This window comes from Eublepharis macularius, chromosome 15 (genome assembly GCF_028583425.1).
Source record: "Eublepharis macularius isolate TG4126 chromosome 15, MPM_Emac_v1.0, whole genome shotgun sequence".
NCBI classification, from domain to species: Eukaryota; Metazoa; Chordata; class Lepidosauria; order Squamata; family Eublepharidae; genus Eublepharis; species Eublepharis macularius.
Genome location: NC_072804.1, coordinates 23208386 through 23462015, shown reverse-complemented (window position 1 = coordinate 23462015; position 253630 = coordinate 23208386). Strand labels below are relative to the sequence as shown.

The 253630-nt window shown below is 44.6% G+C and overlaps 3 protein-coding genes across 7 annotated transcripts; 1 reads left to right on the top strand and 2 right to left on the bottom strand.

The window, feature by feature from the left end:
* Nucleotides 1–3694: 3694 nt before the first annotated feature.
* SH3BP2 (SH3 domain binding protein 2) lies at nt 3695–48170 on the bottom strand. Of its 2 annotated transcripts, none has more exons than XM_054999680.1 (15): nt 48089–48170; nt 41820–41938; nt 41669–41722; nt 27974–28113; nt 26931–27033; nt 22999–23116; nt 21752–21822; nt 20905–20993; nt 17528–17593; nt 12448–13039; nt 10523–10652; nt 9646–9701; nt 8385–8466; nt 7094–7153; nt 3695–6748 (listed from the first exon to the last, which is right to left on the bottom strand). In XM_054999680.1, exons 4-15 carry the CDS (start codon nt 28107–28109, stop codon nt 6608–6610), a joined length of 1644 nt encoding a protein of 547 aa, XP_054855655.1. In that variant the 5' UTR covers nt 28110–28113; nt 41669–41722; nt 41820–41938; nt 48089–48170; the 3' UTR covers nt 3695–6607. The 2 variants fall into 2 exon arrangements, with proteins under 2 accessions (XP_054855655.1, XP_054855656.1); XM_054999681.1 differs by having other exon boundaries at nt 3695–6745.
* A 10337-nt stretch (nt 48171–58507) lies between these two features.
* On the top strand, nt 58508–174120 carry PPP2R2C (protein phosphatase 2 regulatory subunit Bgamma). Of its 3 annotated transcripts, XM_054999297.1 has the most exons (11): nt 58664–58741; nt 83805–83899; nt 105272–105413; nt 136741–136838; nt 140610–140775; nt 143512–143624; nt 144956–145133; nt 154131–154295; nt 165615–165784; nt 170757–170848; nt 173604–174120. In XM_054999297.1, the coding sequence occupies exons 2-11, from the start codon at nt 83861–83863 to the stop codon at nt 173893–173895; spliced, it is 1455 nt and encodes a 484-aa protein (XP_054855272.1). In that variant the 5' UTR covers nt 58664–58741; nt 83805–83860; the 3' UTR covers nt 173896–174120. The 3 variants fall into 3 exon arrangements, with proteins under 3 accessions (XP_054855273.1, XP_054855272.1, XP_054855274.1); XM_054999299.1 differs by lacking the exon at nt 105272–105413; XM_054999298.1 differs by lacking the exons at nt 83805–83899; nt 105272–105413 and having other exon boundaries at nt 58508–58741.
* Nucleotides 174121–180605: 6485 nt separating this feature from the next.
* Nucleotides 180606–205293, bottom strand: WFS1 (wolframin ER transmembrane glycoprotein). Of its 2 annotated transcripts, none has more exons than XM_055000114.1 (8): nt 205053–205293; nt 203167–203259; nt 194270–194361; nt 191971–192115; nt 190139–190309; nt 188476–188556; nt 185489–185634; nt 180606–182598 (listed from the first exon to the last, which is right to left on the bottom strand). In XM_055000114.1, exons 2-8 carry the CDS (start codon nt 203252–203254, stop codon nt 180790–180792), a joined length of 2532 nt encoding a protein of 843 aa, XP_054856089.1. In that variant the 5' UTR covers nt 203255–203259; nt 205053–205293; the 3' UTR covers nt 180606–180789. The 2 variants fall into 2 exon arrangements, with proteins under 2 accessions (XP_054856089.1, XP_054856088.1); XM_055000113.1 differs by having other exon boundaries at nt 203167–203256; nt 205053–205204.
* Nucleotides 205294–253630: the final 48337 nt, after the last annotated feature.

Here is a 253630-nt window from a genome sequence, read left to right as displayed (position 1 = left end):
TGGGTCTTTAAAAACCTGTGTGTCTGAGAGACCTGCAGGCACTAGTCAGTGTGAGAAGAGAAGCTGGAAGCACTGGTCCTCTTAGTAGGTAATTCCTAAAATGGCCAGTTGGTGGCAGCAGTACTGAAAGAGGGAAAGAAACCCCCTCTGAGGGTTGGGCCAGCTGGGAGAGTGGTGTGATGACAGGCAGAAATTCCGGTGATCACTGATGCCTAGACACCTCAGCGGGCCAGGCAGAGTCGCTGGTCATTCTATCATACTATCCTATGTCACAACTTGGTTAGACAAACCCAAGAGAGATAACTGTGTAAGTCTACTGTAAACTACCACTACCCTAATCCTATGGCACCATAAAAACTAATAAATCGTGGCATAAGCTTTTATGAGCCAGAACCCATTCTCGGATGCATAAAGAGTTATATGCTACAGGCAGAGAGAGATGTGCTTACACAACTACAAATAGCACAAAGGGTAGGGTGGATATGACAAAAAAGCAAGAGGCCCAGTTTCCCAGAGGAAAGGTCCACTAGATGACATTGGCTCTTGATTTAACCACCCCAGTCCCTCTGAGTCCAAGGCTGATAGAGACTGGGGGGAAATTAGCTACTGGAGAGCCAGTTTGATGTATTGGTTAAGAGCAGCAGGATTCTAATCTCGAGAACCGGTTTTGATTCCCCACTCCTCCACTTGAAGCTAGCTGGGTGACCTTGGGTCAGTCGCAGCTCTCTCAGAGCTCTCTCAGCCCCACCCACCTCACAGGGTGATTGTTGTGAGGATAACAACAACACACTTTGTAAGCCACTCTGAAGGGTAGTTTATAAATGGATTGTTGTTGTTATCATCACTTACAGAAAGCAATTCTCCTTTCTTACAGGTTTTTGTTCAGTAGGGGCATGTAACATACAGCCCATGGACTGCATACTATGCTGATCATAAGGCTCAGCCACAACGAGGCATCTATTCCACTGTGATCACCCTTGCAATGAGCAGCATTCTGGCCAGCGGCAAGAGAAGCCTGTAGCTGGCTGGGATGCTGCAGCACTGTGGGGGGTGATATTATGGGACAGGATGCAACACACCAGCAGCAACCACAGAACAGTCTGCGTCAGGTAATGGTTCAAATTGTGCCCCTCTGAAGGGCAGTATTCATATTAATCCTACTTTGTTAATAATGGCTCGGTCTGACAGGAATGTTTACAGAGCAGAGATGAAAGGGAGAACCAGTCAAAAGAATAATGCAATATGCCTGCCTTGGAACCTTCTGGCCTTCTGTGGCTCTGTATTAGCTCAGAAGGGGCCTTCTGAGCTCTCTGTATTAGCTCCCCTATCCTTCTAAATGCACATGTATATAATCTACCATCCAAATATATCATTTCGTGCATCTCACAAAAGCTCACTGGCCTTTCATATGCGGTGGGGTTCCTTGAGAAATCAACATGCCTATGCTGCAGCTCAAAGCTCAATTTTTCTCTGACAGCTCCATTCTCTGACTCAAGTGTTTTAGATAAAATTGCATCAGGGTTGGATGCAATCACATGTCTTCCAGCTCTTTACAACAGCCCATTAATGTCCTTGGCAATTTACAGCATTAACATATTAGCAACACAACTTTATGCAGTGTTATGCAATTAAATGAGATGAAACCTTTCTTTGTATTGTCGAAGGCTTTCACGGCCGGAGAACGATAGTTGTGGGTTTTCCGGGCTGTATTGCCGTGGTCTTGGCACTGTAGTTCCTGACGTTTCGCCAGCAGCTGTGGCTGGCATCTTCAGAGGTGTAGCACCAAAAGACAGAGATCTCTCAGTGTCACAGTGTGGAAAAGATGTTGGCAGGTCATTTATATCTACTCAGGAGGGGTGGGGTTGAGCTGAGTCATCCTGTAAGAGTTTCCCAGGGTGTGGAATGCTAATGGCGGGAGGCTTCACTGTATCCTGAGGAGGTTCTTTTGCATATGGATTGGTGCTTGATGTGCTAATCTTCTCTGCAGGGCTATTGTCGGGTATAGAGTGTTTTGTTAGCCTGGTGTTTTTCAGAACTGGAAACCATGCTCTGTTCATTCTTAAGGTTTCTTCTTTCCTGTTGAAGTTTTGCTTATGCTTGTGAATTTCAATGGCTTCCCTGTGCAGTCTGACAAAGTGGTTGGAAGTGTTGTCCAGTATTTTGGTGTCCTGGAATAAGATAGTGTGCCCTGTTTGAGTTAGGCTATGTTCAGCCACTGCTGATTTTTCAGGTTGTCCAAGTCTGCAGTGTCTTTCATGTTCTTTTATTCTTGTCTGGATGCTACGCTTTGTGGTCCCGATGTACGCTTTGTGGTCCCGATGTACGCTGGATGCTACGCTTTGTGGTCCCGACAGCTGCTGGCGAAACGTCAGGAACTACAATGCCAAGACCACAGCAATACAGCCCAGAAAACCCACAACAACCATCGAAACCTTTCTTGTTTTGTCTGTTCCCTCAATGACCTCTCCTGCCTATGTATCTGACCAAGGGAGCTATGATTCCCACTTGAAATAAAATGTTGTTAGTCTTTAAAGTGCTGTTGGAACTTTTATTTTGCTATGATAGACTAATATGGTGATTGGTCCCTTTGTGACTCTCCTTCCTGCCTTATGTTCTAATTGCCGGGCCTGTGTTTTTATGTGTGTATTTTACTTTTGGTTTTAACTGGTTTTTATGGTATGTTTTATCATCCTCTACCTTTAATTGTTAGCCTCCTTGGTGGCCCTGATTGGGCAGAAAGGTAGGATCTAAATTCTGCAAATAATTTGAAAAGCATCCAAGAAGGTTTCAAGTAATCATCTCTGCATCAGACAGTGCATTCAAGGCCAATTAAACAGTACCATCAGCTTTAGAAACAGCCCTTAAAAATCCCACAGGTAGTTTCTATCCCCCTTTAGTGCTCCAGTGCTGCATGTGGGCTGTAGCGTCACTGATCCAATCCCTAAGGGAACCTTTTAAAAAGTTGCTGGTATGCACCTTTGCCTCCATGAACAACAGAAACCTTGCATTTGGTAGCTTTGTTGATGTTTAAGGTACTTTCCCCCGAAATACTATCCCAAAATGTTTCAGTTTACCTGGGATACCTCAGGATGTCTCATGACTCCTCCTAGGGCTTGGGAAGGGTACAGGTAATTAGTTCCTTTAAGTACTCATGAAGCTACCGAGCAAACAGAGGCCCAGTGTTCTCAAGCATTAAACTGCAGTCTGTGATGAATCCACAGCAAGGAAGGAATCTCTTTTACAGTCTAATCTCACACTGTGTAATCCGCCTTGAGTCTCAGTAAGAAAGGCAGACTATACATGACATAAATAAATCAATCTTCCAGGGCCTGGTTCTCTATGTGCCAAAGAATGATGGGCACAAAGCTAGAACTTCACTGTAGAATCTCTGGCCTTTTGCTGACGGGTGGCAAGTTTAACACTTGATTTGATCATATATGTAATTCAATTAATAATTTAAAAATACCCAGTAAAAGGTTGTTTCTTATCACGGGCTTTATCACTGTAGTCATTATGTCCCATATAACCTCCCCCAGTTTATCCAACCCCGACCCATGAAACAGGATAGGGCAGTTTCCTTTTCCAGATGGGATATGAGGATAAGGGAACTTCAGACTTACCCAAGACTTCCCGTTGACTTCAAATATGAAAAAAGATTGGATCATTTGTGTTCTGGAATCTGTAAAAATCTAATTACGTTTATTTGTAGAAATTGCCCATAAATGTGTTTCTCTATCAAAAGAATAGATGTTCAAAGAATTTCACAGAAAAATAGTAGTCTACATTTGCAGTGTCATATACATTGTATACAATGTTCCAGTAGCTTTGCTCAGTTGTGTCGTGCATTTCAAATACACAGTTCTTTAAAAAAAATACAAAATTGATTTGCTCAGCATTTTAAATACAGATCGCATGCAGTGCTATGTTCGCATGCAGTGATCGCATGCAGTGCTATGTCTCTGGATAGAATGCAGTCAAATATGATTAAAGTTTGTGTGCATGTATAAACAATTCAGAAATATGTGTTGCATGTGTGCCACCATCCCTGTCTTTGATTCAGAGCTGCGCTGTACAGAAGTGAAGTCCAGTTAGGACTCTGCATTCCTCTGCTCCACTCCCAAGCCATTTCTTTGGTTAGATTCACAGATTTGGTTATAAAACTAACAGATTTAGGCCTTTCAAGTAGGCAAATTCTGATTAAGGCTGCAGTGTGCTCTGAAAAGCTTTGATGGGAGTTGTGCAAAACCAAATGTCTACCCTCATGACCCAGGCGCCTCCTGAGGAACAGGAATCTAATAAATATATAGTACAAGAGATTTTAATGAACTGATTATTTGGATCTTGGGCCAGATAAAATACATGAAATACAACAGAAATTTTAGTGCAAGTCCTGAATTTTAAAACCTCTTAATATAAAATGAAGTTGGCAAAGTTTTACAAAGTTACAGTTCAAGAATGTTTAACTCAATTCCGTGTAGTCTGAGAAAGTTTCCCATTATACTGGATGATTTCTAGCAAGTAACATTTAGATAAGAATATCTTGAATCCATTGGACCCATTGGCTTCCCTTTGCCAGCCATCAGCAAAAAAATTTAATTAGAAGAGGATTCCTTATGAAAACAATAGAATGTCAGTGTTGACTTCTATGGTGTTATCTGTTTCACAGATCAGGTTTGGGAAAGGGGAAGTCAATGCGTAGGGTTTTCATGATCTATTTGTATAATCCTCATGTCAGCTGCTTTCCGGGAGATCCCAATCCCTCCTTAAAGTCCCCAGATGTCCAGATACTCCATTGGATCCCAACAATAATATCCAGAATTCATTAGCAGAATGGAACATCCTTGTTTTCCTCTCCTCATCTTCAGTGCAATTATTTCCCTTAAGTGCTGCTGGTGGGGGACAAAGCATGAGGTCTGCGGCAGGAGGGGAGAACTAGCAAATATCCCCATTTCCCATTAGTGGAAATAATCGCTGGGATCTAATGCAGTCCTCAGAACTGAAACAACTTTTTCATATGCAATGTCAGCAAAAAAAAGTGTGAAGATCAGCTACAGAGGATTTAGGATGACAGCCAGTAGATACAGGCTCTGTGTAAATAAACAGCTTAACACACTCAACATTAGTAGTACTTTGGTCACCTGCATTTTCAGGATGCTTGTGGGTGTTCTGTAGTTCATTAAGCAAAAGGAAACTGAACCGGGGGGGGGGGGGGGCGGGGGGCTGTCACTTACATAAGCATGCATTTGCTGGAGATAAAAAACGAGAGCGCTTGCCTTCACACCAACATGAAAATGCTCTGGAGGTCCAAATATTTTCCAAACATCAAAAAATTACAAACGGCCTCCATGTTTGGTCCATGGTGTGGAAATATATTACGGCTGCATTCAGTTGGCAAATTTAGCTGTAGTTAAACCCAATTTTTATCTATCTTAGAACAGCAGCTAGTGGAGGACAAACTAACTCAGATTAACCTGCATGACTATATTAATACATAATGGGCAGCTGGATTTTAGTTTCTAACTCGGATTCTTTCATTGTGCTCCACGCAAGAAGGGAGGGAGAGAACCAAGCAACAAACTAGTTCATGCACATTTTTACTGAACCACTTTTAAATTTTATGCCTGAATGCAGCCTACACATAAGATGCAGGGCTGGAATGATTTCAAAGATTATTTTAAATTTTAGGAAATTACCAAATGTACACAAGACCCAATGCCTTGACTTCATGCTCTGTAAAGAAGCTATCAGGGATTCTTGCTATTTGGAGCATCATTATAAACACTTAACTTGTGCACAGTGCTGGAGATGTAATGCTGTTCAAGCTGACTTCAAACATATTTGGTGATGTTGGAAAGGGCACTGGAGATCAAGAAACCAAATCATGCATAATGTGATTGGACACCACCCTCCCTTTGAAGCAAGGACATTTCTGTTAGCTGATCTTAGAAAGGCAGTATAAAGGGAATATCAGAATTGCATTGGAAATGTGTTGAACTGCAGCACACATTTTGGTAGTAAAAAGTGGGAACAGCAAAAGTATCCATCTCTGGAAGACTGGCTGAGAAAATCAGGGCACATCCAACACTAATAAGTGTCAGTAACATTACAATGAGATTTAGTGGGGTTTTTTTCTTTTTTCAATCTGTTTCTTCTTTGAAATGTTGCATATATTTATAATAAAAGCATTATAAATGGTTTCAATAGCTTGTCAAGAGCGACTGTTGACTCAAACAAGCCAGCAAAACATTTCTAGCACCTTGCTTTTGGAAAATTTCCTCTGTCGTTCAGCCTCAGTTCTGCTGAAGAGCCAAGTCTGCAAAGATTCCATTGCACTAAAACGTATCATCCTCTTCTGACAACGTGATCTAATAATTACATGATATCCACCAGTCCAATCTGAAAAACGGTACCAGGTAATTTTTTCAATAAAACTATACAGTGTGTAGGAGGACAACCATCAGAAATGGACCCAGGCGTCAACTGGGAGAACAGAAAAACAAAGTCCACTATTGGAATCCATGGTCAGTTTAGGGGGCAGAAAAACATTCCTCTTTAGAGCCCGTGTTCCCCTGTGTATGGATGTTACGTGGTGGATGATGAAGGTGTGTCACCTTGGCCCAGAACAGCCATAAGGAAACTGAAGTGTCAGAATGTTGTGGCCTGGCAAGACGTGGCAGCAGTAGTGTTCGATCAGACTTCCAAGGTTTGGGAATTGCACATCTGACTCCAGGTAGAACTTTGAGTCCTGCTGCAAGATTGAAATAGACATCTAAGATTACTGACCACCTCAGGAAAAATCCCATGGCACTAAAATGAGGAATACTGAGACCAATCCAACAATCTCAGACTGGACAGATGACCATCTCTATGGAACGAACTGGCTCCAGCTAAACATGTTAACAAGCCTTCATTTTGTGGAAGTTATGGTCTGAAGGCTGCATCAAATGTCCAGATTCAAACCAAACTTTAGCTCAGAACAAGCCACAGATGGCAGGGGGTGGGGGTGAGGAGAGTGAGGAAAAAAGTATCATATGTATCATATTATACAACTTGTGTATGCTCCTGCATCTTTACATACCGCCCTTTTACTAACCTGTTGAAATATTCTGTAGTTTCTCACTTTCTCGGTGGATTCATCCCACACAACTAGCACCTTGAAAAGGGAAGAAAAGCAAACAACTCAGCATTATCAAAGATGCTCCTCCATCTTCAGCCAATATCTTGCAAAGGGAATGAAAATGAAATGTGAAAGTGCCGTTTTGATAAAACCAAATTCTAGCAAAGGGGCCGGACAACCCAATGAGTGAGCTACAGGCAGCCTTGCTCATGTGCTGGGGCCTTTCCCAGTCCACCAGCAACATGGAGTTCTGCCCTGTAACTTAAGATGGTCTTTGGTTGAATTACAATCCAGTCCCCTTCCCTCTTGTCTGTTGATCCTGCCTCTTGTTGGGGTGTTGATACTGAACTTCTTGGAAAGGGCCTTAAGTATTTAACGGCCCTCTGGAGGCCATTTTCTTGGCCACGGCTATTTGGGGATAAAATAGATCCTTGAGACACACCATACAACAAGTCCCAACTAGATTATTCTTTATCTCCTTCAGAAACTCTTTTGATTCCTGCCTACAAAAACAAGCAAAACTAACAGAGGCTACCCCTCTGCACTGAGCACAGCTGATCAATGCTGTCGATAGATCTAGTCATATCAGCAGCAATGGACTGCCCTTAACCAACTGTAATCAGAGATCATCTACCAAGGTCAATTGGGCTGCTTCAATTATGAAACCAAGCCTGAAGCTCAACTGAGATGGGTCAAGGGCAGATGTTTCATCTCTTTGTAAACCACCACCACCAGCCTGGCTTTAGAGGGTTTTCCTTTATATGCCCACGTTAACCCCCTCCCTTGCTCCTAGAGGTCCCTTGGCAGAGAACTTTTTACTGCAAGGCAGAGCTGCCTGGTTCAGCTGCCAAGTCTGAGATGTATAAAGAACCCCAGGAAAGTTTTAAAATTTTTCATTAGAAGATTACATTCAGTAGAGAAAAAAATGAAAAGGTAGAAAAAGAACACTCTCACAGACTGAAGGTTGCCAGATTCCTCAAAGCTCACAAACAGAACTTATTCCCTCATACGCCCCTCAGTCTTTCCCTGGGACAGGGTGGGTTGGCCCATGCTTCCCCAGCAGGACGGCACATGTCCCAGCCCCTGATATCTGATCCCAGCAAGATTCACCCACAGCCTTGAAGAGCTAGGGTACCTCTGCAGAAGCACAATCTGGGCTCTCAAAAATCCCCAGATAAATATGCACATAAACTGCACTGTACAAAATTTTCCTTTTCAGAGAAATCACATATACTGTTTCATATTCAAGATAATTATTTTCTGTTACCTTTCCAGTTTTCGTTGATGAGTTCCTAATGCAGAATAGTCCATTTTTTGGATGCCCTGTCAGACTTTCAGCTTTGAACATTCTAAAATGGTGTGATAATACCAAACAATCACTTTTTGAGAAACAGACACACACAAATGAGCCTGAAACAAAACAACAAGGACTAAACCTGATAACTGACTTCTTAACAACAAACTCTGACATTTTAAGCAGCCAGTTTGGTATAGTGGTTAAGCGCAGCAGGATTCTAATCAGGAGAACAGATTCCCCACTCCTCCTCTTGAAGCCAGCTGGGTGACCTTGAGTCAGTCACAGCTCTCTCAGAGCTCTCTCAGCCCCACCCACCTCACAGGGTGCTTGTTGTGAGGATAATAATAACACAATTTGTAAACCACTCTGAGTGGGTGTTGTCCTGAAGGACAGTATATAAATCAAATATTATTACTGTTGTTATTAAGCCTGATTAAAGCTTGTAAAGCTGCTCAACACATAGATGATGTTCAAGGAATCAGAAAGCCAATTATTCATTACAGAAGTAGGCACACAGAGAATGACATCATCAAAGGTTGCCACATACTCTGCCTGCCCACGCTGCATGGCACGCTTTCATTAACAAATACGAGCGAACAGCCAATAGTGCAAGATACAGAATGTTTGTGTTAGCTTCATTAGGAGATCAAATATAATCATCTATCGTGCTTTCTTCTCTTGGGTTTTTCTTTTCCAGGCTGCAGTTGAATGAGGAAGGCACAAGAGATGATAATATTATTAGATACCGTGATAAAGATAACTTGAAATGCATAGAGATAGTAATATAAAAATCATGTCTTTTATCAGGACTGGGATATATCTTTTTTACCTAGGCTGATTCCGCACACGTTGGATAATGCACTTTCAATGCACTTTATCAATCATTTGAGGTGGATTTTTTGTTCCACACACAAAAAAATCCGTTCCAAATGATCTATAAAGAGGATTGGAAGTGCATTAACCAACATGTGTGGAATCACTCCTAGTGTCATCAAATAAATATTCTCTCTCTTACATCACTGGCTTTTTGCTCATATTTGTTTGGTTATTGCAGAGGCACTTTTTACCTTTTCATTACAACAGGGCAATTGCTGTTTGCCTGTATATGCCAAGTGCCCAGATTTTTGGATTCTGTCCCTGTTCCAGCCTTCACTCAACTTCCCCTCCATGTTTCCAATCCACTAGGATCCACCTATATCCTGAGCAATTGTTTACAAGAAAATAAATATACCTTTCAACTTCAAGGGATTCAGTTGTATTGACAAATATTGAAGTAGGCAGCTCAACCTGCAAGAAAAAAAACTAAGTTGTGAAGTAAAAAGAACAACAAAAACAATACAGTGATAGTTCCATGGATAGCAAGAGTGGTTTCATGATCTTGTGGGTAGCAAGAGTGCCCTCACCCAATCTCATTATCAAGCCCCTAGTCTGTGTTTCATTGCTGCCAGTTTGGTGTAGTGGTTAAGAACAGCAGGACTCTAATCTGGAGAGCCAGGTGTGATTCCCCACTCCTTGACTTGAAGCTAGCTGGATGACCTTGGGTCAGTCACAGCTCTCCGGAGGTCTTTCAGCCCCACTCACTTCACAGGGTGATTGTTGTGTAGATAATAACCTACTTTGTAAACTGCTCTGAGTGGGCGTTAAGTTGTCCTGAAGGGTGGTATATAAATCGAATATTATTATTATAATATTATTATTATTCCACTTTGCCCCAGTCTTCAACTCCAAAGATTTGGGGTTTTTTTCTTGTAAATAAACTAAATACTGTCAGTAATGTTAAACAACAGGCCTTGTGGTACTGACATCTGCATATGTGTTCTCAGTTTGCACTTTATACAACAAGCCTGCAACTTCCTTACAAGATGGCAGCACAGCTGAAAGCTGCTTTGTATGTTTTAAAAGCCCCACCAGTTACCCCCACAGGAAAAAAGCCTGTTGTGACAAGATGATATACTTGTGAATTTTGTGCAAATCCCTATTTCCAAAATGCCTTCATTTTGTAGCTCTGAGGATGGGGCACTCAGCACATACTAGTTGTACCCATGTGTCTCACGGCAGTTGGGCACATGATTCTCTATGAAATGATCTTTGAGAATGTGCAGCCTTACTTTTTCATACTCCTCATCTGAATCTGTGCCAGACACGCCTGGTTTTGAACCCACGACTGGTTTCTCACATGAAGCACCTCGGAAGCTCTGCCCATCTGGGGGTGATCTCCTGGCAGAAACAGAACCTAAACTGAAATTAGAAAGGATACATTGCACCATTAGCGTAAACAGAGCCATGCACAATGGTTCAGTTTCATATTGTTATTTTAATTGTCAACAAGTCAGTGTTTTTCAGATTTTGCCATATTTAGAGAAGAGCTTACAAACAGTCAGGTCTGTACGAAACCTCCTAACCTCATGCAGATTGAAGAACCTGAGACGCATTCTAAACTCGGTTTAGAACCTGAGACACATTCTAAACTCGGTTTGCGTAGGGTACAAGACAGACTTGTTGAGCCTTTGCCCTTCCCCTATCAACTGCAAGCGCAATGCTTAGCAGCTACACATGGCAGACAAAGATTAGCGATAATGGACAAGCCGTTTTCTCCAGTAACATTCTAGATCATCCCACTAAGAGGTCCATAAAAAATTTCCAGGGAACCTCAGAGTTCCAAGGAACACAAATCTGAAAAGAACTGAACTAAGCAATACCAAACGTACACAGAACACAGCCCCCATTGGATTTTTGGCCCAACTCTGTACTAGATAAGGATACCAGATCTCTTGTTTCGATATTAGTTGCCTCTGCTCATCTGGTCATTGCTGGGAATTGGAAATCCCTCAAAGGCCCACTGCTAAAAAAATGGTATCAGAAAATCTGGGAGCAATATCTGATGGGTAGGATTATGCAGAATCCGTTTTTTGAGAACTTGCATATGGCAGTCCCTTTATTTGAATATGATGAAATATGGAAACCAATTTTAGATGTTTTAAATGCCAAAGAAGTTATTCCCCCAATGCAACAAAGAAGCATCATTTGTTGCTTTGCAGAGCTCTGTTGTTCATAATCCTTTTTGTGATCATCAAGGCACAAGCAATTAATGTAACACCTCAGTCAGCCAGTTGTCCAAATACCATGCTTACAGAGAACAGAGATCTTATCTCCTTTATTTTATCTCTGTCTTATTCTGAAGCCAAGGCACAGCTGGAAAAGAGACAAAGTCCCTTTAGCTGTTTGCAGTGGCAACAAAAACTGCAACTACTTTGAAGAAAAAAATAGTCTAGCAACTGCTTTTGTTATCAAGCTGAAGTTATCAAACTTAACTAGGTAAGCCAGCAAAGAATGGCTCCTAAGCTATGATTCTTTTCCCCACTTGTTCTTTTGCGCTCCTTTGAGAAAAAAAATCAAGGACAAATCCCATATCATTTGAATTTTTAATTTCCTAATCCTAGAACAGCAGGATTTTAAATAGGTGGACTCTGAGGTTAGAAGAAAGGTGGTCTTTAGATTCATATATGTATTGATAGGTGGGCCACTAAAGTTAGTAACATTTGTGAACATTAAATTCCAAGACATGGATGTGTGAACATGTGTGCAAAAAGACAAGCTCAATGTAACCACATGACCAAATGTATATCAGTCTGTGGCTCAGTTCAGACACCACAGGAAACCATGGCTTATTTTAACTCTTGCTAGTTGGTCAAACCAGGACTTGGCTCTCAGGCAATCATTCTGCACCTGGTCTCATGCCTTCTCTCTGGCCAGGTATTCTCTGCAGCTGTACAACATACAAGGGCATTTCTAAGGAACGGACCAGGATGAGGCCAGAATACCATACTGATGTATCATTCAAGACTCACTGTGGTCAGTAAAACAACTGCATACCATGATTTAATTTACCCTAGCTAACCCCAGTTACGGAGAGGGCTGCATTCAGACAATCATACTAACTATAGTTAAACTATAGTTTTGCGCCACGGAGGGAGAGAACCTGATTTGGAACATGAGACCAACGTCACATCATGCACCCTGCTTTCCAACTTACTGTGGAGGTGAAGGCTTCTCGGTTTTGGGTACAGGTACAGGTGGCTTTTCTGTAGGCACTTGAGATTTAGACAGTACTCTGGGTGTCAGTAGTGCCGGCTTGCCACTGTCCTTGTGTGGTCTGATATTTGCAGGCGTCACAGGACAGTGTGTCAATCTGGGCTTGTTGCTTGGCAGTGGAGGCGGGACCTTCACAGAAAGCTTTAACTCTCTTAGTTTCTCACTCTCTTCAGAAGTAGGCAAAACGTGGGCGAGGGACAGACGTACAGTTGGTTGAGAGGCAGTTTCTACGATACCAGTGGGCTTTCTGGCTAGAGGAACTGGAGGCACTGGTGATCCTGGGCCACTGGCTTGCTGATGTGTTAGGTGAGGTCTCACATTACATTCAGCTCGGTACTGTAAAGGAAGGTCCCCTCTCATACACAAGAGAGCTTCAGGCTTAAGATCGGGTAAGCTTTTCTTGGGAGGTGGCAGGGGAAGCACAGGCACACTGCACTTGCCAGTCAGCAAACGTGCCCGGGCCTCTGAATAGGAAGACTTTCCCATCTGTGGGACTGGAGGAGGTGGGTATGCTGGTGGCAGGACTGTGTGATCTGCATTATTAAAGAAGCCAACGAAAGCAAGAATTATATGGCAGTCTGAATAGCTACGTCTTTTGAACAAAAACGGAATCGGACATGCAATTTAGGACTGCGTGTTATCAATAATCAAGCAGATTGTAACCATGTGTATAAAATACAATAAATATATGGCTGGAATGCAACAAGGCACGGACACAAACACATACATGATCATGTAAAGAAAACATGGCAATAATTCTTTCACATAAACATTCTCTCTCCTTAAGCTAAATTTGCTTCAAGTAAATTTTATGGGTGCAACATCAGAGTTTGCAAGCTGGTAGGTGACATTTATCTCAGGGCCTCATAGTCCAATTTTTTCATCTGCCACTTGCAGGGTTGCTACTTTTACAGAAGAACAGATAAGTAAATGCTCATTTATACTGCCTGCTTAAGTAGACAAACGCACATTTTAAATATGACTACCTGGCCCAGGCAAGCCTGATCTTGGCAGAACTCAAAAGCTAAGCAGGGTCAGCTTTGGTTAGTAATTGGATGGGAGACCTCCAACAAAGACCAGGGTGCAGAGGCAGGCAATGGCAATCCACCTCTGTTAGTCTCTTGCCATGAAAACCCCACCAGGGGTCGCCATAAGTCAACTATGACTTGAGGACAGGATTTCATTTCTCCTGTGATAGAAGAGGACCCTATGATACCTCCCTTAGTTCCAGGAAAGCAAGTTAGAGTGTTTTAAAATCAGACAGATGGTAACTTTAGATACAGAGGCCCTCCCCCACATACACCATGTGATCAAATGGATCACACATCCATTTAGTATTTGGCTCCTCCCTTTGTTACAACTGCCTTGGGGGTTATGCTGGGTCTAAAGTAAAGCCCACTTTTAAAACTGATCCTTCCACTGCCTGCGTAAGATTCCTGTGACTCTTGGCAGGAACTTCCTATTCCATCCTGAGGAACCAACTCCAGGTCTCGGTCCACAACGGAGGCAGTGGCTGTCGGGAACGATCATTTCTCTGCATGGCCGAATGCCAGTGCTATTTTTAGGCAGATTAGCAAGTCTGACAACAGCACGATCGGTAACATTCATGCTCTCTTTCCACACACTCCAAAGATCCTTCATACTCACTTGTCCCAATACTACAAAGATGGTCAAATGGCAGCTAAGACTCCCCTAGCGGTGCCAGGCCAAGCCAGCACCCTTGTCCCAACCTCAGCGCTTTGTTCATTGAAACTTTTTATCTGCACTCTCCTTGAAAACTAATATAGCTCACAGCAATCTTTACAAACAATATAGCAATGAGAAAAACCAGTGCCACAGACCAATTAATGACAGCAGGCACTCTGGCCTCCTATTAAGAGAGCAGCAGAAGGGCATAAAGCACCATCTCCGACCATAAAAGCGGAGCAGAGAGTTAGCACACTAGGTCAAAAAATAAATAACAACATTGTGAATAGAATATATAGAAATTTCTCTGTTTAAGACCCACCCCCACCCCCAAGCAAGCAATGGAACACCAGAGAAATCAGCCCTGCTCCCTGCTCTCAAATAGGAAAAGGCTCAAGCCTGGGTCCCTATTCCTGGCTTCTCTATCCTCAGCCCCAGCTAGATCCACAACGGCTTCCCTGCAGAGCAGCACACCAAGCTATGAGAAAGGAGCAACAGAGAAGGAGCAGCACTGTGGCGCTGCCCTGAGTGCGAGGAGATGCTGTCCATCTGTGCTACCCATGTACAAGGTGTTCTACGGCAGGGGTACCCAACATGGTACCCATGGGCACCATTGTGCTCACTGACACCTTTCCTGGTGCCCACCAAGTGTTTTTAGAAAGTAGGTGGGGTCAGGTGACTGCTTTGTGGGGCTTAGTGGGGCCAAGCATGACTTTTGAATAACCATTAGAGATTTGATTGGTTGTGTAGATTTTTAAAAACATTGTTTTGGCAGAAACTGATTTCCACAGCTCAAGAATCTTCACTGTGTGACTGTATGTAACGTGTGGCAGCCATTTTGTGTCTGGCTCCACCTCCTGCAGCAGCCATTTTGTGGCAGCCATTTTGTAGCTGCATGCACCACGTTGCGTCAGAATTCCAACGTGCCTGCAGGTTAAAAAAGGTTGGGGAGTTCTGGCCTATCATTTTAATCCTGCCTTCTGAAAGTCTACCCAAGTCTCTGAAATGAAGGCTTAGGCAAGGAAGTTCCAGAACTGCACAGCAGACACGGAGACTGGTGCTCAGCATGCCCTTCCTTGCAGAAGTGCCTGTGAATCCTGATCCAAGAGATCCTCAAGTACTCCCTCCTTGTTTCAGCTCAACAGTGACAGGAGAGTAAAAGCCAATTCCTGCCTGGCATCAGACTAGCTTCTTTCTTCTCACTTTGAAGAGTAAGAGCAAGGTCTGGAACCAACAGAATGAGGCAACAGCAGCCCGAACAACACAGTTTCACTTCACATATAGCCACAGTGGTGCAGAAGTTGATTCTTCATGGTGTGACCCTAGCAGGTTGCATGGGCAGGGCCAGCCACACCTGGTTTTCCTTCTGCCCGGGATGGTTCTCTTCTTGATACACAGCGGTGTGAGAAGCAACCCGCCCCCTCCTTGCCACTATAGCTGGCCTTTGCCAGAGGAAATCCAGGTGGGGGAACAACTGGAATGCTTTAAAAAGCCCTAGGCACAAGCCTTTTTGTTGGGACTAATGGACAAACAGTTTGAAAACAAACATGGTACCCTATTTTTATATATGACAATGGCGGCTAGGCTTTTGTATGCACAAAAACAGAAAAGTACAGTACTGCCTTCAATGAATGACTGGATTGTGAAAATGATGGAGTTAGTGAAGATGGCTAAACTTACAGCTCTGATCAGAGATAAAACACTGTCTACTTTTATAGTAAATTGGAACCCCCCTTATTGGTTTTCTGCATGTGATGAGAAAAAATGAACAAGTATCAAAACAAGTATATGTTTGTAAAACTATGACAGGTGTTGTACAGAAAAATGGAAATATGTATTATTTTTCTCTCTTCTTTTTCTATAATTTTTGTTCTTTTATTTTTCTCTTTCTTTTCCTTTTCTCTTTCCTTTTTATTGGGTTTTTAAACTTATCAATAAAATAAAAAGTATTCTTTACAAAAAGCAGCCCATAGCAGGAAGGCAGAGCACAAGCAGGGGAGTGCAGGAGGCAGGAGCAGGGGAGTGCAGGAGGGGTCTCATCACCCCAGCCCACTGGAGTTAGCTAAGGCCTTTGAATGTGTGCTTTTAGATACCAGTGGAGGAGATCAGGGAAATGCCCCAGTTTTAGGAAGTGATGCAAACCACTGAGAAAGTTGGATCAGACACCTGGACAAATGGTTTTTAACAAGAGGAGCACACTTGACTTCTGCCTCGCAGTAATTGAGGAACTGGGAAAAACGTTACTTTGTGTATGTATTAACAACAATGACCATCACAAATCAACCTTCCATTCTAAGGGACATCTGACTCTCGAAAGCATAAACTCTGGAAATCTAGTTGGTCTCTAAGGTGCTACTGGACCTGAATCTTGCTCATTTATCACAGACCAACATGGCTACCAACCTGAAACCACCTGTAAGAAGTACATGCTGTAAATATACATTTAACAGTGCAATCCTAAACAGAGTTACGCCAGTCTAAGCCCATTGAAATCAATGAGTTTAGACTGGAGTCAGTTTAGGATTGCACTGTAAGTGACCCAAAGCTGTCCTGTATGTCTGGAAGGACACTTTGCAATACATTACAGAGGTGTATTTGGGAAGGTCCAATGAGTGATAGATTTAAAATTTGCTGAACTGGGACACAGATGTTGTGGGCATTTTCCCCCCTCCATGCTAAGGTACACCACCATTTCTCTCCTTTTTGTCTAGAGCTGATTCCTTGAAAGGGAGGGCTGAAATTTTAAGTTTCCTGGTTTCATCAAACCATTCCTAACCCACCGAAAGTAAAACTGCGGAACTGAAAAAAGGTGAAATTCACAGCAGATGCACATAAATCTATTGTGCATAGACACAAGGCGTGGAAACTCACTTCTGGAAACCAGCCCACCTTTGGGAGAGGGATTCTGAAGCATGGTGTAGTTTGTTGCTATATTGGGCTTTTAGGATGTCCTTTGAAAAAGAATGGCAGATGGAGCTGGGCTGAGACAGGCAGAACTTGATGCAGAATTCAGAGTGAGCTGTTGGGAGAGGAGGCCGCAGCAACAACAACACATATAAAGAAACCAAAACTTGTGGTTCAAGGTTAGAGTATTGTGAAAAGATAACTTAACAGGACAGGAGGCCATCTTAACTAAAGACATCAAAACCATTTTTACGGATGTGTTTTCAAGTAATCTATTAACCTGCTTCCCCTCTGACAAATTCTTAACAGTTCTTTATATCTTCACACCAATGCAGGGTTCTGCTTACTGAACCACGTTCAAATATTTTATGCAAGGATGGATGTCACCAACAGGAAGCATGGACATGCTGGAACATCCCAGTTCAACATACCTTCACATTTTACACCGTCTGCATTATCTGGCTGCAAGTAATCTTCTTCTTCATCCTGGTCATAATCTGAAATCAGGTTTCACACATTAAAATGCAGCTTGAAAGTTTGGAACACACATCATGGCCTCTACTGCAATGGCCTTACAACAGGTTCCTAGTGCAATCAGCTCAGCCGGAAGTAAGTCTGGTTGGGGAGGAAGTGACGTCCCACCAACATCCTCACATGAGGGCCCTTGGTGATGGGTAGGGCTAGGAGTCAATCAAGGTGCTCAGCTCCCAGAAAACCTGACAGCTAATTCGAGGAGAGGACTCACAAGGCCAGGGAGAGTGCCACTACTCATAGCTCCAGAGGTGTGAGCCGCGTTACTCTGTAATTGAAAAATAGTAGAGTCCAGTAGCACCTTTAAGACCAACCAACTTTATTGTAGCATAAGCTTTCAAGGACCACAGCTCTCTTCGTCAGATGCATTGTCAGCTTTTGAGAACCACAGCTCTCTGTCAGATGCATCATCAGCTTTCAAGAACCACAGCTCTCTTCATCAGATGCATTTGAGAGCTGAAACAGATGTGATGAGATACCTAGGTTCAACTCGTGTTCTCTTACCTCAAGGTTTGTCAGGAAGTGTAGGCGTCCTTGCAGCTTAAAGTTTAGCATTTACAGAGCAGCAGGGAGAGAAGTGCAGGTGTGGGGCACCTTTCCTCCTGCTATCGAGCTGCATCGTGGCATTTTCCCTTCCCCGCTTACATGGAGTATCGCTTCATCTCCCCCCGCCACTCACCCGGCCTGGCCCCTGCAGAGCGACGCCTGGCTGCACCGGGAGAGCCGGGAGGAAAGGCGCCCAGAGCATCTCCCCCCCTCGCTCGCCTGGCCCCTGCCCAAAGCCCTTACCCCGATTGCATGGACCGTTGCTCCACCCACCCCTTGCCCAGCCCCCACAGAGCAACGGCGAGCTATGCAGCTCCGAGCCAGGTGGCTTTGGGGGGGGGGGGGCAGGTGAGCGGGGGGGAGGGAGATGCAGCAATGCTCTGGGCGCCTTTCCTCCTGCTCTCCCCATGCAGCCTGGCATCGCTCTGCGGGGGCTGGGCGAAGGCATCGCTGCATCTTCCCCCTTGCTCACCTGGCCCCCACCTGAAGCCATGCAGCTCGGAGCTGCATAAACTTTAACCTGCAAGGATGCCTACACTTACCGACAAACCTTGAGGTAAGAGAACATGAGTTGAACCTAGGTATCTCGTTACGTCTGTTTCAGCTCTCTGACGAAGAGAACTATGGTTCTCGAAAGCTTTTGCTACAATGAAGTTGGTTAGTCTTAAAGGTGCTACTGGACTCTTTACTATTACTCATAGGAACTCCCACATAGTATAGGCCTACACCAGCAAAAAACAGAAGTTCAAATGCAGTGGAAGGCTCATCCCAAAAAAATGGCAAAGAAGGTTATAAAAAGGATCTAATGTAAAACACAATGGTTCATGCAAATCAGTGCTTACATAACTACAAAAATGGAGAAGGACAAAATATAATACGTAAGCAAAACTCTGGTCTAAGACATTGTCATTTTTGCTTATGTATTATATTGTGTTCTGATCTATATGTGAGTATCTATTTCATGAACTATGGTGTTTTACCCTAAACCTTTCTTTTACCCTTTGTGTGTCCTTTTTGCATTATACATCCAGTATTTTTTCTGCTGCTGTGGAGGTCAGTATTATTGGTTTTACTCCCCCTGAAGCCGATGTGAACAACAGCAGAAATGCCAACGCAGAGAAATAGCATTCATGAGTAGGGGTGTGTACACATTCACATGCACACACAAATTAGCTCAATACAGATCCATAAAAATTCAGTACCCCTGAAATCTGGGTCAGATTCTGTAATCGGTTCAGTAAGATTAGAGACTCTTGAATTTATCCAGCCATGATTTCCTAAAGGAAAAACTATCTGGGAAACTGCGGGGCATTTTTCAAGCAAACTCCAGCAAAGAACCTATTCCATTGTAACGAGCTTTTGCCCGTGTCTGAAACTAAGCTTCTACTTAACCAAAAGAAAGATGCCTCTCTCTCCTGGAAAGCTTACAGCAATTAGTTCTCAGACCTGTCAAACAGATAAGTTCTTTGAACCAGCTGTTTATCAGTACATTTATTTATATAGGGTTCAATATTGCTTTGCAATTCTTTATCAAACACACAGACACCTGTCTAGAGTTTATTTCACTTTATTGAAAATACACCCTAGTTTTTTAATGAAGCAAGTAATCAAAATATAAATGGCTATTAATATAAATCCTATAAAAACAGAACACAGAAAGACAGTAAGAAATAAGTTTGCTAACATTTCTTAATAAATTCCAAGTTTAACATAATCAAAGTTTCTATGAAATACACAGGTAAAAATAAGTTCTCACCTAAATTCTCTCAAGAGATTTCTTCCATCAGAGCTCTACCATTCTATCTGTGTTTGCAATTTTATACCTCATCATATGCGAATATTTAAGGTCTATTCACATGACAGCACAAACAAACAATTATTGGTCTGATGCTTCACTGAATATTCATAATTTCTATTGTACAACCTTACAATTAGTAAAAAATTACGCCATACTCAGATCTGCAAAACAAAACTACAAATCTCTGAGAAGTGTCAGGAAAAGTTAAGTTGAGAGATCACCATTGGTTGAATCTCTGATAGAGGAACATTAATCTCGATAGAGTCCACTATTTTAATTAACTGTCAAAGGATGAAAGCACACCTGTTAGAATTACCTAACACATAGGAAAAAACACACAGACAGTTCATGCAAAGTTTAAAAGTTCATCTAGAGAATTCAAGAGCTTGGCCTAGTATTACTCAGTATTGATTAATGTCATGTGCTTTTATCTATATTGGTGCAACACCTTCCTGTCCATTCCATTGTTTCCTATGGGGGAAACATTTCCAAGGCTTTCCAGCCAAAGAAAAACATTTAAGTAAAGGCAACCTCTGGCCAAAAGCCAGCCCCGGTACAAATTCTACTCCCAATGCAAGCCGAACCAACAAATCCTAACAGAACCAAACTACAGCAAGAGGACCAATGTCAATCCAACAAACCCCAATGTCAAACCAGAGAATCCCAAACTGAAGTATGGAGGTGGGGTGAGGCTCACCAGAGCCACGCAGTTTAAAAGGTGGCTGGCAATGGCTTGAATGGCTCTTTTGGAGCTCAGGCAGGGGTGGAGGGGTGGAATGGGAATGCCAGCCTTGCAATATTCTCCTGCTGCAGCACAGAGCTTGCCTCCACTTTGTGTCACTGCCCTCTTGCTCGCTGCTGCTCCACCTCTCCTGTAGTTGCCTGCTTTTCTCTGCAAGGTACCTTTTTCAAATGTCAAAATTCTATTCTCACCTGAATTTTCTGTTGAATGCTGAGAATAGTTGATATTAATTGGGCGTTCTATAGAACCATAGAAACTGTCAACATCCGAACCAGAGTCACTGAAAATAGAGGGGGGAAAGATTGTACAGTTAGGCCACCAGCACTTACGTAAATGCTAAAATTAAAGTACGCCAAATAGCAGAAATGGGAAACTACTTATTTGCTTCAGTTTTGGTTGATACTGTTTTCTAGAAATAAGGTTGTGGTACAGTTACTGGTGAAACTTCTGCAGCCCTTTGAAAGTTGTTCAAAAGCAATCAAGGAAATGAAAGGCAACTATGGTCATAATGGCCATTATATTGCACAACCACACTGTTCAAATTCTCAAGGCGCTGTTAGCTGGAGAGCTGACCACCACACAACCACAACTTAACAAAATACTGCATCAAGGATTTGCAAACGGAAATGACAACCAGCTCCATCATGTTGTAAGTAGCAAAAATGAAAGCTACAAAACTCTGGACCTGATGGTGATTTACACACAAACGCAAAACGGAGTATCAATAATCCAAAAAAAAATAGTTCCTTCATTGTACCTACATAATCATACCAAATTCTTGTTGGCCAGCAATACAATTCATAAAATTATGACTGTTAGGATTACAGAAAGCAGTTGAGAATATAAAGGAGATTTGTAAAATTTTTAAAACAGTGTTGCACAAAGTCTTCATTAAGTACAGCAATGGCTGCTATTTAAAGGCAAATACTTATTTAAGTTTCACCAGTTACAAGTAACAGGAACTACTTTACAAAGACCTCCTTAACACAAGTCACAAGAATGAATGAGTAGCGTAATGCCTGCGCCTGCAGGTGCAACCTTAAGTCAGTGATTATTTCCTTCTTCTCATGGTAGCGGTCTATTTCTTTCCTAAGTGAGGCCATCCAATCCTAAAAGACAACAACCAGACTTTATTTCAAATGAGGTTTTTTTTCCTGCTGTTTTGAAACAGACACACATGCAATGTAAAATTACAGAAACAATACCCAACTATGAACTTTGTGATAATGATAACAACAACACGCTTATATACTGCTTTTCTAGACAGATTAGTGCCCCACTCAGAACGGTGAACAAAGTCAGTATTATCTCCCATTAAGTCCCCTGCAGGGCCTTGCACTCTATGGACAAGCAGCTACTGGTGATCCCCAGTCTGAGGGACATTCATTTGGCCTTGACCAGGGCCAGAGCTCTGGCCTGGTGGAACGCACTCCCGATGGAGACTGGCAAGACGGAGACGTTCTGCTGGGCCTTTGGTTGAGTGCCAGCGATCTGTCCCCTTCTGGCCACCATGCCCCATCCCATACTGCCTTGAGCACTGTATCATAGCTGTTCCTGTAGCTTTTTACAGTAGTTTTTGTATCTGTTAAAGACGCCTGAATTTTGGATTGTTGTGATTGCTTTTCTGTATTTTATGGTGTGTTAACTTTATACCTTGTATTTTATTGTTGTGAGCAGTTCTGAGCCTGTTTGCGTGGAGGGCGGGATATAAATATGATAACAAATAAATTTATCCCCACAATACAGCAGGGGAGCTGGGGCTGAGAGGAGCAGCTTACCCAAGGCCACCTGTTCAGTTCATGGTATTAGTGGGATTTGAACCGGCAGACTGATTGGCATCACAGCAACTTAACCACTTTGTTACAGCAGCTCTCAGCCTGTGACAGATTCAAATTCCCACTTGGCCATGAAGCTCATTGGGTAATCTTGGACAACAGAGGGTTGCTAGGAAGATAAAATGGGGGAGAGGACAAGTTATGTACACTGCCCTGAGCACCTTGAAAGATGGGCATGATAAAAATTAGATAAATGAGATTTAATAGAATTTGAGGTGCTTGTGAAATAAGAGAATCCCTACAAAACAAGCATATATTCAAGATTATTTACATAGAGAAATCCCTTCATGTGTCAAACTCTTGACTGGGGGAATGTATTACATATCTCTGGAACCAAGTGTTCAAAACTTTCAGCAGCAACCTGGACTGTACTTTGGCAAGGTGAGGCAATTTCCTTTCAAATGCCCGGTCAATTTAAATATATTTTGGGGGACATAAATATGATTTCACCTTCCTTTCGTCTTCGGAGGCAGCAGAAAAAAACCAGGTCCTGTGCTTCTTGCTAATGTGAACCAACTTGAAAGGAAATACATTGCTCGACGTTGTTTCCTCTGCTGCCCTCATAACCCTGTGTAACAGTGAAAGTAATACTTTTAGTAAAACCTCAAATTATGTTCTTTATACAGGAGGCACAACATATGATCGTAATTACTGGATGACCTTTCAATACAATCCATGGGGCAGAGTCTGTAACGCTTTCCCCTGGAAACTTTACCAAGAGAAAGCAGTTCTCTCAGCCATCAGAGGACTCATACAAGTTGCTCCTCAACTGATAAACCTGTGGGATTTAGGAAAGGGCTACAACTCTGTAATTATATTGATTCTCTGTGTGTGTGTGTGTGTGTGTGTGTGTGTGTGTGTGTGTGTGTGTGTGTGTGTGTGTGAGAGAGAGAGAGAGAGAGAGAGAGAGAGAGAGAGAGAGAGAGAGAGAGAGAGAGAGAGAGAGAGACGGAGAGTGTGGAAGGAGTGAACTGCAGTTGTTAGTTACTGAGCAAGGAGAGGACAAAGCAGGCAAGCTGTGTGCAGCCTGAGGGTGTTTATGCATTTCTGAGAGAGATACTGACTCTGAGAAAAACAGGCGATGTGTAGAAGAAACCTAAAAGGATTCTAGTTCAGTCAGGCAATCTGAGAGAAGCCTGAACTGTGTGCTTCTGAGAATAAATATTCAGCCTGGGTTTTGACAGGCAAGCTGTGTGCAGCCTGAGAGTGCCCATGAATTTCTGAGAGAAAAATAACCTCTGTGGAAATCTGAACTCTGTGTGTCTGAGAGGAAAAACATTCATTCTATCTAAAGCAGGCAAACTGTGTGTGCGCCTGAGAGAAAATCTATGTGTATTTGAGTGAGAAATTGATATCTGAAGTAGGCAAACGGTGTGAGCCTGAGAGGGAAAGTTTATATGTATCTATGTGACTAAGCCTATGAAAAGAAACTTTTAGAACTGAGAACTATCTTTGAAACCATCAAACGTAAGTAATAGTAATAGTGTGAAACCAATACGCTTCTTGTAAAAATAAAAGTGTATTGTTTTTCGTTTTTTAATCCCAGAGTATCTGTTATCCCTATATCCTATTCCTATCCTCAGGGCCACATAGGCCCACGAAGGAGCCTGATGCTTGGGTACGTAATTAAAGGGGAAATTTAAGTTAACTATTTTGGAATATAATTTCTGGTGGCAGCAATCTACCCAGAGGGTGTAAAAGGAGGGTTTAAGGCAAAATCTAACTACACGACAGAAAGGGGGTTGTAACAGTTTCCCTTGAAGAACACCTCCTCTGCATGTGGAAAAATCTCAAGCGACGGGGAGGACCTTTCTCTCCCAGAGACCCTGAAGAGTCTCCGTCAGAGCAGATGGTGCTTGCCTGATAGACCTATGGCATGCGGCTGCGTCACAGATCAGTATCCTGCATAACAGGTATTTGGGAAATGCTACTGGATCCTTGATTATTAACCCTGTATGCTAAACATTTGGGACCACATTCTTCCCTGTTTCAGACTCATTCCACTGAGTGCTGCACAAGCTTTTATAATGTAAAATAGAATACTATAAACAAAAGTAATTCATGCAGGGAGCCACAGGGATATAACTCTGTATAGCTCAATAGTTACAAGGACACTCATTCATTGTGCTGCTTCATTCACCAAAATACAACAACCCTATTACCTCTTTGTGGAAGCAGCACTTGTGTGAGCCTTGGCATGAAGGGATTGTGTTAATTTCACCTACAAAGTCTGCAAATTCACACCCAGGCAGCTCAGTTGCTAAGCCATTCTTTAAGCAGAAAACCATTCCTGAAATGTCAACGTGGACATTTTAAATTTGAACACTACCATGTTGTCAGGGAATTTCAGGTTCCCATTTTCCATACTTTCCCCATCTTCAGCCTGCAGTTCAGGCTCCCACCACCCTCCAGCAACTGATCTGAGGGATTAAGTATAGCAAACCCTGGTTCCAACTTGGCCCTGACATGTATGTTCAGCTATGCACACCTCCACTGCTGTTGCTTCCTAATGCCATCACGATGCACACGTTTGGGGATCAACACCCCCACTGCACCTCTGAGCTACAGACAAGAGGAGGGGAAAACAGCCTGCAGGCCAGCACTGAATGGAGTCAGAAGAGTCATTCATCATCGTTCCCCCTTTCTACAGTAGGAGAAGCCTAGCATCTCTTCTCATGGGACACTTTTTATTGAAAGTGTAGCAGGCATAATAGCCCAAGAGACCAACAGAAAAGTTGCAAGACACGCAGTTTTAGCTTGTGTGTCTGTAAGAAAGGCAGGCTATAACAGGGCTTGGACACAGCAAGGCAACAAAAGAATTAACAGCAGTAAAGGGCAAAAAGCAACAGGCACCACTGAAAGTTTCCCACCATGGCAGGCTTGGACTGATGAGGAATATTCTCAAGAAAATGCAAGGAACTACAGATGGTCTAACTTTCAAAATCAGCGTTGATGATTCAACACACATAATTAACCTATCCCATCGTTTCTGAATGCTTAGAGGATGCAGAAGAAAGCATCACAAAGTATAAGATCTATAAAACCTATTTGGTTTTAGATCAGCATGTATCATTCTCAGTAGAAAGACATATATTACTAGCATCCTACTGTTATTAGTGGCAAATGCATGGCTGCCTGAGACCCCTTACATTTCTGGCCGAGACTCTCATGGTATGTGTCCTTATACATGTAGATTAATTCTTAGTTATTTATGTGGCATTCTGCAGTTGGCTTAAACGTCCAAACTGGAAGCTGTCAAGAGAATGTCCGATGTGCTCTTAGCAAAAAAAAAGGGGGAGGGATGCTTTTTAAAAGTAGGCTCTTCCAAAAAAATCTCTCTTAGTTTGTTATTATTCTTAAAGCTAGCTAGAACATATGCCCCGAGCAATTATTATATACTACTTGTGTTTATTATTATATTAGTTATATGATGTTTATTATGGTAAAAATATAATCAGTGTCTTAACGTCATCTCACAAGATACAATATTCTATCACCTGCAGATATTTGTATTACATGACCCTGTAATGGAAGAGAGTTCCCACCATATGCAAGTTGTGAAGCTCAAGCCAAAACAAAAATTACTGTTTTACATCAGAGCAGATATACAAATTTCCCAAACAAAGCAGTACCCGAGCACCTACAGGACAAATGTATTCAGAAAAATGTTAAACATCTGGATGCATAAACAGCTTTCTGTTGCTGATGAAGATAAAAGCCCAAATGTTTAACCAATGCAAAAAAGAGGTGACCTCGGTCTCTAGACCAAATTACAATTAGGAGAAGCCCCCACCGAGGAAATGCCACAATTAAAGCATGTACAATTTATCATGGAATTTTATAGATTTTATGTGCTAAAGTGCTCTTGGTGCAAACCCCCAATATCTTTTCAAATACAACAAATACCCTGATAAAATGTCATCCAATAAATACAGTCCAGTAATACAGCAGTTAATATCAAATATGTCCTTTTTTACAATCTTACTGTAAATACCTATTTATTGTACAATACCTATTTATAGGTATTTATTGGAGTATTTATTGTATTTGAAAATATATTGGGAGTTTGCACTAAGAGCACTTTAGCACATGAAGTCTATAAAATTCCATGATAAACTGTACATGTTTTAATTGTGGTAATTCCTCAGTGGGGGCTTCTCCTAATTGTAAAAATATTTAACCAAACAATGTCCAAATAATCTAACTGCTCACCATCTTACCCCTGTAGAGATAACTGAAACCATACTCTGGTTTCCTTTCAGTTCGTATAAACGGAATGATTATACTCAGTAATCAGACATGCACTGATATATCTAAAAAGAAGCAGATTGAAATAATCCCACAGTGACATAAATACAGTTGTACCATATTGCACTACTCACCGATTATAGCCCTTCAGTGAGAAGGCACCTTGGGGAGATGCAGATGTACTACTCTTAAAGTAGTAAATACAGCCCTCGTGGATAATCACAAACCTCAGTGGCCCTGGAAGGAAGAGCAAGGGAAGGGGAAGAGGAAAAAGGAGGCCAGAGGCAGCCAGTTAATATCAGTTCACTCAATTTCACAGGCTGACAAAAAGAACTCTGGACTAGCAACATGCTCAGAGGATGATAAAGCATACCAATCCTTTCCCTTCCCACTCCACATCTGTACCAGCTTATACTGGCCTAGTGCAGATGCAACCCTGGCTCTCTAACCATGGTTTGCAAATTGGAAGCCAGCCGCAGAAAGGCAAGACTCCTCCTCTTCTCTCTCAGACTGTCAAGACTTAGCCAAGGTTTACTGTTGCATTTTGAACCATCCTTAACCATCTTGATCATACAGTCTGAATCCACAGTTTGCACCATACTTATGAGAGAACATGGTTAGCATGGATTGCCGGGGGTGGTGGTGGTGGTGCAGGAGAAGTGTAGAAAGGAGCATGTCTTCTGATTTTCAACCCACAGTTCACAGGGAACCAGTTACAAGTGACCAGATTCCAGCAGATGAAAACACAATTGCATTTCGCACACCAATCGCAAGAGCGATAGACTGCAACTCTCCCAGGTAAAAATGCAGCATGTCCATCATTTGGGAATTCCAACAGAAGCAATTTAAAAAGGCACCTTTGCTGCAATAAAAACATGCCAATCAAATTCTGCTTCTCTCTGACCAAACCGTAAGGTGAAGCACCTATGCAAATACAGATCCAGAGGAGTTAGCAGTGTTAGTTTGTAGTTGCAAAACAGTAAAGAGTCCAGTAGCACCTTTAAGATGAACCAACTATTGTAGCATAAGCTTTCGAGAACCACAGCTCTCTTTGTCAGATGCATCTGACAAAGAGAGCTGTGGTTCTCGAAAGCATATGCAAATATAAACAGACTTTTGTCACAGCTCAAAATGAAAGCCCCTTGGGCTGGGCCTGAAGTAACCCTTCCCAACTTACACTTTAAGAGCTGGAACTGAGTGCCTCCTTTTTTGTGCAGGTATCCAGATTTGATGACACCTCCAGGCATCGTCATCAGATTCTGCGCTCCAATCGCCTTCATTGGGACAGGCCAAGACGTCTCCTCCGAAGTCATGGCTCTGAAACGGATAGTACACATTTGCATTGGAACAAATCCTACCAACACACAACATCATTAGTTAACCAGCTACATGCCGGCTCAACAGATAAACCAGATTGAGAGGCAGTGGGGTGTAACAGAATGTCAGAATAGGACCTGAAAGACCTGAGTTCAAATCTCCGCTCAGCCACAGAAACTCACTGAGTGACTGAGCCAATCACTGCCCCTCAGCCTCACATAGGTAAACTATATGCGGCCCTGAGATCTTCAGAGGAATGATGGGATAAAAACATGTGAAAGAATCTAGCCACAGTCAACAGTCTCCTGTTTGGAACGGCACTGAGTCCTCATCTCCCAGAGCACCTATGCCTTGTAGCATGGGCTGATGGTTCCTGCAGAAGAAACACATTTCTAGATGGCCAGCTGTAGGCAAGCAAATCTCAGCCTAGCTGGTTACTATATATTTTTTCCACTTTACATCAAAATGACGTAGGGAAATAACTTGCACGTCTTAGCATCAAAGGTGCTAAAACGTGCATCAGAAATTCCAGGAAGTATGCAGTCTACTTAAAATAAAATAAATGACAAAGCAGAAAGTCCCAGTTTATTTCTGTATTGTGGAAAGACAGACAACTGATGAGAACGGAAGAAAAGAAGAACTCAAAGGCAGCCCATATTTCCAGAGAGCTAATACGGCTTATCTGCCCCTAGATGGCTGTGTGCAGTGGTATTTTTGTTAAAAAAAAAAAAGTGCCTGTATTCAGGTTGCACCGATTTCTATCAATTCCCCCCTCAGGATTTGAGAGACGTCCCCCCCACCCCCAAACATACACAGAAAGGTGCTGGCAAGTACAATCACCACAAAAAAACCTTGACTGTGCATGAGCTCAAAAAGGAAGCTGGTGCAGCGCAATGGCTGAAGGGAAGCGCTGCTGACTCTGAGTCAATGCTCCCTTCAGCCACAGAGCCAGAAGGGGCCTCAGGCAAGGGCCTCCAGCACATTTGCCCACCTCACAATGCTATTGTAAGGATTATTGTGAGAATGGGCACTGAAAAGCCTATCCAAGTATTATAACGTTTATCCAAAGCACAGAGGGGACATCATTAGTCTACAAGAGCTTCACCCACAACCAGGGCTTTTTTAAAGCTGGAACGCAGGGGAACGGAGTTCCGGAACCTCTTGAAAATGGTCACATGGCCGGTGGCCCCGCCCCCGATCTCCGGACAGAGGGGAGTTGAGATTGCCCTCCGCACTGCCAAGAGCAACCCACTGAGTTCCACCAGTGGGTTTATTTTAAGTAAACTTTTCCCAGAAAAAAGCCCTGCCCACAACCATCTTCTTCTTTAAAACTGAAGACACCTGTGTGGAGCAGCTGGTTCGACTAGGGAAGCAGCGCAGAAAGCAGCATTTAAGAGTTTCTACCAGCACCATTTCACTGAGGTAAATCGTATCGGCAGAAGCTACTTGGAGAGACAGGTATAACAGCCTCATTGGTGAGGTTTAAATTTTTAAAAATGCATATGGTTTGACCATGAAACAAGGTTCAAGACAAGGGATTAGTACCACCGTCTGAAAAAAATCTTTAATAGCCTACAAAAGTTCTGTTCAACTAAAACTACTTGCATTCTGAACTTTGCATACTCCTAAGAAGGTACTTACTTTGCTGTCCTTGGGCAATTTGGTCCCCAGAAACTGCCAATTCATCCTTTATATGAAAAGGTAAAAACTGTCCCTACCAATAGGGCAAAAGCTTTATAACTTACAAAAGCATAGCACACAAAATCCATATACAATAATAGGTATAGGCTTGATTCCTAATTATGGGACTATGTGAACAGAAAGGTATCCTATGAACTATAATGCAGAGTGTACAGTAATGAGATAACGCTGATCTGCATGAAGAACCAGTTTGGTGTAGCGGTTAAGAGCAGCAGGGCTCTAATCTGGAGAACTGGGTTTGATTCCCCACTCCTCCGCTTGAAGCCAGCTGGGTGACCTTGGGTCAGTCACAGCTTCTCAGCCCCATCCACCTCACAGGGTGATTGTTGTGGGGATAATAACAACACACTTTGTAAAATGCTCTGAGAGGGCATTAAGTTGTCCTGAAGGGTGGTATATAAATCAAATGTTGTTGTTGTTACTTCTGTTCTTGCTGCTCTGTAAACTGGACCCACATTCTTTGATCTGCAAGTTCTTATTCTATCAAAGTGGGCTTAGAAAGGGCCAAGCTAGATGTTACAGCATCCGTGGGTCCAATCCACGCACACATCATTTTAGAGAAGAATCTGGCCATTTAAAAATGACACATGGACAAGATCCTGGGCAGACATGGCATGGGCAGAACCAGATGCTCTTGTCGTCCCCCCGTGCCTTTTCAAGTGCCAAAACAGCTGTGGGGGAGCTCTTTCAGCACCTAAAAAGGCACACAGGGTGAAACAGGATCATCTGGTCCTGTCTATGCCATGGGCCTGATCAGGATCTTGCCCTCGTGGCATTTTTAAATGGCCAAATTCCTTTCTATGATGGTGTTGGCATCCACGGGTTACACCTATGGGTGCCATATCTAGTCTGGCTCAAAGAAACCATTTGTTAACCCAGCAGGAAATCCTCTGTGACTTTCTCAGATAGTGGCACATGATTATGATAACAAGAGCAGCAGCAGCAGCAACAGTGTGCTTAGTCAGTCTGGATCTGCAAGCCCCATGTTCAGATCCTTACTCTGCCATGGAAGCTTGCTGGATGACACACTCTCAGCCTAACCTACCTCACAAGGTTGTTGTGAGGATAATGTGAAGGAAAGGAGAACAACGTACGCCAATTTGGGAAGAAAGGTAAGGGCATAAATGAAGTAAATAAATGTGCAAATAGTCACGAAGACTGCCCATCCTCTCAAGGACTTGTGTGATCCAAAGATGCATGTCAGCACTCTGGTTTTGAAAGCACTCCCACCCCCACAGACATCAAAGTCTTCATCTCCCATCTCTGGCAAGAACTCACAGTAGCCAGCAGAGTTCAGCAGTTGTGTGTGTGTGTGTTGTCCTTGGGCTTTCATGCTGCACTTTGCCCCACCAGCTAGCTGTGCAAGGTTGAAGTTACCTAATTGCAGTTGCAGGTTGTTTAAGCTCCCGTCCAACCACAAATATTGTTGATAACCAGCCCTGCACTATAGAATAAGCTTTAGATCAGCCCATGCCATGTGTTCCCAGCTCATGTGTTTCCAGAGTCGGGAGGCTGCGCTCTGCTCTCTGCCACAGCACCCGAAGCCTGGTTTTCACACAAAGTTCTCCAAAGCAAGAGTGCCCTCAAGGCCAGGACACAACGTATGATGTAAACACGCACTGATGCCAGGAATGCTCATTGTCCTAACTATGAAGAGACTCCATCAATGACAGCACATCACTATTGCACAGTTTCTACAGACTCTAATCTAGAACTTAATATTTTTTTACAGATATCCATCTAGAACTTGAGTAGGTTAAGCATTACTACTAGGGACAGCAGGTACATCCCGAAAGGGGAGGCCCCACAACCACCTTCTTCCTCTGTGCACCAGACGTTCAGGACAAACTACAGGGGTCCCTGCCCTGCTTGTAAGCTTCACAGAGGGACTTGGAAGATTACTGCTGGACTAGATAGAAGCAGGGCACTTGGCCAAAGCCATCAGCTCGGAACTGAGGCAGAGAAGGAGATCTGAGCCCTCGTCGCCTCTTCTTCGCATCCACATTTTCTATAATGCCACACTTGGAACAGCTCCACTCTCCCCCTCACCTTAGGGACCAAATGAAAAATATATTTGCAGCCTTATAACACAGAATTAACGACTATTGGTAATGGAATTCAGTAGTGGAAGGCTATATAACCATCCTAGCAGAGATGGCTTGATAAAAGATTTAAGCGAATTAAAAACTTTTTTTTACAGCTATGACTACTAAATGGAGCCTTCATATTCATAGAATCACAGAGTTGGAAGGGTCCTCCAGGGTCATCTAGTCCAACCCCCTGCACAATGCAGGAAATTCACAACTACCTCCCCCCAGTGACCCCTGCTCCATGCCCAGAAGATCACAAAACACTGTCAGGATCCCTAGCTAAACTGGCCTGGGGAAAATTGCTTCCTGACCCCAAAGTGGCGATCGACATTACCCTGGGCATGTAAGAAGAGACCACAAGATCTAAGCACTGATGTAATCCTTCCTTGCCTCCCTCTCACGATCTGCCTAGGATCACAAAAGCAGCATTGCTGTCAGATGGCCATCTGCTTAAAAACCTCCAAAGAAGAAGGCAATCTATCTCTGAATATCAAATGCTAGGGATGACGAAGGGCATCCTATGCTTTTGGGCTTCCTAGGGTTGGAAACAAAGGCTGCCCTAGAAGAACCCTCACTGAGCCAGCAGGGATATTTGTACATACTCACCAAACACAACTGCTACTCTTTTGTCCCATGAGGACGGAAAATGTAACAGGCAGCAGCTACCCAATCAGGAGCCCCCTCCCACACACACACACCAGAATGCATTTGCTCACCTCCACTGCCCTCAAGCAGTCCAACAGCACAAGCAGCAGTGCTGATCTCCAGCTTCATTTTTAGGCGCATGCTGAGGATGAACTTTGCAAACTCCTGCTGCAAGCCTACTCAGAGCCTCTCTACACAAGACAAATTACACGAGGATGCTCGAGTGAAGGGAGACACAATATTAGCCAGGAAGCAGAGTTTTAAAAGACAGATTGGAAGGTTTTGTCAGTTTCACCTTTCCAAGGCCAGCAGAGATGCCTCCTAGAAGGGGAGGTGAAACTGACTGGGCCTTCAGGAGGCAAAGGTACCAACCCTCTGAGGAGTGATCTTTGCCAGCTCTAGAGAGGTGAAACTGACAGAGCCTTCTGATCTTTTAAAACTTGGCTTCCTGGTTAATATTGCATCTCCCGTCACTTGAGCGTCCTCCGGTAATTCGTCTTGTGTAGACTCTCACTGGTGCTCTTGCTGGCTCAGAGCCTGAAAAGACCCTCTATCATCATCATCATCATCATCATCATCATCATCATCATCATCATTAACATTTCTAACCCGCCCTTCCCGCAAGCAGGCTCAGGGCAAGGTACAGCAGTTATAAAATACAATACAAATATTAAACAACAGTTCATAAAAACAACAGTTCAAATCATAAAATCCGCAGATAATAACTGTCCCATGACAGGGTCAATTCCAGGTTCCTGCCCCTCAACATACAGGGGGAGGGAAGTGGACAGATAGCATACTGCAACCCATATGTGGGTCAGCTAACGAAGGGCACTACATAGCCCCATGCTGTACCCATACGTCGGGCAGCCGGCCAATGGACACTGTATAACCTCACACTTGGTGGGAGACCAGTGGGAGGCTCAGTAAGGATCTCATGCTGGCCTCAACCGTAAGCCTGGCGGAACATCTCCGTCTTACAGTCCCGCCAAAATGATACAAGATCCTGACGGGCCCGGGTGTCCTCAGACAGAGAGTTCCACCAGGTTGGGGCCAGGACTGAAAATTTATGTGTTTACCCCACAAAGGATCAAAGATTTTTGGTTTTTTCAAATACATGACTCTCTTTTTCCTTTCCCCTCTATTCTGTACCCCCTATCAGTTACAAGAAAAAAATATTTTTGGTTTTGCCTTTAACACAGCAGTCTGTTCTCCCCACCACCACACTAATTACTATTCCAAGCCACGATGCCAGTTCAAAGATTCTTTTGTACTAACAGTAAATGGTTGAATTTATTGCCACAAATGCTTCAGTTCAATAGTGCAGAACACAAGTACAGCACATACAGTGAGAATGAAATGGAACTTTCCAATAAAATGAAGGCTATTCTTCATTTCTGAGCAATAATGAAACAATCATGAAAGAGGAACCGTTATCTCAGACAAGTATGTGGATGAGCACATGTTTTAGCTATGTAGCTGTGGAGTGAGTCTGAAGTGTAAATAAGATGTAAACCTTACATCACCAACATAACCCCAGTTTTAAGAGACTCTCTTCCAACCCCTACTCCTGTATCCAACAGAGCATCCCAAAATTCTCACCCCTCTAGCTCAGCTCCGCTCTCCCCCGAAAGGCCTCACACAAGGTCTTTACTCAGCTGGAAGGTGAGGGCCACAGGGCAGGCCTGCCCCAGCCCACCAGCCGCTCCATCAAGCTCCTGTGCGTGTGCCAAGGACTGGCAGGCACTGCCATGTATGGGCAGTGGTGCACTGTCTTCTGCGTGGGGCGGGGCAGGGTCTCATGCTGGGCAGATCTGCACTAGAAGATTACACAGCAAAAAAGAATTATAGGAGCTGAAGCCCCCTTTCCTTATCACTTGCCATTTAACACTAATTTAAAGAATGACAACCAAACAAATGAAAATACAATGTAACGAACAGAAGGGCATGGTTAAAGGGGGACCCAGGCAAGAAACACGCTCCTAGATGTGTGCCCCCAACCCATTCCCTGCCGCTACTGACTCCTTTCTTAAACAGCGAGATCCAGCTGGCAATTTTCTGCTTATGTTGTATATCTGTGTGCTGTCAAGTCGCAACTGACCCCATCAAGGGATTTTCAAGGTGAGTTAGGAGCAGAGGTGGTTTGCCATTACCTTCCTCCGCCAAACAACCCTGCAAGTACTGGCCAGGGCTGACCTTGCTTAGCCTCTGAGATCTGACAAGATTGGGCCATGTCATGCCACCTTCCCACTGTGATTATGGCCCTTTGGCTTTGGAAGAAGTGGGCTCTAAGCCACAAAAGCACAGGCTGGAACAGAGGCCGTTAATCTTTTTATATCTTCTGTGGAACCCTCATGGGCAGGATCCTGCCAGGGGCGGATTGGTCATTTAACTTACATTTGCATTTCCCACAGCCTAGAAGGCTGTTGGTGGCCAACCACAGCAACTCTGCCGGTGCCTCCAGGAGCCACTTGGCTCAGATCCATCCTTGGTAACTGATGCCCGTTCACCAATTGTCTCTTCCTGCGCTGCTGCCATTTGGTGGGACGAGGCAAAGGATGAACCAATGCCTACTGTTGGTGCTACTAAGTTCAATGACCCCAAAAGTGCTGGCTGGCAGGAGCTGCTCAGCTGGGTTTCTTCTGGGTCCATATTCACTTCCCAATCTACTACGGGATCCTGCCCCAAAGATCACCTGCATTTCTGAAAGGCACCGTGTGCCTCTCTGCAGGAAGCCTTTCTGCTAGACAAGTCAGCTTCTTCAGCTGATGAGGCAGGTTCCCATCAACACAGAGAGGCTGTCCAAATGAGCCTTTTCATGTTTGCTTGGCTCCTGCTTTTGCAGGCTAAGGGCAAACGTAGACATGAACCAAGACAGGCATATATGACCTCCCACTGTTTTTTAAAAGCCTTACAGCAATCACAGAGAAGGGGAGATACAGATGGGAGGGGGGGGGTCATGGTGTTGTTTAAGCTTTTACCTCTACTTCATTTGTCCAAAGCAAGTCACCCCCACCCTTGCTAGGTGGGGCCGGCAGCTCCAGAGTCCATGACTGATAAAACAATGCAGAGTAAAAGGGGGAAATCCCTCTCACAGCACCATGCCACCCCCCTTTTAGCTTTAAAAATGGGGGAGAATTTCAAAAGGGGATCTCCTAGGCTGGGTCATGTCTAGGTTCACCCTTAGGCAGGCAGTAAAGTGGAGGCCTGCCAGTTATCCAGAACAGTTCCACTTTAGTTTTGTGAATCTTGCCCACAACATTCAATCTTGCTGCTAGGTTGCTTTCTCATGAGAATGCAAAGCTGCTTCTCGATTCAAATATGAAACAATTATACTTTTTAGTAAGAATCACACATGCACACTGCAAAACCCTGAGATATAGCAAGGGAAGAATAAAAAAAACTCACAACATGGAAACTGACCAAAATGTAGGAGCACAATCCTAAAACGCACTGCTATTGTCTCAAAGGGTCCGACCAGAGCTGAGGATGTGCAGCCACAAAGAAATAGACACTCTGCTCAACGACTTAAGACAATTCCATCAACAAGTGATCCCTAAACTACCAGCAATTAACAGCCCGTTTAAGCCTGATACTTCACATGCCCCCCCAGTAGGCATAATGCCCACCCTGGTGCACTAGGGATACACACACACACAAGCTACACAGTCCAATTTAACAAAACACAAGAGGCATGGATTGCTGCACAGGCCAATTTTTGTTGTACAACCAGAATATTTAAATCAGTTCCAAGACTGTAAGTGGGGATGCCAACAACCTGGAGGGGAAAAAATATCCTTTCCCTCCTGGCATGGAAGTAAATGGCACCACCCGGTCAAACAATATTCCATTAAGGAAACAGGACTTTTTTTCTACAGGCAACAGCCCTAAATATAAGAGATGCTTCATCTTTCCACTCACAAGCATTAAGTTCTAATTTATAAAATAGTTTTGATTCCCTGCTGGACTGTGCCAGATCCATAGTGGATCACTGACGGTAAGTATTTTAATAGAATGATGCTTTTCAAACAGCAACCTTTCAAGTAAGAAATATAAACCTCCAACTTACTAGAAATATAATATGCAGGTTTTAAAAGGCAGTCATATAGCTAAGATCACTAGCACCCCAAATCCTTATACAGTCTGGGTGGTTGTCAATGGATAAAGGTTGTTTTTAGTTAATGTGAGTTTCAGCTGGACAGAATGATTAAATTTGCATGAGTTTATTTTCGAGGACTTTGAACAAAAGAAGCAGGGGGTTTTTGTGCAAAGTATGGGCCAAATTCTCTCTCTCTCTCTCTCTCTCTCTCTCACACACACACACACACCCCTATTAGCTCTAAAACAGAAAGATACAAGTATTGCAACATCAGGGTGGGGTACTTTAAATTGTGGAATGTTGTGGGAGGAAAAACTCCTAGGCCCATTTCCCATTCACTGCTACAAAAAAGGACCACCCAGGATATTTTCATTGCAGGTTCAGGATATGGAGTAGCATCCATTACAGCAACATTTGCCAGACACATCATTTTCTTTATTAAATGCTGAAGAAAGCAAGAATTAACTTCCCCAAAATGAAGCTCTCATGCAAGCCCTTTCAGGGAGGAAGTGGGACTAGTTTTGCTTCACGAACTCTGGCCACCCAACACATCTGCCTTTTGCAGCTCCAGTTGCAGAAAACCTGGGAAAGGGAAGTAGCCATTCATATTTCCACGTGAAGAAGGACATGTGAGCAATAACGTGGCCTTCAGATTTTTCCCTCCTTCGTTGCTTCCTTTGACAGGAAAAGCCAATAAAACCCCAAACCTTCCACAAGGCACGTTTGGCCTTCCTTTCCATTGGTCGGAACTGTCTCCCATGCCCTCCTCCCCAGTGAGCAGTAGAGGCAGGTTCCATGGTTGAAGTCCAAGTCAGCCCAGGGTAATTCATCACTCACCCAATCCATTCCAGCACAGGACACAAGTCACTGCAAACAGGCACTTTGTGTGCACTTCTCATATTTATTTAGGGAGCAATGCAGAGCAGTTCTACTTGGAAGAAAGTCCTATTTAATTCAAAAGGGCTTACTCCCAGGAAGCCATTGTTAAGATTGAAGCCTTGTTTACTGACTTCATTTATAGCCCACCTTTTCCCCCTGTGGGGACCCAAAGTGGCTTGCATTGTTCTCCTCTCCTCCTTTTTATCTTCACAACAACCCTTTGAGGTAGATTAGCCTAAGAATATGTCACTGGTCCAAGGTCACCCACCAAGCTTGCATGGCAATCAGGTGACCGGAGGTCAACTTCACCCTTGCGTAGTTAGCTGGTTGCACAAAGCACAGCATGAGACCCTAAGGACAGTACTCAACTTCTGAATTCTAGAAACTGCTGCTAGTTCTTGCCAGAGAGGAGAGAGTTGTCATGTAAGCATTCTCTGCAGAGGAAGACACTGAGATCTGTGTCTGGGCTGGGGGAGTGCTTCCAAAATCAGAAAGCCCACAAGCATTTGGAGAGATTGCAGGTTCTTGACACGAGCACTTCCACATTTATTGTCGAAGGCTTTCACAGCTGGAGAACGTTAGTTGTAGATTTTCCGGACTGTATGGCCATGGCCTTGGTATTGTAGTTCCTGACGTTTCGCCAGCAGCTGTGACTGGCATCTTCAGAGGTGTAGCGCCGAAAGACAGAGATCTCTCAGTGTCAATGTGTGGAGAAGATGTTAGTAGGTAATTTATATCTACTCAGGCAGGTGGGTTTGGGCTGAGTCATCCTGTACGAGTTTCCCAGGGTGTGGAACGCTAATGGGGGGAAGCTTCGCTGTATCCTGAGGAGGTTCTTTTGCATTCTTAAGAATGAATAGGGCATGATTTCCAGTCCTGAAAAACACCAGACTAACAAAATACTCTACATCTTACAATAGCCCTGCAGATAAGATTAGCATATCAACCACCAATCCATATGCAAAATGGTGGTGGCTTACATCATTCTCCTCACCTCCATTTTATCCTCACAACAACCTTGTGAGGTAGGTTGCCTCGAAGCCTTGAGTCTTACCTAGACTTTCTATGTATCTCAAGAGCTGACCAGGAGCAAACAGAAATTCCAATCAATCAATTTATTTTGATACCGAATCAGCTCCGGAGAGTAAAAAAGGAATAGAATAAAAAACAATAAAAATACGAATAGGGAGGGCACATGCAGTGCAATGAGCACAGAACAATGGGTGCAGGTTGTAAGGGGGACAGAGAGATGATACCTTCCTTTGACAAGAAAGTAAGTTATTGAGGCTCAGTCAACCGCTTGCGTATCCCACACAACCAAAGGCAAAATTTGGCAACTTTGTTAGTTATCTCCTAGGAAGAGTGTGCAAGAAGGAGGGAGACATAATGTTGTTCAGATCTTCCTGGTAAAGTTGACAAGATTGGAGTTTTATAGTGAGATCAGATGTCATTGCAGAATGGGCAGTGGAGCAGATCATGTTCAACAGACTTTACTTTCCCTGTATGGCATGGGCAGAGATGCTGAGGGAGGGGAACACGATGATATCTGCCTTCTAAGAGGGCTTAAGGTAAAGCGTTGAAGAGTGTAAGGGTAAAGGATCTCCGATATTTCAAGATCTCAAGGGATCTAAGATAATCTGCTGGCTGGAAGCATTTGGCATGCTGCAGAATTGTTGAGTATTTCTGCATCTGTGCCCTATCTGTTTGTATAGCATGATCGCAGAGCCGCTGTTTGATTGCTTCTTTTGCTTTTTGGTACCCATGATGCAATTAGGCTTGGGGAGAAAGACCATGCTCCTGGAGTTTCCCCTCAATTCCTCTTTCCCAGGTTGAGCAGTGACTATCGACAAGAATCAAAGGTGTTCGGTTTTCCCTCACTAATTCTCATTGGCCCTCTTCCCTGTTTGAGTATCTCTGTGTTTATATGTTTTATTCCATTGTTTTAAACATTTTTTGATTGTTTATTGCCTTTGGGACACTACAGTGGGTAGAAAGGTGGCATAAAAATGCTTTAAATCAGGGCTTTTTTCTGAGAAAAGAGGTGGTGGAACTCAGTGGTGGAACTCAGGACCGCACAATGACGTCACTTTGGGTTAGCTGGAACAAGGGGGTAGTTTTTTAAAGTTTATATTGTCCTTGGCGAAAATGGTCACAGGGCCGGTGGCCCTGCCCCCTGATCTCCAGACAGAGGGGAGTTTAGATTGCAATCTAAACTCCCCTCTGTCTGGAGATCAGGGGACGGGGCCACTGGCCCTGTGACCATTTTCAAGAGGTGCCGGAACTCCGTTCCATCGTGTTCCCGTGGAAAAAAACCCCTGCTTTAAATAAAATAAATAATAAATATAAGAAGATGGGAGAAAGTGATTGGAAAATAAATTGATGAGAATGCCCTTAGGGGGCTGTCAAGAAATAAAACCTTTCTAGTCTCAATACTGTCCTGACACCACAAGATAATCACATGAATCCATCTTCCCTTATTAAACACACTGTACATTTATCATGCTCAGTTTTTAACCAAGGTTTGCAAGTGTGGTACAACTTGGTTAGCCATAACTTTTATGCAGATGATATGCTATGTCATGCATAGCATATCATAGCACGCTATGACGTGCACCTGGACAGCCCAGGTGAGCCTGATCTCATCAGATCTCAGAAGCTAAGCAGGGTCAGCTTTGGTGGGAGACCTCCAGTGAAACTGGATGGGAGACCTCCAGTGAAAACCAGGGTTGCAGAGGCAGGCAATGGCATACCACCTCTGTTAGTCTCTTGCCATGAAAACCCCAGCAGGGGTTGCCATAAGTCAGCTATAACTTGAGGGCACTCTCCAACAACAATGCTATGACATGGCTTTGCTCAGAATGGAACAAGGAGAAGAAAAGAAGGGAGGAAAAAGGAACGGCAATCTCTGATCATGCGAGGTGGGATCAGGAACATAAGCGCATCAGTCAGTCCTAAACGAGGCAGCCGTTTTATATGACCCAGACCAAATGTTTATCACATCTATGTCAAAGAGGCTATATTGAACAATTAAAGCCGTTCTCAGAGACTATAAATCAAAACACTGTACATGTTGCACTACATCCTAGAGACGTTACACTTGCTTCAGCATCCATCATATTTCTTTGCCCCTTCCAATAACTAAAAGTAACCATAGATGCAGAGGAGTTAGCCGTGTTAGTCTGTAGTAGCAAAATCAAAAAGAGTCCAGTAGCACCTTTAAGACTATCCAACTGTATTGTAGCATAAGCTTTCGAGAATCACAGTTCTCTTCGTCAGATGCAGAAGAGAACTGTGATTCTCGAAAGCTTATGCTACAATACAGTTGGTTAGTCTTAAAGGTGCTACTGGACTCTTTTTGATAAAAGTAACCATAATCCCTTAGATTGGATCCTATCGACCATTTTTTGCAAATTGAAGGGGGGCAATTTTCACAGATTTCTCCCCTCTCATGGCAGACTTCTGTCCCCCGCCAGGAGCAGCAGGTCGGGGAAGGAGAGGAATGTCTGCTTCACTGACAAAAACTTCTTCGGTCAGCAGAAATGCTCCACAGGAAACAAGCCACTCACATCTACTTAATTTGCTTATCCATTCAGTTCACAGAATTCAACATCCCTTACAGAACGGAGGTTTTAGAGCAGTAAATGCAAAGCTCAAAAACCACACATACAGCTTACTACTGATAACCTCATAAAAACTCAGGGACTGATATTTGAAACAATGCAGAACAGTTATAAATCTTGGCTGAGGTCCTAGGACGGGTGCCAAAGGGAAAGCTAAACGACATTGTCCTTTCAGTTTGTGCTCTGAGAGCCAAACTACAAGTGACGCCTGACACAGTTTGGACACTTGTCAGCTTCCTTCAAGTTTTGATGGGAAATGTAGGCAGCTTGGCGGAATGTTGGACAAGTGACAGTTGAAAAGTCCATTGGACAGCAGTTGGAGAGCCAAGCTGCAAGACCAGGATGCCTACAGTTCCCATCAAACCTTGAGGGAAGCTGACAAGTGTCCAACCTGTGTCAGGCGTCACTTGTAGCTTGGCTCTAAGTCAACATCTGTGTACTATCGCTGGGACTGACGGTGGTGATGACCAAATGCTTTGGGGGAGGGGACAACTGGAGTGCTAGAGCTTGTGCAGGCTTACCTCTACAGATCATCAACGGCAACAGATGAGAGTGAAAAAGCCAGAAGTCAGGCCCTGATGAAAGAAGACAAAATGTGTTTTTATTTGTGTTCTGTAGTACAATCCAATAACTCTTCCTCTATTTCCTTCTTCCCCACCCTTGTGGACCTACCTCAGGGGCCTACAGTAGGCCAGGAAGGCAAAACAAGTGTCTTGACAGACCATCAGGGCAGTCCACACAGAAAGAGGACATACTGGTTAGCTTTTCCTCCAACGTATATGACACCATACCTGCAGGAGACAAAATATACTCCGTTTATTTCTGTTTACAAGAAGTGAGGTACGATAACTTAGGTTTCAAACACAGTACCTCGAAGAAAGCATCTCCTAGAGAACAAGCCAGTGTGGTGCCATGTTAGAATGTCTGACTAGGATCTGGGAGACCTGCGCGCAAATTCCCACCCTCCCATAAAATTTGCTGGGTGACCTTGGGCCATCACTCTCTCTCAGCCTAAGCGACCTCACAGGGTTGTTGTGCAAACAAAATGTGGTAAAGAGAATAATGTTTTCTGCTCTGCGCTCCTTGGAGGAAAGACAGATTACTGGATAAATACTAGATGACATTATTTAAATGCATTTAAATTACTAGACGAATTTATTTAAATCATCTAGGAAAAGGAATGGTTTGAATCTATGATTTCAGTCAAAAGTTTCCATTATTATTACCCACTCCTCAGACAATTCTTAAACAAAAATGCACACTAGTTTGCATCTATAACCATAAAAATACATTGGTTTAAAGTATACACAGTATACATTTCTTAAATATTTAACTCAATGTTTTAGAAAATATGGAATGTGTTGCTTATACTGAGAGGTAATGTTAACATTTGTGGCCCCAGCTAATGTCACTTTGCACTTGAACTGCTGTCACAAAAATAAACCAGAGGTAGTATGCTACAAGCCGCATCAGCTGACAAAGGTAGACACCGAACACAAACCACAAAAGCAATAACTAAAAAAAGCATTCGAAGAGGCAAAACATGCAGCTCCATGGATTAAAACCGTCGAAAATGAGCAAAGCCGACCAAATAGTGTGGTGTACTGGTTAGAGGGCTGGACTAGGGTCAAAAAGACCCAAATTCAAATCGCCACTTGCCAAGAAACATATTGGTGATTCTGGCCTAATTATTCCCTCTTAGCCTAATCTTATCTGTCATGGTTGTCATAAAGATAAAAACCAAGAATGGGAGAACCAGGACTAAAAGGCACTAAACAAGCAAAAATAATAAATAATAAAAACCATATACAGGAACAAACTGTGAAATTCTTGTCTACATGGCTAAAAGTTGTGTATCCCCTTTGCATGCAAAGAGACAGGCATTCAGACTTTGAGACAGTGCACTAGACACGATGAAATTTAAGAACTTTTTAAAATAAAGTTTATTCTGGCAATAAAAACCATTCACTATGCCTTGTTGTGACTTGTTTGGATGTCCCAGAAACGAAATTTCCCCCCAGTTACAGTTTTCCCTTAGGCTAAGAGAAGACGGCCTAAGCAAACTCCTGGCTGACGGAAAAATGCTCTAACAAAGCCCAGGAATCTCATTCTCCCAACACTGTCACTCAAAACCAAGACAGGCGAACAACAAATAGTTTGGGAAGATGTTTTATCTGTTTATTTAAACCGCAGACAGCACTGCAAGGGGGAGGGGCAGAATCTTTCCTAACCCAGCAGAGGAAAAGTTCATTTCACACATTGTGCATTCATGTCATCCTTTACATTTCACATGGGTACACCTAAAACATCTTGCATATACACCTAAATATTGTAACGTGGCAAGCAACCTCTTGATTTTTGCCAAAACAGGTACAACAACATCCAGTTTTTCCTGCCTACTATACAACTGTGCTTTCACATTTCACACCCACAAAGTGAATAGCTGTTCATGGAAATCTATTTTAGAACTTTTTGAGAAGATAAACAATTCAACAACTGTCACGGTTATTTATTTACAAAATCTATACTTTGCCTTTGTACCCTTATCGGGGCCACCAAGGCAGCTAACATAAAAACATGTTTTTAAAACCAAACAAAAACACAACACTAAAACAATAAAACCAAAGCTAAAATACACACACAAAACATAAAAACAGCAATTAAAACCAATACTCTGAATTTTAAAAATAAGCAAGAGACCATGACAAGGAAACTGGGCGTCACAAAATACTATGAAGAACATAAAGAGCTGAGCTGTCCTATATTGACACTGAGATGGGGCGCATTTCATGTATTAGATTTAGGATATCATCATAGCACACCTGAATTCAACAAACGCATTCAACATACAGGTACACATCTGTCAGGGAGTTGCAATAAGCAACATCTCACTGTTGAATGCATATTGGATGACACATCTACATTTATTTCTTAGAAACGTATAAAAGATAAAGCAGAGTAGCCAAACTGCACATTATAATCTACAGAAGTTTAAGAGCAGCAAGACACATATTTTGTTCTGCTAACACTGCACTTCACGGCAATAACACTTCCCCAGAGGACTGGGGAAGGCAATGGCAAACCACCCTGTAAAAAGTCTGCCAAGAAAACGTCGTGATGCAATGTCCCCCCATGGGCCAGTAATGACTCGGTGCTTGCAGAGGGGGACTACCTTTACCTTTAACACTGCAATTTATTAAAATATTAAGATTGCACTTACTGTATCACACCTAATTACAGTAGGTCTTGCCCTTTCTCAATAAGTTAAAATACATCACCATTGTAGAATGAATGACTAGGGAGCCATTCATCGACAAAGGGCAGGAGGAGGGCAAGAGAGCCCCCCTCAATTCATATCACTTGGGGTATAAGGAAGCGCTACAGGAGATCTTTTTCACTTAGGAGCAAAAGCTGACCACAGAAATCCAGTCATGCAAATCCTTACACCTGTTAATATTGCACCTTAAAATCTTGTACCTGTCCTTTTCGGTAGACAAAAGGGAAGGCAGCCGAGTGTTGTTTGTGTGCTTTTACGGAGGTAGCACAACTGAGGGAAATGGTCTGTTCAATCAAGCCTCCCTAATCTCCCAAATGTCAACTTCCCCTTCCCCTACCATATTGCACCCCTTTGGCTCCCTACTACCTCCCTCCACGAGGCACCTTACATTTGGAAGTAAGCTCCATGAACACAATGGGACTTGCGTCTGATTAAACAGGAGTAGGTTTGGGCTGCAACTCTATGCATAGTAGGCAGTGATAACACAATCCTATTCACGCTGATATTCTTTATCCTTAGAAGTGTGCTTCTGATCACCAGCAAGAGCATTGCACAGCACGAGGACTATCATTATGGTCATAGTTAGAGTTCCAATTTCTCCTTCAGAAGTGAATACATGACCAATGAAGGGGAGTTGCCACTGGGACATACTGTCAGTGGTACTTAACTCCAGCAAACTAAGCCATGAACTGTTCTGGTAAAAGTTAAAAGACTTCCAAGAAGAATGGCAGAAACTCACTCTTTAGAAGTTGCCAGCTTGTGCACTTGAGTTGGATAAGTATCGTTGCAGAGTAGAAATTATTTGCACAGCAGATAAAGAATCACAGACATGTGTTCAGCTTCTAGAACAAATGTTTACTACAGATAGGGGAAATAGGGTACACTGGAGACAAAATAAAGAATAGCTAACTTAGAGTGATTCCGCACACGTTGGATAATGCACTTCCAATCTTCTTTATAGATCATTTGGAACGGATTTTTGTGTGTGCGGAACAAAAAATCCACATCAAATGATTGATAAAGTGCATTGAAAGTGCATTATTCAACGTGTGCGGAATCAGCCTTAGTTCCTACATCCTGATGATCTAAAGGTAAAGGTCTAACTAACTGGAGAGCAATGGGTCCTGAGAAAAGGAAGGAATGTCAATTGCCCCCCCCCCCCCGATAAAACTGGTCAGCCAATAATCAATCCAAGACCTGTTCATTAGGCATGCAACTCCCCTTTTACCCTGGTGGGAAGAACAACTCAACATCTAACTGGTCTCATGCAAACTAGTTGTCCCTAACTATACACAAACAAGTTAACTCTTTCATGACTGAAGAGAATGACACTTGTAAAATCCTGCCTTCTTGAATTTCAGTCTTTCTTATCCCCCATGCTATTCAATCTCTTTATAAAGTCCTTAAGGAAAACCATGTGTGGTTTTGGGGGAGACTTTATATAGAGATTGAATAGCATGGGGGATAAGAAGGACTGAAATTCAAAGAAGGCAGGTCCCACACTGATGACAACTGGTCAGCAGCAGCCCTTTAAGTCCTCATATGGAATGATTTAAATCAGTCCCAAGCATATTCTTTAAACCCTGTTTCTACCTCCATGCTTGGGACTGATTAAAATCATTCCATATGAGGACTTAAAGGGCTACTGCTTACCAGTTGTCATCAGTGTGGGACCTGCCTTCTTTGAATTTCAGTCTTTCTTATCCCCCATGCTATTCAATCTCTATATAAAGTCCTTAAGGAAAACCATGTGTGGTTTGGGGGGAGACTGTCATCAATATGCTCTGTATCTCTTTATTGAAATTACCTGACGATGTTATAGAGGTCCGAACTAGTAGTGCCTGACTGCTGTGGTTAAATGATTATGGGCAAGCAAGTTGAAACTGAATCCTGAAAAGGCAGAGGTAATATTGTTTGCAAAGACTAAGGTCTGGAAGGACACTGTGCTTCCCACTTACTACAGAGTCCAGCCGGCACTCACTGACTCAGTTACCAGCTGAGGGTTTATACTGGAGAGCTTTATTACTGGAGAAGCAAGTTGATACAGCTGCAAAAAAAGAGCACTCTTTCAGCTTCAGTGAGCTCAGAAGATGCCCTCCTACCTTGATTTACCTGATCTGGTCACAGAACTCCATGCTATGAGTACCTTGAGGGTAGACTACTGTCATGCACTTTATATGGGTCCACCTTTAAAGACAACTTGGAAACTCCAGTTTGTAAAGAATGCCATTGCCTACCTCCTGTCAGGTGTTAGGACGAACGTGCATGTCACACCCATTCTAAAGACACTTATCTGATTAGTGATCAATTAGCAGTGTGACAGCTTCACTCATATGAACATTGGCTTCTGAAGGTGCCAGCCTGCCAATGGTGTATGATTGGCAACTGCCCATTCGTGCGCATTCTCAGTGGAATCTCCCACCTTCTGCAACAGCCTGCCTGAGGAGATGAGGAAGACCCTCACATTTCTATCAGGCACAGAATATGCAAAACAAAAATGTCCAGGAGAGCGTTTTTATAAAGGAATTAGAATTGTAAGATAATGGAACAGCTCAGGAAGATGCTTCTATAAGGGATAGTATTATAGTCTGCTGCAATGTCTATTGTATGTGTCACTTCCCCCTTTTTAACTACCATGTCCTGTATCTTTGCACCTCTTTTCTTCATTCATACCTCTGACCATTTTTGTCAGCTTCGGCAATCTTTTGTTTACATTGATTTCTGGTTCTGTAATTCCAGTCTTATTGCACTGATTATTTTTTTGCTGTTTGATCAAAATGCTTTTCATATTTTGCAACCTACCTTGAGTCTCAGGGAGGAAATGAAATAAATAAAATTAGTAATAGTAGTAGTAGTAACAGTGTGGTTATAATGGAGACAGAAAAAACTCGTAACTGGAGAAAAGTCCAAACTAAGACATATATTAGGTGAAATATATGAATCTTAATGGTGTATTTAAAAAAAAACAGATAAGCCAATCAAGAGGTAAAGAGTTCCAGCAATACTGATGCAGAGATAGAGAACAGAGATGCAAAACAGAGACAGAGATATGGGGTTTAACAAGCCACAATCAGAAGGACTCAAGACCGATTAGAAAATATCGAGAAATCAGAGATGAAAGATTAACAAGAGCTACAGAATGACTACATCGGCAGAAAGAATAACCTTAGGCTGAATTCCAAAAGAAAACAGGAACTAGTGAGGAGAGAGCTGCCAAGCGGCCTGGAGAAGGACATCCTGTCCCCTCCACAGAGGTTTGGTGTGATGCTGTTTACCTGCCTGCCATGAAAAGCTACGACCGCATGGGGTCTCCATTATACTGGGGCAGGGCGTTTTCTCCCGGCCAGCTGGCAACAGCGAAGGGGAGGGCGGAGAGAAGCGGGAGCGGCGGCGCGGGCTTGGCGAGCCTCTCGGGGCCCCCCGAGCAGAGAGTTTCCAGCCGCCTCCGGAAAGCAGGAAGCGGCGCTGCTGACTCTGCAGAGAGCGGAGCCGGCCGTGGACGGTCCCCAGCCGCTCCGGGGCGGGAAGCCGGGGGCGCCTCTGAGCGCGTGCAGAGCGCGCTCCCGCCCCTGGAGGGTGGAAAGGGAGAGATTCCCCGGGCGAAGCGGGGACTCCAGCCAGGCTGAGGCGGCCGGCAGCCCCTCGCCGCCTCCTGCTTGCCTACCTGGACGCGCAGCCCCGGCCGGAGGCGCCTCCCTGGCCGGTCCCTTCGGGCGGCCGCTGCCGCGCGTTCCCCTCCGGCCGGCCCTCCTGCCACCTGCGTGCTGTTCCTGCTTGCGAGGCGCCGCCTCCTCCGCGCCCTGACTGAGGGAGGCAGGAAGGACGCAAGGCGGCCGCCTCGGCTCTCCGCCTCCTTCGCCTCAGCCCTCGGGCGCTCGCCGGGCCTTGGCCCCAGCGCCGTGGCGGCGCACGGAAGGCGGCCGAGCCCCTCAGTGGGGGCGACGCGCCCACTCCCTGCCTTGCCCGAGCTCCTCTTTCCCGCCCCAGGAAAGCAGCCCGGCCCCAGCTGCCATCCGGGCAGCAACACGTCGGGTTGCCAACTCTGGCTTGAGAGATTCCTGGAGTTTTGAGGGCAGAATCGGGGCTCTTACTGCTGCAGAGTCCACCTTCCAGATCCTCCATTCCCCCACCAGGGAAATCTCCGTGCTCTGGAGATCAGTTCAAGATGGGTAGCCGTGTTAGGTTGTCTGTAGTAGAAAAGATCAAGAGTCCAGTAGCACCCGTAAGACTAACAAAATTTCTAGCAGGTTATGAGCTTTCGTGAGTCACAGCTCACTTCTTCAGAGCTCACGGAATCTCATGCCCTGCCACAAATTTTATTAGACTTATGGGTGCTATTAGACTCTCTCTTTTCTACTGCTAGAGATCAGTTGTAATTCTAGGAGAACACCAGGCCTCACCTGGAAGTTGGCAACGCATCAATCAGGAAGAGCAGGGGGGGGGGCTTTGAGGAGGGGTAGAGTGCTTCCTTCCAAGGGGATGGGAGCCCCACGCTTAGGCATCACTGTGTATAGAGCTGGCTGGTATAGCAAGCTGAGATTGATGGTTGTGGATTTTCCGGGCTGAGGCTGTTTCTAATGAACCTGTTGAGGGGTCTGGGTAGAAGACAGGTCTTGGTGATTTTAAATGGATCCTCATAAATTCACATGCTGATTACGCAGCACCATCAACAGTAGTGCAGTTCATGCCCATAGGAAACATAAAAGATACAGCTCCATCCCTTCGTGGTGATACTGCCTGGATCCACAGGATTTTTACAGTCCACAGAACTGGAAATCCTCTATAAGATTTAGTTACCGTCTTTCTTATTTTTAAAGTAGTAAAGAGTCCAGTAGCACCTTTAAGACTAACCAACTTTATTGTGGCATGCTACCTTTTATGTAGCACCTTTAAGACTAACGCATGCTACAATAAAGTTGGTTAGTCTTAAAGGTGCTACTGGACTCTTTACTATTTTGCAACTACAAGCTAACACGGCTAACTTCTCTTGATCATATTTTTAAAGGATGCACATGTTGAATGCAGAAGGAACACAAGTTCACTGTCTATATCCCAGATCTGAAAGATACTCCTATTTCTGGCCTGTCTTCCTTCCGGAGGAATAGTTTGTTGCTGTGATTGCCATGGTCTCTGGCAAATTGTGAACAATCACAAGGTAATTGTTTAAAGCACCCTCCTGGCCCACATGTTGGAGGGTGCTGGAGCTAATTCAACCTTCTGGTTTCAGCTGCATCACTGAATAATAAACTCCATTGTTTCAGACAGGCTATCTCTGCTGTGCTGCCCCTCCTCCATTCTCTGGCATTTGAAGGAAGTATTATTAACTGAAGGCTGAGGCTGAAATGCTCTATGGAACGAAGGAGTTTCTTAGCTATTCCTGAGCAAACTGAGCCAATCTTGGACAGAGTTCCTTTATATACTTACTGTAAATATTCCCACCCACATGCGCGCAACTAGTAACAGCCCTGCCTATAGTCATATGGAGGATGGGAAATGGCTTATATAAAGGGACTCCATCTAGGCTTCAATTTAGTTGGCTCAAAGAGCATTCATAGTGTGGTCAGGAATATAAAGTGCCTTCATTGCTAATCCTTTTTGTTTTGTTTTCATAGTGTGGTCAGACATGCAAAGTGCCTTCATTGCTAATAGGGATAGAATTTCCCTTAAGCACTGCTTTGGAGTAGACGGGGACCACACAGTTCCCTGGTGCCTTTAGCCTTTGAATGCTTTTGCACAGCTTTAAGCACTTAGTAGCATCTAGGAATTGCATAAAGATCAGAGAGAGGTTTTACTTTTTTTGTCTGTTTTGCTTAGTTATTCAACCTAAGGTAAAATGAGCTTTTGTTTCGTTTCCTCCTAATAGAACAAGGAATTTAGGTGGCACTAAAGACACTAAAGAGTGTACCAGATGCCTCCTGCTGGCCAAAGAGAAATCAGCAATTTTGCATGTGCGTGTGCAATTATTATTATTGGGGAGCATCATAGAGAAGCAGGGAGCAATGCATTCCATGCTTGAGGCAAGAGAATTCTTAGTAGATGATGATATTTGTTGTTCCCATCAGGATCTCTGAGGACTGCAGCTCTTTCATGGGTTCTGCAACATTAAGAAAGTATTGAAATAGATTTGAGTTGTTCACCTCAAGTTCTGGTCTCGTCAATTTAACTCATAAGAGGAGTAGCAGGAGAATCGCAGGTGCTTATACAACATGTACACACAGGTGCATATACAACATATACAATACAACATTTGGGTTCAGAGCCGAGTGAGCAGCTTGCTGCCATTTGACTATCCAAGGAGTTGTCTTTGTGGTTAGCTGTTTTTGAGCAATTCACTCCTCTGACCATTCTGTAGCTGTTCCCACTTATGGATTTTTCCCTTTGTGAACAGCAAGAAGCCCCTGCTTTATTTGGGAGTGCCCATACAGTGTTGTTCCTGGTTCAGGCAAATCAGCCACGGTGTCCATAAAAGTCTCCAACTAGGGTTGCCAGCTCCAGGTTGGGAAATTCCTGGAGATTTGGGGAGTGAAGCCTGGCGAGGGCGGGGTTTGTGGAGGAGAGGGGCCTCAGAATGGTATGATGCCATAGATTCCACCCTCCAAAGCAGCCATTTTCTCCAGGGGAACTGATCTCTGTCACCTGGAGATCAGTTGTAATTCTGGGAGATCTCCAGCCACCACCTGGAGGCTGGCAGCCCTACCTCCAACACCACATTTCAAATGAATCAATTTCCTCCCGTCAGCTTTCTTCATTGTCCAGCTTTCACATGCATACACAATGGCTGATTCCGCACACGTTGGATAATGCACTTTCAATGCACTTTATCAATCGTTTGAGGTGGATTTTTTGTTCTGCACACAAAAAAATCCGTTACAAATTATCTAAAAAGAGGTTTGGAAGTGCATTATCCAACGTGTGTGAAATCAGCCAATAATTGGGGATACTATAGTGTGCATTATCTTGGTCTCCAGTATTTCCTTACAGTTAAGGATCTTTTCTAGTTTTTTCATTAACTGTCCTTCCAAGGCTCAGTCTCCTTCTGATTTCTTGGTTGAAGTCTCCCTTTTGGTTGATGATGGAGCCAATGAATATTTAACCATTTCAGTTTCTTCTCTGTCAACCTTAAAATTCTGTAGTTCCCGGTAGTCATTACTTTTGTCTTCTTGATGTTCAGCTGTCAGGGCAATCAGGGTGTTGCTAAGACATGTGACTATGTCTCTCTGCCCCTGAGATTTTTGCAATGAGAGCACCTATTGATGCACCAAGCACTAAGGAGATGGAATGCAGGGGACGAGCCTTCCACGATGGTCTTTGACCTTGATGATCTCATCCACACCTGGGTTCTGCGAACACCATCTTGGAGCTTATCTCTTGGGAACAGCTAGCTTTGTGTTTCAGTAAGTTTCCATAAATTTCTCTTGTGGCCTGACTCAGCCAAAAGACTGAATCAAATTTTTGTCAGCCAAGGAGTGGGCTAAAAGAAGCCGGTTTCTTCACACATCTGGCATTTCATGTTCCATATATAGTAAGAGTCTTGGTTGTAAATTTTTGAGCATTCGTTTGTTTGCATGGGAAATGAATGTGATGGAATGGTAATTGTTGCCATCTTTGACATCTTTTTTCAGAACTGGAATGTAGATTGTTTTCAGACTGTCGACCATTACTTTGTTTTCCTATTTGTTGTCATATTCTTGTAAAGATTTTAATGGACTCAGTTTCTGTAGCTGGTAATAGCTCTGTTGATATCCCATCTCCTCCTAGTTCTTTTTTTCTGAATTGCTTTGAGCGCAGCTTTCATTTTCTAAAATTGCAGATTATTAATCAAAAGATTCTTCTTTGAATTAATTTGTCATCCTTCTCATCTGTATAGTTCTTCAGTGTATTGTTTCCATCTTTTCTTTATTTTGTCCTGATCAAATAATGTATTAACATGTTGATAGTTCAGCATCCATAGCCATGGTTTGAATTTCTTTTTGGTTTCTTGGATCTTGTGGAACAGGGTCTCCCTTTCTTCCTTTTTGGTGATTCTATTCTGTTCCTTTGTACTGGTAATTGTAAGAGTTCTCTTTGTCATTACAGGCTAGTTGCTGAAAAGCTGCTTGTAGAATTCTTTTAAAAAACCCAAACCCTTAAACCTGCTGCAATCTTTAAAATGCTGACCCTAGTCATTCCACATTTTTTTGATTAGTTGGGACCAAGAATCCCAATATCAGTCAGGATTCATGAATATACCTGAAAAATAATGTTAAAGTACTTTGCAGGTATATTTTAAAACTGGATATACCCAATTGCACATCCTTAAGTCTTGCATCCCTTCAAAGCCCCCTTTTAACATCCAAAATTGAACCTCACAAAATTTTGGCACATCACTCATCTCAATAGATGTGGGCATCTCCCAGTACCTTTGAATGTTAGACCACCCCTACTAAATGTGAAGGAGAATACTTCTCTTGCGGCATTTGTTTAAAGCAGAATGCGTTTTCTTTTTATCATAAGTGTATAGAATACTTTAGAATTTCACCTCTTTAGCTGCAAGTGCTCTGAGTTGAGCTCTGATTTTCAAATGACGCTGACTATTCCAGATGTTGTTCAACAAATGTATATGACATTTTTAAGAAAGCAAGAATCCAAAACAGGATAACTGAGTTATGGAAAAACGATGGCCTTGCAGTCTCCTATATCAAAAGTTAGAATTTAGATTGTGGCCAATTTATCATTGGTTTAAAATAAGGAAATGGAGACATTTTGGAGAATAGAGTAGTTAGGTGAGCCAGTTCCACTGTCACCATGAACGTGATATAAAAAGTTGGAACAAGCTGTCTTGCACTTTTCAGATTAGAAAAAAGATAAGGGGGACATGATAGAGGTGTATAAAACAGTGCATGGGGTGGAGAAAGTACTTTTTATTCCTCTCCCATGGTAGTACTAGGGGGCACCAACGCAGCTGATGAGCAATAAGTTCAGGATATACAAAAGGAAATACTTCTTTACACACTGAGTAATTAAATCATGGAATTCACTGCCAGAGGATGTCATGACGGCCACAAACATAGATAGTGTTAAAAGGGAGGTGGACAGATTCAGGGAGGAGAGGTACATCCAGGGCTTTTTTTCAGCTGGAACGTGGTGGAGTGGAGTTCTGGAACCTCTTGAAAATGGTCACATGGCTGGTGGCCCCGCCCCCTGATCAGGGGGCGGGGCCACCAGCCATGTGACCATTTTCTCCAAGGGCAACCCACTGAGTTCCACCACCTTTTTTCCCAGAAAAAAAGCCCTGGGTACATCAATGGCTACTTGCCATGGTGATTAGAGGGAACTTCCATATACAAAGGCAGTAAACCTCTCAGTGCCAGTGCTGAGAGGCAGAAGCAGGGGAAGGCTGTAGACTCTATGCCCTGTTTGTTGGCTCTCCAGGGCAGCTGTTTGGCTACTGTGTAAAACAGGATGCCAGACTAGATGGGCTACTGGTCTGATCCAGCAAGATTCTTCTTATGTTCTTATCATTTGTAATACAGTAAGTGAGATGATGATATTATTTTGTCAGGTGTGGGGAAAAGAGAGAAAGATCCACAGTTATTTCTACCAGAATCTTACAGTAACAGCAAGATTGTTAGTGGCAAAATACTGGCCCAAAAAGGTACTGCCCTCACTTGATATCTAACTCAGGAAATGTCCTAATAGGCTCATGAACAGAGTTTCTACATGAAACCATTACAGCTTTGAATAAGTACAGCTTCTGAATGGGGTTGCATAACACAACGCTTTTTTGCATATAGTAAAGCAACTCAGAAAAATTATTACAGCCAAAAATAAATTGCATTATAAGGATCTGAAAAGCCTCATGCTGTGCGAGAGATGGAAAGTGACATTAAGTGAACCCAGAATTACAGTACGTATGTATATATGTATTTTCCGATATCTAGCCCGCCCTCTCTGTGAGTGGATTCAGGGTGGGTTACAACAGGGCTTGCTATCCTCTGGGCGATATTGGGGGCTCGTGTTGAAATGGAATTTGGATATCTGTATGTAAAAATAAACTTTTAAATAAACTTTTGGATATATTCTATTCAGTAAAGCAAACTTCATTACTATATGTGTTTTCATTCAATATTTATTGTGATTCAAAGTTGTAAAGGTTTCATGTGGGCACGCTGTAATTTTTTGGGGGGGAGCAGTCAGCTTTGGCACTGCTGACTACTTTGGGGAGGGGCTAGATTTGGTCCTTCCTCCTCATCTTTTCTATGTTGACCACTGATGTATTCATAAACCCGATCTTACGTTCAACTGTTGTGGGGGGCACTCGGTGTGGGAGGGGTTAGCTGGGGAGCCCCTGTCTTGGGTAGCAGACTGTCCTGCCCCCACCCCTCTGCCTTCTTTCCATCCGTCCTGATTACCCCCTGGGCAAGTGAGGCACAATAAATGACTGCCACCAACCAGCATTTTCCTTTCACGTGAGGGGGCACAACATTGTGTTTGCCCATGCATACAACATCTGTCAGACCATCATGGGAGGCTGTTGTAGGAACATGAAGCTCCCTGAAGCCGTTGATGAAACTGCTCCTTATTGACCTCTCCTTTTCTTGTGGCAGAAGCCAAAATAGGGCTGGAAGACATCTAGAAAGATGCTGATAGAAACTGAACCTCATACAGCATGCTATAAAGCCCATTGAAAGACCTGTGAAGTGACAATGACAGCAGCAAAGAAACCTTATTTCTCAGCAACCATTACGTCTGCTGATTCATCACAATCATCCCAATTGCTTAAGGTATCTTGACATCTTCTGTCTCCTAAATCTAAACTTTTACTGTCTCAAGACCAATTAGCTGTGACACTTTTGCAGGTTTTTTTGCTGCTAAAATAGCACGAATATGCTCTGACATGGACGCTGCCTGTAAAATAGGTGAGGTGGAAGAAATGCTTAATACGCCATCTTGTTTGCTTATGGACCATTTTGACCCAATTACAGTGATGGATATTGACAGCGTCTGTGAAAGCCACTACTTGGGCCCTGGATCCTTGCCCATCTTGGCTGCTAAGAGCCAAGCCACAAGTGACGCCTGACACAGGTTGGACACTTGTCAGCTTCCCTCAAATTTTGATGGGAAATGTAGGCATCCTGGTCTTGCAGCTGTAATGGAGAGCCAAGCTGTAAAACCAGGACGCCTACATTTCCCATCAAAACTTGAAGGAAGCTGACAAGTGTCCAACCTGTGTCAGGCGTCACTTGTGGCTTGGCTCTAAGTCTTGTAAAGATCATATTAAAAAGCCCTTGATATTTATCATAAATTAGTTGCTAACTCAAGGTGCCTTCCTTCAGCCACGCAAAGAGGCAGTTATCTGCCTACTACTTAAAAAACCATCCCTCAGCAAAATGATATGGCTAATATTTACTCAGTTTCTAATCTGCCCTTTCTGGGCAAAGTGATTGAGAGAGCAGTAGCAGACCAATTCCAAGTCTTCTCGGTTAACCCTTATGCTGTGGACCCTTTTCGGTAATTTCAGGCCAGGTTATGGGACAGAGACGGCTCCGGTGGCTTTAGTTGATGACCTCTGACTGTATGTAGACAAAGGCCATACTTCTTTGTTGCTCCTCCTGGATCTATCTGCAGGCTTTGACACAGTAGATGACGCCATCTTGTTGAGGGGTTTAGAGGCAAAAGTAGCAGGAGATACACAATCTTATCGCCCAAGTTATTCAACCTCTATATTCAACCTTGAGAAATCATTTGTAGCTATGAAATTGGATGTCATCCATATGCAGATGACACCTAGGTTTCCAAAGCCCCTGGTGATGCAGTCGAGGTCATAAGTCGCTGCCTGGTCAAATGGCTGAAAGGAAACAAACTGAAACTGAACCCAGACATGATGGAAGTGATGCTGGTTGGGAAGGCAGATATCTTGAAGAACGTTGTGCTCCCTACTTTCAGTGGCATTCACTTGACCCTTGTAGGCTCGGTTAAGAGCCTCAGAGTTATACTGGATCCAGCGCTGCTGCTAGAGAAGCAAGTTAATGCAGCTGCAAAAAAGGCCTTCTTCCAACTCAGTCTAGCGTGGAAGACGGCCCCTATATTGACCTCTGATCTGGCCTTGTAGATCTACATCACGGTAACATCGAGACTAGACTACTGTAATGCACTCTACATAGGTCTCCCCTTAGAGTCAATATGGAGACTCCAGCTGGGGCAGAATGCTCCCATTTTGCAGTCACTCAGTTACGAGGCTCAATTCAAGGTTTTGGCTACTACATACAGAGCCCTTCATGGCCTCGGTCCCTCATATCTATGGGACCATGTCACTTCCTGTGTTTTGCCATGGCATCTTTGCTCATCTGAACAGGGCCTTCTGCAGGTGCCACCGTGCAAATGGACAAAATCAGCAGCTGCCCGTACATGCACATTCTCTGGGGCGGCCCCCACCTTTTGGAACGGCCATCCTGAAGAAGTCAGGAAAGATCCCACTCTCCTATGCAAAACTGAATTATTCAGGAGCCCTTTTACAGGCAATAGGGCTGTGCTATAAGGAAATGGTTCAGAGAGATGGTGTGGTAAAAGGAAAGGACTGTAGACTACACTACTGCATACCATCTGTTCCTGCAAGTATGCTCCTACTGGGTAGTTTTTGTGTTGTTTAAATATATTATGTTAAATGGCTTTATGTTTTGTTTCCATATTGTTTCAGCTCTGTATTATATTTCTGCTTTTTTTTTTCAAATTTCTGCAACTCACACCCAATTGTATTGTTTATTGAATGCCCCAGCCATTGATTGTATTGACTTACACTGTGTAATCTCCCTTGAAACTCAGTAAGAATGGCAGGATATAATGACTGCATTAATCTCACACTGTATAATCTGCCTTGAGTCTCAGTGAGAAAAGCAGACTATAAATGACATAAATAAATAATCTAAATTTACAAAATTAATTAATTAAATCCTCTTCATGCTTGCTAGATCCTTTTGAATTCAGCAGGATGAATGTGCCTTGGATTGGGCGTTGCACGTAGCTAACGCTGCACTCAGTCCTGCAGTCCTCATTGCTGGTGGGGCACTGAGCAAGCTGAATAATATGATTTTCGGGCAAAATACGGATTGGCACCTCTATGCAATGGACAGCACCACTGATTTCAGTGACGGATTCTCAGGTAAAACGATAAATGTTGCACACAGTTTGCAGTGCTGGGCCCCGTGAACGTGGTTTACTTGCACTCTTTATCTTTCTTCACTGGAGATTTCCTCCTTTTTACTGCACGGTTGGGAAAAGGAAAAATGCTAACAACTAATGGGATCATCAAGAAACTCTTGTGTCTTCATCTTTTTGTAGCTACTCCAATAGCTAAGACATCTGCGGATGTAACATAAAGGAAGGAAAGAAGGAGGGAACAGAAGAGGATACAGTTTGCAAAGAACGAACTAGATCTCACTCATTTTGTCCTGAAATTGTCTCCAACGGTTTATTTTTGTACACAGGTGGGTTTTTTTGTGATTTGAACTCTTACTAAGCATATATCATCCGCTTTGCTGATTATAAAAGGATTGACCACTGTTATGAGAACATTGGAGATGTGCCAAAGCCAGCGCTTTTCACCATGCTGACATTCCGCGCCCCCCCCCCCCCCCCGCCCACCTCCCTGCACTCAAATTTCAGGCCCAGCTTCCAGGCAGAAGAGCTGAAATAATTACCTGCATTCTCATTTTTCAGTTTTACTTCCATGCAAATCTTGCCTGGTTGGATGGTGAGCGACTGGCTGGGAGGGGCTTGCTGGGATGCAGCAGACGCAGATGACAGCAGTAGCTGCAACGGAGGGCGATCGCGGAGCTTCTCCCAGGCAACATTGGCTGCAGTCTGCTGCTTGCTGGTTTCTTCGCTTCTTGCAACATTCCTCAGCAACAAGCCTTGGGAGCAGCCTTCGCTTGTTGAAGGAGCATCGGCTGAAGGGATTTCACCGCAAGAAGAAGCTCCCCTTTCCCCTGCATCTGGGCCCCCTCTGGTGCTTTTTGCATTTTTAATTTCTGGAGGCTTCCTTGTGCCCCCCACGCAGGCTCTCTCTCTCTCTCTCTCTCTCTCTCTCTCTCAACTAACCTTCACCTTCAGCTCTGTGCTGCATCACCAGCTTTCATTATGCTGTCCGCTGTCTCCCAGTCTGTTCCCTGCCTCTGCTAGGCAGCAGCAGCATGGATGGTGCTCTTGTGACGACCTCTGCTGATTCTATCAGTCCACTGCGGATAGGCATGCTGAGTAATCCTGCTGTAAATGGGCGAGGACACGGACACACGGAAAATTAACCACGGCTTTCTTCGAGACCACAACTATGTGACTGAAGGTAACGAAGATGCTGCCATAATCTATCTTCTGCTATTTAATTGCTAGAAAATTTGAAGCAATAAAAAAATTAAGGTGTTTGGATACGCCCAGCTTAATGAAAAAACATTTATTGGGTAGCAGATGAAACTGGGTCTCCTCGGCCTTTCTGAAATGTAATGTTCCTGTTAAGAAATAAAATACGCTGGATACTTTGATAAGCTTGTCACATAGTAGTGAGGGTGGTGGGAAGCTGGCTCTGCATGGCTAGGGGGGTAACCTGTAAGAACAAGAATTTGCTAGGTGGAGCTTATGTCTTTGGAAATATGTCTGATCTTTCCCTTGCACCAGACCGAAAAGAAGAGGCTGGTTCCTTAAGGCTCTGCCATGTCTGTCTGCTTGAAATGTTGTATAAAAAAAGATGTCCTTATAATCAGCATGGAGATGGGAGGTTTATATTGAAAACGTTCATTGCTCAGATGAACGTGAGCTCTGCCTGCTGCAGATCTCCATGGCATGTCACTGAAAAGATGGTTTTAAAATAAGCCGTTGCAAGCAACGTTAGCATGTGTAATCCATGTTGTGACCTTCCCAAGTGTATAGCTGTGTGTTGCGTAAGGTAATATTCTGTTCCTGTAGCCTTTTCTGAAACCTGGCACCGAATGTGTTTGGCCGCTTTGGCTGCCATTCCATAGTGCCACCTCCAGAAATGTTGTCAACGGGCACATGCTTGTTTATTGGTAAGGAGGCACAAAAAAGCAGGACTATGAGAGATATAGAGCAGATTGAGGGAGGGGGACTTGCCAGTTACTCTGTTTGATCTTGGGGAGCCGTTCAGCACGATCAGAAGATTCCCTTTGCCGGTGTGGCCTCTGGAGCTGCTACTGCTTTTGTATTCTCTCTTGCCCCTCGAATGTTTGTATCGGTGTATTATTTGTGTTGCGTTGAGATCTGTTTTTGTTTACAATACCTTTGTACGTGGGCATGTTTGTCAGCAGGTGTCGACGTAATTTTTCTTAAGATGTAAAGGATGGCCAGAACGGGCAGCAGGGATGTCAACTGCAGTGGGCTGTATTTGACATGCAGGTTTGCACATGATGTGGGTGGTTGCAGCTTGAATGAAAACTGAACTGTTCCGACATGTGGGGTAGCGTTTGTACCCAGAGTTCTTATCCCCTGGATGGAGGTGATAGTTTGGCTAATGTTAAAAACATTAAAAATGCAGCTCAACAGATGTTGCGGATGTTTTTAAATGGCTGAGCATGCTGCTGACTCATGCTTTGCTAGCGGTTCACATGTCAACTGTGTTTATTTGCCAAATGTAGTCACCTTCCCATAACAGTCTTCTAAAGGGGGGGTGGGAGAAGGTAGTACCCCCAGAGCTTCTCCCTTTTCTCAATGTCCTCCCCCCACCCTGCTGCTAGCCTCTTTGTAGTAATGTGACTACTAATTAGTTATACTTTCTCATGACAAACAGGCTTCAAGCTGCTGCTGCTTCAGTACTTTCCATTTCTTTTCTTGAAAATACATAAGAGGAGTTAATTCAATCATATTTTAAACCCTCAAGTTTGAACATGCATATTTCAAGTCTCCATTGCTTGGTTGTTTGCATGGGAACTTGAATCTTCCCAAAAAAGAGAATTTGTGGCACATGTAAGAACGGCCATGTTTCCCATTTGAAAGGAGCCAGAAAACGGGCGAAGGATGCTGGCCTTCTCTTCCTTTCTAACCATCATTAATTAACTGTAAGATCATTTCTAGAGCTGAAGAAGAAAAGTTTCTCTTTGGTATGAATGCAGATCAGCTGACTTAATTGGACTCTTAGGGCTGGTCTCGACATAGAAGTGCTTTGGGAATTATTCCTGCAGAGGCATAAACATGGAAAATATTGCATCAGTATCTAACGTTCATGTGGTCTTACCAGGAAATATTTTTGCCAACTTTTCTTGTCTCTTAGAGTATGGATTTCGGCTGCCCCCTTGCCTCACCCAGTTATTACACACGGACACGCCTAGAAATGTGTAGCAGCTCTAATAGCCTAGATTAGCTCCATCTTGTCAGAGTTTGGAAGCTAAGTAGGGTTGGCCATGACTAGTGCTTGGATGGGAGACCACTAAGGAAGACTGGAGTTGGTATGCAGAGGAAGGCCATGGCGTCATTGGCTCCTCCCTTGCCTTGAAAACCCCAAGAGGTGGCACGTCATGGGGTTATAATAAGTTGGTTACAACTGGACAGCACAGTTTGCCGTTACCTAGAAATGACCTTAAGTCTTCTCACCCACTTCTGAACTCCATGATCCTCTTCTTTTTCCCACCTTCTCTTCACTGTATTGTTTTATCATCTTCTCTTTACCTCCTAGGTAACACCCTGGTTCACCGGTCCCCAAGCACATAATGCGCCTTCTCCACGTGTCGCTTAATTTTGAGTTTGATGTAACTGTGCTTGAAATCTTCTCTGCCAGCCAACCCATACAATGACAGATTCCGAGCTCTTGGCAATTTATGGGGCCCATTACCAAAGATAAGGGACACCAGACAAGAAGTTCCTCATTCAAGTCCCGATGACCAAGAGAAGGACCTAAAAGTGGCACTGCCCTCCCTCCCCATTAAGAGTTCAACTTAAACAGGCTGGCACAGCATATCAGAGGGGGCTCCTTCTCCTGTGTAGACCCACCTGTTCTTTATGATCCAGAGGAGGGAATGGGGGCCAGCACTTTCCTCGGTGTAACTCCTGCTCTTCACCCGTAGAGTTCCACCCAGGACCAGCTCTGCAAACATTTACTAATGAGTAGGTTTATGTAGTCAAAATTTAGTCCATGTAATTTCTATAGATTTAATGGTTTGCAAAGTGCCCTTGTATATGAAGCTGCCTTATACGGAAGCCCACCTAGGCCAGTTCGTTTTCTTTTCAAAACATCTGACTGGCAGCAGCTCTCTGCGATGCTGGGCTGAGAGAGGTTAACAGCACTTGAAGTCTCACTGTCTGTAGAGGCACAGGCACCCTGCTAGAATAGAAAGGTGGCACCCATAGAGGAACAGCTGGCATCCCACTGGGCGCTTCTGCTCTAGGCCCTACATGTTGTAGAGATTGGGAAATGTCCTTGCCTCTGTGTAAAATGAATGCCTGCCTGGCTGCCAGGGGTGGTGGGCACAAGACAAACGCTGTGGTTGTGGTGTTGAGGAACAAGGGAGAGAAACTGCAGCAGGTTGGCCCAGTGATTGCAGTAGCTGATTGGACTGGCAAAAGAAGTTGCTCTTACCTTAGTGTTTTCCTAGTCCTTTTTAGCCTACTTTCCCACCCTTCCCTGGCCATTTGAGTAATCACCTTTTTCTAGGGTTCACAATTGCCTAGAGAAAAAAAATGCTCTGTCCTTTTAAAAGAGGCTTAATAGGATGATAACTCCCATGTGATTATTTACTTCCAAGCCACAAAAAGCTTCACCTGCCATTTCCATGCATGAAGCCTCTATTAAAGGGGTAGGACATTTTTCTCTAGGCCCGTTGGGAGAGCCAGTACTTCAAAAGGAGGCAGCAAAACCAAATCAGATCTGCAAAGCAGCTGCATAGCTCCACCCCTCATGCAGCTGCCCTGGCTGTTTCCAGTCTAGCTACCTCCCAGACCTCTGACTCTTCTCATGTGAATTGCACAGTTGGACTAGCAAGTTTTGTTATTATAATCAGTATATTCCCTGACCTGGACAGCCTCATCAGATCTCAGAAGCTAAGCAGGGTCAGCCTTGGTTAGTAATTGGATGGGAGACCTCCAACGAAGACCAGGGTTGCAGAGGCAGGCAATGGCAAGCCACCTCTGTTAGTCTTTCACCATGAAAACCCCACCAGGGGTCGCCATAAATCAACTATGACTAGAGGACACTGTCCATCTTCCCCTCCCCTTCAACTAGCTTCTACATTGTCCTTTAAACGCAGGGGAAGAGATAGAGATTTCTAGTCGTTCATTCCCATTATGGTAACATCTGATCATCCCTGGCTTTTAGCAATTTGTAGCTATGAAAATGGATGCTGTCAACATGCAGGCATATCTATAACTCACTATCCAAATCACCACGGGATGCAGTAGAAATCTTGAGTTGCTGCCTGATGGCTGTGGTCAAATGCCTGAAAGCAAACAAATTGAAATGGAGCCCAGGCAAAATGGAAGTGATGCTGGTTGGGAAGGCAGAGATCTTGATGGACATGGTTCTCCCCACTTTTGATGGAGTTTGTCTGATCCTTGCTGACTCAATTAAGAGCTTAGAGGTTATTCTGGATCCGGTGCTACTACTAGAACAGCAAGTTAAGGCAGCTGAAAAAAAATGCTTTCCAAAAACTCAGTGTAGCCCTAGAAGATAGCAACATACCTCGATACAGCCTGTCTGGCCACCTGGATCCATGCCATGGTAACATTGAGACTTGACTACTGTAATGCACTGTTACATGGGTCTCCCCTCTAAGTTAACTCAGAGATTCCAGTTGGCGCAGAATCCTGCACCTCGGCTATTATCGGGAGCTAGGAGGAGCATGAATATTACTCCCGTTCTGCTGTTACTTCATTGGCTACGTCTTATTTACCTGGTTCAATTCAAGGTATTGGCTGTCACCTACAAAGCCCTTCATGGTCTTGGGCCATCATATCTGTAGGGCCACCTCTCTCCCTGCAGCTTTGCTCATTTGAACAGCGTTCTGCAGGTGCCACCTTGCACCTGGGCACAATCAACATCTGCCCATATATGTGTATTCTCTGTGGTGGCCTCCACTTTATGATCTACCTAAAGAGGTTAGGAAGGCCCTCACTCTCCTGGCTTTCCAAAAATGATGCAAAACTGAATTATTCAAAGGGTTTTTTACTCAGATAGGAGGTCTGTACTGTAAGGAGGCAGTCTCAAAGAGATGCATCAGTAGAGGGATAGGGAGGGACTATAGACTCTACTACTATTTGCTATATGCCTATACTGGGTAGTTCCAATGTTGTTTAATATGTCAGTCTTAGAATTGCTTATGCTGTGTTTCAGCATTTCTTCAGCCCTATATTGGATTTCTGCTGGTTTTAAATCTTTGCAAATTTGCACATAGATACCCTATTACATGTTTATTGAAATTTCTTCGAAATTGGCTGTACTGACTTACACTGTGTCATCCACTTTGATTCTCAGTGAGAAAGACGGACTATAGCTAACATAAATAAATACACTTATTAGATAGTCACCTAGTAGCTATAACATCCTTGCTCTGCCAGCAGATGATCTGGTCCCCAGGGTCATCCCAGAGAGTAGATAACTGATCCTGGGAGAGATGGTGAATAACAATTATGAATATGAGAAGTGGTGCATGATTTGTTATTTACAAAGGGGATTCTGTTTCCTCTGAATGAGCAATTAGTATCCCCATCACAGTGGCGTAGCAAGGGGGGGTCAGAGGGGCCACCGGCCGCCGAGGAAAGCCTGTGCCACGTCTGCAGGAGCCGGGAGGTCACCCACATTGCCCTGGCCACCTGCCGTGCCAACAGGGTAGGTGGCTTGCTGGGTGCCAAGGTGGCCTTCCGTAACTGCTGGCCGAGCAGGCGGCGGCACGCGCAAGTGGCTGTGGTGAGCAGCTGCAGCAGAGGGGTAACGGGCAGGGAGGCAAGTGGCCCTGAATCAGGGGAGCGCTCCCGGGGGCAAGCGGCTACGGCGGAGGGGTAAGGGGTGGGGAAGCGAGTGGCCCTGAATCAGGCGAACGCTTGCAAGGGGCGGCTGTGCCTTGCGCAATGCTGTCACTTCCCAGAAGTGAAGTTATCGCGTGGGGGCCTGGGAGTGTGTGCACACTTTACGTGCGTGGTGCCACAGGCACCACCTCCTTCCAGGAGTTGCCCTGGGCACTCACAACCCATGCTATGCCACTGCCCCATCACCAATAAATATTTCTCAAATTGGTGTCTAGTTTCCCCTAAGGGACTGCAAATCGTGTATATGGATGCGAGGCTAGCCCTCTCACACCCATCTTGGTAACCCAGAAGTTTTCTAGGAAAGAAGGGCAGACTGTCCCCACCTCCGATGAAGGAACTCGCTGCCCCTCCTTTGAACGGAAGGAACTTGTAGAGTTCACCAGCTTCTGGATCACCTCAGAGCCATAGTCCGAAAATGTACTAGTTCCCAGCCATCAGTAGCTTAGCTCTTGGAGCTCTCATTGGCTGAGGAGTGCAAATGTAGTCGTCGTTCTTTCCAGAATAAAACTGAAGTGGACTCTCTTTTTCCAATGCAAAAGGTTAGATCATGGAGAAAGAGGCACCACTCTGCATCTGTAGATAATAATAGTGAAGTGAATATTGGAGGGTCAGGTTTTAATTGATGCTCCTCTTTTTCCAAATTTTGTGCACTGCTCTGAAAAATTATCCCTGGCCCCATCCCACCCTGATTCAGCCACTCTCTCTCCATAAGTTATTAAGCAATAAGAAAATTTCTTACTCTAGTACTAAGTGCCTCCCAGTCATGGGGGAGATTGATTAGAACTTAGTTTCGGACATTTTCTATCATGCCCCTATTGAATCAGCTGCCCTCTGAGATCTGACCTTGTAGATCACATTCAGATAGTACAAATATTTCTCTTCATCTTACTTTTAAAGTGAAAGCTGATAAAGGTATCCATTTATTGTCTTGAGGATGGAAGAGGCAGACGCTTGCCATTATGTGCTCTGAAAAGACGCTGTCTGTCATGTGGTGTGTGCCTGTGTGGGAGGGCAAAGGGCTTGGGGAGGGGGTGGTCTGTGAAAATTTCTCAATCAAACGGGTGGTCCTAGAGTTGTTACAGTTTGCGCACTATTGGTCCAAAGTTCTTTTGAAAGTTCTTTAAGCACTCTCGGGTGCACCCCATCTAGCCCAGGGGATTTGTACACATCCAATGCAGCAAGGCGCTTCTTCGCAACTTCTCTGCCCATGCCAACCAGCAGCCCCAAGCCCATGCCTTGCCTACTACAATCTCTAGGTGGGCCTACTCTCTCCTTCAGGGAGAAAACTGAGGCAAAGTAGGCATTGAGCTTTTCTGCCTTCTCTCTGTCCTCTGTCAGAGTTTCTCCATTTTCACCCAGCATTTGGGGTATTGCCTCCTTCACCTTGCATTTGCCCCAAAGAACATCTGGCCAATTTCATTCTGAGCTTTGGCCTCTCTGACAGCTGCCCTACAGTGCCTAGCTACCCCTAGATACTCTTCTTTGGGTGCATTTCCTTCCATCCATTTCCTTCCCTCCATTTCTTGAACATCTCTTTTTTCCTCCTTAGCTCATCACAGAGCTCTCTGTTCTTCCCCATTGGCTTCGTAGATCCTGTACTGCATTTCGCTGGAACGGTGATAGCTTGAGCCTGCAACAACTCCTCTTTTAGGAGAGCCCACTCTTCATTCAGTCCTTTCCCCTCCAATATTCTTGTCCATGGAATAACTCTCATCCCGTCTCTAAGTTTATTAAAGTTTGCCCTACTAAAATCTAACCTGCAGGTTTGGCTGCAAACTCCCTTGATACTCTGCAGCAAAAGGAATTCTAGGAGGATGTGATTATTTCTTCCTAAGGTTCCTCCACATTTATCCTATCAACCAACTCTTTCTTGTTGGTTAATATCAAGTTCAGTATGGCCGAGCCCCTTGTCACTTCCTTCAGTATTTGCAAAAGGAAGTTATCGGCCAACCAGGTCAGGAAGTTGTGTGACCCTGGACACTTGGCAGAGTTGGTCTCCCAGCACACATCAGGGAAGCTGAAGTCTCCCATAACTACAAGGTTGTGTTTCTTGGATACCCTATTAAGCTGCTCACAGAGGGTAGAATCCACCTCATCTCTGTGGTCAGGTGGCCTGTAACAGACCCCAACCACAATACTGCTTGTCCTTCCCTCCCCTATCGTCACCCAGACACTTTCCACTGGATTGTCACTCGCCTCCTACAGTATTTCCTGACAATCAAGCTGTTAGCAATGTTGAAAATGTACCACTGGATCCAGTCCTCTGCCTTCAACAACGTGCTCCTCTGATCCCTTTTGCTTGCTGTACTGCCAATTTAGGTTTCCAGCATTTCTGTCTTTTCAAAATGCCCTGTGTTTGGCAAGGCTCCTGCTGAATAAAAGCTCTCCTTGGCTCTTAAAGCTGTCTTGCTTCCTTATGGGATCTTCCTGCCAACACTCATTTTTGCACTTTCTACAAACTCATTCCCATCCCATACGAGCTTCTGTTACAACGGCTTAGATGGATTTGACCATCCTGACTGCCCCTTTCAGTTTTGGATAAAAGAAATCTCATTTCTGTTCCCACCTCCCAAAAATTAAACAGAATTTTTTTGCTGCTTCTGAGCAATTTAACACATGCGTATTTTGAATTTTCTCACTATATGGCCCCTCCTTCAACCATACCTATATCTTGCAGCAGGACTAGTGGCCAGCAAGTGCCAGGAGATTTTTGAATCAGTATCAGCTCAAGGTATCAGAGCCCACTACTCGGTCTTGTTAAAGGTTGTCTTTCGCAAGAGCAGTTTCTGGATCTCTAGAGAATATACCTAGTATATTTTGCAGAAATTTCAAAAATCTTTGGATTGACATATTGGACATCAGAAACAGATTCTTCATTTACACCCATGCAGAAGAGGAAGCAGAAGAAGAAGGTCAATGTTGACTCTCAAAAGCTTAAACTCTAAAAAATCTTGTTGGTCTCTAAGGTTCCACTTGCTCTTCCCTACCCCAATAGGGGGTTTCTATGGTTAGAGCTAACATATTTGGAGTCAGTCTGAATTTGGCTAGGCAACAATAATTATGCAGATGTACAATGATGTGAGAGTTTCTAAGAGCCAGTTTGGTGTAGTGGCTAAGATCGACAGGACTCTAATCTGGAGAACCATGTTTGATTCCCCACTCTTCCACTTGAGGCCAGCTGAATGACCCTGGGTCAGTCACAGCTCTCTCAGAGCTCTCTCAGCCCCACCTGCCTCGCAGGGTGATTGTTGTGGGGATAATAATAACATACTTTGTAAACCACTCTGAGTGGGCGTTAAGTTGTCCTGAAGGGCAGTATATAAATTGAATGTTGTCATTGTTGTTAAGCCTGTTGTATATGTTGCATCCTTTAATAGGGAAGACCAATTAATGGGAGCTAATGGTTAGAAATCTCTGTACCCCTGTCTTTAGAAGATGTTTCCTTTCTGACCATTGGAAGGCCAGAGAAACAATATGTTGTTACCAGGGCTTTTTTTCTGGGAAAAGAGGTGGTGGAACTCAGTGGTGGAGCTCAGGACCTCACAATGACGTCACTTTGGGTCAGCTGGAACAAGGGGAGAGTTTTTTAAAGTTTAAATTGCCCTCGGCGAAAATGGTCATATGGCCGGTGGCCCCGCCCCCTGATCTCCAGACAGAGGGGAGTTTAGATCGCCCTCCATGCTGCTTGGTGTGGCACAGAGGGCAATCTAAACTCTCCTCTGTCTGGAGATCAGGGGGCGGGGCCACCGGCCATGTGACCATTTTTAAGCGGTGCCCGAGCTCCATTCCACCATGTTCCTGCTGAAAAAAAGCCCTGGTTGTTGCATCTGTACAGTTTGAATTAGGAGGAAGAAGAGTTTGTAGAGCTCGTGAGTTCAACTGCAGCGGGAGGGGGGGATTATGGGGAGTCTACAGTGTCTTTGATGCTGGCTGTCTTTTGCTTCCACTATGTTGTTCTTGTATTTTTGTAAATAAGGTGCACGTTACAAAGACTTCACAAGTCTCCTCTCTTCCAAAGGAAAGTAAGCCCTGTAGTGTTATTACCACCGGACATCTTACTGCTCGCGTAAGTAGGAAGGGTTTAACAATATTATCCCAACCCTATCAGTTGCTGTGTTCAAAGTCAGAATTTGTAAGCTCATGTATAAAATATACTGATCTCTTCCTAATTGAAAACGGCACTTCAAAAGTACTGAAGAATGCAAAGCTGAAGAACTCAGGGGGACACGCAAAACATTTCCTGCCGCTCGCTGCAGGGGCTTTTATCAGCACATGCATCGTTCTGAAAGGGAAAACCGATGTGCCTTGTATTATATTTGGTTTTCCAAGTACAACATTTTTCTTTGATGAATGCGTCTGCTTCAGGTTCAGAATAGCTAAAGAAATTAGAGGAAGACAGTTTTTAATTCTGCCTTTAACTGTGAAATACAGTTGAATTACTGAATATTTTATAGCTGAAAAATGAGAAGAGACTGCCTCTTATTATACACATAAAAGGAAGATCCATCACTATTATGTATATTGCATAATTTATTCCTTTCTCTTTCCCCCACACACTCCCCTACCAAGAAATATTCAAGGAGATTCACAGTAGCATCTGATAATGAAAGAATAGCTTCACTGATCACTTTTAGTCTTTCAGTTGGTATAAATGCTCTAGTCCAATTGTTTATTGAGCTTACAGTAAACAGTGCATTGCAGCTTCCAGCTGTGTTAAATGTTTAAGCTATGATCTGTATGTCTAGATTTGGTCGATTAAATTATTCACATTTTTAGCAACGTATTAGAAATTAGTCAGGTGAAGTTCACAAGAATGCTGCAGATTTCCTGAACATTTGAGCCTCTGCCAAAATGTTTGGGCTGGGCTAGCCCAAGCAGAGTAGTCCAAAGTCCAGTCCAAGGTCAGAGCACAAGTCCAAAGTCCAAGTCCAAAAGCCAAGTCAGGAGGTCCATAGGTCAGTGCCAGTAAAGTCAGGTCCAGAGGCAGGCAGAGACAGGGCACGCACGGTCCAGAGGCTACAGGAGCAAGGCAAGGTTCAAGGGAGTGGCCACAATAATAGCTGGAATTCACCTCATTGATTCCACACCTAGCAGTTCCTCTAGGCTGGCTTTTATAGCCAGGTGTGGTTTGCAGCCAGCTGCTCGGGCTCTATCCTGACACTACTCACCATCACTATCCACAAGCACTGGCATCGTCCCAGGAGGCAAGCACTGCACCGTCTCTCTCACTTGCGGCGTTTTTTGGGTGTGGGTGAACATGGGGTGTGTGTGTGTAAGCCCCTGGCTGGGCTTCCCCTGTGGTGTAGGAGCTGGAGGGTGCTGGTGGCTCTGCCTCGGCTGCTGGCTGTGGACTCCGATTAGCCAGCAGCTGTTCTTCCTGATCACCAGCTTGGGCTGAGTCAGGGCTGGCTACACGAGGCTCCTCTCCTCCTGAGGAGTCCTCAGTTTCACTGAGCCCAGACTGGCCCATGATCATGCTCGTTATCGGTGATTTTTCTGAGGCAACAAGAACATTAGGCACCGTTTTCATTTCTAACAAATGTCTAAGGAAACGGAAGTAACTCTGCTTTTAGGGTTTTTTTCATTCTCATTGGACTTCTACCTGAACCCTGAAATTGAACCAACAAGGGGCCGCTACTGAGAGGGACTCGGCTGGACTTCTGAAAGATTAGCCATAATTGGAAAAGAGATAGATGTGCGGTGCTTGGAGATGCAGGACTCAAGAGACTATGACAGTCATGCTTAGTGGGGGTTTAGAAATCAAACATTCCTTCTGACATAAGAACATAAGAGCTTCGACTAGCGTTACATGGAAGGGAAATATAACAAAGATGTGTACAGGCGCTATAAAAATAGGATGGAATATCTGGAAGCATATGAAGATTTGCTATTAGAGAATTTGGGTTCCAGCAGCATCATTTTACTCTCCATCTCCTTTTAATTGTTTTCAAGTGTTGATTCCACTCCCCTCCCCCTTTAAAGAAATTCTTCAGCTTGACTTTAATTATTTTGACTTCAGTTATTCTTGACTTCATTATTTTATGAGTTAAGATAGGGAGGAGGATTAGTAAGAAGCAAAGTCTATGTACCGCTAGGTTATTGGGTGTGTGACCATTATGTGCTGTCAAGTCGAGAGGTACACCTTTCCTGTAAAATAGTAAAGAGTTCAGTAGCACCTTTAAGACTAACCAACTTTATTGTAGCATAAGCTTTTGAGAACCACAGCTCTCTGACAATGCATCTGATGAAGAGAGCTGTGGTTCTCGAAAGCTTATGCTACAATAAAGTTGGTTAGTCTTAAAGGTGCTACTGGACTCTTTACTATTTCGCGACTACAGACTAACACGGCCAACTGCTCTGGATCTTCCATGTATCTACTGTGGTCTGAAAATGAATTAATAAAACATTGTAGTCTCCTGTGGATTAGGGTATGCTTGACTTCCGCTGCTTTAGGAAAGGGCGCATTTACCAGGTAGTTCAGTGGGTGGCTATTCTGTAATTTGGAGCTGAAGCTTAAGGTGTGTCAGGATAGTGGTTGGGGCTTGAAATGCAGAAGGCTTTGTGGACTGAACAAGGGCTTAAGGCCAGGCTCCTGGTATTTATGTCCAGTAACTTCATACTGCCTGCCAGTAAGACACACCAGGGTTGTACATGCCTTTGGGCTGTGCAGAGCCAGCACAGTTTCTAGTAGCTTACCAAGTGGACTCCCCCTTTCAAGCAACCATTTCTGACTTCTGGCCCCGGAGATCCAGTGGCTGTATTCTTGACATTTTAAAGTTTTCTTTTTGCTGACATTTTTATTTTGCACTCTTTCTGAACTCTGCAACAAATTCACTTGTTAAAAATATGTCACGGGGCTGGATTTCTTAATCCCTTCAACACACTACTAGTTTGTTCCAGTGACTGTCAATTTAATAAAGGGTCTCATGTAAAGAAGAGCTGAGATGGTTCATTGTTTCTTCCCCACTTGCCCTCTGTTTCATTTCCTCAATTTGTGGGCTTTGTTTTGGACCTGATTGTCCTTCTGCTATATTTTACACACACTCATATATATAAATTGCAACCTAATATTTTGGTTAAGGCTGCATCCACACGACAAAGATTCTCTGTTCCTTGTCACTGCTGTCATGAATGCAGAGGCATTGGCAGTGGCCACAGAGCAGCTGTCCAGGAATTTTATGCACACTTTCCTCATTCACTGCCATTTTCTTCCTGCATTTTAACTTTGCCGTGCAATTGTTGAGGGATTTTAAAAATATGCTTTCTCCTTATATCTCCACAATGAAAAGGGCTAGAGATAGTTTTTTTAAAAAATGAAAACTGGGCTTTCAAAGGGACTAGTAAATCATGGCAAGAGGTCAGGGTAACATTATTGTGCTATAGCCCAACAGCAATTAAAGACTGTTTTAAAATGCCCTCAAAAAGCCTGGCGGGGAAAATGGCTACGGTGAGGGACTTCCTGAAGTAAAATGGCACCAATATGGGTGGGACCTTTGAAAATGTACACGTCCTCACCTGGTTGGCTTGCCGTTCTTTGAAATGAAAAGATCATACAGAGCCAGACTTGAGAGAGAGAACATTCCAAGGATGGGGAAAGCCTGCCAAGGGGATGATTAGAGGACAACATTATGTTGATGCTCCAAGAAACAAAACGACAAAATGACGGAGAAATGCTTCCTGTCGATGTTGCCTAAGGAGGGTGATTTCTTTTTTGAATATGAGTATACCCTAACAGATGTGTATGGATTCCTTCAAAAAAGAATTACAAGTGGAGCTCCACCCAAATATTGCTGCGAATGTTTCCAGGACCATTGAGGAGTGAGAGCAGATAAGAAAGGGATAAAAGCAAGGAAACAGCGAGATCTTATTATACCAAGGGAAGTGATGAGGCCTTCACTCGTTTTTCCTCTTCCAATTATGCTGGGATCTTTGGGATCTTCTATCTGTCTCTCTCTTCCCCTCCTCCTCCCCCCCCCCCCCACTGTAGAGTCCTCTCCTACCATTTTCTCTCCTGGTTGGAATGTTTGCTTTCAGTGGCAGTCAATTCACACCTTCCAGGCTCTGCAGAGGTATTTTTGACCCTCCAAAATAGTCTCTTGGTATCAATTTTCATTTGTTCTGGTGCAGTGACTTTTGTTGCCTTCATAGGACTGTGTGACCTCTGGCAGCTCAAAAGGGGAGCTGATAAGCAACACACAATCCCAGCTGTCTCTTGCGAACCAGCCATCTTTGCTTTAACCAACCTCTTCCTCTGCGTTTTCTGCCTTCCGTGGCAACTGCAGCCATTCCCAGAATTCACTGCATCTGAGCTTACTCATTATATCCGAAACCAAAGTCTGATATAAATGTTAACAAGTCTGAAATTTCAGAAGGTTTTCTTCTAGGCAGGCATTTTTTTGCCATAAATGCCATAGCCACTAGACCTCAAGACTCTTTACCAGATTCCCTGGAACTTTGATGTAGTTTGCTTGAAAAATGGCCCTTCCAGCCCCCTTAAAATATTCCCCCTTAGGGAATAATTGGGATTGCCAGGTCTCTCTACCCTCCCGGCGCGCGTGTGTGGGGGGGACCCAACACTTCCCTTCTGCCTCCAGCGTGTGTCTCCTCGAATGCACACAAACTGCAAGCGTGTTCTTGGCTCATGCACGATGATGTCACTTCTGGAAGTGATGTCATAGCGCTGGCCACACAAGTGCTCCTGCACTCTGTGCAGGGTCGATTTGGCCCCAAAGGAAGCACAGGAGCACTCCCGCAGCCAGCGTGACATGTTCCCAGGGTGCCTGCCGGTGCTGGGCAACTTCTGAGGGGCTTGCCACCTCCCGCCAATTGCTGGCAGATTGGCGGGCAAGAGGACAAAACCCCAGGCATTTCCCCACCATTGGCAGGCACCTGGGAACCATAAGAACAATGGAACTGATTATATTTGGAATTCCAAATAAAACCCAAATCAGAATACTATACTAATATTTTAGGACCCAAATATTGGGAATACTGAATATATATGATATTCCAGATATCCAAATCTGAAAAGTACTGATTTTTTTTTAAGTGCGCATTCCTACTTCTGGCAGGCTACTTGGGTGGCTGGAAGATTCAGTAGGAACTTACGTGGCAGGAGAAATCAGAGGTCTCTTTGTTTGTAGCTTCGTGTCTGAGCCAAGAGCCCCTTGTGCAAGGTGTAGGTCCCAAGTTACCTCACAGGGTTCCTCAGAATCCAATTCAGTAGTTCCCTCACATGCTTCCAGGCTCTTGGCTGCTGGGATCTCCCTGGGCATGGACGTGGCTGCCTTCCAGTCTTTCAACGAGGGCAAAACAGGCTTTTACCCTGCCCCTTGCCCCATTCCTCCCCTTGAGGTGCGACTGTGACTCAGTGATACAGCATTTATTTAGAAAATGCATATCCTTGTTGAATTGTTTTTATGTTTTTGTATGTATTTTCGTTCTAGTTTTAATTGTTTTAATGATGTGTTCTTGGTTGGCTTTAGTTCTTTTAAGGTGTGATTTTATTATGAATGTTTTAATTTATTAGCTGCCTTGGTGGCCCTTATGAGAGCAGAAAGGCGGGATATCCATTTTGTAATATAAATAAATAAAATATCCTGCCACTCCAGATACCTGATCAAAGTGACTCACCATTACAATAACAAAACAAGCCACTAAACGGCATAAAACAAACATTGAGCAGCCTAAAATGTTATTTCTACAACAGCCTTCAGGCTTGAAGCAGACCATAAAACAACTGAAAAATTATGGTAACCCTTAGTTAAAAGTCTAGGTTAAAAAAAATGCTTTGGTCTGAGCATCCAAAGGACAGTCAGGTAGGCCTCAGGTGATCCTCAAGGAGGAAGGCATTCCAACGTTAAGGTATCAACAGTGAAAAGTGCTGGCTCTCCATCTGTGTATGTGTGTGGGGTGAGTGCGTGGGATAGAGTGCAGTGTTTGTGGTCTATAGAGGAGGAGGCAGTATTTCAGGTACCCTGAACCCAAGTCTTTTAGGACCTTAAAGGTAAGAACTAGCACTTTTTGAATTGTGCCTGGAAAGAGAGGGACAGCCAGGGATGATCTTTCAGAGAGCCAGTTTGGTGTAGTGGTTAAAGCACGGGACTCTAATCTGGAGAGCTGGGTTTGATTCCCCACTCCTCCACTTAAAGCCAGCTGGGTGACCTTGGGTCAGTCACAGCTTTCTGGAGCTCCCTCAGCCCCACCCACCTCACAGGGTGTTTTGTTGTGGGGATAATAGTAACATACTTTGTAAACTGCTCTGAGTGGGCATTAAGTTCTCCTGAACAGCGCCCAGGGCAACCCTTGGCTTACTGCGTCACTTTGGTGACATCATCACGCAGGGTGGACGGAGGCAGCGTGTGGGGCTGAGAAGCTGCCCACTCCATTCGCCTCCCCACAGGCGAATGGCGTGGGCGGCCTCGCAGCCCTCCGCGCTGCTTTCGCCTGCTCTGCAGGACAGGGGGCAGCCAGCTTGCCCCGCACCCCCTGCCCTCAGGGCAGGCAAAAGCAGCGCGGGGGGCTGCGAGGCTGCCCGTGGTATTCGCCTCCTCGCAGGACAGGGGGTGGCTGGCTTGCCGGGCACCCCCTGCCCTCTAAGGCAGGCAAGAGGCAGCGCGGCTCCCCACGCTGCTTTCGCCTGCGCCGCAGTACAGGGGGCAGCCGGCTTGCCGTGCACCCCCTGCCCTCAGGGCAGGCCAAAGCAGCATGGGGGGCTGCGAGGCTGCCCGTGCCATTCGCCTCCCCGCAGGCAAATGGTGTGGGCGGCCTCGCAGCCTCCCGCGCTGCTTTCGCCTGCCCCACAGGACAGGGGGCGGCTGGCTTGCCGCGCACCCCCTGCCCTCAGGGCAGGCCAAAGCAGCATGGGGGGCTGCGAGGCTGCCCGCGCCATTCGCCTCCCTGCAGGCAAATGGTGTGGGCGGCCTCGCAGCCTCCCGCGCTGCTTTCGCCTGCCCCACAGGACAGGGGGCGGCTGGCTTGCCGCGCACCCCCTGCCCTCAGGGCAGGCCAAAGCAGCATGGGGGGCTGCGAGGCTGCCCGCGCCATTCGCCTCCCCGCAGGCAAATGGTGTGGGCGGCCTCGCAGCCTCCCGCGCTGCTTTCGCCTGCCCCACAGGACAGGGGGCGGCTGGCTTGCCGCGCACCCCCTGCCCTCAGGGCAGGCCAAAGCAGCATGGGGGGCTGCGAGGCTGCCCGCGCCATTCGCCTCCCTGCAGGACAGGGGGCGGCCAGCTTGCGGTGCACCCCCTACCCTGCAGGGCAGGCAAGAGGCAGCACGGGGGTTGCGAGGCTGCCTGCACTGCCGCCTGCACGCTCCAGCAGCTGGGAGCTGCTCCTGGCACCCCCTCCCTGGCGGTATATAAATCAAATGTTGTTGTTTTTGTTATTCTGTTTAGCATATCAAAGATCCTCTCCTTGCTCCTACCTCTCAGCCTCCTTCCCTGCCCAGCACCACACCTGTCCCCTCATCGTCACCACCACTATACATTGTCCTTCAGCCAGTGGGAACGGAAGACTTGCAAGCCACAAGATCCCGTTTTAGCCAGCTGTGTAAAATTTGCCTAAGCATCAAATTCTTAGCATCATAGATGCTTAGCATGATAAGAACATCATTTCTTTAAGCAACACCACAACCACTGCCAGCCACAGAAAAAGCTATTTGGATAATGAGTTTTTTGGTTGCTATGACTGCATTCAGCTAGGGTAACTTTTGAAGTGGCATTTAGAAAAATTACTGTGTTTGCTTTTTTGATGCAGATTTGGCATTATGGGGGCCACAGATGCTCCTTGGCGCTCAGCTTCCTCCAGCAGGCTTTGCAGCTTTATGGTCCAAGTTGGCTGAGAACCGAAGGGATCCTGCATTTAAAATGTTTACTTTCCAAGGATTCTTTCCCCAGTAGGATCTGCCACCAGCAAAAGGAAAATCTGTTGAACCTGGCCCCATTTGCAAGCCCAGAAACTTGTGTGTACATGTGCTGTGGGTGAGAAAAGGAGAGGCATCTGAGCGGATTCTTCCTCCTTTGCATCTTTCCATCGGCTCTGTCCTATTTAGTGCTGACAGAAATGGTCACTGTAACCCCAAGCAGTCAGTTCTCACCCAAAGATTTAAAGTCAGACAAACCTTTAATAACTAAAGATAAATCCTAGAAAGCACATATAATGGGGAGCAATCAGTAGACAGTTTTAGACAGAACCAGGGCTTTTTTTCAGCTGGAACGCAGGGGAACAGAGTTCCGGAACCTCTTGAAAATGGTCACATGGCTGGTGGCCCCGCCCCCTGAACTCCAGACAGAGGGGAGGTGGTGCAGAGGGCAATCTCAACTCCCCTCTGTCTGGAGATCAGGGGGCGGGGCCACCAGCCATGTGACCATTTTGTCCAGGGCAACCCACTGAGTTCCACCACCTCTTTTCCCAGAAAAAAAGCTCTGGACAGAACACTACAAAAAAGTATGAAAAGGTATTTTGCTAGCCAAGCCCATCCTTGCAAAAAACCTATACATTCCGCTTCCTGGGAATGAGTAACAGGCTTTTTCTGCTTGGGCTGGTTTTTGCCATTCTGGCCCCATACTGCTTCAGAGTCCCCCGTCCCCCACAAATCCTCACACTTAACACCTCATTCAGATTTCAGTGCAGTGTTTTCAAGGAATCTCCTCAAATTTTGTGCATGCAGTTATTATCTAGTGTTTTTCTTGATGTGGTTTTGAGTCAGCTTCTTCAATCGTGCAGAATTTTCCTTTACTCCCCCACCCCCTGCCCTCTGTTCCACCCCCCCCCTGCAGATCACTTCTTCCTGATTGGTCTCTCCATCCTCCTCTCAGCTCCTCCCTCCTCCTTTCTCCCTCCCCCTCGTCCCCTCTTTTCCAAAGACTCACCTTTCTTTGAAGGAGAAAACTTAATGATGTTATAACATCATAATGTTGTTATTGTACTATTTGGAGCTTGGCTGTTGTGTATCAGGGATTTTTTAAAAAACAAACATAACGATGTAATGTCATAACAATATAATGCCAGGGTTACTTTGTGTTGTGGTTTCATGGATCTCTTTTAGATTTTCAAAGATCAGCTTTTGGGGTTAAAAGTTCTGTATTTGGGGTTACTCTGTGGCAACACTGCATATGCACCATGTTGGATTTCACTTTTGCCTCTCTTTTGTTTTTGTTTTTTTCCACTGCTAACATCTTGGAGTTGGGTACCTCTGGTCACCATAATGTAATAACAACATGATTGGGCATATGCAAAAGTAAAAAAAGGGTAGCGGTGATGTGATGGCACTGGTGATGCTGATTAGTGATGCCAACAATGACGTTAGGGATCCCATTCCCCCGGCGGGGGTGGAAGATCCCCCACTTTCACATTCCACCCCCTGCCACCATTCACTTGGCCAGAAGGGGAGAAGGGCATGGGAACAGGGCTCCTGGGGGCGGCGTGATGATGTAGCTCCCAGGAGTGACATCATTGCACCACCCCAAGAGCACATGCATACTTTGCAGTGGCCAATTGGGGCCAAAACAGGTTGAATTGGACCTATTTGAGGCCCAATTCGGCCCATTGTGAAGTGCGCACGTGCTCCTGCACCCATGTGATGATGGCACCCAGAAGTGACATCATCGCATGCGAAACATGCTGGGGCCACAAGCCTTCCGCCAGGATTGTAAGGGAACCTGGCAACCTTAGATGATGTCCACACCTCACCACATAATCCTCTTTATTTCGTGGTGGCACAGACAAAAAAAGACTGTCATGGCCCAGTCTGAGGGGGAGGTCTCCTCGGGAGGAGAGGAACCTCGTGTAGCCAGCCAGGACTCCTCAGGAGAAGAGGAGTTCTGTGTAACCAGCCCTAGCCCTGACTCAGCAGAAGCCGGCAATCAGGAGCAACAGCTGCTGGCCAATCAGAGCTTACAGCCAGCAGCTCGGACACCAGCATCCTCTGGCCCCAATACCACAGGGGAAGCTCAGCCAGGGACATCCCAGGCTACGGGTGCAGCACAGCCAGGGGCCTCCACCCCCCCCCAGGTTCACCCACACCCAAAGAACGCTGTAGACAATGCCAAAGACTGGAACTGCAGGAGAGACGGCACAGTGCTCATCTCCTGAGCCGACGCCAGCTGCTGGAGAGCGACGATGAGTAGCATCAGGATGGAGCCCCAGCAGCTGGCTGAAAACCGCGCCTGGCTATAAAAGCCAGTCTGGAGTGACTGCCAGGTGTGGAAGCAATGCGTCGATTATCTGCAACCACTTCCTGGTACCTTGCGTCTTGCTCTTGCCTGCACCTTGCCTTGATACCCTCGTGCTCTGACCTACGGACTGGACTTGGCTTTTGGATCCTAGACACACCCCTGGCGTTTACCGCTCTGACTACAGACTGGACCTGGCTTGTGACTCTTGAACACTCCTCGGCTTCATGTTAGTGCTTGGACTACCAGTTTGGGCGGGCCCAGCCCATGACAAAGGCAGAACCCATAGGGGGATTAAAATCAGTGTGGGGAAAGATAGATAGCCAAAATGAATCTGATCCTTGAGTGACAGCTCAAAAAGAGAGGAGTAAATCGCCTGCGTAGAAAAGGCCACGGACCAAGAATCTTGACACAGATCCTGTCTTCTCACTTCCCAGATCTTGATCTAGCACTCTAATCCAGGATTATGGATTTTCCTGCTGCTGGGAGTTTTCTTTTTAATTTAGTGGTCCAAGCTCAACGTTTCTCTCCAATCCCATCTGAGTAAAATCACTTCATCCAATCACTTAAAAAGTCCAATGACTTAAAAAGTCAGGATAAAAGATGTTAAGGAGCCAAGTGGGGGAAACCAGTAACAATCACTCATGGCTTCATTGACAGCTTGGCCAAATGGTGGAATTATTCTAGGATTCAATTTCCTTTCTTAGCTCAACTAATCAATCTAAATTTCTCTCTCCCTTCCTGGGATGTAATTTAGGATTTAATTGCCTCATCCACATAGAGAAGCCTGTTATTCAAAGAGCAAAAGAGGAATGATTTTGGGAAAGGGAACACTCACTTTGAGGAGGAGTGCATTTGTTTACAAGAGGCCAGAGATACTTTCTCAAGCAAATGAGCAAATGGCTAATTACAAATATGCTACAGATACCCCTTCACTTTACTCAGAGGCTGTATATTCAAAATATTGTAAGATGGTTTTGCCCTTGTTTTCTGGCAATTGGCCCCAAAGCAAAAATCTGTCCAGGCTTATTTTGATCAGTTAGCAATCCCCGTTCCTGAACCTGTCTCCAAGGCCAATTCCAGGTGTTGGGGTGGGGCTTGGCAAAATACTTTTATTGCCCTCCCCCAAGCTTCCATTTACACCATATCTTCCCTTGCTGGTGAGTATCTGCACGTTTTAAATGTCTGCTGCACAGGGATAGTGAGAGCCAGTTTGGTGTAGTGGTTAAGAGCACGGGACTGCTGCACAGGGATAGTGAGAGCCAGTGTCTGCTGCACAGGGATAGTGAGAGATAGTGAGAGATAGTGTCTGCTGCACAGGGATAGTGAGAGCCAGTTTGGTGTAGTGGTTAAGAGCACGGGACTCTAATCTGGAGAGCCGGGTTTGTTTCCCCACTCCTCCACAAAGCCAGCTGGGTGACCTTGGGCGAGTCACAGTTCTCTTGAGCTCTCTTAGCCCCACCCACCTCACAGGGTGATTGTTGTGGGGTAATAATAACACTTTGTAAACCGCTCTGAGTGGGCATTAAGTTGTCCTGAAGGGCGGTATATAAATCGAATGTTATTATTATTATTATTATGAATGCCTTAATTGCAGATGATAGTTTAGTTCAGAACTAACACCTGAGATTCAGTTTGTACAGGTGTGTATATTCGTTGCTCAGTAGCTTATTACAGCAGAGACCTAAACCTGTGCATTAACTTCACTCAAAAGCATTTTGTTTGAAAGTTGTTTGTGGCATTAGATCTATAATGTTTGCTTTGCACGCTCAAATGCTCATTGAGGAATGTGTGAAGTCCTCCATAAGGCAAACATTCTGATTTCACTGAACCGTGCAGATAACAGAATAAGAAACTTCTGATTCCTTTGCCAGTTTGTAACTGAATCACCTAGAACATCTTGGTGTAAGCATGTAAAGGATAACATTGTGTAAGATTAGGAATGATCAGATTTACATTTCAGACTACTGGAAGTCAAATCCTTCTGTTCACGCTTTTGGAAACAGCCATCACTTATGTTGTATAGGGGTTTTAAAAAGCAGGCTGAACTGTCGGAAATGAAATGGGGAGATAAATAGAGGCTGGGCTGGAAATCGCAAAGGACATGCTTAATGTTTATACTATAGTACTGTTCAGAGTAGCTGTTTGAGAAAATGGAGAAGATTCTGTTCAGTTTCATTCTAGGAAGGGAGACATTTAAAATCAATTTGTGTTTAGTCAATTACTCTCCTTTTACCCTGACAAAAATAAAAGCATTAAGAAATACTTCTCAAACAGAACACTTGTGAATTTTTTTAAAAAAAGGATAGTGTGGGGATACTTTTCAGAAGCTGCCTGCATTTTTCTTTCATCTTTGTAAAAACTTTGAAGGACCATTTGTACTATTTATTGTGAAATGATTATATTTGAAGGATTTAGAACACATTTTTGTTTTGTTTTTAATAAAAAGGACCACATTGTCATGGCAAGATGGGTTCTAGATTAACTAAGAATTGAAGTTGCTAGTCTGTTGATTCTGAAACATGAATTCTCCAGTGTTAACCTCTCCCTCAAAGGACTGGATTAAAGTTTCTAAATACATTTATCAGTCATAGAATTGGTCATTTTATGGGTTGATAACTGTTTACAAAACAGGAATTGGACAGTCTGTGCAAACATGCAATTCTTGCAATAGATGGAAATAAGAAGGCGGTCGGATATCTTGCAAGGACTGGAGCCAAATGATCTAAAGTCAGGAGTGCAGAGGAGTTAGCCGTGTTAGTCTGTGGTAGCAAAATCAAAAAGAGTCCAGTAGCACCTTTAAGACTAACCAACTTTATTGTAGCATAAGCTTTCGAGAATCACAGTTCTCTTCGTCAGCTGCATGGTACAGAAAGGAGTGAGCAGCGAGGAGGCACATATGCAGTCAATGCCTTCTATTCAGGTTGATGAAAAAATCCCAGCTTCGTGTATACACTGCAGCATTGATGATGATCCAGAATTAGCTAAGATTACCCAGTTCATACTGGACTCCTGGTGGATAACTCACTGAAAATGTCAACTCAGGTATAAGGGCAGTGGAAAAAAGCAAATTCTGTGCTGGGGATTAAAAGGGGATTTAGACAGATGCATGGAGCAGAAGTTCATCAGTGCCTACTAGCTATGAGTGAATAAAAAGAACCTCCATATGCAGAGGTAGCAAACCTCTGAAACCCAGTACTAAGAGGCAGCATCAGGGAATGGCCCTGTTGGCCCTCCAAGATAAATAGTTGTCCGCTGTGTGAGACAGGATGCTGGACTCGATGTCCACTGGTCTGATCCAGCAGGGCTCTTGTTCGGTTCTTCTTAGAAAAAGGGTCAAAAATAAAATGGACAGTTTCCTAATGCCTTCCCATTGCTGTGCAGCCAGGTGGGAATGTTACGCATAGTGGTTTTTCACTCCTAAAAAGGGCTATCAGATACTTTCTTTTCTATTACTGTTCATTCAACCCAGTGGTCTCAAACAGGCGCTAAGAGGTTATGTTTCGGTAGTTAATGAGAAGCTACCCACATACTGATTGGTTTATGCAGTTGTTTTGTAATGTTTCCATATTTCTATCACAGCAGCCAAAAATCCAGCAACCCTATATGTAACCCATTCGTATTCATTGCTCAGTAGTCTGGAAGTCTCGGCAGTTAGAGAAACAGAATCCTTACTAATTAGGGGGGAAATCAGCTCGTGTCTAAGGGCCAAGCTACACATGACGAATGACACTTGAACAGCAAGTGGACTGAGTGGAGGGCAAGTAAACAGGGAGAAATACACTTGCCATTCAAGTGTCATTCGTCATGTGTAGCTTGGCCCTCAGTTTTAAAAATTCAGGACAGCTTAAAATTATGTGGCCAATGGATTCAATACTATTAAGGTCGCAATTACATGTTCTGTACCTGACAAAACTGCAGATGGTAAAGCATTAAGGCGCACCAACATACAGGCGCATCTATATTCAGGATATGTTAAATCATAAAAATATATTGGGATACGAACTGGTAGGGGAAGGCCAACTGTGAAGGTTGAGCAAGTTCTTCTTGACCTTACTGATGTGCTTTTTGTAATCGAGATGTTTCAAACGAATTCGAATCAGATGTCTTAGCTCATCAACATTTGTTCTCCCTATTAATTCTGCTGAAATCCCTAGGCACATTAGCTTGTAATTCACCAATTTGTCCCAGTTGCTCTTATGATTATCTGATTTAATAAGACCAAGCAAGCTTAACTCCAGATCTGACATCAAGATCTTTAGTTTTAAATTAAATGATATCAGATACTGGAAAATGTATATGGAGAATGTGTTCTTCTTCTTTCGTAATATTAGAACATGGTATCACCCACTAAAATGAATTGGCAGAATGTTGAAGACAAAACGCCCGGTTAGTTTATGGAATTCAGTCCCACTGGATGTGGTGAGACAATGAGAGGCCTGGAAATGGGCTCCCAGGTGTGGCCGTAATTCAGAGCAGGTCTGCAGTGTGAGAGTTGGGGAATTTAAGCTCCCCCGCCCCGGCCACTGCCATTTTCCCGACATGGAGCATATAGACCCTTATACTGCTCTGCATGCTTTCCCCAATAGGGTGAGAGGTTAATAAGATTTTGTAAGAGGTTTCAGAGGAACCTGATAATTTCATCACATAGATTAGTATTGATTTATTTAATTTCTGAGTCACTTTTTGGATCCCCAGATTTCCCTCCTATAGGAGAGACCCCAGGTAGGGGGAATCTGACCTGCTGATAGGGCAAACACATTTTCTGAAGAGGTCAGTTGGATTGAGATATGCTGGGAAATAGGAGAGCATGAACGGTATTTGGATTTGGATATTTTAAAGAAAACCTTTGATATTTACCTCATCAAATGCTTTTTTTCTAAACATGCTGTGAGAAAAGATTCAGGGAGCAGCTAATGAACATAAAATGCAGTTTTCCTCATTGGAAAGTGTCCTTCAGACATCACAGGTTTTACAGAATACACTTTACAAAATCTTCATCCGTCTGTTGAAATGTCACTTGAGAAACTGTACCTGCCATGTTTTTGACTCAGAGTTAGTCCAGAGGGAAGAGCATACAAGGGGTTGTGGTTTCCTTGCCACTTTTTAATGGAGAGGGGATCCGCAAAGTTTCTTTTCTTTTTCTGCACATGTAACATGACAGGTGCTGAACTAACAGCACTGGCAATTGAAGTCCTCTATTTCTCCACAGGACTGGCATAGCATGGGCGGCGGCAGCCATGCAAGCTTCCCCACACTGCCAGGCCAATGTGTCTCAACCCTCTTCTGAAGAGAGCACTTCTGGAGGTGAGTGGGAAGGTCAGTCTCTATGTCTGTCCAGTCATTGGCCCCGGAGCCCAAGGGACTTCATGTTCTGAGGACAGCGGTCCACTCTCAAGTTGCTTCAGACCGCCTTGTGCATGGTGGGAGCCTCATCGTAGGCTTGTTCCAAGGCAGTTTTAGCTTTTTGTTGCTAGGTTGCCCCTGGTGAGCAAGAATACAGCTAATTGGCAACTAAAGGATGAGTTGGGCAGTAGTTGCTTCCTTACCCTTCTACGTGTGCATTCGTAGGCCTAAATTTTTTAATCTCTTTTACCATCTGATGCTGCACCTGTGACCTGTTGCACCTGCACATAAAGGATGCAGCCCTAAGCACCTTTTCCTGGGAGGAAGCCCCATTGAATAAGATGGGATTTACTTCCAAGTAGATCTACCTGTTTAGGCTTGCTCCCATAGAGTCATGTTCTTCACACAGACTTCTGGTCTTTCCTTCCATTGATGACTAATAATAATAACAACAACAACATTCGATTTATATTCAGGGCAACTTAACGCCCACTCAGAGCGGTTTGCAAAGTATGTTATAATCACTATTTTTAAAATAGTAAAATTGCTTGCTGTTTCAAATGTATTCTAAAACAGCATTTCAAAAAATTCAGACGTTCCACCAGACTGCCTCTTATGAGGAAGCTTCAGCCGTGTCACTTGTAGGAACCAGGCAGAAACTGTGAAACCTGAAACTGTGTCCATCTCCAAAATCTAGATGGTTATTTTATATAGTGGGTTATTAGCTGTACTGTATAGGATAACACATCTACATGCACTATTCTAGTATATATGCAAGGGTTAATTAAGCACTGCAGTACATTACCCGTAGCGCTGAGTAGTAAGATGCAGTACTGCAGTCCAAGCTCTGCTCACGACCTGAGTTCGTTCCCAGCGGAAACCGGTTCAGGTAGCCGGCTCAAGGTTGACTCAGCCTTCCATCCTTCCGAGGTCGGTAAAATGAGTACCCAGTTTCCTGGGGGTAAAGTGTAAATGACTGGGTAAGGCAATGGCAAACCACCTCGTAAAAAGTCTGCCAAGAAAACTTCATGATGTGACGTCCTCCCATGAGTCAGTAATGACTCAGTGCTTGCACAGGGGGCTACCTTTACATTACTTTCCAAATTATTTGAAATTATGGCATATCATAATAGTGGGCAGCACGGAACTTGTTGGAAGCATGAAAGTCTCATGCTTCTTCCCCCATACTCACACATCTCATTTGATGTTCAGAGATACACAGATCTTCCTGAAGTTTGTGTTTGCCGGGTGTGTGTGTGGTGTGGGCTGAATCTTTCCAGGAAGGTACAGGTATCTCTGGCTTCCAAGCAAGAAGTAAAGATGTGTGTGTGAGTGAGAGACTTTGGTTCTTTCTCATATCAGAACAAAAGACACACAATATTGGCATGTAATAGAAACCATTTTATGCAGTTCTGGAAATAATCCTTCTAAAAACATTACTGGCCTCTTAAGGAGGCCAAAGGGAAAGTGAAAATGCGTTTGGTGTCTCCCCTCTCACTTCCTTGATAGTTCATTGAAAAAGAGTCCTATGACTCTTATGTTGATGTTGATTAATTATGTTGATATGCCTCTGATATAAACAGTCACCTAAGTGAGTCACAAGAACAATTTATGCTTCTAGCTTTGGACGAAAATTTTGAAACTGGACCAGGAGCACTCAATCATCTTTCATGAATGAGATAAACAGATGTTATATAAGTCAGCTTGGTGTTGTGATTGGACTAAGATCTGGGAGAACCAGGTTCAAATCCCCACTTGGTCATGGTAGCTTGCTGGTGTCCCTGGGTCAGTCACACAATCTTGGCCTATATTACCTCACAGGGTTGTTGTGTGGATAAAACGGAGGAGAGGAAAATAACATAAGCCTCCTTGGGTCCCCATTGGGGAGAAAAGTGGAGGTATAGATTAAATAAAAAATAATAAAATATAGGAATGCTCACAAAGTTGTTTTCTTTGAACCATTTACAGGCTTTGCAATGAATGTTATTTGCACAGATTTTATCTAATAGTGCAGAAGAAGGGTGTGTACTGGAAATAACTTAATGTTCTATCCCTTTGCTTATTTATAACTCTCTTCCATTTAATCTGGTGCTTTTCTTTAGCATTTTCTCCTTAAAATGAAAACAACAAAACACATGTCTAGTGAGAAATATGAAAATTAAAATTGCAGTCCTCAGTAAGGTGGCCACATAAAGCCTTATTTAATTAACTTCCATGGCAGTTTTTAATCAGGAAGGCTGAGATTTAGGGGCATGCTTGTGTATTGTTTTAGGTTATTTTGATCCGGATGGGTTAATATTAAAGATGGTCATTGCTTCTGTCTTTGGGTGATACCAAAATTGTAAATTACCTTACACTTTCTTCAGTAGCTCATAAACAAAAGCCATCTCTGATGAGTTTTTGTTGATGTGCAGATATAATTAAATGTAGTCAGATGAAAGGCAGATGATTATGTATCCAAAGTTCTTTGATAAGAGTTGAAAGTAAATAAGATTTTCTTAACATTCGTTTTAAAGTCTGGTTTCATAGTGTTTTACATAAACCATTGCTGTTCCTGTCACAGAGAACTGTCTGTGTTCGATATGAGTCTTCTGAGAAGGACTAGAGCTCAGTGTGAGAGTTGTGGGAATCTCCCACTAAAAGGATCCCGGAGAGCAGAACTGGGGGGAAAAACCCAGACTGAGGCCTTGCAGAGCTGCTGTTGCTGTGCTGCTGGACCAGTGGCAGGATTCCACTTAAGGCTGTGGAGAAATGCCCTCCACTCTACAATTTAGCCCAATCAGCCGCTGGGACTATACACTGTTCATAGGGTTGCCAGCCACCAGGTGGTGGCTGGAGATCTCCCGGAATGACAATTGATCTCCAGATGACAGAGATCAGTTCCCCTGGAGAAAATGGCTGCTTTGGAGGGTGGACTCTATGGCATTATACCATTCTGAGGCCCCTGTCCTCCCAACCCCGCCCTATCCAGGATCCACACCCTAAATCTCCAGGAATTTCCCAAACTGGACCTGGCAACCCTATGGTGGGAGGCTGGCTACAACCTTGTAGCTGGCAGAAAGGAGGGGGCCAGGGGAATGAGGTATCAATCCCCAAGAACATTACAGATTCTACTGGCTCTGGCCTAAGATGAACAAAAGAGTTACCATCTCACACCTTGTCAGAATGTCACACCTCAGAGTACAGAGATGTGCACAGCCAAATGGCTAGATTTTGCTTCCTCTTGAGGCAGGAAGTTCAGAACAACACCATGGGGGAATCCCAAAGAGCAATTACACATTCCAATAACCTTAGAAAGAAGCTGTCTTCCATCTTTCTCTTCTCCTTGGATGGACACAAGCCATGAAGGACTAAGTCTTTACCTAGGGACTCCATCTTGCCCACATGACAAGCGACAATGGGGATATGTCCCCATTGGGTAGAGCCAGGGTTTTTTTTCAGCAGGAACGTGGTGGAACAGAGTTCCGGCACCTCTTAAAAATGGTCACATGGCCGGTGGCCCCGCCCCCTGATCTCCAGACAGAGGGGAGTTTAGATTGCCCTCTGCGCCGTGCCGAGCAGCATGGAGAGCAATCTAAACTCCCCTCTGTCTGGAGATCAGGGGGCGGGGCCACTGGCCATGTGACCATTTTCGCTGAGGGCAATTTAAACTTTAAAAAACTCCCCTCTTGTTCCAGCTGACCCAAAGTGATGTCATTGTGCAGTCCTGAGTTCCACCACTGAGTTCCATCACCTCTTTTCCCAGAAAAAAAGCCCTGGGCAGAGCCTTGAATGGGCAATACAGGTACAGGATGCAATATATGCAACTCCATGTAGCAGGGGATACTCTGAGAGCCAAACTACAAGTGACAAATGACACTTGCCTGGCAAGTGAACAGACTCACGTGTATTCCTTCCTGTTCACTTGCCATTCACTTGCGCTCCACTTGATCAAGTGGAGCACAAGTGAATGGCAAGTGAACAGGGAGGAATACACGTGAGTCTGTTCACTTGCCAGGCAAGTGTCATTTGTCACTTGTAGTTTGGCTCTCAGAGTTGGTGGTGGCACCAGTTACTACCCAGTTTGTTTTTGATACCCCTCTCTTCCCATAAATAAGGGAAAGGGGCACTGCTGCAGAATGGAGATTTGGGACGGCCGATGGGGTTTTCCTCCCACCCTCCCTCCCTCCCTCCCACCTCCTTCACAAATGGAAATGTTCATACGATTTTTCAAAGATATGGACGAATCTCAATTAAAAATAGATTTTACTTGACTTCCTGTTTGGGATCCATGGAGGTCTAACGCAGCTCCACTTGCGGAGCTGACCGGACTGCCGTTTTAACCGGCCGGCGGGGTGAAAATAGCCCGCGGCCGACTGCTCTCAGGCGGGGAGCAGGCAAAGAACGCTCAAGACCCTAGGGTGAGCTAGATCTCGGACGAGGGAGGGCTCTACACAGCGAGTCTCCCCCCGATCCTTGAGGTCCCACCTTGCGACGGGTCGGCTATAATCTCTGCGGCAGTTTTGGGGCCAATTCGGCTGGCATAAGACCTACATACCCAAGCATCGATTGGGGGAAGAAGCTGAGAGGAGAACTTAAAATCGAAACAGCGATTACAACCCGAGAAAAGTGAAGAGAAGGTAAAGATCATTATCTTCTGAGACGGGACAGATTGATAAAAACAGAGAGGAAAAAAAGTAGATTTTTAAACTGCAACAGACTAGTGAAAAGGAGGGGAAGACTCGGCAGGAATCGAATTTAAAAAGAGACTAAGTTTAAAGAAGTTATTAAAGAAATGGGACTATTGTTTTGAATACCTGTGGCTTTGGAGCTGTGAGAAAAAGACACCATCGCGAGATCTGCTGTGGGAAGACGGGAGACAGGAAGTGCGTAATAACAATAGAGTGGCTGGAGAGAAGCGGCCCTTGCTGGAGGGCAGGAAGTAGGGAATCGCCATTTTTGAAAGGGGAAGGGTCGCGGCTTCAGCGGAAGAGGAAGTAGGCCATCTTGGATTACAAAATCATAGAGAAACCATAGAGAAAAGACGCCCGACATTTTGGACTCTTTAAAACTTAATTTCTATAAGAAGACCGGGACATTTAAAATAGAAAAACGTTAAATTTTACGCCACGGAGTTAAGGAAGAGAGCGGATTCGTGGGAGCGAGCTAAAGCAAGCCCCACGATGTCAAAAAAAGAGTGGCAATCGGCAATAGAAAACCTGGATAAAAACCTGGACAAAAAACTTTTAGATATGATTAAAGAACTTAAGGACACGAAATTGGAGCTGATAAAAGAGGTTAAAGAGGTTACACAGACAGTAAAATCGGAGCTGTCAGAAGTGAAAAAAGGTATGGAAACAATACGAAGTGAATTACAAGGAACGCAGCAGAGAGTTAAAACAGTAGAAGACGCGATGGAGAATTTAGCAGACACGCAACAAACAGAGATGAGATTGGTGAAGGGGAGAATGTCAGTTGCAGAAACTAAACATATGGAGAAGCAGCTACGTTTTCGTGGCTTGCCAGAAGTGGAAGGAAAGTCAGCGCAAGAACAGATGACTGAGGTGTTGGCTGAGTACCTGGGGAAGGAGGAGGAGGAAGTTGTGGCTATCCTAGATGTGGCATACCGTGTGAATTCGAGAATAGCAACCCAGAGGAAACTACCAAGAGATGTGATTGTGCAGTTTACAACACGAAATATGAAAGAGAGGATTGTGACAAAACAGTTTCAAGATCCATTGGAGATTGATGGCAAGACGATTATTATAATGAAGGAACTGCCCAGATCAGTGTTACTGGACCGGAAAAAATATAAAGTGCTAATTCAGATTTTGAAGGACATGAAAATCAGGTACAGATGGGAGTTACCGGAAGGAGTGTCCTTTGAGTTTGGAGGGGCCAAAAAACGCATCAGATCTGAGCGAGAGATGGAGCGATTTATTAAGGACAATGAAAAAGACTTACCAACAAGATCATGAGTATGGAGTGTAAAGTATTATTTTGGAATGTAAATGGACTAAACTCACCGAATAAGAGGAAAAATACTTTTCACTGGCTACTAAAACAAAAATGTGACATTGTTTGTTTGCAAGAGACCCATATCAGAAAGCAGGATGTAAAATATTTAAAATCTGGAAAATTGGGCAAAGAATATGTAGCGGCCTCCAACAAGAAAAAAAGAGGAGTGGTGTTGTACATAAAAGAGGAGCTACAGCCAAAATTTGTTATGAGAGATGTGGAAGCTAGATTTGTAGCAGTGGAATGTATTTGGAATTTAAAGAGAGTGTTGGTAGTCGGACTTTATGCACCTAACGGTGCAAAAGAAAGCTTCTTTGAGGATTTAAGGAAGCATTTAGACGATCTTGCATACGACCAGATAATTCTTGCTGGAGACTTCAATGGAGTGACAGACTTGGAACTAGACAAAAAGACTACAACGGCACAAAAGAAAAGAGGACTATTACCAAAGCTTTTTTTTGAGTTGATTCAACAAGAGACTCTTGAAGATGTATGGAGGAGAGAATATCCTAAAAGCAGACAGTTTACTTTTTATTCTGCAAGGCATTCTACATTATCAAGAATTGATATGATCTGGGCCTCAAAAGACTTAGCATTATGGACTAAGGAGGTAGAAATAATGCCTATGGTAGGCTCAGATCACAACCCAATTATGTGGAAATTTGGAAAAAAGAGAAAAAGGAAAGCATGGAGAATAAATGAGGACTTGTTACAGGAAAGAGAGAATATGGAAATACTGAGAAGAGAGACAAAGTTTTTTATACAATACAACGTGAATAAAGACGTACCAACCAATAAAGTTTGGGATGCTTACAAGGCGGTTGTAAGGGGCATACTAATGGACTTAAATGGTAGAGCAAGAAAGAAGAAAGAGGAGAAAAGACAAGAGATTGAGGAGAAAATAAAAGCCAAAGAAACACAGCTAAAAAAGAGACCAGGGAAAAAGAAGGTATACCAGGAAATTAAAATACTTCAAGAACAGCTAACAGCAATGAGCAATAAAGAATTGGAGTGGAATCTCAAAAGACTGAATCAAAAAGCGTTTGAGGGTGCTAATAAACCTGGGAAGTACCTGGCATGGCAATTGAAGAAGAAAAGGGAAAAGAAGATAATAAATAAAATTTGCGAAGATAACAAAACGTATTTGGAGCAGGCTACCATTAGTAGAGCCTTTTATAAATTTTACGCTAAGCTGTATAATAAAAAAGAAGTAAACAAAGAATCAATAGCGTCATATTTGGAGAAAACCAAACTTCCAGAAATCTCGGAAGCTTGGAGAAATAAGTTGAATAGTGAAGTAACTGACGAGGAAATAAGTAAGGCAATACAATCTGCAAATCTAGGAAAGGCGCCAGGGCCAGATGGACTTACGGCTAAATTCTATAAGACAATGGCTAATGAACTGGCACCATTCCTAAAAGAGGTGATGAATGGGGTTTTAAGGGATCAAAGGATTCCAGAAACTTGGAGTGAAGCGAATATATCATTGATCCCAAAAGAGGGCCAAGACCTGACTAATGTGAAAAATTATAGACCTATATCGCTACTCAACAATGACTACAAAATTTTTGCGAAGATATTGGCGGAGAGATTGAAGGGGTGGCTCTCGGAAGTCATAGAGGAGGAACAAGCAGGCTTTTTGCCAGACAGACAAATAAGAGACAACTTAAGGACAGTGATCAATGCTATTGAATATTATGACAAGCGTTGTGACAAAGAGGTTGGTTTCTTCTTTGTTGACGCTGAAAAAGCGTTTGACAATTTAAACTGGGACTTTATGTTTGCCACTATGGAAAAGCTACAATTGGGAGAAAGATTCATCAGAGCAATTAAGGAAATTTATAGAGACCAGACTGCAGCAATTGTGGTGAATGATGAATTGACCAAGAAATTGACGATAAGTAAAGGAACAAGACAAGGTTGCCCGTTATCTCCATTGTTGTTCATTTTAGTATTGGAGATTCTGATGATACAAATACGTCAAGATGATGAAATTCGTGGAATAAAAATAAAGGACTATTCATACAAGGTCAGAGCATTTGCGGATGACATAATGTTAATTGTAGAGGACCCATTGGAGAACATGCCAAGAGTGATAGATAAGATCAAGGAGTTTGGAGACTTGGCAGGTTTCTTCATTAACAAAAAGAAGTCAAAGATATTATGCAAAAATATGACTAAGCAGAAACAACAATTGTTAATGGAAACAACGGATTGTGAAGTAACAAGTAAAGTGAAATATTTGGGAGTCGAATTAACTGCAAAGAACATAGATCTATTCAAAAACAATTATGAAAAACTATGGACTCAGATAGAGAGAGACTTGATTAAATGGAATAGATTGAATTTGTCGTGGTTGGGTAGGATTGCAGCAGTTAAGATGAATGTGTTACCAAGAGTAATGTTTTTGCTACAGACAATACCAATCATCAGAGACTCCAAACAATTTGAAAAATGGCAGAGGAAAATATCAGATTTTGTTTGGGCAGGCAAGAAGCCTCGAGTGAAAGTGAAAGTTTTACAAGATGCAAAGGAAAGAGGCGGAATGCAACTGCCCAATCTGAGACTTTATCATGATGCAATCTGCCTAGTTTGGTTGAAAGAATGGATGACATTAAAGAACAAGAAACTATTAGCCCTAGAGGGATATAAAAAAATATTTGGATGGCACGCATATTTATGGCATGACAAAGTAAAGGTCAACTCGATGTTCCTGCATCACTTTGTTCGGAGAAGTCTATACATAATCTGGAAGAAGTACAGAATTTATCTACAAGAAGGAACCCCTTTGTGGGTGGTTCCATATGAGGTGATAGACCCGAGAGCTGTTGATAATGAACAACAATGTTTAACGTATAAAGAAATAACTAAAACTGAAGCATCCAAACTTAGAATAAAGACACAAGAGGAACTATCACCTAACTACGATTGGTTCCAGTATAGACAGATCAGAGACTTATATAATTCGGACTCTGTAAAGGGAGGTATACGAATAGAGAATTCGGAACTAGAGCAGACCCTTCTTAAAGAAGATAAGAAAAGAATATCCAAGGTATACCAAGTACTGTTGAAGTGGTATACCGAGGATGAGATAGTTAAAACACAAATGGTGAAATGGGCTATAAACTTTAATAAAGAAATAACAATGGAGGCATGGGAATACTTGTGGAAAACTACAATGAAGACAACGACATGTATTAATATCAAAGAGAACATTCATAAAATGATCTATCGTTGGTACATGACACCAAAGAAGATTGCGCTAGGGAATTTGAATACTTCTAATAAATGCTGGAAATGTAAGAAGCATGAGGGCTCCCTCTATCATATGTGGTGGTCGTGTGAGGTAGCCAGGCAGTACTGGGGGGAAATAATAAGAGAAATGAGTGAAATTTTACAATTTCAAATTAATAAGAACCCAGAACTCCTGCTACTGAACTTGGGAATGGAGGGAATTCCAGCCCAACACAGGACGTTGATATTTTATATGACAGCAGCAGCTAGACTTTTGTATGCGCAAAAATGGAAAGTACAAGAAGTGCCAACTATGGAAGATTGGACTTACAAATTGCTGTATATGGCTGAAATGGACAAGATGACAAGAAAATTGAGAGATCTGGACTCAGGGCAGTTCAACACAGACTGGGAGAAGCTGAAACAATACCTGGAGAAGAAATGGGAGGTGGGAGGAAAACTGTGGCAGTTTGAGAACTACTGAAGTATTGAAGTAGAGGGGGGAGACTTTACCGGGGGGAGAAGAGATAAATGTGAATTAATAAGCAGTCAGATTAATAGATTGACATATATATAGATATATGTAGGTTAACAAACAGAACATAGAGAAAATAATTAATTATAAGGACTAAATATAAGGAGCGATTAACTAACAATATTTTCTTTTTTTTCTGACAAGTTTTGTACCAAACTGAATGTCTGAAGATATAGATGGGTCAAATTGATTGACTACGTGAGGAGAGATATATAGAACTATTATAAAAAGATAGAATGAGTAATATATATAGAGAATAAGTCAAATTGTTTGATATAAACGAATGTATGATCTATATGGTTTATGATATATAGAAATACCTGAAATTGAAAAATTGGGATAAATTGTTTATCTAAGATAGAAACAAAGGCTTACAGTTTGGGCATATAATGTTAAAAATAGTTAAGGATGTACTGCTTAGAATAATGGAGAATATATATTTGTTTTAGATAGAGGAAGCTAATAAAAGTAAGGGAAAGGGGACAAAGGGTTGGAAAGCTGTTGGAAGTCAACAAAAAGGGGGGGGGAAAGGGAGGGGGTTAGAGATGAAAAAATTGGGGAAAATTGAATGTAAATGTGGAAATAATGGATTCTAACCCAATAAAAATTTTTCAAAAAAAAAAAAAAAAATAGATTTTACTTGTACAGATTTTGCTGCTTAACTCATCATAGGAGATCATAGGAGATAATTAATTAATTATCAATTAATTAATAAATGGGCAGACACCTATATAGATGATTAAAGCAGAAAAATCAGGCCAACCAAGGACAAAGGCGAGATCCCTATCTACTTGGGTACGCAGAAAAATATGTGTTTGTCAGGTATTCAGAAAAAACATCTCTTTAACAAGAAGGAAAAAAATTTAAAACTGGCCTAATGAGGACTGAAAATGCTCCAGAAGGTCAAGGAAAGTTGAGCATCAAGGCATTTTTATAGTCCTCCAAAACGTAACTAAGCTTGGGATGGTGGGGCAGGGGGAGGAGGGACTCCTGCCTCTCCCTCCACACCGTTTCCTTGAGCTGAAATGGCTGAGGAAACAGCTGATGGGGTTGGGGGAGAGGCAGGAGCCCACCCTCCACCTGTGTTATTATTGACCTGAGCCTAATAGGGCTCCTGGGAACTTTAAACAATGCCTTTCCCTGCAGCTGCTGTATGAATATGGTGAAACTTGTTGAAAAATCTGATGTGTCGTTTGGGCCTAAGCAGAAGGGAGCAGTTCAGGCCCCTGAGAGTTTATAGAGCACTGGAGATTTTGGAGGTGGGTGGTGGTGGTGGGGGTTCCAATTTGCTCCAGCCCAACCTGAAGTCACTCTCCACAATCCCTCATCATTGGCCTCTTGACGAAGTCTTCTTTCTTCCCATGTTGTCCATTGCCCAACAGTGGCTGCTGCCTTGTCCCCCAGAAGGGCCTTATGTGGTTTCCCCTCACACAGGAGTCTCTTCTGACAAGCCTTCCCTTCACTGTGGGGCTGCTTCTCGCCCTGTCATAAATGTTGTTGCAGCTCCTGAGGCTGACTGTGGTCTTAGGCGGCTGCCAGCCTGAAGCCCCCGTAACCCAAAGTTTCCTTTGAGAAAGCCTGAATCACTTCCTCTCAGTACCATCCTCATACCTTGATCATTGCTGGGGTGTTACGTAGTCCTTGCCTTCCATGATGTCCCTTCTGGTTTTGACAGCTGGCTGTGACATCCATGCCTGTGTGCTGAAAAGGAACTGTAGCATGACAAACTGTGCCCAACTATGTCTTTCTCTCTCTCATATATGTGCACACATTCCTGCACACACACCCCTCCAATATTCGTAATTTTATACTTCTAAGGGCAAGCAGTGCTAACAATCTGAACTTCATCATTATCTAAAATTTACCATGGGCATAAATCAAGCATCCATACTACTTGTTATGCTCCTAATCTAGCAGTAGGGTGCATATATAGGACATGTGGCAAAGCTAGGATTCCACATACAGTCCCCTAATTACGCACCATCTACAAGGCTGCTCTGATAATGTGATTCCTGGAAATGGATTGAGCCTTTGATGAGGAAGCACGGTATTGTGTGATCTGTTCTCCTTTTAAAAATCCAGAAATAACAACCCTTAAACTTATTTCAGTTTATCTAAAAGATGGTTGACAAGTTTATTTATTGATTTTTTTTATCCCTTATGCTTCCTCCAAGAAGTTCCTGACACCACACATCCCCCCCTCCAGGGCTTTTTTTCTGGGAAAAGAGGTGGTGGAACTCAGTGGGTTGCCCTCGGAGAAAATGGTCACATGGCTGGTGGCCCCGCCCCCTGATCTCCAGATAGAGGGGAGTTTAGATTGCCCTCCGCGCCGCTCGGCGGGAAAAGAGGCGGTGGAACTCAGTGGGTTGCCCTTGGAGAAAACGGTCACATGGCTGGTGGCCATGCCCCCTGATCTCCAGACAGAGGGGAGTTTAGATTGCCCTCTGCGCTGCCGAGCGGCGTGGAGGGCAATCTAAACTCCCCTCTGTCTGGAGATCAGGGGGCGGGGCCACCAGCCATGTGACCATTTTCAAGAGGTTCCGGAACTCCGTTCCACTGCGTTCCAGCTGAAAAAAAGCCCTGCCCTCCTCCTATTTCAGCTTCATGTAAACTGTATGTGGTAGGTGGAGCAGAGAGAAAGTAACTGGCCCATGGAGCTTCACAGCAGAGGGGAGATTTGAATCTGGGTTTCTCCTCTAGACTGTGTTGGCAATAGTGAATAGTTTTGTAGAAATATTGTAGAATAGTCTTCTATTCGTTCACCTTTTTAAAAAAAACATCCAGGAGAAATTGACAATAAAGTGTAGCGAGGCTATCGTCTTTCCCATAGAGAAACAGTGATGCCTGTTGAGTAACCTACATAGTAATTAGGGTTGCCAACTCTGTTTTGGCCTGGAGATTTGGGGGTGGCACCTGAGGAAGGCAGAGTTTCAGGAGGAGGGGGCTCAATGGGTATGTGATGCCATGCAGCCCACCTTCTGAATCTAATGTTACCTCCAGGGGACTTGATTGCTATAGTCTGGAGATTGGTTGGCAACTCTAGTAGTAATGTAAGGAGATGTTTCTTGAAACACCGTTCTAGTTTTTGTAGATGACATTGCCTCAGTATAATTATCCTGAACCGTGATTGTGTCAACCAGCCTGTAGCGATCTGTCCTGAAATTGTCTTGTAAGTGTGCCGCAGGCTGGAAGTCTGCTTTTAGTTTCTGGCTTCATTCTTACATTGAGCTGTACACCATATGGTCTGCAGATGTCGAACATGTCATCCACAGATTATAGCAAAGAACTCAATTTTAACATCACTGATTACATTGAACAGTATTTTTCCTGACAGTGATACCACTTGTAAGCTGGTGACGTACCAACATAAGTGTAAGTGATTGGCAACCAGCATAGATATTTACAAGATCTTGGAGATGAATTACGATCCGTATACTTAATAAGATAAAGCAGCCTTGGCATCCTTGACATAGTTTCTGTGAAGATGCATTTAGGCAGTTCAAACTGGTATGCATTAATTTAGTTTGGTAGTTAAGGTACACTGAGAGCCAAGCTACAAGTGATGCCTGACACAGGTTGGACACTTGTCAGCTTCCCTCAAGTTTTGATGGGAAATGTAGGCATTTTTTCGAAGTAGTCCAAGTTCCTATGGGTGTTTCGAAGAGCTTCCTGGATCTTCTCCTCCCCGCAGAAGTGTAGCAGATCCATTATCTCTCTATGCCGCCAGGACACCCCCCGCTTCCCAGCCACTTCCCCTCCGCTGGCCATGCTGCTCCTAACACCCAGCTATGGCACGAGCACCTGCGTGTGCACCTGTGGCTGCATGCTGGGATTTCTCTGAAACCTAGAATGGCCCCCCCAAAAGGCCCCTCCAATCGGCGCACAAGTCTGCAGGGCAAAGGTCACCGATACGTGGCAAAGTTGGATTCTTTGAGGGTGACAAAATGGCGGCAGCTAGAAAAGCCTCATGCGAGAGTGCGTATTTCGAGAGGGCTAAACCAATGAAATTGCGCAAAGACGGAAAATGATTCGAACAACAAAGCAATAAAAATCTTGACCATGTGTTCTGATAATAATTATGCATTTGCGCGCATTTGCGCAGTTCGATGTGCGCAAACGCACGACTGCACAAATGGCGCCCGGTTAAAAAAAAAAAATTAAGGGAATATTGTTGCCGGCCGGCCGGCAAAGGAAGGAGGGAAAGGGGAGGGCCTCTCCACGGTGACGAAGCATCCAGAAGTGTGCAAACCCGCAATACCGCGTTCACACCGTCCGCTTATAGAGCGCAACCGAGCGCCATGGACCGCAGGTAAGCCGGGACGGGAAATTGTGGGTTTTTACGAGTGAGGTCGCTGAAAAAGCGAAAGCACTCGCTCTATTTGTGCCCATCTGGAATCGGCCCTGGTCTTGCAGCTTACAGAAGTTTACAGAGCGACAGTCTATGGGAGGGAGAACATGCGGTCGGGAGGGGAGTACAGGCGTCGGGCTCTTGCTGGGCGCCCCCCTTCCCCTCAGCTGGGTGTGTGTGTGGGGGGGGGGTGTTCTGTAAACTTTAATTAAATGGAGAGCCAAGCTGTAAGACCAGGACGACTACATTTCCCATCAAAACTTGAGGGAAGCTAACAAGTGTCCAACCTCAGTTATGGTAACTGGTTTCCTACATGAAAGAGAAAAGTTGTGGAGTATGTAAGTATGAAGATGGGTGTATTTCTGTTCATATAGCAGTAATGAATTGCATCCAATCAAATTAACTTGATAAAATCTTGCTGGATTTTGAAGAAGAATGTAGTAAGTAATAAAGGACACACAACCTCTAGGACACATAACCTCATGTTTAACACAGTGAAAGTATGATTTGCCAGGCTATAAACATTGAAATGGACAGGCATTTGTGGAATGTTTGGAAGATGCCGTCATCTTTATTGAACATAATCATCTTGGTTGAACTACGGATTATGGTGGGGGATTAGTTATGTGATCTAGATCTTGAGAGAGAGTGAGATGGAAAAGGTCATTACCTGCCTAGCATTTAATTACAGCATTTTATTGTTTTCTAGTTAGAGTGCAACCAAATTTTAATTGTTATTGTTGACCCCTCTCCGTTGGTTTAATATACAGTGCCCAATGCATAATGCAGAGGAAAACAGCATTTTAAGTCACAGTTCAGTCAGAGTTTTGATATACTTGATTAATTTTGGACAGCGGGAGACAGTACTAGACCTCTTGATTTCTATGGCAGATGAAGCTTCCTCAGTGTTCCTTCCCTTACTGCAGCTGATCTCTTCCTTTTTAAAATACATACTTGCCTTTCTAGCAAATATTCAAGACGATGCATTTCAAGTGGCAGGAATTACATGGATAGCATGAGTGGGGAAGCAGTTGGGCACAGTGGATAGTTGGGAGGTGGAGGTCCAGGCTCAGTCCTCATGCAAGTGTTGCTGTGAACAAAAACAGAACAACTGTATTGCTCTCTTCATGGTGAAAATGCTATAGCAATGCTAAATTACTTAATCGTAGAAATGTTTAAAGTGCTAAGAAAGGACAGTCTGTATTTTCTTGATTCTTCTGGTTTATCATGTGGTGAACATGACTGAGCTCTTGTGTGAGAGGAAGGACCACATGGTCAGTGAAAATATAGAATAATTCCTCTGTTTCCATGCTCTTGTTGCCAGGTCTTGTAGCCAAATTAGCCAGGTTTTTATGGAAAGGAATGGCCACACCCCTCTTAAGTCCTGCCCTCATCAAATTCTTTCATATACATATCTGATATCCAGGGCTTTTATTCTGGGAAAAGAGGTGGTGGTACTCAGTGGGTTGCCTTCGGAGAAAATGGTCACATGGCTGGTGGCCCCGTCCCCTGATCTCCAGACAGAGGGGAGTTTAGATTGCCCTCCGTGCCGCTGAGGGCGATCTAAACTCCCCTCTGTCTGGAGATCAGGGGGCGGGGCCACCAGCCATGTGACCATTTTCAAGAGGTTCCGGAACTCCGTTCCACCGTGTTCCTGATGAAAAAAAGCCCTGCTGATATCCATTTTCTTTTTGCTTGTGCTTATAGTAAAATGTTAAGCCAGAATTTTGTCATATGTGTGTGGGATAAATGTGTGAAAATGCTAATCTCTGATTCATAGTGGAGAATCAATACATTGGAGTGTTTGCCTGAACACAACCCTATGACATCTGTGAAATGAGAGAATATTCAAGGGGAAGAGGGGAGAGATGGCTCTCGCACTTGTCTTGGATATAAACTAGTGTTTCTACGAACACAAGGATTTCTGCCTGCAGAGAGTCTCTTTCATGCCTCTTCCTTCCCACGGCAACCCAAAACGCTCCCTGAAATCATGTTTCTGCAGGGGAGGTGAGAGAGTCATACCCCATGGGTGGAAACAGGGCCTTTCCCCAGGCAATACATGCTGGTCTGCAGTACTGGCACTTCTTTCGGCTGGTGGGTTTGGGGAAATGTCATGGCATCTCCTTTTAAAGAAAAAAAAGCACTCAGTAGGAATTTTACATATATGAAACATTACTTTGGATCTAAGCCAGTATGTGGGAAGAAATTGGTTTTGGCCTCTTATAGTCTACAAAACCTAAACAGTGTTACATCCTTTTATACCCATTGACTTTAGTAGAGTTACAAGCAGGGCTTTTTTCTGGGAAAAGAGGTGGTGGAACTCAGTGGTGGAACTTAAGACCGCACAATGACGTCACTTTGGGTCAGCTGGAACAAGGGGGGAGTTTTTTAAAGTTTAAATTGCCCTCAGCGAAAATGGTCACATGGCTGGTGGCCTCACCCCCTGATCTCCAGACAGAGGGGAGTTTAGATTGCCCTCCGCGCTGCTGGAGCGGCGCAGAGGGCAATCTAAATTCCCCTCTGTCTGGAGATCAGGGGGCGGGGCCACCAGCCATGTGACCATTTTCAAGAGGTTCCGGAACTCCGTTCCACCGCGTTCCAGCTGAAAAAAAAGCCCTGGTTACACGGGTGTAATTCTGCTTTAGAAATCCATTGCTAGACATACAAAGTTCTTGCCAACCATAAAGGAAAAATTAATATCATACTGAAATATCAGTATCTAGTATAATGAATAGTCAAAGGAACTTCTAACCTGATCCTGCAAGGCAGGTCTGATGTTCTGTGTCCAGTCTAAGTTGTGAGAAAAATAGCCTTTGTTTGTGTTAGGCTTTTAGTTTTCTTTTGTATTTTGAAGCATTTGCCCTAGAAGAGGCACCACCGAGGGGGAGAGTGGCTGCTTAGGTTGTCACCCTATAAAAACGAGTAGGCTCTTGTGGCTTTTCCCCACCTAGGAATTACTCTAGTTTGTTACTCAGTCCTGTCTTGGGAACATTATTACGACAGAGGAGAGGGAAAGACAATACGGTGTAATTGCACGACCTTTCCATTGTTATGTATACACACGTACATTTGTGCTATTTGTCATTTTGATATGCGGAATGTTTCTGGCTCAGGGCATTTATTTATTCCAAGGCTTCTAGCTGCAGTAAGCAAGGTCATAGTTTAAGAATTGATTTCTAAAGTTCTAGCACACAAACTGGATTTCACGGCTTATATTATATAACTGAAGCTGACCATAAATTCAGATTTCCATTACATTGTCTCATTTTTAAGTAAGGGAAATATTTATTTATTTAAAGCATTTCTATACCACCTTTTGACTCAAATAGGTCTCCCAAGGTGGAGAACATCAAACATTAAAATATTTAAAATAAAGTATATAAATAATAATTCAAAGAATATATATAATAATTCAATAGAAGCCTATAAATACATATAACACCAAAAATCCCGGAGGAGGCCAATAGCAGTTCTTGGGGATAAGTCACAGAGAACAAAAAAAAATCACCTGCAGATGGAAGACAACAATAGAGGGAGACAAGACAAATCTCCTGGGGGAAGGCAGTTCCAAAGTTTTAGTGCCATGATAAAGAAGTCCCTTTCTTAGGTTGCTACACTCCTAGCCACAGATGGCAGGGCACCCAAAGCAGAGCCTCCGAAGATGACCAGAGTGAATGGGTAGGTTCATATGAGAGAAAGTAGTCCTTAAGATATGTTGGCCTCAAACCATATTGGCCTTTAAATGTCAGTACCAGCATCTTGAGTTGGGCCTAGAAGCAAACTGGGAGCTAGTGAAGACGGAACAAGACTGGTCCCTATGATCCTCTCCAGTCAGCATTCCGGATACAGCATTCTATACAAACTGTAGCTTCTGGACAGTCTTCAAGGGCAATCCCACATAGAATGCATTGCAGTAATCTAACCTAGATATTACCAGGGCACACACCATAGTGACAAGATCTCCCCTCCCCTCAGGAATAGCTGCAGCATGCTCATCATCAGCCGAAGCTGGCGAAAAACACCCCTAGCCACTGCTGCCATCTGTTAATCCAACAGAAGGCCCGGGTTCAGGAGCACCCCCAAGCTTACTAACCTCTTTTAGGGGGAACACAACTCCATGCAAAACAGAAGGTATCTCATTTCCTGGGACAGACCCCCCCCCACCAGTAGCATCTCTTTTTTGTCATGATTAATTTTGAGTTTGTTAGCCTTCAGTTAACCTTGATTAATTTTTTTTTAAGCACAGGCAATGAAAAGAAAGTATTGTGTGAAATTCAGCAGAATTACAGTCAGGGCCGGATCGAGGTGGGCAGGGGGGATAGTTTGCCCCCGGTGCCACCAGGGAGGGGACGCTGGGAACAGCTGCCAGCTGCCAGAGGGCGCAGGCAGCAGCCCCCCATGCCTCGCAGCCCCCTGCGCTGCCTTTCGCCTGCCCCGCAGGATGGGGTGGCCAGCTTGCCGCACACCCCCTGTCCTGCAGGGCAGGCAAAAGGCAGTGCAGGGGGCTGTGGGGCTGCCCGCGGTGCCTTTTGCCTGCCCTGTAGGGCAGGGGGTATGTGGCAAGCTGGCTACCCCCTGTCCTGCAGGGCAGGCGAAAGGCAGCACGCAGGGCTGCAAGGCTGCCTGCGGGGAGGCGAATGGCGTGGGTGGCTTCTCAGCCCCGCACGCTGCCTCCGCCGTTCCGCCCTGCGTGATGATGTCACCGAAGTGATGTCATCACACAGTGCGGGGAGCGCGTGCGCACTGTGCACGCACGCAAGGTGGTCAGCCTAGGGTTGCCCCGGGCGTGGGCAACCCTAGGTCCGGCGCTGATTACAGTGCAATCCTAAACAGAATTCACCCTTCTAATACCACTGACGCCAGTGGAGTTAGAGTGATGTAATTCTATTTAGGGCAGAACTGTTAATTGCTTTGGAGCAACTACAGAAGATGACTCCCTGCATATTGAGATGGGAAGAAAATCTTTACAATCCTGACTCCAGTACATGAATAACCAAACATGCAGGGCACAACTACACTATGCATTACTTTGGCAAATGTTTGTTTTTATATTTGCATTTGTCAAACTAATAGAAAGTGTGTGTTTGGGCATTTGTACAGAAGAATTGGTAGATGAAGAAAGCTACCATGCCCTCCCCAACCCACATCCACCCACCAACTCACTTCTGACAATGTAGTTTTGCCCAAAGTTTTACTTTGACTTCATGGTGTGATTGGATGGTACAAAGTAGCTAAATAGGACACTTTTATTCTCCAGTAGACAGTCTTCAGTGCTATGCTTTCACTAAGAACAGAAAAGCTGTGGTTACACCAAGGCTGTTTCCACATGTCCTTAAATGGACAGCCCACTCACGGAACGCTACTGGCTTCCCCCCTTCATTCCACACGTCTATGTTAGCAGGCTGTTTGACTTCTGTTTTTTCAGCACCTTTTCTGAGAACGCACTGAAAACAGAAACCAAACAGCATGCTACCATTTTGTAATTGGAGGCATGCAGAGTGAAGGGGGAAAGCTAGCAACATTTTGTGAGTGGGCCGTCCCTTTAAGGAAATTGCCCAAGAGAGAATAGAAAGAACAGATAAACCCAGTCCCTGTTTCTTTAGAATTCCGGGCGTGCATTTCAGAGGTTCCAGAATGCAACATATTTAGTGTATGCAAAATAACCAATTAAAATCATATTACGTTTGTAGTGAAGCCATATCCATCTATTGTGTTGATCATAATGGTATTTTTCCATGCCAACTTTTTATATTCATCGCTGAATATATTTGCTATTATCACCTTAGCACTTGATGAGATCATTTAATGGTATAAGAACAAGTGACTAATTGGAACTAGGATGCAAGTAGAGTGCCTGTACCTTCTCTCCTGCTTTACATCTAATTTTTGTGTTGGTGATGAACCTCTATAGGTCCTTGGCTTGTTAAATCTAAATCACAAGTGCATTATATAAAACACAAGAATGTTAAAATGCAGCTGCGTGTTAATCTGCCTGTATTTCCCTCAATGGATTCAGAAACCTGGTACGAGCATGTTTTGTATTGCCATAGCAGGAGAGGGGTTGAAAAGTGCTTGAAGTGTGAATTGAGCTTGGATTTTTTCCAGCTTCTGAGTTGCTTGCTGTGGAAATCAGAATCCTGCTGGTATAAGAAAAAGAAAAATGGCACCTTTCTGTAGTAAAATTATTGTTCCAGCTGAGCTTCTTCATGTATATTTATATTTTTTTATAAGAGATGAGCGTATACTTTGATCATGAGAACCTAGTAATCTTCATCTTACCGTTCTATAACATGTTAAAAAGCAGTTATAATCCAAGTATTTGTACTGTTCACACTTTATACTGAGGTAGATATTCTACTCATGAAGCTCTAAATGTCTCATAAATGTCTATTTTTTGTAATAAAGCTGTCAATATTTCAACTTCAAGTTGGTTTAATTTTGAGAAACTTCTTTGAATCTTCAAACCCTTAGCAAACACAGATATAATTAATCAGACATGGCTTAGTTTAATCTAGTCTTGTCGGAGAGATTTTACCGGAGATATGGCTACCTGCTGGCCATTAGGTGCAGGGATGGAGTCTGGGCCAGTGGTGGCTAAGCCCCTTCCATTATAATTTGCCACTCAAATAATTACATGCCCAACAGTTGTTACTAGGAGGAATTTTATGTTCTTGGAGTATTCAGGGATGCCGGTGACAGATGTCCAAGCCTATCGACTTGTGAAACTAAAAAAAAAAAAGGGGGGGATCCACCCTGTTTGCTTGCATATATCTGAAATATTTGAAAGCTCAAAACATTCTCCTAATCTTGCAAACTCGGTTATCAATAACATGATAACAATCACTTTGAAAAATACAATTTTTTAAAAAAGAAATGGTACTATTAACTGAATAGAGGACATAGCAGAATGAAGTGGTCTTAAACCAAAGTGGTCAATTTGTAAAATACTTTCTGTAGATACAGGGTTATTTTTGTGTGTGGGAGGGAGTGATATATTGGTTTGTCTTACACCTATGAGAGATGGAGAGTGTCAAGTGAAATGGGCTACAGCCTCAGACTTCATGTCATTTGCCTAGGACTGTTGGTTTATTCTCTAACCAAGAGCAATATTTCTGCTAGTTGGTATCAAAGGTCTTCAAAAATAGGGAAGAAAGCAAACTTTTTTTTGCTAGTGGAGAGATTCCAATGGCTTTATTTTTTTTTACATTTTGTTTGAAAGATACTGCTTGCTGTGGATTCAGCTTTCTTCAGGAGCCTGAGCAGGCTGTCCCTGGGGAAATCTTACATTCAGCATTGCCCTGCGGAGGACATGGAAGGGCTGAGCAGCATCTATGATGTTGAGTCTGAAGATGGGGTTGGAGGTAAGGGTGCCTGTCACATTTTTTTCTTTACCCCATCTGAAGGCGCTAAACTCAAACAAGCCTTGTCCTACATACAGTGAATAAAAGCACCTTTCTTTGAAGACGAGGCATAGTCACTCACAATCTGCCTGAATGATTGCAGATAACTGCAAAGCTGTAGTGTGGGGTGGAAAAACCCAAGAGAAGCCTGTTGATTTTTCTTCTTGTTCACATCATCATAGTTCTGCCACAACCCATGCTTGACTGTTTATCTTTTATGTACCTGCACCCTTGTTCCTTGCTCCTTTGTTTGCATAGAGTGGCCTTTTTGGCAAACTGTATTCCTTAGAATTTTTAGTATCTTTGGAAAATCGGAAAACGGTCACATCAGAAAGCCCAGTTGGCTTTATTCCCTTTATCCATTATGCAAAGCAGAAGGTGGAGCATTGCTGTGTGTAGCCAACTTCTGTTATAACTCTGCTGCGTTTGATGCCTCTTTTATCTTTATTTCTTTATTGCTTTCCATTGGTTGAATAAATGTTTCATTATGCTGTTAAAAGTAGGAGTTCTGTAGAGCACAGTGTACAATAATGCACACAGGTAATGTTATTGCCTTGATAAGCCAAGAACAAAGAGGAAGTGGTTCATTGACACAGACTGTTAAAAGTTTATCAGAAAGGTCAGTTGTCTATTAGCAACTTGCCATGCTAAAGTTCAGGGTAGGGTGCCAAATCTGGGTTGGGAAATTCCTGGAGATTTTGGGGGCAGAGCCTGGGGAGGGTGGGGTTTGGGGAGGGGAGAGACCTCAGCTGAGTATACGGCCATAGAGTCCACCTTTGAAGACAGCCATTTTCTCCAGGGGAACTGATCTCTCTCACCTGGAAATCAGTTGTAATCCTGGGAGATCTCCAGCCACCATCTGGGAACTGGGAACACTAGTTCAGGGGGGGAAACTGCAATCCTAAACAGAAGCAATCATAACATTTCAATACCTGTTGAGGTAAAGAGAATGAACTTTCCCCCTCTGTGTACTGTAGGGATGCTGGTCCCCCAGTGGGGGCAGGGGATTCCTCGCTCCCACCCTCCACTCCCCTGCCCCCACTCCCCTGGCGAACAAGGGGAGGAAGCAGGGGAACAGGCTTCCCAGGCCCTGCACAATGATGTCACTTCTGGGAAGTGACATAATTACACAGGGCCTGGCAGCACTCCCAGGGCTCTGGGAGTAAAAAAAGTAAATGCCAGGTCTCCCCCTCCCACCGTGAGGTTAAGGAGACCTGGCAACTCTAATGTACTGACTAGTCTCTTAGAGTGCCTTTGCATTTTGCAGGAAGTGCCACAAAGCAAAGCCTGAATAATATGGATATTTCCTTTTTGCAATGTGCAAAATTGGCCTTATCTCATGAAAATTCAGCATAATGTTTTCTGCATGGGCGCCACACATGCCTGAGCAGGAGGAGGTTCCAGGAATGCTGCTAGATGGGCGCACTGGAGGCTTGTGGTGTTTGTGTGGTGCCCATTTATTTGAATATACAGTGGCCATGGTGCCCTCCCTCCCTTCTGGCAAGCCAGCTGCAAAACCCAGTGCGCTCTCTCTGGCCCCTTTGCTTGCTGCATTTCAACCTCTTACTTCTTCCAAGCTGCCCCTTTCAGGTTAGTGGCCATCAGCTATCTATGCTGATAAAAAAGACCTTCTAGACTTCAAAAGCCATCAAGCAAGTATGTTTGCAGCAATCAGGTTATACAAGAGATGAAAACCTCCTCACTCACTTCACAACCCACTGCGTTGACACCGTAAAATGATGGCCTTCTAACTTGCTGCAAACCTATGTCCAGTTATTTCCAACTCTGTGTTCTGTGATACATGCTTATGTGTGTGGAGCTTATGTGCCTTTTGTTCTGGGCTCTGGGGAACCCACTAACATAACGATAGGTTTATGTGGCAAACCTCTCACATACTGTTAAGAAAACCGCAGCAATCAGAAAGAACAGCAACGGCTTTTTCATTTCTCTTCTGACGTCTGGTAAAAACTCATTGGCATCAGGCTCCGAGCTTGCTTTTGTCCAGGAGAGCTGGCTGCCTTTCAGACACACATTAGCTGGGTCATAGATCGGTTGCTATGATACTTAGCCTGCTCAAACCAACCAGCTTCCTTTTTTTGAGAATACTCTCTGGAAAATCAAATCACATGCTAGTCCAAGAGAAAAAATTGCAGCTAGCTAGTGTTGAAATCTAAAAGTAAAGGAAGAGGCTGTTGGCAGGGGGTGGGTGGGGGCCATATGTGTGCGTGTCTGTGTACAGAGAGACGGTAAGAACTGAGTATAATTTAGCAGAGTGTGAATGCATGTGCTATTTCCCATAATAAGTGCTTCAGTGAGCTTAGTTTGCTGGTAGTTGAGGGAAGGCCTAGAGTCTCCATCCTAACAGAGCCAGTTTGGTGTAGTGGTTAAGAGTGTGGGATCAGGTTTGATTCCCTACTCCTCCGCTTGAAGCCAGCTGGGTGACGGGCTAGTCACAGCTCTCTGGAGCTCTCTCAGCCCCACCCACCTCACAGGGTGTTTTGTTGTGGGGATAATAATGACATACCTTGTAAACCGCTCTGAGTGGCATTAAGTTGTCCTGAAGGGCGGTATATAAATCTATTATTATTATTATTATTATTATTATTATTATTATTATTATTAACTGTGCCTAGGGTTGCCAGCTCCAACTTAGGAAATTTCTGGAGATCTGGGGGGTGAAACCTGGAGAAAGTGGGGTTTGGGGAGGGAAAGGACCTTGGCATGGCATAATTCCATAGAGTCCACTCCCCAAAATAGCCATTTTCTCCAGGGGAACTGATCTCTGTGGCCTGGAGACCAGTTGTAATTCTGGGAGATCTCCAGCCACCACCTGGAGGCTGGCAACCCTAACTGTGCCCAGTATGCGGTCAGAGTACACACCCTGTTATCCAGGCTATGGGTATCCATGTTGGACCATATATAATGCACAGGGCATTTGTGATTGGTTGTAGACTTAGTGGGAGTTCCTAAGCTGTACTTTTGAGACATGGGCCGATTCCAGACGGCCCTCCCCATGCCGAAACGTCATGCGTCGTTGCCGCACAACGACGCGCGACATTTCAGCATGGGGAGGGCCGTCTGGAATCGGCCATGGTGAAATAGTTGTCCTGATAATTCACAAAAGGGGAAAGGTATACCTGGGGAGGTACAGAACCAGGGTAGCCAGTTTCAGATTGGGAAATACCTGGAGATTTGGGGAGTGGAGCTTTGGGAGGGTGGGGTTTGGGGAGGGGCTGGAGCTCAGCTGGTTATAATGCCATAGAGTCCACCCTCTAAAGTAGCCATTTTCTCCAGGGGAACTGATCTCTGTCAGGTGGAGATCAGTTGCAATTCTGGGAGATCTGGCTCTATCTGGAGGCTGGGAACCTGAACAGTCAGCTTGACATTGATTTCTGGAAAGTTCTACAGCAGATTATCAAACAGTTCATCTATGAGCATCTAGAAAATAATGTGTTGATTCCTAGGAGCCAATGTGGGTTTATCAGGAATAAGTCATGGTAGACTAACTTATCTCCATTTGTAAGTAATTAACTGGTTTGCACGCTCATAGATATGCTGTGGACATAGTATATCTTGATTTAAGGAAAGTGTTTGGTAGTCTCCCCTGCTATCTTTGTGAGCAAGGTGATTAAATATGGGTTGATCTGTAGGGTGCCCCATATAGGGGTTTCCCCTTGCATGGAATGCAGGAAGCCCTGGATTAAAGGGGAATGTCCTCGTTGTGTTTAATCATTCCAAGGCCGTTTCCACACACATTGAATAATGTGCTTTCAATGCACTTTAACAATCCTTTGGAAGTGGATTTTGTGTTTCACACACGAAAACCCAGTTCCAAATGATCACTAAAGAGAACTGAAAGTGCATTATCCAATGTGTGTGGAAGCCACCTAAGTATGCAGGATGTGCCAGGAGCTTTCTTCAGTTTAAACAGGGCATTACAGGGTGACTCCAAGTGGAGAATTCATTTGGATCCATCCAGTAGCTGCCCCAGGGAGGGGGACAGAGCTAAGCTCTGCCCTGCCTTTGAGAATTGTGAGTGACAAGCTGCTGCCCCCTCCCTTTAACACTTTAACAAGTTTTTCCCCGCATTTCCCTGCCAAGCTGTGATATAGAGTTAGAGTGCAGCTTGAAACATAAAGGATGGGGGGGGTGTCCTTGATTTTAGCAGTCTCAATGAAATTACCACCATGCCTGCTTTTAGGTAGCTGCAACGAGGGAAGGGGAGGAGCAAGGGTTGGGCTAGAGGTGTGCACCAAGAAAATTTCTGTTTCACTTTTGGTTCAGGGGGATTACAGAATAATTCCGTTTCATTACTAGTTTGTTCCAGATTCGCCATTGCTAGCTCAGAACTGATCCATTTGGGGTCCCCCCCCATTTTCATGAGTTTGGGTCTGTTGTGCACACGTTGACCACACATGTGCAAAGACATGCTTTTCAAACAGGGGTGAAGAAACGAGGCTCTGGGGCAGCTGTTTTCACGCTTAACCAAAAACAGCTTCAACCATTAGTCCCCCTCCCAGTCTAAACCATTGCTCCAATGAGTTTTTTCTCAAGCACAATAACACACACTCAACAATGGATCTTTAGAAGGTGAGTGTTGACAGGTGGAACAGTGGTGGTGGGGCTTTCCAAGGCAGGAGAGTGCCCCAACAAGTGCAGTACAGCAACATTAAAAACTATCTTGCTTCATGTTCACATTTTTCTTTTTCTGTACGGCCAATAACTTACTACCTTTGCATTCTGCTGTTACCTGTTAGTTTCATGTTGCCTTGTTCCTTGTAGTTTAGTTCTCAACTTCCCACAAAGAGGGGCAAATCCAAATCCTCCTTTTTGATGCTCAACACCCCACTACAAATTGGCGTATTCTCGCTCTCAGTCTTCTCTGTTGCGCAAGTGCCGGCAGGCAGAATGATTGGCTCATCCCCCCCCCCCAAAAAACCAGACCTATATTTTCCCCATAAGTTTTCCTTTTGCTGTGGGAGTAGGCAGGATTTTTTTTTAAAGGGATTTGTCAATTGACTCAGAAAAAGAGAGTCCCGAAGCAATCGTAAAGAGGCCTACTCAGATGTAAGTCTCATGTTATTCAATAGTGTTTACTCCCAGGGAGGTGTCTTTTGAATTGCAGCCTATGATTGAAGTCTCCCTTCCAAACCTTTCCAAAGAGGAGGGAAGGGGACTCCCTTTCCAAGGACCTGATTGGCAGGGAGGCAGAGATTGCCATTTCCCAGGTAGCGATGGCATGGGCATGGAGGGGATGCTTATGAAATTTGCCAGTGACACGAGTCTGGGGTGGATACCTAACATGGAAGAAGACAGTCGGGATCCAGAATTATTTAGGCAGGCTGGAACGTCCTGCCAAGACCAACCAAATGAATTTCAAGACATGTTAAATTCTGGGCATGTTTAACTGGGAGAAGACTATGGGAAGACATGATAGCTATTGAGGGGCTGCCATGTGCATGATGGAGCATATTCATTCTCTCTTGCTCCAGAGGATAGGGCGAAAAAGAGGATCAGCTTCAAGCCCGACAAGGACTTAGTATTTTAAGACCTTTCTTTGGAGGAAGCCTTTCCCCTCCCAGCACATCTCTCCAAGCCTGGAATTCTGCTCTCCAGGAAAGGAGTGGTGCCTTCTAGTGGCTGCTTCTTACCTGGCTGCAGTGTAAGTGGGGGAGGGATGAGATTTCCAATGTTTTGGCGAAGAGGACCAAGGGGGCACTTGTTTGGCTGTTGGTTATGATGGATAGTGGAAATGTGGCACTGCTATGTGCAAGGCAGATATGATAGTGAGGGAAGCATTGCTTCTGGGTGATGAGCGGGACAATGTATTGGACTCTCTGCTCATCCGGGATGTGGGTGTGATGGCTCAGTGCCCCCTCCTTTTAACCTTAATGTTGTGTAATGTCACGTCCATAAGCAATAAGAGCTCCCTTCTGCATTGATGTGGTGTGCTTCTGAGACATAACTAGATTGTTCGACTATGTTACTCTGTCTGAAATAACCCCAGTGCCATATATTACCCTATATCAACACAAAATTGGGAAATGGTCATTATTTTCCATTTGCCTTTCTCCTTTTTATGTTTTGATTTACATTATTTATAGTCTGCCTTTCTCACTGAGAGCCTCGCTACAAGTGACATCTTACACACGAACGGCACTTGATCATTTTCGCAAGTCTTTCTGGGAATTGAAGTCCCTCTCCCCCACCCCTTTTCTTTCTGTTCCTTCCCCTCTCTGTTAGAATGCCTGCCTGAAGAGACGGAGAAAGCCCGCTTCTGCAAATCGCTCCTCCAGTCACAAGCCTTCTCTCAATGATCTTTGGGGGTGGGCAGCTGCGACTTTCTCAGCTTTCTCCAGAGCATCTCCCCCCAAGCAAGACAATTAGCAAAGTTGCAGCTGCCCACCCCCAAAGATCACTGAAAGGACACTAGGACTTCACTGACATGTCAGCTTTCTCCAGAGCATCCCCCACCCCCCAGCAAGACGATTTGCAAAAGCTGCTATCGTAGGCTTTCTCCGTCTCTTCAGGCAGGCATTCTAACAGAGAGGGGAAGGAACAGAAAGAAAAGGGGTGGGGGAGAGGGACTTCAATTCCCAGAAAGACTTGCGAAAATGATCAAGTGCCGTTCGCGTGTAAGATGTCACTTGTAGCAAGGCTCTTGAGACTCAAGGTGGTTTACATAGTGTAAATCAGTGCAGTGCACTGGGTATCCAATAGGGATTAGGATTGCAGAAATCATTGCCAGTATTGACCATGTGTACCTGCTGTTGGGTACCAGGGACAGACTGGATATTTTGCTGATATGCCATCTATGTACCTCACCCATGTTGTTTCTGGGAGACGAGCAGGCCAACATGGTCAACGAGTGCCATGACTAACCTTAAGGAGGTTATCTTTGGAGACATCCAAGGTGTTGTTTCGGGGGGACTAATGTCAGTGTGGAGGCAGCCCTGATAGGTTATGGTCGGAATGGTTTGGGCTCCCATTGGTCAGCCCCAGGTTGTTTTGGATCCGACACATGAGAACGGAACATGTTGAATTTTACGCTTATAACCAAGCAGGTTTCTAGTGGTCAGGTGAAGAGGTTGGATTTATAAGCAGTGCCGTGGTCAAACCATTTTCTGCTAAAGCTGCACATGGTTATGGATCCTCTCTACAAGGGTAATGGACTAGTTAGGGTTCCTTAGGGTGACAGAAAAGGTTGCTCCCTTGGTCTCCTCCTCCTCTCTCAGGTAGGAGCATGGCTCTGTGGTTTAATTTGTAGGTGAGGGAATGAAAGAGGGCTGAGAGATGTCTTGAGGGACATTGTCAGAAAACCCATACCAGATTCTGACAGAGCATGTTATGCACTATGAGGTGGCAGTGATATTGGCAAATGAATGTTACTTCTCTGTTACATTGCATCAGCTGAATCACTTCCAGCACTCTTATTTAGGTTAATTCAACATTTAATGGTTCCAAAGTTTGAATCTTAGGTTATTTGGCTGTAAGCTGTGACTTTTTGCATGATTCTTTGCTGATAAAATCTTTCAGATCCACTCTTACCTTGATGCAAGTTTGGCAGTAGATCAAGCAAATGGTTCCCAAGTACCATCTGGTCCTTGGGAACCATTTGCTTGATCTACTGCCAAACTTGGTCCTTACATGACAGTTTTAGCCTCGTCAACATTGTTATAAAGATCACTTCCTGCAGTGTGGACCCTTGTCCCTCTTGGGTGTTACAACAGTGTGTGATGATGAATCTGCTGCTAGTGAACACCATTGTGTGCTTATGAATGCTTCCCTGCAGAGGATGTTTCTTCTGGTGGTTTGAGAGAGGCAATAATTTGTCCACTATTAAAAAGCTGCCTGTGCATAAAGGGCACATGCCCAACTATAGGCTAATTTCTAACCTGCCCTTTCTTGAAAAAGTGGTTGAGCAGGTGGTGGCAGAGTAGCTCTAGGGCTTCCTAGATAACTTATGAGTTCCTAACTCATAGCCCTTCTTAAACCCTTTCCAGTCTTACTTTAGGCCTGGCTATGGGACAAAAGCAGTTTGGTTGCTCTATTGGATGATCTTTACTTACAGTTGGATTAAGGGCAGGGCTTTTTTTCAGATGGAACGCAGTGGAACGGAGTTCCGGCACCTCTCGAAAATGGTCACATGGCTGGTGGCCCCGCCCCCTGATCTTCAGACAGAGGGGAGTTTAGATTGCCCTCCGTGTTGCTGGCACAGAGGGCAATCTAAACTCCCCTCTGTCTGGAGATCAGGGGGCGGGTCCACTGGCCATGTGACCATTTTTGCCGAGGGCAATTTAAACTTTAAAAAACTCCCCCCTTGTTCCAGCTGACCCAAAGTGACATCATTGTGTGGGAAATGGATTTAATGAAAGAGATTTTATATACCTTTCTGTGCCTTTCAGTATTATGCACTTTTATTATTCTCAGGAGCTAAAGTAGAATTTGCAATGCAACTTGCAAGAAAATGAAACTTGAGACAAAAGACCAAAGAAGAATGTATGTAAATCACTGGTGAAATGTAAGATCAAAGCACTGTGGCGCTTGCCATCAGTAGACTGTGCTCAATGAGCTTAATGAGCACCTGTTTGACTCCTGACACCTGTGCCTTATTTGATACAGAAATCCCCTTTGTAGAACTGTCTATGCAAAATGTTGCAATAAAAGCAAGCTAGGATTAGAAACATCTTTCTCAAGGCTGAGAGAGAGAAACTGCAAAACTGGGGCCAGGGGCTGTAACCACAAGTGCATTCCAATAGCTTTCCACCCACGGAACCCAGCTCGCTTGAAAGCCCCCAAGGTTGCAAGAAGCGACTCTGGGGCGCCGCTGTTAAAAGTTACATTGGCCAAAGGAGTGGGCAGGAATAAGCCCATAAGAGGAGATGTGTGAGAGAGGAAGGAAGATGTTCCTTTCAGAGATAACACCAAGGACAGATAAGAAATGGCAGCCTTGCAACTTCTGTAATTATGCAGCTGACCCAAGTTGCTTCTTCCAATCAGAATACCCCTGGACATTTGTGTCATGACAGGTGGTCCCCCCTCCTTTGCCAATGAGGGACCCCTGTATTCTTTAAGCCAATCAGATAACAAATATTATAATTAACCAAAAGGTATTAATTGCTTTGTACTGCTATTGTAGCTCTGATGAGCTTTGGACACAAGGAGACCTTCTACTCCCAGTGTAACTGCTACTCCATTGTTTAATAAACAATTTTAGATTGTTTCCTCTACAGAACTCCGTGCGTTTGCGTCTCTCATCAAGATTGGCCAGAGGGACATTCAAGGTACTTAATTTGTACAACCATTGTGTGGTCCATTGTGTGGTCCACCACCTCTTTTCCCAGGAAAAAAAGCCCTGATTAAGGGACTGCTTTCTTTGAGGTGTTAACTGTCAGCTGCTTTGGGCTCAGTTGATTACCTGACATTCTTAAAGAATCTGGAGAAAAGAATAAGGCTCAGAGCGATGTATAGCACTCAGGCTATTTAGGTATTTTCAGTTGGACTGAGTAGAGAAGGTTATCATGGTAGTTTTAGAATCTGCTCCTTGGGATTTAATGAGCAGGATTCTGCAGGTTCTGTTTTATTACCCATGTTGTGTCCAACCTTTACACAAGCCCATTTACTGAGATGGTCTGAAGCTTTCAAGTACATCTTCAACTTCTGGCACCCAGCTCTTTAAATAAGCTCCCGGTATCTGCTGCCTCTGTCCTTGCCTGGTGCCTGGAGATTGTGGTCAAGTGGCTGAGGGAAAATTGGCTGAAATAGAATCCAGGCATGATGTTCTTGAGGAAATTGTTCTCTGGATGGGGTGAATCTTTAATTGACAGGTGTGGTTAAGAGGTTGGAAGCCCTGTGGGAGCCAAGTTTATACAGTGGTTTAAAAGTGCTTTTCTTCAATTACATTTGACATAATCTAGCAATAATAACACTGATCCATACTATGGTAATCCCAAGATTAGACTACTGTAACACACTTTATATGGGGCTGCCCTTGAAAATGACTTGGAAATTATAGTTGTTTTAAAATGTGACATCCTAAGTCTTAACTGAACCAAACCACTTTGTATGTGTGGTGGAGCTACTATGTAACTAATGAAGCTTAAGCTTCAGGGCCCCTAATTCGGGAGGGGCCCTGAAACAACTTTTTTTTTTAATGAGTGAATTTTCCAGCAAAATTGATGGAGTATTTGTTATTAAAATAAGGCTATTTTAATGACAGAATCATAAGCCAATGGAGATGAAGTACTTAATATTGACCTTAGAATATGCTCTAATACCCATTTCATATGGCCTCAAAATGTCCCTGTAATTGGTTAAATTTCAACATTTTCATGGGGGGCTTGCAAACCCCCAGCTGTATAAGCTCATCGAGCTCATCAGAATCTATTCTGAGGGGCCCCCATAACAGTTCAAGCTTCAGGGTCCCAAAAATTTAGGTCTGCCACTGTGTATGCTATTCTGTTTTTTAAAAAAAGGTTTTCCATTTGCTGGGTCCAATTCAGAGCCAAACTAAAAGTGACGTCTTACACAGGTTGGACACTAGTCGGCTTCCCTCAAGTTTTGATGGGAAATGTAGGCATCCTGGTCTTGCAGCTGTAATGGAGAGCCAAGCTGTAAAACTAGGATGCCTACATTTCCCATCAAAACTTGAGGGAAGCCGACTAGTGTCCAACCTGTGTAAGACATCACTTGTAGTTTGGCTCTCAGGGTGCAGGTTCTTACCTGTGAAACTCTCCATGAGTTGGCACCCTCATTCCCGAAGGACAGTCTGTTACCATATGGCCACTCCATGCCCCCCTTTTGGCTGTCCCTTGCAGAACAGATCTGTAACTGCCCATTCTCGGACTTTTAGTGTGGTCCCCTCCCCCAGCTTTGGAACAGTATTCAAGGGGTTGTTAGAAAGGCAGCTGCTCTTTTGGCCCTTACAAAGAGTTGCAAAACAGAACTGTTCAGAAAAGCTTGTGAGGGTAATTGAAGAATATGGAGGCTGGTTTTATTCTTGCATTTTTTTAAAAAAGCCCTGAAATTTCTATTGCTGGTTTTTAATTGTTTTGATCATGAATTTTATTGAAAAAAGTTTTTGAAATAAAAATAGTAAATAGTGTAGTATAAAAAGCCCTCATTATAGGAATGCTACTGTGAGGCATGGCCTCTGCCAAGGTTGCTGCTGGGTCCTCCTGTGTTGCGTCCCGCTGTCTGGGGGCTCCCCAGGCCTTGGACTGGAAGACCTTGGGGGGGGGGGGGGTTGCATCACCTGGTCCCCTGCAGTGGTGCCTTCCCAAGAGCCCAGGCCTCTCCGCACCCTGGCCTGGCACTCTTCACTCTTCCCTGGCCTGGTTAAGGATGGAGCCCTCCTAGGGTTGCCAGCTCCAAGTTGGGACATTCCTGGAGATCTGGGGGGTGAAACCTGGAGAAACCTGGAGAAAATGGGGTTTGGGGAGGGAAAGGACCTTGGCATGGCATAATTCCATAGAGTCTACCCCCCAAAGGAGCCATTTTCTCCAGGTGAACTGATCTCTGTGGCCTGGAGACCAGTTGTAATTCCGGGAGATCTCCAGCCACTACCTGGAGGCTGGCAACCCTAAGCCCTCCTTTTATTCACCCCCACCCCACCCCACCCCGGCCTCCTTCATTATCCCGAACCCCACCTCCCTGGTCCCACCCCTGTGGCATGGGCTATCGCTAGGGCCAAGGGTTGGAGCACGGTCCAGCCTATCCCTTGGTTCCACCCCTACCAGCTGCTCCCAGACTGGTGTTGCCCTGAGATTGGACTAGCTCAGTCTTGGCTCTCTGCCCCTGGCTCCTCCTCACTCTGTCCCTGGCTCCTCCTCACTCTGCCCTCTGCCCCTGGCTCCTCCTCACTCTGCCCCTGGCTCCTCCTCACTCACTCAGCCCCACTCTGCAGACCCAAATCTTACAGCAGCAATTGCGGAGCTGCGCCATGGCCTGAGACCTGCTGCTGGGCCCAGTGAGGTTCCTGCCATGTGAAGGTTCTAGCAGCTCACAGTGTTGCTGCCGATCACAGGGAGGTCTGCTGCTTGGGGCTGCTGCCTGCTTGCCTGCTGGAGCCAGTGCTAACGCTGGACACCTTGTGCTGGCCCAGTGAGACCTCGGCCAGACATCCTGGGGTGTCTTGTGGTCCCTTCCCAGGTGCTGAGTGGGGCCAGGGCAGAGGTCATGTCTCTGCTGGCTCTGAAGCGGCAGCTGGGCATTGTTCTGAGCCCAGGGTGATCCCCGGACAGCTATCAAGAAGGAATCGCATTAATTTGGAAAGAGGCAGTGATCCTAAACAACGTATCTGTGTGCAGCTAAACCCTTCCTGTTTTTAATTTTTGTAAATGGTAGCAGAAAGCTATGGTAGGAGTACATTGAATTTTTTAAAAAAGTAATTTACAGCTCAGAGAAGGCCTTGTATCATTACTAATATCTCTACTCCCAACATATCTGCCCTTGCCAATTGGGCATGGTTGAAATGGTTGAGCATATCTTTCATTTTACAAGGACATTTGGCAAATATACATTACCCCAGTTCTAGGAAAATATCTGGGAAGATCTGATAAATGTTGTACCTCTTTCCTCCTAGCTGATCGTCTTAATGAAGCCACCCTTAATGTGGCAACATTTTGTGTTTCAGCATGCTTAATGAAGCAGTTGGTTTAATACTTTGATAACTTTATCACTATTACCGAGGCTATGAATAAAACAAAATACTAATACTTATCTGACCAGCACCTGCTTTTTAGTTAAGGTAAGTCACTTTGTACTGGCAACATCCAGAAACAGTAGAGGTGCCACCAAATTTTATTTAACTTGGAGTCATTTCTTCGGCAAGATGTCTGTCAAATTTCAAGGGAAGCAAAAAGAGTTTTTACAAAACGAGTAAAATTAAGCAGGAGTTTCTGTTCATCCCCATCTGGGACTGCAGAAAACCTTAATGCTGAATGTTAGACCGGTGATGCTGTGTATAGAGTGGTGGCATCTCTTTTTCATATCATGGGAGTTACTTTGTTTAGAACTCGCTGATTCCTCACTGTCTCAGGATTGCAGCCATAAGTGACATACCAAGCAGCGTTAGGTTGGGTGTATGGAAGTGGGGCCTGTGTGTCCAGGAGACTGCCAATTGGCCACTCTCCCCTAAGTCTTCTCTGGCCAGCACTTACACCAGCCTCTACATGTGGCAGATCGCTCCATTGCTCAAATTTTCTTTTGAGCTTCAGAGGATTTCCTAATATTCCACCTACACCTGTGTGTTTATAGCATAAACAGCTGCTTGTGGGAGGTGAGGAGATTACTCCTTTTATTTGGCATCCTGCAGATATTGTGAAGCCTGCTTTTATATCTGTTTTTCTTCAGCTTCATATATCTTGCTCTTTCAGCCTTTCATTGCTGAGTTGTTATTTTTCTCAGCTACATGTAAATGTACTAAGGACTATGTCACATAATAAACACACTCCTGAGGGTGTATTATACAGTTAGGTGCTATATTGTTTTATTTATTTTCTTCTCACATTAATTAAGGCCTACTGCATAATCCAGGTGATGCTATTCTAGAATAGGGGAGTACATTAAAAAAAAGTTCAGTAAATCCTTTTTTTTTTTTTTTACCAAATCTGAGAAAAAAATTGGAATTTCTGGAATTCTGAATTGATTCTCTTATTTGGTTTGGCTATTTATGAAAAATTCAGTCATTGTTTTCTATGGGAAAATCACTCTAAGGGCGATCCAGTAGGCTGGGGAAGATCATTATCCAACCAAAATTCACCAAATTTGCAGGGATCTACTTCTGATTGTTCTCTTAAGACCCCCCCCCCCAACTTTCAGATAGATGGTACTCTGGGGGCCAATTCTATGGGCCCCTGAACAAGGTGCCCCTGCCACTCCATTGTTTCCTATGGGAAAAAGTCAAAGCTGACTACCACTGCAGAAACACACTGAGCTAGTGGGAGTCCTCCCAGCACCAAAGCGAATCAAGGAGGCCAACATCACACTAGAGAATCACATCTGTTCCCCTCAAACCAAACTGTTGCAACAAAGCTTCTGTTGGCCTAATGTGCAACAGCAACCCTTGCTTCGGTTTGGTTAAGCCAACAGAAGCAAACTGAAGCAAGAGAATGCCTTTTGCTTGTAGCTGGGTACTGCTTGGTTCTGTTTTGTGGTGTTGCCCCATTGGCTGAATCCAGCGCCTAGCTGCTGTGAATGACACTGGTTCTGTTGGGCTAAGTTGCAACCATGTGGCTTGCTTCAGTTTGGTTTGGGTGGATGTTGGTCAAGTTTGCTTGAAAAATGCCACCCCCAGCCCCCCGGATAGCCCCAGATATTTTTCCCCATAGGAAATAATGGAGAGTGGGTGGGGACACCTTTGGAAATAGCCAAGCTGAATTAGAGAATCAATTTGGAATTTTGCATACTTTCTCAGATTCGGTAAAAAATGTTGGATTAAGCAGTTTCTCATCTCCTGCAGCATGAGTTTCCCATAAAAAACAACGGCCGAATTTTACTGATTTTTTACTGAAAATTCTGTAAAAATTTGGAATACCTGGTTTTTGATTTGGAATTCCCAAATTTTATCAAATCAGCCAAAATTCTGAACTGAACTGCACGCCCCTGTTCTAAAATTCTGGATTGATGTTTCTCTCCCAAATTCTCTCTAGTCCACTAGTTTTGTTCTTGGTCTTGCTTGATAATTTGATAAATTAGTTAGGATCCTACTATGTAATTTTTGTATCTTTTTAACATGTTATATGAATACTTAAGTTTTGCTTCAGTTTTGTTTTCAGATTTCAGATTTTTTTCAGTCCAAATCCTATTGCATTGTTTATTCGATGTCCCATTCTGTTGCTTGTATTGACTTACGCCGTGTGATCTGCCTTGAGTCCCACAAGAAAGATGGACAATAAATAAATAAAAATAAACATTTTGCACCTGAGTGTCTGGCAGGCCACTTTCACTTCCAGCTTGTACAACCAACCAACAAGCAGGTGAGCGGGAGACAACCTTGTCCAGAAGCCAGGGGGAGGTCCGTTTACCAATGGAAACCCACCTTTCCCAGTAGGGGGTTCCTAGCTGCTTCCCATGTATCTTAAGAGCTTTGGGGAGATCTTTTCCCTGCAGTTGTTGCCACCGCCTTCCTGTATTTATCCCTTACCAATTTGACGCCAGGAGGAGGGCTGTATTTATTCCCTTCCACCTTCCTGTACTTATTCCCTCCCAGCTGAAGCCTTCCATCCTTCCTCTCTCCCTTTCTTCCTCTCTTCCTTCCTTTGTCTTTCCTTCTTTCCTTCTCTCTCTCAGCCCAATCTGGGTTCTGGATTCTGACTACAGTAGCCTGCCAGATTGCAGCAGCCAATAATCAGGTGCAACTCATATCAGAGAGAGGATGCCTTATTTTCCTCACAGTATGTAAAAACATCTTGCTCGGGGAGAAATAAAGTTTTCTTAGCCTAACTGTCTCTTACAGACACTGGTTCATCTCCCTTCATGATTTGCTGCCCCTTTCGGGTACATCTGCTCTGTAGAAGTCCGTTCGAAATGTTTATTTTTCAATGTATAAACTGCTTTATAAGCTCAGTTTCATGTGTCCTTATTGAAACCCAGTGATACAAATTGCAGTGACTGTGAGCTTCATTAGGGCCATTTTACACATTACAGTTTTTAGATGTGTGCCTGTGTAACACCTGGCATGTAAAGTGTGAATGAGATGCAGAAGGGTTTTGAAACATATGTAAAGTGAAGGTCGCTCAGTTTCACACATTACTTAGATTGGAGCTAGGGTCTGCACCCTAGATCCCACACTGCTTGCAGGTTCTCCTTGGTTCCCAACTTAGACTGTGACTGGTGTGTGTAGATAAGGGTCTTCAGTCCTGTCCCCATCCCCCATCTTCCTGACTTGAAATGGTGCCAGGTCATACATGACTATTACACAGGGCTTGGGGTGGATGAAACTGGCTGCTGGTTATTGTGGAGTATATACCAGGTGGTAAATGCATGTTAGCTGCCATTTTGTGCGAGCAAAAGTTCTCTGGAACCTAGCTGTTCGAATCCTCTGCCTGGTACCCATCCCTGGATCTGTGAAGGTATTTGGGAGTTGGGTGGATTTAATAGGATATTGACTTCTGTGCCGCTGTGCCGGTTGCTTGTGGCTAAACACAGGCTAGGGTTTTCACCCTCCAGGTAGTGGCTGGCGTTCTCCTAGAATTACAACTGATCTCCAGATGACAGCAATCAGTTTCCTTGGAGAAAATGGAAGGTGGACCCTGTGGCATTATACCCTGCTGAGGCCCCTGCCTTTCCCAAACCCTACCATCTCCAAGCTGTGCCCCCCACCCAAATCTCCAGGAATTTCCCAACCTTAAGCTGGCAACCCTATCAAGGCAGCATAGGCAATGGGGATTTATCTGAAGGAGTTCTCCATTTATTGGGGATTTTCCAAGAGTGGGTGTGGATGGATAGGTGAGAGGGTTAATTGAGTCAAGTAAGGGAGTTTGTAGAACAAAGAATGCTTCATTAAGCCCTGTGTGAATTAACAAGTACAATCTGTTCTCAATACCCTTGGTGCCCTTCATTCAAACAATTTAATTACCATCTACATGCAGTCCCATTCAGTTGGTATACCTTGAAGAGTGGTTTAACATATACATTGTCTTCACTGGAAGGCACAAGCCGGGAGGGGGGATGCTGCTCAGTGATGGGCATCTAAGCATTCCAGCCATTTATCCCTCACCCCCACCTCGCCTTCTGAATCTCTGCTTCTGCTGCAATTAGTTCTGGCAGCACTGTGTTCTCCCATACTCATCCCCCAATTAGTTATTCCTGTGAATTCTGGATCTCGGTGTTTCTACAGAGTTACGCAGCACATGGCTACATCTCCTTTTTAATTTTCATAATTTGCTTTGTTTTCTATATCTGTATCTCTTGAAATTAGAATTGGGTGCATTCAGTACTTAGAAACACCATAATGAAGGATTTAGCAAATTTGGAAGTGGGAAAAAACCTCATGGCTAGCAGAGATTTGGTATTTAGATAGCTACAGAATCTGTACCATTAAGAGGTTAAAAGGCCCTGGTAGCTTGAAGAAATGCATATGATTCTGTGAACCTTATGGCCAGCATGCTCTTGAAGAACAGATCAATATAAGAGTAATCTCCAAGCAAATCACCAGAAAAGGTTTTTGGAGGACCCCCGACCAGTGCCACTCAAAATACAAACAAATCTGGAAAAGTGGCAGGGTTTACCCAAAGGTAGCAGCAAGATAGCAGCAGGATTATCCTCTTGATCCTGTGGGAGGTGGCTGGGAGGCCATGATGGGAGGACCATCACCAAGCCTTTGTTTCAGTCTGGGGTTCTCTTTACTTGTGACAGACATGGAAGTATGTTGATCCTTCATCTCTATTACTTGACTTGCCCACTCACATTTCCACTAAAGACAGTCATACCCCTTGGAAAATGTCGAGACGCAATTTGCAGCAGGTGGGAAACCTCATCTGGTTCCCAAAAGGTGCCTCTTCTCCTTCTGGCCTCCATCCTACTATATAAAAGGCTAAGCATATTCAAGACAACTCACTTCCTAACCTGGTGTGCCACAAGAGGGCGCTGCTGTGGAGGGAAGCCCACATGAGGCAGCCAGACCTCCAGAGAGCATGTCGCAGTGGGAAGCCCAGGCTGGGATCAGGAGCAGAGCAGGTGGCAATGCCCATCCCCTACCTTCACCCAGCTGGATTCAGGAGTGGAGCAGGTGGCAATGCCCACCGCTTGCTTTCACCCAGCGGTGATCAGGAACAGAGAGGGGCAATGCCCACTCCCTGCCTTCAACCAGTTAGGATCAGGAGTGGAGCAGGTGGCACTGCCCAACCTCCACCTTAACCCAGCGCCCTTCCTTGTTTTGGGATCAGGAGCAAAGCAGGTGGCAATGCCCGTTCTCCATCTTCACCCTGTGGAGATCAGGAGCGGAGCAGGTGGCAATGCCCACCCCTTTCACCCAGCTGGGATCAGGAGCGGAGCAGGGGACAATGCTATACCCCTGCCTTCACCCAGCTGGGATCAGGAGCAAAGCAGGTGGCAATGCCTGCCCCCCCCACCTTCACCCAGGTGAGATCAGGAGCGGAGGAGGTGGCAATGCCTGCCTGTTGTTCACCTAGCTAGGATCAGGAAGGTTGCAGGTGCAATGCTGGCCCCTGCATTCACCCAGCCGGGATCAGGCGCGGAGCAGGAGGCAATACTCACCCTCCACCTTCACCCAGTTGGGATCAGGAGCGGAGCAGGTGAAAATGCCCATCCCTTCTCCACCCAGCTTGGATCAGGAGCAAAGCAGGTGTCAATGCCCACCCCCCTTCACCTGGCCAAGATCAGGAGCAGAGAAGGTGGCAATGCCCACACCCCTTCAACTGGCTGGGATCAGGAGTTGAGCAGGTGGCAATGTCCGCCTGCCCTTCACCCATCTGGGATCAGGAGGGAAGCAGGTGGCAATGCCCACTCCCCCCACATTCACCCAGCTGGGATTAGGAGTGGAGCAGGTGGTAATACCCACTCCCTGCATTCACCAGGCTGGGATCAAGAGTGGAGCAGGTGGCAATGCCTGCCTGCTGCCTTCACCCACCTGGGATCAGACACAGAGCAGGTGGCAATGTCTGCCCACCCTTTACCCAGCTGGGATAAGGAGAGGAGCAGGTGACACTGCCTTCTGCCCACATTCACCCAGCTGGGATCAGGAGTGGAGCAGGTGACAATGCCTGGCCCTCCTTCACCCAGCTGGGATCAGGAGTGGAACAGGTGGCAATGCCTGGCCTGTTCACCCAGCCAGGATCAGGGGCAGAGCATGAGGCAATGCCCATCCTTCTTCACCCGGCCTGGATCAGGCGCAGAGCAGGAGGGAATACCACTCCCCCATTCAACCTGCTGGAATCGTGTGGAGCAGACAACAGTCTCCCCCCCCCCTGCTTCGCCCAGCCGGAATCATACAGAATAGGAGGCAATGCCTGTCCTTTCTTCACCAGGCTGAAATCAGGAGCGGAGTAGGTAGCAATGCCCACCCCCGCTTCACCCGGCCGGGATCAGGCACAGAGCAGGCGGCCAGGCCCGCCCTTTCTGCACACCGGGATCAGCCAGCCAGGATCAGGCGCAGAGTAGGAGGCCATACCAGCCCCCCCCCCTCATCCGGCTGGGATCAGCGACAGAAGAGGAGGGAATGCCTGCCCGCCCACCCTCCCCTTTCTAGAGCCTGTTGTATTTTTTCTCACAATGGGCTTTGTTGCTAGTCTTGATAATAATGTTACAGTGTCCCTGCACAGATGCCAAAGTTGGGGAAGGGGGGTAGGCTTAGTAGAGGGAGGGCAGAAAGGGTTACATCAGTGCTTAGTTATCGTGGTCCTTTCTTACACGCCCACGGTAATGCTGATTGCCACTTCAGGGTCAGAAAGCAATTTTCTCCAGGCCAGTTTGGCCAGGGATCCTGGAAGGTTTTTGCCATCTTCTGGGCATGGAGCAGGGGGTCACTGGGGGTGTTGGGAGGCAGGTAGTTGTGAATTCCCTGCATTGTGCAGGGGTTTGGACTAGATTACCCTGGAGGTCTCTTCCAACTCTATGATTATTTGGTTCTATGAATAACAGTAGCACAACAGCTAATAAAAGGAACCTTCAACTGGATACTGCAGGGGTAAAGGGTGCCAATGGCAGCAATCAAGAGACTGTCTACAAGTAGCCTCAGTTTATGCAGCTATATTCTGCAAATCATATGGAATACTGACACATTGTCTATACTGATAATCCTGATATTTTTAAACTGGTAGAAGTTGCATGTCCTGATCTGTATAGCCCAGGCTTGTCAGATCTTGGAAGCCAGGCAGACTTGACACTGGTTAGTACTTGGATGGGAGATCACAAGGAAGACCAGGGTTGCTATACAGAGGCATGCAATGGCAAACTACCTCTCTTAGTCTCTTGCCTTGAAAACCCCAGCAGGGGTCGCCATAAGTCAGCTACACCTTGATGGCACTTTACACATACAGAAGTTGCATGCATCTGGCTCTTCAGCTATGATTTTTAATTATTTATAAATGACAGAAATATTCCCTTGCACTGTCATACCCCTTCGTTTGAATTTTGAAAATAAATTCCTCAAGGTGGGAATTTTTCTCTTATTTTGCTAGCATTACTTTGTAAAGCACCTTACATCAATTGATGTTGCACGGCACGGAACTCTGAATCAAAAATGGGATCAAGGTTTTTCTTTGCAGCTGTGCAGTATGGAAAACCCAGACCTCTCTTCCTCTCAGTTCTCTGAACCACCTAAGAAATCCCTTCTAGCTGCTACTCCACCAGCAAAATGTGTGTTAACATTTCAGAATAATTTTTTATAGGAACCTTTCTCATGAAACAGTATTGCCCATGTGTTCCTGGAGGAAACGTTGATGTGTTGCCGTTGTGAGATGATTCATGAATCACTTGGGTTAGCTAGCTCACATTTGGCTGGATGCAAGATAGATTCAACATGGTTCGTGGCTTTTGTGAAAAATAAAAAGCTACAGCATACATTTACTGGCAACTGGCCAGCTTGAACTGGCTTTTTGGAGAATTTGTAGGGAATATATAAAGCAACACCCAGCTGTACAGTCTCCATCTATATGTATTGGTACCCCACTTTTCTCCCTGAAGGGATCTGTTTACAACAGAAAAATGAAAATAAACCAATAAATATTGATTTTCAACCTGCTTTTGCTTTATGGAAATCAGCAAGCGGCCAAATCCAGGCAGCAAAAGGCTTTGTGGGCGAGTAATGATTCGAGGCATACGTAATGAAAATCACAAAACTGTAAAAATCATGAAAATAACTATTTCTGGATGTCATGACCCCCGCTGACCCATCCTTTGACCAGACCGATGACTCGGAGGGTTCTGGCCAAGAGTGGCCTGACCCAGAGTTTTCAGGAGAAAGCCCTGAGGACCTGAACCTGGGGATAATGAAGGCCAGCAGGACCGGGAAGGGCTTGATACAGCAGAGATATCTGCTGACCACGCCCCAGCTCTATCAGAAGCCACTCTGCCAGAGCTGGCAAGCGAGCCCACACTGCCCGCCCGAGACAGCTGCTGGTCCTATGCCAGGCAGAAGATTTAAGCGGGGTCATGGTTCCTCAGGACCTGCCAACACTTCGCAGGGCCCAGGCTGAGGTGGCATACAGGCGTAGTGCCAGAGTGGCTGCACGCAATCTCAACTGTGACCTCAGAGCAGACTACGGAGAATAGCGAGTCCTTGCAGGACCAGTCCTGGACTCTTATCCTGTTGGAGGGTTATCTGGACAGAGCCCCTTGAAGTGGGGGACACTGCTAGGAACTGTTGATAGTGGATGTTATGTTCAATGGTTACATAATAGGTGTATTATTGAAATGGGGGGAGAGATTTGCAGCAGTCAAAATTTAAGGCAGGGAATCTCCTTCCCTTGCTTATCTTTGTGGGACGCATTGCGCGAGTTAGAGGAGTGAAAGGTCCAGTTTGGTGTTTGTGTCCACAGATGGAACACCTGTATGGGTTTTAAGTAAAGCAATGGTAGCAATATGCTGTATCAGTGAGTGTTCCCATTCTTGGCTGTTTGTGCGAGCTCTCCTTTGATGTGCAAAGCTACCTTCTTCTAAAGTTCCCATCACCAAAGTCCCCTTGTGTGTGTTGTGTGTCTGTGCAAGAGGCCAGGGAGATGTAGCCTCATGCTAGGGGTATGTGCTGAAAAAAATCCTGTTGCAGTTTCAAATCCAGGATTTCCAAACAATGTACTGTTACTGGTTTTTTTCCGGGGCATTGCTATTTTAGATCTTACCCATTTGGTTTCTTGCATTATAATGCATTTGGGGCCCAATCTTTTAAATAAGGGCTTTCAGGTTCTTTGGGGCAGCTCCTTTTGCAGTTCATGGCACCAAAATCGCATAGAACACAGCCCTCCCTCTAAACCATTGATCCACCTAGACTGAGAGCACACACAGCAAAGGGTTTTAGTATTTATGGACTCCAAAAAATGCTTGGGGAAGACGAATGTCAGGGATGCATGCGCACACTGTTCTTTTCAAGCAGGCAGTTTGGGGAAACGAGGCTCTGAGGCAATTATTTTCGCTCTTAATAAAAAACTGCGTCAACTGTTAGTCACCCTCCCTCTGAGCCATTGATCCACCTAATTTTTCCTTAGTTACGCTATGTACACATACACAAAACAATGGACCTTGAAGAAGGTTGGAAGGCGCACACAATGGCAGAAAACTGGCTGGGAAAACTGTTGTAGGAGGGCGGCAGCAGCATTAAAACAATGCTGTTTTATGTTCATTTTTTTTCTTTTTCTAAGGGTTGATAGTGCCAATAAATTATTACCTTCGGGCCACTTGTTGCTGCCATGTTTCCTTGTGCTTTGCAGTTTTGTTCCCACGATGGGGGCAAATCCTTCCTTTTGACACTCAGCAATCTGCCATGAAAAGGGGTGTTCTCATCACCCATCTCCAACACCCTGGTGCAGGCAGGCAACATGATTGTCTCCCCCTAAACAGACCTAAGTTTTTCCCGTAAGTTTTCCTTTTGCTGTGGGCAAGCAGGATTGTTTTTGAAAGGGTGAAGTAGGTGAATGGTTCATAGGGGGCTTGACTTAAGCTTGATGTGGAGAATTTTTTTTTTAAGTAATGTTTTGACAGGTGCTGGATGGGGGGAAGCAAGCCTAAACCGGTCTACACAGATGTAAGTCACATGTTATTCAATAGTACTTCCTCCCAGGGAAGTGTCTTTATAATTGCAGTCTTCTAGAACTTTTATCAAATTCAATTGATGAACAGACCACTCCCCGCTTCCCTGCGGCATTTTTCCTCCCATTGCCTGCCTGCTTGTCTGCTGTCGCCACCGCTGCTGTGCTATAAGAACCGAAATGAAACGCACAAACTTTTCAGTGGGAGGGTGCCTTTATAACTTGGTTTCCTGGATTTGGTTCCCCTTTCCAGAAGCCATTTTAAGGAAACAAAACAGCAAATTCCGGGTGTATTTCTCATTGGTCTAGTTTTGCACATCCCTGCCTCTTGTCTTTTTATCTGTTTTTCACTCGGGGAGAGCTTGTGCTTAAGCCTGCACTTCTGGCAGTGCAGTGGGCTGCTGGGGGTAGGAGGTGGGCTGAGCTTGCTTAGGGTACCAAGCAGGGCTTTTTTTCTGGGAAAAGAGGTGGTGGAACTCAGTGGGTTGCCCTCAGGAGAAAATGTCACATGGCTGGTGGCCCCACCCCCTGATCTCCAGAAAGAGGGGAGTTTAGATTGCCCTCTGCACCGCCGAGCGGCACGGAGGGCAATCTCAACTCCCCTCTGTCTGGAGATCAGGGGGCGGGGCCACCGGCCATGTGATCATTTTCAAGAGGTTCCGGAACTCCATTCCACCATGTTCCTGATGAAAAAAAGCCCTGGTACCAAGTAAATCCAGCTCCTCCCCCAGCCCAATTCCAGTGTCATTTCAGTACAACGCTGTTCTGACGAGGGTTTTAGTAACTGTCCTAAGGCATTTACAGTTTGGGATTAGTATTGCACTGTTTGTCCAATCATTGATGGGAAAGGAAAAGGATTTCAGTTGGTCATGTTGCTAATCACATTGGCCTGAAAAATGCTGAGCAGTAAAATATTTCTGCAGTATATAAAGAAGTGCTGCAAGGGTCAGGCAGTCAGCAGCCCCTTCCGTTGCCCAGAGGTCGAGGATTAAACGGGCTAAGCAGAACGGTGGATTTTTTGTCATTCACTGCTGTCTAGGTAAGAAGTGTAAGGTGTATACCACTTTATGGAAAGTGGCTGTATTCTATATTCCCCTCCCTGCTTTTCACTGCTGATATTATACATATCACGACAGTATTAATTTAGATGTGCAAATTACTTTTCCATGGTAGTGTCATGTCAACATCTGGGCCCAAGACATGCTGTTGGTTTCGTACCCATTGCATCCTGCGGGGCTTTCTCAAAGCTGCGTCTCGTCCTAATCCAATTATTCACAAGGATCCTCAGGGGTTGTGCTCAGTGGCATCACAGCTATAAAGAGTAATAAAAGTGGCAGCATTACTATAGGGCAATAAGTGTATGCAGGGCCCTGCTCAGATAATTACGTTCAGAATCCTTTACGGTCTTCTTGCTTCTGACAGCATACACAAGATTCTCCATCAAATCGAGCTGTATCTCTCTCTGCCTCCCTCCTTACCTCCCTCTTGCTGGCATAGACACATGGTGGCTAAGCAAAAGCATTCATTCTTTGTAGTGCTTTGAATACAGCAAGGAATTGTGTTCTTGGTACAGAAGAGTGTTATTCCGGCTTCATATGTGTTATCATTAGATAGTACATATCACAGGGATCTGTTTCTAGGAACCCTCCTGGAGATTAGTGGAGTTGTATCAAAAGCAGTAATAACTTTCCTGATAGATAGGATGCTACAAATTATATTATGCTGGTAAGGAAAGCTTTATTCATGGACTCCTTTTTCTCTCCTTTTTAATCCATGCTTCAGTTAAAAGTGCAGGTCTTTAGAGAACAGAAGTTCCCTCTATTACCAGTGTGATTGAATAATGGGGAGTGGTGACAGATGGTTTCAAGTTCCACCCTCCAGGAGCCTCAGCCAATCACTTTCAAATGGTAGAATGGAATATTGGGTGGTGGGAAGAGGAGCGTGGCAATTTAACTGCTGACCAACTGACAAGAGTTGGGAGTGGTTGGATTTTGATGGGAGATGGCCTTTGTACCAGTCTACTGCTCACCCACCATGTTCACAAATGCATCCAGATGTGAACGTCTCACATTTTGTTCAAAGTCTTAATTGTATACTGATACAACGATAATCCATCACACTGTATCATGATTTCTATAAGCAGCAGCCCTGGCACTCGAATCAGATATGAAGTTAGTTTTAATGTGATTGCTAATAATCTTTCCCCTTGCATTTTCTGAACAAACATTTGAATGGGGTTTGATCTGATTTAAATAGATTTGACTTATTTCCCTTCATGTTTTCTCATATAAATCACACCTTGTTTGTTATCTTCCTAAATGAAGTTGCTGTCCAAGAAGTTCAAACCCCTTAGAAAAACAATATGCTAAGCAGTAATGATTCTAATTTATTTCAATCCGTATTCTTATTACATTGGCCTCCCAGGACCATAATAATCATACAGATGTTTGAAAGTGCTTTCCTGCCAAGTATGATAACTGAAGTCTATAAAGTCTTATCAAACTGCTCACTGTTTCAAATTAGTACAAAGCAATTCCTCTTATAGGGAAACTACATGAGCAGGTGCGTGTTGGGTCCCACAAGGTTCCCTGGGAAGTGTAGTCTTATAAAGAACAGCTGCTCAATGTGATTCTCCACCAGAAGAGCAATGGGAGGTATTCTCTCTCTTGCATAAAACCTCAGCTTGGGTTTTCTTCTGGGAGCTCAGGGGTGGGGGAACGTAACAGGAGGCAGGAAGAGAGAGGATCCCCTCCACTGCTCTTCTCCCCAGCAGATTCTCAGCTGCCCTGAATTTTGTGGCTCCTGTAAAGCCCCATCCCCCAGGCTCCTGGAGGAAAACCCAGGCCAAGGCTTTCTGGAAGAGAGAAAATCGCTCCCATCGCTCTTCCTGTGGCAGAGAATTGCATCAAGTGGCTGTTCTTTGTAAGACTACACTACCCAGAGAACCTCACGTAGATTGGCTCTTAGATTCTATGTAGTTTAACGTTCACCCTGGCCTTCATTATTTTGCCAGCTCACTCCTAGGTTAGGTTGGTTATTCAAGAGCTAAGTGAAGAATGTGAAGTCCTCATTGTAGCTCATAATGACTGACTTTTGTTTACTGATGATGACTGAAGATTGCCAATTTAGAGACAGAGGAAAGAAATCATTAGGTTTCTACTGAAACTAGGATTGAAAGAGACCCTTAGGTTTTCATTCAATGTCTTTTTCAAAAAGTATCCTTTATGTAAATCGGCCTGGATCTTAATGAAGCTTTCCACTTTCAGGAAGCACTTCTGCCAGCAGACAAGGGAGTGGGGGGGGCGGGATTTTCATTTATTCCCTTTCACATTGCAGAACTCACACTGCAGAACTGTCTTCGACCCCAGTGGTGTCCTGGGGGGCGGGGTCCAAGTGCAGAATTTTGGAATGTATAGCAAGCTGCTGTGGGAGAGGAGAGATTGGGAAATTTGCTTCTGTGGATGTTGTTCTGCTCATGCTTAATAGACTCTTAAGATGCTGATTCTACGTGGCTTATTTGCTGCTGTTGGGAAGTGAGTTGACCCATAGCATTGTGGTACGGTTATGCACCTCCTGGGGTTTCTCTGGCATTTCTCTGGTTTTTCCCAAATCTGCTTTGCTGCGAAGTTTAGGAAATATCACAATAAAAGCTGGATAGCTGCTATATGGATGGGAAAGTCTGGATTTTCCTACTCCTGCCCATACAACAGCCATTTCCCCTCTCCCTGCAGCAGCCATTTCCTCCCCCTGCCACCAGGGGCTTTCGGGGGGGGGGGTTGGAAAATTGAATATTATAAGCTATATATCAGGTTCTCTGACTTCCCCGCATTTATTTATTTTTTTAAAAAAGCAAGTCTAGCCTGTCATGGAGATGTAAGGGAAGGCATATCTCTGCAGAGGCTTACTGACTCCAGCTTGAGAAATTCCTGGAGATTTGGAGGCTATGCTTGGAGAGGGTGGAACTTGGGGACAGAGCTCAGCAGAGAGGCAGTCTCTATGGTACACCATAGAGTCCACTATCCAAGGCTGTCATTTCTTCCAGGAGACCTGGCCTTTGAAGTCTGGAGATCAGTTGTAATTCTGAGAGGACAGCATGCTACTTCTGAAGGGTGGGAACGTGACAAAAAGGGCTAGAGATTTACTTAAAAATGAAATCTGGGAATTAAGAAAACCCAGGGCTTTTTTTCTGGGAAAAGAGGTGGCGGAACTCAGTGGGTTGCCCTCAGAGAAAATGGTCACATGGCCGGTGGACCCGCCCCCTGATCTCCAGACAGAGGGGAGTTGAGATTGCTCCGAGGGCAATCTAAACTCCCCTCTGTCTGGAGATCAGGGGGTGGGGCCACTGGCCATGTGACCATTTTCAAGCGGTTCCGGAACTCCGTTCCACCGCGTTCCAGCTTAAAAAAAGTTCTGATAAAACCTAATACACAGATTAAGTGCAGTTATTAAGAGCAGTTATTATTAATAATATATAATTATTAAAATATTTAACTGTTGTTTAAAAATCTAAAAAAGGCCTGATGGCATGACGGGGACTGGAGTAGCAGCTGCTGGGGAAGTAGAGCAGGGACAGGGTTGCCAGCTGCCTGCTGGTGACAGCCAAACTCCTGGTCATTTGCCCCTCTGCCTGCTGATCACTGATTATTGGCGGGAGGAGGCAAGCTGCCCAGCGATCACCCATCACTGGCAGGCACCCTGGGCAAACGAACGTGCCGGCTTCCACACCCTACCTCAATGATGTCACTTCTGGAAGTTATGTCATTGTGAGGGGGGTGGGCGCACGTGTGCTTTGCGCCAGAGAGGATTCCTTAAGAATCAGCCCAAACTACAGTGCATGCTTCTGCCCACTCATGTGACGTCACTTCCACAAGTGATGTCATTGTGGTAGGCAGAGGTGTGCGCACGTGACAGGGATACAGAAGTAAGTGCTACACCCTCCGTTCCCCCCCAATCCCCAATCTCCTGTTGGCTGCAGTGCTGTATTGGCAGCATGCTCTGGATTGGAAAACTCCTGGAGAATTGGGGTGGAGCCTGGGGAGGGACCTCAGCAAGGTCGAATGCCATAGAATTCACTCTCCAAAGCAGCTGTTTTCTCCATGTGTACTGATATCTGTTGTCTGGAGAGCAGTTGTAATTCTGGGAGATCTCCAGGCCCTACCTGGAGTATTGGTAACTCTGGTAGTGACAGCAGCAGTGAGGAAAACTGCACAAGTGTGTTGCTCTGTGGAAAACACCACTGAATTTTTAATATGGCAGTGTAGTTTTCTCTTTGAATATCTGATTATCATTTTCAGAGGCTTCCTTCTAAAGGCCTGCCCTGACCCCAAGTCTCACCATTAAGAACTAGTAAGCTAAGAATAGTATGAATGACATGAACTGGAGACTGCAATAGTACACCAAGGGCAAAGGAGAATTTGGCCATCAGATCAATTCCACTGTGCAGTCTTTTGCATTTCCTAAATAGCAGCAGTTTAGGAGTTAAAGTCTGTTTGGCAGAATGCCTAACCCAAGGAAAAGGTTTCTTGGACCATGAATGCCCCATAGGCTGCTGCTGACTACCAACTTGTCATATAAGACCTTTATTTGTTTAAAATAAGGCCTTTCCCCCTTAAACTCAAGGGTGCTAACAACATGACAGCAAGTTGCAAGGACACAAAAATAAGGTATGGATCTTCTGTCTCCTGCATTTTCTCCCATCATCCACTCAATAAAAGCCACGCAAGGATTAAAAATGCAGCCAAATCTACCCAAACACTCTTTGCTTTGCCATATGGACACAATCCTGAGAGGCCATTGTAAGAAGCCGTGAATTGGATCAAATGCTGAGGAGTCATGACTTATGAAAATCATTGATTTTTTTGAGATACAATTTCTTTTTCAAGCTCCATTTTCCATGTCTGGCAATGCTGATATAGTTCCTGCTATATGTGGTGCCCAAGGTGTTATTTGATAAGAAACCAAGCAGGGAAATTTGTGCACATCCCTAATATGTGACCTTCTTGTATAACTGAGAATTATGTTCGACAAGTGCTGATGCTATCCATGTATCTCCACTGGTTTAGAACTGGTGTTTTCATCAACACTGGGAAATAAAAAGCAGTTTTTGCTGTGAAAAATTCCCCTTGGGTCTTTGAATACAGAGCTGTAGAAGAGGGCAGTGGCCTAACAATACATTCGATGTAGTTTGGTAATAATTTTAAATTTCACTTCCTTTTTCAAATCTACGAGGGTTGCTGTTTCTCTGCCAGATGCAGGAAAATTGTAACATTTGTCAGTCCCTGAATGTGACCAAAGTACAGCAGATGTTTCCACATGGTGACATTCCTCGATACCACTGAGAAAACCAACAGTGCAATCCTATGGAGAGTTACTCCAGTCTAAGCTCATTGACTTTAATGGGCTTAGACTGGAGTAACTCTCCATAGGATTGCACTGCAAATATGTGTTAGTGGCAAAGAAGCATTCCCCGGGCTGTGTTCCCTGCACTGTTCTTGTCTCAGCCCCCAAAAGCTGCCAACTTCCCCTTCACACCACCAGAGGGCTTTTCGTGTTTAAAAAAAAAATGACAATTAACCTATTGCTAAAGTGTTATAACATTATAATCTAATTGCTCTTCTGAATCCACAGCTTTCATTTTTAAAAAGTATCTAGCCCCTTTGTTGCAAAGGTATAAATAGAAAGGCATATCTCCACAATGAAAAAGGCTAGAGATTTAGCTTTTTTAAAACATGAAAGCTGAGAATTCAGAAGAACTAGTACAAAGATTTTCATAATGCTATAGCAATATCTCTGTTGTTAATTTTAAATTTTTTTGTGGATTTGGGGGAAATGGCAGCCGCATAAGGGCTGAGGCAAGGAAGATGAAGCTGATATGTGTTATAGCAACAAAAATTTGCACCATCACATCTGCACAGCATAAAAACAGGCTTGACTGCAATCTTTCCAAAAAGATCATACCAAGCCAAGTTTGGAAAAAAATCACAACATAGTGGAGGAAAACATGGAAAGTGGATGATGAGGAGATGACATTGTCTGGATGCTCCACAAAGACCCACACCAGTTTGGATAGCAAACCAGACCACAGCCTTTTATGTGGAAGCAGCCTTAGTGATGATTACTTGAATGAATATCAGTCCCTGCAGTGCAGATGGCACTGCAGATTTTTAGGGGAACACATTTGCTTGTAGTGAAGCTGTATGTGCGTGGAAAATATGTGCATTGCCCCATGCACACAAAATGGCGACTGTGTATATTGTTGCTTGCTTCTGAAATGTGGTCAGATCACCCACTCATGTCCTGGTCTGAGCCAAGACTAAGGGCATAACCATACAATATGCCTGGCACGTGTTGGGTCACGCATGCATGACCAGACTCTCAGTCTCTCTACATGTTACTAAGTACCTAGGGATGCTCAAGTAAACCTCATTTCACATGTCTCCCCTCCAACTTCCCATGCACTCAATCGATCGTACAGTCACACTTCAGTTTGATCCGTGTCACATGTTTGATATCAGTTCCTCCTCAACTCCCAGTTTCCCCCACATCCATTCATTGAAATGCAAACCTTGACACTTTCTCACACCTTAAAGAAATGCAAATTGGCAATTCAAAGGAGCCTACAGTACTTGTTCTCGCAGCAAAAACAGTTGAATTGGTGCTTTGCCCTCCGGAATCACTTGCAGATGCAGTCATACAAAGGGAGCTCCTGTGAAATCAGCATTCATGTGCATTGAGCAAGAACAGCTTGCACGTGAACTGAGGACTAGACATACAATCCTGCACTTCAGGTACTTTGTAACATGTAGAGAGACTCTCAGTCAGGCGTACATTGAAAAACACTCTTTTGCTTGGCACTGAAAGGCAGCATTGCAGAGAAGGAACTTCCTTTTTAGCTCCTCCCCCTTGCAGTGCTGAGAAAACGAGCACTTGATGTACATTTGATGGATAGTCTGATTGTGCACCTGTGACTCAACATGTGTCAGGCATATTGTATTGTTTGGCCCTAAGACAGTCTTCCAGCTCATAGCTGATGCTGTGAAACACCATGAGTCACTAGTTTAAGCTGCAGCTTATATTGAGATAGTAAATGGAGACAAGGACAATCCAGACAAAAGGCCAGTTTTCAGGCTTGTCTTTGTATGCACTCCCCTCCTTTTTTAACATTACATTGTAGACTGCACTTCTGACAGTTTCAACAATGTTAGTTTCTCTTATCACTTGTTATATTTTTAAGTGGGGTTTGGTGAGCAAGCCTTGAATTTGTAGAAATTAATAATCTTACGACAGTTTGGGAATCAGGGGTACAGTCAATTTCTTCTGAAATTCTTTTAAAAAATGTGGGCCTGAAAAATTTGGGGAGAAAATACAGGAGTGGTTCTAGAATTCAGTTTGTGAGGAAATTGTGAGGGAAATGCTGTTGTATTTATGAGCATTTAGAACACCAAAGTTCTCCTGTGGTTCTGTGGTGGGCCTGGGAAACGAGAGGCACTCTCTTGTTCGGGCTCCTGGGGAACAGCTGATGTTTCCACAGATTTTGTGCGGCCAGAGATACGTAACCATTTTTGCCTCTACTTTTCTTTATGCAGCTGACATTATTTCTACTGCTGAGTTCAACCACACAGGGGACTTATTGGCAACTGGGGACAAAGGCGGTCGAGTTGTTATATTCCAAAGGGAGTCAGAGGTAGGTTGTGTGTGTGTGTTTAACTTCTTAGTTACTATCAGAGTAAAATTCTTATTTCAGTATTTAATAGTGAACAGTGTAACAATTTAAAAAGTTAACAAATATCTGCATCAGAGACATTGATTGAATAATGAATTCATCTTTGAAAATCAAAACTGGTTTTCACTTAAAAGAGCAATAAACAAAAATGATCCCGTATTAGAAATTAACTGGTTTGATTAGCAAGCCTAAGAAAGCACACTGCAGCCTGCAGCATTCCTTCCCTAACCTGAGTAAATTCCAGTCACTTTCAGGCCCTGAGAAACTAAATGGTGCTAAATGGTGGCATATTCTCCCTAGGAACCACTTGTATTATACAGTAAAATGCACAAACTGCTCTTTCCTTTCTGTCCCATGTAGCCAAACTCAAAATACAGGGAAGCGGGGTCAAGCTACACGTGACGAATGACGCTTGCCTGGCAAGTGAACAGACTCACGTGTATTCCTCCCTGTTCACTTGCCATTCACTTGCTCTCCACTTCAAGTCATTCGTCACTTGTAGCTTGACCCAGAGTTGTAACTTGCCCTCTAAACATCAACAGAGAAAGTCTTTTGAAATTCTCTTAGAGTCTCTCTACACAAGACATCTTACACGGGGATGCTCAAGTGATTTACTTTCTGTGTGGTCTTATATTCCAGTGTACTCTGTCTGCCTAGCAGTGCATGTGTATCCAAAATGGGAGAACAAGTGTAAGATCTGTCACTTGAGTGTCCCCGTGTAAGATGTCTTGTGTAGAGAGACTCTTAGGGCCAAGCTACAAGTGACGAATGACACTTGAACAGCCAGTGAACAGACTCACGTGTATTCCTCCCTGTTCACTTGCCATTCACTTGCTCTCCACTTGATCACGTAGTGATCAATGATCACATTGTGATCAAGAGGAACAGGGAGGAATACACGTGAGTCTGTTCACTTGCCGTTCAAGTGTCATTCGTCACTTGTAGCTTGGCTCTGAGAAGGGCATTGCATAACTTTGGTGCTGCCACTGAAAAAGCCCTGAGGAGGAGAGAAAGGGGCTTGTCCAGGAAACTACAGCCTTTGAAAGTGGAGGGAGAGGCGGACAGCCAGGCAGCAATGCCAGAACATTCAGCTGCACACTGGCAGAAAGTGGAGCCTCTTAAAGAATCTTCCCTATTATGGGGCGAGTATTGAATGATCCATCTCACGCATGCCACAGAAGTCAGATATATTGTAAAGATGAGGTCATGGTTATAGGAATGCTGTAAAGAGCAGCTTCTTCCCACAGGAACCCCTACAGCTTTGCTTTGGAAAATTCTGACGATGCAAGGAACTGCATTCTTGCCCTAGGGGTGGGCTTGCCATTTGCCTTCCTCGTGGCCCTTGAGAAATTGAGGAGTGGTAGAAAAAATGGCTGGAAAATGGACTCAATAGTCCATTCCTCTCTAAGAATTTCCCCATGCATTAACCATACAGATGTGGAGTCATTTCTACAGCATAACCTGGAAGTGATGTCACACCCTCTCCACTCACTGCTCAGTCTCCTGGTGTTTGCCATGGCAGTGCTGGTGACCCTTCCTGGAGAGGTTTAAAAGCACCCACTGAATTCCTGTATTACAGTGTGCTAATGTGTGGGTCTGTTAAAGAAATGCAAAAATTTTGTATATAAGCATATGCATTTTTCCAAAACAAACAAAACTCCCTAAGAAAACATGTTTGAAAATTCTTGCAGACTAGAAATGGCTAAGTGAAGCGATTAAAGGAAACTAGGAATATTTTCAGTGCATTAATAAATAACAGAAAATGTGTAAATTCACTTTTATCATTTCAGTTATAGAAGGGGGAAACAGCACCTATGCCAGTATCTGACCAAAATGCCTGTTTAATAGTAAAGCCAAATTGTTTGGAAAGGAGGGGAGGAGAGCTAAAACAGTAGTACAAGTAATGTAATATTCATTCATTTGAAGTATCACCAATTGAAGTGTTTCTGAAGGAAAAATAAAAGTATGGTAAAAGTTATTTACAAATTTGAAAGATACAAACAGTGTATAAGGAAACTTAAAAACTGGACATTATACAAGATAATGATCTGGAAGCTCAAATTAGGATTTTAATGTAATTCTCGCTGACTTTCCCAAAAATATACAGGAAGCATCGCAGATTGGGAAAATCTTCATACTTCAAGTTTGATCAGGGTAAAGGATGAAATCTTACAGCAAATTTTTGTCCTAAAGAAACAGGTATTCTTTAGGGAGCTCAAAAACAGAAACTATGTGAGTTTGAAAAGTTGCTGGTGTCAGGTTGCCCCCTTGGTCTTCTGGGAAGAAGATGTACAATATGGAGACCTTCTTCTCCCATTGCAAAAATAAAAGCCATCTCTCCTTTAGCGTAAGCCCATTTCTCTGAACCCAATGAAAATACGGAGGGAGAGCAGGGCTCAGCAATACATACAGCTCTGTGAACGCTCCTGTCTCCAAAGTAGCCTGTGATTCAGCATGGCCTCATTGCAGAAGAAAAGGGGCGAGTATCTTGTGATTCTTGCTTAGTTGTATACACAATATAGAAGACCAAAGATTCTGCTCACTGCTTTCAAGGTGCAGAAATGAGGTCGGGATGACCGTTTCCATGTGTTCCGGGTCGAATCCACATTCACCCATTACCCGCATGTTTATCGGATATCTTCCGTTTGCCTCCAATCCGCGATTTTTTCGTCTTCGTTCACATTCCTGCTTCCAATCCGTCTTTCTCGCGAGTCCCTCCGGTCACACGGCCGCTCGAAAACCGCTTTTTTTGGGCGGGACCTTTTATTCCTGCCCATTTTTTAAAAAAAATTTTGAGCGCACTTTTCCGTTATTTCGATCTTGCCTTGTAAAGAAATATCATTGAAGATAATGATGCCTCTCTTTCCCCCATTGACAGCACTGATGGCTCTCTCCCGTTTCTTTTTTGGAAATTTGGAAGCATGTGGGAATCTTTCGTGGGCATTTCCTATGCAGGACAGTTCAGTGCCTGAATTTTACTGAAGTTTCACTTCCTTGGAGTGTCATTATGTTCCCAATAGTCACTGGCCGAATCCGCATTCACCCCACACCCGCATTTTCCGCTTTTGAGGGAGGGAACAGATCTTCCCGCCTTTTTTTTTTTTAATTACTTTTCCGTTATTTCAATCTTGCCTTATAAGGATATTGTATTTCCTTATAAGGATATTGTAATTTTGATATTACAGAAATATAAAATAAAAAAAATAAAAAACAGTTAAAAAGGAAGTTTTGCGAGTCCGTTCTGAGGGTGGATTCACCCCAAAATGATTTTTCAAACTACTAGATTTGATTCAGAAACAGCATAATCAATAAATCCAATGCTATGAAGTCAAAAACAGTCTTTTGCAGACTACGGAGCACTTGCAAGTTGAATCAGCCAATAGGAACTCTCAGAACGGCCGGAAAGACAGAAAGGGGGGTGTTTTTTTTAAAAAACCGCGTAAATTGCGCATTCGCCCGTTCACGGCCACCGTGAAACTCTCGTTGAAAACCTGTGACCACATATTCAGGAGAAATGCGAATGAAATGCGTCTGTTTAATGAGGTAATGTGACTGGCACTCGGGATTGCGTGGGGAATGCGGGGAACATGCGACTTAGAATGAGTAATGTGGATTCGCCCCTGGTGTATGAGAGAATTTGGAAATGCCTTTAGTTTTGTCTGAAACCAAAGCTTTTTAAAATCCTAGATGAAAACCCCGAGGCTAATACTTAACATGTTGTGTTCCTTGCAGAGTAAGAATGAACCTTACAGTCAAGGGGAGTACAATGTTTACAGCACCTTCCAGAGCCATGAGCCAGAGTTTGACTATTTGAAGAGTTTAGAAATAGAGGAAAAAATAAACAAGATCAAGTGGCTGCCGCAGCAGAATGCAGCCCACTCTCTACTGTCCACGAACGGTAAGAATGCCGGAGAAATATACAGATCACCAGCATTTAGAGCTGCCAACTCCATGTGGGGAGATTCCTGGAGGCTTGGGGATGGAGCTGAGGAGGATGGGGTTTGGGGAGGGGAGGGACCTCAGGAGAATATAATACCAAATTAGATTAATGAGCTATGTATTGGGCTGTCTTTGGAAATGGTTCAGAAACTTCAATTGGTCCAGAATTTGGTGGCCAGTCTATTGTCTGAGGTTGGTTACAGGGAATTCACAATTCAAAGTGGGCCCTAAATGACTTGGGACCAAAGCACATAAAGGATCGTCTCTTTTCATACTATCCAGCCTGCCAGTTAATATGTGCCACTCAAGGCCTGCTCTTTGTGCCCCATCTTTCAGAGGTGAGGTGGATCGTGAGTAGAAATGGGGCATTTTCTGTATCAATACCTTGCCTTTGGAACAGTTGCACCCTTGAGGCTCACCTGGCACTTGCTTTACTTCCTTTTAGGCTCCGGTCTGAAACTAGGGATGCCAGGCCCTGATGGGGTTGGGGAATGCTGCATCCCCACCTTTAGCCCCCAGCCCTTTCTACTCTTGCAAATGGCCTTGATTCAAGTATAACCTACTAAGTTGCAAAGAGGTTCTGCATCAGCATTCTAGGCTTTAACAACGAGCAATTTAACAAACACACGTAGTTTTCAGGGGCATGATCATCACAGCTGCCATGACAATTCACACCCGTTTCTTGCTGTTCTTTTTTTCACTCATGCGCTGTAGAGCTATAATGATTCTACGCAAAGCTGATTCTATGCAAAGCTGAAATAGATATGTGGCAATAGATCATTACAGCACTATAACCCTGTAGCACTGCAGTGCTATAGGAATTATCAATCTTTTAAAAAACGTTCAAAAACCTCTAGTGGAGCAGCAGAAAGGGGCTGATGCTGGTAAAATAGCGTCAAAATTGTGGGACCTTTGCAGGGCAAGAAAGCCTTAATTGATAGTGTGCTTGAGTTTTCCGTCTAAGCCCTTGGCTGGGATAGTCTTCCTGACTCTGCTTGTTCCTGGGTTGTTGTTGTTGTTTCAGGAGGGCTTTTGCACTGTATCCTATTGAAATTATTATTCTGTTCTCAGTAACAGAAAGTCAAGTGATCTGTTTTGTTTTAGATAGAGGAGGTTGCTGCAGGGGGAAAGCAAACCCCTTCTGCTTATCTCTTGCCTTGAACACCCCATGGTTGGGGTCACTGTGAGTTGGTTGCAACCAGGGCTTTTTTTTCTGGGAAAAGAGGTGGTGGAACTCAGTGGGTTGCCCTCAGAGAAAATGATCACATGACTGGTGGCCCCACCCCCTGCTCCAGCGGCGAGGAGGGCAATCTAAACTCCCCTCTGTCTGGAGATCAGGGGGCGGGGCCACCAGCCATGTGACCATTTTCAAGAGGTTCCGGAAATCCATTCCACTGTGTTCCAGCTGAACAAAAGCCCTGGTTGCAACTTAACAGCACATTCTTCTTCTTCATAAGGGGAAGCAGTGAGCCTAGATGGATATTTTGCTGTTTGTGACACCTAGGAATGTACATGCAACATTTCATTGAATGTTTCTCTGTACAATTAAACTTCCCGGTCCTCTTGAGACTCACAAAAAGCCAAATCTTTGCAAATGTATTTTCACAAGCATCATATTAAATCAACATTTATTCAAATTGCTACTAGTATGCTGAGAGAAAAAAGTTATAGTGGTCCTGATCCAGCTAAAGTTAGCCATGAAAGTCTCCTTGAAACCGATGGGATATGTTTGTTGCCTCTTGCTTGAGTCCTGTTCTTCCCAATGGTACTTCGGGACTTTTCCCATGGAGGCTTTCGTACTAGGATCGTCATCTTCCAGGATTGGCTTGGAGATCACCAGGAATTACAGTTGATCTCCAGATTACAATGATCAGACCCCCTGGAGACAATGGATACTTTGTAGGGTGGACTCTATGGCCTTCTGAGTCCCCCCCCCCCAAACTTCACCCTCCTCAGACTCCACCCCCAAATCTTCAGGAATTTCCCAGCCTGGAATTGGCAACCAGCAGCGTTCTTTCTCTAAGCTTCCTGATGTCCTTATTTTCTATTTATTGTTCTATGTTTTCCTCATTGTTTCTGTGTGCTTCTTCAAACCACACGGAAAGACAACAAATAGAAAACAACAATGTGAGGAAGCTGAAAGAAAAGATACTACGAGTCAGCAGGCAAACTGCAAGAAAGCCTCCATTTGAAAATGCTACGATAGAGCAATCCAGAGATGTTCCACTCAGAATCCTGCTCAAGTGTATTGAATAGGCTTAATCCCAGGAAAGTGTTCTTAGGATGGTACTGCCAGTCACTACTAACTTGAGCTGAATTGTGTCTAGTTTCTATTCATTACTAAAATGGATCTTCTTTGGGGAACAGCTCATAGTGAGGATAAATAGCTTTAGGAATGTCAGAGGAACGTCATCCTGATCACTTTATGTTTAAACAGAAGAGTCCCCTTCAAAACACTTCCCTCAGATTTCAGTTCCATCTCTTCCATCATTCAGCTTCAGGGAGGGCGGAAGTGCTGCTTTAGCAGAAGGCCTTGAAGCTGCTGACTCACTTGCCGATCTAAGCTAATACATTCAAGTTGCACTTAATGCTTTGTGGTACAGAAATGAAAGCTTCTAACACAGGAGTTATAATATTAAAACTAAGTTAAAAAGGCTGTTTCTAATAACAGTGCTGGTTTCTTTTTTGTTTTAAGATAAAACTATTAAATTGTGGAAAATTACGGAACGAGACAAGCGACCAGAGGGATACAACTTAAAAGATGAAGAGGGGAAACTGAAAGATCTTTCTACAGTGACCTCACTTCAGGTGAGTTGATAGAGTCACTTCTTTTCATTAGATTTCAGTTCATTGTGGTTTATTAAAGTAACCATTGCCTGGCATCTAACAGTGAAGCACTGTATATTAAAACCCAACAGCATGTGAACAGGCCATTGGTATAGTTCTTTATTATAGTAATATTTGTGAATTTGCTTAATTTTTTTCTGCCAAAATGCAAAAAACAACTGTTGCCGTGATATGCTTACTATATAGAATATTTTATACCACAATAAAAGTAATTTTATACAATTTATAAAAAATCTCTTTATATGTAATGTTTAAAAGCATATATTCCGTTATGGTTACATGTGTGAAAGGCAACACATCAAAAACACTTTTGCAATAGGCAAACAAAGTGCCAAGTGCTAAATATATAACAATTTTCTTATATAAAAAAATTTCTTATATAAATATAAAGTGCTTGTGCCTATAGATGACAAATTAGTGTCTAAACAAGTAACCAATTTTATAATTCAATCTTTCTGAATGGTGCAATATATATCAAAGTTCACAATTCTTCACAGGATGATCCAACAAGTAAAATTCTATGTAAAGAGTAATAGCTGCGATGGGAAGCCAGCAAATTCACCCGTTTCAAATCTTCATCCTGGCAGTTATTAAAGTTATTAATCAAGTACAAAGATAATCAAGAGCGTCAAAAAATTTCTCAATATGTTCCAACACCATCAGCAGCCTTTCTTTTTAAGGCTTCAAACCTATGAGGATGGTTAAGCTGACAGAGGCTGATTCCGCACACGTTGGATAATGCACTTTCAATGCACTTTATCAGTCGTTTGAGGTGGATTTTTTGTTCCGCGCACAAAAAAATCCGTTCCAAATGATCTATAAAGAGGATTGGAAGTGCATTATCCAATGTGTGCAGAATCACTCAGAGAATTACTGAGCCAAGGTTAGCCAATGAGCTATGTGGAAGAATGGGGATCTGATCTCTGTCTCTCTGCCGCACCATATCAATACATTAATACAATTAATGTATTGTGTTGTATCAATGTAATGTATGTAATGTACCAATCAATCAATCACTAAAAAAAAATTGGTGCTTTCATTCTGAAGTTATCCTAATCTTGGTCACAATTTTTATAAAGCACATGTAGACATGGCTTCCCTAATTAGCATTGGCAGGAGAAATAATACTTTAAATAATTTTAAATAATAGTGAAAACTGCTGCAAGAATGTACAGCAGTGTTCATGGTAGCTGGGCACCATGGGAACTGTAAATGATAAGAGATCCCCAGTTCAAAATTCCATGGAAAAATTCCCAGCTAGAATCATTGTGTAACAGGGTTCATTTTTACAGGTGCCTGTCTTGAAGCCAATGGACTTGATGGTAGAAGTCAGCCCCAGGAGAATTTTTGCAAATGGCCATACCTATCATGTCAACTCCATTTCTGTCAACAGTGACTGTGAGACATACATGTCAGCTGATGATCTCAGGATTAACCTCTGGCACTTAGCGATAACAGACCGGAGCTTCAGTATCCTTTGCCATGGTTACACCCAGCTGATCAGCATCTCTGGTTTGAAACACATTCTAAGAGTCATTTTGCCACAGGGAGTATTTGGAACACAGAAATTGCACTTTACTGGATTGTGTACTGAATTGTGAGCTTCCCTTTGCAAGAAAACATTTGTGGCTCTATCCGCTGGAAATTGCCCTCTGGAAATTGATTAATAACTACTTCCTTATGCTGTTTGTAATATTTCTAAATACCTTCCCTCCTTCCCCTTCACAGCTTTGGAGGTCGTGCTTGCTGCAGACTTTTGTAGATAGTGATATATATATATATATATATATATATATATATATATATATATATATATATATATATATATTCATGCAGCCTTCAAGCTGGGAAGGCCCTCTTCTTGACTGTGGTCCATTTGTATTGGCATTATTACAATTGTGGCCCTTTACACAGTATAATAAGATGAGTCTTGGCCCCAAGGAGTTTACAATTTAAAATACGAAACAAAGTAGACAGGAAAAGGGTGGATGTGGGGAGAGACAAGAGAAGATTGAGGTGGGTGGGACTCCTGCTACATGCACTTAGGTGAAATTTCAGTTGAGAGGGGGTCTAAATCGTTGTGGCAAAAGGTTCATGGGAAAGGTGGGCTGGGGGAGACATTTGAAGAAACTGACGGGGGGGGGTTGTTATTTATGATGGTTATTGGAACCACTTAGAAGGCGGTTCCACGGTGGGTGCTAATTGGGGAAGACTGAGAGCCATATCCAGAGAGGTGTGCCTGCAATGAATCAACATTCACCCCTCTTTGGTGCAGTCACACAAACCACCTGACAGAATTGATCCCAACAGCAACCAGCCCTTCCTGGTTCCTGGAGAAAGTCAGCTGCACAGAGTACTGACTGGTTGGTCCTTGGGACTGCATGAAGCACCCACCCATTTCTTCACATTTTAAATGACACATTTTTTTTAAAGTGACAATTAAATGTTGAAATGGATAAACAAGCTGAGCACTGGCCGTAAAAATAGTCATCATAAATCAGAGACTAGGGGAAGCAGAGCTCGCCCCCAGCAGAAGAAGCTGCACTTGCTCCTAGAGGAAGGTATGTCTGTTTTTTAAACTATAGTTCTGTTGTTTATGGTATTTGCAACTGTTTCACACATGTACGTTTGTCACGTGATGTCTGCAGCATGACTTGCTTGTGTAAATAAGCCATCACAGATCAGATACCCCAGGCAGAACTTTCATATTGCTTTTTCATGAAGCAGTCACATATACAGCTGTAAGTCATCAAGTGTTAAGAAATCAGTGTACGTACATAAGCCTTATTATGTGTCGTGGCACAAGGTGCTGTTCAAAGTGCAAGTAGGTATGTTTGTGTGTGTGTGGGGGGGGGAATTCTATCCGGAGGAGTAGCATTTAAAGGAAAAACACATATTTGGAGCAGCCTTCTGCTTAAGCTTTTTCTGGAGTATTGCACGTTTGAATGATCATTCATGACGCTCAAGGTTGCCAGCCCATTACTGGCAACCTTGGGGAACTTTTTATGAATAGAGCCCTAGGCAAGAGCATTGTTGTCACCATTTCCAGGTGGAAGCAGAGAAGTGACATCACAGCCCAATGTGACACACTAGGGATTCCATAAATCTCTATGGTAAAGTACACAGAGATCAGTAAAATTCCCAGAGTGTCAGAGTGGGGTGCAATGTTACTTCCAGTTTTTCACTTGGTAATAACATCACAACATTGGTGACCCATTCATTTTCTTCCTGTCCTGAAATTGATCAGTGACGCAAAGAGGAGTATAGCAGCACGGGATTGCCCACTAGTGGTGACCAATTGGCAACCCTAATAACCTTTTGGCTCTTGACCTTCTGCTCACGTCAGACCATGCTCAGAATTAAGTACCTGCAAGGAGAGCGGAAAAACCAAAACTCAGCTGAGCTGGTACTCTGCTGCTTCTAGCAAGATGGCAGGATCTTCCCAATTTACTCACATGCAAATTCTGGCTTAATGTTGTCTGCCATGTGGAATGTTTGACAGCAGTCAATATGATGGTTGTTGTGGGTTTTCCGGGCTGTATTGCCGTGGTCTTGGCATTGTAGTTCCTGACGTTTCGCCAGCAGCTGTGGCTGGCATCTTCAGAGGTGTAGCACCAAAAGACAGAGATCTCTCAGTGTCGTTTCGGATTGCAGAGGGCCGTCTGGAATCGGCCATGGTTAGTTTTTGTTAGCCCCCTTGGAAGTTCTTCAGAGTGAAAGGCAGGTTATAAATAATTTAATACCATCAACATTTTCAAATTCTTGTTTAAATAGCAAGCCTCATTTAAGGCATTTCATTTGGATTTAAAGTCAGCAGATATTACTGTAGAAGCGTTGTGGAATCGTGGTGGATTTTTCTCCTCAGTAGAAATGAAGTGATGCACGGTTGACACATGTTTGGTTTGAGGGTTGGTTTTAAAGTGCTCCTGTGAAATTAAATTTGAATGCTTGCTTGTGGCAAGGTTTTTTTTTTAAGTCAAGCAAAACCCTAGTGTGTTGCTGCTTTGTGAGTATGCAGGGCTTTTATTCTGGGGAAAGAGGTGGTGGAACTCAGTGGGTTGCCCTCGGAGAAAATGGTCACATGGCCGGTGCCCCACCCCCTGATCTCCAGACAGAGGGGAGTTTAGATGGCGTGGATGGCAATCTCAACTCCCCTCTATCTGGAGATCAGGGGGCGGGGCCACCAGCCATGTGACCATTTTCAAGAGGTTCTGGAACTCCGTTCCCCCACGTTCCCCCTGAAAAAAAGCCCTGTGAGTATGTAAAAAATGGTGGCAAGCAGGTCCAGGATGCTAACTATTAAATGAAGATCTGCTCAGGATGTGTGTTTAGCTTGGTAAACAAAGTATAAAGCCAGATGACCTTAAACCATTCTTTAGCATTTACAGATTTTTCTCAGCATCTGGCTGGAAGAGAAATAGAAAGGAAATGACTTTGCAGGCATCTTCTAATTTTATTGTAAAAGGCTTAATGGGTTGGTTGCACTGGTGGAGAAAATGTGCCCACGTCCTTAATTATAGATGATACTCTGCCTAAGAAAAAAAAAGGATGTTCTCAATGTTTGCTGTGAAATAGCTTAGCAATATTGCCTGTGGCCTAAGCTTTTAGATAAGTGATCTTAGAAATGGAGAATGAGAAACAGCAACTGCTGGGCGGCTGCTGATAAAGCTCGCTTCTCATCGGCTGCATCTCTGGGATATCTAACCCATGTTAATGGCCTCCTTCAGGATGTGTTTTGATTGTTCACATGACTGTGCAAAAGAGAACTCTAGACTCCCTTTTTTCCTGGGAGTTGTACTCTAAGGGCTGCCGTGTCATTGCCATGGTAACACCATCTCTCTTTCTGGCGCTCATCTTCCCTAGACTAAGATCAATACAGTCCATAGATATTTTGTTTGGAGTGAGCAGGGCTGTTTGGAAGGTCCCAGAAGGGTTGGTTTTAATTAGCAAATCCCCTGGGCCCTTCATGCAATCTGATGCATTTTAGCATTCGAAGCCAAAGATCACTGTGTTTTATCTTGTGTAAGTTACTTTGGGGGAAGATGGGGGAGGGGACACAAAACAGTTATCCACCCTACCACGCTCTGGGGATTGCCCAGAAATGCAGGATATGCCCTGAGGACAGGCGAACAGTTTGTTAATGCCAGTTTTCAGTAACAAAGCCCTGAGATCAGAGAATGCTGACTTCAGATGTTTTGGTGGCTGGGGGAGGGGTGGTTGTCCCCCTGCCTTGCATCTTATATTTGCTGAAGGCAGATACAGAATTAACTGTTGATGCTTGTGGGGCAGCATGTGAGCTAATATCTGGACCTGGAGAAACAATCGTTGCTGTTCCTTTAAATGAAATACATTTAATGTAATGAGTGCCCAGCTCTTCCAGACACGATATTTTCCTCCCAATATACTTTTCCTCTGAAAGAGGAGAGAGAGTTTGTCTTCTTCGTCAACTTACATAATCCATATTACAAAGTTTATAACTCAAAAGGGGTCTTTCTTTTCTGCCATTCGTTTAGAGACACCATCTATGCTTATAGATCCTCCAAAGTAAAAAACAGCCAAGTATAGTCAGTTCATGAAATTAAATTCTGTTTTCTTGGTCGCAAAGCAGAAAACTTATTCTGTCCTTTGCAATCCTAACTTTTACTTCCTGTTGGACCGTTGATCAAAATTTGTTCTTGGTTCCAAACCCTGGAAAGTCTCCATTTTTCTGTTGACTGCTGGAGCCAGTGAAATGCAGATTATTGCTGCAGATTGTCAAATGGATTTGGCTGGTATGGATAGTTTTCTTGTGAAGAGGATGCTGATCCTTTTGATCAAAGCAAAAGATGCAATTAAAATCCAGCTCTTACTGGAATTTTCAGTGCAAGTTATGTGCAAATTCCTAAACTGCTTATGTAGCAATGACGATATAATAGAAATCAGATATTTACAGCACATGTTTACTCAATGGGGCTTTGTCATGGAAGAGGTGAGGCTGAATGGGAAGAACCTTCCAAGGAGTTCTCCAGTCCTATATATCCCCTCTTTCCCTCCTGCTCTCTTCAACCCCAGAGCAGGCAAGGGCCTTGGCTGGCTGCCACCTCTCTGGTTCAAGGCCTTTGTTAGCAGGACTGGGGAGGGCCCAGAGAACCCTCCCTCCCCCCCCCCCAGCCAGCTCCTGCTTTAGTTTGGGTATGCCCTAAGCTTACCTCTGCCTGGGAGGAAGTAAGCTGCCTGGCGATTGCCTGCCACCAGCAAGCATCCTGGGCAAATGGGCAGGCGTGCCTTCATGCCCCACTGCGATGAAGGGGAGGGGCGGGAGCATGCAGGGCCGATGCCTTAAGAATTGTCCCAAAATATCACTTCCACCCTCCATGCAACAATGTCGCTTCTGGAAGTGATGTCATCATAGCGTCATCATGGCGGGGTGTGGTTTGTGCATGTTAGAGGAGAAAAGGTTAAGTACTACAGCTCCCTGCACATGAGGGTTGCTAGGTCACCCCAGGGAGACCTAGCAACCCTCGTGTGTCCTATTGCATGGCCAGATATGAGGTGTGAAGGACCCAGGCCCAAATACTGTAACAGGTTGCTAAGAGAATATTTATAAAAATGGAAAAGAATTAGCACAGGGAAAACTCTCACAAAAGAATCCAGCTGGAATACAGTCAAGTTCTCTAATGCTGGATAAATAAAGTTCCCTACTGTTTTACTGGACCCCTAACTCTGCTTCAGTACCTGGTCTCTTTTAGGTCAATCCCCTCCCTTTTGGGATTGAGGGATAAGCTCTGTTCAATAGGATCCCCATTGCAGTACAGCTTCAGGGAGTGAACAGACCACCACCACCACCCCCACACTCTGCAGGATCTTCTGTGTTTTAATTTTAGATTTTTCTTGCAACTGGGCTTCCTTGAAGCTATATAGACCCTGAATGTCTAGCTCTCTAAAAAGTATCCAAGTGATTTCAGTACTTCATGAGGTAAGTGACTAATTGAGTGTTATGTCCCATGATCCTTGAACACAACTCAAAAGGGTTGAGGAGAAGATGAAGGTCTGGGATCTTTCCCTCCAAGAAAGAATCACTTTGCAGTTCCCAGTGCCTACAGAGGCTGGAATATTCACCACCAGGGCTTTTTTTCAGCTGGAATGCGGTGGAACGGAGTTCCAGAACCTCTTGAAAATGGTGACATGGCTGGTGGCCCCACCCCCTGATCTCCAGGCAGAGGGGAGTTTAGATTGCCCTCCACGCTGCTCGGCGGCATGGAGGGCAATCTAAACTCCCCTCTGTCTGGAAATCAGGGGGCGGGGCCACCAGCCATGTCACCATTTTCTCCGAGGGCAACCCACTGAGTTCCACCACCTCTTTTCCCAGAAAAAAAGCCCTAGTCACCACCATCTGAGGAAGGCCCTGAGAAGCCATCCAGAGAAGTTGCATCCACTTGATCCCACTGAATCTTGCTTCTTGTCCTATTGGACAGCTCTGGCTGCATTGATACCGGTAGACATGGGACACTGGGTCAGTCAGCCAGCCTATGAAACCTCAGTATCTCAAGAAAGAACAATCCATTTTTATTTCATTCGTTGGAGTAAAGGGGGAAATCAGATTTCAAACAGATTGTGTCAAACTGGTGGCAGTCAGTGTATTAGATTTGTAGGCTAATTAATGGCCAGAACTCTAGTCTGTAATGACGCCAGGCTTGGGCAGATGGCTGGTAGAAAGAACTGCAGGGGCACTTGACGTCTTTGTTAGCTGATTACTGGGAGCAAAAGTCTGCAGTGGAACTTTAAGTGAAAAGTCCAAAAATGATGGTGAATGCATTGTTCTTCTCATTCATATGTTCTAGGCGCAGGGTGCATTTATTTAACAAAGGTGTATTTCTAAGACTTCAAAGAGTGAAATCTTCAACAACACCCACTAATCACTTGTTACTTATACATGGACAAGGTACTTCCTACAGGGTTGTCCTTTCTTGTTCAAAACCGTTCCAAGTAGGGAAATCATACGTTTGGGAAGTGCGTCAAATGGAAAGAAACCTTCCCCTAATTCAGAGAAGGTGAAATCTCATTATTTTTAATGGGGCCCTAAAGCAAAAAGAAAAAACCCCAAATTTTTATCACTTAGATTATATATATTGATAGAAGAGTCTATCTGAGAGACTATGGGAATCCATGCTAATTGGATGCATAATGCTGTACCAATAATAATTAAAAAGACTGTCAAAATCAAAGGAATACATTCTTCCCTTGATCAAAGGCCTAGGGACAAGTGCTACTCCAAGGGTGTCCCATTAAGCAACATATAAGGCATTCCTTTTCTTTGTGTAGTGGCAGGATAAGAATTCTGAATTTGGAAAGGCACTCCACATGCAGTTACTAGAAGAAGAGAGTTATGTAAAATATGTCACAGGCAAAACGGGTGATTTTCCTGCTTCTTAGGAAAAAAACAGAGCAAGGAAATTTTGCTTCTGCTTGATTACATAGAAATATCAGGGCAACCCACGCGAAGTGATATGGGAGACTCACAAGACGTAACCTAGCTAAGGTGGAGCACTTCCCCATCCATCTCCTACTGGATGTAATGTGACTTAAAATGCTTCTCTTTGGCTACGTTATTTCTTGTAAGTAAACAATCTGCATTTTCATATAAATATATTTAACTCCTTTGTAATCAACACGCCTAAGCTACTGACATTTTCTGTACAACAACGTACAGTATGGTGTGAGTCATGCTGATACCAAAGATTGCAATAACCTTGTTCAGAATACAAATTTGTCCTGCTCGTTCTCATCAGCTTTGTTAACAAATCAAGTGCATTTCCTCCCCAAAAGTCTGCTCCTTGCATAGAATGTAAAAGGAGATTTTGCACACATAACCTTATGTGCAAAGTTCTTTAATGTTGCACTGCGCCCCCCCCCCCGCCTCCCACACACATACTCTGTTCAGATTTCTGTTATCAGAGCACCCAACCAAGCAGTCTTTTGGTTTGTTGACTGTCCATTTTCCTCAGTTGCTTCTTACAAATGTTTTGTGTGGCTGGAGGACCCCATCCTGGAATAATACTTTTTGTTGATCCTGAATGTGTGCATTTGGTGTGGGATGATAGTCAGAGAATTTGCAAGAAACTCTTCACCATGGCTGGCTCCGGGAAGTACATTTCTCAGGCCACCATTGGCATACATTCATCAACGTTACAAGCCTGGAAAGAGGTCCCAGAAACACATGGGGTTGGATCTGACAAGCTTTTCCACTGTCGAAAGAGGGAAGGGACCTGCGTGGACAAAAGCCATGTTGAATGGGGGTTGTAGTAAGGAGGTGAATTGTATAAGATTGAGTCCCCCCCCCCCCCTTGAACTTTTGGTGATAAAGCTTGTAATTACTGAGCCCCTTCCCGATCAGACTTCAAATGTTTGTGTGCATGTGTGTGTAATGAGGGGTGACAATGACTAGGGGAAATGACAGCACAAGAGTTCTCTTCACATTAATTACAGGAAAGTTCTACATCTAATTAAGAGACTTTTACATTTTAAAAAAAAACTGCCTGCACTGAACTGAGATCATTGATATTCACTGATTGTGGTATGTTGCATAGCATTTCCACCTATGGCCAGCATGGATGCACACTTGATGTGCAAAGAACCACATAAGGGCTGATTCCGCACACGTTGGATAATGCACTTTCAATGCACATTATCAATCGTTTAAGGCGGATTTTTTGTTCCGCACACAAAAAAATTCATTCCAAATGATCTATAAAGAGGATTGGAAGTGCATTATCCAATGTGTGCGGAATCACTCAATGAATCCTAGCGCTTGTAGGTGAAAAAGCTGCAGCCCAAACCCTTTACAGGGTTATTTATTTATCTACAGCCCACCTTTCTCCCTGAGACTCAGGGTGGATTACGCAGTGTAAGTCAAGATCTGCAGCTGGGACATCCGATAAACAATACAATAAGGTATGCATAGCAGAAATACATAAACCTATACATACATATATATGCATGTGTTTTCTTTTTAAAATTACAGCTTGACCTTGTTTTTGTTAAAAATATGTGCTACATGTTCTGCATCCCATGTTTCAGACAGGTGACGCCATTTAAAGAGGGGGAAAAACATGTATGTTTTAATGAGAAGGATCCTCCAGATATAATGAAGTCTTTCTAGCTGATGCAAGTTGATAATTTAAGTCTTCTTTCCCACTTGTTTTAGTTTGTTTTTACTTACAAATTGAAGTGAGAATGTATGTTCATTGGCATAACACGTTGCGGACAGATCAGTGTTCCAGACAAAGGGAGCATGGATAAATGAGCCTGCTAATAGCCAATGGGCTTGACTGCCTTTCCTCTTCAGTCATGAGAAAATGTTATCCAAATAATGTTGTCCATGGAAAATCTTTATATAAAGATAAGTGCATAAATATATTTTTTAAAACAGTAAAACTTCCAGACTTTCTTCCAAACCACGTCTGGTTCCTTAACCCCGTTCCTACTCAGACATTGTCGATATCAAGCCGGCCAACATGGAGGATTTGACTGAAGTCATCACGGCATCCGAGTTCCACCCCCACCACTGCAATCTCTTTGTTTACAGCAGCAGCAAAGGATCTCTGAGGCTCTGTGACATGAGGGCCTCCGCTCTCTGCGACAAACATTCCAAACGTAAGCTGCTGGGGGGCACTTTTATCGGACACTGTTGTCCCCCGTTGACACATTTGTACCGTGTGTGGATTACCCATTGGCAAAAATGTCAGCAGCACGAATAGCTCACAAATGTGTTCGCTTGTTACGTGGGTAGGCTGCTGGTTTACCAGAAAGCTTTCTGTCGCATTGTGGTCCAAAAACAACATATGTGGACTGTGTCGTTCCTTAGGAGGAAGTCCATGTCTCACGACTTAGGGCTCATCTAAGCAGGGCTTTTTTTCTGGGAAAAGAGGTGGTGGAACTCAGTGGAGGAACTCGGGACCACACAATGATGTCACTTTGGGTCAGCTGGAAGAAGGGGGAGTTTTTTAAAGTTTAAATCGCCCTTGGAGAAAACGGTCACATGGCTGGTGGCCCCGCCCCCTGATCTCCAGACAGAGGGGAGTTTAGATTGCCCTCCGCGCCACTGGAACAGCACAGAGGGCAATCTAAACTCCCCTCTGCCTGGAGATCAGGGGGCGGGGCCACCAGCCATGTGACCATTTTCAAGAGGTGCCAGAACTCCATTCCACTGTGTTCCAGCTGAAAAAAAGCCCTGCATCTAAGTAATAATATTCTGCTCAGGCATGCACTCGTTTTAACATGCTCCCTACAGTCACGTGGCAGCTGTGAGGAACTGCTTCTTTAAAAAAAAGAGACCCCCCTCCAAATGGACTCATAATAGCACAATGGGGGAAAGAAAATCTCCTGCCCCCAATGCATTTTTCCTGCATTGAATAATTATTTCGTTGATTTTGCTGCTCCACATGGAGCATCTTTGCTCACATTATCCATGTGAAGCAGCAAAAGCCATTCTGAGCCTGTTTGGTGTCTCCTTTTTCTTTTTTTAGAAGCAGTTCCCATGCAGCCGTGGGAAGCATGTTAAAATGAGTGCATGTCCGTACAGAACAGCATCGTCTAGAGGCACCTTAGCTACCACCAATGAGAGGCAGTTTTGAGGTTTAGGCCAGCATGTAGCAGTGAGCTAGAGATCGAAGCGGTGATGTAACATGTGCCTCTCAGTTCCTATCAACCTCTCCCTAATCTGCTTGCTGGGTATGGTCAGCCCTGCCTCCAGCAGCAAAAACAGGTGGCATGGTATGGAGAGCGGATCTGGTTGTGTGATTGGAGGGGCATGCTATAAACTTGGAAGCACGAGGGCACTGCTGTCCACGGTTGACACTGCGCTTATTTGCTCGTTAGCAGAATTTTCCCACTTTTCTTAATTTTTGGACACCATAGTCAAAGGACTGCAAAAATATCTAATTTGTGATTCTTGATTCAATGTGACCTGTATAGAATGCATTTCTCTCAATCTAAAGGGACCGTTTCTGTTAATGATGACAGCCAATAGCCAAATCGAATTGATTTCACATAGTGACGTCATAGTCCTCCAACATGTGAGCTCTAATTTGCTGGGTTCATCTTAAGAGGACTGTAACAGGAAAAAAAGCTGCTGAAGTAGCAGTGAGGGTGGGGGTGTGGCTGCGAATAGTGATAAAGAGCCATGAAAAAGGTAAGATTTGACTTCCTTCCCCGAAATCTATTCTGTTGTCTCCAACCCCACCCCATCCAGCTACTTTCAACCTGGAAAATCAATCAGAAGGACATTCAAATCAGCACTAATTATTGGTTCAATTAATGTATGGCATTTCCCTTCCAATTTTACCTCCCCCCCCAAGACTCCCAAGAATTCATAGTCAAAATATGAAACTAATAATTGATGGAAACCGATGAGACAGAGAGCAGAACCACAAGTGACAAAAGGCACAGATTGGACGTCAGCTTCCCTCAAGTTTTGATGGGAAATGTAGGCAGCTTGGCGGAATGTTGGACAAGTGACAGTTGAAAAGTCCATTGGACAGCAGTCAGAGAGCGAAGCTGCGAGACCAGGACGCCTACATTTCCCATCAAAACTTGAGGGAAGCTGACAAGTGTCCAATCTGTGCCTTTTGTCACTTGTGGTTCTGCTCGTACTCTTAGTATTGCAAATGTGTCCTGGAAATAGATCTACTGATGTTATCTTCATGCGTGAAATGTAAGCTGTAGGTCCAATAGCATCTTAAGGACCAACTAGATTTCCAAGATATGACCTTATGAGAGTCAAAGCTCCTTTTGTTAGAGCTTTGACTCTTGAAAGCTCATATCTTGGAAATCTAGTTGGTCTTTAAGATGCTACTCGACTGGGATCTTACTCTTTGACTGCAGACAAACGCAGCTGAAACTATCATGCATGAAATATATCACTTGTGATTTCTCTACACCAGGCTAACCTTAAAAGAATAGAAACAGGCCAGCCATTTTCCCTGTCCTATTTACCCGGTAGACTGTTGAGAAATGGTAGCAAAATAAAATATGGTATTATAAAATAATGATTAAATAAGAATCATGGTTGGATTTTCCATTATCTTTTTAAAGTGTTTCATAATTTGTTCAGTAAGGCTTGCATGAATAAGATGAATATTTTCCACATCACAGTACCAAGGAAATGCCAGTCATAAATTACTAAAATCCGACAGTAATCCTGAAATGAAAGTAGGCCTTTGATGCAAGTAAAGAGACGAGGATCTAATGGGCATCGATTAAATTCCATTTTCCAGATCTGTGAGTTAGAAAATAATGAGGCTTGCTGGGAAGCAGAGTGTCTGGAGCAAGAACCACCTAGGAACTGGCGAAGGCTAATGAGGGAGCCTTTTAAGCGCTTGAAGGACCAGTCCCAAGAGGGCTGCTGGGTGGCTTGGTTTGAATGTGTTTCTTCCTTTACTTGGCACTCACTTTCCAAAGCACTTGTATTAATCACCCCAACAAACGTAGCCGCCTAAGGTGGGATATAAGTGCTGTCAAGAAAAAGAAATAAGCCACTTTGCGAGGTAGGCTGTGATTCACGTTTTACAGCTAGGAAACAGAAACCAGAAGATGCAGGCATCCCCACAACCAATGTGGGACTTGAAACCAGTTGTCCCACATCTGAGTCTGAGAGCCAAGCTACAAGTGACGCCTGACACAGGTTGGACACTTCTCAGCCTCCCTCAAGTTTTGATGGGAAATGTAGGCATCCTGGTCTTGCAGCTATAATGGAGAGCCAAGCTGTAAAACCAGGACGCCTACATTTCCCATCAAAACTTGAGGGAAGCTAACAAGTGTCCAACCTGTGTCAGGCGTCACTTGTAGCTTGGCTCTGACTCTACCATAGCCTCTGCCAGTTATTTAATACAGAAGGCGCACAGACCGCCTCGATTATTTAAAAAGAAAAGCTGTTAAAAGTATAGCAGAATCCATGGTAGGGGGACTTGGAGGGCCACCAGCTTTTAAGGTGGCTCCTAAAATATCAGTCTTATCTGCAAGCAATTATCAGGAGGATGTTATTTATCCTCATGTCAACGCTATTGTGTTCATTGTACGGACCAAGTTGATTCAATTGTCCACATTCTTTTTAGCTCCCCGCCCCCGATACAATTTGCTCCATATTCAATATATTACTCCCTGGACTGAACATCTACAGAATATTTCTGAACAGCAGAAACTAAAGATCTTGCTGTCAGGCAAGATAAAAAATGTACATGTGATCTAGCCATATTTATCTATGGAGTTATAAATTACTTATAAAATACTTGACATATGGCATGCGGGCTAAGTTACAGGGAAAGGAAAGGAAATCTATCCTCATGTCATGAAAAACTAAATATCCATTCCCACTCAACAAACCTCTATTAAAATGTCAGGACATTTAGGTCAGAACTTGCTGTAGCTGAGCAAAGGGGGCCAGAGGACAGCTGTGTTCCTTCCCTGTGAAATATCCTGGTCTGTCGCAAAGAGATTTCCAGCAGGTACAGGAGGGCTGTGAGGGTTATGAATAGCATTGGAACTCCACAGAGGAAGCTGGGGAAGGACCTCACTGGATTGTATTAAAAGCACCCTAATGAGCTCTGGCATTGCTTTTTTGCAATATATTAATGAAAAAATATTACCCATGGCCACCCATTCCTTAATCATAATTGCCAGAAAAATCGTTCAAGCCATAGCCAAGAGATCATTCTTATACCTCCAAAATGCTTACTATTGGAATGTATTTATTCTCTCTCTCTCCCTCATACTGCTTCTTAACTTACTCGTTTTAAGCAGACTACTATAAAATATAGAAAAGCTAGACCACATTTAAGTAGAAGTATTAATGTGGCACATTAAACGATGCAGAAATTACATAGCAGCATAAAATATACAATAAGAGATTGTACATACTATACAGGGCAGTATTGTCCACTGTTCTTTTCCTTTATTAAAGCATCGAGAGCTGCTCTAGCATAGGGGATAAATGGTTCAGCTGCGAATCAGCACTCTGCTGGTTTGAAGCCCACTACGGCCATGAGCTCAGCAGGTGGCCTTGGGCAAGCCACACCTCTCAGCCCCAGCTCCCCAGCTGCACTGTGGGGATAATAATAACACTAACTTGTTCACCCCTGTGGGTGAGGCACTACTCTGTCTAGAAGAGTGGTATATAAGTGCAGTTATTATTTTTATTATCTTTCTGAACCATTTTTTTCTGCACAGCCCTATTAGCTAGGTAAAAATTCCCTCCTGAATGATTCAATTTTTCATAGTTCGCAGAAGGCCATGCAAGCGGGAGCCTTCCTGACCTTACCAGACAGGCTGTGTCATCATGTGGGGCCACAAAGAAGAAAGCACGTGTTTGGGCAGTTGTTGAACTGGTCCGTTTGCAAGCAGGGTGATACCCACAGAAGGCCCTGCTCAGAGAGGAGGAGTTGTCATGGTGGAACATAGGGTGAGAGGCAGTCTTGCAAGGCTCATTTCGAGGGGGAACGCACAGGAGCGCAGTTCCGGCAGTTCCCCAAAGAGGTCACATGTCATGTGGCCCCGCCCACCTGACTCTCGGCTATTTTGGGCCCGTTTCAGCCTGGATTGGGGCCAAAACAGCCCGGATCAGGCCTCTGACGGGTGGTAGATCACTCTCCCACTCAACAGCGGCCCGATCCTGACCATTTGGGGCCCCTTTTTGGCCATTTTCAGCCCCTTTTTGCCATTTGGGGCCCAATTTTGGTCCTGAATGGCCAGGATTAGGTCCAAAACAGTCAGGATAGGTGATGTCAGGGGGTGTGACATATGCAAATCAGTTATGCTAATGTCACACTTCTGGTGATGGCAATGGGCGTGACATATGCTAATGAGTTATGCTAATGAGTTCCGCCAGCTCTTTTTCTATGAAATGACCCCTGCTTGCAACTATGAGGGTCCAAGGCCGTGAAGGAATGTGTGGGATAGCTAACAGCTTAAATTGAAGTGGTGATTAATGGGCAGCCCATGGAGTGACAGCAGAATGGGAGTAATATGCATGCTCCTCCTAGCTCCTGATTATAACCAAGCTGCAACAACTAGCATCTCCGAGTTGACATAGAGGGGAGACCTATGTAGAGTACATTACAGTAGTCTAGATGTGTGTGGATCCAGGTGGCCAGACCAGCAGATTTAAGGTAGGGGGCCATCTTCCAAACTGACTTGGAAAAAACATTATTTGCAGCTCCATTACTTTGTTCCCCAGGAATAGTTCTAGATCCATGACAACACCTTTCATTTTACCCAAGTCAGCAAGGGTCAGCTGAACCCCAGGGAAGCACAGTGGCCTTCAAGACCTCTGCCTTCCCAGCCAGCATCCCCTTTTGTCTTGCCAGGATCTAGTTTTAGTTTGCTCATTCATTTAACCACAGCAGACAGATAAGAATTCAGGACCTCTACCACATCACAGGAAGAATTGCCCACCTTTGTAAGATCCCTGCTTTTGCACGAGTTACTGATCTGAGCAGGACTCTTCATTGGAATGGAGCAAGACCAGGGCGTAGGCTCATGCAGAAACACAATGGTCAGCCTCCTCCGAAGGCAAGTAATATTGCTGTGTCTCTTCGTTGGGAGTGATTAGATGACTGGACACATTCCCAGACTTACCCATTCCCAGTGGAGGCTGATTGGAAGGGGACAAGGCCAGGGCAGTAAATTATATAGTGAGGCAGCAGGCACCCTCTCTTGTGGGTGGGCCTTTGGCTCACTGAAGCATTAATTGACTTACTTCTCTTGGCTCAATTCTCTAATCATGCTAGTCTGCCCTGGCACTCAGTCTGGCAATTATTGAGACTTGACAAACAGCCTAGAAGATGTGTTTGCATCATTGTCTCCTGCTGTTGTAGAAGGGGGAGGGGGATGAGGCAGAGGTTAGTTTGATGCAAATAGCTGATTGGATTATGGTGCTGCCGTTGAGCGGTACCCAGGCAGAAGATGGCTGGCATGGGGTACTTTTGAAGCACATATTTCTTATTCAGTTGAATAGCAAGTACGTTGAGGATTGTAGGCAAGCCTTTGACCGTCTGACCAGGAATGGAGATCATACTGTATATGCAGTGTTCAACTATCCCTCTGCTGTTTAGCAGTTAAAAAAAAAAAGCCCCTCCTATTCCACTCTGTATAGGAAATCTGGCTTGTAACTGATCATTATGGATAATCCACTTGATACTTTGGTTCTGTATTGAGTGGAATTTATTTGGAAATAGTATTAAAATACAGTTCTTAGATATATGCCCCATGTCCAAGTATATTAATTGCAGTGTATTCTAAGCACTGGTGGGCTTTTGGATTTAGGAGGACTGCTGTTGCTTGTGTTTGGTGATAATTACCCATAAAGTGAGTTTTGTTCCCAAACTCGCACCAAACCCATTTCATTTGCTGTGACAGGGCACATAAACGTCCAAGGTCTAACACCTTAAATGGCTGTCTGAGTGCTTTGCCAAGTGCCACCACAATAGCGGCGAGATCCATGTATACATAATGGCCCACCTCTGGGAAATGTTCCCTCATATAGACACCTCAGGCAGACACCAGATGGAAGACTTTTGCAGTTCAGCTTCAGTGCCTGCACACCAAAGGGGCATTGGAAGGAAGGAATGCTTCCATGGAGCCCCACGTCTTCTAACTGGCCATGGAAGGCTCACTGAACTCCTACGATGAGGGCTAGTGAGAAGAAGGGGACTTTTGTCAGCCTTCAACCTAAAACCTGAATGACTGTCTGGCCAGGAGGGAAGGCACAGAAGATTGGAAACATCTTGTGAGAGTTGTATTAGCTAGAAACAACAACATTCAATTTATATACCACCCATCAGGACAACTTAACGCCTACTCAGAGCGGTTTACAAAGTGTGTTGTTATTATTTTCCTCAGGACAATCACCCTGTGAGGTGGGTGGGGCTGAGAGAGCTCCGAGAGAGCTGTGACTGACCCAAGGTCACCCATCTGGCTTCAAGGGGAGGAGTGGGGAATCAAACCCAGTTCTCCAGATCAGAGTCCTGCCACTCTTAACCACTACACCAAACTATATTTCTATTTTGTTTTCTATTTCCCTTCCCCAGTTCCCCTTGTTTGTCCATCTCTGTGCTTAGAATAAACTTTAAAAATCAGATTAAGCTTTTCCGTGCCATGTAGGAAAGGCTGAGGAGGGTGAAACAGTTGCCCTGCTAGAGAAAGGGGACTGGCTCTGTCCTCCCCCACCCCCAGGCAGAGTAGGGTCTTTCTCTGTTACTCACACACTCTGGCCACTGAGATTCAGGGCCGAACTGGACACAACTGCATACTTATGGCTGCCAGGGGGCCACCACCTCAATTTAAAAGTCATTTTAAACTACTGAACAGTGCAGCGTGGTGCTCTTGTTCCCCTCTGCACCTTTAAAGTGCTAAAACAGCTGGGGGGATGACGACATGCTGCTGCCATTTCAGCCCTGGATAAAAAGGGGGGGGCAAGAATGCTTTAGTCCACTGTCCCATGGGCTCCTCACAACATAAGCAAGAGCTGGTATGGTGTAGTGGTTAGAGTGTCAGACTATATTCTGGGAGAACCAGGTTCAAATCTCTGCTCTGCCATGGAAGTTTGCTGGGTGACTTTGGGCCAGTCACACCCTCTTAGCCTAATCTACCTCACAACGTTGCAAGGATAAAATGGAGACGAGGAGAACAATGTAAGCCACTTCGGGTTCCCATTGGGGAGAAAGGCTGGGTATAAATGAGGCAAATAAATAAAAACAAATAATATTTTAAATTGACTTTTAAATGGCAGCAATGGCATGCTTGTGGCAGCCACGGGGACACGATCACATCTAGGCCGTTTCCACACGGCTTACCTTGTTCCGGAAAACAGTGAAATCTCGTACGAAATGTCGCGAGAAGACACTGTTATTGCGCGAGAAGACGCAATAACAGCGTCGTCTTGCGAGATTTCGCTGTTTTCCGGAACAAGGTAAGTCGTGTGGAAACGGCCCTAGTTTTTCCCTCTGGAACTGTTCTGGGGCAGCTAGGCAAAGACACTCATCATGCATAAAGAGTCTGCAGAACATTTTAATTCCATCTTTCCTCCAGAGAGCACAGGTTGGCATACATAACTCTCCCCAACTATTTTATCTTTACAACCACCCTGTGAGTCGGATGAGGCGGAGTGTTCGCGACTGGCCCAAGGTCACACAATGAGCTTCCATGGCAGAGTGAGGATTCGAACCTGGGTCCCCTAGGTCCTGGCATTCTAACTTCTTCCTATTGGCTCATGTTACACACCCCACAATGGGTCCTGTACTCATGTATAATATAAGAGGCAGAAGCTCTGTTGCTGTCCTGGCATTGGTCTAAATTTGCAACACTTGGGCAAGGAGATTAAAGCAATAAAATACAGAAGTACTTGACCCAATTCGTAGGTAAGAGGAGAAGACAGCCCATCCACGAGGGGCGCATAAGCACAAGAAGATGGGCTCCCGCATCTTAGATCTGCAGGTCCGTCTCTTTGCCTTGCTTCTTTTGAAAAGGTGGGATGCTCAAAACCATGAAAAATACTTACGCATTTGGAGCGTCTCTCTTCCTCTCCACACTTTCTGGTGTTAGCAATAACTGTACATAATAATTATGAGAATCGAATTCCTGTCATTCCTGGCTCGGAATGATTTAAAGGGACGAGGTGCGGAAGAGAGAGAGAGAGAGAGAGAGGAGATAATTGCTTTATGCTCATCAGGCTTCTGTTGAAAGCCTGACAGGATAATTGCAAAGTTCCTGCTTTAGAGAATGCTGAGAATTTTGAAAGAGCTATTTAAAGATATGCATTTACTTACTTGCTAAAGGTTTTTTCTTTCCCTCTACTTTGAGTTTTTGCAGTTCATTAATATTTTGCTATGCGGTGCCCTCTGTACCCAAACTTTTCAAGATTTCCCTCTCATCAGTTAGACCAGGGGTGGGCAAATTGCGGCCCACGGGCCACATGCGGCCCACTACAGAGTTTTTTGTGGCCCGCCAAGACAGTAGAAAAGTGTGATAGGGTACATTTGTCTCATTAAACTGATTCTAAAATTAAATGTGCTTGCAGCTATAGATGATATGAAATTAGCACAATAAATAAAATGAATAAAACTACTATTATTTTATTTAATTTATATTTATTGATTTTTATGATACAATTTATACCTTTTCTGAAATGCAAAGTTAACTAATGAATGCAATCATTTTAAAAGGTGCGGCCCTCCGCTAACCTCCGCTCCCACAAAGTGGCCCCCGAAGCCAAAACAATTGCCCACCCCTGAGTTAGACAATTGACTAACACTTTTGGAGTTTCTTATATACTTTTCAGTAAGTGTTTGAATCAAGGAAGTATTGCAAGAAGACTTAATGCCTTGTGATGTACTTTACAGATGAACGTTGCAAACTGTGTTAATGTGACACAACATATTTTCAGTAAGTCTTTCTTGGGAGAGAGATTGCAGATGGGTAGCCATATTACTCTGTAGCAGTGAAATAAAACAGGAGTCTGGTGGTACCTTAAAGATTAACCACATTTACTCCCATCACTTCCTTAGATGCGCAGGAGTGTAAATCCATTAGGCCGTGTTGTATATACACAGCAACAGAATGGGGATGGAAGGGGAAATGTTAGAGAGGCCAGTTCAAAACAAGGGCCGTTTCCAGACGGCTCACCTGCCTCCGGAACGCCGTGCCATCTTGCAGGGAAAACGTGAAATATCATGTTTTCTCGCGCGAGTTTTGCGCAAAACTCACGCGAGAAAATGCGATATTTTGCGTTTTCCCTGCAAGATGGCGCGATGTTCCGGAGGCAGGTAAGCCGTCTGGAAACGGCCAAGATCCGATCCAAAGGATAACTTATTCACTCAGCATGAGTGTGGGGCACGCCCAACTGTTGTACATATGCAAAATGTAAAATCTAATACAGGATGAAGTGTGTTAACAGATACAAGAAGAAGCTACCAAGTTATAGCCGGAATAACCAACAACTTATTGGGTGGGAAGAGCAAGATATTAACACCTAAAGTGAGGTCCTTGTTAAGATCTGGCTGAGACATAGTGTTAAATTTCTTGGTCAATGTTAATTCTGCAGTTTCCCCTTGAAGTTCTTCTGTAGGATAATAGTAACATTTAACGGTCAGTGAAAGAATGTCCTGAAAGACTGAAATGGCCACCCACTGGATTCTGAATATTATTTGTGTCTGTTGCCTGCTGGTCGCCTTCTAGAAGGGGAGGTGAAACTAACAGCGCCTTCCAGAGGCAAAGAGGAAATTAACAAACCCTCTGAGCAGCAATCTCTGTAGAGAGGGGAAATTGACAAAGCCTTCCAATCTCTCTTAAAACTCAGCTTCCTGGCTAACATTGCGACTCCCTTCACACATGCGTCCTCGTGTAATTCGTCTCTTGTAGCTGAGCTCTCTGAAGCTGTGTTTACTGTTTTGAACAATTTGAAAAGGCCGTGGGAAAATGAAAGTTAGCTATGATCAGGGCTCATTTTGAGGGGGAACGCACAGGAACGCAGTTCTGGCAGTTCCCCAAAGAGGTCACATGTCAGGTGGCCCCACCCACCCGACTCTCAGCCATTTGGGGCCTGTTTCAGCATGGATTGGGATCGAAACAGCCCAGATTGGGCCTCTGACGGGCAGTGGATCACTCTCCCACTCAGCAGTGGCCCGATCCTGACCATTTTGGACCACTTTTCAGCCATTTTCAGCTCCTTTTTGCCATTTTGGGCTCAGTTTTGGCCCTGAGTGGCCAGGATTGGGTCCAAAGCCTGGATAGGTGATGTCAGAGGGTGTGGCATATGCAAATCAGTTATGCTAATGACACACTTCTGGTGATGCCAAGGGGTGTGACACATGCTAATGAGTTATGCTAATGAGTTCCTCCAGCTCTTTTTCTACGAAATGACCCCTAGCTATGATAATCTTTTCATGGTCCTCTTCACTGTTTTCTTCTTTCTGTCCTCCCCAGTTTATGAAGAACCGGAAGACCCCAGCAGCCGATCCTTTTTCTCCGAAATTATCTCTTCAGTGTCCGATGTCAAATTCAGCCACAGTGGCCGATATATGTTAGCAAGAGATTACCTCACTGTCAAAGTTTGGGATCTGAACATGGAAACAAGGCCTGTAGAAACATACCAGGTGTGTAGTTGGTTTGTTTTTTAAAACTGGAATGTTCCCTGCCTGTTGCAGTGTCATAAATATTTCTAAATACAATATGAAGATGGTTGATTCTGAGAACACTTAGCATTTAACATATGCTGTTGCCATCCCTAAAAGTTCAGTCATTAGTGCTAGAGGCAGTCAGTGTATGTTTAGACATTTCTCAAAACTGCATTTTGTTGGAAATCGCCATGTCTGGTGTACTGCAGCAGCATGAAGGGAAGAAGAGCCTTCTATGCAGGGGGCAGCAAGGATCACTTAGTTAGGACAGTGAGAGCAGCATCTCTCTTGTTTCCTGGGGGTCATTTCCTTGTCTTGTCTCCTATTGGGCTAAACAGGGCAATATCCTGCTTCTTCTCTCTCCTGCTTTGTCACTTACTGTCTCTATGAGATGTAGTCAGATAGTCAGGACTCTATCTCTGGCCATTCCCACACGGCTTACCTGAACCCAGAACGCTGCGCAGCATGCCGAAAAAAACACGGAAGATCGCGTTTTCTCTCGCGAGTTTTGCGCGATGTTGCGCAACATTGCGCGAGAAAACGCGATCTTCCGCGTTTTTTTCGGCATGCTGCTCAGTGTTCCGGGTTCAGGTAAGCCGTGTGGGAACAGCCTCTATCTCTCCTCTTCACTCTCAGATATATATTTCTTAAATAAACTTTTTAGCCTCTTTAATCAACACAGCATAACTTCTCTGCTTTATTTGCACTCTGCCAACCCATTCGAGGTATAAAACTACTGTTAGCCTTGGTTTAACCCCAAATAACTTTAATTCAGTGCTCACTGCTGGTGGACAAAGCAGTGGTTTGTCTGAAGCCGTACTTCTGTCCATCACCTATTCAAGGTATATAATCACCCCAAGCAAAATATACCCATCCTTTCCCACAGCCTCACTCTTCAGATCCAGCTGGTGATGGTCCAGTCCCAGCAGGGTGCCTCTGATGGTTGGGCATGAGCAGTGGCCTTGCGGTGTATGCCACTCCATGCTTGGGTCATTTGGCCTCAGAACTGGCCCTGCCTGATGGTTAACAGGTCAGATAAGTTGCAGCTTGCAGGGTGCCTCCCTCTGTTTCCCCAAATAACAGCAGAAAGCAGGGCTTCTAGAAGATCTTCTCCACCTCTAGGTGATAAGCCAAGAGGTTTCTCCTCTTTGAGCTCCTGCTGAGATCAGGGGCTAAGGAAAGAAAAGGGAGTCACTTCCACAGTGGCAAGCCTTGGGCCTTATCCTCGGGTCTGGAAAATTCTATCCTTGAAACAGGAAAGCATAAACATGGACGTCTGAGGTTTCTGCTCATCTACATGACAGCTGAGCAGGCGAGAGCAATTGTGAGGTAGTACTCAGATACTCTAGAGCAGGGGTGGCCAAACTCGCTTAATGTAAGAGCCACACAAAATAAACGTCAGATGTTTGAGAACCACAAGACATGGTGCATTGAAGTGACTTCAGATGAGGAGGTGGGCTTGGGGGAGTGTCCTGAAAGTGACATTGCAGGAAGGGGTGGGGTTTGGTGCAGTATGCTGGAAGTGACATCATTGGAAGGGGTGGAGCTTGGGAAGAGCCATCACCTGACCTTTGGTTTGGAAGTGACATCACAAAAGTGACATCACATCCTTGCTAGGCTTCACCCCCAAAGTCCCTGGATATTTTCTGAGTCAGACCTGGCAACCCTGACATTTTATTGAAAATATGAAAGATATGGAAAGAAAGAAGGAAGGAAAAGGAAAAGGGAGGGAAAGACATAGAAGGAAAGGAAGGGAGGGAAATAAACTAGTCTAAAATAAAATGTATGGCCATGGCGATACTTAGAGACCTCCAGGAGCCACACAATATGTCTAGAAGAGCCACATGTGGTTCCCGAGCCGCAGTTTGGCCACCCCTGCTCTAGAGAAAGCCAGACTGGATAAAGATGAAATGGCTGCTGTCCTGGTGCATGCCATCTACTCCCTCAGCAACTAGGAACTTCATGCTACAACCAAGTGCTCTTACCATGTGTGTGAGAGAGAGGGGTATCTCACAGGATGAGAACCTGTTGTACAGACAACATTTGGTCACTAGGCTTGGTAGGCCTCTTCCCCTTTGACAGCAGGGGAGATTCTGCTCTGACGCGATATGGAGCACTCTTAGATCCCAGGCAGGAAATCATTCTTTCCAGCCAAGAAACATGGGGTGTGGGAGCCTCCATTGCAGAGTGTGCGTGCGAGAGAGAAACAAACATTAGTCTCTCTCTACACGAGACGCCTGGGTGTGTGTTCGTCAAGTGCTGGGAGACTCAATGTTAGCTGGGAAGCGTAGTTTTAAGAGACAGAACTGGTGGAGATCGATCAAGAGGGGATAGATTCTCTCACAGCCCTCTGCTGCCTCTGGCATGCTGGATTATCTCCCTTGGCCCTGCTTCCCTCACTGCTTAAAACTGAGCCTCGGCAGGACAAAGGTTCCAGAAGGGGAGACAGTCTAGCATGCTAGAGGCAGTGGAGGGTTGAGAGAATCTGTCCCCTCCAGAGCGATCTCTGCTGGCTCTGTCATTTAAAACTACATTTCCTGGCTAACATTGCATCTCCCAACATGTAAAGAACACGTGTCAGAAGTCCTGGGTAGAGAGACTCTTACACTCAGAGCCTTGGTTAAGCTTTAGAAAGGAACTGCCATTTCCTTCAGAGATTTGATCTCTGTTATGCTCCACTGTGGGGTTAATAACCCCAGGGATTAATTGTAATGGTGCATAATATGGTACAACTTGAATTTGAAAGCTGCGTCTTTAACAGGCATGTTTCATATGTCCTCAGATGTTTGTTTATTTTCATCCTGGATGTCTCCATACTATACTCATACATACTTTCTCCCCTGGCCTGGATAATCCTCACAAGAGGATACAATCTCAAAACCAATAAAACCCTTAACACGTCTGTTTAAAATTAAAAATTAAAATTAGAATATTAATTTTAATAAGGCAGACAGTTAATAATAACTGCGCTTACATATGGCTCTTCTAGACAGATTAGTGCCCCACTCAGAACGGTGAACGAAGTCAGTGTTATCATTATCCCTGCAATACAGCTGGGGAGCTGGGGGGGTGGGGCTGAGAAGAGCGGCTTCCCCACGGCCACCTGCAGAGTTCATGGCAGTCGAGGGATTCAAATCAACAGAGTGCTGATTCACAACCCAACCACTATGCTACAGGAGCTACAAAGCTGTGAAGAGACGCCTGCAGTGGGGCCAATTAAAAGTTACACTTTTCTGTGCTGGGATGTGGGATATGAATATAATGCAATTTTTCCCATTACAACTGAAAGTTTGCACAAAGGTTTAAAATATGCTGTAGATGAGCTGCCTTCTATTAACCCATTAAAAGCCTTTCATGTTGCTTTTAAAATAGATCTTTGTAAATTACAAAGAAAAGCTTGTGCCTGTATCCTGAAGACATTTCTGTGCCTTGACAGTAATGTTATTTCTTCTACTGCTACGTCTCTGTAAAAGAAGCGAAACAAAGCTGTTGGGCAGAGGGGAGGGAACAATGGTTTGCTGGAATTGTTTTAAAACTGAGGAATAGGCGTGTTTGTGTACGCACGCTCCAGCTTGAGTGCAGAGCTTATAACTAGGGCCAGATCGGGCAGACTGTAGCATATACCAGTCTCCTATAAAAAATTGCCGTATTTCACAAAAATAGAAATAAAAATTACAGAATGGTAGAGAACAGCAGCAAGGAAGGGCTGCTGCAGTTTGCCCAAGTTGTTTTGTTCCTTGACCTGTTGCCATCAGCATATGCCGTGCCTTCCCAGAGCAGCGTGTGCAAAAAGAGGCACCTGTTCCAAGGAACTCCCAGTCTAGGGGTGAACCCACAGCATGGATTTCAGTGGAAGAGGCTTTCAGTGCCATCCTAAGTAGAGTCACACCCTTCCAAGCCCAAGCGAGCAGGGCCATGAACATCACTCCCATCCTGCAGTCACTCCATGGGCTACCCATCAGTTACTGTGTCAGTTCAAGGTATTGGTTATCACTATATCTATGGGACCACCTCCCTCCCTGTGCTCCTCCACGGCAGCTTCGCTCTTCCAAACAGGGTCTTTTGCAGGTGCCACCCTGCGCATGGGTGAAATCAACAGCAGCCCATACACGGGCTTTTTCTGTGGTGGCCCCACCCCATCCAAATCAGAGCGATTTTACAAGGTTTGATAGAAAGAGCCCTCATTTTAAGCAAAACCAGGTGGAGACCCAGAAAATTATAGATTTTATCACTGAGTACAGCCAACAAAAGTAAACCTATAATCCGCAAGAGTTTGGAGCCCATGTATAAGTGGTGATGTAGATCAAGAACTGGAAACTCCTCAGTCAGGAGAACTCGTTTTGGTTAAGGTATAAAGTACTTGGGAAATGGCCACATCTAAAGATGGCACTTCACAAAAACTCCCAAGATTTCTCTGGAGAGCAATGAGAACCAAGGATGTGTCTTTCTATGGTTGTTGTGGGTTTTCCGGACTGAGAGATCTCTGTCTATTGGTGCTACACCTCTGAAGATGCCAGTTACAGCTGCTGGCGAAACGTCAGGAACTACAATGCCAAGACCACGGCAATACAGCCCGGAAAACCCACAACAACCATCGTTCTCCGGCCGTGAAAGCCTTCGACAATACATTGATGTGTCTTTCTGTCTCCAACTCTCAGCACAAGGCAAGGAATGATGCTCATTGTGCAGGTGATTTCTGTGGCTCCGAATGCAGGCAAGTGTCTCACATGAGTTGCATTTGACAGTGGAGCCACGGCATGTGCAGAGAGATGCGCTTACATCTGTAACATGATCTATCAAGGAGGTTATATCCCGGAAGATTTTCTGATTTTGTTCACATTTATTTGCAGCTTGAGGCAATCAAGGTCAGCCATCCCCACCAAGCACTAAGGAGCCAGTGACTTAACGGTCTAAACTTGGGATAATAAAGTTACCTTTTGCTCTTCAACAGGTCCATGACTACCTTCGAAGCAAGCTGTGTTCCCTTTATGAAAATGACTGCATTTTTGACAAGTTTGAATGTGCATGGAACGGGTCTGACAGGTAACTTATCCTTTCTAGATCCAGAGGAGTTAGCCGTGTTAGTCTGTAGTAGCAAAATCGAAAAGAGTCCAGTAGCACCTTTAAGACTAACCAATTTTATTGTAGCATAAGCTTTCGAGAATCACAGTTCTCTTCGTCTGCAGATGCATCTGACGAAGAGAACTGTGATTCTCAAAAGCGTATGCTATAGTAAAGTTGGTTAGTCCTAAAGGTGCTACTGGATTCTTTTCGATTATCCTTTCTACTGTCTCATTTGATTTTACCTCTCTAATCAGCAATTAATCACGTGCAGCTGACAGCATACAGAAAGGAACACTCATGCAGCTCTGCTATGAACAACTAAACGATATTTTGCAGAATTATTCTTGAGAATTTGTATCCATTACATTGAGACTGCCATGGAGGGCTTTAGTAGTCTGGGCACATAGCAAGTTGGAGGGATGAGATAAAAGGGCATCTGTTTTCTGACAACAGGAAATAAGCTCTTTTAGACTTTCTGCCTGTTTTCCACAAATTGCTTATTGCACACTGCCTGTCATATCATAAGAATCTTATTTTGCAAGCAGTTGAATTGAGGCTGCTCTTTAGGGGAGACCACAGAAAAATTGTGCTGCATCACAGAAATCGAATGACCCAAAGAGTCTTATATGCACACCAGAAGTTGTCCATTGCAGCTTAGCAGAACATATTGTGACAACCTAACAGTGATGTTTTCTAGCTAATATCTCACCATTTGCTCTGATAATATTAAATGGTTATCCTTTGCTAAAGTTAGAAACATCTGTTTGAAAACTGTTGACTGATGGATCTGGTGAGTACCACAGCAGCTTATATGGTTCTCTTTTCCTCTGTTTATCTTCACAACCACCCTATGAGGTAGGTTAGGCTGAGAGAGAGTGACTGGTCCAAAGTGGCTGAGCAACTTCCACAGCAGAGTAGGGATTTGAACCAGGGTCTCCAGATCCCAGTCTAACACCTCTCATTTGCCAACAGCCACACATATTATTATGAACTTGGGCAAACTCTGGGTCTAGAGGGAGTGTGCCAAAGAATAGAACAAACGGGGACACTGTGTATAAAAAGAATGAACTGAAGCCAGAGTTGATCTCTGCCAGGAAATGTTAACTGACATGTCCTCACTCTGAACGTGCTACAGTAACTACTGTGATAAGCCAAGAGAAGTCATTCAGCTGTATCAAGTCCCCAGTTTTAACTGCGTTGAGATAGCATGCAACACTCAACTCCCTCTTTCTTTTGTTCTTTCTTAAAGCTAAACTACATGAGATGAATTACATGAGGATGCTCAAGCGAAGGGAGATGCAGTGTTAGCCGGAAAGCATAGTTTGAATTTCACCTTTCTCTACAGAGCCGGCAAAGATCGCTCCTTAGAGGGTTTGTTAATAATTAACAGAGCCTTGGGAGAGGCAAAGAGGAAATTAACAAACCCTCTGAGGAGCGATCTTTGCTGGCTCTGTAGAGAAAGGTGAAATTCTGGAAACTAACTTGCTAACATTGCATCTCCCTTCACTTGAGTGTCCTTGTGTAATTCATCTTGTGTAGTTTGGCTCTTAGACTCAGCACAGTACAAGTCAGTAGGACGGACAGGTGGGGCATTCAGTAAGCCAAGCCAAGCCGTCCCCTCCTTTGGGCCCTGCCCTTATTTGCCCCCAGAACTCTGCAGCAAAGGGGAAAGATTGGAATCTTAAGCCTAACCTACGAATAAGGGTATGAGTTCTAGCTCAGGAAGCAGGCAGGCAGCCAAAACGTTTCTCCTATACCGGGCAAGCTTCACACCTCCACTGGCACGGGTAAAGGGAGGGGGGACTGTGTTGTGTGCTGTCTGCTGCTCTACATATGAGCCTGCTGAGTAATTTCCGCTTTGTTTAATATGCTCTGCTCCAGCATTGTTTCAGCTCCGTCTCTTCTTGTTTTCATATTTCTGCAAACTTGCATTTGTATCCCCGATTGCATTGTTCATTGACATTGTTTATTGTTCACTGCATTAACTTACACTATGTAATCTGCCTTGAGTCTCACTGAGAAAGGAGGACTATAAATAACATAAATAAGAATAAATAATTCAATTTATACTCTACCTTTCTCCTCAATGGGGACCCAAAGTAGCTTACATTGCTCTCCTCGCTTCCATTTTATTCGGTGTTGTGGTTAAGAGCAGTAGGACTCTAATCTGGAGAACCGGGTTTGATTCCCTACTCCAACGCTTGAAGCCAGTTGGGTGACCTTAGGCCAGTCACAGCTCTCTCTGAGCTCTCTCAGCCCCACCCACCTCACAGGGTGATTGTTGTGGGGATAACAACAACATTCTTTGTAAACCGCTCTAAGTGGGCATTAAGTTGTCCTGAAGGGTGGTATATAAATCGAATGTTATTGTTGATGTTGTTGTTATAACAACCTTGTGAGGAAGGTTAAGTGGAGGGTGCATGACTGACCCAAGGTCACCTAGCAAGCTCTCATGACAGAGTGGGGATACAAACCTGGGTCTGCCAGATCCTAGTCCGATACTCTAACCACTACACCACACTGGCTTTGAAGCCAGAACCATGGAAGTGTGATTTTGGCAAGATTCTTAAGCCGACATGTGGTTAATAGGTAGAACTTTAAGGGATGGATCCTCCAGTCTCAAAGGAAAATGTAGACACAGCACCTTTCAGGGAGGCTCGTGCAGGAGACCTTCTTTGCAAATTATGCCCTCAGTCCGCAACTTAACACATCTCCTGTTTTCCTTCCTCCATAGTGTTATTATGACGGGGGCCTACAACAACTTCTTTCGAATGTTTGACCGGAACACCAAGCGTGACGTTACTTTGGAGGCCTCGCGTGAGAGCAGCAAGCCTAGAGCCATTCTCAAACCTCGCCGGGTGTGTGTGGGAGGCAAACGAAGGAAAGACGACATCAGTGTCGACAGTTTGGACTTTACCAAGAAGATCCTGCACACGGCATGGCACCCAACAGAGAATATTATTGCTATTGCAGCCACAAACAATCTGTACATATTTCAAGATAAAATGAACTCTGACATGCACTAGGATGCCTCCATTGATAAAGAAGCCTTGGAAGTGTTGAAGGGTGTGGTAACCATTTGAACCCTTGACTTGGAAGTAAATGCCATTGAATTAAGTGGAATTTATTCTCAAATAAATGTGTGTGGAATCAAGGTGTGACTGGGATGGATTCACCCCTTTAATGACCACTCTTGCCTATATAAGTAACAAACAGATGTTTTAATTCACTGCAGTTGTGCAATTGCAAAAGCCACCACTGCAAATATGTCCAAATAAATTCTTTGCTAAGGAGAGGCTGCCTCTGTCTCACTCATCAGGGGTTATTTTAACTTATCTTGTTTATCAAAGACCACGTGCACTCACAGTAGAGACTGGCTGGCAGGAGATTGTGGCACCGTCTATGTCACAGAGCAAGACCAGGCCCAAGGCCTGGCTCACCCGGGAGGCACCTGTGGTTAAAAGAATGCGGTTCTCATTCTAACAGGCTAATATGGTGAAAAGCCCCATTCTGGTCCCTTCTCTGCTGCTGCTGTCTGCTCTCTCAGCTGCTTTCCAACCCTGCAGATATTCTTTTGCAGCACCAGGGCAGAAGATGCTGTTGCATCTTCTCTGTTGGTACTGTGAAGAATCCCTTTGGGTGGTGGTATGGAGAGAAGACCAAAATGGCTACAGCTGCTACAAGCAGATGGAGGCTTCTGCATAGATGAAGCTTCCTTCTGCTGAGTCATTGTATTAGCTCTGACTGGCTGGCAGCTGCTCTCCAGTGTCTCAGGCACTGAGCACCTGAGATCCTTTAAATTGAAAACACCAGAGATTAAACCACCTGTATACACAGCAGGTGCTGTACCACTGACCACAGCACCATTCACCAGCTGGAGGCTTCTATACTTCCTGTATGATTTAGACCAGAGTATGATCTCCAGTGTAAGTGACAGGGAGCCAGAATACTGGTCTCAGCAGACATCCGGTCTGAATTCTTGGGGACTGGAGTGGGAGGAGAACCTATTGAGGAAAGGCAGGTATGGTTGCATTAAAGCATCAGTTGGCTGAGTCCCATCCCCCCCTCCCGCCCCCCTTCTGATCGTGTGATGATCCAGGTCTGCGAAGCCCTGCAAGTGTTTTTACAGGTTGTCCTCTTTGTGGTTTTTAAACATTTCTCCTCCTGTTTCTGAGGGCTGGCCAACTGGACAACATTCCTGTGCTATAAAGAAAGCACAGAACTGTTTTGCACAGACATTTTAAACTGCCAATGCCCAGCTGGAACTCAAGGAAGATGTTATTGCTGTCAACGAGTGTTGTTTGCAGTAGCGAATAGTACACTTGCAAGCAGAAACGGGACTTGGGGTGGTCAAAAGTTGGTAGGGAAGTATTTATCTATTTTAGGTATTTATACCCTGCTTGTCTTCCCAACGGGAGCCTGAAGCAGCTTCCATCATTCTTCCCTCTTCCAGTTTATCCTCACAACAGCCCAGCGTGGTAGATGAAGCTGATGCGTGTGACCGGCCCAGGAACACCCAGAGAGCTTTCATGGCAAAGCGGAAATCTGAACGCGGGTTTCTCCCATCTCACCACTGCACCCTGCGTGAAAGAGAGTCATGATGGGATGCCCCAACACTTCCCTCAGTATTAAAAAGCAGCTATAGGTAAAGGGAGGGGGGGATCTGGCTGGGCGCCAAAGTGCTCAGGGAGGGGATTTTTTTTATTATTCTATCCCCCCCCCCCCTCTGTGTCCTCACAGAATGTGGGTCTCTGCCTGCTTTTCCTACCCCAGCAAAATACAGTTCCGGGGGGTGATTTCTAGTGCAGAAAGGAACACCCAAAGGACAAACCTCTCTCCATATTGCCATACCTTTAATCCCAATCAATCAACTCTCTCTCTCTCTTCCATCCACCCTTTTGCTTTTTAAATAGGTAAGTAAAAGGCAAGTAGGTCCATCTTCTCAACCCCTTAAGGTAAAGCTGGCCAGTGTACTCCGGGGTGGGAGGATTCTCTGCCTTACAGCTGACAACCACAGAAGGCACCAACCAGCCAAGAGGGTGAGCTCTGAAAGCACAGTCTATCTATACCCTTCTGCCCTTCTTGATCCACACAGAATGTGGAAGACCAGCTGCCCCCCCCATCCTCCATGCAACTGGCCCTTCTTTGGTCACTCCTCCCATCCATTCCAGGCCCTTATTTTGCAACTGAAAAAGGCAATTCTTCAATTTTTTTCCTGTTTACTTTAGGTATATAAGGTGGGCGGAATATGGTGAACATGTTTCTCCTAATTGAAAAGCTCTGCCTTTGTACATTCCATAGCTAGCATTCAATTTGAAAGCCTGTAACAGAAACACAGCTGTTAACACCTTTGTGTCTAAATTGGTCCTTCCTTTTGTTTGGGGGGGGGGGAGTGACCCCACATAGGATTGTTCATGGCACGGGCACAACTGAATGTTAATTAGGAGAACCTTTTTATTCAGCAATTAAAACTGCCTTAACATAAACATAGTAGTTATTTTAGTTGTGTGTGAAATTATCCCTCTCTACACTGAGAGCCAAGCTACAAGTGACGCCTGACACAGGTTGGACACTTGTCAGCTTCCCTCAAGTTTTGATGGGAAATGTAGGCATCCTGGTCTTGCAGCTGTAATGGAGAGCCAAGCTGTAAAACCAGGATGCCTACATTTCCCATCAAAAGTTGAGGGAAGCTGACAAGTGTCCAACCAGTGTCAGGCGTCACTTGTAGTTTGGCTCTGAGATGGAATCTTGGTGCTGCTTGAGACCAGGGTGCAGGTGAAATGGTCTCACACAAATACTTCTTACAAGATCAAAAAGAGTCCAGTAGCACCTTTAAGACTAACCAATTTTATTATAGCATAAGCTTTCGAGAATCAAGGGCTCTGAAATACTGAAACAGGCAATATAGTATTTTAAGCAGCATGGGGAAGTACTAGGCACTGAAAATACAAATATTAGAAAGCCTAATAATAGTCTGGGCTGATGACCGCACCCCTAATAACAAGATCCCCCCCTTGCCATCCTGAAAGGCAGGAGACCCAAAGCAACTGATTGACCACCATCGGCTGATTCGATGTTGCCCTGCTGTCTATCAACCTTTCAACAAACACAAGGCACAATAAAGAAACCTGCATGCTTTTGTATTTTTCTTTGAAGTTGGGTGGGGAGGGAGGGAAAACTTGGACTGCTTGCAGATTCTAAGAAATGCTTTTTTAAAAAAGAAGGCCTTGAAAACATAAAACAAGGTGCACCCGACATTTTTGGGATTGATGCTGTACATTGTGTGTGGAAGCACAACGCATGCACATCAGTTTCCAGTCATCCATATACGTTATGAAATGTGAACATTAATTTTAAACGAGAACAAGGAATGTTTTATCTATAAAGCTACTGTATGTTCTGAAAGACATGGACAGTATTTATGTACATAGTAGTTTACCTAAATTTAAATTTGGGGGCTTTTTTCCTTGTAAAAAGTAAGAATATGGTAAAATTGTATAGAAACTTGGTTAAAAGCCAAACTACATATTTCTTTTGAACCTCTGGCATTATGCATTAAGCATCTTAGCAATTCAAAAAAACTAACTGCAAACTCCCATTTAATGCTTCAAACACTTAAAGGATACAAGGATTAGGGTTTTCTCAGCCTGGACTGTGTAAGTAGCCAGTGATAAAAAGGATTCTTTAGGGTCTCTTTCCATTCAATTTCAGTTCCATTTATTACTCAGCTACTGAACACCAAATAAGTTGCAGTCCTACACAAGCTCTTCATAGCTCTATGAAATGGCTTTCTAGACCCCATTTATAAAAAGCTATCAATTAAAACAACTGGAACAAATGTGAGAGACCAGTGGCCTAGTTGGAGCACTGGTATCCCTATAATTACATTTTTTGATGTTTGTGAATGTATATATTTAAAAAACTCAATATAAAACCATGAAAGGGATCTTCCTCATCTCTTTGGTTTTGAGTTTCCACTGGTGTAGAGTAAGTCATGGTACAGTCAATCGACGGGATTGTTTGGGGATGACTGGACTCGTGTACATGGCTGTATTCTTGTGTTGCACAAATTAGGTGACAGTTGTTGAAGATATATTTATACATATATAAATATGTTGATACCAGCTTTTTTCAATAAACAATTTCTTACAAAAAAAATTGTGTAATTTTTCTTCAATTGCTCTTTGAAACCAAAGAATTGCAGCTTGGAATTGGGAGTGCTGCCACCACCACCACTTTCATCGGGCACTGGCACAAGATTGTTTAAAAATTAAAAAAACCTTCCTATTCACAACTTAGCTGCCTTTATAGATCACCTTTCTCTGCATTCTACAATGGATGCTGATAGTATCCTGGGATCTGTGAAGACCACGTGTGTTAAATCCTTGCCTGTCCTGGATGCTTAATGCATGTAAAGGTCACACCTGTTGGTTTGTCCCTAACGTCTATTATAGATCAATCACTGACCCAGGGCATCCTTCCCTGTGCCCTAAAACTGGTAGCAATCCGTTACTAAAAAGAAAATCACTAGAGAAGAATGAAGTGGCCAATTATCACAAGGTATCCAATTTGCCTTTTCTGGGAAACATGAGATAAAAAGCAGTTGCAGAGCAACGCCAGGCCTCCCAGGATAAACCTTTTGCCCTAGACTCCTTTTAGACTGGTTTCAGAGCAGGCTACAGAACAGAGATGGTGCTGGTGGCCCTAGTGGATGATCTCCATATAAATTTAGACCAAGGTGGTGCCTTGCTTCGGATTTTTCAAGACTCACCAGCAGCCTTTGACACAGAGGACCAGGCCACTCTGTTGAAACATTTGGAGGTGAAAGTAAGGGTTTGGATTGGTTCAAATCATTACTTGGAGGAAGGACTCAGAAGGTTGCTATTGGGAACCAGTTTTCTATGGCATGGCACCTGCCTTGTGGGGTTCCGCAAGGCTCACTCTTGCCTCCCATGCTGTCCAATCTCTGGGTAAAGCCCTGAGGAGCAATCATTCTCGTTTTGGAACAGGGAGTCATGAATGTGCTGACAATACCCAGTTCGACATTTCTTTAGCCAAATTGCCGGGTGATGTGGCAGAGAGACTGAGCCTACATCTGACTGCTGTAGTTAAATGGCTGACGGTGAACAAATTGAAACTGAATCCTCACAAGATGGAATTAAAGTTGGCTGGGAAGGCAAAGGTCGTAAAGAGCATGGTGTGCTCCACTTTTGACGGGGGTCCAGTTGACTCTTGCAGACTCAGTTAAGAGCCTTGGGATGATACTCAATCCAACTTTATTGTTGGATAATTAAACTGATGCAGCCACAAAAGAGGCATCTTACCAACTCCACCTAGTTTGGAAAATAGCCCCTGTCTTGACTTTGTTGACCTGGATCTATGCTATGGCTATCTTGAGGCTAGCCTGCGGAGAGGCACTCTACATGGGCCTCCCTTTAAAGACAACTTGGAAACTGCAGTTGATACACAACAGCCCAGCTACTATCAGGTATGAAGCAGAATCTGCACTTCTGCAGACACTCAGTTGGTTAGCAACCACCAAGTTCAATTCACCTGCAGCATCTTTAACGGCTTTAGACCCACATACCTGCAACACTGCTTCTCCTTCTATGTTCCACTGCAATAGCTCCGCTCCTCTGAGCAAAGCCTTCAGGAGGTGCCACCCAGCAAACAGGTAAAACTGTCAATTGCCTGTTCATGCATATCATGTTCTACTAGACACTATGCTGATGGGACTGGGACAGGCTTTCCTACCATCCCCTCTCCTATCAGTGGGTGTGTGGCAGCAAGAGGCTTTGAAATAGAAAGTATGGGGTGCACTACCAGCTCAACTCTCCTCTGCTCAGTATCTGGCCAGTATGACAGGAAAGCAGAGAAAGTGGCTATTGGGGGAGTGGAGGGAGTACCAAGAGAGAAATTGGGGACCAGAGTGGATGGAATTTCCCTCTGCAAATATTGCAGGCTCCTGAATTTGTAACAAAATTCCCCAAATGTTCCACAAATTACATAGACTCTAGCACAGCTGGAATGGTTAGTGCATGAGAGTGCCGTGTTCAAACAAGACTAAATTTTTTAATTGCAGATTTAAATTTTTTATTTCACCTTCGTATTTACAAGCACAGACCAATAGTCAGATATTTGTTTCCATCTCCTGGACAAAATTTCTATGCATTGCTTTCCCTTAACCATTCAAACTCTTGACCTGGGCCGATTCCAGATGGCCCTCCGCATCCCGAAACGTCGCGTGTCATCGCGCGGAAAACACGAAATATTGCGGTTTCTCACGCGAGGTCGCGCGAGTTTTGCGCGAGGTCGCGCGAGTTTTGCGCGAGAAAACGCGGTATTTCCCGTTTTCCGTGCAACGACGCGCGACGTTTCGGGATGCAGAGGGCCGTCTGGAATCGGCCCTTGTCTAACAAAATCAGTTTCTTTTTGTACGAAGGATACTTTCAATGAAATGAACTGGAGACTGTGTGGCAACTGGTCCTCCTCAGAAGTTTTTTTCAACTTGTAGTTTAACGCAGTTCAGTCCTTTTGAGGTTGGACACAGGTCGTTGAATTGAACTACATGACACTGCTAACATTTCCTAACAACCACAACATAAATAGACGCTTAAGCTGTGCTGCCATCCTCAAGGTCAGCTTTAAGTTACATATGCAGAAATACACCGGAGAAGAGAGGTGCACCACTGTAGAATAAAGTGCTTTTAATATCAACTAGAGAAATACAGCCCGGTGAGAAACACTGTTCATGCTTTAATATGCAGATAATGTAAGTGACTTGCTTAAATTGCAGCACACGAATGACTAAAACTGCAGAGCAGAACGCAATACTCTTAACATTCATTCTGAACCTCATTACAGCAGCTTTTAAGCCAAATCTTTGGTCTTGGCAATACAAATGGTGCTATTCAAACTCACTATGCAACTGACAGAAATGGGTAAAAGAAAAAATCAAAGGCAAACTTGAGAGCTTTCTGAACAGTACTTCTCCAGTCGTGCTCAACTTTCACATGCCTTCCTGCCGGCAAAAGTTTCGCCATGCAATTTAAGCAGGATATCGCTTTCAGTTCGAAGACAGGCCACTTGCTGCCCAGCCGGCCTTCCAGAATAGTACTGAATTCAATGATGCTTCCTTGCCTCAAGTTCAGCAACACCTTCTTGAACTCATTGCTTGCCTTCAGCACAATGTCTTTGGTTACATCCTCATCGTCCTTCATCTTGTTCCCATTCGTGCTATTGAGAGGCATGCCCACAGATATTTCAAATTTGTAACGGTCAAACCGCTTCATGTGGCAATTGTGTTTTGCCAGGTATTTTAAGTGGCACAGCTCCTCCTCTTCAGCGGTAACGTTTTCCGGGGAACATGCTGGATAGGTTTCACCATACAAGCATCTCAGCCAGTCTCCAATAAAAAAGGGAAGCATATTTATTGCCGATTCTGCACTATTGTCAATGTCGGTGATTCTGACGTATTTGAACCTTCCGGTCCACGTCACTCTGTGGCCCTCCAGATGACTGCATAAGATCTGGGTACGGGCCATGTTGGTTTCCCTCCAAGCCCGTGGACCACACAAGAACCCGTACTGATTCCACGTCAAGGTAGAGTTATATACTTTCATCCCCTCTGAGCGATACACATAAAACCAACAGAACAACACTATGGCAGTTATCCACACCAGAATGAGTTTCACGATTGAACTCTTTGATAGGGACTTTACCATTCCAACCACAGAGAAACTGGTCTTTGTCCACCACCGGAAAAGCAAAGGAATCGCGCATAAAACAAGGGTTACCACAATTTTCACAAGTTCCAGTGTTATGAACCACTTTACAAAATGGATGAGACACATCAGTGCAATACCTATCAGTAGAACAGGAAGCGCAAAAAGGAACAAAAAGTAACCAACAGAAGCACGGATCAGTCCAATGCCAGTTGACTGCTGCAAGATAACCACCGAGAGCTCACACCACATGAAACACACCAAGTAAGGAACCAAGTAGTAATAGGTGCCCTTGAAGTTCCGCATCTTTGCCATTCTAAAGAACAGATAAAACAAATACAGAAATAAAAGGCAAGGGAAGCTCATGTTGAACACAAAGAAGTGGCCAATAGGGATGCTGTGAAAGGTTTTGCCCAACAGTTTGAGGGGCCCCAAATTTATTGGCACCACCTGCAATATAGAGAGCGTGCCCGCGGCAACTTCGGTCAGCAGTGCTCTCCGGGTGTAAGATTCCGCACTTGTGGGTAAACTCAAGTAGCTTGCCACCATGAAGAAAATGGAGATTGTCGCCAACTCGGAGCAGGGTATCCAGTCCTTGCTAGCTATAGGGAAAGAAAAAATGACAAAGAAGACCGACAGCAGGAAGTAAAGATACGGCTCTAAGTGGTTCCAGCCAAAGTTCACTTCCGCTTCCTCAACATCTAGATTTGGCTCAAAACGAAGCAGCAAGTCTGTGAGGGTACGGAAGTTCTCCCAAGCTTTACTGTCCTGAAAGACTTTCAGGGTGCAAATCACCATGGAAATGAAGGAGAGATAGAAGATGACTAATGGGATGAAAAAGGCAAAAAAGTCAATTGTCAGGTTGCTGATGATGAAGAAGAAGAGGAGGGCATTGATGTGGTGCGTGGGAACAATAGTGGACAGCCAATGCATTCCTGCCTTGGATGCAATGTCTATGAGGTGCTCCTTGATTTCCATAATGGCATGAAGGGGATACTTGATAACCTGGAAAGGAAGGAAACACAACACAGTCAGAAACTTTTGTGCGCTTCCTGGACAGAATGTGGAAGTAAATCAAGCCAAAACTTGCTCTTCAGGAAGATGCTAAACTGCTGTTTCTTTTAATTAACTGGCAAATTGTGACAACAGATGCGCTGGGCTTAGGGGCCGACTTGATTCCAAAACTCACCACTACCAAACCAGGATCCTTCGGTTCTTTCAGTTCAAACAGGACGGCGACACAAATGAATGCTCCTATAAACCATTTCTGATTTAGCACTCTTACCTGATCAAGCAGCTGCTAACAAAAACAAAACATCAATTGCCTCTCTTTTATATATATATATATTATTTATTTATTTATTTCCCAAATTAATAGAAAGTCAGCAAAAAGGAAAAGGAAAAAAACAGCTATCTACCAAAAACCAAAAAACCAACAGAAATTAGGAATAATTACCAATTTTCTGTGAAAAGATATATAATACATATTATACCCTAACTCCAAATTTACCCTTACCAACATTATCCCTTAACTCCAAATTAATCTTAAATAAATGCATCTCCTTCCCCTCTAAAATATATTTCCCTGCCTCCTAATCTGCAAACGTACAAACCATCAGTTCTTTTCTCTCTGTTTCCCGCAAAAAGTCTATAAGGGGATTCCAGGTAGCAATATACTTGTCCAGTGATTTTTTTCCCTAATCAAAGACGTAAGTTTGGCCATCTCAACATACTCTGTCATCTTTTCCAGACAGTTCTCTATTATAGGTAACATTGTAGCTCCATTTGTGAGCGTATAACAGTCTCGCTGCTGTCATCATATACAAAAAGAGTATACCACGAGTGATTTCCAACCGTTTGTCCATAAGTCCCAACATGAAAGCCTCCAGTTTCATTTGTATATTAGTCTTTAAAATCTTCTGAATAATTAAATGTATTTGTTTCCAAAATGTTTTAGCTTTGTTACATGTCCACCATAGATGATAAAATGATCATCACGTCAAGTGCCTCTCAATTTTCTGGGCCCATCCAATTAATCTCTGACTAAGAAACATAGTCAAGGGCTCGTATGTACTCTCAATGTATTGATGCTCCAATTTATGTTGTGGAGAACCTCCACTGCAGTGTTGGAAGCTCTACAGCAAAGCCTGAAAAGGACAATTTGTTCACCATTGCTTTATAAGCAAAGATTCTCACAGATGAGCCATCATATATATCCACCAGTAAATGAATGAATGAATAAAAAATGAATGGGGCAATTTCTTAGAGATGCAGACATAAATGGAATTTAAAAAACCCTCATACTTCTCAGCAGAGACAACCAAGATTTTGAACAGGCAGATACCATAACATACCCTGGCACAAGGTATATCAGTCCAAGATAATCCTCACATTACTATGTGCTACTCTTTTTGTTCCTAAATAATGAATTCAGTGTAGCAGTTAGGGGTGGTGTTAATTTGGAGAAAGAAGTGAGAAGGGTGCTCTTCAGAATTTCAGTGGCACAAATCTACTGGGCAAGTTAGAAACAGGTTTGAATTCTAAGCTGTGGGGGGGAACTGAACACAGACCATGGATAAATGCAAAAAGGGAGTATGAATAGGCAGACAGAAGCACCCTGAGGCTTACTAATTGGCAATGTGATTGGTCATAACAGAAATAGTAGTAGTAGTAGTAGTAGTAGTAATAGTAATAGCAATAATGATGATGATGATAACCCAGAACTAGCATGTAGCTGCATCCAGCTACATGCTAGTTGACTTAGTCAATGCTTCAGGTCAACAAGCCTTAACAGTGTCCTCAATATCAGTAAATATCTGGGGACAATACAAAACATTTCTAGCCCTCCGTTTACATTTTTTTTCAATTCTCAAGTGACCATCTCATGTGTTCTTGATAACACATTTTTTTGCAGCACTACTGGGTTGTTGTACAGCCATGGTAATACAGACCTAAATCTGTAATCTGGACAATAAAGCAACATCAAGCTAAACGGGGTGAGACAAGCTCTGAACAGCCACTCCTATAGAAAAAGGTTGTCACAACCTTCTCCTCCACTTTTTTTCAGCTCTGCTGTATCTTTTTTTGAGGTATCAGAATTGTACACAGTCCTCCAAATTAGGTTGGACCATAGATCCAGACAAGGACGTTATACTATCAACCACTATATTTTCAATCCCATTCCTAATAATTCCTGGCTTTCTGTCTACTTGCCAAGTGTTCATGTTGGCTGGTGCGGCCGTACTGGTGTAGTTGTTAAGAGCAGCAGGACTCCAATCTGGAGAATCGGGTTTGATTCCCCACTCCTCTGCTTGAAGCCAGCTGGGTGACCTTGGGTCAGTCACAGCTCTTTCACTGCTCTCTCAACCCCACCCACCTTGCAGGGCGATTGTTGTGAGGATAACAACAACACCAGGGTTTTTTTTCTGGGAAAAGAGGTGGTGGGACTCAGTGGGTTGCCCTTGGAGAAAATGGTCACATGGCTGGTGGGCCCGCCCCCTGATCTCCAGACAGAGGAGTTTAGATTGCGCACCGCGGTGTGGAGGGCAAACTAAACTCCCCCCTGTCTGGAGATCAGGGGGCGGGGCCACCAGCCATGTGACCATTTTCAAGAGGTTCCGGAACTCCGTTCCACCACGTTCCAGCTGAAAGAAAGCCCTGAATAACACACTTTGTAAACCACTCTGAGTGGGTGTTAAGTTGTCCTGAAGGGCAGCATATAAATCGAATGTTGTTGTTGTCGTCATCACAGATGGGGCAACAAGAGGGTGATACCTCGATGCCAAAGGCCCTTGCCAGTCTGGGCTGCTTTAAGAGAAACATCCTGTCCAAGAGGGCACAGTCGAGGGAGCACCAGCCGCCTCTAAGCAGGCAGGAGGCAGCCTCTGATACTTACCCTGAGTCGAAGGGGAAGCTCCTCTGGACTCTTCCCTGCCAGCTCGTCGTCATCTTCATCTTGCCCAAGTAGCTTAGTTGGGATGATCCCCTTGGCATACTTCTTGGTTATTTCAACAAAATCATCCAAGGCAATGTAATTCTTTGCTGGAGGTTGTCAAAACAAACAATCAGAATGTTGGCAAAGACAAAAAATGGTGGGTCGATACCGGTGCTTCTAAATAACAGTTGGTACTGCTTTACAGAAAAAATGAAAAATAACGGATTGTTGAATGAGGGTGAAGATCTTAGCTATCAGGTAAAGCCAGCTTTAGGTTTGGAGGTACCCCTTCTTGCATGGGGCACACATGCCTTCCAGCCCGCGGAAGAGAAGCTGGTGGAATGCTGCTCCTTCAAGAGCAAAGCCCTGGGCCCAACACTCCCGCAGGAAGCAGGGGACCGCCCCACGTGCCCAGCCCACGCAACAACTACAAAGAGCAGATGAAGAAACCCTAGACGGATATCCAAAGATCAAACAGGTGGCTAAAATGTAGCTACACCAGTGTCGATAAGAACCGAGTCACCACTAACTTCTGCACAGCTGAGGGAGGAACGTGCCTGTGTGGGCAGCTCCCACCATCTCCAGCAGGCACATCATGTGCAGCTCCATTCGGATTTTCTCTTAACATTTTTTTTTATAATTAATTTTTATTAACAAGTTACACATAATGAACAGATCAACAAATATATGAATATACAAACAATTTAGAAACTATCAGTTGTGATAACAGTGCATATCATCAGGGGGATTTTCTCTTAACTTTTCAGCTGTGCATTTCTGTGGCTGAAACCCGTTCGGAAAGTATAGCCATTCTATTCTTTTCCAGACCAAGCATAAGCCTGTGTTCGCAAGTGCTGCACTTTTCAACTTTCCATCACCACCCCTTTAATTTGACAAGGTAATTCATTCTTCTGGCTGACCCATGCTTTTTTTTTTTTAAAAAGAATTTCTTCACTAATTTCTGCCTTGACTATTGTGCGCTTAATTTCCTCCATTTCATGTTACCTGTCTTCTGAAGAGCAAGAAGTATTGGAATATACATCAAGCTGGGAAAAATTCAAGAAATATGTGGAGAAAAAGTGGGACATGAAGGGGAAATTGTGGTCTTTGGATAGTTGTTAAGGGGGAGATAGAAACTTACTTAAGCTTAAAAGGGGGTATATTATTATATTCTATTGGATTAGTATAGAGTTATAGTATTATAAAGTTAAGAGTAAGATAGTATATTCATATGGGAAGGCATAAGGTTGAATAATAAGGTTGTATAGGTAATAGGGAGTATATACGATATTTTAGTGATGTAACAGAATAGATTTATAATATAGACAACAGGTATTTAAGGAATAGTATATTACATATATATATATATATATATATATATATATATATTTTTTTTTTCTTTCAGTTAGTATATGTACCTATTAAATACTTACATAATTTTATACTCTTAATTTAGATAAGTATTATATTAAGATAGTTAATACAAGTAAATAGACTAGATTAGTATGTATTATATAGATATATATTATATATATTATTATAGACTTTAAGAATTTATATTATATATTCTTTAGGTTAAGTTGGGTATGGAAAACTGTTGGGAGTCATTAGAAAAGGGGGGGGGAAGGATGGGGAAAATGTAACGGGGTGGAAAATGATAATGATTATTATGTTTATGTTTGTAAACCCATCCAATAAAAATTCTTTAAAAAAAATTCATTCTTCTGGCTGACCTATGCTTTTTTTTTTAAAAAAGAATTTCTTCACTAATTTCTGCCTTGACTATTGTGCACTTAATTTCCTCCATTTCATGTTTCCTGTTTTTAGAAAAGCAACTGTCTTGCATGCTGACATTCAGAGCTATCATAAAAAGAGGGGAAGTCACTGGGATGTCCCAGTCAGAGTGGTAGCGTAGGATTAGGGATCCTCACTGAGCTACAAAGCCCATTGTATGTCCTTGAGCCAGGCACTCTTCCCTCAGCCCACCTCACAGGGTGGTTGTGAAGATCCATCTTTAAAAAAAAGGAAGGAAAAGGAAGGAAGGACTCCAGCCTGGGGAGAGGAAGCACAACTCACTTGCTTCTGCTCCTACCATTTACTGTGAAGATCTGAAGCATAAAGACAGATGAACAGAGCGCGTTGGTGGTAGCAAACATGTCATAGTGGCTATTTTCTCCACCATCATCAGCACGTGTCCAGAGCTGTCCAGCAAGACAACATTTGAGGGCTCATTATATCGTAGGGAGGGGGTCTCAGATGCTTTGCTAATGAGTTAGGAACCACACACTTCACCACTACATTGTACTGGATTCCTACTAATGCTCTGTCTTTGTGAACTTGAATCTATTTACCCTATGGCATCGTTTACAGAACTGTTCCTGATATTGACTGTACTAATCTCACACTGTATAATCTGCCTTGAGTCTCAGTGAGAAAGGTGGACTAGAAATGACATAAATAAAAAAAATTATGACTGCACAGAAGGATGTGTTTTTATCCATTTCAAGGGGACCCTGTGATTGTGCTAATGTGATACTGACAAAATCCATTTTGCATTCTTTCAAAAAGGCCCTCAGTAGCACAAGACAGTGCATTTAAGAGACTTCTTGAAAAATCTTTTTTTGTCACTGAAAGGAATTTTTAAAGCTAAAGCTAAACAAAAGAGCAGGGTATGTCACTTGACAGACATCTAAATGAAGTACTTGGAAAAAAATGAGAGATGCAGTTACTTATTTCTAAAGTTAGTTAGAGTTCAGCACATAAGTAGAATCTAAACTGGCAGTCTGTTGTTTTAGGAGAGTGGCTAAGTTGTGACTGTTGCCCTGACATATAGATGTTCTTAGGATTACCACCTTCAAGACTTCAATTTTAGCGCATGAGCAAGTTTTGTTCACTGGAGAACAATTTTTAAAAGCTTCAATATTTCAACCTAAGAAAGGCGCCCTTACATTCGCTGCTCACCAGCCGTTCCAGCATTCTTCTTTGCTTCTGAACAGACTTTGGAACTGGGCCAGGCTGCTTTTCACCACCTGTCCTCAAAAATACAAGTTAGATCAGGAAGTGGAGAAACAAAAGCCATTCAGAAGATATAAAACATCACCCAGCGTCATCTGTCCATTCAGAAGAGATGGGATCACGAGAGATGTTTCAGGAGGGATCCAAAGCAGAATTTTTCAACTAATTCAACAGCTTTACATTGACTAATTGGTTAAATCATCCCTTGATTAAAAAAAAATCACACTACTATAAGCTTTTCACAGATGGATGTCTTTCTGAGATAAAGAGGTGAGAGTTCAATTACAATTTGATATCCTAAACGACCATTTGTCATTAGAAGGAAAAGATCTCTTCTATATCTCCTTCTCCTATTACAGTAACACAGAGATGCAAAATGTGCTCAAGTGTGCCCTTCTCTTGCAGCACTCTCCGCCAATTAATATGTGCCTTTTCCAATGTTCAATCAAGCAGTGAAGCTTAAATTAACATTTGCAGACTTGCCTCACTGCCCCCATGCCCCCCCCCCAAATACTGGACACATTTCCCAAAGGTAAGTTGAAAAAAAAACTTAAGATCAACTAATTTCAGCCCCTGTGCAATTCACTGCAGAATAACCTAGTATTTGCGAGTTATTCTGACAGGAGCTGAAACAATAAATACTATTTATGTCAGCTTTTTGTAAGGACTTTAAATCAAAGCAAAATAAAGCAAATAAGAAGTGCATCCATTTTAGTTAAAAAGAAGAAGAAGAAGTGCATTCATTTCATTGCAGAATGTCCTTTACACACCGATGTCTCTTTCTCTGGCAAACAGGTGCATTAAAACCATAACTGATTTTTTTGTTATGGAAAAGCTGTTTCCAGTGATTTGGGGCAGAGAAGAGGCCTTGCTGATTTCCACAGGAGTCACAATCTCTCCCCTCCAGGGCGCCAACCAGCCTTACACCAGCTAGCTGCAAATGTGCGCAGAACTTACTCTAGGAAAGGCCTCCCTATGAGACTTAGGAGAACTGTTGAAACAGAGAGTAAGCAGTAACAGGCCAACGGTGTGACTCAGTCTCTCTCTACACAAGACATCTTACACGAGGAAGCTCAAGTGAAGGGAGTTGCAATGTTAGCTGGGAAGCCGAGTTTTAAAAGACAGATCGAAAGGCTTTCTCAATATCATATCTCTAGAGCAGACAGAGATCACTCCTCAGACGGTTTATTCATTTCACCTTCACCTCCCTAAAGAGCCTTGGGAGGCAACAATGAAATAAACAAACCCTCTGAGGAGTGATCTCTGTCTGCTCTAGAGAGGTGAAGTTGACAAAGCCTTCTGATCTGTCTTTTAAAACTTGGCTTCCCGGATAACATTGCGTCTCCTTTCCCTTGAGCATCCTCGTATAATTCATGTAGACAGACTCTCAGTATTTGAGGCTTATATGGTCTAAGACATCTGAGTGCCCACCTCTTTGGCACTCAAAGTGGAGCCCTCTCACGCACCTACAGAAGTGTTAGCGAAACAACCACCTTGACTGTTATTGCAGCAGTTTTCCTTAAGCAAACTAAGAAAAAAGTATCCCCATATTTGAAAGACTAAATATAACCATGATCAGTAAATCTGGATACAAACCTTCATCATCAACTTGGCCGACATTTTCTAATAATTCTGAAACAGCCAGTCGCTTTTTCTTCTCTGGGTTTAGTTTCCAGTACATGACCGAGCCAGCCTTTCTCACAACTCTTTCCAAATCAGTTTCAGACGCTAACTTCTTCACCTCTTGCTCATTCTCCAAAGTGATGCCTCAAGAAAAGAAAAATGTACCCGGTATGATTATCCCACGGGTGGGGTGGGGTGGGGTGAAATATTTAGGGTTGCACATAATTTATTCAAAAGCATAGAAAGTGATGACAAAACATTTTCCCGTGACCAAGTTCTTCCTTGTGTAGTCTCTAAACTTTTTATTAAACTACAGTAGGGAACCCTTTATAGTGACGCCATTGTTTAGAGAATGCACCCTTCCAGAACACCAAGGGACAGTCCTGGACACAGAGACTCCCTTTAAGAACTGCAACTTTCATACTTTTACACAACAGCACAGAAGTGGGGCTCTCCAAAAAGCAAAAATGTGGCAAACAAGAGGAAGCAATTAAAGATAATTGATTTATTGCACAGGAAATTCACAACCTTTGCAAAGAAAACTCAAACATCTCCCCTAGTGATTCCACTGTGATTATTCATGCTGTGTGGTAGGGTTGTACTTTTAGGCTGTCCTTGGCTACTAGTCTCTCTCTCTCTCTCTCTCTCTCTTTCTCTCTCTCTCTCACACACACACACACACTCTTACACAAATATCTCTCTCTCACACACACACACACACGCACAATCCTGTGCTATCTTCTTTTTAAAAAACTGTTTTTGGAAGCTGATTGCTCTCTTGCAATACTTGTCATCTGATGTTTGAAAAACTCCCCGTTTTGGGGAATACCAGCAAGGCAAACTTCTGGTCCTGGACTGCCCAGTCATATATGGAACAATAGTAAACAATACTAAACTCTGAAGTAAGTTCCATGTTATTCAACAAGTCAGTGATGGATTTCCTGGGGGCTAGCCACCACCCACAGTATTTTTCCTCTGTCACTCACCACTTCCCGCCTACTCCACCACACCAGGTTTCCCAACAGGAACTTAACAAGAGAAAGGTTCAAGCAGATAGAATCTGGGGCTGGGTATAAACCCTACCAAGCCTGGATTGATAACCAAGTTAAGCTAACAAGCACTAGATGGTTTGCTTTTAAACATGATCAGGAAGAATGTTTATTGAGGAAGATACACAGAGACTGAACCAGGAGTTGTGTGAAGTTAGATTTTACACACCACATGTCTCGTATGGAAAGCCCTCTCTTGGGCAGGTTTATAACCTACTGATACAGCCCTCAGCTGGCCCACAATAACCCCACAGTTCCACGGGCAGGAAAAGATCCCTACAGCTCTCATATCTGCTCAGATCTTTGAGTCACAATTCTGCCAGAGTGACCCCACCTCTCTCTCCACCTTCAAAACCTCACTCCAACTACCTTAATCTCCTCTGTCAGCTCTTAATTCTTCCCACATCCTGAGCTCCTAGGGGCTGATCCAGAGAACTGCTGGGGTACATAACTGTCGTCTGCCTGTCACAGGGACTTACTCACAGGAAAGCACCCATAGGATTGCAGCCTTTCAGAACATTTTCCCTTCCTTCAGTAGTTGACAACTGTGCAGATTTCCCTTCCTTCAGTAGCAGACAACTGTGCAGAACTGTGCACACACACACAAAGAAAAAAACAGCAACCAGGATTTGACCACAGACCCAATTTCTACTGTGAATCAGCAGCACTCAGTCTTCTAATAGGTGTCCCTCTCGAGTAACTCAAGTGTAAAGACCCCACAAACAGACACTGCTGATGACCAGAAGGGAGCTTCACCTCTTCGCTCTGCTAAGCATTGTTTCAGCAGTTTACCGGCTCCCCTTCGCCCCTGTTTAGCTGCAAGGAGCAGCCACTCCACGGCTTTGCAGCTATTCAGTTCCTCATCTCGGTCTTCTGCTAGCTTCAGGTAATACTTTCCCACCTACAAAAAAGAACAAGATTCCTTTAAACGGCTCACATCTTTGCTCCCACAGAGCTAAAGTAGCCATATGGCATGCCAAGGTAGGTGTCTAAGGAAAAACTAGGAAAGAAGCACTGAAGGGTGGCAAGACACCATACCTACAGGTTCACACCCCGAAGGGAAATAAGAAGCTGCTCAAGATAGATTCAGAGCAGAACCACAAGTGACAAAAGGCACAGATTGGACACTTGTCTGCTTCCCTCAAGTTTTGATGGGAAATGTAGGCATCCTGATTTTGCAGCTTGGCTCTCTGACTGCTGTCCAATGGACTTTTCAACTGTCACTTGTCCAACATTCTGCCAAGCTGCCGACATTTCCCATCAAAACTTGAGGGAAGCAGACAAGTGTCCAATCTGTGCCTTTTGTCACTTGTGGTTCTGCTCTCAGACTACCGACTGGTCCATTCAGCTTCGTGTTATGTACTCTTGATCAGTGGCCGCTTCCTAGAGCCACATGCATAGGACAGTTCTTAACACTTACTATCCAAGTCCTTTAAATTGGACAGGCCCAGGACAGAGGTTGGGGACCTTCCACACCTCAAATGCCAAGCCGCTATTGAGTCATAGCTCCTCCGCACAGTTCCCACCAACCTTGGTGGACTGGAGAGCCAGCTTGTTCTAGTGGTTAAGAACGGCAGGACTCTAATCTGGAGAGCCGGGTTTGATTCCCCACTCCTCCGCTTGAAGCCAGCTGGGCAACCTAGGGTCAATCTCAGCTCTCTCACTCAGCCCCACCCACCTCACAGGGTGATTGTTGTGTGGATAACAAGTTAGTGTTAGCATTATCCCCATGATACAGCTGGGGAGCTGGGGCTGAGAGGAATGGCTGACCCAAGGCCACCTGCTGAGCTCATAGCAGGAGTGGGATTCGAACCAGTAGAGTACTGATTCACTGCCCAACCACTTAACCACTATGCTACAGCAGTTCTCTATAAGAGGGTCTGTGGAGAACACTACATCTGTATTGGTTTTACCTGTCACAGCTTTCCCTAAAAAATCCCAGGACTGAAGTCTGGTAAGAATTCTTTACCAGACTCCTAATCAGTGCTACAGACCCCCAGGGTTCCCCAGGGAGAGACAGTGACTGATAAGCCAGTAGAGATCTCCGGGGCTGAAATGTCCGATAGTTGCCACAGGGGCTGGTAATGCCCTCCCTATTAGCAACATTTTTCTCTCACGAAGGAGAAAAATACAATGTGGGAGCAGAGCAGGGCAAGGTATTTCAGAAGCGATACGGTTTGTGTGGGAAAGTGGCTGCTCCAAAGCCGTTTATTTTAATAATGCTCCACTTGATGAGCTTGGAGGGGGTCACAATACCCCCACCCCCACCCCCAGACAGGAGCCTGGCAGGGAGGCACACCTACACCCCAGCTTCAACCATCTGCCTGGCGGAACAACTCCATCTTACAGGCCTGATGAAAGGATAACATGTCTGGTTGGGCCCGAGTTTCTGCAGACTCCACCAGGTGTTGCACTGCGTTACTTTCTTTGGGATGGGCATCCACATACATTTTGTCACCCACATCCTGACCCAACTTTCTCATTTGCAACTCTACAGGACTAGAGATGGAGCCGGGCCGGAAATGTGGATTTGCCAGTGCAGAAAGCTGGCCTCCTCGCCTGGGCACCAGGGAGATGCATTGCTCTTCTCCCTCCCAAGAAGCAGGAGAATGGAGGAACAACGTCTCTGAACAGATGAGGAAAAAAACGTGTGAAAGAGCAGGCCACAGACAGATCTTGGCGTCCTCAGGTATGGCAATGTTGGCAATGAAAACAATCCAGCACAGCATGTCTTATAAAGAGTGAGAGTCCAGTAGTACCTATAAGACTAACAAAACTTGGGGTAGGGTTGGAACTTTCGTGAGCCACAGCTCACTTCTTCAGAGACCAAAATCTGAAGAAGTGACCTGTGGCTCCCGAAAGCTTCTACTCTACCACAAGTTTTGTTAGTCTTATAGGTGCTACTGGACTCTTGCTCTTTTCTACTGCTACAAACAGATAAACAAGGCTACCCATCTTGATCTAACTCCTTACAAAGTTAGACAGACAGCAGAAGTCTTCAAAACTGTAACAGGTGAACACCCTGTGACAAGGTGTCAAAGCATGAACAAACTACCTCTGCCTGTGCTTTGGACTCCCCGGCTTTTGCTCTTTCAAGCAGTTCCTCAAAGCGCACCTCTGGATCCTCCTTCATCTCCTTCATGGCCTCTACAAAAAAAAAGTCCCAAAGACCTGAGCTTTACAAACAGTTTGCATTATGGGGAGCTTGGGGGCCAGCACCATTCGGCCCCCATAAACAGCCAAGTGGAATGGAAAGCGGTTATAGACTTTTTACATGAAATAGATAATGATTTGATGGTATGTAGATTTATAGATTAAGGAATACAAACTTTAGAAAAAAGAAAGCTTTTATTATTAACATAGAGCAAATGAAAATTTGAAAATGATACATATTTGTCACGGAGAAAATCAGAACCCCGCTTGTAGTTTAACTAGGGGTTTTTTTGCTCTCTCTTTTTAAAAATTATTTTCTTTTTCTACATCTTCTCTCTCGTCTTATTTTTCTCCCTTTCCTTTTCTTTCTTTCTTTGTTTTGTTTTTGTTTATATGTATTGCTAGGTCAGTTTGTTTGTTATATGATTTTGTTTTTATTTCTTACGTATTGCTTACTTTTTAAGTAAAAATATACTAATTCAAGTGGATTGCCTAAAGGATAAGTTTCTTAAACACAAGTCAATTGCCTTGACTGCTGACAAACTATGTTCCATCTTATACCAGCAAGAAAAGCTAATCAGAACTTTGATGTTTCACAGACACACTTAAACTGGAACTCTAAGGGCCAAGCTAGAAGTGACGAATTACACTTGCATGGCAAGTGAACAGACGCACGTGTATTCCTCCCTGTTCACTTGTGCTCCACTTGCACTCCACTCGATCACCGTAGTGGAGCACAAGTGGAGGGCAAGTGAACAGGGAGGAATACACGTGCGTCTGTTCACTTGCCATGCAAGTGTAATTCGTCACTTGTCGCTTGGCCCTTGGTTACTGCTGCCAATTAAAAGGGGCTTCTGTCTGTTTGTGTAGAAGGAGTGTTTCAAGACCACCATAGACCACCATATTCCACAAAGAATGCTGACATCGTGGGAATTTGCTCTACAGGCTTTGTTTCCTCTTTCCTCCTACAAGAGTTGAAGAGTCTTCACTCAGCATACATGTTTACGTTTAAAGGCCCAATTTCAGCACCCAATGAGCTCTGACTCAGAAATGAACAGGCAGTCTCCAAAACAAATGCATACTTTAAAAGGTCACTACTTAGTTCTTGGGATGAAACACACAAGAACCAGTTACTCGCTCATAACCTTTGAAAGCAATAAACTTTCCCGCTTCTTTGCAAAGACTGTGGCACTGGCTCCTCTGAAAAACCCATGTTTGCTTCCTCCAAACCCAAATTCAAGTTAATCAGATCTTGAGATATTTACTTACTCTCATCCCATGACTATCCATTGTATAATCAGATTCCTTAAGGTTTTAAAAAAATGCACTGCAGTTACAAAGTTCTAGGTGGAAGTTGCCAGGAGCACAAGTTTTTATTACTTTTTTTTTATAACACTGGTGGAAGTGGCCCACGTCATTTTGTCTATAGGCTGAATTGGTGCCCTTTCGGTGCCCTTTCTTATTCCACTGTGGCTTTATTGATAAGTGAATGTGGAAATTCCTCCCTCTTCTCATCACAGCCATTAGGGGGAGCAGGAGGACTGGTAAGTACCTGGGTTTTGTTTATCTGGCATGTGGTTGCATTCCCTCTAGAGATGGGCATGAACTGGGGAAAAACCAAACTGTACGGTTCATGGTTCGTTGCATTTCACGAACCACGAACTTTCATGAACCTGCCCTAGTTCGTGAACCGGTTCGTTTGGTCCATGAAAACGTCAGCAGAATGTCACTTCCAGGCCAGCAGAAGGCCACTTCTGGGTCAGCAGAAGGTCTGCAGGAAGTCCATCCCCTGTTGCCTAGGAAACTGATTTATCGGCGCCAGGCTGTCTGCAGAGATGAACCAAAAAACGAACCAAATGAACCAGCCTAAAGTTCATGGTGGTTCATCAGAAATGGGCTCTGACGAACCACCAGTTCGTGAACCACGAACTGGGTGGGTTCATCATGAGCTTTGGTTCGTATTTCAATTCGTGCCCATCTCTAATTCCCTCTGCAGCCCTGACCAACTGTTGCTATTACCTTCTTTTGCAAAGCAGAGAGGGAGCTTCATTCTAGTCTTACAAGTCCAGAAAGCTGAACTGTCCCGTGAAGAACAGAAGCCCACCCCACCTTCTCCAGGCCTGTTGTCCTCCAAGTGGCTGGATCAGGCTTCCCACAAAAGGACAGATAAAATAATACTAATATCGACAGACCAACAGCTGGACTTTGAATAAGGCAGTTTCATGTGTTCAGTGTGGTTACCATGCAACTCTTTTGCAAAGCAAGGAGGGAGGTACTGCATTTGGCTCTGCCACCTGTGGCTGACATTTTGGGCTGGCACTCACCACACTCTCTCTTAATTCCAAAGATGCCTGCAGGCTCAAAAGGGTTGGGGAACAGTGGGCTAGTTCCTCTCTGTAGTAAAGACCCTTTCATCTCAACCAAAGGAAGAAGTCTGCACATTTACCCAGAAGCTTCTTCAGAATTTCTCAGCTGTCAGGAGAGAGATTGGAGCTGTTTTTTTTGAGTTTCCGGGGTGTCCAGCTAATATGACTGCGTTCCTACTGCAGATTCATCTTGCAGCAATCAAACGGCTGAGGCCATATATTGTCGAAGGCTTTCACGGCCGGAGAACGATGGTTGTTGTGGATTTTCCAGGCTGTATAGCCGTGGTCTTGGCATTGTAGTTCCTGACGTTTCGCCAGCAGCTGTGGCTGGCATCTTCAGAGGTGTAGCACCAAAAGACAGAGATCTCTCAGTGTCTTGGAAAACGGTTAAGACAAAAAACCACAAGTTTGCTTTTTGGGCCTCGCCAGGGTTTATAACTAACACCAGTAAGTACAGGAATATTTATTTTTTCTACTTTTTAATGTCTCCTTTATTGCCTTGAAAATACGTTGTTTTCCTTCTACAGCAATCAGCCGTCTCTTGGAACAAACTCATTCCTTGCCTACCTGAACCCACACTTTCACTCATGCAAGCCAGGAGTGAGGCTTCCAACAGAAGCAAGCCGTGAAACATCCTCCACATTTTTTTCCCTGAGACAGAATTTAAAACACCATTTGCATTTCATACTATTTGACTCAAATGCAAATGAAGCATGCACACGGCTGCTGCCAAAAATGAGAAATCTGTGTTATCTAGTTCCCCACTTCCCTTCAGTAATGCTTAGCAGTGATTAACCTATCCTGGCGTGTTTGAGTTCTACATTTTCCACCACTCCTGCCATGGGTATGAAATGAGCAAGTTTTACAGGGTGCTCTGAAGGGGGGGGCAGAGAATGCAGCTATCATTTTTGGAGGCAGATATGTACTTATCGTAGGATCTATAATGTCTCTTGATATACCTTTTAATTCACAGGACTCTCTGCTTTCTAAACCAAAGACTAGCAATACAGGGGTTTTGATCTACTGAAACTGAATGCTAACTATCCCAGAGTCTATTTTTAGGCTTCAGGGAAAGATTCTTCAGCAGACAACAAACTCCAAGCCAACAGAACATTTCTCACAGGCATTCCATGTGCAAGGGGGGGGGGGAATTCCACATTCCCAGATCCCTGAAAATTCCACTCGTATTTGCTACATGCAATTCATGAGGCAATTCAGAGAATCCACTATTTTTAAAGCAACGTGCCCCAACAGTCCTCAGGGACACATTAGCAGAAAGAGTTATCCACAATGGATAAGGCCCTAACTGATAAGGCCAAACGATCCATCTATCCATTCGATTTATAGTCTGCCCTCCCTGCAAACGAGCTCAGGGCGGGTTACAGTAAAATGCTCAAAAGCATTAAACATATAAATACAATTAAAAACCAAAGAACACCATAAATACATATAAAAGCATTTCGTATGGCGAGCCCCCTCCAGTTTCCACAATCATAATATAAAACAAAACAAAACAGAAGGGGTGGGGTGGGGTGGGGTGGGGCCACAATTTATAATAATGTGGTGACTGCACTTATAGGGGGGCAGATGACCACGTTGCTCCTCTGGCGTTGCTCCTCTGACCAGTACACGTTGCTCCTCTGACCAGTACAGAAGCTCCTAAATGATCAAAGACTGGCCTCAACTGTGCGCCTGGCAGAACATCTCTGTCTTACTGGCCCGCCGAAAGGATATAAGATCTTGGCGGGCCTGGGTGTCCTCCGACAGAGAGTTCCACCAGGTTGGGGCCAGGACTGAAAATGCCCTGGCCCTGGTCGAGGCCACCTGGACCTCCCTGGGGCCAGAGACCACCAATAGGTTCCTATTTGTCGATCTTAATGCTCTCTGGGGTACATACGGGGAGAGACGGTCCCGCGGGTATGCTGGTCCCATGACTGACAGAGAAATATCATATTGAGAAACTAACATTCCACGTGGGGCCCCAATTTGGCTTGGCAGCACAACATGGGGAGAAGAGGGGCTTCCGCACATCTCTACATCATCATCTGGAGCAGACATGGCTGGGGGGGGTGCAGGGCAAATAGACCACCTCCCTCCCTATGTTCCTCCTCGGCAATTTCACTCATCTGAACAGGGTCTCCTGCAGGTGCCACCCTGCACATGGGCAAAATCAACAGCAGCCCATATACAAGCTTTTTCTGTGGTGGCCCCTACCCTGTAGAACAACATGCCCAAGGAGGTCAGGAGAGCCCCCACTCTTCTGGCTTTCCGCAAATGATGCAAAACCGAATGGTTCAAAAAGGCCTTTGTACCGTAGGGAGGGGAGTTCTCGACCAGAAGCTGACAACCCTACAAGATACCCCATACTAGGTATTATACCCGTGGTGAACAACATGCAATGAGGGGGACCCACGCTTCATTTGGAAGGCATTTTGTCGGTCCCAGTTTCTTTCACGATCTGCTGGATGGGAGATTCAGCACTAACGTTTTTTTCTGGGAAGTGCCCAAAATAAAAAGTGGGGGATGGAGCACTCCTGAGACTCATCATGGGGAAGACATATCCCCACCACCACCACCACCACCACCACCACCACCACCACCCGCTCAGTTAAGACATTATGCGGAATAACAGGAAGGAAGCATGTGGTAATTATAATGGTGAGTTCAGCCTGCCCTCCTTCAAAAGACTTGGAAATACAACATGCAGGGTTGGTATATCCCCAACAACAAAATCAAGATAATGTGCCAAACTCCACTGTGAAGAGTTTACTTCTACTGAATCAACCTATTTCTCCCATGTGCAATCCAAGCAGACTGCAACGTAATCTCCCCAGTAAAAAAGATCTCCCCTTGCCTCAAATCTGATTTTAAAGAAATCAGAGAGTAGGCTTCTTGCCTGTCTCATTCTTTGCCAAAACTATACAAAGGGAGACCACTGAAAAGTTTAACTAGGGCTCCAACGATATACACCATCAACACATTGCCATCCCTCTCAACTTCTGCTGATGGCTGAGCATCTTGCAGAGCTGCCTAAAGTCCCGTATATTGGAACTGGGGGCTCATCAGACAGCGGAGGCTGCAAATGGAACCTAGATTTGAGTATTGCATGCCCAGAACTCGGGCTTACCAGCAGAAGACACGAATCTACATCATTATTTTTAAAGTCATGGACCTAAATGTTCACTATGCTTTTTAGCCAACAGTCCTATTTTCCTCAAGCCGCTTCTTTTCATTCAAGTGTTTAAAAGATTTCATCTTCAGAATCCAACCATTTCACAATGGCACCAACAGCCAACAATGAATCAGACTCCAAGTATATACACATCCTGAAAATATGCCTGAAAATAACACACTTGTCTATCAAACTAAAGGTTGCTCGCTGGAGGAAGAAAAGAGAAGCGGGAGATATTAAAAATAGCGAAGGGCACATTTTCAAGCGCTCTGTTAAGCTTTTGAAATGCTAGCCAATCGCGACATTAAGTCTCATGTTTCCAGAAAAGGAAATAGAATCAGACTCCCAAGAAAAATCAAAAAGAGTCCAGTAGCACCTTTAAGACTAACCAATTTTATTGTAGCATGCTCGGGGGTCTATGCGACCCCCGAGCATGCTACAATAAAATTGGTTAGTCTTAAAGATGCTACTGGACTCTTTTTGATTTTGCTACTACAGACTAACACGGCTAACTCCTCTGGATCTACTCCCAAGAAACACTCCTATTTGCATTTTTTTAGTCCCAAAAAGTTTTCTGCTTTCCCCTATACTACGTGGTTAAAGCAATATTTAACAAGAGAAATATTAGTCTAAAAACACATCCCATCAGCTGTAAACATACTATCTAAGCTTCTGGAAAGGGCTTGAAATCGGGCTTCCGATACCTATCATCTCTAAGACAGACAGGCGTGTTTGCGCCTTCCTTGTTCTTGCATCAGCCATGTGTATTTCCAAGGATTCTTTGCACATATTCTAGCAATTTTTTATGCCTGACTTGTTTGTGAGTAGATTTAAGGCAGGGCGATTCTGTGGCTTGTTGCTTTAAGTGGGATGCTTGTGGAGATAATGTAGCTTAACATGCCAGTCTAGAAATTCAGAGTTCTGCATGTACGCAAGCATCTCTTCTCTGCAACAAAATACAGAAGCGAGGCTCTAATTAAAGACATTGCCCAGAATTAAGAGCAGAGGGCACCCGCTGTTTCTGGTAAAACACCCACTCCCACCATACCTGGAGGAGAGGAGATACAGCTTCTGCAAAGACACTTCCATAGCAAGGTCAAAACAGGCCTGACCAACAGTTGCTTATTTCCAAAATAAACCCCCCACAGGGCTTTTACGGTGGCATACCAGCAATTCAAATGCTCATCACAAACGCTGTTCAATAAAACACAACAAAGCTACCAGAGATAATAAAACAATACGTATCTAATTCCCCCATAGACAGTTCTTGGCCACCTTCTGGTGGCAAAAAAGGTCTTCTGCAAAACTCAGCTCCCTGGATGTCAGAAGAGAGGCTCCCTGGGCAAGGAATTCCATCAGCAGGGAACTGCTCCTGAGAAGGCCCTGGAGCCAGCAGCCATTGGCTAAATCTTACAGAACACCCAAAATAATGTCTTAAATGCTTCAGCCTATTCTTACGTGTAGCCTTAATAATAATAAAGTGCCCTCAAGTTGCAACCGACTTATGGCAAGGCCTCAAGAAGTCCTCAGTGCAAGAGAGGAGTAGAAGTGGGTTGTCATTGCTTGTCCCTGCATAGGGATTCTGGACTCCCCCCCCCCCCTCAGGCTGTATGAGATAATTAAATACCAAACAGAGGCCACCACTGCGACCAGACAGCCAGGCAAGCCGGCTCATCCCTCCAGAGGCCACCTCCGTGGCAGGAAGGCCCATTGTGGCAGCGTGTTCCTCCAGCTCCACAGTGCAGCCCTCCGGAGGCCCCGAAGCAGTCGCGGAGGCAGCAGGGAGGCCCAGTGCAGCGCACCCCTCCCAGCCTGTTGCATTTTTCATGCAAGAGGCTTTGTTGCTAGTCTTTTATAAAAGGCACACTACGATGCAAAAAGCTCTGCACCAAATTCACATTTCATGTTTAATTGCTCCCAGCCCCACGCCCCTCAGCTCACTTGCTCTTTCCATTGTTTGGATGACTGGCACCTGAAATGCACTTCCCCTAAAGAAGCAGGTTTGTAGCTTTGTGGTGCTGCTGTACTTGGGCCTCTTGTTGGGTAAAGAGGTGGCAGTGATTGCCAATGGGTACCTTTCACCAGCTTTTGCCCTTCCTGGGCAGGAAAGACCTTGCCACTGTAGTTCATGGCCTGGTAACATCGAGATGAGATTCCTGCAGTGCACTCCATGTGAGGCTGCTCTTAAAGACTGTCTGAAAGCTACAGTTGGTACCGAATGCTGCAGCCTGAATGGTGACTGGAGTGGGTCAGCGGAGCCATTTCACTTGAGTCCTGCTCCATTTCCACCAGCTCCCCAATTTGCTTCTCGGCCCCATACGGTTTGGGCCCAGCCCAGCATACTTTAAGGACCGCCTTCTCACATACGAATCTACCCATTCACTCTGGTCATTTTCAGAGGCCCTGTTTTGGGTGCCCTCGCCACCTGAGGCTAGGTATGTGGCAAGCCAAGAAAGGGCCTTTTTAGGCATGGCACCAAAACTTTGAAGCTACCTCCCCAAGAAGATTTGTCTGTCTCTCTCTACGGCTGTCTTCTTCTGCCAGCTGATGAAGACTTTTTTGTTTCATTTGATGTACTCCCTTTATGCCAAACGTTACTGGCACTCCACCCTGGTTTTTAGTGTTGTGTGTTCATGTGTGTTTTCGCTAAATTATTTTTATAGTTTAAAATGTTGCTTTAAATTTAAATTGTTTCATGTTTCAGTTTCTGTTTCAGTTTCGTTTATTTACGGTCCACAACCAGATTTAAACTTATAAAACAACACATTTCATTATTTGGTAAACAATATACAAGTTAAAAGAGTCTTTGGTTAAAAGAGTACAACTATAGATGTTAAATATCTGATTAAAATATTATCATATAATTATATTGAGTATAAAATATCAGTTGGCATCCTACCTAGACATTTTAAAATTTGGAAATAAGAGATCGAAAAACTGCAACAATATGGGCTGTCTTCTGCCAGCTGACGAAGACTTTCTAGTTTTGTTTGATGTACTCCCTTTATGTCAAACGTTATTGGCCCTCCTCCCTGGTTTTTAGTGTTGGTGTTCGTGTGTGTGTTTACTAAATTATTTTTATAGTTTTAAACGTTGCTTTAAATTTAAATTGTTTAATGTGTCGTGTTAAATTTTTAACTGTTTGTCTGCCTTGCTGACCCTATAGGAAGGAGACATACAAATATTTTAAATAAATAAATGGAAAACAGAGATAAGGCAACAAACTCTCGAGAAAGGGATTCCAGGCTCAGCTGGCCTCACCTTGTCTTTCACTACCAGCTGCATTTAGCTGGGATCTTCTGAGGGCGGCATAAGCGGGGCTTGAAGGAAGATCGTGTGCAGGGTCCATTTCTGCTGCAGATTGGGGAAACGATAAAAAGACAGGCTAAGGATTAACATGCATAGGCAAAGGAGACAACACGTACAGTATAAACAATACAAGACAGTTATAAATATGGGAGCAGTGAGAGGACCGTCAAGGCCTCCGGCTTCCCTTCTGAGAAAGAGCCAAGAGCATCAAAAAAAATTTCTCATAGGAATCCACTGAGGCGGAGAGAAAGGCCCGAGTGAGAGTGCTGATTCATCATCAGATGCGGAACGAAATGCTCGTCTGGCAACCACCTCCTTATTAAGCATTTTGGACTGGCCCCACTTGAAAGCCGCTGGCGTGGCACAAGCATTAGCACCTATTAAAATAACTAATGCATACTTTTAACTTATAAGCACAGTACAGCAAGATCTGTCACACATATTTTAAGGAGGGGTTGTAAATTGCACCATTCTCAAGGTCTGTAGAAATTTGGCTTTCGCTACTCTCAAAGCAGAGCCCCCGTTTTCTCCAAGTCAGCTCAAGGGCTTCTGCTGACAGATTTCCATGCTGGAATGAAGGGCACAGAAGCCGTCCTTAGCAGCTGTCCGCCTTCCGTTCTTGAACTTCTCAAGACGCACACAGAGCACCACGGTCTGTATAAGAATTCACTCCAGGAAGACTAACCAGAGACCAATTTCATTTCTGCTTGCAGAAAAAGAGTGCTATTTCTAACTGTTTCAGGAACTTTGGCTTGATACCAGAAAACTCTATAAAAAGGCACAGAAACTGAGAGACCCACAGAAAAACAGTTAAGAGAGGGAGCTCTTCAACCGTTAAAGGCAGAGGGGCTCTTCTAGGTACATGGCCTCATGAAAAGGCAGGGGTTAAAATTCTTGCTCCAAAGAGTTCAAATGACTGTCAGCTTAGTTACCAAAAATGGGTAGCCATAGCAGTAGAAAAGAGCAAGAGTCCAGCAGCACCTATAAGACTGAATAAACTTTGTGGTAGGGTAGGTCACAGCTTACTTCTTCAGATACTGTATCTGAAGAAGTATCTGGCTGCATCTGAAGAAGTGAGCTGTGACTCACTAAAGCTCATACCCTACCATAAATTTTGTTAGTCTTATAGGGGCTGCTTTACTCTTGCTCTTTAGTTTCATTCTTCCCCAGAAGGCATGCCTGACCCCAGCAGGCCAAGATGGGACGGCAGACAGGGGTCCAGGGGTCCCAGGAAGGAAGTCTCGGAGTGCCTGAAGAGGGAGGGAAGGAGCTTACACGGAGCCAGCAGTCACCCAGCTCCAGAATAAAGGATCCTTCGCAGCGTGCAGGATGCGTCTCTCCTGCTGGTGACAGCAGAAAGTAAACAAGGAGAGAAGAAATCACACGCCCAAGGCATGATTTCGGGCATTGCCTAAAAGCCTCCATGTACTGCTGGCCCCGCAATAGCATTCCGCACGGCCTTTTCTCTTCTTCAGCCTCCCTGCAAAAACTCCCAGGAGCAAAAGGCGGCGACCCCCAAGAAAGGCCACGGCAGAGCCCCTGCAGCAGCAGCCGCCGCCCACCTGCACACGCTGCCAGAGAAAGCGCCGCCCTTTCCCGGGGAGTTTGACGCGCCCGGACTCGCCCCGGGGAGCAGCGGGCACTGCTCGGCCCGAGCCACCCGCCGGAGGCTCTGAAGCCTCCACCCTGCGGGGCTGCCCTGGGCGCGCCTCCCCCGGCTTTGCTCCCGCCTCCGGCGCGCTCAGGACACCGCCGGCCCCGTGACGCGGAGTCGCCCCGGGCTCTCGCAACCCGCGGCCGCTGCGCGCTCGCTCCGGGGCACCTGCCGCGCAACTTACTTCCCCGCGTCAGCCCGCTCCGAGCAGGCCGGGAGGCACCAGCTCGCCGCTGCCGCTGCCCCTTCGCTCCGCCGGGCTGCTCGGAAGGAACGGGGACGGCCAGGAAGTGCCCGCGCAATCGGCGAGAGGGCCGGCCGAGGCAACGCCTCCAGGGCGGGCGGACGGGCAGACGAGGGCGCCCTGCAGCCAAGCAGCCCGCTCGCCGGAGCTGCTTGCGCGGCCTCCCGGTCCGGAGCCGTCCTAGCCGGGCTGCTCCGCGCAGAGTAAGGCGGGCGCCGCCAGGAGGAGCTCCGCCGCTGACTCAGGCCGGCGCGTCGGCTCAGCCGGGCCCCTCCGAGGGAGGCGAAGGGAGGGCGGGCAAGGACCAGGCGGGCCTGGGAGGGCGCCCGCTTGGAAAGGGCGTTGGCCGGGGGTGCACCTAAGGGACTCCCCTCCGCCCCCTTCGTGGAGGGACAGCTATGAAGAAGAACCTGCGCGGGCGGCTTCTGTGCAGCCCCTCACAGGTCTCCAAGGAAGATCCTTATATGAACAGCAATTAAGTGGTGGTGGAGAGTGCCCTCAAGTCATAGCTGACTTATGGTGACCCCCCCCCCCGCGGGGTTTTCCTGGCAAGAGACTAACAGAGGGGACAGGTCTTCGCTGGAGGTCTCCCATCCAATTGCTAAGCAAGGCTTCCCCTGCTTAGCTTCTGAGATCTGAAGAGATCTGGCTTACCTGGGCTATCCAGGTAGAGAGCTGTGTTGGTTCGGAAGAAAGGAGCTCTGACTCTTGAAACATGCCCAGACAATCTTCTTGGTCTCCAAGGTCCACTGAAGTCAAATCCACCTACAGGTAAGCCAGCCCCCTTGCACTGCCTTGCGAAACGGGCAGCGCTCAGAATAAGGGACACCTACAATCACCCCCCCCCAACACACACACACACACACAAAATATCATCAGTAAAACACTGGCCAGGTGCCCCTTTGCTAAAGCATAGCAGCTGCTCGGAGTGGTGCCTGGAGCCCAGAAAGAAGAACTGCTTTGGAAGGAAATCGACAGGGGTGGGGCACCTTCTCCAGTCAGGCAAAACATCCTCTGCAGACTACTCCTTCTGTTTAAGATAGGCCCCCTTGGATTGCTGGAGAAGGCAATTTTAAAGGAGGGTGGGACTTGAAAGAGGAACCCCTCTTGGGAATGGGGGTTTAACAATTCAAGTATACTTCTCTGCCCTCTTAAGGTTAAGAGAAGGTTTCACACGGCACTGGGGAATATCCCAAGAACAGATGTTTGAGAAATCAAAACATCTCTTTCAAACTTCAGATGTACTGGTCCATTATCAATCGTTATCCATGTGATGTTTCACCTTACAGAATTGGGGCAGTTCTGGCTCATCGGATGGAAGATGGGCCTGAGAAACCCATAGGATTTGTGTCAATGAACTTTGTCCTCTGCTGAGCACAATTCCTCACAGCTGGATTGGAAAGGATTAGCTGTTAACATTTAGGTGTTCAAAAATTTCACAGATATATTTATGGGCAACATTTTACAATTTGCACAGGCCACATACCTCATATTTAATGAGAAGAAATCAGTTCTACTGAGGACTTCTCCAAGGATCCAGAGGTGGGCTGTTATGTTAGGAATGTTATGTTGTGAATAGAGCTGGAAAAGAACTGGACCATACAGAAGCTTTAAGACGCCTACCATTACCTGAAGTGCCTACAACTGTAAACGATGATGATGGTGTCCTACTCATAGATTGCCTTGCTTCTCCAGTGATAGCCGGACAGATAAAAAATGCATGGACTGATACAGATCCTGAATTAGCCAAAGTTGGGAAATTTATTTTGAGGGAATGGCCACATATTTGGAAGACAAAGAACTTGTATTATTCTGCCAAAGTTGCTGTGAATTTAGTGTCTTGATGGATGTGTACTGTGGGGTGCCCGTGGAATAATTCAAAAACAGGGACGGGAGACAATATTATGAGATCTGCGCCAGGCTCACCCTGGTATCACAAAGATGAAAAGTTTAGCTAGAAGTTGCCTAGCTAGAATGGACTAAGAAATTGAGCTTTTGGAACAGGTGTGTGAATCGTGCCAAGAAAGCCATAAAATGCCTCCTGCGGCTCCCCTCTATCCTTGGGAGTGGCCAGATCAATGTTGGAGGTGATTACATATTGACTATGCTGGTCCCATTCATGGAAAGATATGCCTTATATTGGTGGATGTGCATTCTAAATGGGTGGACATTTAGTGAAGCTACCATTGAGCGGTTAAGGATGTGTTTCAGTATACATGGATTACCTGAAACGCTTGTGATGGATAATGGGAATTCCTTTACTGTTCAACAATTCTAAATATTTATGGAACAAAATGGCATTTTGCTTGTTACATCTGCACCATATCACTTAGCGACAACTAGACTAACGGAAGGCATTTCCAGAATATCAGGTGAAAGTCTCAATACGAAGCTTGCTCCTTATTTATTCAATTATAGGTTTATGCTGTATTCTATTACAAACCTATCTCCAGCTGAAATGTTGATGGGACAGAAATTGAAGTCCAGTTTTGATCTGTTACACCTGTACCTAACAGGACATATGCATCACAAACAACAACAGAAATGACAACATGACCAGTGAGCAAGAGGACTTTTTTTCTAATAGGAGATGCAGTTTATGTTAAAAACTTTGGCTTGAGTGGATATCTGCTACAGTACAAACAGTGACAGGCCCAGTGTTGTAGCCTATCGCCTTACAGGATGGATGGATTATGTGAAGATATGTGGATTAATTGAGGAGGCGAGTTGTCTTGCCCTCAAGTATCCCTAACATTACATCCAAGCAGCAAGCCATGGGCCCAAACTATCTGGTGTCGCTTTTGGACTTAGGAGGTCCAACTACACGTCTCTCTGGGATCCCGGCAACTAATGTTGAGAATTTGGACAAAACTGTGTCTCCTGTTGTGCACAATGAGGAGGACTCTGATCATTCTGTGTCTCCCACAATTGCAGACCAATTGGGAACACCATCCCCGGTTCAGAGGCCAATGTGATGTTCTACACATCAGAAAGTTGCTAACCTAATCAACATCCCATTTTTTCTTAGGAGTAATTACCTGTTTCCCACCTCAGAAATGTCATTATGTGCTCAAAGCTCAGGCTCAGATGCAAGCAGAAAGTTGACACTTAACAGCCAATAAAGAGACGCATACAAATGAGAATGCCAGCAGATGTTTGATTTGTAAAGGGTGTCGGGTGTGATCCAAGGGAACTCTCCAGAATTTTATTATCCACAATGGTATTAGATACCTTTACAAATCAAGGTTTTAATTTCACCAGGACGACACCCAGTAGAATGATAACAGCAGAATAACATTTCATTGACACGGTGGAAATAAGAAGAACATCTACTCCAGCACCCTTTCCCCACCGTGGTCAACCCACCCAGCGAACACTGATGTATTGTGCCCAATAGCCACCCAAAGACCACTTCTCCATGATTTTATCTGACCTCTTTTGAAGCCAACTGTCAGTGTCTTCATTGTGCATAAAAGTATATCATCTTCTGAGTCCTGAATCCCCAGTGCCCTCAATCAACTTCATTGGGTGCCCCTTGAGTTCTGGAGTTAAGAGGTGAGAGCACCTGGTTTGCACGCAGAAGTCGCCAGGGCCCATCCTTGACATCTCTAGTGAAAGGATCTCCAAAATCTGATTTGGGAAAGATCTTGGTCTGCCTTATATGCGGGAGACCTGCTGACAGACAGAGGAGCAACACAGCCGTAAGGTGACCGATCAATGGTCTGACCTGGCAGAAGGCAGCTTCACGTGTTCACAACTGGAAGTGGCATTGGGAGTTCCATGTCTGGAGTTACCAAGATTTTTTCCTTTGTCCCACTATCCTTGGTTCAGATTCGGCAGAAGGGAAAGAGATGACGAGATTTTACAAAGAAAGAATACCATCTGTGCACAGGTAGTTCTTTCAAAATGATTGTATTCCTTATCAAGCAGGAGGGACAGCCTGCAGCAGTGGGGGAGGTCACATTTATGTGGATAGCAGAACCTCTTTTTTGATGGCATTTAGGAGGGCAAGAATTCCCGAATAGCCAAGAATTTCTGCTTTTGATGCTGGGGGACTGATTCGGATCAGGAGTGAAGTATGTGCGTGGTTCTAGATCAACTTACAGGCCTGGCAAATACATTGGACGCCAAAACAAATCTCATACATTCATCAAAAGCAGTATCATAAGGATATTATAATGACAGTTAAACTATATTGCATTACAATGGAAACACAAAAATAAAATAAAAATTATACAAACAATTGTGTTAAGAGAAAATTATTTATTTATTTATTTTATAGTTCGCTCTCCCCTCAAGCGGGCCCAGAGCAGATTACAACATAAATATATAAGACAATTAAAAAACAATTTAAAACTTCGGTAGCTATCATGTGACTCAGCATTAAACATAAAACAATTAACAAACTCAATTGCAAACATAGAAATCGTTGGGAAGATTACTGCAAATTATAACTGAATATACCCATGCTTAATGGTTTTGAAAATAGTGATTTAATGAACCTAAGTTGAAACTCCCGGGTTGAAGCTAGCAAGAGCCTAGGTAAAATCAAAAAGAGTCCAGTTGCACCTTTAAGACTAACCAACTTCTTCTCGAAAGCTTATGCTACAATAAAGTTGGTTAGTCTTAAAGGTGCTACTGGACTCTTTTTGATTTTGCTACTACAGACTAACACGGCTAACTCCTCTGGATCTAAGAGCCTAGGTAGAATCTCATTTCAAACAAAGTCTTCCTCAAAGTCAACTTCAGGAATTCAGCTTAAATAGTGCTGTTCACAGTCAGCATCCAGCTTAATAGATATAATTGCATGGTGCTTTCTTCTTTATTTGGTTCATACACTGTGGTCCCTTGCTATAGGTTGGATGCCAGGTCTTGACATGTCAGGGAAAATGGATAAACATGCTTTAGTGTTCATGTAGCTGTCTTTGAATGCACACACACTCGATAGGAGGTGCCGTGCCACCCTCTCAATGACTTTTACCACTGGGATCCCGTAGCGCGGCAAGGCTCATATCTCATTCTGAGAGTATTTTATTTGGGATAAGACAGAGACTGGGATTTTTCAGAAGAAAGGGATGCCAGTAAAAAGGGACATTCCTTGCTCAATAGGGACCGTTGGAGTGGACGGGGGCATCCATGGTAAAAGAGGACAGGATGGCGGAGTTCAGAGTTGACCAGAAAAAGATTTATTATGAAGTGATCTGGAACCCTGCCATAAGATAACAAAACGATGTTTGAACGACACTGTTTTTACTCATGTGTTGCCAAAGAGTGAGAGGTGCTAGTATCAATGGATATGGCAAAGAAAAGGGTCAGCCCTTACCAGGCTTCCATGGGTTTAACAATCATTCCCCTTCCCAGAGAACTCTGGGCACTATGAGCAGGACTTAGGGATTTCTAAGATAGAGTTAGCAGTACTTTCAAAACCAGGATTGCTAAAGTTAGCAAAATAGATAGGCACCCCCTTGCACTCGAGAGGTTGCAATGGCAGCTTATGTTCGAAAATGTTCACTGTTCTTCTGATGTACCTGGGGTTCCAGAAGCAGGCCATTGGTAGAGCAACTGAAACGGTGCGTGGGTCAATTTTTATTCCTCCGTCACCAGGCAGCTAAGGAAACACGCATTCAAAGCCGTCATCTCTGAACAAGAGTCGAAACTTTCCTGTGCAGATTGACCAGCTTTGGCAGAATGAGACACTGCTTGCTAGTGGATGCAGCAAGAGTCCCAGCTCACAATGGAGAACATGCCAGGTGTACATGGCCAGGATTTGGAGGTAGGTAACACATCCAAAGGTCTCCCATTCCTTAGAGGCAAGGCGAGAGAACAGAAGATGGAACAAGGTTCAAATCCAAACAGCATCCAAACGTGGTGGTTTGGCTGAAGGAGATACTACTACAAAGTGATAGTTCTAAGTATCGTATCAAGAGTTCAAGTCACATCTAAGGTCCAAACGAACTGTTCCTCTTCAAAGAGGTAAGTTGGCCTTTCTCCACCCCGATTTGCTCTTACTACAGACTGACTGGGAATTTTTCCAGGCTGAAATGGAGCCCCACAGCAGGGCCGTTTCCACATGGCTTACTTTGTTCCGGAAAACAGCGAAATCTCGCACGAAATTGTGCGAAAAGATGCTGTTATCGCGCGAAAAGACGCGATAACAGCGTCTTCTCGTGAGATTTCGCTGTTTTCCGGAACAAGATAAGCTGTGTGGAAACGGCCCAGGACAAATATGTCCGGTTTCAGTTGAGGAAAATGGCACAGAGGGGAGGCTAAAGTCCCTCCTCCTCTCGTACCATGCTTCCAACGTGAATTGGGGCCTGGCATGCCTGGGAATGTTAGTTCATCGATGTTTGTGAAAAGGACAACACTGGGTTATACATGTCACGCAGAGTACCTTGATGTTCGAGCTCATGCGTTCCGCAAACGTGAAGTCATTTAATAATTATTCTCTTTCCCCAGAAACTGTGGGAACTATAGTTCAATATGAGGGATTAGGGATTTCTAATCAACTTTTTAAGGTTTGGAAGCCATGGCTGTACTTCTGTACTTCCGAGAGCATATACAGTATGCCACCTTCGATCTCTGTAGAGAGCGCTGCCTTTGCAGAGCACCTGCAGCATTTAGCCCAAATGCTGAAAATTCCCATCCCATGGCTGGAGTCCCAGCAATCAGCTATGAAATATTTAGACGCATGAGTCAGATTTTTTTTTTTTTGCCTCTTATTCCTCCAATTCATGAGGAAACACAGCTGCAAAGCTCCAGTGACTATTCCAGCCATGCAACTTCCTTGCACAGGTCCAGCAGCACCTTAACACGTGTCTCCGGTGCAGAACTCCAGGTGAAAGAGTCCAGCAGAGGGCATCAGCAATCCCAAAAATCAAGAGGAGGGTTTCAGGACGGTATGTAGGAGAAACCCCACCAGTGGCAGCAGAAGACGGGGGCGTAATTCTTCCCAAGGTCTTCTTGTTGCTAAAATCATTCCCAAAGATGACTGATCATCTGGTTAAATAGTAACGAGTCCAATAGCACCTTTAAGACTAACCAACTTGATTGTAGTATAAGCTTTCGAGAGCCATAGCTCTCTTCGTCAGATGCATGGAGGCAAAAAGAACATTATTTTCTCTCTGGTTTGGGAAGAGGATGGCTATGCTTTCTCTGTAGTTAGTAGTTATAATCATACCTCAATAATAGAACCATGAGTCAACTTCTTTGTGTGTGTGTGTGTGTGTGTGTGTTTGTATGAGAGAGAGAGAGAGAGAGAGAGAGAGAGAGAGAACAACTGGTGCAAATGGTCATGGTTCAAAGAAGAGGTGGGACTAGGGGCCAATTATTTCCTGTAAGAGGGCTTCTAGGAGGAGAGGATACACTGCTGGGCATTGCACAGAAAACTGAAGCCAGACACGAGGATGTTACAGAGACATTATGGTAGCTGATGCCAGACATCACATGGCTTCCTGATCTGAGCTCTTCTTTCATGAGAACTTGTGACAGTGTGGTATTCTTCGATCTCAAGTTTACTGACATGATCTTGGCCTTCTGCCATATACTCCAACTCCTGTTTTTCTGTGCATTCTCTACCACACAGAATAAAACAAACAATAAAAGGGGGGGTCAATAACCAATTTCCATGTCAGGGAACTCTGGGAAATGTAGTTCTATGGGATTTCTAAAACAGAGAAAGCTCAAAAAACTTGATAGCATTCATTAGAGGAAGCCAAGGGACCTAAACGGGTATCGAAACGACATCGGTACTTCGCACAGGCCCTTGGTCATCAAGGAGGGGTGGCAATGGTGGGCTGTGACTCGAGCTTTTCTGCCAAAATACTGAGCATTCTTGCGATGTAGCTGCAGTTCCAGACAGGACACGAGTTGCAACAAAGCAGATAGAAGTGGCCCAACCCCTTCCAATGTACAGTCTCTGTCCAGTCAACTTGATAGTGCAGATATGTCCTTGGTCATTGTGCAAGGTGGAGAGAGGAGGTGACTGCTACAGCTTCCCTGCAAAAAAAGCTGACTATTCCTGGGATGTAGGTGCAGTTCCAAAGGCAGGACCTGGTAGAACAAGTCAGATCCTGTGGTCCATTCTCCCTTTTCTTGTCACATGCTGAGTAAACACAGATTCAACACCTTTTTTTCCTGAACCAGTTTGTCAACCTCCATTCACAGAGTCAGGTGCTCCTACAAAAATTGACCTTAAATAAACGTGCTGTGGGAGGAGAGGCAGCCAAGCAGGAGACTGGTGTAACATCTTGGGGCCGCAGAAAAAAATTCTGGAAGAACGAGGGGCCCACGAGACAGACAATTGGGATCGGGAGGTAACTCATCTTTGTTTCCAGAGGAGGAGGATCCGAATCTTCTACACCCATGATATTTCTGACTTCGGCCACTTCTCCAACGGAAGGAAGGAAGATACGGATAAGGGGGCAAAGACATACCCCCTTAGATCAGAGAGTACTAGCCCAACTCCTTGCAACTTTTATTTTCAAAGACTCCTCAATCAGGATGTCATTTCTGTACATTCATCTCAATAACAGTAATCGGTGCCGTTTGTGGAAGAAATGTGTCTTTTGAATTTAAAAATTTAACGTGTTTCGTTTTTTCCTTGACCACTCAGTGATCGCTAATAAAGACCTGCAAATCTTTCACCATTTAAAAAGTAGTGGGGTCCATAAATGTTAAAGTGCCCAATAATGTGGTACCTGGTGTTGTGCTGAGCTAAATTCTTCTTGTGTACCTCTGTTGCCGTTCTTCCAGTGCTTTTTATACCTGCAAGTAACAACTGCTGTGTACTTCAAAGCCCAACGACTTCACAATAAAGCTGCATTAATTGATCTTCAACCATCTTCTGGTGGCAATATCTGGACTGTTAATTCTAATGAAAGTTTGAAAATTGGACGGGTTACATCTTTGCAGCTGCTTCTGAAAACAAGTGGAAAGAGGTGCTTCTCACTCAAGAGGCAAATGCATTTCCAAACTGAGCCTTCTATGGAAGGGACCTTGGTAAAAAGGGATACGTGTTGGCAGGGGTCCTTTCATAGAAAAAGAGCAGGAGGAACCAACTCATTAGCATATGCCACACACCCTTGACATCACTGGGAGTGTGTTATTAGTATAACTGATTTGCATATGCCACACCCCCTGACATCACCTATCCCGGCTGTTTTGGACCCAATCCTGGCCATTCAGGGCCGAAATTGGGCCCAAAATGGCAAAAAGGGGCTGGAAATGGCCAAACAGGAACCCAAAATGGTCAGGATCAGGCCGCTGCTGAGCAGGAGAGTGATCCAACATCCGTCAGAGGCCCGATCCGGGCTGTTTTGGCCCCAATCCAGGACGAAATGGACCCAAAATGGCCGAGAGTCAGGTGGGCGGGGCCACCTGACATGTGACCTCTTTGGAGAACTGCCGGAACTGCGTTCCTGTGCGTTCCCCCTCAAAATGAGCCCTGTGTGTTGGAAGCATGGTGTGTAGAACATCAATGGATTTAAATCTGCCCTGCCCCCCACGTTCTTTTCAAGAAAATGACGCTGTAGCTCTGTCAAACTAAAGATCTCTCAAAATTTATCAGCACATTTCCTAAAAAATCCAAATGAAAGAGCTGAAGCTTCAATACAACTTATTCCTCAAACTAAGGTTTCAGTTAATAATTTTTTAAAATAACTCCATCCCTGTAGCATCCAGTGTTCCAACAACTCATAATCATCAAAAACCTAATTAGTTCTATTCCCACAAATTGCGAAATTGTCTATCTCCAACAAATCTTTGTTCTTTGTTGGCAGATCTGTGTTTCAACCCTGAATTGTCCTAAGGAATATCTTTCTCATCGCCATCAGTTGTTGTCAGGAATTGGTCCAAGTTGCTTGTCACAAGTTTTGGTGCTCCAATTTCCTTCTGGTGCAGAGGCTGGCTGGTCATTGATGCAGACAAGTTTTCCTCTGTAGAAATTCATGCACAAAAATAATAGAAATTAGTGCATGGAGGGGGAGAAGGACATCAATGGCAGCTCTGGGCAACATGATTCTTACAAAAATACATTTTGGTCACTGCACTGCACAATTTGTTAGCTAAAATACGTCCAAAGTAAGCAAGAGAGTAGCAACAGTTCTGACCATTTTAAGGGCCAACCAGAGGGCATAGAAGCTGCTGCCTTCCCCTAGGTCTTCCAACCCCAGGTTGGGAAATTCCTGGAGATTTGGGGGAGGAGCCCAGGGAGGGTTGGGTTTGGGGAGAGGAGGGATCTCAGCAGGATATAATGCCATAGAGTCCACCCCCCAAAGCAGCCATTTTATTCAGGGGAACTGATTTCTTTCATCTGGAGGTCAGTTGTAATTCTGGGACATCTCCAAGCCCCACCTGGAAGTTGGCAAGCCTACTTTCACCAAAGTAGCCTCTAGGCACCGGTATTCAGAAGTTTGATGCCTCTGAATGCGGTCACCACGGCTAGTAGGCACTGATCTATTCTCCGTGAATCTGTCTAATCCCCTTTTAAAGCTGTCAATGCCCATGATAATCATGACATCCTATAGAGCGGAACTACAAGTGACAAAAGGCACAGATTGGACCCTTGTCAGCTTCCCTCAAGTTTTGATGGGAAATGTAGGCAGCTTGGTGGAATGTTGGACAAGTGACAGTTGAAAAGTCCATTGGACAGCAGTCAGAGCCAAGCTGCAAGACCAGGACGCCTACATTTCCCATCAAAACTTGAGGGAAGCTGACAAGTGTCCAATCTGTGCCTTTTGTAGTTCCGCTCTGCCAGCAGTGAATGACACATCTTAATCACTCCTTGAGTAATCCCTCTTAATCACACCTCCCCCAACGTGCCCCTTCATGTCCTGGATGACCATATCCTATTGATTTCCCCCATCCCACCATGTTTCTGAGACACCCACTTGATCTCAATTGTTATTCAGCACCAAGCACTTCATCTTGGCACAGAGGCGTCTAGCATAGGCATACAAACACCTGTAATGTCTCTCTCTCGCCAGCACCCCTGGGTTTTCTTTGCCCCTGTGTCTCCTCCGCACATGGATCCCCTTTGCCGTTTCTTCTGCAAAGCTCCAACATGGCTCAGAAAGTTCCCCACTACCCAAGAAAGGCAAACCTTTCATCCCAGCAGCATTTTAGTTAGTTCACATTGTCATCGCGCAAATCTCCCAGCAAGGGAGGAGGGAGATGAGGTCGAAAAGTAGATTCATCCTTGCTTTCTCAATCAGAAATTAATATCGCTGGGTGAGAAATTCCGAAGCACGGCGCTGCTTCTTTAGCAGATTGAATATAAACCCGCATAGGGTGATTCTTTTGAGGGGATGTTTCAAGTCATTGCAAGTCCTCCATCTACTGGGGATGGGAGAGTCCACCTATCACGGTCCTTTCTCTAGCCTGAGGGAGAACTTGTCCCACTGCTCACCATGTTAGGCTCCTCTTCTTAAGACATGAACACAGTGATCCCCCAACTCTACTTCCAAGTATGGTTTTCCTTTGCTTTGTCCCCAGCGCCATTGTGACATAGAAGTTCCCCAACAAATCCGTCATGATCCTGGGCCTGTAGGCCTCAAGGGAGCCTGAGGCCTTACAGTAAATTTCCCAGTAGGCCTGGCTGCAATTCCCCTGCAGGTCTCCTTTTCCCAAGATTCTTCCATGTCTGGGCTAAGGAAAAATGGAGGGAAAAGGAAGGCTAGTCTGAACCAAGGAGGCTGGGCCAAGGGAAAGTAACACAAGGCCCTCGCAAAGGGAGGAAAGTGTCCTCCCAGTAGCTGAGGGGCAGTCACTACTAGCAGAAGAGGTTCCTGTTATGTATTGCTTGAGTAGGAACGAAGGCTCCGTCCTGAGGCCTACAAGACTATTGGTCTTTTGTGCCGCTAACGGCTAATCATAGCTGTTGCCTTATAGTCCAATCACTGTGCTAAAAGTACTTTGTATATAGTTCATGCAAATAAAGTATTCTAGCTGCTTACTTTGTATTGGTTGTTGTTAAAAGTGAATGTGGTTTCTGCAAGGAAGGTTGTAGCCATTGGTATAAAGAAGCCCCAAATTTTGCATATGTATATAGTTCATGCAAATAAAGGATTCTAGCTGCTTATTTTGTATTGGTTGTTGTTAAAAGTGAATGTGGTTTCTGCAAGGAAGGTTGTAGCCATTGGTATAAAGAAGCCCCAAATTTTGCAAAATGTTTGAGAGAGCGCACAAGATCACACAAAAACTGCCAGCCTTGTTCCAAAGTTTGAAAGAGTTTATTGTCTATAGCCATAGGCCATCACAATTTACCAAACATGGACTAATAAACAGTTAAATCCATTACCACAGTTTGTAAAGGTTAATTAAAATTAATTAAAACAGTACAGTATGCCAAACTATCCCAGGAATCACGAAACAGCCCGCCGGCGGAGGGCAATCTCAACTCCCCTGTCTGGAGATCAGGGGGCGGGGCCACCAGCCATGTGACCATTTTCTCACAGGGCAACCCACTGAGTTCCACCACCTCTTTTCCCAGAAAAAAAGCCCTGACGATGGGGATGGAGGGTAAGCTCTTTCCCAGTAGGATTATCAACTCCAAGTGGGGCCTGGAGAGCTCCAAACGACACTGTCCCCCCAAACCCAGGATACAATCCATGAAATAGCTTTTATTAGGAGTGGACCAACCAAATGATACATAGTACTGAAATATTTTAATGTTTACCCACTTTGATGACCCTGTTTGGGAGGAAAGGTGGCATAGAACCATTTTAAATAAAATAAAATAGAAGCCAATCTGAGATCTCTGACAGAAGGGATGGAGAAGAATATACTTAACTAATATAAGGCTATACAGACAGACAGAGAGCAGGTGAAGCAGGCCTGTGGAGAAAGAGCTTTTGCTTTGGGTTTGGAGCTTAACAAAACCCTCATATTCAGTTTTGAATGTTGTTCTCTCTCCTAGCAGAAGACAGGCAGACGAGGGTAAGTCACCTCGTGGTTGTTTCTGGGCCTGGCACCAATTAGTCCTCCATCAAAAACCCAAACAGACCTGGAATGGGCCCTGCTGCCCCTCCCCCTGCCTTTCACTGACAGAAACCAAGCTTGGAATGTTGGCTGAACCGTTATGGTTGCTTAGCATTCCTTTTATCATTTTGGGTTTTTAAAAAACTTCTCAATATTTTTTTGATTAGCTTTCAGATTTTTCTGCAAACCAGGAGCATTTTTCAGATGTGTAGGAAGATTTGTCTTGTCCAGTTATGGCTCCAGTATCTGGCTATTAGTATATAAGATTGGCTATTACTACATAAGATTAATGTGTTCAAAAAGTGGAGGGGAATGCAAATTACCAGTATAGGTTTTAGAGCCAAGCTACAAGTGACGAATGACACTCGCCTGGCAGGTGAACAGACTCACGTGTATTCCTCTCTGTTCGCTTGCCATTCACTTGTGAATGGCAAGCGAACAGGGAGGAATACACGTGAGTCTGTTCACTTGCCAGGCAAGTGTCATTTGTCACTTGAAGCTTGGCTCATAGATTCGCATTATAAAGAAGATTGCAAGAAGAACCTAACCCTGTAGAAATACATCTGTGGACACAGGGCACCCTCTAGTGGGAATTCACAAAATATATAATTGTCAGGAAAGAGCAAGATTTGGGTCCAGTAGCACCTTAAATACCAACTAGAATTCCAGTGTATGAGATTTTGAGAGGCAAAGTTCCCTTCATCAGATACAAAGAGTGGGAAAAGTTAGGAATCCGTATAATCAAGGGTGGGAGAGATACTGTAAATTAGAATGTCAGGAAGCTAGCTATAATACATGTTATAATTAGCTTGATAGAGCATGGGCATGAAGTGCCGAAAATTAGCATCTGTAATGTGAGAAAAATCCTATGTCCCGATTCAGCCCTGGGGTACCGTTTCAAATTTGCAAATAAACAAAATTTCAGCAATTTTGCATTGTAGTTTTCCTTTAAAATCTCTCTGAGAAGTGCTACACTTAGGTCACTGATAGAATGTCCTGGGAGATTAAAATGTTCCCCCACTGGTTTTTGAATGTAGTGATTTTTAATATGATATTTAGATCCATTTATTCTTTTGCAAAGGGACTGAACTATTTGTCCAATATAGATAGCTGAACGACACTGCTGACACTTAATGGCATAAGATGAAGAACAAGTGAATGAACCTGAGATGATATAGCTGGTGCTGTTAAGTCCAGCAACTGGGTTTTTGGAGTGAACATGGGGACAGAGTTGGCATCTTGGTTTATTGCAGACCTTGGTCCCAAAGTTTGTGTCCATGTTTGGAATTGCATTGTTGTGAGTGAGAAGTTGTTTAAGGCTGGAATTCCAAAGCAAGACCTCAAATAGACGGATAGATTTCAGATAAAGATCAGTTTCCTGCAACTTACACAGAACTTAAGTAGTAATGCATTGATCCTTTTTGTATTTCAAAACTACAAAAGAAGTACTTCCTTCCTTGGAGCGTGTTCAGAAGTCCATACCAAACACTGTTTCAAGAGAACGTTGTTATGAGCTATCAAAGGTTTACTTGAAGGAAATCTGCGAACCCTCACCCCCAGCTATCCAGATTTTTGTCTCCTTTCAACCTCTAGGTGCAATCACTCATGCCTTGTTTTCCAGTTCCATACTCAAGAACTCTAACTTCCAAACGAGCCTGAATTAATCTATACTGCTCAATCTGAACATGACCAAGTGTCCATTTTAATAAGCTTAATGTACATCTTGTTCGGTGACATACAGAATAAAGGTAGTTTTCCAATAGGTGTTGGTTGGTTTGCTCACACCCCTTTTAGTTTGCAAACTTTTTGTGTATTTTTAATATGTTCCTACAATGCTGTATGCACCCTACATGTCTGTACATCGGGCAACTTTTTGGCTTGTGAATGTAACACATGATTCCTTACATTTGCCATTTTGAAGTTATTTGGGGGGATTGTTCCCCTTGGACCCATTGCTCTTCAGGACAGGTTGTATGTTTTAATATTGCACCCAAAAATATACATTCACTACCACATTTAGGAGTGTCTAAAACATATCAATTAGGAAACTAGTTAGGAAACTTGTTAGTTATGGCGGCATATGATTTATAATGATTTAAGATATGGAAGGTATACAAATGAATATCCCTTTATTTTGCTATGTGTTTTTCATTATCTTCTTTCCAGTTTGTGTTTTTGTAGTTATTCCATTTCTTGTTTATTTAGTAGTAGTAAAATCCCATTACCAAACTTGAGCATCAAGTCTTTGATTCCCCACGATTGCATTAGAATAATAGGGAGACAGCCCACCACTTGTCTTCTCCTTGCCTCTGTCATTCAGCTCCCCTTGCCACAGGTTGCAATGAGAGTTAGCGCCACCCATGGGACTCTGGTATATATAGGAATATATTCCACTTTATATGTTAACCCTTTTGGTTCCGGTCTGCACTCTGGACATTCTCAGAGGGAGGTCTCCTAGGGATAGACAGACAAGAAGCGGAACTACAAGTGACAAAAGGCGCAGGTTGGACACTTGTCAGCTTCCCTCAAGTTTTGATGGGAAATGTAGGCATCCTAGTCTTGCCGCTTGGCTCTCCAACTGCTGTCCAATGGACTTTTCAACTGTCACTTGTCCAACATTCCGCCAAGCTGCCTACATTTTAGCCATTTTCTCAAGGTGAACTGATCTCTGTGACCTGGAGACCAGTTGTAATTCCAGGAGATCTCCAGCCACTACCTGGAGGCTGGCAACCCTACCTGAAAATGCTGCAAGGGCCTGACCCTGAACAGACCCGCCATGTGGAGGATTGAGACGCCCTTGTCTATCCATCTCTCATCTAGTGATGAAAATGCTACATACCCCCTACCCTGCATGACTGTTTTAGCATTTGAAAAGGCACATGGGAGACGGAATAAGAGGGCCATGCTGCAGGCCCAATCAGGACTGGGGTCTCATGACATTTTAAAATGGCAGCAACCTCTTCATGGCAGCCACAAGGACATCATCACATCTAGTTTGGCCCACAGTTGGCTAACCAGTTGTGCTGTAGGGCCAACAAACGGCACTGAGACGAAGGCTGCCTCTGGAACGCAGAGGTTTGGTGAGTCTGTGTCTGGAGGGCCCCTTTATTAGCAATGGCTAGTAGCCATTGATGGACCTAGCCTCGATGAGTCCGTTTCATCCCTTTATAAAGCCATCTATGCCCCAGTGCTGAATGCTAATACTTAATTACTCGTTGAGTAAAGAAGTATTTCCATTTTTCCAGTCCTGATCCTATAGCCCATCAACTTCAGTGGATGCCCTCCATGTCTAGTATTTTGGGAAAGGGAGAAGAAGTTCTCTTTGTCCACTTTCTCTACCCCAGGCATAATTTTATAAACCACCGTTACCTACGGACCGCCTCCCTCCTATGTTCCTCTGTGGCAACTTCACCCATCTGAACAGGCTCTCCTACAGGTGCCACCCTGCACTTGGGCAAAATCAACAGCAGCTGGTATACAGGCTTTCTCTGTGGTGGCCCCTACCCTGTGGAACGGCCTGCCTGAGGAGGTCAGGAGAGCCCCCACTCTCCTGGCTTTCCGCAAACAATGCAAAACCGAATGGTTCAAAAAGGCTTTTGTACTGTAGGGAGGGGCTCTCAGATGCTTTGCTAATGAGTTAGGGACCATAGACTTCACTATATTACTTTACGTACTATCTGCTGCTTTAAAAATGTGCTCCTATGTCAGCCCTAGAATTACTTATGTTCAGTTTCATCATATCTTCAACTCTGTATTGAATTCTTGCTAATATTATGTCTTTGTAAACTTGTGTTTATTTACCCTATGGCATTGTTTATGAAATTGTCCTTTATACTGACTGTACTAATCTCACACTGTGTAATCCACCTTGAGTCTCAGTGAGAAAGGCATAAATAAACAAATTAAAATAAATATTATGCCCCAATCATCTCGAGAGCCAGTTTGGTGTAATGGTTAAGAGCGCGGGACTCTAATCTGGAGAGCCGGGTTTGATTCCCCACTCCTCCTCTTGAAGCCAGCTGGGTGACCTTGGGCTAGTCACAGCTCTCTCAGAGCTCTCTCAGCCCCACCCACCTCACAGGGTGTTTTGTTGTGGGGATAATAACAACATACTTTGTAAACTGCTCTGAGTGGGTTTTAAGTCATCCTGAAGGGCAGTATATAAATCAAATGTTATTATTCTGTTATTACTCTAAACTGAGAAGTCCCAGGTTCTTCAGCCTTTCCCCACAAGAAAGGTGCTCCAACCATAATGATCTTATTTATTTATTTATTTATTTAATTCGATTTATACCCCGCCCTCCCCACAGATGGGCTCAGGGCGGCTAACAACATTAAAAAATACATTAAAATCACAAAAACATTAAATCAGTAACAATTTTTTTTAAATCATTAAAATAGTCCAGGAGCAGGCTATTTAAACAAATATTGGGAGTCCGTATCTGGGCATAGCAGATGACCAAGGGCAGCCCCAGAAGAAGTGGTGGTTTTAGATGGAAGAAGGAGGGCACCCGCTGGCACTCAGCCAAAGGCCCGGCGGAACATCTCCGTTTTACAGGCCCTGCAAAACTGTAACAGGTCCCGCAGGGCCTGGATCTCCAGCGGGAGAGCGTTCCACCAGGCTGGGGCCAGGGCAGAAAAAGCCCTGGCCCTGGTTGAGGCCAGACGGATGTCCTTCGGGCCAGGGGCCACCAGGAGTTGCTTGTCTGCAGAGTGCAACACCCTGCAGGGGATGTAATGGAAGAGGCGGTCCTGCAGGTATGCAGGTCCCAGTCCGTGAAGGGCTTTAAAACACCAAGGTTAACACCTTGAACTGGATCTGGAACTCCACTGGGTTGCCCTCTTCAGACCTTTTCCAGCTCTGCAGTATTTTTTTGAGATACAGCGACCAGAACTGCTAACAGTACTTCTCCCAAGGAGGCTACCCCCTAGATCTATACAGAGTCATTTGTCATGTCTATGTACAGCCATGCCACGGTTGTCTGTTTGTTATATTGCTTGTGCCACAATATGCTGAAGCTACACTGCACTATTACTAAATTGATGTGTAACTCTCTCTGATCATCTGTAACCATATTGCTGACGTTACTTCCCTAGGACCCAGAAAGGGCCTCTCCTGTTATCTTAGAGAAATATGCGAGTCTCGGCTAGCTGTGACCTTGGTGTGTCTAGATGCCAGTTTTCACTTCTTTTCCCAGATGCTGGGAATTATGTACTGTATACCTACTGCATAGTCATAACTGAATAGGTTCTCACAGAACTTTTGTAGGTTTGCGTGCCAAAACCTTAACTGTCATTTAGAGCGCGGGAAAATCAACTATAACATAGATTGCTCGATTTGAATTGTCACTTCTGTCGAGCTCCAGGATGGAGAACAGACCTGAACTGATGTATTGTCGAAGGCTTTCACGGCCAGAGAACGATGGTTGTTGTGGGTTTTCCGGGCTGTATTGCCGTGGTCTTGGCATTGTAGTTCCTGACGTTTCGCCAGCAGCTGTGGCTGGCATTTTCAGAGGTGTAGCACCAAAAGACGGAGATCTCTCAGTGTCTTGGAAAATGGTTAAGACAAAAAACCACAAGTCTGCTTTTTGGGCCTCGCCAGGGTTTATAACTAACATCAGTAAGTATAGGAATATTTATTTTTTCTATTTTTTAATGTCTCTTTTATTGCCTTGAAAATACGTTGTTTTCCTTCTACAGCAATCAGCTGTCTCTTGGAACAAACTTATTCCTTGTCTACCTGAACCCACACTTTCACTCATGCAAGCCAGGAATGAGACTTCCAACAAAAGCAAGCCGTGAAACATCCTCCACATTTTTTTCCCTGAGACAATACAGCCCGGAAAACCCACAATAACCATAGACCTGAACTGCATAGATCCTAATAAAGCTGATTCTGCTGGAACCAACATGTGTTCACTGTGGAGGGGCTTGAGGGGTTTACCTGCCAGGGACTGATATTTTGACAGAAGTCCCTTTTCCCTCCGGACTCAACACTTTTGGGAACTGCATACCAGCATCATGCTGTAAGATGTAGATCCAGAGGTGATGGAGCCTGAGGGACTCCAACCAATTCCTGAACTCCAGCCTGCACCTACTTCCGTGGATTGGGTGGCCGGGGACCCTAATGTTCATCCCGCCCCCACCCTTAATATAGACCCTAATGCGATGAGGGACGTTGGAACAACGGGCACTGTCAAACTATAAAGAACTGGGAGCGAGACCAAAGTGAAGCACCACTCATTGGAATTGGACTCAAGGTGATGCTGCGACAGTATATGGTCGTAAAAACTAAAGAAAAGAGGCTACAGCGGCGGGGAGCAATGTTTCAACCCATGCTGAGTGACTTCGAAGCCCCCACCGACCCGGCAGGACCTATGGAATATGGACTCCAGCTCCCCATAAGTCTAGTTGGGGAACCTACTGGGAGCACAAGTGAAGTTGGTGCACCGGCAACCAAATTGGTGCATCCCTGATGGAGCCCAACCTCAGTGCATTCTGGCACTACGGGAATGGGTTGGGATGAAACAACCTCAGAAGGGGAGCCCATCAGGTTGGAGCCCCCACAGGGTATCCTTAAGGATGAGACACCAGAGTCAAAAGAGTTACCAATTATGCGAGCTGAACTGGATGAGTTCAGGCGAGATGTCGAAAACTTAGTGAGAGACCTGCAGGAGATGACGCGGAGAAATAAAGCCCAACCTGTGTGAGCGAATCGGGGCCGGGACTGCCGTAAGCGATGGGGGGGAAGAGTTAAACCCCCAAGATAGCGTCCCTTTATCACAATGGAGTGATACCTACCTGCAACAAGTCGGGCCACCTGCAAGTTTCACTATGGCACGACAACCTGTGTCCCTATGGGTCTGTTTGGCTACGGGACTACAAGCGTTCCCTGTTACTTCTCAACAACAGGGTACCAGAATACCGACGCAAACCACCCAACAGATTGGATTACAAATGGGTCCTGCTACCACACAGCAGACGGAATTACAAATGAGCCTTGCTATCACACAGCAGAGTGGATTACAAATGCCTCCAGTTGGGAGGATCCCTGAGGCCATTCCCTGTCAAGGGGACCGTGGAATCCCATAGACGGCTCAACTGGCCAGCTCAACTCTTGGAGCCACGGCTGCGGCGCTGCTGCGGCAACCACCATCACTCCCAAGACGCGATCAAGAACCACCAGTAAGTGCTCCCAGGCGGGACGCACCGCAAGATTCACTGCCCTTGGGGGCATTTGGAAGGCCCCAGAATCAAAGAATGGGCACAAGGCCACTGCAGCCCCGGGGAATTGAAACCCAACCGGGCGAATGCCCTCATCACCCGGTGCTTCACGTTCTAGCACCCGAGAGACCAAGACCACAACTGGGGCCTCAACCACTACGAGACATCCCTCCCTGACAACCTCTTGGGGGGGTACCTCATTACCAACCCTAATTAGGGCCACAACCGAGGGGGAACCTGTATTACCCCCACCCAATGGGTGGATGGTTCCTCTGCAGCCAGGGCCCCAAGATGTGCAAGCGCTAGGACTACCAGTGCAACTTGCGCGAGGAGTGAATCCCGGGTGGCCAAAGCTTGATGCAAATTTCGACAGAGCCCCAGAGAAACTGGGATTTTTCATGGTACAGACTTTGGAGTTCTTCCAAAACTGGGGCCACCTGTTCCCTAATGAACACAGTTGGGTGAGTCATTTGGGATCACGGTTGAGCGGACCTGTGGCCGATTGGTATGTAACCCTATACAAGGTTGTCACGCGCAGTCGTGTCCCTGCCTGGCGCCGATCCGTCTGTCATGTTGCCGTCTGCAGTCTCATCCTCAATGAGCTAATGAGCCCCCCCCCCACCGTGCCACGGACTGCACTATTGAACTCATCCCAGGGCAAAAACTTCTGAAGGGGAAGCTGTACTCAATGAACAGAGAGGAGCAGGAGGAGCTTAGAGTTTTCATTGACCAAAACCTGGCGCGAGGATTCATCTGCCCAGCCAGCTTCCCCCATGCCGCTCCAGTTTTGTTAAGCAAGAAAAAGGATGGCGGACTGAGACTTCGTACTGATTACAGAGGAATAAATGCTGTTTCCATGCATACCCCCTCCCTCCTTCCCTCTCATCAAAGATTTGTTGAGCGTGGTCGCTCAAGGGAAAACCTTCTCAAAATTGGACTTGCAGGACGCTTAATTCAGGGTAAGAATTCGGGGGGCGGGGATGAATGGAAAACCGCCTTCAACACTCCTTTGGGGCAATTTGAGTACCGGGTGATGCCATTCGGGCTTCAAGGGGCCCCTGGTGTTTTTATGAATTTCATTAGTGAAGTATTACATGATTATCTGTACAAAAGTGTAGTGGTTTATCAAGATGACGTGTTGATTTATTCTCCAGATAAAAAATCGCATGTAGAACTGGTCAGAAAAGTGTTAAAAGCCCTGAAGGACAATCATTTTCCTGTAAAGCTGTCAAAGTGTGAATTCCACAAAGAGAAATTGGATTTCTTGGGCTATAGAGTTTCAGGGCATGGATTGAAAATAGACCCAAACAAAATCCAAGCAGTAGTGGGGTGGGAGCCCTCCCAAACCAGGAGACAGTTACAATCTTTCTAGGATCCACTAACTTCTACCTCCCCTTTATAAAGAATTTTGCCCAACTTTCCGTACCTTTAACTGATTTACTCAAAACCAAAGGGAAAGGGCTACAAGGGGCCAAACCGAGTGCAAGATTAAATTGGTCGCAAAAATGCCAGGAAGCATTCAACCAACTAAAAAGAGCGTTCACTTCTGAACCTGCTCTGCAGCATCCCGATGAAAAGCGTAAGTTCATTGTACAAGTGGATGCTAGTGACGTAGCCATGGGAGGGGTCTTGCTAAAAGCAGATGACAATGGAAAGTTACACCCCTGTGCTTACGTGTCCAAAAAATTCTCTGAGACTGAATGCCATTGGGCGGTATGGGCAGGTCCGGCGTGCTGAAAGAGGCCAGGTAGGCGGTGGCTTCAGGCGCAAGGGCCCTGGAGAGGTGCCGGAGGGCATGTTGGGGGCGGAGGCGCGTGCTGCGGAGCTGGCGTGGCTGGCCTGCAGCTGCTGCAGCCAGTCAGCTCCGTGCCGCTGCTGCTGCTGCCGCCACACGCCCCCAGCCAGGCGCAGCAGCCACAAGCCACTGCTGAGGCGGTGTGTGGAGTGCGGATCAGCCTCCGCCCGCCACCCCAGCTATCTGCCGGCTAATGCCCCGACTTGCGCTGCGCGATGACATCATCGCATAATGACATCATTGCGCAGTATGTGGCGCGTGCGTGCTGTGCGCTTGCGGGGGGGATTGCCACAGGCGCCAGAGACCTTGGCGCCAGTAGTGGGTATGGGACAAAGAGGCTGGGGCTATTACATTAGTGCTGTCTACGTGCAGGCACTGGCTAAAAGGCGCAAAAGTGCCGTTTGAAGTGTGGACTGATCATAAAAACTTAGAAGCTTTACATAACCCCTGCAGACTCGGTGCCAAGCAACTGTGGTGGGCGGAGTTCTTCTCCAAATTCAACTTCAAGTTGAAGCACCTCCCTGGCAAATCAAATTTCCTAGCAGACGCGCTTTCGCACATGCCCCAACATGAAAGCCGGAGGGAGGAGGTAATAGACACAATGTTTTCGCCCGCTTAGTTGGGAGGGGCCGTAACCACCCACAGCCAAGGAAAAAGCAAAACCACTCCGCCCGATCTCCCCGCTTGGGAAGACAAAATTAAACAAGAAACTGAAAAGGAGGGGGACACGGTGCACAGAGCAGAACTGCAACAAGGGGAAAACGGTAACTGGTACAAAACCAATAAACTCTATATTCCAGCCAGTATGAGACGTGAAGTACTAAAATAATGTCACGATTCCAAACTAGCTGGGCATTTTGGATATCTAAAAACGTTGCACCTGGCACAAAGACAATTCTGGTGGCCAAATATGAGAAAGGACATTTCTCAATACATATCTTCTTGCTAAACATGCATCACAGGGAAATCCAGGAAAGGACATTTCTCAATACATATCTTCTTGCTAAACTTGCATCACGGGGAAATCCAGGAAAGGGAAACCCTCAGGACTACCACAGTCACTAGAAACCCCTACCAGACCCTGGTCGGTCATTTCAATGGACTTTATCAACGACCTCCCCCCGCTCCGAGGGGAACTCTGTAATCTTGGTGATTGTGGATTTGTTTTCCAAGCAGGCTCATTTCATACCCTACTCTACCATCCCCACTGCCAAGAAACTAGCTACTTTGTTTATGCAACACATTGTCAGACTCCACTCCTTTCCAAATAAGGTCATATCCGACTGCGGAGTACAATTAGTTGCCAACTTTTGGCAGGAGCTACTCAAAATACCGGGGACTGAATAAGGGCTTAGCTCTGCCCACCATCCTCAGAATGACGGACAAACAGAAAGGACTAATCAAGTGTTAGAACAGTTTTTAAGATGTTACAACGTTTATCAACAAGATAATTGGACTGATTATCTGGCTTTCGCTGAGTACATATACAACAACTCAGTACACAGTTCCGCAGGTGCATCTCCCTTCATGATTATACAGGGCTATGAAGGAACCGCAGTACCTTTTACACAAACCCCTATATCCCAGCAAACAGGAGCCAAAGAGGAATACAAAATAATTGCTGACAAGAAATGGTCTCCACAATGGAAATTGCAAAGACAAGACTATGTGTATATCTCTACTCAGCAGTACCTTCGAGGGGGACAACCCAGTAAAAAACTCAGATGGAAACTTTTAGGACCATTTCCTGTTCAAAAAGTAATCAATGAAGTGACAGTAGAGGTGGAACTACCAAAGAACTTATGTCAAACCCACCCAGTATTTCACTTCAGCCTTCTAAAGAAAGCTCCCCCACCAGATAAATGGCATCCTGAACGGGGAGCCCCCCACCCCATCCTAGTGGATGGACAAGTTCATCATGAGATAGAGAGCATTCTGGACTCAAAGCTTAAACACAATAGCCTTTATTATCTTGTACTTTGGAAATACTTTGACCCCAGCTATCAAGAGCGGGTCCAATCCTCTAACGTGAATGCTCCTAAACTTATAAAGAAATTTCATGATCTGTATCCTGACAAACCTGGACCCCTGTGAAAGGAGGAGGAACTCTGGGGGGGGGGGGGCGGAATGTCATGTCTGTGTACAGCCATGCCACGGTTGTCTGTTTGTTATATTGCTTGTGCCACAATATCCTGAGGCTATATTGCTTTATTACTAAATTGATGTGTAACTCTCTCTGATCATCTGTAACCATATTGCAGACGTTACTTCCCTAGGACCCAGAAAGGGCCTCTCCTGTTATCTTAGAGAAATATGCGAGTCTCGGCTAGCTGTGACCTTGGTGTGTCTAGATGCCAGTTTTCACTCCTTTTCCCAGATGCTGGAAATTATGTATTGTATAGCTACAGCATAGTCATAACTGAATAGGTTCTCACAGAACGCTTGTAGGCTTGTGTGCCAAAACCTTAACTGTCATTTAGAGTGTGGGAAAATCAACTATAACATAGATTGCTCGATTTGAATTGTCACTTCTGTCGAGCTCCAGGATGGAGAACAGACCTGAACTGCATAGATCCTAATAAAGCTGATTCTGCTGGAACCAACGTGTGGAGGGGCTTGAGGGGTTGACCTGCCAGGGACTGACAGCATTACAATATTGGCTGTTTTATTTTCAGCCCATTCCCTCACAAAGAATCCCTCACTCTATAATCTTCACAACAGAGACCAAAGCCAAGAGCACAGCACGAAAAAAAAGAAAGCCACACTATACATTTCTGGAAGGTCCCCTTCAGCCCTTCTCTTATTTGAAAGCTGCAGCCACTACAAAGTATACATTCTGCAGGCCACAGTCAGGAGTAAATACACCCATTTTCACAGCATAAAGACTCTGCCTCTAATCCCTTGTAATACCCAGCCTTTCTTTGTTAAAGCGGATTATTTCAGCATACTAATCAGCAGCTCAAATCAGGTACGGGAGCGCTGGAGAGCAGCTGGACGCTCACAGGTATCACCTGTACTCCTCACCTCCGGCTGAAGACAAGCATTGCATATGGGTCAGGGTCAGGTAAGGAGGTGGCTTGGTACAAGATTTAATTTGCAATAGTTTAGAGTTACTCCAATCTAAGCCCATTTATTTCAAGGGAGCGGGGCAACTGTACCTAGGATGGTATTGGAAGACTCGCAATCAATAGCAGACTAAAGGATACACTGCAGGGAGGACAGCTGGCACCTAAGGGACAGCTTGGCACAGTCAAGGTGAAGTGAACCCCCTTGGGCAACTCTGTTCACACCTGCCCTTCTTCCAAGGAGCAAATGCAGATGGGGAGGGAGGGGTGGGAATGGGGAGGGGCTGCTGCACCTGCATACAGACTCCTGCCTTGCCTCCTTTCACTTGCGTCCCACTCTTTTGCCCCTGCAGCAGCAACTGGAGGGTGGTGCAAACATGTCCAGCCAGACCACCGATGGAGACCCATAGATCTGATCATAGTTCACGAATGCTTAAACATTTTCTCTGGCTATCAACTTGTTTCCAAGCACCATGTAATTCTTACCACTGAAGCTGTGAACAGTCTAGGGCTGGGATCCCCCCAACCCACTTGCTCCCTTAGGACATGCCTGGGTGCTCAGACTGTTGGCTGAGACCTTATTCTACACTCCTCCCATTCAGAAGGAGGGCTGCTGGTCCCCTGGTGGGGGTGAGAGATCCCCCGCTCCCAGCCTCCTACCCCCCGCCACCACTCGCCTGGCCGGTGGGGGGGAAAGGCGCAAGAACGGGCCTCCCGGAAGTGATGTCATTGCACCGGATCAGGAGCGTGTGTGCAAAGACATCCGAGGGGTAATTACCAGGTTCCTCACAACCGGGAGGGAAAGGAAACTTGGCAACCCAATTCAGAACTGAGGTGGTGGCTACAGGCCTTTTCAGTTGTATCAAGCAACTGAGTACAATTTAGATTCCACACTCAGGGTTATTGTAGATATTCAAACAGGCTTAATAACGGCTGCATCAATTGGTTGTCAGCTCAAGGTTGGAAAATTCCTGAAGATTTGAGGGCAGAGTTGGGAGGTGAATAAGGCGATAAAGTCCACCTTCCAAAACAGGCATTTTCTCCAGGGGGAACTGACCTCTCCGGCCTGGAGATCAGTTGTAATTCTGGGAGATCTCCAGCCACCACCTGGAGGTTGGCAAGCCTAGTAGGCCCAGGGCTAATCTACTTCCTGTTTCCTACCATACTGCATCTCTCATTAGGCAATACTGCCCCCTCAGTTGTTATGGCCGTTACTATAACAACACCACACCAACCTTTAGGATACGGGAAGGTATCCAATCATCTGCAGACATGGTGGAAAACTTTCCTGATCCCTCTTTCCTCCCCAATTTTGTTCCTTGTTGTTAGTTTAGGGATTCCAAGTACCTGTCGGTGGCAGGCAATCTCCCTGTGGTTTACTTGCTTGCCCTGCCAGTTGCTGGCAACTGGTGGGAGATTTCGGGTTGTCCAGAGCTCGCCTGCTGCTGGCAGGCATCCTGGCAACAGGCACAGGGCACACTCCCAACAGACACATGGGAGCCATGGGAGTGCTCCTGCATTTTGCTTGGGGCTGATTTTGGTCCCAAAGGGGCCGATTCGCCCACAGCTGGTGTGATGACATCATTTCCGGAAGTGACGCCACAACACTGACGCTGGGACCACATGTGCACTCTGTGTATGCACAAGGAATAGGGTCCTGACAAGTACCGGGGCTCCTCTCTCCCATCTGGAGGGCCTACAGACCTGGGAACCCTAGGTTCACCGGCCATTGGAAATAGCACCAAGGCAAAATGTGGGATCTGCAGAGGGAGGGGTGGGGATTACAAGAAGTTGTTGTTCCCTCTTCCAAAGACTTAAGGGCTATTAATTCTTCTGGACTGAAAATAAGAGGAACCTTCTGGGTGCATCTGACGAAGAGAACTGTGATTCTCGAAAGCTTATGCTACAATAAAGTTGGTTAGTCTTAAAGGTGCTACTGGACTCTTCTGGGTAGGGTTGCAAACTTCCAGGTGGGACCTAGCGTTCTCTGGGAATTTCAACTGATTTCCAGGCAGAGTTCAGTTCCCCTGGAGGAAATTGCAGCTTGTGAAGGCAGACTCTATGGTATACCACAGAGCCTAGGAGAAACCAAAATCCCACTCCTGCCACCACCCCAGCTCTACAGGAATTTCCCAAGCCAAACTCTCTTACTGGGTCAGACCAGTTGTAGATCCAGTTGAGCCCCATGAATGGAAACTCACCACCCTCTCCACAGTGCGGCCATCTATTACCCCTTTGCATACCCACCCTAGCGATCGGGCCTGCCATTGTCATTCACCGGCTATCACTTTTCCTGTAATCATTCCCCTCTCCAAGATATACGGACAGACGGACTCACATTCTAGCTGCATCTGAAGAAGCGAGCTGTGGCTCACGAAAGCTCATCCCCTACCACCAATTTTGTCAGACTTGCAGGTGCTACCGAACTCTTGCTCTCAAGCACCTCCTTCCTCTTACAAGTTAACTGAAAGCCTCGCACCGAGGGGCTTCCTTTTCCCCGCGGGCGGATGTGGCTTGCTTGGAGGCCCTGCAGCGGCCAAGGGCCGGGCCACCTGCTGGAGCCCCGGCTTCCCTCCGGAGAAGCGCCTCTGATCTGATCTGATCGCGGGGCCTGCAGCGAAGCGCTTCCTGGGCCGTACCATGCCAGGCTGCGGGGTGAGGGTGGGGGAACCGCAGAGCCGGGTAGGGCCGGAGGGGGCGAGGAAGCCAGCCCAGCCCAGCCCAGCCCGCAGACCTGCAGCCGGTGCCGCCCGCGGCCCTCTCCTGCCGGGCTTTCGCTCCCTTTGGCGCACAGGGCAGGGCTGGTGCATGCGGGGGGCGCCGCCATCCCCGCCCAGCCGCGCCTGAGCAGCTCCGGAAAGGCTGCGCCGCGCGCCGCGCTCGGGCGTTTCGCAGCCGCCGCCGCCTTCTGGGCCGCACGTGTCGCCGCCTTCGGAGCCAGCCCAGCCCAGCCCAGCCCGGCTGCAGCATCGCGGGGCCCGCCGCGGCAGGGGAGAGGCCGGCCGGGGCGGCGGCGCGCGCGGCGGGGCGAGGCAAAGGCAGAGGCGGAGCGGCGGGCGGGCGGCCACCTGTGCGGGCTGCTGCCTTTCCAGCCGGAGGAGCCGCCGGGAGGGTAAGTGCGGGCAGCCGCCTGGCGGGAGTGGCGGCGGGGCGCACGAGGCGGCGGGCCCGGGCTGCTCGGCTGCCCTGCCGCGGCTCGAGGCGCCTGCAGCATCTCCGCCGGCCGCAAGCGGGGGCGGCGGCCGGGCTGGGTGGGGCCGGCCGCCCTGCGCCGCGGGAGGGTCGGGGCCAGGCGAGCGCGCCCTTTGCAGCCCCCGCGAGGAGCCCGGCCGGCCCCTCCGAAGGCTGCCGCTCGCCCCGGCGGTCCTCGGCGTGCCGCTTTTGCACGTGGGGAGCTGCCGGGGGAGCCCGGAGCGGCCTGCCGGTTGGCGGCAGCCTCGCTCGCCTGGGCAGCCTGGCCCCGAGGGTCGCTCGCCCGCCCCCTCCGGGCACCCCAGCCAAGTCCCCGCCCGGTGGCCCCTGGTGGGCTCGTAAAGTGAAGGGCACCCCAGAGGCGCGGAGGGGGACGCAGCCGCCCCCCGAGCCCCCCGCCTGAAATGTGCTGTCTAACGTGTGGCTTATGTAACAGGCGGGAGCTGGTGGGCTTTTAAAAATGGCTGCATTCAAGAATTGCCCCAGAAGCCGGCCCAGGGTACTTCCTTTTCTATTCATTTGTAAGGGTAAGGATGTGGAGAACCCCGAGCAGGTGCCTTTCCGGGGCCTCTTCTGGTTTGGGGCTGCTGCGCTCATTGCAGGATTTCAAGATTGGCTTGGCTTGAAAGAAGTTGCTGCTGCCAGACAGTATCAGCCATTTGGTGATTCTGCATAACCACTCCATAATATTTCAAAAAGCACATGGCTTAAAGTAGGAGGGGCTTTCTTGGTATCTGAAGAAGTGAGCTGTGGCTCAAAGCGCCTGCCCTACCACAAATGTTGAGGCTTGTGGGTGCTACTGGACTCTTGCTCTTTTCTGCTACTACAGACAGGCTAACACGGCTACCCGTCTGGATCTTTCAGTGTGTTTGTATGAAAATGATGTTTCTGCTAAGATGGAGAGAAGAGAGGTCTCAAGTAATTTCCTGTTGTGTTTTATACACCATCTCTCTACTGAGAAGCAGGGCAGTTTTGGAGTGAGTGTTTTGCAGCCTTAATATCCCAATGGTACAGGTGCACCTTGAGACATGTTTTTGTACCATGTCCCCATATTTTGACTTGGCCACCTGTTTGACAATAACTGAGTTCCCCTTTTTGCACAAAAAGGGAGCTGTGCTTCTCTTCTGACTTGTCAAAAGTTTCTTGACAACCCGAACTATGGCAAGAAAAATCTTAACTATTCAAGAACAACTTGAGCAAGAAGGAGTATCATTTCTTAGTGCTTAAACATATTTTAGAAAGTGTGCTAGTATTTGAACTTGATATATAAAAATAAGAACTTAATAAGTGCCTTAGTAAGAACTTAATAAGAACTCTGTCTAATCTGGGATCTAGTCCAGAGGATTTAGTCCCTTGGGCTTCCCGTCTCTAATCTTGTTGAGTTTGTGGACACTTCTGGAATTTTGAAAGAGAGTGATGGGTCCCTTCATGAAATGGATCCCTCAGGGGCAGGGGCAGCCACAAAATGTTGATAGGTTCCGTGAAATGTGGAAGGTTCCAAGCCAGGGGTTGCTCTCTCTGTGAGGCCGCAGGGAGAAGTCTTCAGATATGCCTCTTAATAAGGGAGCAGAAGGAGCTGAGTCCCCTTAGAGACCAACCAGATGTTCAGGGTATAAGCATTCAAGAGTCAGACCTCCCTTCTGAAGAAGGGAGTTATTTATTATTTATTTATGTCATTTATAGTCCGCCTTTCTCATTAAGACTCAAGGCAGATTACGCAGTGTGAGATTAGTACAGTCAATATCAGGAACATTTCCACAAACAATGGCATAGGGTAAATAGATATAAGTTCACAAAGACATAGCATTGGCAGGAATCCAATGCAACATAGGGCCAAGCTAGAAGTGACGAGTTACACTTGAATGGCAAGTGAACACTCCCGTGTATTCCTTCCTGTTCACTTGCGCTCCACTTGCTCTCCACTTGATCACATGATCGAGTGGAGTGCAAGTGGAGCACAAGTGAACAGGGAGGAATACACGTGAGTCTGTTCACTTGCCAGGCAAGTGTCATTCATCACTTGTAGCTTGGCCCATAGTGGTGAGGTCTACTGGATTCAAATCCTGCTGTTCTACCACAGACCGACATGGCTACCTACCTGAAACGATCTCCCTTAACCTGGGAGTCGGTGTCTGGGGTCCTGCCAGAGGTGTTCGCAGCTAGCTGGGTCACCTCGGTGCTTTGCTGCTCATGCAGCTGGTAGGGAGCCATGGGAAGCTTTCTGGGGGTTTTCTTCTTGCCCCTTCAAGACCTTCTTGATTCTGTCCCCAAGATTAAGAAGTAAGCGGGCACCAGAAAACGCACTGGCAAGTGCCATGGTGCCCTCAGGTGCTTTGGGGATTTATTTATTAATTAAAATATGTACATCTCACTTTTGTTTACATCCCTTTGTGGCTCAAGAGAGCTTATAGTTCATAGTTAAAACAACAATGAAAGTATAAATAACATACTTCCATTAAAAATCCTCGTTAAAACCCTAGTCAAAACCTGCAGCTCAAATCCCAGTGGCTAAAATGTTTTTTTCCAGCTTCATCTAGCACAGAAATCATCTCCCCCTTTGACTCCGTTGATGTGGCCATGCTGATCTATGCCAGCGCAATTTGGGCTGGATTACTGCAAGGTTCTTTCCATGGGGCTGCTTTTGGAGACAACTTGGCAACCCTAGTTGGTTCAAAATGAAGCAGTTGATCTTCTTCAGGGCTTTTTTTCTGGGAAAAGAGGTGGTGGAACTCAAGACCGCACAATGACATCACTTTGGGTCAGCTGGAACAAGGGGGGAGTTTTTTAAAGTTTAAATTGCCCTTGGCGAAAATGGTCACATGGTTAGTGGCCCCGCCCCCTGATCTCCAGACAGAGGGGCAATCTCAACTCCCCTCTGTCTGAAGATCGGGGGGTGGGGCCTCCAGCCATGTGACCGCTTTTAAGGGGTGCCAGAACTCCATTCCATCGCGTTCCTGCTGGAAAAAAAGCCCTGATCTTGTTCATACTGAGTATTTCAAGATCTTTGCATTGAGAGTCCCTTTAAAGCCTTTTACAACTGGGGACTTGCATAACTGAAAAATAATCTTTCACGCTATGATCCCACACAATCCTATGTACAGTTATTCCCATCCAAGCCTGTCAACATCTGTGGACTTAGACTGGTGTAATGATGTATAGGTTTGCACTGATAGAATTACTTCCACATGAGCCTTAGTTTTTTTCCTGCCGTGATGCCTATTCTGTGGAATGCCCTTCCTGAACAGCTCTGGAAGGGGCTGTTCTCCTGGACAGGGTTAGCCCTCTTTCTCTGGTCGGAGATTGGGAGCGGATGGAGATTTATAAAATCAGCATTGAGCAATGCAGCGATGTCACTTCTAGGTAGAGGCCCGGAAGTGATGTCATTGTGCCACACTATTCTCTAGGAACTTTCCCGATGTCTACAGTAAAGACCATAAAAATTAGGGGAATTCATAGAGGGCCAGTTGCTATGTTGATGTCACTTCCTGGTCTCCCCTTGGAAGCCAGTTCCCTCCTTTTTTCCTCTGCCATTCCAGTGAACATTGATGGGGGAATGCCAGTGTGTGTGTGTGGGGGGGGGGCAGGGTTGCCTGCCGATAGTGGGCAAATGGCATCCGTATTCCTGGATTGTCATTGCTGCTATTTTTAAATAGTATTGTAAGCTACTTCAGGTCCTGGGGGTGAGGGAGATGAGAAAGTTAGGGTAGAAATAACCTGTTTCCAGCTATGACCCGCACGATGCCTTTGGAAGGCCTACAAGGAGAGCGTGAAGACCGCAGGACTGGCCCGTGCATTTCCATCGTTTGGTCTTCACTCCTGATCAGTAGCTGCCGTGTCTTGTGTGCAGTGGTTCCAAACCTTTTTTGTATGGTGATCCATTGATCCAAATGTACTTGGTATGGTAACCCACTGAAAACAACAGAGCATGAACAAATCAATCAAACAGCAGAAATGTGGGAACCACTTTCATAAGCTTCCAAGCCCACTTTTGGGGTATGGACCCCACATGCTGGGAAACCCTGACTTATTGCCGTTGATAGACCATATAAATGCCTGGATCCTTAAGGTCCATGTAATTTGAAAAGACGTATTTCTCCTCTGGCATTTCTTCCTAACAACCCTGTAATCCACGAACAGCAGATGCTGTAATTTTAAAGGTCTTAAGTTTAGAGATTTATTTTTTTATTGCTTTTAAAAAACTACCCTCCCCTAGTTTCCAAAGTGCATAGGCTGGTTATGCTTGCTTACTTATTGACAGGGAAAAGCGATTCTGCATATGCCTTCAGGTCACTGCTTGGAGGGTGGTGTACCTGCTGGGAAGTAACACCAGTGACGTTTGTAGCCATATTCCTTAATTTGAAGCATCTATGAACCGGTCTGGCTTTTAAAAAAAATACTATTAAGCATTATTGTGAAGACTCAAAATAGCTACAATGCCAATAGGCAGAAATATATTAAAATAAAAAAACACATCAATTTAACATTCACAACACACCACAAACACAAGGTGAAGCAGAGAGTTCCTAACAGTTCCCAGATTGTCCCCAAACTTAACAAAAGACCTTCAGAAACAAAACCAGCCTTGCAGACGTCCTGATCTCATTTTTTTGCAGCGATTCTGTAAAATCTTAACACCCCAAAAGGTGCAAGGCAAAATTGAGGTCTAGAAGAAGGTGCTGTGAGCAGGAACAGGTTAGAAGAATGTCATTGTTCCAATGTATTGCATTGATGGATTGATTCATCCGTATTATTGTTGTGTGAAAGGCTCTCGGCACATGATCATAGGAACCTCTGTCTTAGGTCCCATGAAAGCAGCCAACGGGAGGTTCCAGGATTAAATCTTGTCTCTGCTATTAATTCACCAGGCGGCCTTTGGCAAGCCTCTTTCTGCTTCTGCTCCCTACTGTCATGTGCAATAGGGCAGTATGAATACTTCTGTACAGAGTGGGGAGGGTTTTAGGTAATGCAATACTTTTAACTGTCTGAAAGCATCGTATAAATGTTAAGTATTGCCATGGGCTCAGCCTGCTCTTAAACAGAATGCAGAGCACCAGATGAAGCCATCTAAGAAGCAGTCTGATTATTGCTGTACAGAGAATGCTGAATTTAGGGTTGAGGAAGGAGGGGTCCGGGGAGATCATCTGCAAGAACCCAGTTCTGCAGTCCAGAATCAGTTCCCAGCATCTTCTGGCTCTCTGGGTGCCACGAAGAACTCATTGAAGGCACCAAATATGACCACATGGCCCGACAGCCTGTTTGCAAGGCTGCTGCATTCTGTGTCGGGAGCTAATTGAGAAGCAGCATCCAGTATGGCATTGGGAAGATGCCTAGAGAGCCACAGCCACCCTTGGAAGGAGCAGCATGTGCATGTGAGAACTTCTGTGTGCAGAATGGCTTTCTCAGTTACAAAGGGGGAAAGCTTGGCCGGTGTCCAGTAGCTTCCTGGGCGCTTCCTTGAACAATCTGCAAGGGGAAGCAGAGATTTTTTTTCCCTTTGGTACTCCTGTATTTCTGTTTCCCATAAGTCAGAATGTCGTGCTCTGCTCCTTGCATGAATCTGCTGCTTCTCTAAAACTGTGGATCTGGATGTCAGAGGGCCAAGCTACAAGTGATGAATGACACTTGAACAGCAAGTGAACAGACTCACGTGTATTCCTCCCTGTTCATGTGCCGTTCAAGTGCCATTTGTCACTTGTAGCTTGGCCCAGAGAGATTCCTCCCCCCCCCCCCCCGTCTAGCTGGAGCCCATTTATGCTGTCCTGCTTGGGCTGTCTCTTTGCCTGGAGCTAGCAGCTGGATCTGCAGCCTCTAATTCTTCATTTGATTTTTTCCCCATCTTGCTTCTCAGTGCAAAATATTCGTACGGCAGTGCATGATAAAAATCCAGCAGCAAAATATAAAGAAAATTTTAGAAATAAAAACATGCTGATTGCGCTCACTTATTTTTGCAATTGGTAGCTGAGAATGTTTGTTTCCTTGCCATGACGACCGTCACTTGCTTCAGGTCTATAAGAACAGGTCAGACATTTTCCTGGGCTCTTGGCAATCTTAGGTAGGGTGGCATGATCCAGAGGTAATGCACTATTAAGTGTAGGCACCAAAAGGAAAATACTTTAAAGTACTGGTAAGGAATCTTCACACTGTGGTATTCCTCATTACTATGTATGGATGTGAAAGCTGGATGGTGAAGAAAGCTACCAGGGAAAAAAAATGGACTCATTTGAAATGTGGTGCTGGAGGAGTTTTGCGGATATACCGTGGATGGCCAGAAAGACAAATAAGTGGGTACTAGATCAAATCAAGCCTAAATCTTCCATAGAAGCAAAAATGACAAAACTGAGGCTATTGTACTTTGGTCACATCATGAGAAGACAAGATTCTCTGGAAAAGTCAATAATGCTAGGAAATGTGGAAGGAAAAGAGGAAAAACTAAAACGAGAGGGCTGGACTCAATCAAAGAAGCCACGTCTTCCAGTTTGCAGGATCTGAGCAAGTCTGTTAATGATAGGACATTTGGGAGGTATTTCACTCATAGGATCACCATAGGTTGAAGGCGACTTGACAGCACATGACACAACAGATCTTCAAAACACAGTGACAGCAACCTTTAAGAAAGAAGTGATTTTAAAAAAAACTCATCAGTTTTTAACTACTGAATGCCATCTGTAATGGAGCTGATTGTGTAGGCAGTGAGTGAAGAAAAACCACGGTCTCTGTGCTGCGTTGTCACTTGAAAGGGTTCAGGTGAGGTCTCTAATGACTTGGTATAAAGAAGTACAGGGCTATGCTCTGTGTAACGGTCACTGCTGCAAGGGTGGCTTCCCTGAATCCATGCTAAAAGTTTTTTAAGCCAGTGTCTCCACAAAAAGACACTTTTGAGAATCTGTAATTATGATGTTCCTGGCGTACAGCATGCTCCTTCGCATGTTTATTCAGAATTCCTACTTTTTCACTGGAACTTATTCTGAAGTAAATTGCAAAAAGTTGCAGCTTATGTGTCCACCCCTCCCCCTTACCTGCTTGTTGTTTGAGAGGGTAGTATAGATAATTCTAGTTTTCAGAGTGGTGTAGATAATTCTAGTTAATGTTCCAGTTCTTGCTGCCCTATAAGGAGGAAGCAACATGTCGAATGTGAGGATATGCCAGTCTCTGTTTTAGTCTGAATGTGAAGCCTGTGCTAGAATAGGTGGTTATAAGTAAATGTGTGTTACCAGGGCCTTTTTTCTGGGAAAACAGGTGGTGGAACTCAGTGGTGGAACTCAAGACTGCACAATGACGTCACTTTGGGTCAGCTGGAACAAGGGGGGAGTTTTTTAAAGTTTAAATTGCCCTCCGTGAAAATGGTCACATGGCCGGTGGCCCCGCCCCCTGATCTCCAGACAGAGGGGAGTTTAGATTGCCCTCCACGCCGCCGAGCGGTGCAGAGGGCAATCTAAACTCCCCTCTGTCTGGAGATCAGGGGGTGGAGCCACCAGCCATGTGACCATTTTTAAGAGGTGCCAGAACTCCTTTCCTCTGCGTTCCCGCTGAAAAAAAGCCCTGTGTGTTACTGAAAAAATATGGGGGGGGGGATATTTCACCAGATACAGTTGAGGGCATTTAACATTTTTATGCACTGCACGATTTGTGAATAAAACTGTAATTGCAACACACAAAACCAGCATTAGCAGTAATAAATATCCAAAGAAAGTGCCGTAGCACAGCTACAGCAGCAGAGATTAGCAGGGCTATGAAAGCAGGAAGTAGAGTCGAATACCTTGAACATCTTGTTGGTCTTCAAGGTTCCACTGGACTCAAATCTTGCTGTTCTACTGCAGACCAACATGGCTGCACACCTGAAATCTAGATTTGTTGCCATAAAATGTGGGAAAGGGTTTGTAATGTAGCCACCATACTGAACAGATATCTTGTCCTTTATTTATTGCTAGAAATTGCAATTGCATGGATGTCTTCAGTCTGTGTAGTAAAGATGGCTTCAGCCAAATATTTTTACTTGTTAATGGAAAGGTTTTGAATTAACAATAACTGCACTTATATGCCACTCTTCTAGACAGATGAGTGACGCTTAATATAGGTATTTAATTTGATTTCTGTGGTGTGGGGACACTTTAGATTTAACAAGCCATCTTTCTCCATTACTATAAAAGGAATCTTGCTTTCTGAATATAATTTTGGAAGGAACTGAATTTTGAATTTCTGATTTTACTCAAAATATTGTAATGTCATTTGTAGCAGATTAAATGGGTGTACATGCTGTTTTCCAAATTCTAATTTTATTTTAAGGAAAACAAAATAACAGTATATCCAAAAATGAAGAAATACAGATTCGGAGAAACCAAAAAGAATGGTCATAAATAGTCCCTAGAAAAAAATCTATTTTGTCCTCCTCCCTCCACATCCACACATAAGTGAAAAACAAAAAACCTTTTCGGTGCTTTAGAGCTTGGTTTTCTGGGCGCTGCAACTCTGTTTTCAGGACAGCTATGCTCAGACTAAGACAGGGGGACTAAGTCCCGAAAAATTATACCTTTCAATTAAATACTTGCCTTATGCCTGAGACAGATTTGTCTAGAAATTGATCTGTAGATGGCCAGTGAATGTATGTTTTTGTCAAAGCTCTCGTGGATAGGAAAGAACAAGCTCTTTAGACTGCTTTTTAGAATCTTTAGTAGTAGCTTGTCTTGATACAGAAAGGCAAAGATTCTACTCCCATGCAGCGTTTTGTGTGGTATTGATAGAAAGTCCGATTAGAGGTCATTAAAACAAATGCTTATACTTTGTCAGCATTTTTATAACATGGGGAAGGAAGTAGGCCTTACTGAACCTGCAGTGGGGTTTCTTTAATGCCTTTGTACTGTAATAGGTTAAATGTGTATTAAAAGATTTTCCTTGGCTCCTTCCACATGGAGATTCCCCCCCCGTCCCTTTATGGGCTACAGGAAATCTCTGCAGTAAAGAAGAGCATCTCAGTGACACTGTGGCCGGCCCTCGGCTGCTATTTTCCCCCCTTTGAGCCAGAGAAAATAAAAACCTTATTTCGTCCCTCTCAAAGAGGAGACTGTGCAGAATGGCTGTGACAGAAGGCTTCATCGGGGTGCTCTATCTGCAGCCCTTAAGGGGAGGGGGCAGACCCAAGCTTTGCTTTCCAATTGGCATGGGGTAGCTTTCTCCTATTTAAAGGGCTTCTCCCCTTTCCTAGCCAAGTTGTGGTGAAGCATTACAGTGTGGCTTGATAAGAGGAAAGGAAAGAAGGCTGCGAGCTGTAAAATTACCATAGTCCAGGGGTGGGCAATTGTTTTGGCTCAGGGGCCACTTTGTGGGAGCGGAGGTTAGCGGAGGGCCACACCTTTTAAAATGATTGCATTCATTAGTTAACTTTGCATTTCAGAAAAGGTATAAATTGTATCATAAAAATCAATAAATATAAATTAAATAAAATAGTGGTAGTTTTATTCAATTTATTTATTGTGCTAATTTCATATCATCTTTAGCTGCAAGCACATTTAATTTTAGAATCAGTTTAATGAGACAAATGTAGGAATGAAGGAAATGAAGGAAATCTTGGTTCAAGGCGGATTTTTCTGACTGTCTTGGCCGGCCCCAAAAAACTCTGTAGCGGGCCGCATGTGGCCCGCGGGCCGCAATTTGCCTACCCCTGCTGTCTACGCTATTGCTCAGGGCCAATGGAGGAGAGGGGGAGGTGGGGGGTGGGTGGAGGAGCTGCAGTAGCAAGCAGCGTGCGAATGGGTTTGTGCACACCCCATTCTTGCCTCTTCCTGCCCCACTTGCTACTGCTGCACCCATATTTATTATTTATTTATTTAATTAAAGGTAAAGGTAGTCCCCTGTGCAAGCACCGAGTCATTACTGACCCATGGGGGGACGTCACATCACGACGTTTTCTTGGCAGACTTTTTACAGGGTGGTTTGCCATTGCCTTTCCCAGTCATCTGCATTTTACCCTCAGGAAACTGGGTACTCATTTTACTGACCTCGGAAGGATGGAAGGCTGCGTCAACCTTGAGCTGGTTACCTGAACCCGGCTTCCACCGGGATCGAACACAGGTCGTGAACAGAGCTTGGGCTGCAGAACTGCAGCTTACCACTCTGCACCATGGGGCTCTTCTATTTATTTATTTAATTAATTAATTATACTTATATTCCGCTCTTCCCGCGAACAGGCTCAGAGCGGATCACTTCAATAAACACAGTATAAAGATAAAAACAAGGTAGCATAACATTAACAATTGCAACAATACGATTCAGTAGCACACAGCAGCACACACATTGCTGCCAGACACATTGCAGATCAGAGGAGACAACATTTCCCTATTTCAGAAGGCCGATTGGGTGGCCCACCCGCCTCAACCACCATATGCCTGGCGGAACATCTCTGTCTTACAGGACTGGCGAAAAGAGGTCTTGCTGGGCCTGGGTTTCCACCGTCAGAGAGTTCCACCAAATTGGTGCCAGGGCTGAAAAGGCGAGATGAGGCCCAGGTTCGATTTTCTACTCTGCCATGGAAGCTTGCTGGGCGATCTTGGATCTGTCATGCACACTCAGCCTAATCTATCTCACAGGGCTGTTGTCAGGATTAAACGGAGGAAAAAAGGATGATATGCACTGCTTTGGGTCCCCATTGTGGAGAAAAGGTGGTGTATAAATGAAGTAAAATTCTCTTTAAAACAGAGTGCCTGGTCAGAGGAAGCTAAAAATACTGCCTGAAATGGATTGCAAGAGAGGGAAACTTTAGCAGATGTGGAATATCAGAAAAGATTAATTGTAGAGGATAGTGTAGCTGCAGGAAGTGCATTAAATATTAAGCTTCTCAGCTTAGAATTTTGTGTGTTGCAGTTTGTTTTAATGGTCAGATGTCAAGGTTCATCCAAAAGGATTACCGTGGCCATAAGGAGCCCCCTATTAGTTAAATTGATCATTGTTTTGCTTGTTGGTTTTGGAACTTGCAAGGAGCTGTATGACTTTCCTCCCTTTGACTTGGCCATTCCCTGGAAATTCTTAATGAACGGCATGGCAGGGTGTATTGGGCTTTGAAAATATGACATTCCACGTTCTTATGGGGAATCTCATAGCTCTCATAAAAACAGGGAGTCGAACACAGGTATGCCGTCTTGAGTCATTTATTTCTGTTGCAAAATAGTAAAGAGTCCAGTAGCACCTTTAAGACTAACCAACTTTGTTGTTGCGTAAGCTTTCGAGAACCACAGCTCTGTTCATCAGATGCATTGTCTGACGAAAAGAGCTGTGGTTCTCGAAAGCTTATACAACAACAAAGTTGGTTAGCCTTAAAGGTGCTACTGGACTCTTTACTATTTTGCAACTACAGACTAACACGGTTAACTCCTCTTGATCTGATTTCTGCTGGTGACTTTAAAATGCTTCCGGTCCTGGGACCTGAGCCCAGCCACGAATATTCAGGCATCGTTTGCTCCGTTAGGCTGTATGCACCAAGGCCACCCATGGTCACCTTTTTGTTCTTTATTACAAAGAAAACGTACCCTAGAAATTCCGCATCTTCAGCTTGCTAATTGAACTTAGCCATTTTGACTCTCTGTGCACTTATTTTCCGTTTCAGTTCTTGCGACTACAGCCAAACTGAGTATCTGTGCCAAATGACTTAATTAATGTAGATTTTAAAAAAAATTATTCTGCGCTCTTGAAAGACTATTGAAGTGCTTGAACAACAGGACTTGGCAGAGAGGATAGCAGAAAGTTGTTGGACGGAAATATTACTAGGTAGCTCTTTGTGTGTTAGCTTCAAGCTCTGAAATGACCCCTGTTTTAACAAACCACTACAATGTATAGATGCCACAACCAAACTCTTCCGGCTGGGTTCTTCTTGCTTGTATAACTGCCCTGTGTACCATGCTCAGGGCCAAGAGTTGTGTGGCGAGGACAGTCCTAAATATGGCACCTACCTCTTGGGGGCCTCTCACGTTTCATAGAAATTATTGGTAACGTGGACAGATGCGTTCTTATTGCCTTGAGTTCATTCACATGCACTTCTAACAAGTCTCTAGTGCTAACCAAGCCATTTCATTCCATTCTCCACCAGGATAATTGATGTTTTAGGAAGTCTAGAATTATCTCTGTTAGGGCTATTCTAAAAGCTCCTCATCAATGGCGATTAACTAGGTAAATATTAACTGGGAAAACACAGTGTTCAAGTCCTCGCTTCATAATAATTGGGTATGTTGAAAATGGATGCAGGAATAGAGTTGGTGTCTACACTTTACAACCCAAGTTTCAATATGATCTCTCAGTGTTCAAGGGAGGTATTCCATCACATCCATTTTCTGGGCTCCTAGAAGATGGTTACAAGGCTCTGTCTGATGTTCAGACTTCAGATGGAGAATTATGTCCTGAACAGGCCAAATTCCATTCTGCTGTCTGGGGGCCAAGCTACAAGTGACGAATGACACTTGAACGGCAAGTGAACAGACTCCCTGTTCGCTTGCGCTCCACTTGCACTCCACTTGATCACGTAGTGGAGCGCAAGTGAACTGGGAGGAATACACGTGAGTCTGTTCACTTGCCGTTCAAGTGTCATTCGTCACTTGTAGCTTGGCCCCCAGTGTTTAAGGGAGATACTGGCTCAGTTCGGTGCTGCACCAAAAGCATGGTGTGAAGCTTAACTATGGCTTGGTGTGATGCCCAAATTGACAGGCCATTTGTGATTCCTGACAAAGGCTGTGGTTTTATTTGTGCTATTTTTGCTTTGCCACAATATTCAGATTGCTTCCACTTTGCCTGTAGAGAGATGACCACACTTTAGATACAGGATTGCTGAACGGACAAAAGGGCACAAGAGAATTTTGCTTTTGGTCCTGTAAATCCGCTCCGGTGCAGTAGCTGGCACTAGGGAAAGCTTTGTCATAGCAACTTGCCATCCAGGATTGGATGGTGGAAGAAATCTGTCTAACCTTAAAAAAAGAAGCAATTAGGGTGGTTACCAAGCAACATCTCATAGAAATTGCTCTGGATTGGGAGCTCTGGAGCAGAATATATGAGTATCGTTTCCCCATTTTTTGGATATCAGGGTAAACTTCTGAATCCCAGTGCCCAGAGACAACATTGGGAGGAAGGCCTTGGTCTCTGTCCTGAGGGCCCCCAAGAATAACTGGTTGGCCAGTGTGTGGGACTAGATGCTGGACTGGATGGACCACTGGTCAGAGCCACCAAGGCTCTTCTTAAGTTCTTGTATTCTAAACACACAAGCAAAGTGAAAAAAATATGGCAAGGATCAGAGACAGAAGAATTTCTCTTTGGGCACGCAGTTGTCTTCTATTCTGTTTATCTGCTTATAATGGCAAAGTAAGGCAGTTCACTTTTGGAAATGGCCCTTTGTCAGCCTTGTGCCCTTTTATAGCTATCTGTGACCTGAACCTGGATAGCCCAGGTGAGTCTGATCTCATCAGATCTCAGAAGCTAAGCAGGGCTGGCCTTGGTTAGTAATTGGATGGGAGACCTCCAACAAAGACCAGGGTTGCAGAGGCAGGAAATGGCAAACCACCTCTGATAGTCTCTTGCCCCCTCACCTGGGCGTCACCGTAAGTCAGCTGTGTCTTGAGGGCACCACACATACACATAGCTCTCTCTGCAGTTACTTGGAATAGCTCAGGCTGTCAATATGAAGCTTCTTGTTGGGGAAAGTTGAGGGGGGGTTCTTCTCATCCTCCTTTTCCATGAGCTCTCTTCCTTGTCTTCCATATCCCCTTAGAGGTGCACATGGATGGTGCCAATATACCCCCCCCCCCCCGACAACAACTGCCTGCATTGTGCCACAATCTATTCTGGAAACTCCTTGCTGTAAGACATGAAATCCAGACCTTTTCCACAGAGCTGTGGACAGAACCACCGTTGCCTACAGGTGGTAGATCTTAACTGCATGGAGTTGGATTATTGTTCCCCGCGGTTGTTTTGTGAGATGGCTTTTAAAACCGAGAGACGTACAGATCTTAAATAATGACAGCCTAGCTTTAAATCATGTCCCCTTCTAGAGGCCCTTCTATTTCTCAAACCAGATTCCAAACAAAGAAAAATTCTGGCTCACAAACAAGAGCTGCCTGCATTGCGGAAATCTGAAATTGCATCCCATTCTGTGTTGTGTTGGTAACCTAAAACTTTAAGCAAAGAGAGACAGTTTTAGCTTGCGTTCAGACATTGTTTGATAATGCATTGCTGGGGCACACAGTGATCATGTGCGAGTTGATTTTCCTGTGTGAAACAGCAAAATTCAATTGCAAATTGAGAATGCATCACCCAGTGTGTGCAAAAGCAGCATCTGAGGGTGGGGTGTGCTGTTATCTGCACACCTGTATTCCTAAAGCCCAGCAGTTTTTTGGGGGGAGGGGGGAGGGTTGCAGATCTGGAGGAGAAAAGAGATGGCTGGGAACCCTCCCCCCCCACTGCTTTTCTACAACTCCCAAAGCTTTTCTTCCATAAGCACAGAAATTACTAGGCCTTTGTCACACGAAGGCACTTTACTTGCAATTAGGCCCTTAAAGGAATCTAATAGATCCTCCGTAAATTCACTTATCACTGGCAAAGGATCCCTCCCCCCATCAAAAGGTCCTTCTGCTGCAGTGGATGTGGATTGTGGAGAGTGCTGTCAAGTCATAGCTGACTTATGGCGACCCCTAGTGAGATTTTCATGGCAAGAGCCTTACAGAGGTGGTTTGCCATTGCCTGCCTCCTTGAGCTATTTTGTTATTATGTAGTCCTATTATTTTTATAAAAAATAACAGAATGCCATATTACAGTGTTTCTCAAACTGGGGATTCAGGGACCCCTGGGGGTCTGAAAGGATACTCTGGGATTCTTTTTATGGGTACAGGGCTATCCCTTTAACTTTGGTCCAGGTAACATAGAAATGGAGCCCTCTCAGTTTTCTAGAATGATGATGATTATTGCATTTGGCATATCTTTCCCTGCAACTAAATGATTTGGAGGAATTAAGTGGCAGGAAGGTTATTGATGAGTGGTCTTTTTCAATTAAAAGATGTTCCTTAACAATCGTAGAATGTTCCTTAACAATCGTAGAATGTTCCTTAACAATAGTAGAATCAAGAGCCAGTTTGGTGTAGTGGTTAAGAGTGCGGGACTCTAATCTGGAGAGCCGGGTTTGATTCCCCACTCCTCTGCTTGAAGCCAGCTGGGTGACCTTGGGTCAGTCACAGCTTCTAGGAGCTCTCTCAGCCCCACCCACCTCACAAGGTGTTTGTTGTTGTGGGGATAATAATAGTGAAGCTTCCTCCCATTAGCATTCCACGCCCTGGGAAACTCTTACAGGATGACTCAGCCCAAACCCACCTTCCTGAGTAGATATAAATTACCTGCTAACATCTTCTCCACACATTGACACTGAGGGCCAAACTACAAGTGATGCCTGACACTAGTTGGACACTTGTCAGCTTCCCTGAAGTTTTGATGGGAAATGTAGGCAGCTTGGCGGAATGTTGGACACATGACAGTTGAAAAGTCCATTGGACAGCAGTCGGAGAGCCAAGCTGCAAGACCAGGATGCCTACATTTCCCATCAAAACTTGAGGGAAGCTGACAAGTGTCCAACCTGTGTCAGGCGTCACTTGTAGTTTGGCCCTTAGAGATCGCTGTCTTTCGGTGCTACACCTCTGAAGATGCCAGTCACAGCTGCTGGCGAAACTTCAGGAACTACAATGCCAAGACCATGGCCATACAGCCGGGAAAATCTGCAACAACTAATAATAATATACTTTGTAAACTGCTTTGAGTGGGTGTTAAGTTATCCTAAAGGGCGGTATATAAATCGAATGTTGTTGTTCTTGTTGTTGTTGTTGTTGTTATTAGAATTGTTCTAATCACTTGTACATTCTCTGTAAAGGTACATCTTTCCAAGTAGAGTGATACCAATAATCCTTAGAATAAGGTTTGGCTAAACATAGAAATCGTTTCTATTCTAAGAACCAGAGTATTTTATAGATGTATCATGGGCCATTATGGAAAGTTCAGTTGCAAAAGAGTCCTTTCTTCTCTATATATTTGAGCATTTGCCCTCACTTCCCCCCCTTTGCACCATCTGCTGTCTTTCTTTTAAGCAACGTTGGCTGTTTAATTAAGAAGATGGTTGGCACCAGTTGGCATTTGCCAGCCTTTCTTTCTGTGCCTGGGTAAGCGCTAATTATTTATTTTGTAAAAAACTCTTGCTTGGTATTCTTTGATGGTTCTTTGTTTTTCAATAGATCAGGAGGTTAAAAATAGGTCATAGTTGTCCAGTTTTGTATATTTGAGATAGTAACCTTTTATTGTACCAGAAAGTTTTCAGTGTAGATTATAAGATAAATGGTACAATTTTTAAAAATAAGCTGTCTAACATGAGTCTTGCGCTGATGGAAGAATGTACTAAAATTTTAAAATGCAACAAATACGGATGCCAAATTAGATTTTTCTTATCCCATGTGGCACATAAAACCTAGGATGCAGATACAGAATGCAGTTGTCATTCAGAGAAGGACTAGCAGCTTTCACATAGAACATTCTGAAATGGAAGACAAATAATGCATACGTTTAATGACAATGTCTATGGCTGGCAATCCTGTGACTGTGGCAACCATTAAGTATTTGACCTGTAGACCGTAAGAATGATGTCTCAGCATAGACTGTTGTAAAGTACCCCAATACACTTGGAAGGTCTGATGTGTTCACTGGGGGGAAAGCCTGACGTTGGGTTATTACGGCACGGAATGGAGTCCATTTCACATCCGTTCCCGGATGTGCAGCACTTAGTTAAAAGCAGAAGTCCCAGCTGAGATGCCCTTTTGCTTGCAAGTCAGGCATAGGGGACTCGCTCAGGTTCCTGCTAGGTTCACCCAGCAGAGACAGATGTGTTCAAAGCAGCATCTGTTTATTAGCAAGGAGAAGCAGGAACGAGAGCGACTGGATTCAGGACAAGGGGCTCATGCAGTCCACAGTTCTGACTTAAGAAACAAAATTAAAGACTCCACTTCTTGAGACCAGGGCTTTTTTTCTGGAAAAAGAGGTGGTGGAACTCAGTGGGTTGCCCTTGGAGAAAATGGTCACATGGCTGGTGGCCCCGCCCCCTGATCTCCAGACAGAGGGGAGTTTAGATTGCCCTCCATGCCGCATGGCGTGGAGGGCAATCTCAACTCCCCTCTGTCTGTAGATCAGGGGGCGGGCCACCAGCCATGTGACCATTTTCAAGAGATTCTGGAACTCCGTTCCACCGTGTTCCAGCTGGGAAAAAGCCCTGCTTGAGACTAAAAGAACACACAAAGGTATTGGAGTGGGGGCAGCCGAGTGTTCCATTGTAATATATACAATGAATACACCACACCGGCTGTCTGCTTTCCCCTGAGTAGTGAGAATTTGCTGCTAGATCTCCATTGGCAGACCCAAATTTTCCATGTGTGAAGTGGCTCTTCAATTCTCAGAAGCTGTGAAGTCTAACTCTGAAGACAAACCAAATCTCACACTCAACCACTATTTGTGATGACCTCAAGACTGCTTTATCCTTGTGCTTGGTTATTCCTTTCATCCTCTTCTCATATGAAATTGAGATTGGAGACGTTTTGGTTTAGAAGCCTTCAGTGTAACCGCGATAGGGAGACAACTAGCAAAGAATACAACAAACCACGGAACTGCGATATGGCTCCTAGTCAGCCATAGAGATGGGCACGAACCAGAAAAAACGAACCATGCGGTTTGTGGTTCGTTGCATTTCACGAACTACAAACCATGAACTTTCATTAACCTGCCCTGGTTCGCGAACCAGTTCATTATGATTTGTGAAAACATCACATTTGGGTCAGCAGATCATCACTTCCAGGCCAGCAGAAGGTCTGCAGAAAGTCCATCCCCTGTTACCTAGGAAACTGACTGATGGGTGCCAGGCTGTCTACAGTGATGAACCAAAAAATAAACCAAACAAACCAGCCAAAAGTTTGTGGCAGTTCGTCAGAAATGGGCTCTGATGAACCGCTGGTTCACGAACTGCCCCGGTTTGTGCCGAATTTTGGTTCGTATTTCAGTTCGTGCTTATCTCTAGTCAACCATATTGATTGTTCTCATCTAAGTCTAATGGATGATAATTTATGTGACAGTTCTGGTTAATTTAAAGTAGCTTCCTTACATACGCCACTAGAGAAAGCCCCCCCCCCCCTTGCTGAATCATTGACTTAAAAAAAAAGATGATGTTTCTTTTCAGTTTTTTTTCAGCATTAAAAATGAAGTATATCCAAGTATAACTTTTCCAGAAAGCATTAAACCACAGAAATGTTTTTGGGCTTTTTAGTTTTGGCTTTTTAGTTTTATGTTGTATTTTTAATGTTGTTATGATTTTCTGTTTTTATTTGTTTAGTGTTTAAATGTTGTTAGTTGTCTTGAGTTTCCTTCCAATAGAAAGCAAGGCAGAAATGATAGTTAAATATAAACTTATTCTTGTGAAGGGGTAAGACAGAAGGCATGATGAGGGCAAATGAGCTTTATATACGGTTGTGCCTTTTGACATGGTATAAAAAATGATGCTCTCGTTTGGACATGACCGTAAAATGTAAGTAGTAACGGTGATGATGTCTAAAGGTCTGAAACTCTTGGGCCTTCCTCTGAGCACGTGCCAAATTCTTAGCTTGTACATCTTTCTGAAGTGATACGACTTGAGGCACCTTAATTCCACCTCTTGCAGGCTAGTGACTAGGAGGCATAAAGTTGACTAACTAACATCCTTCTTCTCCCCTTGAGCCTTTCGGATGAGATGGGTGACAAGTCCAATAATATAAGTAAAATATAACAGTGTTCCTATGTGGAGATTGTTATTATATGAAGAGTGAAAAGAAACTAATAAATCCCAGTTCTATACATCATTGTCCCGAAAGCAGATCGTATTTAAAAAAACCCAGGAAGCATATTTCTAGGGTTTTAACATTCGGTTAAATAAGATCATGAGAACACCTGTGCAGGTTCAGGCCAATTGCCCATTCTAGTTCAGCATCCTGTTTCACAGAACAACCAACCAGTTACCCCTGGAAAGGATTGTTGTAGCTTCAGGGGGCTGCTGCCTCTGAACATGGAGGTTCCATTTTGTCATCACGGCTAACAGCCACGGGCATTAATTTATTTTATCCCCTTTTAAAACCACCACATCCTGTGGCAGTGACTTCTGCAAGCCCGTTGCTCTTTGAACTTGAGCTTTCGTCTGCTGCATCTAGGGTGCATGAGCTTCATTTGAGGCCCACCAGTTCTAGTTTTAAGGGGAGAGGGAGCGGGAAGGGAGGGAGAAGTTCTCTTTCTCTACCTTATCCCTCCCCCCCGCCAGCCACCTACCTATGAACTGAACACCCCAAACTCCCCTTCCTGACGGGAAGGTGCTCCAGCCGCTTGATGGCCCTTTTCCTCATCTTTTCTGGCACAACACTATCCTTTTTGATGCATGGTACAGAGCCAAGCTACAAGTGATGAATGACACTTGCCTGGCAAGTGAACAGACTCACGTGTATTCCTCCCTGTTCACTTGCCATTCATTTGCTCTCCACTTGATCAGGTCAAGTGGAGCACAAGTGAATGGCAAGTGAACAGGGAATACACGTGAGCTTTTTCATTAACTTCACAAAATTTCTCCTGGTCAGTCACTGCTTGTTCATGTTGCATCCTCTTATATTCACAAGTTGGGGTATTTTATTCCAAAGAGCATCGCTTTACTCTTACATTGAACCTCATTTGCCACACTGTGGCCATGAACCCACTTTGGAGAGACCTTCTTGGAGCTTCTCACAGTCTGCCTTGGTTGTGACCATCCCAAATAATTGGTGTAATCTGCTAACTCGGGCAATCTGCTGTTTGCCCAGATTCCATGTAATTTATGAACAGATTCAATCGTATCTGTCCCAGTGCCGATCCCTATGGAACCCCACTGCGTACGTCTCTCCATCTGGAGATCTCTCCATTTACTCCTGTTTCTTGCTGCTGTTGCTTAATCAGTTTCTAATCCAAGCATTTCTCATTTGAGTTTTTAAAAGAATCTTCACGTTTATGACATCCAGACCTGGTAATGGCATGCTAATTCTTAGTATGTCTATTAGCCTTAAAAAGTCATCTCTCCTCTGTTTGATTTGGTTCTTTGGATACCCTTCTCAAAAACAGTGGTCTCACATCTGGATATTGTGGCAAACACAAATGATCTCTCCATTTTCCTTGAACAATTCTTTCCATTCTTTCTTAGGGCCCCACTGCCTCCATCTTTGCCTTCCTGCTTCTAA

Bases quoted from the DNA above. Each gene is read 5' to 3' on its own strand.
- SH3BP2 (XM_054999680.1), bottom strand. From the start codon at position 28,109: ATGACTTCGGAGGAGACGTCTTGGCCTGTCCCAATGAAGGCGATTGGA. The intron at 20,994-21,751 runs GTTGCACCTGCA...CTCTATTTTCAG, and splicing joins GAAATAATCACTGACTTAAG to TGACTCTGGTTCGGATGTTG. The intron at 6,749-7,093 runs GTTAGTAAAAGG...TCAATCTTGCAG, and splicing joins ACTACAGAATATTTCAACAG to CAGGACTCAAAGTTCTACCT.
- PPP2R2C (XM_054999297.1), top strand. From the start codon at position 83,861: ATGTGTCTCAACCCTCTTCTGAAGAGAGCACTTCTGGAG. The intron at 105,414-136,740 runs GTAAGGGTGCCT...TTCTTTATGCAG, and splicing joins GTCTGAAGATGGGGTTGGAG to CTGACATTATTTCTACTGCT. The intron at 143,625-144,955 runs GTGAGTTGATAG...TCATTTTTACAG, and splicing joins CTACAGTGACCTCACTTCAG to GTGCCTGTCTTGAAGCCAAT.
- WFS1 (XM_055000114.1), bottom strand. From the start codon at position 203,254: ATGGACCCTGCACACGATCTTCCTTCAAGCCCCGCTTATGCCGCCCTC. The intron at 188,557-190,138 runs GTTTGTATCCAG...TTTTGAGGACAG, and splicing joins CGGCCAAGTTGATGATGAAG to GTGGTGAAAAGCAGCCTGGC. The intron at 185,635-188,475 runs GTAAGGGCGCCT...GACAACCTCCAG, and splicing joins ACGGCTGGTGAGCAGCGAAT to CAAAGAATTACATTGCCTTG.